A 265147-nucleotide genomic window follows, 5' to 3' on the forward strand; every position below is an offset into this window, starting at 1 on the left:
ATGGTGCGAAAAATACCGCGCAGAAATGTTGTGCTGTATTTTCCGCAGCATGTCAATTCTTTGTGCGGATTCCGCAGCGTTTTACACCTGTTCCTCAATAGGAATCCGCATGTGAAATCCGCACAAAAAACACTGGAAATCCGCGGTAAATCCGCAGGTAAAACGTAGTGCCTTTTTCCTGCGGATTTTTCAAAAATGGTGGGGAAAAATCTCACACGAATCCGCAACGTGGGCACATAGCCTTAGGGTTAGGGTTGGAATTAGAGTTAGGGTTGGAATTAGTGCTAGGGTTGGAAATAGGGTTAAGATTAGGCTGTGGTTAGGGTTATGGTTAGGGTCAGGGGTGTGTTGGGGATAGGGTTGGGTTAGGGTTGGGATTAGGGGTGGGTTGGGGTTGTGGTTAGGGGTGTGTTGGGGTTAGGGTTGTGATTAGGGTTATGGCTAGAGTTGGGGTTAGGGGTGTGTTGGGGTTAGTGTTGGCGTTAGAATTGAGGGGTTTCCACTGTTTAGGCACATCAGGGGTCTCCAAACGCAACATGGCGCCACCATTGATTCCAGTCAATCTTGTATTCAAAAAGTCAAATGGTGCTCCCTCCCTTCCGAGCACCGACGTGCTCCCAAAATAGTGGTTTACCCCCACATATGGGGTAACAGCATGCTCAGGACAAACTGGGCAACAATTATTGGGGTCCAATTTCTCCTGCTACCCTTGTGAAAATAAAAAATTGCTTGCTAAAACATAATTTTTGAGGAAAGAAAAATTATTTTTTATTTTCACGGCTCAAAAATTGTAAACTTCTGTGAAGCACTTGGGGGTTCAAAGTGCTCACCACATATCTAGATAAGTTCCTTGGGGGGTCTAGTTTCCACAATGGGGTCACTTGTGGGGGGTTTCTACTGTTTAGGCACATCAGGGGCTCTGCAAACGCAACGTGACGCCTGCAGACCATTCCATCAAGTCTGCATTTCAAAAATGACTACTTCCCTTCCGAGCCCCGTCGTGTGCCAAAACAAAGGTTTACCCCCACATATGGGGTATCAGTGTACTCAAGACAAACTGGGCAACAACTATTGGGGTCCAATTTCTCCTGTTACCCTTGTGAAAATAAAAAATTGCTTGCTAAAACATCATTTTTGAGGAAAGAAAAATGATTTTTTATTTTCACAGCTTTGCGTTGTAAACTTCTGTGAAGCACTTGGGGGTTCAAAGTGCTCACCACATATCTAGATAAGTTCCGTTGGGGGTCTTGTTTCCAAAATGGGGTCACTTGTGGGGGGTTTCTACAGTTTAGGCACATCAGGGGCTCTGCAAACGCAACGTGACGCCCGCAGACCATTACATCAAAGTCTGCATTTCAAAAGTCACTACTTCCCTTCCGAGCCCCGACGTGTGCCCAAACAGTTGTTTACCCCCACATATGGGGTATCTGTGTACTCAGGACAAACTGCGCAACAACTTTTGGGGTCCAATTTCTACTGTTACTTTTGTGAAAATAAAAAATTGCGGGCTAAAAAATAATTTTTGAGGAAATAAAAATTATTTTTTATTTTCACGGCTCTGCGTTATAAACTTCTGTGAAGCACTTGAGGGTTTAAAGTGGTCACCGCACATCTATATTAGTTCCATGGGAGGTCTAGTTTCCAAAATGGGATCACAAGTGGGGAAGCTCCAATGTTTAGGCACACAGGGGCTCTCCAAACGCGACATGGTGTCCGCTAACGATTGGAGCTAATTTTTCATTCAAAAAGTCAAATGGCGCTCCTTCCCTTCTGAGCCCTGCCGTGTGCCCAAACAGTGGTTTACCCCCACATGTGAGCTATCAGTGTACTCAGGAGAAGTTTCCCAATAAATTTTAGGATCCATTTTATCATGTTGCCCATGTGAAAATGAACAAATTGAGGCTAAAATACATTTTTTGTGAAAAAAAAAAAAAAAAAAAAGTCCTTTTTCTTTTTAAGGATCAATTTGTGAAGCACCTTGGGGTTCAAAGTGCTAACTATGCATCTAGATAAGTTCCTTGTGGGGTCTAGTTTCCAAAATGGGGTCACTTGTGGGGGAGCTCCAATGCTTAGGCACACAGGGGCTCTCCAAACGTGACATGGTGTCCGCTAACGATTGGAGCTAATTTTTCATTCAAAAGTCAAATGGTGCTCCTTCCTTTCCGAGCCTTGCCGTGTGCACAAACAGTGGTTTGTGACCACATATGAGGCATCGGTGTACTCAGGAGAAATTGCCCAACAAATTTTAGGATCCATTTCATCCTGTTGCCCATGTAAAAATGAAACAATTGAGGCTAAAAGAAATTTTTTGTGAAAAAAAAAAAAAAAAGTCCTTTTTCTTTTTAAGGATCAATTTGTGAAGCACCTGGGGGTTTAAAGTGCTCACTATGCATCTAGGTAAGCTCCTTGGGGGGTCTAGTTTCCAAAATGGGGTTACTTGTGGGGAGCTCCAATGTTTAGGCACACAGGGGCTCTCCAAACGCGACATGGTGTCCGCTAAAGATTGGAGCCAATTTTTCATTGAAAAAGTCAAATGGCGCTCCTTCCCTTCCGAGCCCTGTCGTGCGCCCAAACAGTGGTTCCCCCCCACATATGGGGTATCAGCGTACTCAGGACAAATTGTACAATAACTTTTGGGGTCCAGTTTCTTTTTTTACCCTTGGGAAAATAAAAAAATTGTTGCTAAAACATCATTTTTGTGACTAAAAAGTTAAATGTTCATTTTTTCCTTCCATGTTGCTTCTGCTGCTGTGAAGCACCTGAAGGGTTAATAAACTTCTTGAATGTGGTTTTGAGCACCTTGAGGGGTGCAGTTTTTAGAATGGTGTCACTTTTGGGTATTTTCAGCCATATAGACCCCTCAAACTGAGTTCAAATGTGAGGTGGTCCCTAAAAAAAATGGTTTTGTAAATTTCGTTGTAAAAATGAGAAATCGCTGGTCAAATTTTAACCCTTATAACTTCCTAGCAAAAAAAAACTGTTTCCAAAATTGTGCTGATGTAAAGTAGACATGTGGGAAATGTTATTTATTAACTATTTTGTGTCACATAACTCTCTCATTTAACAGAATAAAAATTCAAAATTTGAAAATTGCGAAATTTTCAAAATTTTAGCCAAATTTCCATTTTTTTCACAAATAAATGCAAAAATTATCGACCTAAATTTACCACTAACGTGAAGCCCAATATGTCACGAAAAAACAATCTCAGAACCGCTAGGATCCGTTGAAGCGTTCCTGAGTTATTACCTCATAAAGGGACACTGGTCAGAATTTCAAAAAACGGCCAGGTCATTAAGGTCAAAATAGGCTGGGTCATGAAGGGGTTAAAGAGATGTTAGGTCGTAAGAGGAACTCTAATTAGGAATAATTTCCCAAGGGAAAAAATATTTTACTAGTTAGTTCAAGTTGATGGAGTATCACATGGGAATGTAACACGCTCCAATTGACACTCAATTTGGGCACATTTTTTCCCAGTGTAAAATGGGCACAGCATCAAAGTGGTGTAAAATATATAATAGACTTACCGGTAGTATCCTTTTAAATAAAGAATGTGAAGCACATAAGTCATCCAGTAAAGATAAGTTATTACCTAGCCATAGAGTAGCTGATAACTTGTAGTTTAGTAGGGGTCCACCCACTTGTACCTGTACAGTCAGCAGATCAGGGCAATTTTATCCATGCTGTTCCCATTTAGCATGCAGTCATGCTCGACTGCTGTTCTAACCATTCCCAGTGGGGCTGCCGAGCAATGCGCTCAACTTTTACTATCAGCCCCATAGAGAGAGAATAGAGTGGTGATGGACATGTTCACAGAAAATCCATTTTAACCCTGGGTAAGGAGGATAAAAGTGCCCTGTTCTGCTTATTGGTGTGGATCGCAGCATTCAAACAACCACCAATTGCCTATTCTGTGGATAGGCGATGACTTGCCTTCACTGGAAAACCCCTTTCAGATTCCAAAAGTAACTTGATTCTCTCTTTTCTTCGTGTCCTCCAGTGATGCCTCTTCACAAGCATCCACCTGCCATCTGGAAATCCCTAAAGCTGAAGGAAGGTATTTATGCTCGCCTGCCTGCACATTACCTGAAGGCTCTGAATGACACAGAGAAGCCCACTCCAGTACATTGGAGGCCACATGGGTTAAAGTATAGACTAAACCCCAAGACAGGACAGCGAGAACGTGTTCAGGACGTCCCAGTGCTGCCCTACTTTCCTCCTGAGGCTGATGAAGGACTTTGGGGTGGAGAAGGCTGGATTTCAGGCTTTCAATATTCCAATAATGATAAGGTAAAACATTGCATGGTCACTACACCCATGTTGTCATCCATAACCTGATATATCTATTAAAAGCAATTATACAACCAAGTTTAACTATTAAAGATATAGATGTGTTCTTAGTGGGTGAAAACTATCTCTATCCAGTGTGGAGATCTGCTAAAGCTGTCCATACACAAGGCAGTAAGCTGATGGTTGAATGAATGATCATCTAGTAAACCATTGGAATGTGAATCACCACTGATTTATTTTCAGATATTAAAACTATCATTAAACGATTGTTTGGGATTAAATTGTCCATTTAGATTAACTTTAGAAAGAGGAGATGGTCTCATCCTGACCATTATTACATGGTTCCTAATTCATTTAAATGTCTGCCAGGTAATCCTGCATTTACCTTATAACATTGAGAGGGACATGTAAGATAATCTAATGGCTGGAGTAACTTGTTTTAGGCTAAGTGCACATGTTGCAGAATTGCCGCGGAAATTTCTGCGGCAATTCCGCAACTCCCTGCCGTGGGTATAACGCATGCAGAATTGGCATGCGTATTCCCGCTAAACACTAGCGTTTTGCAAGCGTAATTAACTTTCAGAATGCTAGCGGTTTTCCAAGCGATATGTAGCATCGCTTGGAAAACTGACAGGTTGGTCATACTTGTCAAACATAGTGTTTGACAAGTGACCAACTCTTTACTATTGATGCTGCCTATGCAGTATCCATAGTTAAAAGATAAAATGTTAAAAATAATTTAAAAAAAAAATTAAAAAAAATCGTGATATTCTCACCTTCCGGCGTCCCCCGCAGCCTTGCCCCTCCTCAAGATGCTCCCGTTCCCAGTAATACCTCACGGCAATGACCCCAGATGATGTAGCATCACGTGAGACCGCTACGTCATCACAGGTGATTTTCGGAAGGCATTACTGGGAACGGGAGCATCGCGAGGAGCGGGAAGGCTTCCGGGGCCGCCGGAAGGTGAGAATATCACGATTTATTATTTTTATTTTATTTTATTTTTTTAACAATTATATGGTTCCCAGGGTTTGGAGGAGAGTCTCCTCTCCTCCACCCTGGGTACCAACCGCACATGATCCACTTACTTCCCGCCTGGTGGGCATAGCCACATGCGGGAAGTAAGCGGATCAATGTATTCCTATGTGTGCGGAATCCCCGCAATTCCGCACAAAGAATGAACATGCTGCATTTTTTTCCAGAATTCGATTCTACCGCAGAAAAAAAAAAAGCAGCATGTGCAGGAAAAAATGCAGAATGCATTAAAAATGATGGGTTGCTTATGTAAGCATTTTTTTTAGCGTTTTTTTTCGGCGGAAAACGGCTAAAAATCCTGAACATGTGCACACAGCCTTATGTTGTGGTGAGACAACATCTTTAACCACTTCTCGACGTGATTTGTATGAACATCACGAGTTGGGTGTTCTTGGTTCTGAAGATTAGCCTTCTCAATATACAGTGGGTGCTGGCTCTGTTAAAGCTCACACCCATAACCTAATGCTGATCATGACATGGTCCATAGTGAAAACACTGTCCACATTGTCACACAGAGGAGAGGTCTTCTGTCACTTACCATTCCCCTGGAGTCAGATAGCTTGGTATTCCTTGTTCAGAAGATAATAACTATAATGCTGAGCATTGTAGTGTTTTGTGCCAGCAATCATGTCCCCGTCTGAAATTGCTGGTTTTTCCCAAATCTTCCCCACGTGTACATTATAGCCTTAATTAAATGATGGCATTCACAATTGCAACCTTACCAGCAAAAAAAGAATCCCTCATATAGTCGTAGTGATGGAAAAATAAGTTATTGTTGCTTGAAGACATGCAAATGAAATATTGACCTGGAGAGAAGGGGTTAAACAATGATCAATTACGAGGACAGATATTTAGAAAGATTCCGCAAAGGTTATAAAGTCTAGAGTGAGGAGAGGACACGTGGCACAATAGTAATGTTTCCCTTTCTCTCCTTTTGGTTCCCTATTTTATAGCTTTCTACCAGAGTGAGGAGACTTTGGAGGCCTCAGCTATTTGCCTGGCAGCTGCACAGTGAGATTCTGGACAAAACATTTCCCATTACTGTTACAATGAGGACTCTGGACCTTATCGATGCAGCTTATGGTTTTGATTTTTATATCCTGAAGGTAATTAACAATGCTGAGTAACTGCTTATGATATGCTGTGTTCACACTTCTATCTGAGGAATATATATTTATATATATAGATATAGATATATAGATATATACAGTCTAAGGGGTACTTCCGTCTTTCTGTTGTCAACTTCCGTCACGGAAATCCCGCGTCGCTGATTGGTCTCGCCAGCTGCCTGTCATGGCTGCCGCGACCAATCAGCGACGGCTACAGTCCGATTAGTCCCTCCCTACTCCCCTGCAGTCCGTGCCCGGCGCCCACATACTCCCCTCCAGTCACCGCAAACACGGAGTTAATGCCAGCGGTAACGGACCGCGTTATGCCGCGGGTAATGCACTCCGTTATCGCTGCTATTAACCCTGTGTGTCCCCAACTTTTTACTATTGATGCTGCCTATGCAGTAAAAAGATGTAGTGTTAAAAATATTTTAAAAAAACAAATAAACATGCTATTCTCACCCTCCGAAGTCCGCCCAGGCGCGCTTGGCTGCCGCCATCTTCCGTTCCCAGAGATGCATTGCGAAATTACCCAGAAGACTTAGCGGTCTCGCGAGACCGCTAAGTCGTGGGTAATTTTGCAATGCATCCTGGGAATGGAAGATGACGGCAGCCACGCGCACATTGCCAGAGCTTCGCTGGATCCCGGCGGGTGAGTATATAACCATTTTTTTTTTTTTATTGTAATTATTTTTTTTAATAGGGATATGGTGCCCACACTGCTGTATACTACGTGGGCTGTTATATACTGCGTGGCTGCTATATACTACGTGGCCAGTGTTAGATACTATGTGGGCTGTGTTTTGTACTGCGTGGCCTGTGTTACATACTACGTCGCCTGTGTTATATACTGCGTGGCTGCTATATAATGCGTGGGCTGTGTTATATACTGTTTGGGCTGTGTTATATACTGCATGGCCACTGTTATATATTGCGTGGCCTGTATTAACGCATCGGGTATTCTACAGTATGTATGTATGTATATAGCAGCCACATAGTATATAGCAGAGGCCACATACTGTTTGTCTGCTATATACTACATGGCTCCCACATACTACGTGGCCTGTGCTATACACTATGTGGCTGCTATATACAGCATATACATACATATTCTAGAATACCCGATGTGGTAGAATCGAGCCACCATCTAGTGTGTGTGTGTGTGTGTGTGTATGTATGTGTGTGTACACCACCTTATTCAAAGTAGCAAGCAGGAGACTTTTGTTTTTTTGTCTTATAATATTATATATTATAGCAGTAGTTATTATCTGCACAGTGCAAGTATTAAAATACTGATCGCTGGCTTCTTCCATTCCCAGCACCATTCTGGTCCTCTTATGCACCACGTGACCACTGTTCTGACACAGCATCTTGTGTGGACCAGAAGTCACTTTCTCATTGTAAGTGTGAGGAGCTTGATGTGAATCTTATAGACTTGCAATAAGAAAGGGACTTTAGAGCCACATTAAAAGGTGCTGGGTAATCAGAACTGGGGTACGGAAGAGGACTTGAGTGACACAGGGAACAGAAAAGGGTAAGCATTTTAATACATGGCTAAGGAGATAAATAATAAAGAAAAATCACTTTGCAGAGCTACTTTAACCCCTTCTTTATGGGCAGCACGGTGGCTCACTGGTTACCACTGCAGCGTTGCAACGCTGGGGTCTTGGGTTCAAATCCCACCAAAGACAACATCTGCAAGGAGTTTGTATGTTTTCCCCGTGTTTGTGTGGGTTTCCTCTGGGTTCTCCGATTTCCTCCCAAGTTCCAAGACATACTGATAGGGAATCTAGATTTTGTGACCCAATAGGGTATAGTGATGATGATCTCTAAAGCACTGCGGAATATGATGGGTATATAAGCAATGCATAATAAATAATAACTGGGAACATTTTGCATAACTTTTTGGATCACATTTATCCTGCTCTCTATGCTGATCACTTCAATCGGGGTTTCCATTTAAATCTCCAGATTATGGGATTCAGATGAAACCCAGAGGGATCCATTCACTGTAATGAGGCAGCAGAGTTACTCTAGACTCAGTCTGGGTTCTGTTCAGTGGTTTCCTTCTTTTCAGAGGTGAACAAAACTGTGGCTGACGGCACTTTTATGCATGCCTAAAAAGACGGGACAGACTGCGTCCAGTGTCTCCATCTGCCTCATTATAGGGAATCTTCCATTAGGGATTCTGTTTGAATCACATATTTCAGAGATTTACATGAAATCGGCGATGTAAGCGTGGAGCGCAGGTCCTATCATGTCCATAGTGCCTCCATCTGCCTCATTATAGGGAATCTTCCAACAACGGTTCAGTCTGAATCACGTATTTCAGAGATTTACACGAAAACCCCAATGTAAGCGCAGAGCACGGGATAAATGTGCGCCGAGCCTTACTTCGATCTTTGGGAGGCAGAATGAACATGTCAACAGCAGGTCAGGAATTGCTTTTATTTATTTTTTATGCCGTTCCTCTTGCAGTATAAGTGATTAGACAACTTTATTCTCCAGGTTTAAATTGCTTTTGTATGTTTGGCTGCTGTTGCACTAAAAGACGCTTTTTTTTGCAAACTAGCTTTGGCATCGCCATATTTTGAGAGATATACTTTTTCCAGATTTTTGCTGACTGTCATTTTACACAATAAACTATTTTATAAAAGACAAAAATTTAGAATAAAGCAAAGCAAAAATGTGAGCTACAAATTTTATTTTTCCACTGATGGAGCTGTATGGCTTCTTTGTTTTTCGCGGGACAAGACAATGTTTTTAGAGATGCTGTTTTTATTTGCATTCAACTTTTTTTTTTCTTTTCTTTTTTTTTTTTACAGTATTCACTGAAGGGGTTAACTAGTGCGACAGTTCTGTAGATCAGGTCGTTCCTGGCTAGGCAATACTTCTTGTCTTTTTACATAAATATACCTATTTATTGGTATAATATTTTTTTAATTGTTTCTTTTAATTGTATTATTATTTTAACTTAATCCCTCTATGGGATTTTAATTTGCCATGATGACCATTGGGCCCTTGATGGGAGAGGGAGCCCTTTCCTTCTCCCCACCTCCTAAATGTTGTGATCAGTAAGATACATAACCTGCTGTTTTCTCCTATGTCATGCTCAGGGATTCCAAGTAATAATCTTAAAGTGAACCTGTCACCAGGTTTGGCCAATATAAGATACGGCCACCGCTTTTCAGGGCTGATATACAGCATTCAATAATGCTATAGATAAGCCCCTTATCTGACCTGAAAGATAAGAATAATACATTTTATTATACTCCCCTGCAGGGCGGTCCGGTCCGATGGGTCTCGCAGGTCCAGGTCCGGTGCCTCCCATCTTCTTATGGTCGCCGCCCTCCTGCTTCTTCATGGCTCCCCGGCATCATTTGCCTGCGCAGGCGTACTTATCTTCCCTGTTGAAGGCAGACCAAAGTACTGCAGTGCGCAGGCCCTGGCCCTCTGACCTTTCCCAGCCCCTGCGTGCTGCAGTACTTTGCTCTCAACAGGGCAGAGAAGTGCACCTGTGCAGGAGTTCGATGCCGGGGAGCCATGAAGCAAGCAGGAGGGCGGCGATCATAAGAAGATGAGAGGCGCCGGACCTGCGACACCCATCGGACCGGGACCGTGCTGCAGGTGAGTATAATAAAACTTATTTTTCTTATCTTTCAGGTCGGATCGGGGGCTTATATACAGTATTATAGAATGCTGCAGATAAGCCCTGAAAGGCGGTGGACGCATCTTATAGCTGCCAAACCTGGTGACAGGGTCCCTTTAACCTATGTACAGGATGGAAATTCAAGATTCATTACACATAACTGGAATGGAATTGGAAAGTTGTAACTTGTTTCATTCCCCTAGTGCATTATTACAGCTGTCTATCAGGATTTTAACCATTGACCAAATTAGCAGATTTTAAACCTAGAATTGGGTTAATGACATAAACGTGATATATTCATGGTAAATGTACTACTATTAATATCCACCTCTTATAGACCCCCCAGAGGGATCTACACTCAAAACTGGGAATGGAATTTAAAAGGGCAATGCTGATGCGCCTGGCAAAGAAAGATCCAAGTCTTCACCCTGATGACCCAGTAAAGAGGGATCAGATTTATAACAAGTACAAGGTAGGCGTTCTACTTCTTGAAATGATGAGATATATACAGGATTTTTGTGTCTGCTCTTCAGGGTTTCAGCCTAGAGCCACTTGGCCTGATTTGGTTTTGCTGTAGCATAAAAAAGCTCTGTTGGGTAAGTGAACGGGTATATATTGGAGGAGATTTATAACCAGTGTGGGAAAAGTGACCATTCACCAATAATTGGTGGTTCTGGGGGATACGTGCACTTTTCCGCATGTGTTATAAATCTCCTCTATTGTACATTGTTGATCTCATTCTATAACCTAAAGTAAAATGTAAATATACCATTGGAGTCAACACTGTGTGGAGTCGTTCATTATTACATCTGTTCTTCATTATTACATCTGTTCTCCTACCAGAAATTTGAGATCCCACTGGAGGAAGCTGAGTGGGTTGGTTTAACCTTAGAAGAAGCTGTAGAAAAACAAAGGCTCTTAGAAAAGAAGGTACGTATTCACAAGAAGATGGGTATGTACTATGTATCTGCACAAGGCATGTGTTCCTTGACTTCTGGCCAGTGTTCTCTAGTATTTTGGCAGAGCTTATCCTTTATCACTTTGTAGAATTAGGATTTCCATTCTACACACTGGATACAATTCTAAAAAAGAAAATAAGGCCACGTTCATACGGAAATGTGCAGAAGTGCCTGCAATATAACACTGTATAACTGGTAATGTGGTCCCATACAAACGCTTCTACATTGTGTTAATATTAATTTTTTTTTTTTTTTTTTTTTTTTTAATCTATTAGGACCCAACTCCTATATTTAAAATTGCTGTAGAAGAGCTCATCCACAAACTTACAGCTCAGAAACTAGAAGATTCAGCAAACACACAGATCAAATCCTAAAAATCAATTAATGGGGGTCACTAAACCTGAACTTTACCATGAAGCTATCCTTATTATTATTTTTTTAGACACCTTTTAGAGTGGAAAACCCCTTGGGAAGTCCAGAACAATGTCTGCCACCATGATCACCACTTTGGGACTTGTCTTCAGTGCTGAGCACTTGAATAAACATCTATATTCTGAAGTGTGGTTTCTATCATCCGTTCTGTTGACTACTGTAAGTTTAGAATTCTTCTATGATCGTATTGCTTAATATTATCCCAGCACGAACTACAAGTAATAAAGTAGCCAACTGACCATGGAGCCTGAGGCTGGTTTTTCTTTTTTTTTTTTTTTTCTCCTCCGATGTCATTTTCTCCACATTTAATTATGTTATTGATGTATGTTTAATTTAAATAAATCAATAAAATATCTTTTGACAAATGTGACTTTTTGTTACATATATTTACAATCCATTTTCCTGCTGAAGGGTACAGTATGTACACACGTTGTTTGCTGCAGACATTTCTGGTGCAAACACTGATGTGTTGGCAGGAAAAAAGTAGCATAAAATGCAAGTGTTTTTAAAAAAGCATGCTTTTTTTTTTTTCTTCTTCTCCCTTCATTAACCCCTTAACTGGGGGGGTGCTTTTTTTTGGATTTGCATTTTCGTTTTTCGCTCCTCTCCTTCCCAGAGCCATAACTTTTTTACTTTTCAATTAATATGGCCATGTGAGGGCTTATTTTTTGCGGGACAAGTTGTACTTTTGAACGACACCCTTGGTTTTTACCATGTTGTGTACTAGAAAACTGGAAAAAAAATTCCAAATGTGGTGAAGTTGCAAAAAAAAAAAAAAAAAAAAGTTCAATCCCACACTTGTTTTTTGTTTGGCTTTTTTGCTAGGTTCACTAAATGCTAAAACTCATTACGAGTTCATAGACCCCAAACATATCTAGGTTATTTTTTTATCTAAGTGGTAAAAAAAAATTCCAAACTTTGATTTAAAAAAAAAAAAAAACAATTTCGCAATTCTCCAAGAACCGTAGCATCTCCATTTTTCGTGATCTCAGGTTGGGTGAGAGCTTATTTTTTTGTGTGCCGAGCTGACGTTTTTAATTATATCATTTCAGTGCAGATACGTTCTTTTGATCGTCCTTTAATGCATTTCAATGCAATGTCGCTACGCCGCTTAGCGATCAGGTTAATACTTTTTTTTTTTCCTTTTTTTTTTTTTTTTTAATGGGGCAAAAGGGGGTGATTTGAACTTTTATATTTTATTTTTTCATATTTTTAAAAACCTTTTTTTTACTTTTGCCATGGGAGGCTAGAAGCTGGCATAGCCTGATCGGCTCTGCTACATAGGAGCAATGCTCGGATCGCCCCTATGTAGCGGAATTACAGTATTGCTATGGGCGTCGACCACAGGGTGGCGCTCACAGCAATCTGGCATCCACAACCATAGAGGTCTGCAGGAGACCTCTGGTTGTTATGCCGACGCACCAATGACCCCTGGTCATGTAACGGGGGTCACCGGTGCGAGCATTGATGGCCGGAAGCGCTTGTTAAATGCCGCTGTCAGTTTGACAGCGGCATTTAACTAGTTAATAGGTGCGAGCGGATCACGATTCCGCCCGCACCTATTGCGGGCACGTGTCAGCTGTTAAAAACAGCTGGCATGTCCCAGCTTTGATGCGGTCTCACTGCCGGAGCCCGCATCAAAGTGGGAGTTCTGCCATCGGACGTACTATTCCGTCCGATAGCAGAAAGGGGTTAAATAGGTGAAAAATTCTGAGGAAAAAAAAAATTACATGCTACAGATCTGAAACTACTTAAAATTTGCCTGGAAAAAAAGCACCCTTAGCATGAAACTTCCAAAATCTCATTCACATTGCTTAGCCCTAGAACATTCTTCCGTTTTAGTAACAAAACTGCGAGGAAAAACACCACAAATATTTAACGTATGCACACGTTATGTACTGTATTTACTGCAGACATTTCTACGTCAAAAGGCAGGAAAAATGCTACATAAAAAGTTCGCGTTTGTTTGTTTTTTTGTTGCATTTTTTTCTCATTCATTAGAATGGGTGAAAAATGCTGAAAAAATGTTGCAGAATTTACACTGCTTCAACATGTAATCATACCCAAGGAGTATTCCAGTGTACAGATATGACCACGTATTCCCCCCCCCCCCCCCCCCCCAAATAGGGCTGGAGTGAGGAACCTGTTTTTTTTGTTTTTTTGTTTTTTTTTCTTTTTTCTGCAGGGGCCCATTTGGATATTTATACAATCATTCGCAGGCCTTAAAGAATTATCACTTTGAAATTTATTCTGCTATATTTGGTCAAACAGTTCATTAACTGCCCCCTAATGTGATGTCAGGAGCTGCTTCTCTTTGGTGAGATGTGTGATGTTAGGTGGTAGTGAGGATGTTACTACTCGTAGCTGCTTTTCAAGGTTTGTGTTGCTCTGGAGTCAGTTCTTGGTGATGAATTTTGAAAAGAACTTGCAGCAGTAAGTTCTGAATACAGGAGACGCTGGGGGCATAATATAACAGGAGGCTAGGGGCATAATATACAGCTCTGGCAAAAATTAAGAGACCACTTCAAAATTTTCAGTTTGTCTGATATTTTAGTTTTTTTCTCTTTTATAGGCATATTTTTGAGTAAAATGTAAATTGTTCTTTTATTCTATAAACTACTGACAACATGTCTCCGAAGTTCCAAGCAATACATTTTGTATTCATTTTCTGAAAATGAGAGATGGTCAAAAAGTGCATTGCTTGCAGACCTCAAATAATGTAAAAAAAAAACAAGTTCATAATCCTTTAGAAACAGTACTAATGTTTTAACTAGGGAAGAGTTCAGAAATCAATATTTTGTGGAATAACCATGACTTTTAATCACATCTTTCATGCGTCCTGGCTAGTGTTGAGCATTCCGATACCGCAAGTATCGGGTATCGGCCGATACTTGCGGGTATCGGAATTCCGATACCGAGATCCGATACTTTTGTGGTATCGGGTATCGGTATCGAAACAACATTAATGTGTAAAATAAAGAATTAAAATAAAAAATATTGCTATACTCACCTCTCCGACGCAGCCTGGACCTCACCGAGGGAACCGGCAGCGTTCTTTGCTTAAAATGCGCGCTTTTCCTTCCTTCCGTGACGTCACGGCTTCTGATTGGTCGCGTGCCGCCCATGTGGCCGCGACACGACCAATCACAGCAAGCCGTGACGTAATTTTCAGGTCCTTCTAGGCATTCAGTATTTTAAAATTACGTTCCGGCTTTGTGATTGGTCGCGTCGCGGTCACATATGCGACGCGACCAATCACAAGCCGTGACGTCACGGGAGGCAGGAAACGCGCGCATTTTTAAAATTACGTCGCGGCTTGTGATTGGTTGCGTGCCGCCCATGTGACCGCGACGCGGCCAATCACAGCAAGCCGTGACGTAATTTCAGGTCCTGAATGCAGAAATAGGCATTCAGGACCTGAAAATTACGTCACGGCTTGCTGTGATTGGTCGCGTCGCGGCCACATGGGCGGCACGCGACCAATCACAAGCCGTGACGTCACGGAAGGAAGGAAAAGCGCGCATTTTAAGCAAAGAACGCTGCCGGTTCCCTCGGTGAGGTCCAGGCTGCGTCGGAGAGGTGAGTATAGCAATATTTTTTTATTTTAATTCTTTATTTTACACATTAATATGGTTCCCAGGGCCTGAAGGAGAGTTTCCTCTCCTTCAGACCCTGGGAACCATCAGGGATACCGTCCGATACTTGAGTCCCATTGACTTGTATGGGTATCGGTATCGGATTAGATCCGATACTTTGCCGGTATCGGCCGATACTTTCCGATACCGATACTTTCAAGTATCGGATGGTATCGCTCAACACTAGTCCTGGCATGCTTTCCACCAGTCTTTCACACTGCTTCTGGGTGACCTTATGCCACTCCTGGTACAAAATTGTAAGCAGTTCTTCTTTGTTTGATGGCTTGTGACTATCCATCTTCCTCTTGGTTACATTCCAGAGGATTTCATTGGGGTTCAGGTCAGAAGATTTTGCTGGCCATGACAGGGATTTGATGTGATGGTCCTTCATCCACACCTTGATTGACCTAGCTGTGTGGCATGGCGCATAGTCCTGCTGGAAAAACCAGTCCTCAGACTTGGGGAACATTGCCTGAGCAGAAAGAATCAACTGTTTTTCCAGGATAACCTTGTATGCGCTTTGATTCATACATCCTTCGCAAGGAACATCCTGCCCAATTCCAGCCTTGCTGAAGCATCCCCAGATCATCACCGATCCTCCACCAAATTGCACAGTGGGTGCAAGACACTGTGGCGTCTACGCCACTCCGGGTCTCCATCTAACCATTAGACGATCAGGTGTTGGGCAAAGCTGAAAATTAGACTCATCAGAGATTACCTTAGTCCAGTCCTCTATGGTCCAATCCTTATGGTCTTTGGCAAACTTCAACCTGGCTCTCCTTTGCTTCTCATTAATGAAAGGCTTTTTTCTAGCTTTACATGACTTGAGTCCTGTCTCTAGGAGCCTGATATGAACTGTTCTTGCCATGCACTTCACCCCAGCTGCCATTTGCCATACCTTTTTGTAGGTCACTTGATGTCATCCTGCGGTTGCTGAGTGACATTCGAATATGATGGTCAATCCCGGTCAGTGGAGAGTCTTTTTCGCCCTCTGCCGGTCTGTAGCTTTGTTGTCCCCAATGTCTGCTGCTTGACCTTGTTGTAATGGACTGCCGTCTTAGAAATTTTAAGGGTGGAGGCAACATGACGCTCACTGTGTCCCTCTGCTAGTAAAGCCAGAATTGAGCCCTTGTTTTCCTCACTCAAGACTATTCTTTTTTTAACTCCTTTTCGCATGGTTAAAAGTTTTTTCATTCCTATTACTTTTGGGCTATTTCTAGCACTTGTTTTGCCATCCAGCTTGTCCTATTGTGAGAGGATTGTGAACACCATAGCTGTTTTTTTGTTTTAATACTTTCCTTCGTTAACCCCTTCACCCCGAAGCCTGTTTTCAACTTCCTGACTAGGCCATTTTTTTCAATTCTGACCACTGTTACTTTATAAGGTCATAACTCTGAAACGCTTCAACGGATCCTGGTGATTCTAAGGCCGGCGTCACACTTGGCGTAAGACAATACGCCACGTATTATACGTCCGTACTACGGCCGTAATACGGAGAAATGTTCCCAAAATAGTGATCCGTAGTCAGGGTGTTTCAGCGTATTTTGCGCATGGCATCCTCCGTATGTAATCCGTATGGCATCCGTACTGCGAGATTTTCGCGCAGGCTTTCAAAACCGACATCTAATGGATTTATGTGCTCAAATGTTCGGGAAAACATATATACAGTGTATATATATATATATATATATATATATATATATATATATATATATATATATATATATATATATATGTCATTGTGACATATATATATATATATATATATATATATATATATTCTGTATTTAGATTTCAATCAGCGCGATATCTGTGAACAGCCGGTAATTCAATTGCCGGCTTTTCATTTCTCCTGCACAAACCCGACAGGATATGAGACATGGTTTACATACAGTAAACCATCTCATATCCCCCTTTTTTTTGCATATTCCACACTACTAATGTTAGTAGTGTGTATGTGCAAAATGTGGGCGCTGTAGCTGCTAAAATAAAGGGTTAAATGGCGGAAAAAATTGGCGTGGGCTCCCGCGCAATTTTCTCCGCCAGAGCGGTAAAGCCAGTGACTGAGGGCAGATATTAATAGCCAGGAGAGGGTCCATGGATATTGGCCCCCCCGTGGCTAAAAACATCTGCCCCCAGCCACCCCAGAAAAGGCACATCTGGAAGATGCGCCTATTCTGGCACTTGGCCACTCTCTTCCCACTCCCTGTAGCGGTGGGATATGGGGTAATGAAGGGTTAATGCCACCTTGCTATTGGAAGGTGACATTAAGCCAGATTAATGATGGAGAGGCGTCAATTATGACACCTATCCATTATTAATCCAATTGTAGGAAAGGGTTAAAAAACACACACATTATTGAAAAGTATTTTAATGAAATAAACACAGCGGTTGTTGTAATAATTTATTGTTCTCTCAAATCCATTTGCAGTCCCTCGCTTGGCAACATAATAAACGCAACACCAATAAAGTATCCTATCGTGGTTAGCCAAGCATAAATAAATACCTACAAAAGAAGGCACCACGTACACAATATTCTTTTAAAAATTCTTTATTAATGACAAATAAACCAACAAAGTGGTCATAAAATTGCCTGAACCGGCAAAGGTGAGACACAACAGACACAAAACAAAAGCGGACACATGGACCTAAAAATAACGACACATCGTGTAAGTACACAAAATGTGACACAATTCTATACATATGGGAACTAGGAATATGGGATAGATAGCATGGCTGGGCACATAATTAAATGTATAAATATAACAAAGTAAAGACAATTATAACATATGCACATAGGACCGGTATATGAAAAGTGAAAGTCACAGGGTTTAAGTAAACCACATATATCGGTCCATGAGCAGAGTAAAAAATGCCCTAACTAAACCATACAGCTATAGTAGCTACCTAAAGAACAAGTGTTTTACCCACATGAAAAAACAGGTCCAGGAGTCCACCACACCCGACGCGCGTTTCGCACGGAAATGCTGATGTACTGTCAGGTCCAACGATGTAATCCATCTGAAGGGGTTAACTAATATTACAGGCAGGAGCCCTGCTATAATGCAGCTGTGCTCCGTGCTTGTAATTCCCCTGCGAATGAATGAAATGTAGGTCATTGACCTACATTTCATTCATTCGCGGTGAGGCGCCCTCTGGTGGATGTTCTCATGAACTGCAGCCTGGGAACTTTTTCCCACGCTCCAGGTCATATGAGGACATCCACCAGAGGGCGCATCACCGCGAATGAATGAAATGTAGGTCAATGACCTACATTTCATTCATTCGCAGGGGAATTACAAGCACGGAGCACAGCTGCATTATAGCAGGGCTCCTGCCTGTAATATTAGTTAACCCCTTCAGATGGATTACATCGTTGGACCTGACAGTACATCAGAAGGTATGTATCTTGTGCGTTTATTATGTTGCCAAGCGAGGGACTGCAAATGGATTTGAGAGAACAATAAATTATTACAACAACCGCTGTGTTTATTTCATTAAAATACTTTTCAATAATGTGTGTGTGTTTTTTAACCCTTTCCTACAATTGGATTAATAATGGATAGGTGTCATAATTGACGCCTCTCCATCATTAATCTGGCTTAATGTCACCTTCCAATAGCAAGGTGGCATTAACCCTTCATTACCCCATATCCCACCGCTACAGGGAGTGGGAAGAGAGTGGCCAAGTGCCAGAATAGGCGCATCTTCCAGATGTGCCTTTTCTGGGGTGGCTGGGGGCAGATGTTTTTAGCCACGGGGGGGCCAATATCCATGGACCCTCTCCTGGCTATTAATATCTGCCCTCAGTCACTGGCTTTACCGCTCTGGCGGAGAAAATTGCGCGGGAGCCCACGCCAATTTTTTCCGCCATTTAACCCTTTATTTTAGTAGCTACAGCGCTGAAATTTTGCACATACACACTATTAACATTAGTAGTGTGGAATATGCAAAAAAAAGGGGGATATGAGATGGTTTACTGTATGTAAACCATGTCTCATATCCTGTCGGGTTTGTGCAGGAGAAATGAAAAGCCGGCAATTGAATTACCGACTTTTCACTAACACCGCTGCGTATTTCTCGCAAGTCACACTGCTGGTCCGTGTGGAATCCGTATTTTTCTCGCCCCCATAGACTTTCATTGGCGATTTTTTTTGCGCAGTACGCTGACAAACGCAGCATGCTGCGATTTTGTACGGCCGTAGAAAGCCGTATAATACTGAACCGTAATATACGGCTAATAGGAGCAGCCCCATTGAGAATAATTGTGCCGTATGTTATGCGAGTTTTACGGACGTAGTTTCTGCGCTCTTACGTCCGTAAAACTCGCCAGTGTGACGCCGGCCTTAGACTGACATATTGTACTTTATGATAGTGGTAAAAAAATTTCGATTTAACTTGCGTTTATTTTGTGAAAACAATACGGAAATTTGGTGAAAATTGTGAAAATTTTGCAATTTTTAAACTTTTAGTTTTTATGCCCTTAATTAGAGTGTCATATCATACAAATTAGTTAATAAATAACATTACCCACATGTCTGCTTTACATTAGCACAATTTTGGAAACATAATTTTTTTTGTTAGGAAGTTATAAGGGTTAAAAGTTGACCAGCGATTTCTCATTTTTACAACAAAATTTACAAAACCATTTTTTTAGGGGCCACCTCACACTTGAAGTCACTTTGAGGGGTCTATATGACAGAAAATACCCCAAAATGACACCATTCTAAAAACTGCAAGGTACTCAAAACCACATTCAAAAAGTTTATTAACCCTTCAGGTGATTCACAGGAATTTTTGGAATGTTTAAAAAAAATTGAACATTTAACTTTTTTTAAAAAAACTTTTTTTACTTGAGATCCAATTTGTTTTATTTTACCAAGGGTAACAGGAGAAATTGGATGACAAAAGTCGTTGTACAATTTGTCCTGAGTACGCCGATACCCCATATGTTTGGGTAAACCACTGTTTGGGCACATGGCAGAGCTCGGAAGGGAAGGAGCGCCATTTGACTTTTCAATGCAAATTTTGCTGGAATTGAGATTGGACACCATGTCGCGTTTGGAGATTCTCTGTTGTGCCTAAACAGTGGAAACCTCCCACAAGTGACCCCATTTTGGAAAGAAGACCCCTAAGGAACGTATCTAGATGTGTGGTGAGCACTTTGAACCTCCTATTGTTTCACTAAAGTTTAGAATGTAGAGCCGTGAAAATTAAAAAAATCATTTTTCCACAAAATGATCTTTTAGCCCACAATTTTTTATTTTCCCAAGGGTAACGGGAGAAATTGGACCCCAAAGTTGTTGTCCAATTTGTCCTGAGTACGCTGATACCCCATATGTGGGGGGGAACCACTGTTTGGGCGCACGGCAGAGCTCAGAAGGAAAGGAGCGCCGTTTGAAATGCAGACTTAGATGGATTGGTCTGCAGGCGTCACGTTGCATTTGTAGAGCCCCTGATGTACCTAAACAGTAGAAACCTCCCACAAGTGACCCCATATTGGAAACTAGAGCCCCCCAAGGAACTTATCTAGATCTGTTGTGAGAACTTTGAACCCCCAAGTGTTTCACTACAGTTTATAACTCAGCCGTAAAAATAAAATCTTTTTTGTTTTTTCACAAAAATTATTTTTTAGCCCCCGGTTTTGTATTTTCCCAAGGGTAACAGGAGAAATTAGACCCCAAAAGTTGTTGTCCAATTTGTTCTGAGTACGCTGATACCCCATATGTTGGGGTAAACCCCTGTTTGGGCGCACGGGAGTGCTCGGAAGGGAAGGAGCACTGTTTTACTTTTTCAACACAGAATTGGCATGAATTGATTGGACGCCATGTCGCGTTTGGAGACCCCCTGATGTGCCTAAACAGTGGAAACCCCTGAATTCTAACTGAAACCCTAACCCAAACACACCCCTAATCCCAACCGTAAATGTAATTCAAACCCTAACTTTAGCCCTAACCCTAATGGGAAAAGGAAATAAATACATTTTTTAAAAATTAATTATTTTTCCCTAACTAAGGGGGTGATGAAGGGGGGTTTGATTTACTTATATAGGCTTTTTTTTTTTTTTTTTGGCCGGATTTTTATGATTGTCAGCTGACACACACTAAAAGACGCTTTTTATTGCAAAAAATAGTTTTTGCATCACCACATTTTGAGAGCTATAATTTTTCCATACTTTGGCCCACAGTGTCATGTGAGGTCTTGTTTTTTGCGGGATGAGTTGACGTTTTTATTGGTACCATTTTCGGGCACATGACATTTTTTGATCGCTTTTTATTACGATTTTTTGGGAGGCAGAAAGAACAAAAACCAGCAATTCCTGAATTTCTTTTGGGGGGGGGGGGGGGGGCCTTTATACTGTTCCGCGTGTGGTAAAATTGATAAAGCAGCTTTATTCTTCGAGTCAGTTCGATTACAGCGATACCTCATTTATATCATTTTTTTTAATGTTTTGGCGCTTTTATACGATAAAAACTATTTTATATAAAAAATAATTGTTTTTGCATCGCTTTATTCTGAGAGCTATAACTTTTTTTTATTTTTCTGATGATGCTGTATGGCAGCTTTTTGTTTTTGCGGGACAAGATGACTTTTTCAGCGGTACCATGGTTATTTATATCCGTCTTTTTGATCACATTTTATTGCACTTTTTGTTCGGCAGTATGATGAATAAAGCATTGTTTTGCCTCGTTTATTTTTTTGTGGTGTTCACTGAAGGGGTTAACTAGTGGGATAGTGTTATAGAGCGGGCCGTTACAGACGCGGCGATACCAAATATGTGTGCTTCTATTGTTTGTTTGTTTGTTTTTTTGTTTACACAATTGAAGAAAAAAATTATATATAATTTTTTTATTTTTTATTTGGGGAATTTTTTTTTACACATTCTATTTTTTTTTTTTACACTTTATAACATTATATTTATCAGATCGCTGATCTGACACTTTGCATCGCGTTGTTCCGGTGGGAGAGCGCAGGGAGCCCCCCCCCCATCCCTGCGCGATGCCCATCTGTCGCTGTCACTACTAGCGCCGATCGTGGGCATTGCTGCGGGGTGTCAGCTGTCACAGAACCTCCAGCCAGCTGACACCCACACGTGATCACCGCGGTGCTCACTGTGAGAGCGTGCGATTGTGCCGCCGTACTAGTACTGCGGTTTGCGGGAACTCAGTTCCCGCAGAGCAGTACTAGTACGGCGCATGTCGTGAAGGGGTTAATTAAGATTTGGTTCAGGTGATCACCTAATCAGAAGCACATTAAGTATAGTGAGGTGCACTCTGGTTGGAATTTAACTGACCCTGGAATGGAATGGCTGTCAGACATGTAGAGAAGCTGATTTTTATAAAACTGTGCAGTGGTCTCTTAATTTTTGCCAGAGCTGTACGTCACTGGAGGGGCTGGGGGCATAATATACATCACAGGAGGAGGGTCTGGGGGCATAATGTGCATAACTGGAGAGGCTGGGGGCATAATGTGCATAACTGGAGAGGCTGGGGGCATAATGTGCATAACTGGAGAGGCTGGGGGCATATGTGCATCACTGGAAGGGCTGAGCTTGTCGCTGCTGTTATCGTCTTTGGGACTAGAGCGCAGGGCGTGCTGAATCCAAGGTGCATCAGTATCTTCAGTGCATGCACTGCAGTGTTCTGTACTGAATGCTGCGTATTCATGCTCACAGTCTTGGGAGCAATTAAAGGCACACATGGCCACTGGTCCGAGCACTGCAGTCCCTGGGAGGCTGCCTGGGGGCCACAGAAAAAGAAGCTGCTGGCTGGAGGTTCTCCACACCTGGTAAAGGTGATAACTGACCTGTGTCGCACCCCTACCGATCTCCAAATTAGAGGTTTTGTATCCCTAGAACTCCTCTGGCTACAAGACCTCAGCCAAGAGGAGTTTATGCAGCTCTAGTCATTTTGTGTGTTGGCTGTGAAATTCACTATCTTCATCAGTGCCATGGACTTTGATTGGAGCTGCAGAGCGCATGTTCGATCAGCTGCTTTATTCTGCCCTTCAAAGAAAATGCTTGTTGTGCTGCACTAATATATATAAATATATATATATTTATATTATATTATATTATATTATATTGTAGAGCCAAAACTAAAAGTTTAACCTAGTGTGCAGTATTGGATTTTTGTATGCACTGACATTTGTACGTGCTCTAAGACTAGATGCCCAAAGAGAAATCTCCATAGGCTTTAAAATGGTTAACACTTCTGTTAAGAGTATGAAGAGCAGCTCTGGAGTGTAAACCGCCAAGTGAAGTTTTCCCATTGCATAATGTGTGTGTGTGACAACAGAGTGAATGTGCAAATGCAGATTTATGGGAAAAATCTCTATGTATTATAATTACTGGACTGAAATAACAAGCACTTTTCATCTATTGTGTCCCCTTTGTAAACTCGCGAGCAGGGCCTTCATTCCTACTGTAACTGGCTTACCTTGAATTGAATTTATTGACTGTATATGTCACTGCTTAATTTTAAAGTGCTGCGGAATATGCTCACGCTATATGAATACAAATTATTAAATGAAATTCATAGAACCAATACAAAAATTATTATTTATTATAGCGCCATTTATTCCATGGCGCTTTACATGTGAGGAGGGGTATACATAATAAAAACAAGTACAATAATCTTAAACAATACAAGTCATAACTGGTACAGGAGGAGAGAGGACCCTGCCCGCGAAGGCTCACAATCTACAATGGATGGGTGAGAATACAGTAGGTGAGGGTAGAGCAGGTCATGCAGCGGTTTGAAATGAAAAAAATCCTGACTCCACAAAACAAAAATGTTCTTTATTTCAGTTTACTTGTTAGTTTTACAATGCATATCCTATTGTATGCCACATAACAATTACTAGTATCAAATATGGTAAATGCAGTGGCTTGGGAAAGTATTCACCCCCTTGGCAGTATTCTGTTTTGCTACCTCACAACCTGTGTGTTTTTGAGGATTGGCATCAGTTCATGTAAAGAACATGCCTACAGCTGTGAACATTTTGGTTTTCATTTTATTGTGAAGAACACAACAAAGACAAAATAATGGCAATCTTCAGTGTGCATAATTAATCACCCACCGCAAGTTAGTACTTTGTAGAGCCTTCTTTTGCAGCAATTACATCGCAAATCGCTTTGGATGAGTCTCTATGAGCTTGCCACATCTTGTCACTGGGATTTTTGCTCATTCCTCCAGGCAAAACTGCTCCAGCTCCTTCAGGTTTGATGGTTTCCTCTGATGAACAGCAATCTTTAAGTCTGACCACAGATACTCAATAGGATTGAGGTCTGGCCTTTGACTAGGCTACTCCAAAACATTTACACGTTTCCCCTTAAACCACTCAAACCTCCTTTTCAGCCTCAAATCACTGACAGAGAAACAGGTTTTGCTCAAAAATATTCCTGTTTTTTGCACCATCCATGTTCCCTGTTGCTGAAAAACATCCCCACAGTCTGATGCTGCCACAACATTTCACTTTAGGGATGGTGTTCTTGAGGTTATGAGCTGTGTTTGTTTGCCTCCAGACATAGTGTTTACCTTGGTGGCAAAAAAGTTCATTATTAGTCTCATTTGACCACAGCACTTTCCTCCATACATTTAGGGAGTCTCTCACATGTCTTTTGGCAAACTCAAAATGAGTCTGTCAATTTTTGTGTGTAAGGAAAGACTTTTTTTCAGTCACCCATTGCGGCACCAGGAGAGAGGGAATCCGCCCTTCAAGGACAGGAAACCTTCAAAATAAAAAAGGCGGCTCCTCTCTCCGCATCAGTTGGTGTTTTGTCCTTGATGGGGAATCCTCAAGATAAAATCAGGAAGATAGAAGAGGATGCCTGGGCTGGTGACAACCGGGGTTTGGCAGATCTGAGTCTGCTGCAGCCACCGCCCAGTGCCGGTAGCGCCTCAGAGGCCACAATAGTGTGCCCTGCCTGAGCGAAGCCCTTTTTTTGCCAAGCCACGCCACCCAGGGGCACATCGGTGCCCAGGTGGAGGAAATAAGAAGAGGATGGTTGGGACGAACGGATTTTGGCAGATGTGGTCTGCTGCGGTCGCTGCTGAGGTATCAGTAACGCCACAGAGGCCAGGTTAGCTTGCCCTCCATGTGTGATTAGAGGCCGGACTCCGGAACATTGGATGTCCAGACCTCTCTTCCCCCAGCGGAGCCAGTGTCTTGTCTCTGCCGCTGCCCCCCTGCACAGCAGCCCGAGGATCGGTCGCCTGCCCAGCGCTCAGGAGATAGTTGTGCGGTAGCGTGGCCCTGCTCTCCAGATAAGCCGGGCAGTATGGAATGGAGGGGGACGGGGAGCTTCAGCTGTAATGCTCCTCCAGCGGGCCTTCCTCCAGCGTTGGTCGCGCAAGCCGAGCTTCCGAGGCCACGTGGTGTCAGTAAGCTTGTTCCTGAAGTTGCGCTCTGATGACGTGCAGGGTAGAAAAAGCATTGAAGGGATTGTTACCTTATCTACAGGGTCATCATGTGAGAGTGATGTCCGACAATCGGACTACAGTAGCGTATATAAACCATCAAGGGGGTACTCGTTCCCGTTCTCTAATGGCAGTGGCAGAACAAATATTTCTTCTGACAGAAATATATCTCCTCTCATTAGCGGCCCTGCATATCAGAGGGGCAGAAAACATAAGAGCAGACTTCCTAAGTCGCAGTCAGCTAAAGTAGGGGGAATGGTCCCTGAAGGAGTCGGTTTTCAATCAGATTGTGGCCATGTGGGTCGCCCCCAGATGGACCTCTTTGCATCAAGAGACAACAGAAAAGTCTGAAGGTTTTGTTCCTTGAACCCAACAGACAGACCTCACAGGGTAGATGCCTTCCAGATAAAATGGACACCAGGGCTGCTCTACGCCCTTCCACCAATATGCCTCATTCCATTGGCTTTACAGCAGGGGAATTAATGCGGGGGCCATTTTACAGTGTTGGAGCAAATGCAAGGGCCGTTATACAGTCTGAAGGCTATTGTGGAGGCCATCATACTGTGTAGGGACTAGTGATGAGCGAGTATACTTGTTGCTCGAGTTTTCCCGAGCACACTCTGGTGACCTCCGAGTATTTGTTAGTGTTCGGAGATTTAGTTTTCATCGCGGCAGCAGAATGATTTACAGCTATTAGCCAGCTTGATTACATGTGGGAATTCCCTAGCAACCAGGCAACCCCCACATGTACTCAGCCTGGCTAGTAGCTGTAAATCATTCAGCTGAGGTGATTGAAAACTAAATTTCCGAACACTAACAAATACTCAGACCACCCAAGTAACGAGTATATGCGCTCATCACTAGTAGGGACCTATATACAGTGTGCAAGTTAATGTGGGTGCTGTCATAAACTGTGGGGCCTTTATACAGTGTGGGGGCTACTGTGAGGGCACAAAGGAGGAATTATCAATATGTAAGAGTCACAGTGGTGGCATTCTTATGTGCGGCAGTATGAGGAGGATTGCTTTTCTACCACACAGTAGATGCAGTAATAGGGATATATACAGCATCAGCGGATAGGTATTGGTGTATCAGCGGATTTTGGCGTTTGTGCAGAGTGGAAAAGATTGGAACAGAACTGGAAATGTGAGAAGTCTATTGTGTCTTTGTTGTAAGCTCTGCAGCCGAGTCCTGGCTGGAAGAAGTTGTGATGTTGGTCTAGGTCAGATGGACAATACCGGAAAAGTGAACTACTCCATAAGAAGGAGGATCAGCTGTAAATCACTATCTATAACTGTACTGTAATCACTTATATGTTTTGCAGAACTTGTATCTACCATATGGCGGTAATATCAGGGTTGGTCTTTGTGGAGATTTTTTTTCAGTTATAGTAGGGTCATCTGCTGAGGTTTCCCTATACGCATGATTAAAGTGCGCCACCATAGTTAATCAGGGGTTAGGGGGCCCTCCCTGAACTGAACCCCTAGCTATACCACTGGAAGGGGGTGAATACTTTTGCAACCCACTGTATATGGAATACATCTAGGGAGGTCATATATGGCCTTTATATGTTAGGCTTTGTATGATTTTACTTTGAAAGAACAATGAAACCATCTTCTTCATTATTGCACAAAGTGAGTCTGCAGCAGACCAAGACCACCCAACTCTACTGGACTACAGGGTAGTGCTCCTCCCCCTAAGCAGCACAGTTAAAACACCCATTTTAAATCCATTTCCATTAAATTCACACAAAAATGTTTCTGCAACATTTCATCTTTTGACTGTTTATATTAATGTATGCTTTTATATTAATATATATATATATATATCTCATATGCTTTTATTAACAGGATACATTCTCTAGCCATATGGACAACTAAAAGTGCAAACCGTACAAAAAAATCTACTTTGTGAAACTGCTGAACCCATTCTTTTGTCATGGAGCAGACGGGAAGCCCAAGCCTGTAACAAAAACTTTCAGGGCCGTCCTGTGATATAGTCTTGATTCCTGTGCACATTATAAATAAAATGATAACTTATACACCAAAATCAAGCCTAAAAATGTACATTTTGACTCTCAAAAAAACAATACTTTATATAGCTACATAGACGGAAAAAAAAATAAAAACGAAAACCAGCTAAAGGGGTTTTCTGGGCACACAGATTATTAAAGAACTTGTCCACTACTTGGACAACTCCTCATACCCCTCGCGTGGCTGCCATAAAATAATAAAGCTTCTCCTCCCATCCTGTGCTGGTGCTGTTCCCACGGTGTTGGTAGTCGGTCTCCTGGCCCTCCCGTGCTGTTGTTAGCTGGAGATGTGCACAGGGAGCACGCATTGCAGGCTCCACACAGAATCGGTAATCTTATTGACTTGTAAAATTAGCCTGAGGAGAAGGAGTTGGGATTTCCAGAATATTAGATTACATTAGAATAAATGACTACATAACATGACCTATTGCCCTCCTGCAGTACACTGATCTTGTGTGGTGCCAGTGTCAGCACATGATGTAACATTTTTGTCTACAGGAGAATCTCAGGATAGTGCATACAGAGTGAAGTGTTACAAATTTTAGGAATGAGAAACTGTGCAGCGATTTATCCCTCTTGAGACTCTAAAGAAGTCTCTAGATGGGGGTTTGTAGGTGGAATAGATCAGCTGACAGGATGTATAGGATATAAATAATAAAAAACCACAAACATGGCTGAAGGTGAGCTAAATAATGAAAACAAATGGAGGTTGAGTGACTCTTCAAAGAGGACACTATAGATAACTTCTTCTAGGAAGTGATATTTACTAGTTATAAACATGTTCTATTTTTTTTTAAGAAAACCTTCTTGGAATGAAACTTATTTTCTTCTGTGGACACCCACAGTGTCATCCATTACTGCGTCACTGTTAAGGCAGGAAGTTGAGCACTGTTCATTGTGACTACTTGTCGAGAACCACAGATCTGCCAAACTAGTCACACACTGGCTAATAAGAGAACAGGCGCTCTGTGGTAAGCAGACCTTGTATAGGTGACATTAGTGGTTCTCACCTCGGAAATCCAGCATCTATTACCCATACAGACCAAAATAACAGGAACCATGTACTATGGAAATATTTCAAATCAGAGTTTGACACCTGGATTTACACTGGCAGCTAATTATCATCATGGTAAGGGAATGTTCGCCTTTAAAATAATTTAGTCATCTATCCAAACTGTCTTCCTTTGCTCCTCAGCGATTCTGTCCTTGATAACACGGATGAGATCATCAATGGCGTTCCATGTGTCGGCCTCTATTGTTGTGTAGAGACAAGGAAGGGCCTCCAGCTCCTTCTCTTTCTGGCGACAAGCACGTAGAAACTCCTCTTCATTCTCCTGCTTTGACAACAGCCTTCTGCAGGAGATGAACATAATGTTCACTTATTACAGCTATTATTAGCAATTGTTACATTTTACAGTTAGAATAAAGCTTTGCTTTACTGCGCCATTAATCAATGTTCAAAGTCTTATGATTAAGGCATACTGACTGCATATGTGGGACAAAGGCGCAGCATAAGACATTAGCATTACTTCAATTAAATTCTTTATGAATAACAATACCTGAACTTTTTCATGTTCTTCTCAGGCATTTTGATGAAAAGAATGATGGGGAATATTCTCGCTTTAATTAAGTCCTTTGTACATTGCAATCCAATATCAAGCAAACAGTGCATATTCTAAAAAAGAACACAATGATAATTAATCACATTATTTGTACTGGTAGAAGAAAATGCTTAAAGGGAACTTTTCTTTTACTGCAGGAAACATCCATTTAATACGGTTACTAATAACATTTGTGCTGCTCTGCTGTGTAATTTTCTCTCCTTGGAAAAGTCCTGCTCCCACACTGTATACTGTAAGGGTCTCTGGTCTACAACATGGTCACAAATGGGGTATAAGTGACCGGACCCTTCCATCAATTGCCTCCAGTACCTCTGCAAACAGCATTTGAATTAATGTTGAAATTACTGTTAGAGCTCTTTCACATGTCCATGTCTCCAGTACGTGGTGACATATTTCACATGTCTCGGAGACACTGATACACATAGACCCATTCAATTGAATGGGTCTGTGCACATGTCAGTGTGTTTCTACAGATCATGTGTCCATGGGCAAAACACGCTGACATGTCTGTTGTTTACCGTCAGCACGGGCCGCACACGTGCACACAGAGAACACACATGGATGTCATCCATGTGACACGCACCGGCGCCTGAGATGCAGCGCTACAGTAAGCGCTGTTTCCCGGCACCGGGTGATGAAGATGGCTCTCATCATTCTCACCTGCTCTGCTGGCGTTTAGCGGAGAATGATGAGAGTTGTATTCACAGTGACAGCAGTCGGGGACTATTACTCCCATCAGCCTACACCTGCTGCCGCTAATAACAGTAACAGTAGGAGCGGATGATGAGAGTATTCATTAGTCGGCTCCTGTGCTGTAAATAAATAATAATTAAAAAAAAAAAAAAAAATGCATGGGTTCCCCTATATTTTCTGTAACCAACCAGGCAAAACTCACTGCTGGGGGATGCAACCCCCCTCAGCTGTCAGCTTCAGCAAGGTCAGTTATCAAGAATAGAGGAGTCCCCACGCTGTTTTTTTAATTCTTTAAATAAATAATTTTAAAAAAATGGCGTGGGGTCCCCCCCCCCTTTTTTGACAACCAGCCTTGCTAAAGCTGACAGCTGGGGGCTGGTATTCTCAGGCTGGTAAGGGGCCACTGATATAGACCTCCCCCAGCCTAAAAATAGCAGCCCGCAGCTGCCCAGAAAAGGCACATCTATTCTAGCGCTTTGCCCGGCTCTTCCCACTTGCCCTGTAGCGGTGGCAAGATGAGATCCTCGCAGGAGTTATACAGCCGTCTGTCTGCACCCTAAAGTTGAGAGTCTGCACTTTAAGCCCATATTGATTATATAACTGTATCTTGAATATTTTTGATAAGCAGCTAACATGTGAAAATTGTAGTCACTGTCCAAATATTACTGGACCTAATGGTAAGAGGTATTCAATGGAAGCCGCTCATGGACTGTGGAGCAATTCAGAGTAAAGCCAAGTTCAGATGAGTGTGTGCAAAATAGCCTGTTTTTCATTTGTTTATCAGGCATATGCCTGGTTCTTACATCAACACTTCAATAAATAATATGGAGCGCCCCCACTGCCGCAGGGCCGAGGGGTACCCGGTACCGGGCCTCTCTGTCTCGGTTCTGGTGTTGTCACGGTGGCTAGACCCGGTCCGTGACCCTGCTGACGGGCGTCCAGTGAAAGTGGAGAGTGACGATGTGGTGTGGTGTGGTGCAGGTCGCGATGAATAATGAGGACACCAGTAAAGAGACTGCAACCTGAAGGCTTCAGGATCCTCAATCCGGAATACGGTTAACAGGGCTGTCTGAGACAGGCCGGTCCGATGGCATCTCCGGAGTTCCCTTTGCAGGTGGAAATCTGTGCCTACCTTCTAGCGCTTGTGTGTTGTAGTCCTTCCCTGCTGAGCACCACGGGATAGTCCTCACACCTGTTGTGTCTGTTTCTGAAGTTCCCTCACAACTGATTCTGATGTTCTCCGTCCCCCAGATGATATGGCTAGGACGCACCCGTATGACGGGTAGGCCTGGAGGTCTTCCGGGACCCTAGAGTCGCCCCTCTCCAACTGTTGCCCCCTATGTCTGCTTAGGTGATTTTGGTTGAGACAGCCCGCCTATAACTGACTGTCCTGCCGTAGGTTTGAAGTAAGGCCTGGAGCTCAATACTTCCTCGGCGTTTCCGGCCACCGGCTACGCGCCTCAGTAGGATGTTGCCTCGTCTTACAGCACGACTCCTACTGGTATTATCTCCTTTTTGCTGTGATCTCGTTTCTCACTCTTCACAATAAACCTCGCTTCTTGTCCTTTCTTGGGGTACCGCCGCAATGAAGTGCAGGCGCGGTCCTGTAACGTTCTTTCTGTTCGCTAGGCCTCTGTCAGGATCCCACCCCTGACAGGGACCCCCCTGAATCTTCCCCTGCAACACCCTCTGCCACAGGATGTTGCCTGGTTCCAACCCAGTCAGCTTCTAACTAAATACCTATCTAACCCACAGTTTTACCAGATTGTGAGGAGTGGCCTAATACATAGCACCCTTAGCTCCCCCTGGAGGCCAGACTGTGAAGTGTATTGGTGTCTGTGATACCTGGTCAGGTGAACTCCTTCAGTGCCATCAGACGTACCAATACCCCCCTTAGCGGCGGAGCATCAGTACTGCAACGACCAGGGCGCTGCAAATATAAGGCAAAATACAGGTTCCTATTTTAAGTGTAATATATGGGTGCAGTGGCAGGAAGGGTAGCTAAAAATAAAATAAAGATAACGGATGGGGGCAATTGAAGACTCATTACTCAGTTTGGTGGCCAGAAAATCCTTTAAATACCTAATCAGATGGTTGACTACATTGGCAAATTCATTTAGGAAATTGACATTGGAGGATGGGGTATTTCTTGAAACTCTGTACTAGCATTTCACTACTATACAGAAGGGGTCAATGACTGACCGCTGTCTGTGTATGTTTTTTTTTACTTCATGTCACCTGACTTGGATATCGTGCACATGCTTTCATGCAGAGTTTGGGTGGTGGAAAGGGTGAGGTGAGATGTGGCTCCATGGAACCCATGAATAATATGCATATGATGGCTTATTTGGATATTGCGAGAGCCACACATGGGCGGGCGCGCGCACACACACACACACACACGGTCAGACAAAGGCTTATGTCTCCTATGTATCAGCTCCTAAATCACCACCAATGTGACTTTGAGATCCCTGATTGTCATGTTAGACAATAAGAAAATCTGTTTATAGACTGACACCTGACAAAATGGTCATCACTGACTATAAAAAACAAAACAAAAAAAAAACTTTACTAGAATTTGAGCAACCACATTTTTTTTACAATGCTTAGAATTTTTTTTTGGAGCATACCTTGGAAACAACAGACTCAATATTAGCAGGAGTAATCCACTCATATGAGTTTGGGTTTCTTTCTCTGGAATAGATGATTGTTTCTGTTCTCTGTTTCTTCTGAAATACTTCCTTTGGTCCACTTTCTAAAGCAAAATGCAAGCAAGTGAAATATACTGAAACTGTCACAATACATTTACCTAAGAGGGGTCATGGCTGCCTGTTACAGTGGTAAAAAGGTTTTCTCATACACAGTCATTTGCAGGGTACCTCAGGAGCTGTACTGCAACCGGTTCTACACCACTGTCCTGCACAATCCAACTAAAACCAGTAAAACTTTTATTTTTTTAATTTTGTCATATATTTTTGTCATTGGAGTTTAATATTCGAATGTTTTGCATTTGCAATGTGAAAATAATAAAGATGCAGCCAACCTGCCTCCTGCTTTGTACTGATGAAGACAAGAACCCCAACATATAAAGATGAATGACCTCGGGGAGATCAAAACATCCAACACCGCGGAGACACCATCACGTGTTTCTCAATGCAGTGATCCAGAACACTGCCCCCATCCCTTAAGGGAAATATGCAAATGCATGTAGAAAAGCCGCGGAGACACCATCACGTGTTTCTCAACGCAAGCAATGAATAGCCAGGTCTTTCACCAGGAAGGAACAACCACGGGAAGGGCAGCATCCAATAAAGGAAAACCACCTATGCCAAAACATGGTATCCATCCACTGACCGCTGTTTTGGGTATTTGCCCCTCATCAGGGTGGAGTAGGAAACTGGCTATTAGGGGCAGTGTTCTGGATCACTGCGTTGAGAAACACGTGATGGTGTCTCCGCAGTGTTGGATGTTTTGATCTCCCCGAGGTCATTCATCCTTATGTTTATAGTCCTTTCACTAGGCACTGCTCCTAATAGCCAGTTTCCTACTCCACACTGATGAGGGGTAAATACCCCGAAACAGCTGTCTGTGGATGGATACCATGTTTTGGCATAGGTGGTTTTCCTTTATTGGATGCTGCCCTTCCTGTGGTTGTTCCTTCCCGGTGAAAGACCTGGCTATTCATTGCTTGCGTTGAGAAACACGTGATGGTGTCTCCGCGGCTTTTCTACATGAAGAACCCCAACATGACTGTTCCCACATAGTAATAGTAATTCTGAGAATTTGCCAAAAATGTAGAAAGATGTGCAACGTTTTGTTGACATCTTCTTTCAAATGTCCTTTTATTTTTTTTTTAACATGTTAGCAGTGCTAAAAGTTTTGCAGCAATTTTTAGCAAAATTTATTTTTTACAGACCTATTCAGTTTTGAAAATTCTTTATGATTTTGTCAGAAACCCCCAAAAATGATATTTTAAAAACTGCACCCCTCCAAGTATTCAGTCACATTCAAGAAGTTTGCTACCTCTTTAAGTGTTTCAGTGGAGTGAATAAAAAGTGGAATGAAAAAAATTAAAGATTAGATGCTTTCAACTAAAATGTTGCTTTAGTGTAAAATTTGTCATTTCACAAGCTGTGATGAGAGAAAATGCACCTTGAGGCTATGTTCACAAGACCATATTTTCAGTATGAGTGCCGGCCATGACAAAACTGATAACACTTAGACCAATGTTACTCAAAGGGACCGTTCACATGGACTGAATGACTGCATGAAAAAAATGGCAGCACGCCCTAGTCTCTTCTGTGTTTTGGATGACGCTCGCCTGTTAAAGCTGCTGCCGGAACAATTTTTAGCTGATAAGTGAGCGTGCCACATGTCAAACCACACTAATTTCATAGTCATGAGCTATCCAGTGGATAGGTCATCTATGATTAGATCCGGAGAACCTCTTTAAGTGGGTTCTCGCCTCTGCAGCAATGCCATCCATGTCAACTTTAATTGTGGTTTGGGCATTTAGTATATGGTAGTACTTATTCAGAATGCTTACCCATATATCGATATGGTGCCGGACCCGTGTCTCGTCGCTACCCGGGCGATATGATATATGCGCATATTCCTCACTGCAATGAGCGGTCCCACGTGACCGCTCACACAGGACAGGCTGCCGGCGCTGAGAGGAGAGTGGAGACATCGTGGGAGCTGGATGAGTATTTCTTCTGCAAGGGGCCGGGCGGCCCACTGGGGGTGGGAGTCGGGGGTCACATGCAAACTTTATTTTTCACAAAAAATAACAAAAACTTGATCTTTCATCTCTTCCCTCCTGCGGGGGAGAAGATATGAATGCTGCCTTCAGCACCACACAGGGGGGACAGCGCTTAGTGTAGCGCTGTCTCTCCTGCACGGTCCGTGTGGTCCTCAGGCGGCACACGGATGCTGTTTGTGTGCCACACCAATGTGCCACATGAGCACACGGGCACACGTACACGGTTAACTCCGGTACCGATTTCTCCGGTACCGGAATTATCTGGACGTGTGAAAGAGGCCTAAGTTAAAGGATTGCTTCAACCAATAGTTGTCACCTAGTCTCTACCTCTATGAAGAGGATAATGCATATTTTATTACATCAGGAACATTGCATGGCCTAGAGGACTCCTTAAAGGGAATTTGTCAGCATTTTTTTGCTACGTAATATGAGAGTAAAAACCTATATGAGACCCATAATGCAATATGGGCAATTCCAAAAATATATGAGAATTCAAAAGAAGGGAAGCAGTGAAGCCCAAATGATAAAAATTAAAAAATCTTTATGAAGGAATATATAAAAACATAATAATAAAAAAGGGTAAAAAAAATGTGCAGAGGAGCCTGTGCAGTGACAATCACCATATATCTTAATGACACCTAATGGTTAATCATAATTATGGTAATTAAATATGAACTCAATTTGTAGGACAACTGAATAAACAATAGAAACCATGAAAGTGCTAGTGCAGTTCATACGACGTGCAATTATCCAATACAAAAATATATAAGATAAAGTGCTAGTGCATTTGAAATAGCAAGGCATGAAAATCAGACACTTGCATTTACAAGTTATACCTTGAAAGTACTTACCTGGCTTAGACATATTAAATTCTAATGCACCAGAAGAATTAAGCAGTTTTTGAATAATGGTTTTGGCCAATGCGGTAGGAGCAAAGATAACCGGTCTCCTCTTGTCACTGTGGATTGGATGAACCAAACTGTAAGGTACCAGGTTCAGGCTCTTTTTGATGTCATTATCTTGTTCCAATTCTAATAGAAACCACACAGAACACAGTGAGAAATTAGTATTTTATTTTTTTCAGCCTTGTTTGCTTTATAAATGTTTATAGCCCAGAATTATTTTGTACAACCACTTAAAACCTATCTGATTAATGCCCAGTAAAGATACACATGAAAGAATATCACTCATACTGTAATATTTTTCTTACCATCTGGCTTTTCTAATAAGAGTTTGACACTTTCAATAGAGGTAGAATTAGATGCCACCATGCGCACACGTTCATTGCTGTTCATCCGTTTGTATTTATTCTCATAGCCTTTGACAAACTGAAAACAAATATTTACTCTCTACGTATATAAACATTTCGACAGAATTCTGATGAAATACAGTTTGAAAATTCACGAAATTTTTGCGCTAAAATGTTTTGAGACTTTTGCTGTTTTTACTTCAGTCTTACCCAGAGGGTGCATGTCTGAGCGCGGCTGACAAATTCTCTGGAATATATGCCACAAAATGACTTTAAAGGGAACCTGTCACCAGAATAAACACTATTAACCAGGGTTAATCTGCAGGTTAATTGCGTTATTAACCTGCCTGGCGCCCGCACTTAGCTGAGCTCTGCGGGGAGCAAATGAACTTCATTCCTCCTGCCATCATTTCAGTTTACATCACAGGGGTGGCGCCAGCGTGCGTTCAGTTACCGCTCTGAGAATACAGAGCAGCGGCTGTAATTGCGGCCCTAGCCCTGACTGACAGCTGACCCTAATGCAGAGCAAGGGTCAGTCAGGGCCGGAGGCACGGTTACAGGCGCCGCTGTGTATTCTCAGAGTGCCGACTGAACCAGCAACCGGGCTGCCCCCATGACTGAAACCCGTACATTGCCGAGGAGAATAAAGTAAATTTTCTCCCTGCAGTGTTCGGCTAAGTGCGGGCTGCGGGCAGGTTAGTAATGCTATTAACCTGCAGATTAACACTATATATCTGCAGGTTAATAGCATTTTTTCTCGGTGACAGGTTTCCTTCAAGAACACATCTTACATCAAGACGTCTGTTCTAATTGCCCCTCTTGATGTATTGGGGTCATATATATTATTCCTCATATCCTATAACACGCTCCCTTTCAGGACAATTTTCACACTTTTAGAAAATACACATAAAAATAGAAATATAAAATTAAAAAGTTATCCCCTTACCCATCATTTACTTCCATGAGCATTTTTTTTTTTTTAAAGTAGACTGATGACACATTTTGAAACTGCCGCACAGAAAATTGAACTCATATAAACCTTTCGGAATTTTTCCATCAAAGCATAACATTTTGAAATACATAAAAATTAATATTAGTGGCTAACATTATGACACCAAGTGTTCTGAGGTGCTGGATGTAATTAGATGTACAGCTTCCTCTTTTGAGATCCTTTAGCAAAAAAAAAGAAGGATCTCCCCCAAAATCTTACAGATCAGATAAGTCAAAAAGACCGATAGTAAGAGTAGTGATAACGAGGAGAATGGTTTTTGCACCCCCACCATTTTGTCACTTGTGATAATCATGGGCAAGTTCTTTTTTTTTCCTTATGGCACTTACAACTTCCTCTGTCACACATGCACACAGTTAAAGTAACGGTGTATTGTATATGTTCTTGACTGTTAAAATTGCAAATAAAAAGTAACTTTTTTAAAGATCTTCAGTGTTCTGCAAACCAGCATTATTTTTAGGGTTTTCCTGGACATTTATAGAATTTTACATGGATTCTAACATGTGGAAATCTACCAGTGTGCAATGAATTCACTGCTAGGATTCTGCTGTTTCTACCCACCTTGTAGTCAAGGTTTCCATATAGCCAATCTATATGCTGTTTCCATATAGCCAACCATGAGCCATTCGCTTCCTCGTCTGCTTCTCTAAATGCTTTCAATTAAGAGAAACAGAATAGCACATGGCACAGGATTTGTAACAGCGGAATCCTAATTGTGAGTACAGTAGACACTTAGGATTTCAGATGTTAGGCCGGGGTCACACTACCTTAGAATACGGCCGAGTGCTATGTGAGAAAATATTGCATAGCACTCAGTCCCGTGTTAGGGGTCCTCTGCGGGTTCTCCCACAGCGGATTTGATAAATCTGCAGGGCAAAACCGCTGCGGTTATCCCTGCAGATTTATCGCGGTTTGTTTTGCGGTTTCCGCTGCGGGTTTACTCCTATACTATTGATGCTGCATATGCAGCAATATGCAGCATCAATAGTAATGTTAAAAATAATAAAAAATGGTTTATACTCACCCTCTGACGTCCTGATCTCCTCGGCGCTGCACGCGGCGGTCTGGTTCCAAAGATGCTGTGCGAGAAGGACCTTCGTGACGTCACGGTCATGTGACCGCGACGTTACCGCAGGTCCTGCTCGCACAACAACCCTGAGACCGGACGGCCGCGTGCAGCGCTGAGAGGTGAGTATATCATTATTTTTTATTTTAATTCTTTTTTTTTTTTACACAAATATGGTTCCCAGGGCCTGGAGGAGAGTCTCCTGTCCTCCACCCCGGGTACCATCTGCACATTATCCGCTTACTTCCCGTATCGTGGGCACAGCCCCATGCGGGAAGTTAGCGGATCAATGCATTCCTATGTGTGCAGAATCGCAGCGATTCTGCACAAAGAAGTGACATGCTGCGGAATGTAAACCGCTGCGTTTCTGCGCGGTTTTTCCCGCAGCATGTGCACAGCGGATTGCGGTTTCCATAGGGTTTACATGTAAACGCTATGGAAACTGCTGCGGACCCGCAGCATCAAAATTGCCTCGGATCCGCGGTAAAACCCGCAAAGTGTGAACATGGCCTTAATCTATGTGGCAGCTCACATCAGCATTTATTTTCTCGGCCGTATTCGTCGTGCATGTAAAATCGCAGCAGAATGCGATTGGCACCGAGACTTAGCCGAGACTCGCCAATGCAAGCCTATGGGTGTGAGATAAAAATCACACAGCACTTGGACCATGCGAGTGCTGTCCAATTTTTACGCACCAATGTCCTTTGAAAAGCCAGCAATTCATTTGCTGCATACAGTATGACAGGTTAGAATAGATAGAATAGATATACAGTATACACATACGATAGATAGATATATAGATGTCAGTGACACACACATATATATATGTATATATATATTACATAGAAGAAAAGCCGGCCATTCAGCAGCAGTGAACTGTAAAATCACAGCAGGAGCCAACAGGATAGAAAAGATTAATTACATACAGTATATACACACAGAATAGATAAATGTCAGTGACATATACAGTTAGTACAGTGTGTGTGTAGCTTATTGTACATGTATTTAATTATTAAAAGATTATTTTTCTGAAAAAAATGGCATTTGCTGACTTGTAATTTTCTTAACCAGCAGAGGGCCGATGTTTATAGCCTGGGAAGGGGGTAATACCCGTGGAGCTTCCCAGGCTAATAATATCAGCTCACAACTGAATACTTAGCTTTTACTGGCTATTAAAATGGGGGACCCTAAAAATAATTACGTAAGGTCCCCCTATAATTAATAACCAGCAAAAACTATGCAGACAGCTGCGGGCTGATATTAATAGTCTAGGAAGGGGCCATGGATACTACCCCCAGGCTAAAAACACCAGCTCTCAGCCACACCAGAAAAGGCACATCTCTAAGATGTGCCAATTCTGGCACTTAAGGTACCGTTACACTAAACGACTTACCAACGATCACGACCAGCGATACGACCTGGCCGTGATCGTTGGTAAGTCATTGTGTGGTCGCTGGGGAGCTGTCACACAGACAGCTTTCTAAATAGACAAATAGGCGGGCACCATCCACTAACAATACTAAATGATATGGTTCTAATATAAATCCTGGGGATCACCTAATGCATGTCAGGAAACACGAACCAAAAACCATGAAGAAAAAGTACATGCATATAACAGGGATCACCCAAACCGATAAGAGTGTCAAAAAAGCTTTATGATAGAACAACAAGGAGCACACATAAAAACAATTAAAAATCCTCAAAGGATGATACACATAAATGCAGATCCATAAATAAAGGGTGAAATACCCAAAAGAGGGGGTAATCCTGGGCTGGAAGTGACAAATGTAACAATTTCACAGATTACAGCGACAAAACATGCATAAGTGCCAATAATTACTACTGAATGCCGAATCACAGCATAAAGGCTACAGCAATCTAAACTAAATGTGTGTAAACAATGAAAAGATGCTGTCACTCCTAAGCTTGTGTGTGTGGACACTGAAACATCTTCAATGGCTTAAGTAGAGTGACAGACAATACAGGGAGTCCCCCTCACACATGCCCTGGCTGTGAACACCCAGGGATAAGTTTGGGCGAGGCGATAAACAATACTTAAACCTGGCTCAAATACAGTCAGAGAGTCGCCCCAGTCAGAAATCCAGGCTCTAGGATACCCGGACCCACGCGTTCCGACACTCGTGGTGTCTTTCTCAAGGCAAATGTGACAGCTCTCTCCAGCGACCAACGATCAGGGGAACGACTTCGGCATCGTTGAAACTGTTTTCAACGATGCCGAAGTCCCCCTGCAGCACCCGGGTAACCAGGGTAAACATCGGGTTACTAAGTACAGGGCCGCGCTTAGTAACCCGATATTTACCCTGGTTACCATTGTAAAAGTTAAAAAAACCCCACTACATTCTCACATTCTGATGTCTGTCACGTCCCCCGGCGTCCACAGGGTTAAAACTGCTTTCGGCAGGAGCGCTGGTAATGCACGCGCTGCTGCCGAGAGCTTCCCTGCACTGAATGTGTCAGCGCCGGCCGTAAAGCAGAGCACAGTGGTGATGTCACCGCTGTGCTCTGCTTTACGGCCGGCGCTGACACAGTCAACCCTGTGGACGCCGGGGGACGTGACAGACATCACAATGTGAGTATGTACTGTTTTTTTTTTTTTACTTTTACAATGGTAACCAGGGTAAATATCGGGATACTAAGCGCGGCCCTGCACTTAGTAACCCGATATTTACCCTGGTTACAAGTGAATACATCGCTGGATCGGCGTCACACACGCCGATCCAGCGATGACAGCGGGTGATCAGCGACCAAAAAAAGGTCCTGATCATTCCCATCGACCAACGATCTCCCAGCAGGGGCCTGATCATTGATCGCTGTCACACATAACGAGATCGTTAGCGGGATCGTTGCTTACGTCACCAAAAGCGTGACGTTGCAACGATATCGTTAACGATATCGTTATGTGTGACTCAGCCTTTAGCCTCACTCTTCTCACTTGCCCTGTAGCAGTTTCAAGTGGGGTGATAGTTGGGGGGTTGATGTCACCATTGTATTGTCAGGTGACATCAAGCCCTGAGGTTAGTAATAGAGAGGGGTCAATAAGAAGTCCCCATTACTAACCCCATAGTCATATCGTATCTGACATCAGCACGAGCACGGTGGGAAATTTTCTTATGGCACTCGTGCTGACGTAAGAAAGGTGAAGTGAGTTAATTGGCTGTGAACTCCCAGGACCTGTCTGACGGCACAGCGCCCAGGAGAACTTTCTCACGCTCGAGGTGCCATCAGAAAGGTAATGAGTTCACAGGGAGACACTGAGCACTGCTCAGTGTCTCTGCTGGCTGACAGGCTATATGGTCGCATCATGCAACCATGCAGCCTGCCATCTAGATGTAGCAGAGCTAGACCCGTCATGGGACAAATGGATTCTCATCTTCTCTGCGGAAAGGTGAGGAATATTGTTCTTTGTTTTTTTTATCTCTTTTGCAGAAGACAATGGCGTCGGTGGAATAGGCGAGGTTGTAAGTATAATTTAATTAAGATTTATTAAAGGAATCTGTCATTCTTTCAATTAAAGGACTTTTGTGTGTGTGTGTGTGTGTTTTTATACGATAAGACTATGGTGTTAGTAATGGGGCGTCTTATTGACACCTCTCTATTACTAACCTCAGGGCTTGATGTCACCTGACAATACAAAGGTAACATCAACCCCCCAACTATCACCCCACTTGCTACCACTACAAGGCAAGTGGGAAGAGTGAGGCTAAGGCCGGAGACACACTGGTGCGAGAGACGGCCGAGTCTCGCTGGTTAAAAGCAAGCTGTGGCACCTGCATTCCGGATCTGAGCGTGCAGCTCCATGTATTGCTATGCAGCTGCATGCTCCGCTCCGGAGTGCAGGTGCCACAGCTTGCTTTTAACCAGCGAGACTCGGCCGTCTCTCGCACCAGTGTGTCTCCGGCCTAAGTGCCAGAATTGGCACATCTTAGAGATGCGACTTTTTGGGGGCAGCTGAGAGTTTTTAGCCTGGGAGGAAGCCAGTATCCATGGCCCATTCTTAGGCTATTAATCTTAGCCCACAGCTGTCTGCATAGCCTTTGCTGGTTATTAATTATAGGGGGACCCTACGTTATTTTTTTTAGGGTCCCCCATTTTAATAATCAGTAAAGGCTAAGTATACAGTTGTGAGCTAGGAAGCTCCATGGGTATTATCTCCTTCCCAGGCTATAAACATCACTGCTGGTTAAGAAAATTACGCAGAAGCCCATACCATTTTTTTTTTCAGAAAAATAATCTTTTATTAATTAAATACATGTACAGTAGACTGCACACACTGTACTAATTGTGCATGTTACTGACATCTGTATATCTGTCTATTCTATGTGTATTTACTGTATGTAATCCATCTATTCTATCCTGTCGGCTCCTGCTGTGATTTTACAGTATGTGGCTGCTGAATTGCCGGCTTTTCAGGTGTCACTGACATCTATATATCTATGTGTATATATCTATTCTATTCTAACCTAACACTCTGATTTTACTGTGCAGACGAATTGTCAGCTTTTATTCTATCTATCTGTTTTGAAAAATAGTTCCTTTGAATATGATGTGTAAATGACATAGAAAATATCTCTATGTAAAAGCTCATGTTAAAATCGCTTTGCAATCTGATAGCAATCGCACTGCATTTGGATGTAAATCGGATGCTAGGTGTGAAAAATCGAATTGTACTCGCATGACACTCGCATCACATTCGTGCGGCTCTTGGCAGTGAGAATTGGACCGATTTTTTTTTTTTTTTTATGTTTAGTGTGACTCCAGCCTCAGTCTCCTCCAAATTCTAGAAATGTCCCTGATTACTCTTTTAACTGTTTCTTGCCCCAAATTATTTGAATATAAATTAATTAAAAAGAACCAGATACTTTAACCCTTTTCCGACATCGTGTGTAATAGTATGCCGATGTCGTACTCCCTCCCTTTGATGTGGGCTCCGGCACTGAGCCCACACCTTTTCCAGCACATGTCAGCTGTTTTGAACAGGTGACATGTGCCTCTAAAAGCCATGGGTGGAATCACGATCCCCCCATGGCTGTTAACTAGTTAAATGCCGCTGTTAATCTCTGACAGCGGCATTTAACTTGCGCTTCCGGCAAGTGCGCCAGAAATCTCACCCATCGGTGACTCCGTCACATGATCGCGGGTCACCGATGGGTTGGCATGCCAACCAGAAGCCTCCAGCAGAGACCTCTATGGTTGTCATAGCCAGATTAATATGCGCGCCGCCTGAGGGTTGGCGCTCATAGCAAGTGAGCATTTCTGCTACATTTTCTGCCTGTATGTAGCAGAGCCGATCGTACAAGTGCAGCTTCTAGTCTCCCATGTAGACTATTAAAGCATGCAAAAAGTAAAAAATGTTTTAAAAAATATTTAAAAAATAAAAAAATATAAAAGATCAAATCACCCCCCTTTCGCCCCATTCAAAATAAAACAATTAAAAAAATCTCAAACATACACATATTTGGTATCACCGCATTCAGAATCACCTGATCTATCAATATAAAAAAAGAATTAACCCAATTGTTAAACGGCGTAATGATAAAAAAAAGTAAAAACGCCAGAATTATGTTTTTTATGTCAAAAGATCGTATCTGCACCAAAATGTTACCATTAAAAATATCAGCTCAGCGTGCAAAAAATAATCCCTTACCCAACTCGAGATCACAAAAAATGGAGACGCTACGGGTATCGGAAAATGGCGCAATTTATTTTCTTTTTAACAAATTTAGGAATCATTTTTCACCACTTAAATAAACAGGAACCTAGACATGTTTCGTGTCTATGAACTCGTAATGACCTGGAGAATCATAATTGCAGGTCAGTTTTAGCATTTGGTGAACATGGTAAAAAAACAAAAGAAAAAAAACAAAACAATTGTGGGATTGCACTTTTTTTTTGCAATTTCACAGCACTTGGAATTATTTTCCCGTTTTCCAGTACATGATATGGTAAAACCAATGGTGTCATTAAAAAGTACAATTCGTCCCACAAAAAAACAAGCCCTCACATGGCCATTTTGACAAAAAATAAAAAAGTTATGGCTCTGAGAAGGGGAGCAAAAAATGAAAATCCTAAATCAAAAATACCTCTGGTCGTTAATGGGATAAGATTCTAATTGCTAGTTTTGGTCTATAGACAATGGATTTCTCTATCTGCTCTTCGGGGCAGGAAAAAAATGATAAAAAAGAAAATATAGTAGTTTAGTGCTGGCAGGTCCCCTTTAAATAAAGTATTCCCTACAACATGTAATCTGCAAATTATACATTCATTGCTGTCTAAAATTCCAATACAATTTGTACTCACAATCATGTACATTATTAGAATACAGATAAAATGTCCCAAAGAAACTACCTGAAAAATTTGACCAAAAAGGAAGCTTGCTCTGGAAAGTCGAGGGCTGCTCTTGGAATCGCTCTGTGCATGCTCATCAGGTTGAAGGGCATTCTAGAGTAGTTAGGATACATTTTTTGTTACAAAAAGCAATAACATAGGGATTAACACATATTTTTAGTTCTCATTCATATGTTCAGATTTGCCTGTATCAGTTGCAGACTGCAACTGCATCTGAGAGCACTCCCGCTCACACCGCTGATTGGCAGCTTTCTGTATACACTGTGCATAGCCAGAAAGCTGCCAATCAGTGGTGAGGTCGGGGTTACACAGAGCATATGAGTATGACAAACTACATTCCAGCTGGTTTACCAGTCCTGTAATGATAATCTCTTGCAGTTAAAAATGTATTTTTATGATTTTTATCAAAACTACAGAAAGCAGCCAAGAACATGATACATTGCAGGAATCGGGGTCTCTGTCTCTATTTTATGCTGCTCTCAAATTAGGTGGCAAAAACCTGGTGACAGAATTACTTTAACCAGTTAGAATGGAGCGGCAGTGCGCCTGCTTGACCGTTGATCCATACAATCCCCATGTGGCTGTTGAAGGCTGCGCTCATCTTTTTCTGGCAGCCCTACAGAGAATGAATGGAGTGGAGGTCGGGCATCTGCCCTGCTGCTCAAAATTTGAAAGTACAAGTGGCCCAAAGGATAAACTAATTCCATGTTTAGCTGATGACTTCTGTTAACTGGACAACCTCTTTAAGGTGGCCCAATGGTGACCATATTACAAATGACGTGTCGCAGGACACATCCCTGTTATAGATTTTGCTTCAGAGCACATGAACTTTTTACATGCATATTAATATTACAATATATTGACTTCATTCTACAGGTATGATACCGGCATTGTCTCCAATATTTACTGCTGACTAGTCTACCAGTCTGGCTATGATGGCTAACATGTAATGGAGGTGCAGCACAAAAATGCACTTGTGCTAAACAACAGAAACGATGGCCAACCAACACAGAGATTTTCCATAGAGACTAAGAGGATTCTGTGTGGCACAAATTGGAGCATGCACTAGTCTTGTTTTGCAGACAAGAAACTAATAGTTTCAGTTATGTGGCATGACACATAGCACAGATCTGTACAAGGATGCAGACATATCCGCAATTTGTTGACTTGAGTGGTCTGAGAATTCACACGATTGTATGACCTCGGTGTTGAGTCATGTTCCCATATGTGAAAATACTCAATTTTTTAAGCTGAATTTTTATGCAGGTATCTCCACTGTCGTAAAGAAAAAATTATAAAATTCATTAAGACATCTCTGGAGAGGGGACATATCGCCCTCACATTGAATATATAGGATTAATTATAGCTGGGAAACTGAGAAAGAGCTGACACTTCAACTGCCATTGAAGTAGGACTTCCTGCCGTGAACAGGTAATTACGGCAGGGGATCTGATGAGAGGCAGCCACTAAGTCTAGGATTTGTATACATAGAGGTGGAAAAGTACAATTTCTAATGCAAGAACTTCCTCTGTTAAAGGAATTATCTCAGACTCTCTGGAGCCAGAGGTCAGTGATGATTATTGGGGTTTGCATCGATCTGATATTTGTGGGAGATATATTTTCGATGTTGAAGTGAGGGGACGAACATAACGCATCCACTCACATCACTGTAAGGCAAAACAAATTCTGGAGAATAGGGTCTTATCTGAGATACAATTGATTAGATAGATCAGATTCTACTCACCAATTTGAGCCGAAGGAAAGGCTCATAGATATATCCTGCTGCAGCAGATCCACCGGTCCACGCGTGACCAACAGAGGTAAAAAAAGGGGGTAAAACGTGGATTTAAACTGCGTTGCTGAATGATTCAAGGTCCAAATATGTAGCCATTAGATCGTGGATTTATTCAACGCGTTTCAAAGTACAAGACCTTCGTTTTACCCCCTTTTTTTTACCTCTGTTGGTCACGCGTGGACCGGTGGATCTTGTACTTTGAAACGCGTTGAATAAATCCACAATCTAATGGCTACATATTTGGCCCTTGAATCATTCAGCATCACAGTTTAAATCCACGTTTTACCCCCTTTTTTATCACTGTAAGGCAGGCAGAACACCTCCAACTTAATATCGAAAAGATGGATGATGCTATCCATGCCATGATTCATCTTTATAGAAATGTCAAATCGGGATAGGAAACACGACAATATCTTCCACCTGGGACCTCCAGGGGCGAAGACATCCTGAAAGTTGGGGATCTCATAAACTTCTAAATGACAGCACATCCCATGTCCAGTCCCCAATAACTGGCCTAATAGTGGAAACAGCCAAGGCCTCGCCAGTCAATTGCATAATTGTACTGATGATTGGAGTGGAGTTGCATCCCCTGACACATTGGTGGCAGTGGTGGGATCTGTGGGATCTACCTGGCTGTTCCCTGACAAATAAGTGCGTAATTTCTCCAGCTGTTCCCTGACATGCACCAAAGTTGTTGGCTGCTTTGATTATTACTGTGTTTTCACTTTTTTTGATACATGTTTGGTGCAGATTAACACACTTGGGACGATTCATCACTGCTTTTGTTTGTCTAGTTTTGTATTTTTTTCCACCTGTTTTTCAGTTCTTTATGTCATTGTCTGTTTTTTCAGTTCACCCTTTTGGGTTTGGTTAGGCTTTCCAAATTTTTTTTTGCCTGATTCATTCTTAGTTACTTTTTGAAAAGTCACATTATTTTGTACAAATGTAATCCAGTCACCCCTGAAGTGATTTTTTTGCATGTAATAAATTATGAAAAAATGTTGCAGCATTTTGTAAAAAGTGCAACCTTTTGCACTGTAAAATTAGAAATAAAGATGATTTTTCACACTGCGCAAAGTTCATGAACTGCGTAAACCATTTTTTAAAATTAGAATTAGGTGCAAAAAACAGCAACGAATACTGCAAGATAAAGAAAAAAGACTTCAAATGTTTAAATGGGGCTAATGTTTTTTTTTTTTTTTTTTTTTTTTTTTTTTAATACTTGCAGAAATAGTGCAGAAACACTAGAAGGCTGCACCGAAAAATAAAATTGTGTGTTTTACATGCATTTTCTTCAGGCTCCCAACAGAAGGCTATGGATAAAAAATGCACAGTTCAATAATGTCTTTAAATGCACAATAGGCAGGAGTTTTCATGAAATCTCATCTACTTTACGTGAACTGTTAAATGTATTAACTGATAAACTGTTAAAATCTATTGATTTTCTGCAAAAAATATATACAGCATTTCCAGTACTTTATATGGAAACATGATCTTAAGTCGCTGAGTCAGGAAGAGAGAAACAAAAGTATGTCTTATTAGGCCGGCGTCACACTAGCGAGTTTTACGGACGTATGAGAGGCGCAGAAAATACGGATTGCATACGGTACAATGATTCTCTATGGCCCAGCTCCTATCTGCAGTATTTTGCTGATCCGTATTATACGGTCTTGTACGGCTGTAGAAAATCACAGCATGCTGCGTTTGTCACCGTATTGCGCAAAAAAATTGCCAATGAAAGTCTATGGGGGCGAGAAAAATACGGATTACACACGGACCATGCGTGTGACTTGCGAGAAATACGCACCGGTGTTTTCTAGAAAAACCGGCAATTCAGTGTGGTGTACAGTAAAATCACACTGACAGAATAGAATAGGTAGAATAAATGTCTACACATACACAAAAATTCCCAGGCTTGAGTTCATATGAGGACATCCAGCAGAGGGCGCATCACCGCGACTCAAGGTAACTACAGGACATTCCCCTGCACTCCATTCATTCCCCGTATTTTTACAACCACGAGCACAGCTGCTTTAGCAGAGCTCCTGGGTGTAAAATGATTTAGCCCCTTCAGATGGATTTACATCGTGGAACTTGCCAGAACGACGGAAGGTATGGGATATTGTTGATTTTTTATTTTTCCTTTTTTACAGAATGAGGGTCTTCAAGTGGATTGAGAGTCTAATAAAATATTACAACACCCTGTGTCTTTATTTCATTAAAGTACTTTGTAATAAAGTGTGTGTTTTATTAACCATTTTGTACTATTGGATTAATAATGGATAGGTGTCATTATTGACGCCTCTCCATTATTAATCTGGCTTAATATTACAGTAGCAAGGTGACATTAACCCTTCATTACCCCATATCCCACCGCTACACGGGAGTGGGAAGAGAGTGGCCAAGTGCCAGAATAGGCACATCTTCCAGATGTGCCTTTTCTGGGGTGGCTGGGGGCAGGTGTTTTTAGCCAGGGGGGCCAATAACCATGGACCCTCTCTAGGCTATTAACCCCTTTCTGCCAGCTGACGGAATAGTACGTCAGCTGGCAGATCCCCTGCTTTGAGGTGGGCTCCGGCGGTGAGCCCACGTGAAAGCCGCGACATGTCAGCTGTTTTGTACAGCTGACATGTGCGCGCAATGAGCGCGAGCGGAATCGCGATCCGCCTGCACCCATTAACTAGTTAAATGCCGCCGTCAAGCGCTGACAGCGGCATTTAACTAGCGCTCCCGGCCGCGCGGCCGGAAGTGCTCGCACTGCTGACCCCCGTCACATGATCGGGGGTCAGCGGTGCATTGCCATAACAACCGGAGGTCTCCTTGAGACCTCTATGGTTGTTGATGGCCGATTGCTTTGAGCGCCACCCTGTGGTCGGCGTTCAAAGTACACCTGGATTTCTGCTACATAGAGGTGATCTGTACTTCACCTCTATGTAGCAGAGGCGATCGAGTTGTGCATGCTTCTAGCTTCCTATAGAGGCTATTGAAGCATGCCAAAATTAAAAAAAAAAAGTGTTTAAAAATATAAAAAATATATAAAAGTTCAAATCACCCCCCTTTCGCCCCAATCAAAATAAAACAAAAAAGATTCAAACATACACATATTTGGTATCGCCGCGTTCAGAATCGCCCGAACTATTAATAAAAACAAAGGATTAACCTGACCGTTAAATGGCGTAGCGAGAATAAAAATCAAAATGCCAAAATTACGTTTTTTTGGTCACCGCGACATTGCATTAAAATGCAATAACGGGCGATCAAAAGAACGTATCTACACCAAAATGGTATCATTAAAAACGCCAGCTTGGCACGCAAAAAATAAGCCCTCAGCTGACCCCAGATCACGAAAATTGGAGACGCTACGGGTATCGGAAAATCGCGCAATTTTTTTTAAAATTTTTTTTAGCACACTTTGGAATTTTTTTCCACCACTTAGATAAAAAATAATCTAGACATGTTAGGTGTCTATGAACTTGTAATGACATGGAGAATCATAATGGCAGGTTAGTTTTAGCATTTGGTGAACCTAGCAAAAAAGCCAAACAAAAAAACAGTGTGAGATTGCACTTTTTTTGCAATTTCATCACACTTGGAATTTTTTTCCCATTTTCTATTACACGGCATGGTAAAACCAATGGCATTGTTCAAAAGTACATCTCGTCCTGCAAAAAATAAGCCCTCACATAGCCATATTGACGGAAAAATAAAAAAGTTATGGCTCTGGGAAGGAGGGGAGCGAAAAATGAAAACGAAAAAAGCTCCGGGGGTGAAGGGGTTAATATCTGCCCTCAGTCACTGACTTTACCACTCTGGCGGAGAAAATTGCGCAGGAGCCCACGCCAATTTTTTCCGCGATTTAACCCTTTAATTTAATAGAGCGCCCAAATTTTGCACATGCACACTTCTAACATTAGTAGTGTGGAATATGCAAAAAAAAAGGGATATGAGATATACTATTACTCATTACTAGTGTTGAGCATTCCGATACTGCAAGTATCGGGTATCGGCCGATACTTGCTGTATCGGAATTTCCGATACCGAGATCCGATACTTTTGTGGTATCGGGTATCGGGTATCGCAACAACATTAATGTAATAATGTGTAAAAAAGAGAATTAAAATAAAAAATATCGCTATACTCACCTGTCCGACGCAGCCGGGACCTCAGCGAGGGAACCGGCAGCGTTGTTTGTTTAAATTTCGCGCTTTTACTTGGTTACGTGAAGTCCCGGCTTGTGATTGGTCAGGGCGGCCATGTTGCCGGGACGCGGACCAATCACAGCAAGCCGTGACGAAATTACGTCACGGCTTGCTGTGATTGGTCCGCGTCCCGGCAACATGGCCGCCATTAACCAATCACAAGCCGTGACGTCACGGGAGGCTGGACATGCGCGTATTTTGAAAAGCGCGCGTGTCCAGCCTCCAGTGACGTCCCGGCAACATGGCCGCCATTAACCAATCACAAGCCGGGACGTCACTGGAGGCTGGACACGCGCGCTTTTCAAAATACGCGCATGTCCAGCCTCCCGTGACGTCACGGCTTGTGATTGGTTAATGGCGGCCATGTTGCCGGGACGCGGACCAATCACAGCAAGCCGTGACGTAATTTCGTCACGGCTTGCTGTGATTGGTCCGCGTCCCGGCAACATGGCCGCCCTGACCAATCACAAGCCGGGACCTCACGTAACCAAGTAAAAGCGCGAATTTTAAACAAACAACGCTGCCGGTTCCCTCGCTGAGGTCCAGGCTGCGTCGGAGAGGTGAGTATAGCGATATTTTTTATTTTAATTCTTTCTTTTACACATTAATATGGTTCCCAGGGCCTGAAGGAGAGTTTCCTCTCCTTCAGACCCTGGGAACCATCAGGAATACCGTCCGATACCTGAGTCCCATTGACTTGTATTGGTATCGGGTATCGGTATCGGATTGGATCCGATACTTTGCCGGTATCGGCCGATACTTTCCGATACCGATACTTTCAAGTATCGGACGGTATCGCTCAACACTACTCATTACTATTACTGTATGTAACCATGTCTCATATCATGTCGGGTTTGGGAAGGAGAAATGAAAAGCCGGCAATTGAATTACCGGCTTTTATGCTATCTAGCGCTGAATTAAATATAAATACAGTATGTATATATATATATATATATATATATATATATACAGTATATATATATATGTGTGTGTGCCTCAATGACATATATATATATATATATAGATAGATAGATACTGTATATATGTTTTAACGAACATTTGAGCACATAAATTCATTAGATGTCGGTTTTGCAAGCCTGCTAGAAAATATCGCAGTACGGATGCCATACGGATTACATACGGAGGATGCCATGCGCAAAATACGCTGCCACACCCTGCCTACGGATGACATACGGATCACTATTTTGGGAACTTTTCTGCATATTACGGCCATAAAAAAACGGACCGTATTTTTATACGCTGAGTGTGACGCCGGCCTAATTCTCATGTTCACCTGCTGTAAAATATCTATCGAGTAGCAGACAGTTTTAAGTGAAAGCCTATGGGTAACGTATGCAACTGTATGGCATAAAACTGCATAGCTCTGAGCATCACATTTGACACATATGTAGAAAGATGTTCCCAGGATATAGTCACTGAACATAAAACATACAGAAACAGATGACTTTACCTTTACGACTCGCAATGTGTTGCTCGAACCTTCACTTTCATCCTTACTTCTTTGTATTAATCTTTGAAGCTTAACCAAAAATAATTGCTGAGCCCTAGTAAATGGAAAAAAGTTATTATAATGCAATTAAGGAAATATGATGGAAAAAAAAGCAGGTTTTGCTGAGTTTTTGCTGCGTTATTGCTGTGTTTTTATTGCTGTGTTTTTGTTGTCTCTTGTACAAGTTGATAAAGTTTAGTGGCCCAAAAAAGCAGGATTTACCTTCCTTAGGTTTTTGCTCCAAAAACGCAGCAAAAACTGATACCTGCGTTTTTTGCTGTGTTTTTGCTGCGTTTTTGCACTTACCCATTGTTTTCTATGGGTGAAAAGACGCTGCAAATATGCCGAAAAGACGCCGAGAGAAGTGGCATGCTGCAGTTTGCTAAAACACAGCAGTTTTCCAAATGAGTAAGGAAAATAAAACTGTGTGTGCATGAGATTTCCGTAATCTTGTAGACTTTGCTAGTACTGTAAAACGCAGCTGAAAATTTGCACTAAATACGTCAGCAAAAAAAAAAACGCAGGAAAAAAAGCAACGTGTGAACATAGCCTAAGGGTATGTGCACACGTCAGGATTTTGTCAGGATTTTTCATCAGGTTTTGTAGCCAAAACCAGGAGTGGGTGATAAATGCAGAATTGGAGCATATGTTTCTATTATACTTTTCCTCTAATTGTTCCACTCCTGGTTTTGGCTACAAATCCTGATGAAAAATCCTGACAAAATCCTGACGTGTGCACATAGCCTAACACCGTCCCTGCCTGTTAGGTAAATATCACTCACCTGCTGTAGCTAGGAATAGTCCCAGATTCCAGGTTTCTTTCAGTAAACGGATCCATCTTGGCACAAAGCCACTCGTATCTTCCCTGATGCATGGTGTCAAGAACATGGACAATTTCATCGCATTGTACAGACATTGTGCAGCTGTCCAAATGGTTAGAAATGTTTAGATTTAATCTGATGAAAAAAGAGTCTCCAGAACGAATTTTCCCTTCTTCAAGATCTTTTAGTAGTTTTCTATAACCTGATGAAAAGTAAAAACACAAGAATGCACAGGTACATTATGGTCTATACTGGCGTTCGGTAAGCAAGCTGTATATACTGTATAGCGAGCCCGCTAGGACCGTGGGGCACTCGGGCCTGGTCCGGTGGTCATTAAAGGGGTGGTCACGGTGGCAGCGACCCGGTCCGTGGCCCTGGGCGTATAAATTAAAGGAAAGGTCTTTAAGGCTGGGTTCACACTGCGTTAGTGTGACCCGTTTAACGGACTACATTACACCGCGGCATAACGCGGTGTAACGTAGTCCCTTAACGCCGCCATTGAATGCAAAGGCGGACGCATCGCTAGCGCACGCCCACAATGGGCGTGCGCTAGCGATGTGCCGTCATTGAGTGACGGACCCTGAGACGCGGGCTGCAGCGTTTCCGGGTCCGTCACTGCTAGGGCAGATAGAGCTAGCAGAGCTCTATCTGCGCTAGCGGGATGCAAACGCCGGCACTTGCGCTAGCAGCAGCCCGTTAGCGTATGTGCTGAACGGGCTGCTGCTAACGCAATGTGAACCTAGCCTAAAGGGGTTTTTAGGAATAAGAATGTTCGTGACACCACCTGTGGTATTCGGTCAGGGATGACCGACGCTGCTTAAAGGGGTCCACTGGGGGGATGTTATGGCAGCAGGGATGGTATGGCTTCCCACAGGTGAAGCTGGGTCCCCAGGGCTCCCGGTATAGTAGATAAAGATGGTGTAGTAAGAAACAGAAGACACAAGGTTGCAGTCTCTTTAGGCTACTTTCATACATCAGGTTTTCAGTGTCAGGCTAAATCCGTCGAATGTTGGAAAAACTGGATCCGGCGCAGATTGTGAAAAACTGATGTGATGGATCGGTTTTTTTTATGGATCCAGTTAGCCTATCTAGATTATTGGATAAAAAAAAAATGTGGAGCATGCTTAGTTAAAAAAAACGGATCAGGCCGCCGGATCTGCCTTTTTCCGGATCCGGCACCTTCCGGCTCCCATAGGCTTCCATTCTAGCAAACAGCCAGAAGCGCCGAATCCGGCGCTTCAGGCTTTTTCGCCAGAGACAAAAAACGTTGCTATGGACGTTTTTCAAGAAACCAGAAGCGGCACATTTGCCGGATCTGGCGAAAACTGGACGAAACGCAATGTCATCCGGTGCAATCCGGCACTAATACAAGTCTATGGGAAAAAAACCTGATCCGGCAGCAACATTCGCCTGATCCTTTTTTTTTTAAATTAGCCGGATTTAGCCTGACACTAAAAACCTGATGTGTGAAAGTACCCTTATGTAAGGCAGCCACAGTCCAGGGTACCAGATTACAGGTACTGGTATGGTCTGGCCCGCTTGGAAGCGACTCATGAATCCCCCTAGCCTGATGGTGTTGGAAGCCTTCCCTTCTGCGCTGTGTTGTAGTCCCTTGCTGCCTTAGGCCTCACACAAGGTCCTCACGTTCTCTCTGTCCCCCTTGTTGGTAGGACACTACCGCATGGCAGGTAACTCGTGCCTTTTTACAGGTGTCTCTCAAATGACTCTGGGCTCTATCTGATACTGTGCCTTCGGATGATAATGGTGGACAGGCGACCTGCAATTTCCTGTCCACCGGTTTCTGCCGTGGGGCAGAGTTACCCCCACAACCTTGGTCTTCCGGCTACCGGAATTCTGCGCTTTAGCGTGGAGGAAGCTCAGTCGCAGCTCCCCTCCAGCTCTTCACTTCTCCTGTTCTTCTCTTCCCCTTTCAGTCTCCTACAGACTGCTCTGTTCTTGTTCCTTCCAGGAACTGCAGCATCTCACGTGGCTGCACAGCCCCAGCTTTCCTATCAGACGCTCTCTGTCTGCTTCCACTCTCTTCACTCTCCTCTCACAGACTGAACTCCTTCCCTGTCTCTGACAGACTAACTAACTCCTCCCCCAGACCAGAATATGTATATATATCTATATCTAGGGAAGCTCCCCTGAAACCAGGTTCAGAGCTCCCCCTTCTGGCCTCGAGTCAGAACAGTGTTGTATGTGCTGAATACATGTTAAAGGGATCCTTTATTGCTTCCAAGCATGACATCACTCTCCCCGTGAGGAAAGCAATGCCACTGTAACAACCTGTTTCCTGGGGTGTTACATATACATGTCCCTGGACATAGGGCAATCACGTTTTCTCAGTGTTTAAGTGAACCTGCCCTGAAATTCATGCTGCTCAGACCACAGACAGTATGAATCAGTCCGGCTGCATTATTGCAGCCGTGTATGTTTTAATCTGAAACACTGCGTTGTTTCAGAGAAAATATTATTTGAACATCCACTTTCACTGTTTTATCACTAGAAGGCTGGCGTCACACTAGGCGTAAGACAATACGGTCCGTATTTTACGGCCGTAATATGCAGTAATTTTCCCAAAACACTGTTCCGTATTCAATGCGAGGATGCGATTTTTACGGACAAATGTATCCGTGTCTCATCCGTATGGCTTCCGTACGGCGATTTTTTTGCGCAGGCTTGCAAAATGGACAAATCATGGATCCATCGGCTAAAATATTCCTAAAAACATATATACAGTCTATATATATATATATATATATATATATATATATATATATATATATATATATATATATATATATATATGTCAGTGAGACACACATATATATATATATATATATATATATATATATATATTTATATTTAATTCAGCGCAAGACAGCATAAAAGCCGGTAATTCAATTGCCGGCTTTTGCTCTCTCCTTCACAAACCCGACAGGATATGAGACATGGTTTACATACAGTAAACCATCTCATATCCCTTCTTTTATTACATATTCCTCTTTACTAATGTAACAAGTGTCTGTGTGTAAAATTTTGAAGCTCTAGCTATTAAATTAAAGGGTTAAATCCCGGAAAAAATTGGCGTGGGCTCCCGCACAATTTTGTCCGCCAGAGTGGGAAAGCCAGTGACTGAAGGCAGATATTAATAGCCTAGGGAGGTACCATGGTTATGGGACCCCCCCTGGCTAAAAACATCTGCCCCAGCCACCCCAGAAAAGGCACATCTGGAAGATGCGCCTATTCTAGCACTTTGCCTCTCTCTTCCCACTCCCGTGTAGCGGTGGGATATGGGGTAATGAAGGGTTAATGTCACCTTGCTATTGTAAGGTGACATTAAGCCAGGTTAATAATGGAGAGGCGTCAATTATGACACCTTTCCATTATTAATCCAATAGTATAAAATGGTTAATAAAACACACACACACACATTATTAAAAAGTATTTTAATGAAATAAAGACACAGGGTGTTTTAATATTTTATTATACTCTCAATCCACCTGAAGACCCTTGTCATCTGAAATAAAGTTAAACAAAACAAACAAAAATATTCCATACCTTCTGTCGATCAGTCATGTCCCACGCTGTAAATCCATCTGAAGGGGTTAAATCATTTTACACCCAGGAGCTCTGCTAATGCAGCTGTGCTCCTGTCTGTAAAATTTGGTGAATGAATGGAATGCAGGGGAATGTCCTATAGTTACCACGAGTCGCGGTCATGCGCTCTCTGCAGGATGAACTCATATGAACTGGACCGTGGGAACTTTTCAGAAAAGTTCCCACGGTCCAGTTCATATGAGTTCATCCAGCAGACTTTGTCCCTCTTTCCCATCTTCAAAAGTTGGGAGGTATGTTAAAAGTAGTAGGGGCACAACAAAATAGTTTTGCCTAGGGCGCCGTAATCTCTCGGGCCGGCCCAGTCCGCAACATGTGTACGTAGCCTGGAGGGGTTAAAGCTGGCCATACACAAATGATTAATGCTGGTAGAACATGATGATTTGGGGGGCATACACGGTAATGTGTATGGGGACCTTCTAATTCTCCCCAGATAGATTTTTTTTTTAGAGCAAAAGCAGTATAATTTAAAGATCGGATCCTTTTGTTGACAGCTCAGATACGCTGCCACCAGGGATGTCTGATTATTGTGAATCTTGTATTGCTACTTGTTCAATTAGGAGCTTACAGTAGAAATGTATGAGACATTTAATTACCGTAGTGGTTATTTGTACATGATTTTATAATGTAAAGATAAAGAAGAGACAGAAATTGTGTCGGAATTTTCTTTACCTTCATCGTTAACTTTATAGTGCACAGTAACAGGTCCTTTACATCTCTGTATAGTCCAGTGAGCTTCTTCTTTTGTACATACATCCATGGGAACAGATTGTTTTCTTCCTTTAATACAGCCATCCAGCTGCAAGAATAAAGATAATAATTTGGGATCAGATAACAATTTAATTTCTCTAAAACCTCTCACTTCCTTTTTTTTTTTTAACAACATAGACTTCTCTCAAATCAGCAGGGGAAATGTGCCGAAGATTAGTGTAATCTTCTCTTTATCGCAGCCTATCTGCTTCATATCTCAGTGGAGCGGGGTGCCAGCACTTTGCTGAGCCACTGATATGTCTAACGCTCTAATGGCCATACTGATTTAGACCGACCATGACTATCTTCAGGTGCTAAAAAGGAAGCACCTGCAGGTGTGGCCACCAAAGTCTAGATTATCACCAAATGTTACAAACATTGTACATATTACAAAAATCTTGGAGCAAATATTTTATTCCATAAATTTCTATATATTTCTACTTTTTTTTATACACTCCTCGAGATCCCATGCATGCACAAAGTTATGCTGGGAGCAGCCGCCACTGGATGGAGCTCCAGAGACTTATGTGTAATGCCTAAAGGGAAGCTGTTGAGTCAGATAACGCTATTTAGCTGCAGATATAGGGTTATTCTGCAGGTTTATAGTGATAGGAAGGTGACACTTGGAAGAAAATTAACTTTATTCCTCCAGGGAGCCACCAGCTTTCAGTCATGCAGGCGCACCGATGTGACTCACCCCACACATAACTGAGAGCGGTGTCTGTAAGCATGCTCTGGCACTGACTGACAACTCACGGACCGCGGTCCCATGCTCTGGGCATAGCTGCCTATCAGACAAGTGCCGGGCGTGCTTGAAGCCATTGCTCTCAGTGCTGTGAGCAGTGGCTATAGCCACACCAATTCATTTTCCCCAGGTCCGCACTTTCAGTAAGACAGCCAGGCAACTTTCGAATAAGGCCAGGATCACACATGCGAGAAATACGTCCGAGCATTGCCGCCGTCACTCAGGAGCGGAGAGTGCGGCCGCATAGCAATACATGCAGCCGCACGCTCCGCTCCAGAGAGACGGCGGCAATGCCGGGTATTACCATGCGAGACTCGGCTGTATTTCTCACATGTGTGATCCCGGCCTAATGCTATTAATTTGCAGATTAACCCTATATCTACAGTTTGATATCATTATCCGACCCGACAAGTTCCTATTACAGAGGAACAGGTCCAAGGTGACCAGTTTTTGTACATATTTAGTTCCCGTTGCTCCCATGTTAATTTTTGCATTATTTTTAAATCCACCATACAATTTCTATAGATATGGCTCTTTTTATTTAGTGCTGATTATTAGGACCTTTACCAAGGGGAGAGTGGGGGTGACACACTGGATTCTCTGGGGGCATTTCTTTAGGCTGCATTATTACACTATGAGCCACACCCCCTTGGAAAAGATAGTAAAAATTAGCACTAAGTAAAAAGGACCATATCTCTGTAACCGTATGGTGGAGTTTAAAAAAACTGCTCAAAAGCAATAAAATAAGAGCAGGAACTGGCCACTTTTGAGCTGATGACGGGTCCTTATTAATCACTGAGTGCTACTGTACGTATAACACTACCCCGCACCATCCTTGGGTGGGCACAGCATATTACATCTTACATTTATGTCCATGCAAGGGAAATAGGGTTCTGTATCACAAATACATTAAAAAAAACAAGTCTCTGCCAGCAATGAAGAAATACAAAAAATTAATCGGCATAGACTGCCAAAGATATATAGATATAAAAATGGTGAAGATTCACTTAAAATATGGATGCCACGTTTACTAATAAAATTCAAATAAAACATTTAATATTGAAATGTTTGTGTTCTAAAACATTGTACCTAGGTAACAAGTGATCCACATTGTGCTCTGATCTTGGAGCTCATTTGATAATACCCCCAACACTATGTATAGTCTTCACGTCTTATATTAAAGGGGTTCTCTAGGAATAGAAAATTGCATAACTAAAGGAAATGTCAGTGTGATGCCCCATGGTCCTGGTTGTCACAGTGGCATTGCATTCTCCACGGGGAGAGTGATGTCACACTTGGAAGCGATGAAGGATATCTTTCACCAGGTAATCACATACACACAACACGTTCACACTCCAGGCCAGAAGGGAGAGCTCTAAACCTGGTTTAGGGTGAACTCCCCTATAAATACATTCTGGTCTGGAGGGAAAGAGTCAGTTAGTGAGGATTCTGTCAGAGGACAGAGACAAGGGCAGACAGACATAGAGTGTCAGAAGGTCTGAAGGGGCCATGTAGTCTGAGGTACTACAGCTCCTGGAGAAAAGAGAACTTAGAAAGAACGAACAGCTTGTGGAAAGTGTGCAGGAGAGTGATACCAGCGGAGCAGAGCAGTGAATTAGCTACCTCCCTGGCTGGCGCAGATTCCAGTAGCCAGAAGACCGTGGCCATGCTGAACTCTAAGTGGCATAGCTGAAACCAGCAGGACAGCTGAACTTCAAATTACCTGTCCGCCTTTACACCCAGGAGACACAGTGATACTTATAGAGCCTGGGTCATGATAGAGACCATGTAAAAAGGCCTGCTTCACCTGTCATACGGGTTGTGTCCTAACCTTTATGGGGGACAGAGAGGAACTGTGAGGACCTTATCAGAAGCCATAGGCAGTAAGGGACTACAACACCACCGCGCTTTGAGGAAGGCTTTCATTTCCACCTGGTGAAGGGGACTCTGGATTCGCTTCCAAGCCAGCCGGACTCTGCCTGTCCTGTGATATGGTGCCCTGGACTGCGGTTGCCTGAAGCTTTAGTAAACCAGGTAAAGAGACTGTAAACCTATGTCCTCGTTCTTCACTGCACTTCTCACTATCTTCACCTATACACCGGGAGCCCTGGAGACATACTTCACCTGTGGGAAGTTATACCATCTAGCTGCCATACCATCACCCCAGAGGACCCCTTTAAGCAGCTCTACTGACCAAATACCACAGATGGCGTTACGAACATAAACTTTAATCAATATCCCTTTTTCATGGGCGCACGGGCCATGACACGTCCCTTTATATACTGGACCCTGTACCGAGTACCCCATGGCCCTGGTGGGCGTTCTATTTTGGCATCACGAACAGGATGGACCGACCCATTGGAATGGGCCCTGTGCATCATGGATTATAATGGACTGTGTAAAATTGATTAATGGCTGCCATTGCTGCACCACAGGGCGGATAAAGGAGGAAGATGTGTTGCCATGGGTGGAGTTCAAGAACCGGCGCGAAAGCTGGATCCACCCCCTACAGAGACTGTAATGCCAATAAAACATGTCCGTCACCAGGACGGGTCCACCCCCTGAAGATGGCCGGCGGGAAAGTGGAGCAGAGATTGCCCACGAAATGGAGGAAAGAAGGAGGAAGACACGGGAAAGCATGGCCGCAGCATGGCTGCACGCTACCCAGTAACTGCATTGGTGGACAACAGTGGAGAGCCGCTGGGATCTCCAGAGAGCAGAGAGGGTATCCCCGGTCAGCAGCTGCAAGAAACCACTGACCTGATGATCACCATGGATCCGGAGCTCCTCGGCGCAGAGATAGAGGAGCTGGCCTGACGACCCTGCGGATCCAGATGACAGCGTTGACCGCATGCTAGGAGTTCCTGATCCGGAGGTTGAAGACCGCACCACTTCAGACAGTACCACCACCGCTCACAGCCCCAGCGGAGCCGGGAGGAGCGATGCTCCTGCAGGAGTTGGCACCGATGGAAGATCCAGAGCCTGCACCTGTAACCCCGATGGAGCCAGAAAGTAAGGCACCGCCGGAAAGCGAGATGCTGCAAACAGATGACAACGCCGCAGCACAAGGCCCTGCAGCCCGTGGACCAGGCGCAGGAGAGTGATACTGACCCCAGCGGAGGAGGAGAAGGACACCGGTGAGACACATAAGCAAACTGCCCCAGTAGCTGCAGACACCCTAGTGGGACCCTTAGAACCCCTGCCGACTTTATCACCTAGCCAGATAGTCACGTTACAGTAACATGGGACCACATGATAGACATACGACATGATTTAACTGACCCAATGATACCAGAATTATCACCCGTGAAGGTGTACAGACCAAAAGAAGCCATATGCTGGAAGCACCCAAAAACTGACCTTATGGGATTCCCAGTAGAGGCCCATACAGCAGCTAACTGTGTGGAAATACTAGCAAAAACCAGGTCCCACAAAGCTAAACCTGCAGACAGAGGACCATTAAGATCAGGATATCATGCCCTACAATGTAAAAAGGTGCTCAGGACAAGTCCATATCCGTATAGCCACTGAAAGTGGAGTGCATACCCAGGCTACACCAACTCCTATTGATGGACTGTTTCCTATTGAGTCACCAGTTGTGACATCTGCCAAAAGACTTTCCCAGTCAGGAAGCTGTGCACACCAGTACTTGCCCTGGAAGAATAATTAAACAGACATTCGACTGCGTGAAAGTAATGTATATAGCGTTTATTTGATGTTTTCTTTCCAGTTTGAAAAGGACAATAGGGTAATGGACGACAATTACCTGAAAACTTCCTTGTAAATAGTTGGCACCCTCCGGTGCACCTTGATTCTACCCACTTTGCCGGCATGGGTAGGGCCTTGTTTACCCTGCTTTGCTTTAACAGGCCAGAAGCAGAACTGTATGGCATAGCGGAGACCAGGACTGGTCAATACGCCTTTGTATATAAATGTTTGCACTTTTACCTGTGTGCACATATGTTATTGTTTATGCAACGTTCAAGAGACCGCACCTCCCATAAAGGGATGTCTAAGTTAATTTGTTGAAATGCATTTCCAAAAATTTTTGTATGTCTTTTATTATCATGTAATAATTGTTGTTTCCCTTTCACAGTCCAGGAGTACTGGATTTAATGGGGGGGGGGGGAGTGTGATGCCGCAGGGTCCTGGTCATCACAGTGGCATTGCTTTCTCCATGGGGAGAGTGATGTCTCAAGATCGCATCTCACCACCTGTGCACTTGACCCGCTCCCATCCCGCCTCATCCCAAACCTCACCATAGTCTTCATCCCAACCCTAACCCATCTCTTCAACCTATCACTAACAACTGGTGTTTCCTCTCAAGCTTTAAACATGCCTCCATCACACCTATCCTCAAAAAGCCCTCTCTTGACCCATCCACTGTATCTAGCTATCGCCCTATATCACTTCTCCCTTATGTCTCCAAACTACTGGAACAACACGTTTACCTTCAACTGTCCTCCCATCTCTCTTCTTGCTCCCTCTTTGACCGCTTACAATCTGGCTTCCGGTCACACCACTCCACTGAAACTGCCCTAACTAAGGTCACCAACGACCTCTTAACCGCCAAGAGCAAGCGACACTACTCTGTTCTCCTCCTCGACCTGTCGGCTGCCTTTGACACAGTGGACCATTCCCTATTATTACAGACCCCCTCATCCCTTGGCATCACAGACTTGGCCCTATCCTGGATCTCATCATACCTAACAGACTGGACATTCAGCGTCTCCCACTCACACACCACCTCCTCACCTCGTCCCCTATCTGTCGGAGTCCCACAAGGTTCAGTCCTTGGGCCCCTGCTCTTCTCCATTTACACCTTTGGCCTGGGACAGCTCATAGAATCTCATGGCTTTCAGTATCACCTCTATGCTGATGACACACAGATCTACATCCCTGGACCAGATATAACCTCCCTACTAACCAGAATCCCTCAATGTCTGTCCACTATTTCATCCTTCTTCTCCGCTAGATTTCTGAAACTTAACATGGACAAAACAGAATTCATCATCTTTCCCCCATCTCACGCGACCCCCCCAACGAACCTAACCATTACAGTAAATGGCTGCCCACTCTCCTAAGTCCCACAAGCTCGCTGCCTCGGGGTAATCCTTGACGCTGATCTCTCCTTCAAACCACATATGCAAGCCCTTTCCACTTCCTGCCGACTTCAACTCAAAAATATTTCACGAATCCGTTCATTCCTCAACCAAGAATCTGCAAAAACCCTAGTCCATGCCCTCATCATCTCTCGCCTTGACTACTGCAACCTCCTGCTCTGTGGCCTCCCCTCGAACACTCTCGCACCCCTCCAATCTATTCTAAACTCTGCTGCCCGACTAATCCACCTGTCCCCCCGCTATTCCCCTGCCTCTCCCCTCTGTCAATCCCTCCACTGGCTCCCCATTGCCCAGAGACTCCAGTACAAAACCCTAACCATGACATACAAAGCCATCCACAACCTGTCTCCTCCATACATCTGTGACCTCGTCTCCCGATACTTACCTACAAGCAACCTCCGATCCTCACAAGATCTCTTCTACTCCCCTCTTATCTCCTCTTCCCACAATCGCATACAAGATTTCTCTCGCATATCACCCTTACTCTGGAACCCTCTACCACAACACATCAGACTCTCGCCTACCATCGAAATCTTCAAAAAGAACCTGAAGACCCACCTCTTCCGACAAGCCTACAACCTGCAGTAACCACCGATCAACCAAACCGCTGCATGACCAGCTCTATCCTCACCTGCTGTATTCTCACCCATCCCTTGTAGATTGTGAGCCTTCGCGGGCAGGGTCCTCACTCCTCCTGTACCAGTTATGACTTGTATTGTTTAAGATTATTGTACTTGTTTTTATTATGTATACCCCTCCTCACATGTAAAGCGCCATGGAATAAATGGCGCTATAACAATAAATAATAATAATAATAATAATAATAATAATAATGTCACGCTTGGAAGCGATGAAGAATATACTTCACCAGGTAATCACATACACACAACACGTTCACACTCCAGGCCAGAAGGGGAGCTCTAAACCTGGTTTAGGGTTAACTCCCCTATAAATACATTCTGGTCTGAAGGGAAAGAGTCAGTTAGTGAGGACAGAGACGAGGGCAGACAGACAAAGTGTCAGAAGGTCTGAAGGGGCCATGTAGTCCCAGGTACTACAGCTCCTGGAGAAAAGAGAACTTAGAAAGAACGAACAGCTTGTGGAAAGTGTGCAGGAGAGAAAAGGCACAGGAGTGAATTAGCTACCTCCCTGGCTGGCGCAGATTTCGGTAGCCGGAAGACAGTGGCCATGCTGAACTCCAAGTGGCATGGCTGAAACCAGGTAAAAAAGACTGCAAACCTGTGTTCTCGTTCTTCACGGCACTTCTCACCATCTTCACCTATACACCGGGAGCCCTGGGGACATACTTCACCTGTGGGAAGTTATACCATCTAGCTGCCATACCATCACCCCAGAGGACCCCTTTAAGCAGCGTCGGTCCCTACTGACCGAATACCACAGGTGCGTCATGAACATAACCTTTAATCAATATCCATTTTACATGGCAGCCCAGGGCCACGGACCGGGTCGCCGCCATGACATGTGCCCTTAAGTACTGGACCCGGTACCGAGTACCCCACAGCCCTGGCGGGCGACTCATCAGTATAAACAAATTCCAAAATATATTTAATTAGCAAATCACAATAGTTTTGTCTATAGAATTAAAATGACTGTCACCTTGTTAGGCTACTTTTACACTAGCGTCGTTTGCAATACGTTGCAATGCGTCGTTCAGGAGAAAAAAATGCATCCTGCAAAGTTGTCTGCAGGATGCGTTTTTTCCCCATAGACTAACATGTGACGGGTTTCTTCTCCGGTATCACACAATCAACAGAGCAAGAGAATAGTCAACAATTCCAAGACCTTTATTTAGGCAAAACACGAAAGGTCCATATATACGATCCATCACACAAAGGATTAAATATTCCAGAACACGAATACAGTTCAGTTACCGAATAAAAGTCCAACAATCCAGCACAGAGGATGACAGTCCATATTCCCTTCTTTCTCTCTCTGACGTGCTGTCTTCACATCATGGGTTCCACACAGGATCTGATCTCCCCCAGCTCCTGTCCTCTCCTTATCTCCAGGAGTATTCAGACAGGATGGGGTGGTTTTCAGGCCTCCCACACCTGACAAAGGTGCCTGGTGGATTAAGGCACTACAGGGGGTCATTGTTTCAACAAGCTAGTTCAATATGTCATTAGCATATTAGCAAACAGGTTTATTCACTGACTCTGTGGAGAGATAACAATACAGGAATGTGGGGGCTGATATCAGATGGCAAATAACAGCCATTTATCAATTGGCAAATAACTCATACTACAAGAGAACAATCAGTAAAATATAAATATACACAAAAATGATACCCACATAACATATCACACCATCACAACCTCTCCCCCTCATAATAAGTGAGCACGCCATTAGGTCTACACAGACCTCTGGCCTGCTCACTTTAGTCCACTTTGCTCAACTGTTTATAGTTCCTTGTACAGTGGAAGGGGTTGCAATAATCATGAGCACTTGTCCATAAATTCCCGGGTCCTGGCTTTATGGTCATACCAGGCTTTTTGACTGAACTGGGCCGTTCGCTGATGTTCATTAGCCAAGGTAGATAGCTGGGCGAGACAGTCTCTGAACTCTAGAACTTAGGGAATGATGGGCGTTACGGTATCTGCGATATCTCCCTCCGATTGTTCTTTCAGAGTGAGAGGCCCACAGACCTTCTGCTCCCACAAAATGACTTTGCAACTCCCCAATGTCATTTCCAAGGAGGATATCTGCAGGAAGTCCTCCCATAACTCCAATCCAACACAGTTTTTCTCCAAAACCAAAATCCAAACGTACCAAAGCTCTCTGTATATATTTGCGGACACCCCCCGCCAGGACAATGGGAATTCCCGGGCCCTGGGGAATTGCCTCGGGTCGAACCGCATGGGGGTCAGCGATAGTCAGGAATGCCCCCGTGTCTCTAAATCCCGACACTTTGTATCCATCAATTAAGACATCCTGCAGGTGGCAATGCCGTTGCTGTGTATTTCTGATGGACAAAGGCCGGAGTCCATACACTCCAGGAGGGGTATCTATGGTGCCGTGGTCAGTGGTCCACTCTGGTGGGGGTGGTGGTAGCTCTTCCTCAGGCGGGATGGAGTGCACAAGATGTACTGGACGAGGTGGGGCTCCCGCTCAATCCTTGAAGGACAGCCAGACTGCAAATGTCCAGGTTGCCCACACCCGTAACATCTCCTCTCTGTGATACCCCCAGGTTGTGGTCGGAACTGTTGGGGCCCAGGATTGTGAGCTGTGATTGTCATCGGCCTGCGGCTGGGTGGAGGGGCAGATATAATCGGAGGGGTTCGGGGCGCGGTCAAAGGCCGTGGTTCATTGTCCAGAAGCCTCCTCCATTGCGGTCGGATAGTGAGGGCTTCATCGGCAAGGGCTGCAGCTCTATCCACGGTGCACGGTGTGCGCTCCCGGACCCATTCCCATACCTCTGCGGGGCACTTAGCAAGAAATTGTTCTACAAGGAACGCCTGTATAACATCTTCCACAGTAAAGGCATTTTCTCTTTCTGCTTCCAGCCATCTCCGACATGCCTGGGACATCTTATGTGCATACATCCTAAACGATCCCCCCGTAGTGCATGGGAGGTCTCGGAACTTGGCCCTATATGAGTCTGGGGTGATAGCATGGTAATCCAGGATAGTCTGCTTTACTATGTTATAATCCCGATTCCGCTGTGAGTCGGTTCGGTAAGCCTCTGCAGGCTACCGTTCAGGAGTCCCACTAACAAACGCATCTAGCCAGAGTGGGGCACCTCCATCACAGCACACTGCTGCTCAAAGTCCTTGAAGAACCCCTCCACATCTCCGGAAGCCTCATCAAATGGCTTAAACTCTTTTCGGGTGATCCGTACAGGCTCCCGGATCGTTGGGTTTACATTCCACATTGCGTTACTCCCTCTTTCAAGCTCGATTGCTTCTTGTCTCCGCTGTGCCCAGCGGGCAGCCTCCTCCTTGTACTCCTGAGAGATGCCTGGGCCCAGAACTGCCATCTCTTCTTCGTACCACACTACCCACTGGCTTTTTGGGGTGGGGGTCCTCATCTCCAGTGCTCCTCCTTCAGACATATAGGAGTAGGTGGTCTGGCTAGCACCCACCAGTAGATCGATTAAGGCCTCTTTAGTCAGTCCCTGGTAGTTCAGGCCCAGGTCTCTGGCTCTCTCCTGTAAACTGGATACAGTCCAATTTCTGTACTCACTCTGTGTGTGGTTCTCCATTAGGTTACGCTCTGTTGATCCCGCTGCTTGCCACCAGTTGTCACGGGTTCCTTCTCCGGTATCACACAATCAACAGAGCAAGAGAATAGTGAACAATTCCTAGACCTTTATTTAGGCAAAACACGAAAGGTCCATATATACGATCCATCACACAAAGGATTAAATATTCCAGAACACGAATACAGTTCAGTTACCGAATAAAAGTCCAACAATCCAGCACAGAGAATGACAGTCCATATTCCCTTCTTTCTCTCTCTGACGTGCTGTCTTCACATCATGGGTTCCACACAGGATCTGATCTCCCCCAGCTCCTGTCCTCTCCTTATCTCCAGGAGTATTCAGACAGGATGGGGTGGTTTTCAGGCCTCCCACACCTGACTACAGGGGGTCATTGTTTCAACAAGCTAGTTCAATATGTCATTAGCATATTAGCAAACAGGTTTATTCACTGACCCTGTGGAAAGATAACAATACAGGAATATGGGGGCTGATATCAGATGGCAAATAACAGCTATTCATCAATTGGCAAATAACTCATACTACAAGAGAACAATCAGTAAAATATAAATATACACAAAAATGATACCCACATAACATATCACACCAACACAAACATTACCGACGTATTGCCACACGTCGCAACCGTTGTGCGACGGTTGCGTCGTGTTTTGGCGGACCGCCGCCACAAAAAAAGTTACATGTAACATTTTTTTGTGCGTCGAGTCCGCCACTTTCGACCGCGCATGCGCGGCCGAAACTCCGCCACCTCCTACCCGGACCTTGCAATGGGGCAGCGGAAGCGTCGTAAGACTGCTTCCGCTGCCCACGTCGAGCATTTATTTCACAGCATACGTCGGTACGTCGGCCCGACGCACTGTGACGGGCCCGTACCGACACTAGTGTGAAAGCAGCTTTACACTTGAGAGAAACCTGTCCTAGAAAGTCAGGACAGACGGCTGTGAGCATGTGCAGTAGGAAGCTCCGCTGCCGGGACATGGAGATACTGATATTGCTATTCTGATAGGCACACAGAGGTGTGAGCTGCCTTTTCTTACCTCAACTCCTCTGGTATCTTCACTAGTATTAGTGGAGCGCATATGAGGATGGCGGCCCTTCATGCTGCACACGCTCACAGGTGTCTGTATCAACATTCTAGGACAGGTTTCTCTCAGTGAAACAAGGTGATGGCCATTGTAATGCTAATTAAATGTATTTAGGAATTTATTTATACTGACATGTTCTTTAGTTATTTTCCTCCACAACCCTTTTGAATTCTACAGTAAGTTATTTGCTGAACTCACCATTAAAAGCTGCTGTCCCTCTTTTAGAAGAGCCTTTTCTGAGCCTGATCCTGGCTTTACTGAGCTGATGAAAATACCTCTTTCATTACCACCAATTATTGAGATTTCCATCATGAGATTATCTCCATCTAGTGTTGTGTAGTTCACCTGGTGATTTGTGGACCTGTTTCGTCCTGTTGAAGTTACAGATGGTCGAAAGGGTCTGCAACACCAGAAACATTTCCAGACTTTAGATAAAAGGTAAAGTAGTGGGAACTGAAAAAAAGCCCTGTACATATGTATAGATTCTGACATTACCTTTCCAGAGAAAATTTTCTAAAAATTGAATTAACTTGTTCAAGGTCATAGATGTCCAGACTTTCTGACTGATGTGAAGATGATGATGAATGAATAGATGGAGGTCCACAGGAGAAGAGATCATGAATTTCATCTGAGCAAGTACATAAAAACACAACAATTAACAAGCAAAAACTGGAAAAAAAGTTGTTAACATAAACATGCACACATACATACACAGTCCTCAACATAAATGAATACACCCCCTTTTGAAAATATGATTTTAATCAATATCTCACTGACCATTTTTTAACCCATGACACGAAAGTAAGGTTAGTAACATAACTTGCATTACAAAATCTGGTTTAACCCCTTAATGACCGCCAATACGTCTTTTAACTGACCTGAGGTATTTGAGAATAGCCTCCCCATACAGGTGACAATCCAGCAGCTGTCCGCTGTGCACTATAGCTGACAACTTGCTGCATTAGCCACGATCAGTGTTTGCACCGTCCAAATCTGTTTAACCCCTTAGATCAGGTGTCCCCAACCTGTAGCTCGGGAGCCACATGTGGCTCGCGGTCCCATGAATTGTGGCTCGCGGCTGTCTGTCAGCTTGGTGCATTAGCTCCAGTTTTAGCAAACAGGTATGAAGAGCACATCTCAAAATGGTGAATTTTATGAGCAGCCCTGTACAGAAGAGCAGATTTGGATGCACATATACTGGTCTTGGGGGTTTGAGATTATTAAAGTATGGTACGCTGGAGACAAGATGACAACACCTGTCAGAGGAGGTGTTTGAAGCTGGATGTGACAGTGTCTTTGGAGTTCTTTACAGGAGAATACTGAATTGGGGGTATTGTAGGAACCCCTAGATCTTTGTATACTGCTTTGGGGTGATTGATTTTTGTGGAAAAGCTTTGGTTACCATTATACCTATAATGGGGCTTTGTTTGCACCTATTGTGAGGGGGGAAGGAGCTGAATGTGGTTCTCGACCCTCTCTCAAGGCTGGATGTGGCTCGCGACCCTCTCTCAGAGCTGAATGTGGCTCTCAAGGTCAGAAACGTTGGGGACCTCTGCCTTAGATGCTGCTGCCAATAGTGACTACTTCATTATAAATGGTTAACAGAGTGTGGGGGCTTCCTCTTTATCCCAATCGGTGCCCTCAGATCATGATTTTGTGGTCCTGATGTTTGCCATGGCAATTCACGACCAAATAGTGGCCTTAGGGTATGTTTCCACGTTCAGGAAACGCTGCTTGTTTGACGCTGCGCAGCGCTGCAGCGTCAAACAAGCAGCGTCCAGATGTTCCTGCATAGTGGAGGGGATTTGATGAAATCCTGTCTCCACTATGCGTGGAAACCCGCACGCGGCGGCCCTGCGACTACGGACATGCTGCGCGTCTTTTCAGATCGCAGCATGTCCGTACACCTTGCGGGGACGCAGCGTCCCCGCAAGGCATATCACAGGGCCCTATGGGAGAGAGCGATCATCCCGGATGTGAAGAGTTAACACATCCGGCATGATCGCGTCCCATTAAGGGGGCGGGGCTTAGCGCCGAGCGGCTTCGCCGCTGCGGCGATACCGCCGCCCATCCGTACCGTGGAGACATACCCTTAGAGTCTGACAGCTGTAGTAATCTGTTCAGAAGTTAGCGGCATTTAGGTGGTAAAAATACACTTTTTCATTTCTGTCATACCACTTTGCTTTAATTCCTGTAAAGCATCTGAAGGGTTAATAAACTACCTGACAGCAGTTTTCAATTCGTCAGGGGGTGCCGTTTTTAAAATGATATCATGTTTGGGGGTTTCCCAGTATATGAGACCCCTAAAGTCACTTCAAACATGGATAAGTCCCGAAAATAAAAATACATTGTAAATTTCCTTGAAAAAATGAAAAATTGCTGCTACATTTTTAAACCTTCTAAAATGCTAACAAAATAAAAGAACATTTTACAAATGGTGCTGATGTAAAGGTGACATGGGGGAAATGTTATTTATTAATGGTTTGCTGTGGTATGACTATCTGGATTAAAGGGATAATCATTCAAAGTTTGAAAATTGCAAATTTTTTAACATTTTTCTCAAATTTTTTATATTTTTTATAAATAAACACAAAACATATTGACCTAAATTTACCATTATTATAAACTATAATGTGTCATGAAAAAACAATCTCAAAATCACTGGGATTTGTTGAAGCGTTGCAGAGTTATTACCACATAAAGTGACACTGGTCAGATTTCAAAAATTTGGCTCCGTCACTAAGGGGTTAATGAAGTTAGTTGATACTAAATGAATACACACCACATTAAAAACTACAACATCTATAGTATAAGTTTGATTTTTAAGGACAACACCAAGTCTTCTAGGCATGGAAGTTGGCAACACATTGCAACATCTATCTTTTTCATTCTTCAAGCAAATCTCTTTTAACCCCTTAACCCCCAAGGGTGGTTTGCATGTTAATGACCAGGCCAATTTTTACAATTCTGACCAGAGTCCCTTTATGAGGTTATAACTCTGAACACTTCAATAGATTCTGATGATTCAGACATTGCTTTCTCGTGACATATTGGGCTTCATGATAATGGTAAAAATGTCTTTGATATTACCTGCGTTTATTTGTGAAAAAAACGGAAATTTGGCGAAAATTTTGAAAATTTCACAATTCTCCAACTTTGAATTTTTATGAAAGAAGAAATATAAACCAGCTCACCCGTGATGCATAAACCAATCCTCGGGAGCACGGACCCGCTGTGTTCAGGCGTATAAAGTCCAAAAAGAAAAGAATGTCCAGCTTCACCGAATCCGTAAAAAAGAGTTTTCTTTATTCACATACTATTGAGCATAGAGGATACAGACTTCAGCACAAGCCATATGGGTAAGAATCTCAACGCGTTTCTGGAGACTAAGCTCCCTTAATCATGGTTTCAGGGATTAAGGGAGCTTAGTCTCCAGAAACGCGTTGAGATTCTTACCCATATGGCTTGTGCTGAGGTCTGTATCCTCTATGCTCAATAGTATGTGAATAAAGAAAACTCTTTTTTATGGATTCGGTGAAGCTGGACATTCTTTTCTTTTTGAATTTTTATGCCCTTAAATTACAGAGATATGTCACACAAAATACTTAATAAGTAACATTTTCCACATGTCTACTTTACATCAGCACAATTTTGGAACCAACATTTTTTTGGGGAGTTATAAGGGTTAAAAGTTGACCAGCAATTTCTCATTTTTACAACACCATTTTTTTAGGGACTACATCACATTTGAATTAACTTTGACGGGTCTATATGATAGAAAATACCCAAGTGTGACACCATTTTAAAAACTGCACCCCTCAAGGTGCTCAAAACCACATTCAAGAAGTTTATTAACCCTTCAGGTGTTTCACAGCAATTTTTGGAATGTTTAAAAAAATATGGACATTTAACTTTTTTTCACAAAAAAATTTACTTCAGCTCCAATTTGTTTTATTTTACCAAGGGTAACAGGAGAAATTGGACCCCAAAAGTTGTTGTACAATTTCTCCTGAGTACGCTGATACCCCATATGTGGGGGTAAACCACTGTTTGGGTGCTTGGCAGAGCTCGGAAGGGAAGGAGCACCGTTTGACTTTTCAATACAAAATTGACTGGAATTGAGATGGGACGCCATGTCGCGTTTGGAGAGCCCTGATGTGCCTAAACATTGAAACCCCCCACAAGTGACACCATTTTGGAAAGTAGACACCCTAAGGAACTTATCTAGATGTGTGGTGAGCACTTTGACCCACCAAGTGCTTCACAGAAGTTTATAATGTAGAGCCATAAAAGTAAAAAAAATCACAGTTTTTCACAAAAATGATATTTTTGCCCCCAATTTTCTATTTTTCCAAGGGTAACAGAAGAAATTGGACCCCAAAAGTTGTTGTGAAATTTGTCCCGAGTACGCCGATATCCCATATTTGGAGGTAAACCACTGTTTGGGTGCATGGCAGAGCTCGGAAGGGAAAGAGCGCCGTTTGACTTTTCAATGCAAAATTCACTGAAATTGAGATAGGACGCCATGTCGCGTTTTGAGAGCCCCTGATGTGCCTAAACCATAGAAACCCCCCACAAGTGACCCCATACTGGAAACTAGACCCCTAAGGAACTTATCTAGATGTGTTGTGGGAACTTTGAATCCCCAAGTGTTTCACTATTGTTTATAACGCAGAGCCGTGAAAATAAAAATTCTTTTTTTTCCACAAAAATTATTTTTTAGCCGTCAGTTTTGTATTTTCCCAAGGGTAAGAGGAGAAATTGAACCCCAAATGTTGTTGTCCAATTTGTTTTGAGTACACTGATACCCCATATGCGGGGGGAAACCACTCTAACCACACCCCTAATCCCAACACACCCCTAACCCTAATCCCAACCCTAACCACACCCCTAACCCCAACACATCCCTAATCCCAACACACCCCTAACCCTAATCCCAACTCTAACCATACCCCTAACTCCAACACACCCCTAGTCCTAATCCCAACCATAACCCTAACCATACCCCTAACCCTGACACACCCCTAACCCTAGTCCCAACCCTAATCCCAACCGTAAATGTAATCCAAACCCTAACTTTAGCCCCAACCCAAACCCTAATTCTAGCCTCAACCCTAACTTTAGCCCCAACCCTAACTTTAGCCCCAATCCTAACCCTAACTTTAGACCCAATTCTAACCCTAACTTTAGCCCCAGCCCTGATCTTAACTTTAGCCCCAACTCTAACCCTAACTTTAGCCCCAATCCTAACCCTAACTTTAGCTCCAACCCTAACCCTAACTTTAGCCCCAACTCTAACCCTAACTTTAGCCCCAGCCCTGATCTTAACTTTAGCCCCAACTCTAACCCTAACTTTAGCCCTAACCCTAACGTTAGCCCCAACCCTAACTGTAGCCCTAACCCTAACTTTAGCCCCAACCCTAACCCTAACTTTAGCCCCAATCCTAACCCTAACTTTAGCCCCAACCCTAACTTTAGCCCCCACCCAAACTGTAGCCCTAACCCTAACCCTAATGGGAAAATGGAAGTAAATACATTTTTTTAATTTTTGTATTTTTCCCTAACTAAGGGAGTGATGAAGGGGGGTTTGATTTACTATTTATAGCGGGTTTTTTTTAGTGGACTTTTATGATTGGCAGGTGTCACACACTAAAAGACGCTTTTATTGCAAAAAATATTTTTTGCATCTCCACATTTTGAGAGCTATAATTTTTCCATATTTTGGTCCACAGAGTCATGTGAGGCCTTGTTTTTTGCGGGACGAGTTGACGTTTTTATTAGTACCATTTTCGGGCACGTGACATTTTTTGATCGCTTTTTATTCCGATTTTTGTGAGGCAGAATGACCAAAAACCAGCAATTCATGAATTTCTTTGGGGGGGGGCATTTATACCGTTCAGCGTTTGGTAAAATTGATAAAGCAGTTTTCCCCCCGTGAACGCGGCTGATTGCCTGTGACGTACTATCCCGTCCATGGGAATTAAGTCCCAGGTCACCTTGACAGGATAGTACGTAATATGGGATTAAGGGGTTAAAGCTTGGATGCTGGATGGAGAGTGATGGACAACTTATTTGTACAGAATTCCTTATAGGTGTTCTATTGGGTTCAGATCAGGAAACACATTTGACCACTGTATCACTGTCACCCTATTTTTCTAAAATTCAAAGGTGGCTTTAGATGCATGTCTAGATGCAAGGAGCCTGATCACTTCTTCTTCTGTGACTGGTTCAAAGTCAGAGAGTGGGCTAGATACAGTGGGGTAGGGAGGACAGTGCATGGTATGAGGGGATTGGGAGAAAATTTCCTGTCAGATATGGTCAATTTTTTCTTTGAAATAATTGGCCAGATTGTCAGCGTGGAGATCCGTGATTTGGACCCACACTCTTGGGTTGAGTAGGGAATGAAAAGTGTCAAAGAGACGTTTAGGATTATTGAACAGTGAGGCGAAGAGGGTGTTGAAATTGGTTTGTTTGGAGTGGTGAAGGGCAGAGTTGTATGTTTGAAGCATAAACTTATAATTGATGAGATCTTCAGGCAGATTGGATTTTCTCCACAGACGTTCGGCGCACCTGGAGCACCGCTGTAGAAGATACAGTATGTTTGCAGCGTGTGCCAGGGTTGTCGCCATCTGTGCCATGTTGTTCTATGTACAGGAGGTGCAGCTTCATCCAGGGCACTTTGCAGTGTTTCATTATAATGTTTCAGTGCAGAGTCAGGGCATGAGAGGGAGGAGATAGGGGCCAATGATGACTGCAAATTCTTCATAAGTTTCTGTGTGTTAATGGCCCGTATATTTCTATAATTGTGGAAAGTGGGGGTGTCCTGATAGGGACGAAAGTTCTTTACAGAAAATGAAAGAAGGTTGTGGTCAGAGAGTGGGAAAGAGGAGTTGATAAAATCATGCACTGAGCAAAGCCAGGAGAAGACCAGGTCAAGGGAGTTCCGTCTTCATGCGTAGGAGAGTTCGTAAGCTGTGAAAGGGGCCGAAGGAGGAGGTTAGAGATAAAAGGTGAGTGGCAGATGGGGAAAGGGGAAAAGCAATGGGGATGTTAAAGTCTCCCATGATGAGGGTGGGGATGTCATAGGAGAGAAAATGTGGAAGCCAGATGTCAAAGTGATCCAGGAACTGATAGGAGGGACCCGGAGAATGATACATAATTTCCACTCGCATGTAGAAGGCAGGTATGGACTGGGGCTGAAATTCAGCCCTGGCATTTGAAATCACACAGGCCCATGCTGCTCTGTCCCCAAGCACCATATTACTAATATTACCCTATATTACCCTGGGTGGAGGAACGCAAGATTTACTACAAGACCAATATTTATAATGATACCTGTGACCTGCTGGGGTTTGAGACAGAGTCAGTGACTTTGTGCTCGTCACAACTCTTAACAGTATGGGTGTCTTGAGGACACCGATTCTGTTAACAACATAGCAGACAAGGCAGCCCATGACCAGACAGGTCTTCTGGCATTTGCCAGAATTGCCAGATGGCTAGTCCAGCCCTGGGAGAAGGGGATGTAGAGTCTGACAGCATGTACCTCAAAAGAAGGGAAAATTTACTGGGTACACTAGTACATGGTGCATATGTCAAAACTCACCATCAAGTTCTATGCTGTCATCGTCTTCATCAGCAGGGCTGTAATAGTATTAAAAATATATAAATTAGTTAACCTTTGTAGGTTTATGACTGAGATAGGTTCTCACTGTCTGATGGCATGATTGGTCTTCTGACCTGTACGCAGGTACATCTTCTTTGCTTCTTCTTACAATGGAGTCATTTCCAGGGGGTTCTGGTGTTGTAGACATGATGCTATAATTACGGTTTTTCAATGGGTGCTGCAAGAAATGATACATTTACGACTTAGACTCAGTATTCTATGGTAAAACAGCTAAAGTAGAGAATTTTGTGATTTCTATTTTTAGTAAGACAAGCTATAAATTCCTGGTGGCAGAGCAGTTTCAACTTCTGAATATAAAGGAGTTCTATTAGGTGGTGATTGGGGACTAGTTTTTTCATACGATTATACATGTCCCCAAAACATTTATTTAGTAATAACTCTGACATGAGACAAAGTGAGCTCTAAGTAAGTGGTTTTCTGTTTAGTCCTATAAAGTTAGGCTTAAAATATTGTATTATTGCAACTGTACTTATATTTAAAATGCTCACTGGTTACCAATTTTGCCTAAAAGCAATAGTTTGAACAAATACAAGAAAGTTAGTAATATATAGTATCAAAAAATATACTTAATTTTCAATTTATGATCTCCTGCCATCTGACCACTAAACTCATCATTTAATGTTAAAAATGGCAAAAATCTAAAATGCCAACTCAATCAGAAGTCAGATTACAGCTGCCTATGAAAGTGAGAAGTAACGTGAAAGAGAGGAGCACAGAAATATCCACACCCATTCTGCCACTTTCTTCTGAACATGTGCTGCATAGAGACAGAAGGCCAAGAATCCTTGTCTCTGTGTGCTGTGTATAGAACACATCATAACATCTCGTCTTCACGAACTAGCTCAGAGACAACTGAAAATTTGAAATAGAGTAAGTAGGTAAAACTAGTGAAAAATGCAGGATACAATGTATTTAATGGCCAGAAATACTCCTCTTCCTAATCGATGCACACATAATAACTTATTTTGAAATGTTACCTGAAAATAAAAGTAAGCTTTAAAGGCATTTTTCTGATATTCAGGTTACATTTCAGGACCCTTTTACTTTTTAATTTCGCAATATATATGCACGCTTTGCTTGTGTTTTTCTTAGGTGGAGGAGATAAGGGTCTGACAGTGGGTTATAAAGAGGATCTGTCACCAGGTTAAAAAAAAAAGGGCCAGGTCTTGTTCTCATTTTATTTTCGGTGATCGCCTTAGTATTTCCTATTTTGATTTATGGAAATCCACCATAAAAAGGTCCATATCTTTGGAACTGTATGTTTTGCTATTTTTTCCAGGAGGGCGTGTCTTTCGGGAACTCTGCATTATTACCCTCTGAGCCACACCCTCTTGGTAAAGACTACAAAAATTAGAACTAAATAAAAAGACTCATATCTCTAGAACTGTAGGGCTGATTTAAAATAACTGAATACTCCCAGGAGCAGAGGGAATAAAATAGGAGAAAAACTGGTCAATTTTGACCTAATGACAGGCTCTCTTTAAGGCCTGCTGTTGTCAGTGGAGTAATCAAGGTCACATATTTTAAAGCAAAATTACTAATATTCAAAACACAATAACTAAGGGAGACAGATACTAATACTCTGTTTCCCTTCCTAACAGTGGAGGTTGGCACCTTAGGGGGTATTTGTAAAGGCGCCCCCGCTCATTGTAGGCTATCCCTATCTGGGATAAATAATAAAGCTAGTGTGGAATAGTCAGTGATTTCCACACTTAGCAAGCCCCCACCAACCCAAATGAGCTGGTAGGGAGATAATATGGATAACTCTACATATAATATATTGCTCATTTTGATTGCCTATTGCTTGTTGTTTGTTTTTTTTCGGGCATGCGCAGTTGCGCTGCCCTTTGAACTTACAGCGTAGGTGCCGGGGATGCTACTGAAGGAGGAGGCGGCACCCGGCACGCAGAGGCCATGACTGACGGCTGTGAGGCATCTGGATTCGGGGGGGAAAGACCTGCCTCCCTGGCGATTTCACGGTATGAGCAACAAATTGCAAAAATTATTATTTCAGCAGTGCCATGGACCCGAACTTAAAGAGCCACCTTGTCAGAATGCAGCATTAGTGCTGCACAAGGTGGCTCTTTTAGTTAAACGCCTGGGGGGGTGACAGGTTCCCTTTAAATTCCTGTTATCACTTTCCTGTACTTGGGGGACTGTAACTCCCAGCATGGCTTCACAACTAAAGAACAAAGAATTTAGCAACTGATGAACAAATAATTTGAAAATTGCTTCACCTTGTGGTAAAAACACATAAGACTGCTTTGAAATTTTTGAAAAAAATGTGGTGGCTGGGAATGTGTGAAGTAGAGACATGTAATATTTGAATGCATTTGAAGAAAGGGCATTCAAAATCAATGTTATTGGTGGGCACATGGCACCTCACCCTGTCCCTGATAACCAATTATGACATGGCCTCAGGGCCGGCGTTAGTGACAGGCAGACCAGGCAGCTGCCTAGGGCCCCAGCTCCCCCAGGAGCCCCCAGCCAGTCGCCTGCCACCAGCGCTGACTCCTCCCCGCCAGCGATGACTCTCCCCCTGCCAGCGCCGACGCATTGAACTATACCGGCGTCAGATGCCGGTACAGTTCAAAGCAATGATGGAGGAGAGAGCATCAGCTGACGCTCCCTCTCCCATCATTCCTCTCTGCTTCTGACACTGCAGGTGCGCGATGACGCCACTTCATCACATACCTGCTGTGTGCCGGGCAGACTGCAGCCGCTGAAATCGGAGCCAAGCCGGGAGTAGCGCGGGGCACGAGGAGAGGTGAGGATTGTGGTTTTTTTTAAATATATCAGTGAGTACTGGACTATGGGGCCATTCTCGGGGGGTGTTGTCTGTATTATATTCTGTTGGGGGATACATTATATTCTATGGGGAGGTGTGTTGTATTATATTCTATGGGGGGCTGTGTTATATTCTATGAGGGAGGATTGCATCATACTCTTTGATGGGCTACATTATATTCTATGGGGAGGAGGGCTGTATTATATTCTCTGGGGGGCAACATTATATTCTATGGGGGCTGTATTACATTCTATGAGGGAGGATTGCATAATACTCTTTGATGGGGCTACAATATATTCTATGGGGAGGTGGGTTGTATTATATCTATGGGGGCTACATTATATTCTATGTATTACATTTATTCTATGTATTAAATTTATATTCTATGAGGGATGATTGCATCATGAGGGGGCAACATTGTATACTATGGGGGGCTGCATTATAATCTATGGGGGCTAGATTATATTGTATTGGTGGCTGCATTATACTCTATGAGGGGGCTACTGTTGTGAATTCTGTTCTCGAACTCCCTCCGGTGGTTATGAATGGTACTTCGGTGAGTTCTGTCCATGGACTCCCTCTGGTGGCTGTGAGTGGAGCTGCTGGCTCTGAGGTTCCTTCCTCAGCTGACTTTATTTAGTTCTAGGCTGCTGCTCTATTTAACTCCACCTAGATCGTTACTTGATGCCAGCTGTCAATGTCCTAGTACTGGTTCAGCTTGCTCTTGGATCTTTCAGATGACCTGTCTACTCCAGCAAAAGCTAAGTCCCTGCTAGCTTATTTGTTTACCACTGTTTTTCTGTCCAGCTTGCTATCATGATTCTGCCTGGTTAGCTGGAAGCTCTGGGATGCAGAGTGGCACCTCCACGCCGTGAGTCGGTGTGGGGTCTCTTTTGCACACTCTGCGTGGTTTTTTGGTAGTTTTTTATGCTGACCGCAAAGATACCTTTCCTATTCTCAAGTCTGTTTAGTTAAGTCTGGCCTCCTTTGCTGAAACCTATTTCATTCCTGTGTTTGTGACTTCCATCTTAACTCACAGTCAATACGTGTGGGCGGCTGCCTATTTCTTTGGGGAATTTCTCTGAGGCAAGTTAGGCCTTATTTTCTATCTTTAGGGTTGTTAGCCCTTAGGCTGTGAAGAGGCGTCTAGGCAGAGTCAGGTACGCTCCACGGCTATTTCTAGTTGTTGTGATAGGTTTAGGGGTTGCGGTCAGCAAAGCTCCCACTTCCCAGAGCTTGTCCTGTATTACTAGTTTGCTCATCAGGTCATTCCTAGTGCTCCTAACTACCAGGTCACCATAACAGTACAGCTGGCCCGTAAAGTGTTAGATGTAGATATGAACATTCAAGGTCTGTCCTCTTGTGTGGATCAACTCACTGCAAGGGTACAAGGCATTCAAGATTATGTAGTTCAGAACCCGATGTTAGAACCCAGAATTCCAATTCCTGATTTGTTTTCTGGGGATAGATCTAAGTTCCTGAATTTCAAAAATAATTGTAGACTGTTTTTTGCTTTGAAACCCCGCTCCTCTGGTGACCCCATTCAGCAAGTAAAAATCATTATTTCTTTGCTACGTGGCGACCCTCAAGACTGGGCATTTTCCCTTGTGCCAGGAGATCCTGCATTGCGTAATGTAGATGCGTTTTTTCTGGCGCTTGGGTTGCTTTATGATGAACCAGATTCAGTGGATCAGGCAGACAAAATCTTGCTGGCTTTGTGTCAGGGTCAGGATGAAGCGGAGGTATATTGTCAGAAGTTTAGAAAGTGGTCTGTGCTTACTCAGTGGAATGAGTGTGCCCTGGTGGCAGTTTTCAGAAAGGGTCTTTCTGAAGCCCTTAAGGATGTTATGGTGGGATTCCCCACGCCTGCTGGTCTGAATGAGTCTATGTCCTTGGCCATTCAGATCGATCGACGCTTACGTGAGCGCAAAACTGTGCACCATTTGGCGGTATCTTCTGAGCAGAGGCCTGAGCCTATGCAATGTGACAGGACCTTGACCAGAGCTGAACGGCAAGAATACAGACGTCAGAATGGGCTGTGTTTTTACTGTGGTGACTCCACTCATGCTATCTCTGATTGTCCTAAACGCACTAAGCGGTTCGCTAGGTCTGCCACCATTGGTACGGTACAGCCAAAATTTCTTTTGTCCGTTACTCTGATCTGCTCTTTGTCGTCCTATTCTGTTATGGCATTTGTGGATTCAGGCGCTGCCCTGAATTTGATGGACTTGGAGTTTGCCAGGCGCTGTGGTTTTTTCTTGGAGCCTTTACAGTATCCTATTCCATTGAGAGGAATTGATGCTACGCCTTTGGCCAAGAATAAGCCTCAGTACTGGACTCAATTGACCATGTGCATGGCTCCTGCACATCTGGAGGATATTCGCTTTTTGGTGTTGCATAATCTGCATGATGTGGTCGTTTTGGGTTTGCCATGGCTACAGGTCCATAATCCAGTATTGGATTGGAAATCAATGTCTGTATCCAGTTGGGGTTGTCAAGGGGTACATGGGGATGTCCCATTGTTGTCAATTTCGTCTTCCCATCCTTCTGAAGTCCCTGAGTTCTTGTCAGATTACCGGGATGTATTTGATGAGCCCAAATCCAGTGCCCTACCTCCTCATAGGGATTGCGATTGTGCTATTAATTTGATTCCTGGTAGTAAGTTTCCGAAGGGCCGACTATTCAATTTATCTGTGCCAGAACACGCCGCTATGCGGAGTTATGTAAAGGAGTCCTTGGAGAAAGGGCATATTCGCCCGTCGTCGTCACCGTTGGGAACAGGGTTCTTTTTTGTGGCCAAGAAGGATGGTTTTCTGAGACCTTGTATAGATTACTGCCTTCTCAATAAAATCACCGTCAAATTTCAGTACCCCTTGCCGTTACTGTCTGATTTGTTTGCTCGGATTAAGGGGGCTAGCTGGTTCACCAAGATAGATCTTCGAGGGGCATATAATCTTGTGCGTATTAAACAGGGCGACAAATGGAAAACAGCATTTAATACGCCCGAGGGCCATTTTGAGTACCTGGTGATGCCATTCGGGCTTTCTAATGCTCCATCTGTGTTTCAGTCCTTTATGCATGACATCTCCCGAAAGTACCTGGATAGATTCATGATTGTATATTTGGATGATATTTTGTTTTTTTCGGACGATTGGGAGTCTCGTGTGAAGCAGGTCAGAATGGTGTTCCAGGTCCTTCGTGCTAATTCCTTGTTTGTGAAGGGGTCTAAATGTCTCTTTGGAGTTCAGAAGGTTTCATTTTTGGGCTTCATTTTTTCCCCTTCTACTATCGAGATGGACCCTGTTAAAGTTCAGGCCATTTATGATTGGACTCAGCCTACTTCTGTGAAGAGCCTTCAGAAATTCCTGGGCTTTGCTAATTTTTACCGTCGCTTCATCGCTAATTTTTCTAGTGTTGTTAAACCATTGACTGATTTAACCAAGAAAGGTGCGGATGTGGTCAATTGGTCCTCTGCGGCCGTTGAGGCTTTTCAGGAGTTGAAGCGTCAGTTTTCTTCTGCCCCTGTGTTGTGTCAGCCAAATGTTTCGCTCCCGTTTCAGGTCGAGGTGGATGTGTCATGATTCTCAATGGCGAGAGAACATAGCCCAGCATATATGAGAACTAGCTCTTGGAAGATGGAAACTATACTGACCATGAACTAAACCTGCCGCACAACTAGAAGTGGCCGGGTAGCATGCCTACGTTTTTTTATCCCTAGATGCCCAGCGCCAGCCGGAGAACTACCTAATCCTAGCAGAGGAAAAGATAGTCCTGGCTCACCTCTAGAGAAATTTTCCCAAAAGGCAGACAGAGGCCCCCACATATATTGGCGGTGATTTTAGATGAAATGACAAACGTAGTATGAAAATAGGTTTAGCAAAAATCGAGGTCCGCTTACTAGATAGCAAGAAGACAGAAAGGGCACTTTCATGGTCAGCAGAAAACCCTATCAAAACACCATCCAGAAATTACTTTAAGACTCTAGCATTAACTCATAACACCAGAGTGGCAATTTCCGCTCACAAGAGCTTTCCAGACACAGTAACGAAACAGCAGCTGTGAACAGGAACAAAATGCAAAAACACACAAGGACAAAAGTCCAACTTAGCTGGGAGTTGTCTAGTAGCAGGAACATGCACAGAAAGGCTTCTGATTACATTGTTGACCGGCATGAAACTGACAGAGGAGCAAGGTTATATAGCGACTCCCACATCCTGATAGGAGCAGGTGAACAGAGGGGATGATGCACACAAGTACAATTCCACAAGTGGCCACCGGGGGAGCCCAGAATCCAATTTCACAACAGTACCCCCCCCCTCAAGGAGGGGGCACCGAACCCTCACCAGAACCACCAGGGCGATCAGGATGAGCCCTATGAAAGGCACGGACAAGATCGGAGGCATGAACATCAGAGGCAGTGACCCAAGAATTATCCTCCTGACCGTATCCCTTCCATTTGACCAGATACTGGAGTTTCCGTCTGGAAACACGAGAGTCCAAAATCTTTTCCACAACGTACTCCAACTCACCCTCAACCAACACCGGAGCAGGAGGCTCAACGGAAGGCACAGCCGGTACCTCATACCTGCGCAACAATGACCGATGAAAAACATTATGAATCGAAAAGGATGCAGGGAGGTCCAAACGGAAGGACACAGGGTTAAGAATCTCCAATATCTTGTACGGGCCGATGAACCGAGGCTTAAACTTAGGAGAAGAAACCCTCATAGGGACAAAACGAGAAGACAACCACACCAAGTCCCCAACACAAAGCCGAGGACCAACACGACGACGGCGGTTGGCAAAAAGCTGAGTCTTCTCCTGGGACAACTTCAAATTGTCCACCACCTGCCCCCAAATCTGATGCAACCTCTCCACCACAGCATCCACTCCAGGACAATCCGAAGATTCCACTTGACCGGAGGAAAATCGAGGATGAAACCCCGAATTACAGAAAAACGGGGACACCAAGGTGGCAGAGCTGGCCCGATTATTGAGGGCGAACTCCGCCAAAGGCAAAAAAGCAACCCAATCATCCTGATCCGCAGACACAAAACACCTCAAATATGTCTCCAAGGTCTGATTAGTCCGCTCGGTCTGGCCATTAGTCTGAGGATGGAAAGCAGACGAAAAAGACAAATCTATGCCCATCCTAGCACAGAATGCCCGCCAAAATCTAGACACGAATTGGGTCCCTCTGTCAGAAACGATATTCTCCGGAATACCATGCAAACGAACAACATTTTGAAAAAACAGAGGAACCAACTCGGAAGAAGAAGGCAACTTAGGCAAGGGAACCAGATGGACCATCTTAGAGAAACGGTCACACACCACTCAGATGACAGACATCTTATGAGAAACAGGCAGATCCGAAATAAAATCCATCGAGATGTGCGTCCAAGGCCTCTTCGGGATAGGCAAGGGTAACAACAATCCACTAGCCCGAGAACAACAAGGCTTGGCCCGAGCACAAACGTCACAAGACTGCACAAAGCCTCGCACATCTCGTGACAGGGAAGGCCACCAGAAGGACCTTGCCACCAAATCCCTGGTACCAAAGATTCCAGGATGACCTGCCAACGCAGAAGAATGAACCTCAGAGATGACTCTACTGGTCCAATCATCAGGAACAAACAGTCTACCAGGTGGGCAACGATCAGGTCTATCCGCCTGAAACTCCTGCAAGGCCCGCCGCAGGTCTGGAGAAACGGCAGACAATATCACTCCATCTTTAAGGATACCTGTGGGCTCAGAATTACCAGGGGAGTCAGGCTCAAAACTCCTAGAAAGGGCATCCGCCTTAACATTCTTAGAACCCGGTAGGTAAGACACCACAAAATTAAACCGAGAGAAAAACAACGACCAGCGCGCCTGTCTAGGATTCAGGCGCCTGGCAGACTCAAGGTAAATTAAATTTTTGTGGTCAGTCAATACCACCACCTGATGTCTGGCCCCCTCAAGCCAGTGACGCCACTCCTCAAAAGCCCACTTCATGGCCAAAAGCTCCCGATTCCCAATATCATAATTCCGCTCGGCGGGCGAAAATTTACGGGAAAAAAAAGCACAAGGTCTCATCACGGAGCAGTCGGAACTTCTCTGCGACAACACCGCCCCAGCTCCGATTTCAGAAGCGTCGACCTCAACCTGAAAAGGAAGAGCAACATCAGGCTGACGCAACACTGGGGCGGAAGAAAAGCGGCGCTTGAGCTCCCGAAAGGCCTCCACAGCATCAGGGGACCAATCAGCAACATCAGCACCCTTCTTAGTCAAATCAGTCAATGGTTTTACAACATCAGAAAAACCAGCAATAAATCGACGATAAAAGTTAGCAAAGCCCAAAAATTTCTGAAGACTCTTAAGAGAAGAGGGTTGCGTCCAATCACCAATAGCCTGAACCTTGACAGGATCCATCTCGATGGAAGAGGGGGAAAAAATGTATCCCAAAAAGGAAATCTTTTGAACCCCAAAAACACACTTAGAACCCTTCACACACAAGGAATTAGACCGCAAAACCTGAAAAACCCTCCTGACCTGCTGGACATGAGAGTCCCAGTCATCCGAAAAAATCAGAATATCATCCAGATACACAATCATAAATTTATCCAAATAATCGCGGAAAATGTCATGCATAAAGGACTGGAAGACTGAAGGGGCATTTGAAAGACCAAAAGGCATCACCAAATACTCAAAATGGCCCTCGGGCGTATTAAATGCGGTTTTCCACTCATCCCCCTGCTTGATTCGCACCAAATTATACGCCCCACGGAGATCAATCTTAGAGAACCACTTGGCCCCCTTTATACGAGCAAACAAATCAGTAAGCAGTGGTAACGGATATTGATATTTAACCGTGATTTTATTCAAAAGTCGATAATCAATACACGGCCTCAAAGAGCCGTCTTTCTTAGACACAAAGAAAAAACCGGCTCCTAAGGGAGATGACGAAGGACGAATATGTCCCTTTTCCAAGGACTCCTTTATATATTCTCGCATAGCCGCGTGTTCAGGCACAGACAGATTAAATAAACGACCCTTAGGGTATTTACTACCCGGGATCAAGTCTATGGCACAATCGCACTCCCGGTGCGGAGGTAGTGAACCAACCTTGGGTTCTTCAAAAACGTCACGAAAGTCAGACAAGAATTCAGGAATCTCAGAGGGAATAGATGATGAAATGGAAACCAAAGGTACGTCCCCATGAGTTCCTTTACATCCCCAGCTTAACACAGACATAGCTCTCCAGTCGAGGACTGGGTTATGAGATTGCAGCCATGGCAATCCCAGCACCAAAACATCATGTAGATTATACAGCACCAGAAAGCGAATAACCTCCTGGTGATCCGGATTAACACGCATAGTCACTTGTGTCCAGTATTGTGGTTTATTACTAGCCAATGGGGTGGAGTCAATCCCTTTCAGAGGTATCGGAGCCTCCAATGGCTCCAAATCATACCCACAGCGTTTGGCAAAGGACCAATCCATAAGACTCAAAGCAGCGCCAGAGTCGACATAGGCGTCCGCGGTAATAGATGACAAAGAACAAATCAGGGTCACAGATAGAATAAACTTAGACTGTAAAGTGCTAATTGAAACAGACTTGTCAGGCTTCTTAGTACGCTTAAAGCATGCTGATATAACATGAGTTGAATCACCACAATAGAAGCACAACCCATTTTTTCGTCTAAAATTCTGCCGCTCGCTTCTGGACAGAATTCTATCACATTGCATATTTTCTGGCGTTTTCTCAGTAGACACCGCCAAATGGTGCACAGGTTTGCGCTCCCGCAGACGCCTATCGATCTGAATAGCCATCGTCATGGACTCATTCAGACTCGCAGGCACAGGGAACCCCACCATAACATCCTTAATGGCATCAGAGAGACCTTCTCTGAAAATCGCCGCCAGGGCGCACTCATTCCACTGAGTAAGCACAGACCATTTGCGGAATTTTTGGCAGTATATTTCAGCTTCATCTTGCCCCTGAGACAAGGACATCAAGGCCTTTTCCGCCTGAAGCTCTAAATGAGGTTCCTCATAAAGCAACCCCAAGGCCAGAAAAAACGCATCCACATTGAGCAACGCAGGATCCCCTGGTGCCAATGCAAAAGCCCAGTCTTGAGGGTCGCCCCGGAGCAAGGAAATTACAATCCTGACCTGCTGTGCAGGGTCTCCGGCAGAGCGAGACTTCAGGGACAAAAACAATTTGCAATTATTTTTAAAATTTTGAAAGTGAGATCTATTCCCCGAGAAGAATTCAGGCAAAGGAATTCTAGGCTCAGACATAGGTGCATGAACAACAAAATCTTGCAAATTTTGTACCTTTGTGGCGAGATTATTCAAACCTGTAGCTACACTCTGAAGATCCATTTGAAACAGGTGAACACAGAGCCATTCAAGGATTAGAAGGAGAGAAAGAGAGGAAGGCTGCAGTATAGGCAGACTAGCAAGTGATTCAATTAAGAGCACACTCAGAACTAGAGGGAAAAAAAAAAAAAAAAAAAATTGTAGCAGACTTCTTTTTTCTCTCCTTTCTCAGCCAGTAATTTAACCCTTTTTTTTGGGCCGGTCAAACTGTCATGATTCTCAATAGCGAGAGAACATAGCCCAGCATATATGAGAACTAGCTCTTGGAAGATGGAAACTATACTGACCATGAACTAAACCTGCCGCACAACTAGAAGTGGCCGGGTAGCATGCCTACGTTTTTTTATCCCTAGATGCCCAGCGCCAGCCGGAGAACTACCTAATCCTAGCAGAGGAAAAGACAGTCCTGGCTCACCTCTAGAGAAATTTTCCCAAAAGGCAGACAGAGGCCCCCACATATATTGGCGGTGATTTTAGATGAAATGACAAACGTAGTATGAAAATAGGTTTAGCAAAAATCGAGGTCCGCTTACTAGATAGCAAGAAGACAGAAAGGGCACTTTCATGGTCAGCAGAAAACCCTATCAAAACACCATCCAGAAATTACTTTAAGACTCTAGCATTAACTCATAACACCAGAGTGGCAATTTCCGCTCACAAGAGCTTTCCAGACACAGTAACGAAACAGCAGCTGTGAACAGGAACAAAATGCAAAAACACACAAGGACAAAAGTCCAACTTAGCTGGGAGTTGTCTAGTAGCAGGAACATGCACAGAAAGGCTTCTGATTACATTGTTGACCGGCATGAAACTGACAGAGGAGCAAGGTTATGGAGCGCCCCCACACCGCCGCAGGGCCGAGGGGTACCCGGAGCCGGGCCTCTAGGTCTCAGTCCTGGGGTTGTCACGGTAGCTAGACCCGGTCCGTGGCCCTGTCTGTCAGTGGGGGACGTCCGGTGCAATATGTGATGTTGTAGCGGTGCAGTTGTGGGGTGCAGGTCGCGGTAAATAACGAGGACACCAGGTTGCAGTCTCTTTACCTCTTTACTGAAGCTCTCTGGGTCCTCAGTCCGGAATACGGCTCACCAGGCTGCGCAAGTCCGGCCGGTCCAATGGCACTTCCAGAGCTCTCCTTGCAGGTGGAAATCGGTGCCTTCCTTCTAGCGCTATGTGTTGCAGTCCTTCCCTGCTGTGCTTACGGAAAGTACCCCACAACTGTTGTGTCTGTTTCTCGTGTTCCCTCACAACAACTTAATTCGCAATGATCTTCCTCGTCCCTCCAAATACTATGGTAGGAACGCACCCGTATGACGGGGAGGCTCGGAGATCTTCCGGGACTCTATCTGCGCCCCTCTCCTGTTGGTACCCCCCTTTGCCTTCCTGGGTGATGCGTGAGACAGTCCGCCTCAAGCTAACTGCCCTGCCGTAGGTCTGAGGTATGGCTTGAAACTCTTTACCTCCTCGGCGTTCCGGCCACCGGTAGTGCGCCTCAGTAAGGTGCTGCCTCTTTCAGCACAACCCTCACTGGTATCTCCTTTCGCTTGATTTCGTTTCTCACTCAGCACAATCTATCTCGCTTCTTAGTCCTTCCTTGGGCACCGCCGCTATGCTGAGCAGGCACGGTCCCTTTACGTTCTTTCCATGCCAAGCCTCTGCCAGGATCCCACCCCTGGCAGAGACCCTACAGTCTCTCCCTTCACAACACCCCCTGCCACAGGGTGTTGCTCCGTTCAATCCCGTCCGCGTTCTCTCTCTAACTTCCTGCCTGACCCCCAGTTTACCCACTATGGTGGGGAGTGGCCTAATGAATAGCACCCTTAGCTCCCCCCGGAGGCCCAGCTGTGAAATGTATTGGTGACTGTGATACCTGCTCAGAGAACTCCTTCCGTGCCATCGAACGCAGCATGGCCCCCCTTAGTGGCTGAACCATGCTACTGCAACGACCAGGACTCTGGGGCGCTGCACTCCCCCCTGGTTAAACACAGTACTCCGGGACTGGGAAGAAAAACAACAATACAGGTTAGCAAAAAGACATACAATTTTGTTGAGTGCAAATAACAATAAGTATACTTAAGTAGGCTTCCCTTTATGGGAGGTGAGGACACTTGTAACGTTACAAACATAATTAACCTTATAATTTACAGAGTATAAATAACTTCTGTTACCCAACCGGGTATTCTATTTAGTGCAATTTTTTTGAAATAATAACTTAACATTGCCTTTAAGAAACTCACACTCTTAGTCTATCAAAGGCCTTCCTATAATCACATTATAAGGCATTTCAACTTTTCATTCTCCTTCTTGTGAACCTGCAGGACCGCCTGTCCCTACGGCACCAGGCCTACTGCCTCTCCTTTCTTCTACAGGACCGCCCTGTTCAGCCAGGGCCTACTGCCTTTCGCTACTATACACAGTATAGACATAACATTCCTTTCGGTTGAAGAACTCTGAGCCAGCTCTACTCGGCCCCTTTAAGGACTCACTCTCTAACCCCTACGGGTTCACTCTCTGTCCTTAGCAATAAAGTAACTTTTCAATGGGGACGCAGGGTTTACCTTCTATCCTCACCCTCATTATTACTTCTCTTACTTTCAACTATGCAGACCTCTACTTCTACCCCTACGGGCTCTCTGCATCTTTCCTGTCTTCAAAACATTATTCAAATTTCACATTTTAACAAATTCAACACATATAACTTAGCATGTAAAACAGTTACATTTCTTTTCAAGGCATCATTATGGCATTACTGTTCTGCAACAGTATCTCTCTCAAGTTCAGTTTCTCACATCCCCTTTAAGAGGAGACCAAGTCTTTCTAAGATAGCTTGTCTCCTCAGCCTACCGGCCCATGCAAAGGTTCCGGCATGGTATCTTCGCAAAGTGTCTTTAACTAGAACCGGTAGGAAAGGTATCTTCGCAAAGTGTCTTTGGCTCAAACAAATAGGACAAATATCTTCGCAAAGTGTCTTTGGCTAAAACCAGTAGGGAGCACCTTTAAGAAGGTGCAACTATTTACAAGGGAAGTTCGAATCATGCACAGTCCATGATTTCTGCAGTTTGTATAACTTTTGTGCAACAACTTCAGAAAAGGAAAACAAACAAAGAGGATCCCGGGTCAACAGAGGGATCCATTAACCCTGGGCGGGTTTAGCAGCAACTTAAAGGAATAAAAGACAAACAGTAACTATTTACATTTTCCATCCAATGATAGTACTTTCAAAACTTTCCACGAGGCACCACCCGGCAGGTGGATCCCTGCAGTTCAGGGTTCAGATCCACTCCTACTGCCAGGTACACCCCATGTGTTCGGGTCTGTTGTATGACCAGATCGTGCGCAGCGATGAAGGTCTGGGTTCCCACTGCTCTCTGCGCTGGCTCCTCAGGAGTCTCAACCACCCGAAGAGGCACTCCCTTGGCCACTGCTGTGGTGGCGGTGATCAACCTGCGGGCTCCAGGTTCCGCAGCCAGGCAGGTGGAGGCGACCGGAGTGGCTTCAGATCGATCACACGGTGACACCTTGGCTACAGGGGCTGGCCTCTCCTGCTTGTACACATTCAGAGCAAACCACCCCTTCTCTCCAAAGTGTCGGGTGTAGGTAACGCTGTCCCCCGGGTAGAGGTCCCGATCCGGGTGACCTTCTCTGAGGTGCGACTCCACATCCCGGCGATTGACAAAGACCTCCGCATACAGCCCCGGTTCCTTGATAAAGCCCCAGCCTCCTCGGAGCTTGAAGATGGTGACAATGCCCTGCCTGCGCGGGGCCTGATGGGTGGTGGGGTCCTTGCGGGCCCGATCCTTAACCGCCAAATCTTTTTGATGGTAGGCCTCCCGTTTGGCCTGATGTATTCTCTCTTCCTCTTGCCACCGCTGTTCTAGCTGGGTCTGATATTCTTCCCAGCTTAGGGCCTGTACCATTTCTCCCTTCTGGGTCTCCACCCCGGGGAACCCCATGAGATTGGATCCAGGGTTCACCCAGCGGCACACCGTGCGCTCCGCACTGACCTCACACGGCAAGGGAGTAGGGGTGATAGGGGCTCGCATACGGTGTTCCATGCCCGTGGCTTCCTCCCATGGTAACAGGCGCTGAAGTCTATGGGTCCCCGGGAGAGGCGGTGCTGCTACGGGACCCACTAACACACCCTCGGCTGGTGGGGCAGGACCAGAGGACTCACCCACCGGTACGAATCCACTTTCCGCAACAGGTCCCGCTGGTTCCTCCGATGTCCGGGAACCCGCTGCCGGCACCGCCTGATGCGGGGCCTGGATTCTCACATTCAATTGGAGGAGCCGGGTATATAAATCCTCCATCTCGGCTCTCAGGAATTTGGTGTTATCCACAGAGGACAGGTTGCTGGGCTCGTCCGGGTAGTCAGGGGAGACTTCCACTTCAACCCCGCTGTCGGGTTCGGAGCTGCTGGCCATAGCGTCCTCCACGTGGGTCGCTTCCTGGTCTTTTTCCCGCTCTCTCCTGCGTGAGCAGTTTCGTTTTCTCTGCCTCCGCCCCCCATTAAGGATCAGGAGGCGGATCTCTGCTGCTGACGGACACGTCCTCACTGCACAGAAATATTTAGACTGGGCGGCCATTACTGTTCGCGCTCTCCAGCTCGGCTACGCCCACTCCACGCCCCTCTTCTCTTCCTGCGCTCTCCTCAGCGCTGCAATGGCGGCGGATTTTGGCGGCAAATGGCACAGCACACAGTCTTGCAATAAAGTACAGTCCAAGCACAGTAAATCACAGTCTCTAGGCACACATGACCTGATTCTTCAGGCTTAAGTAGATCCTGTTCGTGACGCCAAGTTGGAGCGCCCCCACACCGCCGCAGGGCCGAGGGGTACCCGGAGCCGGGCCTCTAGGTCTCAGTCCTGGGGTTGTCACGGTAGCTAGACCCGGTCCGTGGCCCTGTCTGTCAGTGGGGGACGTCCGGTGCAATAAGTGATGTTGTAGCGGTGCAGTTGTGGGGTGCAGGTCGCGGTAAATAACGAGGACACCAGGTTGCAGTCTCTTTACCTCTTTACTGAAGCTCTCTGGGTCCTCAGTCCGGAATACGGCTCACCAGGCTGCGCAAGTCCGGCCGGTCCAATGGCACTTCCAGAGCTCTCCTTGCAGGTGGAAATCGGTGCCTTCCTTCTAGCGCTATGTGTTGCAGTCCTTCCCTGCTGTGCTTACGGAAAGTACCCCACAACTGTTGTGTCTGTTTCTCGTGTTCCCTCACAACAACTTAATTCGCAATGATCTTCCTCGTCCCTCCAGATACTATGGTAGGAACGCACCCGTATGACGGGGAGGCTCGGAGATCTTCCGGGACTCTATCTGCGCCCCTCTCCTGTTGGTACCCCCCTTTGCCTTCCTGGGTGATGCGTGAGACAGTCCGCCTCAAGCTAACTGCCCTGCCGTAGGTCTGAGGTATGGCTTGAAACTCTTTACCTCCTCGGCGTTCCGGCCACCGGTAGTGCGCCTCAGTAAGGTGCTGCCTCTTTCAGCACAACCCTCACTGGTATCTCCTTTCGCTTGATTTCGTTTCTCACTCAGCACAATCTATCTCGCTTCTTAGTCCTTCCTTGGGCACCGCCGCTATGCTGAGCAGGCACGGTCCCTTTACGTTCTTTCCATGCCAAGCCTCTGCCAGGATCCCACCCCTGGCAGAGACCCTACAGTCTCTCCCTTCACAACACCCCCTGCCACAGGGTGTTGCTCCGTTCAATCCCGTCCGCGTTCTCTCTCTAACTTCCTGCCTGACCCCCAGTTTACCCACTATGGTGGGGAGTGGCCTAATGAATAGCACCCTTAGCTCCCCCCGGAGGCCCAGCTGTGAAATGTATTGGTGACTGTGATACCTGCTCAGAGAACTCCTTCCGTGCCATCGAACGCAGCATGGCCCCCCTTAGTGGCTGAACCATGCTACTGCAACGACCAGGACTCTGGGGCGCTGCAGTTATATAGCGACTCCCACATCCTGATAGGAGCAGGTGAACAGAGGGGATGATGCACACAAGTACAATTCCACAAGTGGCCACCGGGGGAGCCCAGAATCCAATTTCACAACATGGATGCTTCTGAGATTGGAGCAGGGGCTGTTCTGTCTCAAAGAAGTTCTGATGGCTCGGTGATGAAACCATGTGCTTTCTTTTCTAGAAAGTTTTCGCCTGCTGAGCGCAATTATGATGTGGGCAATCGAGAGTTGTTGGCCATGAAGTGGGCGTTCGAGGAGTGGCGACATTGGCTTGAAGGAGCCAAGCATCGCGTGGTGGTCTTGACGGATCACAAGAATCTGACTTATCTCGAGTCTGCCAAGTGGTTGAATCCTAGACAGGCTCGATGGTCGCTGTTTTTCTCCCGCTTCGATTTTGTGGTTTCGTACCTTCCGGGCTCTAAGAATGTGAAGGCTGATGCCCTTTCAAGGAGTTTTGTGCCTGATTCTCCGGGAGTTCCTGAGTCGGCTGGTATCCTCAAAGAGGGGGTAATTTTGTCTGCCATCTCCCCTGATTTGCGGCGGGTGCTGCAGGAGTTTCAGGCTGATAGACCTGACCGTTGCCCAGCGGAGAAACTGTTTGTACCTGATAGATGGACTAGTGGAGTTATCTCTGAGGTTCATTGTTCTGTGTTGGCTGGTCATCCTGGAATCTTTGGTACCAGGGATTTGGTGGCTAGATCCTTTTGGTGGCCTTCCTTGTCACGGGATGTGCGTTCTTTTGTGCAGTCCTGTGGGACTTGTGCTCGGGCTAAGCCCTGCTGTTCTCGTGCCAGTGGGTTGCTTTTGCCCTTGCCGGTCCCGAAAAGGCCCTGGACGCATATTTCCATGGATTTTATTTCAGATCTCCCTGTCTCTCAAAGGATGTCGGTTATCTGGGTGGTTTGTGATCGCTTCTCTAAGATGGTCCATTTGGTACCTTTGCCTAAATTGCCTTCCTCCTCTGATTTGGTTCCATTATTTTTCCAGCACATGGTTCGTTTACATGGCATTCCGGAGAACATCGTGTCGGACAGAGGTTCCCAGTTTGTTTCGAGGTTTTGGCGGTCCTTTTGTGCTAAGATGGGCATTGATTTGTCTTTTTCTTCAGCTTTCCATCCTCAGACAAATGGCCAAACCGAACGAACCAATCAGACTTTGGAGACATATCTGAGATGCTTTGTTTCTGCTGATCAGGATGATTGGGTGTCCTTCTTGCCTTTGGCTGAGTTCGCCCTTAATAATCGGGCCAGCTCGGCCACTTTGGTTTCGCCTTTTTTCTGTAATTCTGGTTTCCACCCTCGTTTTTCTTCAGGACAGGTTGAGCCTTCGGACTGTCCTGGTGTGGATTCTGTGGTGGACAGGTTGCAGCAGATTTGGACTCATGTGGTGGACAATTTGACATTGTCCCAGGAGAAGGCTCAGCGTTTCGCTAACCGCCGTCGCTGTGTTGGTCCCCGACTTCGTGTTGGGGATTTGGTTTGGTTATCGTCTCGTTATGTTCCTATGAAGGTTTCGTCTCCTAAGTTTAAGCTTCGTTTCATTGGTCCTTATAAGATTTTGGAAATTCTTAATCCTGTGTCATTTCGTTTGGACCTTCCAGCTTCTTTCACCATCCATAATGTGTTCCATAGGTCGTTGTTGCGGAGATATGTGGCTCCTATGGTTCCCTCCGTCGACCCTCCTGCCCCGGTGTTGGTTGAGGGGGAGTTGGAGTATGTGGTGGAGAAGATTTTGGATTCTCGTATTTCGAGACGGAAACTTCAGTACCTAGTCAAGTGGAAAGGTTATGGTCAGGAGGATAATTCCTGGGTGGTTGCCTCTGATGTTCATGCTGCCGATCTTGTTCATGCCTTTCATTTGGCTCGTCCTGATCGGCCTGGGGGCTCTGGTGAGGGTTCGATGACCCCTCCTCAAGGGGGGGGGGTACTGTTGTGAATTCTGTTCTCGAACTCCCTCCGGTGGTTATGAATGGTACTTCGGTGAGTTCTGTCCATGGACTCCCTCTGGTGGCTGTGAGTGGAGCTGCTGGCTCTAAGGTTCCTTCCTCAGCTGACTTCGTTTAGTTCTAGGCTGCTGCTCTATTTAACTCCACCTAGATCGTTACTTGATGCCAGCTGTCAATGTCCTAGTACTGGTTCAGTTTGCTCTTGGATCTTTCAGATGACCTGTCTACTCCAGCAAAAGCTAAGTCCCTGCTAGCTTATTTGTTTACCACTGTTTTTCTGTCCAGCTTGCTATCATGATTCTGCCTGGTTAGCTGGAAGCTCTGGGATGCAGAGTGGCACCTCCACGCCGTGAGTCGGTGTGGGGTCTCTTTTGCACACTCTGCGTGGTTTTTTGGTAGTTTTTTATGCTGACCGCAAAGATACCTTTCCTATTCTCAAGTCTGTTTAGTTAAGTCTGGCCTCCTTTGCTGAAACCTATTTCATTCCTGTGTTTGTGACTTCCATCTTAACTCACAGTCAATACGTGTGGGCGGCTGCCTATTTCTTTGGGGAATTTCTCTGAGGCAAGTTAGGCCTTATTTTCTATCTTTAGGGGTAGTTAGCTCTTAGGCTGTGAAGAGGCGTCTAGGCAGAGTCAGGTACGCTCCACGGCTATTTCTAGTTGTGATAGGTTTAGGGGTTGCGGTCAGCAAAGCTCCCACTTCCCAGAGCTTGTCCTGTATTACTAGTTTGCTCATCAGGTCATTCCTAGTGCTCCTAACCACCAGGTCACCATAACAGGCTACCATATATTCTATGGAGGGCTGCATTATACTATATGAGGGGGCTGCATTATATTCTATGGGGTTTACATTATATTGTATGGCGGGGCAGCATTATACTCAGGCGGCTACATTATATCATGTGGGGTGGCTACATTATACTCTCTGGGGTGGCAGCATTATACTATATGTGGGCTGCATTATACTGTATCGAGGACTATGGGGAATACATTATACTATATGAAGAACTATGGGGTGCATTATACTATGGAAAGTTAATTGTACTACATGGATGACTATGGCGGTGCATTATACTACAGTATATGGAGGACTATGAGAAGTGTATTATACTATATGGAGGACTGAGCAGTGTATTTTAATATATGGAGGACTATGAGGAGTGTATTATACTATATGAAGGACTGAGGAGTGTATTATACTATGTTGTGAATTTGGATTCTGGGCTCCCCCGGTGGCTACTGGTGGAATTGAACTTGTGACATCATCTTCCCTGTTCACCTGTTCTGATTAGATCTGGGTGTCGCTATATAACCTGGTTTCTCTGTTAGATGCTTGCCGGTCAACAATGTTATCAGAAGCCTCTCTGTGCTTGTTCCTGCTCCCAGACATCTACTAGATAAGTTGGACATTCGTCCATGTTTTGTTTTTGTATTTTGGTTCCAGTTCACAGCTGCAGTTTCGTTACTGTGTCTGGAAAGCTCTTGTTGATCAGGAATTGCCACTCTGGTATTATGAGTTAATGCCAGAGTCCTAAAGTAATTTCTGGATGTGTTTTGTTAGGGTTTTCTACTGACCATGAAAGTATGCTTTCTGTCTTCTGCTATCTAGAAAGCGGACCTCAAATTTGCTAAAACTATTTTCCTGCTGCGTTTGTTGTTTCATCTCATATCACCGCCAATATATGTGGGGGGCTTCTGTCTCCTTTTTGGGCATTTCTCTAGAGGTGAGTCAGGTCTTATATTTCCCTCTGCTAGCATTATTTAGTTCTCCGGCCGGCGCTGGGCATATAGGGATAAAAAGTAGGACATGCTACCTGGCTACTTCTAGATGATGCGGTAGGTTTAGTTCATGGTCAGTATAGTTACATCTTCCAAGAGCTTGTTCCTATTGAGGCTTATGCTAGTTCTCTGGCCATGGAGATCATGACAGTTTGACCGGCCCACTAAAGGGTTAAAATCCTTGGCTGAGAAAGGAGAGAAATAAGAAGTCTGCTGAAAATTTTTTTTTTTTTTTTTTTTCTCTAGTAGTTAGTGTGCTCTTAATTGGATCACTTGCCAGTCTGTCTATGCTGCAGTCTTTCTTTTTTTTCTCTCTCCTTCTAATCTTTGAATGGCTCTATGTTCACCTGTCTATAATGGGTTGTGTTTCTATTGTGGGGATTCTACTCATGTTATATCAGCATGCTTTAAGCGTACTAAAAAGCTTGATAAATCCGTTTCCATTGGCACTTTACAGTCTAAGTTTATTTTGTCTGTGACCCTGATTTGCTCTTTGTCATCTATTACTACGGACGCCTATATCGACTCTGGCGCCGCTCTGAGTCTTATGGATTGGTCCTTTGCCAATCGTTGTGGGTATGATTTAGAGCCTTTGGAGACTCTTATTCCTCTGAAGGGGATTGACTCCACCCCATTGGCTAATAATAAACCACAATACTGGACACAAGTGACTATGTGTATTAATCCGGATCACCAGGAGATTATTCGTTTTCTGGTGCTGTATAATCTACATGATGATTTGGTGCTGGGATTGCCATGGCTGCAGTCTCACAACCCAGTCCTTGACTGGAGAGCTATGTCTGTGTTGAGCTGGGGATGTAAGGGGACTCATGGGGACGTACCTTTGGTGTCCATTTCATCATCTATTCCCTCTGAAATCCCTGAGTTCCTGTCTGATTATCGTGACGTCTTTGAAGAACCCAAGCTGGGTTCACTACCTCCGCACCGTGAGTGCGATTGTGCTATAGATTTAATTCCGGGTAGTAAATACCCAAAGGGTCGTTTATTTAATCTGTCTGTGCCTGAACATACTGCTATGCGAGAATATATAAAGGAGTCCTTGGAAAAGGGACATATTCGTCCATCGTCATCTCCCTTAGGAGCCGGTTTTTTCTTTGTGTCAAAAAAAGACGGCTCTTTGAGACCATGTATTGATTATCGGCTTTTGAATAAAATCACGGTTAAATATCAATACCCATTGCCGTTGCTGACTGATTTGTTTGCTCGCATAAAGGGGGCCAAGTGGTTCTCTAAGATTGATCTCCGTGGGGCGTATAATTTGGTGCGGATCAGGCAGGGGGATGAGTGGAAAACCGCATTTAATACGCCCGAGGGCCACTTTGAGTATTTGGTGATGCCTTTTGGTCTTTCTAATGCCCCTTCAGTCTTCCAGTCCTTTATGCATGATATTTTCCGCGATTTTTTGGATAAATTTATGATAGTGTATCTGGATGATATTCTGATTTTTTCGGATGATTGGGACTCTCATGTCCGGCAAGTTAAGAGGGTTTTTCAGGTTTTGCGGTCTAATTCTCTGTGTGTCAAGGGTTCTAAGTGCGTTTTTGGGGTTCAGAGAATTTCCTTTTTGGGATATATTTTTTCTCCCTCTTCCATTGAGATGGATCCTGTCAAGGTTCAAGCTATTTGTGATTGGACGCAGCCCTCTTCTCTTAAAAGTCTTCAGAAATTTTTGGGCTTTGCCAACTTTTATCGTCGATTTATTTCTGGTTTTTCGGATGTCGTTAAGCCATTGACCGATTTGACTAGACAGGGTGCTGATGTTGCTAATTGGTCCCCTGATGCTGTGGAGGCCTTTCAGGAGCTTAAGCGCCGTTTTTCTTCTGCCCCTGTGTTGCGTCAGCCTGATGTGACTCTTCCTTTTCAGGTTGAGGTCGACGCTTCTGAGATCGGGGCTGGGGCAGTGTTGTCGCAGAAAAGTTCTGACTGCGCCGTGATGAGGCCTTGTGCCTTCTTTTCCCGTAAATTTTCGCCCGCTGAGCGGAATTATGATGTTGGGAATCGGGAGCTTTTGGCCATGAAGTGGGCGTTTGAGGAGTGGCGCCATTGGCTCGAGGGGGCCAGACATCAGGTGGTGGTATTGACTGACCACAAAAATTTGATCTATCTTGAGACCGCCAGGCGCCTGAATCCTAGACAGGCGCGCTGGTCATTATTTTTCTCTCGGTTTAATTTTGTGGTATCGTACCTACCGGGTTCTAAGAATGTTAAGGCGGATGCCCTTTCTAGGAGTTTTGAGCCTGATTCACCCGGCAACTCTGACCCCACAGGTATTCTTAAGGAGGGAGTTATCTTGTCAGCCGTTTCTCCAGACCTGCGGCGGGCCTTGCAGGAGTTTCAGGCGGATAGACCGGATCGTTGTCCGCCTGATAGGTTGTTTGTTCCTGATGATTGGACCAGTAGAGTCATCTCTGAGGTACATTCTTCTGCATTGGCAGGTCATCCTGGAATTTTTGGTACCAGGGATTTGGTGGCAAGATCCTTCTGGTGGCCTTCCCTGTCACGAGATGTGCGAGGCTTTGTGCAGTCTTGTGACGTTTGTGCTCGGGCCAAGCCTTGTTGTTCTCGGGCTAGTGGATTATTGTTGCCCTTGCCTATTCCTAAGAGGCCTTGGACACACATCTCGATGGATTTTATTTCAGATCTGCCTGTTTCTCAGAAGATGTCTGTCATCTGGGTGGTGTGTGACCGTTTTTCTAAGATGGTCCATTTGGTTCCCCTGCCCAAATTGCCTTCTTCTTCCGAGTTGGTGCCCCTGTTTTTTCAAAATGTTGTTCGTTTGCATGGTATTCCTGAGAATATCGTTTCTGACAGAGGAACCCAATTTGTGTCTAGATTTTGGCGGGCATTCTGTGCTAGGATGGGCATAGATTTGTCTTTTTCGTCTGCTTTTCACCCTCAGACTAATGGCCAGACCGAGCGGACTAATCAGACCCTGGAGACATATCTGAGGTGTTTTGTGTCTGCTGACCAGGATGATTGGGTTGCTTTTTTGCCATTGGCGGAGTTCGCCCTCAATAATCGGGCCAGCTCTGCCACTTTGGTGTCCCCGTTTTTCTGTAATTCGGGGTTCCACCCTCGATTTTCCTCCGGTCAGATGGAATCCTCGGATTGTCCTGGAGTGGATGCGGTGGTGGAGAGATTGCATCATATCTGGGGGCAGGTGATGGACAATTTAAAGTTGTCCCAGGAGAAGACTCAGCTTTTTGCCAACCGTCACCGTCGTGTTGGTCCTCGGCTTTGTGTTGGAGATTTGGTGTGGTTGTCTTCTCGTTTTGTCCCTATGAGGGTCTCATCTCCTAAGTTTAAGCCTCGGTTCATCGGTCCGTATAAAATATTGGAGATTCTTAACCCTGTTTCCTTCCGTTTGGACCTCCCTGCATCCTTTTCTATTCATAACGTTTTTCATCGGTCGTTATTGCGCAGGTATGAGGCACCGGTTGTGCCTTCCGTTGAGCCTCCTGCTCCGGTGTTGGTTGAGGGTGAGTTGGAGTACGTTGTGGAAAAAATCCTAGACTCCCGTGTTTCCAGACGGAGACTCCAGTATCTGGTCAAGTGGAAGGGATACGGCCAGGAGGATAATTCTTGGGTCACTGCATCTGATGTTCATGCCTCTGATCTGGTTCGTGCCTTTCATAGGGCCCATCCTGATCGCCCTGGTGGTTCTGGTGAGGGTTCGGTGCCCCCTCCTTGAGGGGGGGGTACTGTTGTGAATTTGGATTCTGGGCTCCCCCGGTGGCTACTGGTGGAATTGAACTTGTGACATCATCTTCCCTGTTCACCTGTTCTGATTAGATCTGGGTGTCGCTATATAACCTGGTTTCTCTGTTAGATGCTTGCCGGTCAACAATGTTATCAGAAGCCTCTCTGTGCTTGTTCCTGCTCCCAGACATCTACTAGATAAGTTGGACATTCGTCCATGTTTTGTTTTTGTATTTTGGTTCCAGTTCACAGCTGCAGTTTCGTTACTGTGTCTGGAAAGCTCTTGTTGATCAGGAATTGCCACTCTGGTATTATGAGTTAATGCCAGAGTCCTAAAGTAATTTCTGGATGTGTTTTGTTAGGGTTTTCTACTGACCATGAAAGTATGCTTTCTGTCTTCTGCTATCTAGAAAGCGGACCTCAAATTTGCTAAAACTATTTTCCTGCTGCGTTTGTTGTTTCATCTCATATCACCGCCAATATATGTGGGGGGCTTCTGTCTCCTTTTTGGGCATTTCTCTAGAGGTGAGTCAGGTCTTATATTTCCCTCTGCTAGCATTATTTAGTTCTCCGGCCGGCGCTGGGCATATAGGGATAAAAAGTAGGACATGCTACCTGGCTACTTCTAGATGATGCGGTAGGTTTAGTTCATGGTCAGTATAGTTACATCTTCCAAGAGCTTGTTCCTATTGAGGCTTATGCTAGTTCTCTGGCCATGGAGATCATGACAATACTATATGGAGGACTGAGCAGTGTATTTTAATATATGGAGGACTATGAGGAGTGTATTATACTATATGGAGGACTGAGCAGTGTATTTTAATATATGGAGGACTATGAGGAGTGTATTATACTATATGGAGAACTGAGTAGTGTATTATACTATATGGAGGACTAAGTGTATTTTAATATATGGAGGACTGAGGAGTGTATTATACTATATGGAGGGGAAGGTCTGTATTATATTCTGCTGGGGGATACATTATATTCTATGGAGAGGTGGGCTGTATTATATTCTATGGAGGGCTACATTATATTCTATGTATTAAATTTACTCTATGTATTAAATGTATTATATTCTATAAGGGATGATTGTATTATACTATATGGAGGACTGAGCAGTGTATTTTAATATATGGAGGACTATGAGGAGTATATTTTAATATATGGAGGACTATGAGGAGTGTATTATACTATATGGAGGACTGAAGAGTGTATTATACTATATGGAGGACTGAGCACTGTATTTTATTATATGGAGGTCTATGACGGGTGTATTATACTATATGGAGGACTATGAGGAGTGTATTATACTATATGGAGGATCGAGGAGTGTATTATACTTTATGGAGGACTATGGGGAGTGTATAGTACTATATGGAGCACTATTAGGTGAGTATTATACTATATGGAGGACTGAGCTGTGTATTTTAATATATGGAGGACTATGAGGAGTGTATTATACTATATGGAGGACTATAAGGAGTGTATTATACTATATGGAGGACTGAGGAGTGTGTTATACTATATGGAGGACTCAGGAGTGTGTTAAACTATATGGGGGACTGAGGAGTGTATTATGCTATATGGAGGACTATGGGGAGTGTATTTTAATATATGGAGGACTATGAGGAGTGTATTATACTATATTTAGGACTATGAGTAGTGTATAATACTATATGGAGGCCTGAGACGTGTATTTTAATCTATGGAGGACTATAGGGAATGTATTATACTATATGGAGGACTATGGAGAGTGTATTATACTCTATGGAGTACTATGGGGAGTGTATTATACTATATGGAGGACTATGGGGCACATTATATTATATGGAGGACTATGGAGTGTGCATTTTACAATATGGAGGACTGTGGTGCACATTATGCTATGTGGAGGACTATGGGGTGTATTACACTGAACAAGCAACATGAAGCATATTCATCAAGTGATAGGATTGTTTATGCGGGAACAAAAATCATTGTTCACAGCAGCACATCACCGGTGTAAACTGTAGATGGGCTGCTGATAACATGATACTGTATGGGGACAGATTGATCCAATAGTGATTGATCTGTTCCCATCATTCTTTCTCAGTTGGTGTAAGGAGGTTGGGAAACAAGCACTGAACGACTTCAATACTGTCGATCACACTCTTTTAGCGGCCTGACCTCAGGGTATGTAAATACAACAGAAATAGTTCTCTGTGATGTCCAATATGTTAGCATTTGGGGCCCCATTTTAAACTTTTCCCTAGGGCCCCACTTTGTCTAAAACTGGCCCTGCATGGCCTGCAATGCTAATGGAGTCTAAAGGATTGTGACACAATAGTCCACCACCATGCCATGATTGGGAACCCTGGCCACTTCATGGCATTCTAAACTGAGGACAATTGGGGATGAAATCTCTGCTTTAGTACTGATGTATACAACTCACATTGTGCTTCTGGTATACAATGACTGCAAAAAAAAAAAAATAGAAAAAAAAGAGCTGTCTGTATCTGAACATTTTAACCTCTTAGTGACCAAGTCATTTTTTTTCAAATCCGTCTTGTGTCACTTTATGTAGTAATAACTCTGGAGGGTGTCAATAAATCAATAGTGATATATTGTCAGGTTTTTGTGACACATTGTACTTTATGTCAGTGGTAAATTTAGGTCAATATTTATTGTGTTTATTTATGAAAATATCATAAATTTTATAAAAATGTAAAAAAATAGCGATTTTCAAACTTTGAATATTTATACCCTTAAACCATACAAAACTTGTACAAAAAAGTTAATAAAAAAACATTACCCCATTTTTTCTTGGGGTACTGATAGAGTTAAAAAGGAAGCCCTTTCTATTTATCTATTTATTTTGATGCCACTGTTGCCATTGACGGCAGGAGCTAGGGGGTTAAATGGTCATGATCAATGCCAGACCCAACCATGGCCAGTGCAGCAGGCGGTGTCAGCTGTAATATACAGCTGACATCTGCTTCATTTTACCATCAGTGGATGCTTTGATGCTATTCTCCTATTTCTCAGGTTACTTAGAGGGACATAAATAGAACTGTGGTCACATGTGTTAAAAAGTGGTAAAAATATGGAATCCTAAATGTTTAATTGATAAGTACAACTTACAAGTTAGTTTTCTTTGTTCATGAAAACCAAAATGGTTTTCATAAGAAACAAACAAAGATATAGAATAAAACTGCATCAGGTGGTAATACCTTGGGAGCAGAACTATTGATGGGGGCGTTGTTGAATGAACCAGATCGATGGAATGCCGTATCTCTCTGACCATTCTTGTAGTCTGGTCGATTATCTGGATCCTCACCTGCTGCATAATATGAGGAAAAACTCAGTCAAGTTGGCATAAAACTTTGCTAGTTACAAATCACAGAAGAGTCAATCAGAATAAAATAAACCGATCAGGGAATAACAGCGGAGGGCAGCTACCGCATATGGATGATCATCAGGCTGATCAAGGAGGACCTGTTACCAGGTCAAAAGTGGAAAGTTTAAGCTTTTATTTTATTCCTGCTGCTCCCCTGAGCAATCATCACCGAACCAGATATATGGGCCTTCTTATTTAGGGCTAATTTTATGATCTTTAAAAGGGGGTATGGTGCACTGAATTCTCTGGGGGCGTGTCTTTAGACAGGGGGAGGGACTCTTTGTAGCCAATAGATGATGGTCCTGAAAGGGAGACACCATTAATTAAATATAAATTGCAATGTGCATTTACGTCTTCAAGCAGAACATCTACAAGATCAGGACATATATCTAACCTTGAAATTCATTCTGTTTATTGGAAATTGGAGACTTTGCTCTTAAGATCTGTGAAACAAAGTGAAACATACATTACACAAAGAGAAAAAAACACTAGAAGAATGTAGTCCCGTGGAAGCGATCTGTGATGCAAGAAACAGACCTAAGATGTCTCAAAAGCGTGAATTTATAATCTGCTCAACCAATAAGAAAGGTTTATATAGATGCAATTATTGAGACAGACATTTACAGAATCAATATCCATTTAGAAAGTGGTACCCGGTATGTAAACCTCAGTCCTAGCACCTTAAAGTAGAGTTGTCACCAAATTTCACAATTCGTGTTTCACTCATTACAAAATAGTTCTCTTAGTCCTGATGAGGAAGTGGTATTTACTGTGAATATCCATGTCAGAACTGATGTATGATCCTTTTTCAAAGTTTACTTCATCTTCCGCCCATCTAGCCTGATTAACAGCTCCTCAGTGCTTCTCCTGCTGCTGAGATCTCACACTGCTCAGTACAAGATACAGCTGTCAGGCTGGATTGGCGGTGATTACATACACTTGGTCTCAAGAATAATTTAATTCCTTAAATGTTCGTGGAATGAAATGCCAGTCTCACATTGATTTTCAAAGTTAATACATCAGTCTCATCAGGTCAAATGGATCGCTTTAATATTGTATGCTGTTTTGTATGTGAAATTTGGTGACAGGTCTGCTTCAACAAGTCCACAATAAATCATCACCTATTTATGGAAGGTCCATCAATGGTCATTATAATCTATGAACTTTGTATCCTTTGATAACTGATAACAGCATCTTATTCTATAAAGTATATAAAGTCTTATAAATCTTATTCGACGGTCCTGGCATTACTTTGTGCATATAGCATTATATATTTAGAACCTCTTCCTTGTGATCCAGATATTAGACTAGGACAACCTACCAGCTACCTAGTGAACATTTACTAAATCTAGTGCAGATGTAAATATTATGCATAGTGTAAAGCAGGGTTGGGGAACCTCCGGCCCGAGTGATGATTACCTCACTAATTCTGACCCTGGGTAGTTTCCCGAGGACTTTAGTGTTTGGGCTGTTGGCCGCCTTTTTAATTCTTCCTTAGGCTGCAAGCACATACACACACAGTGGTCACTACTGAACGCTGCAGTGCATGCAATGCTGGATTTCATTCAGATACTGGCCATTGCCAGCGTTAGGACAATTTTTGTGAGCATATTGTGGTAGAGCGGCTCACTCGGCTTGACACAGAGGTATAACTGGAAAACTCTCTCTTTAAGAAAAGGCTTGGTTTATTGTAGCAGCATAAACTGAGCTGGGAAAGTAAAGATAGCCCTCTGGGCAAAACAGCAAAACAAAGAAACAAAAAAACACCGTCCTTTCCTAGCGGGATCAGCCCGCTCACAGGCAGCAATGTCCATGGTTCAAATTCAGACCAAAACCTCCTGGAGTCCTATCTCTCCAGGAACCACTGAACACTGAAGGCTTTGGCAGTCAGCCATTTAAGCCCAGACCTTGTGATCCCTTCATCATGTGACTGATCACATGATCCTGACATCACACAGGTCCTGTAAGGACATTGCAGGTAGAGATACGTGGACCTCCTCCCACCCGCTCTATGGAGGTCCACTAAAATCAGCCCATCATATAACTTGATATAAACGATCCCAACACACAATGTACTGGAGGAAACTATTCTGGTTTTACATCACTGACTGTTGTGAATTTGGATTCGGGGCTCCCCCGGTGGCTACTGGTGGAATTGAACTGGTGTCTTCATCTTCTCTGTTCACCTGTTCCCATCAAGATGTGGGAGTCGCTATATAACCTTGCTTCTCTGTTAGTTGCTTGCCGGTCAACAATGTTATCAGAAGCCTCTCTGTGCTTGTTCCTGCTCCTAGACAACTACTAGATAAGTTGGACTCTTGTCCATGTTTGTTTTTGCATTTTGTTCCAGTTCACAGCTGTAGTTTCGTTACTGTGTCTGGAAAGCTCTTGTGAACAGGAATTGCCACTCTGGTGTTATGAGTTAATGCCAGAGTCTTAAAGTAATTTCTGGATGGTGTTTTGATAGGGTTTTCAGCTGACCATGAAAGTGTCCTTTCTGTCTTCTGCTATGTAGTAAGTGGACCTCAAATTTGCTAAATCTATTTTCATACTACGTTTGTATTTCATCTTTATTCACCGCCAATACATGTGGGGGGCCTCTGTCTCCTTTCGGGGTATTTCTCTAGAGGTGAGCTAGGACTAATACTTTCCTCTGCTAGCTTTATTTAGTCCTCCGGCTGGTGCTGGGCATCTAGAATCAACGTAGGCATGCTACCCGGCCACTGCTAGTTGTGCGTTAGGTTTAGTTCATGGTCAGCTCAGTTCCCATCTTCCAAGAGCTAGTTCCTATATATGCTGATGCTATGTTCTCTTGCCATTGAGATCATGACAGTTTGACCGGCCCACTAAAGGGTTAAAATCCTTGGCTGAGAAAGGAGAGAAATAAGAAGTCTGCTGAGATTTTTTTTTTTTTTTTTTTTTTTCTCTCCTTCTAATCTTTGAATGGCTCTGTGTCCACCTGTTAGTAATGGATCTTCAGAGTGTAACTGCAGGTTTGAATAATCTCGCCACGAAGGTACAAAATTTGCAAGACTTTGTTTGTCATGCACCTGTATCTGAGCCGAGAATTCCTTTGCCGGAATTTTTCTCGGGGAATAGATCTGGGTTTCAGAATTTTCGAAATAATTGCAAATTATTTTTGTCCCTGAAATTTCGCTCTGCCGGAGACCCTGCACAGCAGGTCAGGATTGTGATTTCCTTGCTCCGGGGCGACCCTCAAGACTGGGCTTTTTCATTGACTCCAGGGGATCCTGCGTTGCTCAATGTGGATGCGTTTTTTCTGGCCTTGGGGTTGCTTTATGACGAACCTCATTTGGAGCTTCAGGCAGAAAAAACTTTGATGTCCCTATCTCAGGGGCAAGATGAAGCGGAAATTTACTGCCAAAGATTCCGTAAATGGTCTGTGCTTACTCAGTGGAATGAGTGCGCCCTGGCGGCGACTTTCAGAGAGGGTCTCTCTGATGCCATTAAGGATGTTATGGTGGGGTTCCCTGTGCCTGCGGGTCTGAATGAGTCCATGACAATGGCTATTCAGATCGATAGGCGTTTGCGGGAGCGCAAACCAGTGCACCATCTGGCGGTGTCCACTGAGAAGTCGCCAGAGAGTATGCAGTGTGATAGAATTCTGTCCCGAAGCGAGCGGCAGAATTTTAGACGGAAAAATGGGTTGTGTTTCTATTGTGGTGATTCTACTCATGTTATATCAGCATGCTCTAAGCGCACTAAAAAGCTTGATAAATCTGTTTCCATTTGCACCTTACCGTCTAAGTTTATTCTATCTGTGACCCTGATTTGCTCTTTGTCATCTATTACCACGGACGCCTATGTCGACTCTGGCGCCGCTTTGAGTCTTATGGATTGGTCCTTTGCCAAACGCTGTGGGTATGATTTAGAGCCTTTGGAGACTCCTATTCCTCTGAAGGGGATTGACTCCACCCCATTGGCTAATAATAAACCACAATACTGGACACAAGTAACTATGCGTATTAATCCGGATCACCAGGAGATTATTCGCTTTCTGGTGCTGTATAATCTACATGATGATTTGGTGCTAGGATTGCCTTGGCTGCAATCTCACAACCCAGTCCTCGACTGGAGAGCTATGTCTGTGTTGAGCTGGGGATGTAAGGGGGCTCATGGGGATGTACCTGTGGTTTCCATTTCATCATCTATTCCCTCTGAAATTCCTGAGTTCCTGTCTGACTATCGTGACGTCTTTGAAGAATCCAAGCTTGGTTCGTTACCTCCGCACCGAGAGTGCGATTGTGCCATAGATTTAATCCCGGGTAGTAAATACCCAAAGGGTCGTTTATTTAATCTGTCTGTGCCTGAACATGCTGCTATGCGAGAATATGTAAAGGAGTCCTTGGAAAAGGGACATATTCGTCCATCGTCATCTCCCTTAGGAGCCGGTTTTTTCTTTGTGTCAAAAAAAGACGGCTCTTTGAGACCATGTATCGATTATCGGCTTTTGAATAAAATCACTGTTAAATATCAATACCCATTGCCGTTGCTGACTGATTTGTTTGCTCGCATAAAGGGGGCCAAGTGGTTCTCTAAGATTGATCTTCGTGGGGCGTATAATTTGGTGCGAATCAGGCAAGGGGATGAGTGGAAAACCGCATTTAATACGCCCGAGGGCCACTTTGAGTATTTAGTGATGCCTTTTGGTCTTTCAAATGCTCCGTCAGTTTTCCAGTCCTTTATGCATGATATTTTTCGCGATTATTTGGATAAATTTATGATTGTGTATCTGGATGATATTCTGATTTTTTCGGATGACTGGGACTCTCATGTCCAGCAAGTCAGGAGGGTTTTTCAGGTTTTGCGGTCTAATTCTTTGTGTGTGAAGGGTTCTAAGTGTGTTTTTGGGGTACAGAGGATTTCCTTTTTGGGATATATTTTTTCTCCCTCTTCCATTGAAATGGATCCTGTCAAGGTTCAAGCTATTTGTGATTGGACGCAGCCCTCTTCTCTTAAGAGTCTTCAGAAATTTTTGGGCTTTGCTAACTTTTATCGTCGATTTATTGCTGGTTTTTCGGATATTGCTAAGCCATTGACCGATTTGACTAAGAAGGGTGCTGATGTTGCTGATTGGTCCCCTGATGCTGTGGAGGCCTTTCGGGAGCTTAAGCGCCGTTTTTCCTCTGCCCCTGTGTTGCGTCAGCCTGATGTTGCTCTACCTTTTCAGGTTGAGGTCGACGCTTCTGAGATCGGAGCTGGGGCAGTGTTGTCGCAGAAAAGTTCTGACTGCTCCGTGATGAGGCCTTGTGCCTTCTTTTCCCGTAAATTTTCGCCCGCTGAGCGGAATTATGATGTTGGGAATCGGGAGCTTTTGGCCATGAAGTGGGCTTTTGAGGAGTGGCGCCATTGGTTTGAGGGGGCCAGACATCAGGTGGTGGTATTGACTGACCACAAAAATTTGATTTATCTTGAGACCGCCAGGCGCCTGAATCCTAGACAGGCGCGCTGGTCATTATTTTTCTCTCGGTTTAATTTTGTGGTGTCATACCTACCGGGTTCTAAGAATGTTAAGGCGGATGCCCTTTCTAGGAGTTTTGAGCCTGACTCGCCTGGTAACTCTGAGCCCACAGGTATCCTTAAGGATGGAGTGGTATTGTCAGCCGTTTCTCCAGACCTGCGGCGGGCCTTGCAGGAGTTTCAGGCGGATAGACCGGATCGTTGCCCACCTGATAAACTGTTTGTTCCTGATGATTGGACCAGTAGAGTCATCTCTGAGGTTCATTCTTCTGCGTTGGCAGGTCATCCTGGCATTTTTGGTACCAGGGATTTGGTGGCAAGGTCCTTCTGGTGGCCTTCCCTGTCACGAGATGTGCGAGGCTTTGTGCAGTCTTGTGACGTTTGTGCTCGGGCCAAGCCTTGTTGTTCTCGGGCTAGTGGATTATTGTTGCCCTTGCCTATTCCTAAGAGGCCTTGGACTCACATCTCGATGGATTTTATTTCAGATCTGCCTGTTTCTCAGAAGATGTCTGTCATCTGGGTGGTGTGTGACCGTTTCTCTAAGATGGTCCATTTGGTTCCTCTGCCCAAGTTGCCTTCTTCTTCCGAGTTGGTTCCTCTGTTTTTTCAAAATGTTGTTCGTTTGCATGGTATTCCTGAGAATATCATTTCTGACAGAGGGACCCAATTCGTCTCTAGATTTTGGCGGGCATTCTGTGCTAGGATGGGCATAGATTTATCTTTTTCGTCCGCGTTCCATCCTCAGACGAATGGCCAGACCGAGCGGACTAATCAGACCCTGGAGACATATCTGAGGTGTTTTGTGTCTGCTGACCAGGATGATTGGGTTGCTTTTTTGCCATTGGCGGAGTTCGCTCTCAATAATCGGGCCAGCTCTGCCACTTTGGTGTCCCCGTTTTTCTGTAATTCGGGGTTTCATCCTCGATTTTCCTCTGGTCAGGTGGAATCTTCGGATTGTCCTGGAGTGGATGCTGTGGTGGAGAGATTGCATCAGATCTGGGGGCAGGTGGTGGACAATTTGAGGTTGTCCCAGGAGAAGACTCAGCTTTTTGCCAATCGCCACCGTCGTGTTGGTCCTCGGCTTAGTGTTGGGGATTTGGTGTGGTTGTCTTCTCGTTTTGTCCCTATGAGGGTCTCTTCTCCTAAGTTTAAGCCTCGGTTCATCGGCCCGTATAAGATATTGGAGATTCTTAACCCTGTTTCCTTCCGTTTGGACCTCCCTGCATCCTTTTCTATTCATAACGTTTTTCATCGGTCATTATTGCGCAGGTATGAGGTACCGGTTGTGCCTTCCGTTGAGCCTCCTGCTCCGGTGTTGGTTGAGGGTGAGTTGGAGTACGTTGTGGAGAAAATCTTGGACTCCCGTGTTTCCAGACGGAGACTCCAGTATCTGGTCAAGTGGAAGGGATACGGCCAGGAGGATAATTCTTGGGTGAATGCATCTGATGTTCATGCCTCTGATCTGGTTCGTGCCTTTCATAGGGCCCATCCTGATCGCCCTGGTGGTTCTGGTGAGGGTTCGGTGCCCCCTCCTTGAGGGGGGGGTACTGTTGTGAATTTGGATTCGGGGCTCCCCCGGTGGCTACTGGTGGAATTGAACTGGTGTCTTCATCTTCTCTGTTCACCTGTTCCCATCAAGATGTGGGAGTCGCTATATAACCTTGCTTCTCTGTTAGTTGCTTGCCGGTCAACAATGTTATCAGAAGCCTCTCTGTGCTTGTTCCTGCTCCTAGACAACTACTAGATAAGTTGGACTCTTGTCCATGTTTGTTTTTGCATTTTGTTCCAGTTCACAGCTGTAGTTTCGTTACTGTGTCTGGAAAGCTCTTGTGAACAGGAATTGCCACTCTGGTGTTATGAGTTAATGCCAGAGTCTTAAAGTAATTTCTGGATGGTGTTTTGATAGGGTTTTCAGCTGACCATGAAAGTGTCCTTTCTGTCTTCTGCTATGTAGTAAGTGGACCTCAAATTTGCTAAATCTATTTTCATACTACGTTTGTATTTCATCTTTATTCACCGCCAATACATGTGGGGGGCCTCTGTCTCCTTTCGGGGTATTTCTCTAGAGGTGAGCTAGGACTAATACTTTCCTCTGCTAGCTTTATTTAGTCCTCCGGCTGGTGCTGGGCATCTAGAATCAACGTAGGCATGCTACCCGGCCACTGCTAGTTGTGCGTTAGGTTTAGTTCATGGTCAGCTCAGTTCCCATCTTCCAAGAGCTAGTTCCTATATATGCTGATGCTATGTTCTCTTGCCATTGAGATCATGACACTGACGCCATCATGCACACTGACATGTATCTCCCCTCCATCACTTCCCCATTGACACTGTTACATATTACCCACCTCTGCCCAAAGCTGGGGGTTTTGGCACCTTCACTCGATAAACAGGGGAGTCTGGTCATGGCATCTGCGTTTCCATGTAACCTCCCTGGCCTGTGCTTTACATGAAAAGTGAAGTCCTGGAGCACCAGAAACCACCAAGTCACCCAGGCATTCTTCCCCTTCTTTTCCCTCATCCATCTCAGGGGTGCATGATCAGATAATAGCCTGAACCTTCTGCCCGCATTCTCCACCACCTGCGGTAAAGCGGCTCACCCGGCTAGACACAGAGGTATAACTGGAACACTGTCTCTTTATGAAAAGGCTTAGTTTATTGTAGCAGCATAAACCAAGCTAGGAAAGTAAAGACAGCCCTCTAGACAAAACATGAAAACAAAAAAACAGTCAATTTCCTAGGAAGATCAGTCCACACAGGCAGCAATGTCCACGGTTCAGATTGAGCACAAAACTTCATGGAGTCTTATCTCTCCAGGAACCACTGAACACTGAAGGCTTTGGCAGTCAGCCATTTAAGCCCAGACCTTGTGATCTCTCCATCATGTGACTGATCACATGATCCTGACATCACACAGGTCCAGTAAGGACACTGCAGTTAGAGATATGTGGACCTCCTCCCACCTGCTCTATGGAGGTCCACTAAAACCAGCCCATCATATAACTTTATGTAAACTGTCCCAACACGCAGTGTGCTGGAGGAAACTTCTGGTTTTACATCACTGACGCCATCATGCACAGTGACATGTATCTACCCTCTATCACTTCACCAGTGACCCTGTCACAATAGTTAGCATGCTTTGTCCTCTGGTCCCGCTCCTACGATGAAGGCAACAGTTGCACTGTCTACTAGGTGATGTATCTACAGCAGTCCAACTGTATTCTATGTGATGTCTATACACCAGTCCAGTGTATCCTATGTGTTACATATACACCAGTCTCAGTATATTTTATGTAATGTGTATACACCAGTCCCAGTGTATCTTATGTAATGTGTATACACCAGTTCCAGTCTATGTTACATAATGTGTACACCCTAGCCCCAGTGTATTTTGCACAAAGTGTATACATCAGTCCCAGAGTAATCTATGTAATGTATATTCAGTAGTCTGAGTGTCTCCTATGTGATGTATCTGCAGCAGTCCCGGTGTATCCTATGTGATGTATACAGCAGTTTGGGTGTCTTCTATGTTATGTGTATTAGGCAGTCTCATTGTAACCTACATGATATATGCACACCATTCTCAGTGTCTCCTATGTGATGTATGTATAACAGTCTCAGCATCTTCTATGTTATGTATATACACCAGTCCCAGAGTATTCTATGTAATGTACATACAGCAATCTCAGTGTCTCCTATGTGATGTATCTTCAGAATTCCTAGTGTATACTATGTGAGATATACATACCAGTCCCAGTGTAGCCTATGAGATGTATACAGCATTCTTGGTGTCTCCTATTTGATGTATATTCAACAGCATCATTGTCTCTTATGTGATGTATACAGATGTCCCAGTGTATCCAATGAGTTGTATACAGCAGTCTCAATGTCTCCTATGCAGGGTCGCGTTCAGGTCAGAGGGCGCGATGATGTCACCAGTGCACGCCTTCTGCCTGAGCAGTCGCAGCACAGAGAGCAGGAAGACGCCGACGGTGAGGAGTTCAGAGCAGAGCAGCGTCAAGCAACAAGAGGTGAGTATTTCATTGTTTTTTGTTTTTTTTTAATATTAGGAGCAATATATGGGGACCATCAGAAGGGGCCCATATATGGAGCATTATATGGGGCTAATTCTATATGGAGCATCTTATGGGGCCAATGATATAGGGAGCATCTTATGGGGCCAATTCTATAGGGAGCATCTTATGGGGCCAATAATATAGGGAGCAGTATATGGGGCCAATTACAAATGGAGCAGTATATGGGGCCAGTAATATATGAAGTATCTTATGGGACTAATTATATATGGAGCATTTTATATGGCCAATTATATATGGAGCTATTTGGGGCCCATTATACATGGAGCATCTTATGGGGCCAATTATTTTTGGAGCATTATATGGGACCCATTCTGTAAGGAGTATTATGTGGGCCCATTCTGTATGGAGCATCATATGGGGCCCATTCTGTATGGAGCAATATATGGGAATCAGTATACTGTATGTGGCTCACTATACTGTATGGAGCATTACATGGGGTCAATTCCGTATGGAGCAATATATGCGGCTCATTCTATATGGAGCACTCTGTGGTGCCCATTATACTGTATGGAGCATTATATGAGGCTCATTATTCTGTTTGGAGCAATGTATGGGGCTCATTATTCTGTATAGAGGACTATGTGGTGCCAATTATACTGTACGGAGCACTATATGGGGCCATTATACAGTATGGGGTAATATATGGGGCTCATTATTCTGTATAGAGGACTATACTGTCCGGTTTCTGAGCTAATATAGAATGTACAATAGATATCACTCATGTAATGTAAGAAGTAAGTGAAATCTTTGGCATTGTACTATACCTTTATTTTTCTGCCGTATCTGTGCATTATGAATTGTGGTATGTGTTAAAGGGGCCCACTGGGACTCTTTCGCCCAGGGCCCATGAAAACCTGGAGCCGGCCCTGCTCCTATGTGACGTGTAGACAGCAGTCTCAGCGTCTCCTATGTGATGTTGTTCACAGCAGTCTCAGTGCACTCTATGTGATGTATACACAGCAGTCTCAGTATTTTCTATGTGATGTATATGCAGCAATCTTTGTGATGAATATGGAAATAACAATAAAGAATATGAGGTGCCGTGAAAAGAAATGCTGATTCTTCTGCTCATGTCTCATTTTATTTTGGTACAGTGCAGCTTTCTAACTGCTTGTATTTCGACATGGTTATATTAAGTCTGAATGGCACATACCTGTGGAATTCCCTTTATGTTCATCCTTCTCTTTTTCTTTGATTCGGCATTGAAGAAATATTTATCATCTGGAGATCCCATGGAATCTGATGAGTCTTCTGCATCCTGACCATTTGTCTTTGAACTTGGGGGCATGACAATGTGTAGATTCCTGGGCAAACTCTAATGGAGAAATCAGAGTGTTATATTAAAATGAATATATACCATGATATTTGTACCGAGTTAGCCAGTAGATAGAAGAATATTTAAAATTGAGAGTCCTCAGTGGTTGATACCTTTTAATAGCTAACTGAAAAGATGGTAACAAATTGCAAGCTTTCGAGACTACCCAGGTCTCTTCATCAGGCATAGACATGCTCCATCTCATTAGAGCAATTTCTCCACTCTAGCACATCAGCTTGCCACAAAACAGTTATGACTTTTGTTCTCATACTAGAATTTGTACAGCAATACCTGTAGTTTCAGTAGTGATATCATCCTAACAGGTTCCAATTTTAAAAAAAAAGGAGAAATTCAAGGTCAAATGGAAGAATGCTGTGTGTCCTAAGTAAAAAATCAAAGTTCAAAACTAAAATATTTAGTCATATAACTAAACTAGTTTTTGTAGTAAAATCATCCTTACTGTTTCCCTTTAACAAAACAAAAAAAATACTTTTTTATATTTTGCTGCTTCTTCTGGAAAAGACATTCACCTGGTCCAAAGCAACTCCTTCCTTTAGTACCCGTCTTAGTTTACATTCCAGATTCACAATTCTTGCCTCTTTTCTGACCATCTCAATCCTAAGTTCATCATTCTTCTCTTCCAGTTCTCGGATCTGCTTTCGGTACTTGTCTTTGTCTATCAGGCATTGAGAGCACTGTGTCTGGGCTTCATCACGGGCACGATATGCCTATTATAAAGAGAAAAAAATAAATGTAGGAATGGAATAGTTTATTATTATCAAATGCAATACATTGCAGCTGTGACAAGTATCTGAAGCCGGATGCAATGTCTATGAAGCAATAACACTAAGTGAAAATACTTTAGGATTTTGCAGAAGGAAATCCCAAACTAATAAAAGACTTTACTGTGAAGAAAGACTTTTAACTAACTATGGAGAACAGTTTTCTTTCCTGTTCGTGGTGTAACATTGAAAAAGAAAAACTGGCACATGAACCACAGAATACAGTGGGTACGGAAAGTATTCAGACCCCTTTAAGTTTTTCACTCTGCACCCCATCTTGACTTAAAAAAAACCAGAAATGTTTGCATATTTTGCAAAAATTTTTAAATTTTTTGCATATTTATTAAAAAAGAAAAACTGAAATATCACATGTTCATAAGTATTGAGACTCTTTGCTGAAGACACTCATATTTAAGTCACATGCTGTCTATTTCCCTATGATCCTCTTTAAGATGGTTCTACTGCTTCATTGGAGTCCAGCTGTGTTTAATTAAACTGATAGGACTTGATTTGGAAAGGCATACACCTGTCTATATAAGACCTCAGCTCAGAGACAGAATTGTGGCAATGCACAGATCTGGCCAAGGTTGCAAAAGAATTTCTGCAGTACTCTAGGTTCCTAAGAGCACAGTGGCCTGTTGTGAACTATACTTCTTGGCTCCCTCTTGTGGTCACTAGTGGTTGGCACTTGGATTGTCTTTCCCCAGGTTGGTACTCACCTGGTTCGTTAGGCCTGGGGTGTTGCTATTTAAACTTCCTGGATTCTCAGTCCAGTGCTTGGCATCGTTGTAATCAGTTCATTTCTGTTTGCTCCTGTCTTCAGGTCCTGGTTCCTTGCAAGATAAGCTAAGTCCTGCTTTCTTATTTTTGTTTATTTGCATTGTTCTTATTTTTGTCCAGCTTGTACAATATGTGATTCCTGATTTAGCTGGAAGCTCTAGGGGGCTGATATTCTCCCCCCTCACCGTTAGTCGGTTCGGGGGTTCTTGGATATTCAGCGTGGATATTTTGCAGGGTTTTTTGCTGACCGTATAAGTCATCTTACTATCTTCTGCTATTAGTCAGTGGGCCTCTCTTTGCTAAAATCTAGTTCATTCTTACGTTTGTCTTTTCTTCTTACCTCACCGTTATTATTTGTTGGGGGCTTGTACTATAACTTTGGGGTCTTTCTTCTTGAGGCAAGAGAGGTCTTATTTTCCCTGACAGGGTTAGTTAGTTCTCCGGCTGGCGCGAGACGTCTAGGATCAACGTAGGTACGTTCCCCGGCTACTGTTAGTTGGTTGTGCTAGGATCAGATATACGGTCAGCCTAGTTACCACTTCCCTATGAGCTGGTATTTACGTTTGCAGACTTTGCTGAAATCTCTGAGATCCTCTGCCATTGGGATCATAACAGTATGCCAGGCCAAGTGAATAGTTAATGCATTGCAGAAGCGGGATTAAAAGAAAAGAAGTTCTGAGTTGTTTTTTTTTTTTTTTTTTCATTCTTCCTTCCCCTTTTTCTCTGAGTGGCTTGAAGCTTTGCTGCAGACATGAATGCTCAGACCTTGATTACTAGTGTGGATCAGCTTGCTGCACGAGTGCAGGGCATTCAGGATTTTGTTGTTAGCAGTCCTATGTCAGAGCCTAAGATACCTATTCCTGAGCTGTTCTCTGGAGATCGATTTAAATTCAGGAATTTTAGGAATAATTGTAAATTGTTTCTATCTTTGAAACCTCGTTCGTCTGGAGATTCAGCTCAGCAAGTTAAAATTGTTATCTCCTTCTTGCGTGGCGACCCTCAGGATTGGGCTTTCTCGTTGGCGCCAGGAGATCCGGCATTAGCAAATATTGATGCGTTTTTTCTGGCGCTCGGATTGCTTTATGAGGAGCCTAATCTTGAAATTCAGGCAGAAAAAGCTTTACTGGCTATCTCTCAGGGCCAAGATGAAGCTGAAGTGTATTGCCAAAAATTTCGGAAATGGTCCGTGCTTACTCAATGGAATGAGTGTGCTCTGGCCGCAAATTTCAGAAATGGCCTTTCTGAAGCTATTAAGAATGTGATAGTGGGTTTCTCCATTCCTACAAGTCTGAATGATTCTATGGCGCTGGCTATTCAGATTGATCGGCGTTTGCGGGAGCGCAAATCCGCTAATCCTCTGGCGGTGTTGTCTGAACAGACACCTGTTTCAATGCAATGTGATAGAATCCTGACTAGAACTGAACGACAAAATCATAGACGTCAGAATGGGCTGTGTTTTTACTGTGGTGATTCTACACATGTTATATCAGCATGCTCTAAACGCCTAACAAAGGTTGTCAGTCCTGTCACCATTGGTAATTTGCAGCCTAAATTTATTTTGTCTGTGACCTTAATTTGCTCATTGTCTTCCTACCCTGTTATGGCGTTTGTGGATTCAGGTGCTGCCCTGAGTCTTATGGACTTGTCGTTTGCGAAGCGCTGTGGTTTTGTCCTGGAGCCTTTAAAAATTCCTATTCCTCTTAGAGGAATTGATGATACGCCACTGGCGGAAAATAAACCGCAGTATTGGACACAAGTGACCATGCGCATGACTCCTGAACATCGGGAGGTGATTCGTTTTCTTGTTCTGCATAAAATGAATGATTTGGTCGTTTTAGGTCTGCCATGGTTACAGACCCATAATCCAGTTTTGGATTGGAAGGCTATGTCTGTGTCGAGTTGGGGTTGTCAGGGAATTCATTGCGATTCTCCGCCGGTGTCTATTGCTTCCTCTACTCCTTCAGAAGTTCCTGAGTATTTGTGTGACTATCAGGATGTATTCAGTGAGTCCAGGTCCAGTGCTCTTCCTCCTCATAGGGACTGTGACTGCGCTATAGATTTGATTCCTGGTAGTAAATTTCCTAAGGGACGATTATTTAATTTGTCTGTACCCGAGCATGCCGCGATGCGTTCTTATGTCAAGGAGTCTTTGGAGAAAGGGCATATTCGTCCATCCTCTTCCCCTCTTGGTGCGGGATTCTTTTTTGTGGCCAAGAAAGACGGGTCTTTGAGACCTTGTATAGACTATCGGCTTCTGAATAAAATCACTGTTAAATTTCAGTATCCTTTGCCACTATTGTCGGACTTGTTTGCTCGGATTAAGGGTGCCAAGTGGTTCACCAAGATAGATCTTCGTGGTGCGTACAACCTTGTGCGCATTAGGCAGGGAGATGAATGGAAAACTGCATTTAATACGCCCGAAGGTCATTTCGAGTACTTGGTGATGCCCTTTGGACTCTCTAATGCTCCTTCAGTGTTTCAGTCCTTTATGCATGATATCTTCCGGAAGTATCTAGATAAATTTATGATTGTTTATCTGGATGATATTCTGTTTTTTTCTGATGATTGGGATTCTCATGTAAAGCAGGTCAGGATGGTGTTTCAGGTTTTGCGTGATAATGCTTTGTTTGTGAAGGGCTCAAAGTGTCTCTTTGGAGTGCAGAAGGTTTCCTTTTTGGGTTTTATTTTCTCCCCTTCTGCTGTGGAGATGGACCCAGTTAAGGTCCGAGCTATTCATGATTGGACTCAACCCACGTCTGTTAAGAGTCTTCAGAAGTTCTTGGGGTTTGCTAATTTCTACCATCGTTTTATCGCTAACTTTTCTAGTGTTGTTAAACCTTTGACGGATATGACCAAGAAAGGTTCTGATGTGGCTAATTGGGCTCCTGCAGCCATGGAGGCCTTCCAGGAGCTGAAGCGCCGGTTTACTTCGGCGCCTGTTTTGTGCCAGCCTGATGTCTCACTTCCCTTTCAGGTTGAAGTGGATGCTTCTGAGATCGGTGCTGGGGCTGTTTTGTCGCAGAGAGGCTCTGGTTGCTCTGTGATGAGACCATGTGCTTTTTTCTCTAGGAAGTTTTCGCCTGCTGAGCGGAACTATGATGTTGGTAATCGGGAGTTGTTGGCCATGAAGTGGGCATTTGAGGAGTGGCGTCATTGGCTTGAGGGTGCTAAGCATCGTGTGGTGGTCTTGACTGATCACAAAGATCTGATGTATCTCGAGTCTGCTAAGCGCCTGAATCCTAGACAGGCTCGTTGGTCATTGTTTTTCTCTCGTTTTGACTTTGTGGTCTCGTACCTGCCTGGGTCGAAGAATGTGAAGGCTGATGCTCTTTCTAGGAGCTTTGTGCCTGACTCTCCTGGAGTCTCGGGGCCAGCTGGTATTCTTAAAGAGGGAGTAATCGTGTCGGCCATATCTCCTGATTTGCGACGTGTGTTGCAGAGATTTCAGGCTGGTAGACCTGACTCTTGTCCACCCGACAGACTGTTTGTTCCTGATAGATGGACCAGCAGAGTTGTTTCCGAGGTTCATTCCTCGGTGTTGGCAGGGCATCCGGGGATTTTTGGTACCCGAGATTTGGTGGCCAGGTCCTTTTGGTGACCTTCCTTGTCACGGGATGTGCGGTCATTTGTGCAGTCCTGTGGGACTTGTGCTCGGGCTAAGCCTTGTTGTTCTCGTGCTAGTGGGTTGTTTTTGCCCTTGCCCGTCCCGAAGAGGCCTTGGGCACACATTTCCATGGATTTCATTTCTGATCTTCCGGTGTCTCAAGAAATGTCTGTCATCTGGGTGGTGTGTGATCGTTTTTCCAAGATGGTCCATTTGGTGCCCTTGCCTAAGTTGCCTTCCTCTTCCGATCTGGTTCCTTTGTTTTTTCAGAATGTGGTTCGTTTACACGGCATTCCTGAGAATATTGTGTCCGACAGGGGATCCCAGTTTGCGTCCAGATTCTGGCGATCTTTTTGTGCTAAAATGGGTATTGATTTGTCGTTTTCATCTGCCTTTCATCCTCAGACTAATGGCCAAACGGAGCGAACTAATCAGACACTGGAGGCTTATTTGAGATGTTTTGTTTCTGCGGACCAGGATGATTGGGTGACCTTCTTGCCATTGGCTGAGTTTGCCCTTAATAATCGGGCTAGTTCCGCTACTTTGGTTTCGCCATTTTTCTGCAACTCTGGTTTTCATCCTCGTTTTTCCTCGGGTCATGTTGAGCCTTCTGACTGTCCTGGGGTGGATTCCGTGGTGGATAGGTTGCAGCGGATTTGGAATCATGTGGTGGACAACTTGAGGTTGTCACAGGAGAAGGCTCAGCGTTTTGCCAACCGCCGCCGCGGTGTGGGTCCCCGACTTCGTGTGGGGGAGTTGGTTTGGTTGTCTTCTCGGTATGTCCCTCTGAAGGTTTCCTCTCCTAAGTTTAAGCCTCGCTTTATTGGTCCTTATAAAATTTTGGAAGTTCTTAATCCAGTATCATTTCGTTTGGATCTTCCGGTGTCGTTTGCCATTCACAACGTGTTCCATAGGTCTTTGTTGCGGCGGTACGTTGTGCCTGTGGTTCCTGCTGTTGAGCCTCCTGCTCCGGTGTTGGTTGAGGGCGAGTTGGAGTACGTGGTGGAGAAGATCTTGGATTCTCGTCTCTCTAGACGGAGGCTTCAGTATCTGGTCAAATGGAAGGGCTATGGTCAGGGGGATAATTCCTGGGTGGTCGCTTCTGATGTTCATGCGGCCGATTTGGTTCGTGCCTTCCACGCTGCTCATCCTGATCGCCCTGGTGGTCTTTGTGAGGGTTTGGTGACCCCTCCTTAAAGGGGGGGTACTGTTGTGAACTATACTTCTTGGCTCCCTCTTGTGGTCACTAGTGGTTGGCACTTGGATTGTCTTTCCCCAGGTTGGTACTCACCTGGTTCGTTAGGCCTGGGGTGTTGCTATTTAAACTTCCTGGATTCTCAGTCCAGTGCCTGGCATCGTTGTAATCAGTTCATTTCTGTTTGCTCCTGTCTTCAGGTCCTGGTTCCTTGCAAGATAAGCTAAGTCCTGCTTTCTTATTTTTGTTTATTTGCATTGTTCTTATTTTTGTCCAGCTTGTACAATATGTGATTCCTGATTTAGCTGGAAGCTCTAGGGGGCTGATATTCTCCCCCCTCACCGTTAGTCGGTTCGGGGGTTCTTGGATATTCAGCGTGGATATTTTGCAGGGTTTTTTGCTGACCGTATAAGTCATCTTACTATCTTCTGCTATTAGTCAGTGGGCCTCTCTTTGCTAAAATCTAGTTCATTCTTATGTTTGTCTTTTCTTCTTACCTCACCGTTATTATTTGTTGGGGGCTTGTACTATAACTTTGGGGTCTTTCTTCTTGAGGCAAGAGAGGTCTTATTTTCCCTGACAGGGTTAGTTAGTTCTCCGGCTGGCGCGAGACGTCTAGGATCAACGTAGGTACGTTCCCCGGCTACTGTTAGTTGGTTGTGCTAGGATCAGATATACGGTCAGCCTAGTTACCACTTCCCTATGGGCTGGTATTTACGTTTGCAGACTTTGCTGAAATCTCTGAGATCCTCTGCCATTGGGATCATAACAGTGGCCTCCATAATCCTTAAATAGAAGACGTTTTCGACCACCAGAAGTCTTCCTAGACCTGGCCGTCCAGCCAAACTGAGCAATCGTGGAGGAAGAGCCTTGGTGAGTGAGGTAAAGAAGAACCCCAAGATCACTGTGGCTGAGCTCCAGAGTTGCAGTAGGGAGATGGGAGAAAGTTCCACAAAGTCAACTATCACTGCAGCCCTCCACCAGTCGGACCTTTATGGCAGAGTGGCCCGACAATAGCCTCTCCTCAGTGCAAGACAAAGGAAAGCCTGCGTAGAGTTTGCTAAAACAAACACACGAAGGACTCCCAGACTATGAGCAATAAGATTCTCTGGTCTGTTGAGACGAAGATAGACCTTTTTGGTCATAATTCTAAGCGGTATGTGTGGAGAAAACCAGGCATGGTTCATAACCTGTCTAATACAATACCAACAGTGAAACATGTTAGTGGCAGCATCATGCTTTGGGGGTGATTTTCAGCTGCACAGACAGGACGACTGTTGTGAATTTACCTTTTGGCTCCCTCTAGTGGCTACTAGTGATTTTACTCTGGGTATGTCTATCATCCCTTGTATGCTCACCTGGGTCGTTAGGTCAGGGGTGTTGCTATATAAGCTCCCTGGACCTTCAGTTCAATGCCTGGCAACGTTGATATCAGAGCTAATCTGTAGTGCTCTTGTCTACTGATCCTGGTTCCTGCGTGATTAAGCTAAGTCCGCTTTCTTGCTTTTTGCTATTTGTTTTTGTTTGCATTTTTGTCCAGCTTGTTCATTATCTGTATCCTTTCCTTGCTGGAAGCTCTAGGGAGGCTGGAGTTCTCCCCCCGGGCCGTTAGACGGTTCGGGGGTTCTTGAATCTCCAGTGTGGAATTTTGTTAGGGTTTTTGTTGACCATATAAGTTATCTTACTATATTCTGCTATTAGTAAGCGGGCCTCTCTTTGCTAAACCTAGTTCATCTCTGTGTTTGTCATTTCCTCTTACCTCACCGTTATTATTTGTGGGGGGCTTGTATCCTACTTTTGGGGTCTATTCTCTGGAGGCAAGAGAGGTCTTTGTTTTCCTCTTCTAGGGGTAGTTAGTCCTCCGGCTGGCGCGAGACATCTAGCGACCAACGTAGGCATGTTCCCCGGCTACTTCTAGTGTTGGCGTTAGGAGTAGATATATGGTCAACCCAGTTACCACTGCCCTATGAGCTGGATTTTTGTACTTCGCAGACTTGCTGATATCTCTGAGACCCTCGCCATTGGGGTCATAACAGTTTGCCAGGCCTGTATTAAATGTTAAATGCATTGCAGAAGCGGGATTATAAGAAAGAAAGTTCTGAGTTTTTTTTTTCTCTCTCTCGTTTTTTTTTACTTTTCCCCTTTAACTCTGAGTGGCTTGTGTTTGCTGCAGACATGAATGTCCAGACCTTGATTACAAGTGTGGACCAGCTTGCTGCTCGTGTGCAGGGCATACAAGATTATGTTATCAGAAATCCTATGTCAGAACCTAAGATACCGATTCCTGAACCATTTTCCGGAGACCGATTTAAATTTAGAAATTTCAGGAATAATTGTAAATTGTTTTTGTCCCTGAGACCCTGTTCATCTGGAGACTCCGCTCAGCAAGTAAAAATTGTTATTTCTTTTTTACGGGGCGACCCTCAGGATTGGGCCTTCTCGCTGGCGCCAGGAGATCCGGCATTGGCTGACATTGATGCGTTTTTTCTGGCGCTCGGTTTGCTTTATGAGGAACCCAATCTTGAGATTCAGGCAGAAAAAGCCTTGCTGGCGATGTCTCAGGGCCAGGACGAGGCCGAGGTGTATTGCCAAAAATTTCGGAAATGGTCCGTGCTGACCCAGTGGAACGAGTGTGCATTGGCTGCAAATTTTAGAAATGGCCTTTCTGAGGCCATTAAGAATGTGGTGGTGGGTTTTCCCATTCCCACAGGTCTGAATGATTCTATGGCCCTGGCTATTCAAATCGACCGGCGGTTGCGGGAGCGCAAAACCGCAAATCCTCTCATGGTGTTGTCTGAACAGGCACCTGATTTAATGCAATGTGATAGAATCCTGACTAGAAATGAGCGGAAAATTCATAGACGCCAGAATGGCTTGTGTTACTACTGTGGTGATTCTACACATGTTATCTCAGCATGCTTTAAACGTCTTACTAAGGTTGTTAGTCCGGTCGCCATTGGTAATTTGCAACCTAAATTTATTCTATCTGTAACTTTGATTTGCTCACTGTCATCGTATCCTGTCATGGCGTTTGTGGACTCAGGTGCTGCCCTGAGCCTTATGGATCTGTCATTTGCCAAGCGCTGCGGATTTGTGCTTGAGCCATTGGAAAATCCTATCCCTCTTAGGGGTATTGACTCTACGCCATTGGCAAAAAATAAACCGCAGTTTTGGACACAGGTTACCATGTGCATGACTCCCGAACATCGGGAGGTAATACGTTTTCTTGTTCTACATAAAATGCATGATTTGGTTGTTTTGGGTTTGCCATGGTTACAGACCCATAATCCAGTCTTGGACTGGAAGGCTATGTCAGTGTCAAGCTGGGGCTGCCATGGAATTCACGGAGATTCCCTGCCCTTGTCTATTGCATCTTCTACGCCTTCGGAAGTTCCGGCGTATTTGTCTGATTATCAGGATGTCTTCAGCGAGTCTAAGTCCAGTGCACTGCCTCCTCATAGGGAATGTGACTGTGCAATAGATTTGATTCCTGGCAGTAAGTTTCCTAAGGGGAGACTGTTTAATCTGTCGGTACCTGAACATACCGCGATGCGTTCATATATCAAGGAGTCTCTTGAGAAGGGGCATATCCGTCCTTCTTCTTCCCCTCTTGGTGCGGGATTCTTTTTTGTGGCCAAAAAGGACGGATCTTTGAGGCCTTGTATTGACTATCGGCTTTTAAATAAGATCACTGTCAAATTTCAGTATCCTTTGCCGCTGTTGTCAGATTTGTTTGCCCGGATTAAAGGTGCCAAGTGGTTCACCAAGATAGACCTTCGTGGTGCGTACAACCTTGTGCGCATTAGGCAGGGCGATGAATGGAAAACCGCATTCAATACGCCCGAAGGTCATTTTGAGTACTTGGTGATGCCATTTCGGCTCTCTAATGCACCTTCAGTTTTTCAGTCCTTCATGCATGACATTTTCCGGAAGTATCTGGATAAATTTTTGATTGTTTATCTGGATGATATTCTGTTTTTTTCTGATGATTGGGACTCGCATGTGGAGCAGGTCAGGATGGTTTTTGAGATTCTGCGTGAAAATTCTTTGTTTGTAAAAGGCTCAAAGTGTCTCTTTGGTGTACAGAAGGTTCCCTTTTTGGGGTTCATTTTTTCCCCTTCTGCTGTGGAGATGGATCCAGTCAAGGTCCGAGCTATTCATGATTGGACTCAACCCTCGTCAGTTAAGAGTCTTCAGAAGTTCTTGGGTTTTGCTAACTTCTACCGTCGTTTTATCGCAAATTTCTCTAGCGTTGTTAAACCGCTGACGGATATGACCAAGAAAGGCTCTGATGTAGCTAACTGGGCTCCTGCTGCCGTGGAGGCTTTCCAGGAGTTGAAACGCCGGTTTACTTCGGCGCCTGTTTTGTGCCAGCCTGACGTCTCACTTCCCTTTCAGGTTGAGGTGGATGCTTCGGAGATTGGGGCAGGGGCCGTTTTGTCGCAGAGAGGCCCTGGTTGCTCTACTATGAGACCTTGTGCCTTTTTCTCTAGGAAGTTTTCGCCGGCAGAGCGAAATTATGATGTGGGCAATCGGGAGTTGTTGGCCATGAAGTGGGCATTTGAGGAGTGGCGTCATTGGCTCGAGGGTGCTAAGCATCGTGTGGTGGTCTTGACTGATCACAAAAATTTGATGTATCTCGAGTCTGCTAAACGCCTGAATCCTAGACAGGCCCGCTGGTCATTGTTTTTCTCCCGTTTTGACTTTGTGGTCTCGTATTTACCAGGTTCTAAGAATGTGAAGGCCGATGCTCTGTCTAGGAGCTTTGTGCCTGATGCTCCTGGAGTCGCTGAACCTGAGGGTATTCTTAAGGAAGGAGTTATCTTGTCAGCTATTTCTCCAGATCTGCGACGTGTGTTGCAGAGATTTCAGGCTGGTAGGCCTGACTCTTGTCCACCTGACAGATTGTTTGTGCCTGCTAAATGGACCAGCAGAGTCATTTCCGAGGTTCATTCCTCAGTGTTGGCAGGGCACCCGGGAATTTTTGGCACCAGAGATCTGGTGGCCAGGTCCTTTTGGTGGCCTTCCTTGTCAAGGGATGTGCGGTCATTTGTTCAGTCCTGTGGTACTTGTGCTCGAGCTAAGCCTTGCTGTTCTCGTGCCAGCGGGTTGCTCTTGCCCTTGCCTGTCCCGAAGAGACCTTGGACACACATCTCTATGGATTTAATTTCGGATCTTCCGGTGTCTAAGGGCATGTCTGTCATCTGGGTGATATGTGATCGTTTCTCCAAGATGGTCCATCTGGTTCCTTTGCCTAAGCTGCCTTCCTCTTCTGATCTGGTTCCTGTGTTCTTCCAGAACGTGGTTCGTTTGCACGGCATTCCTGAGAATATTGTGTCGGACAGAGGATCCCAGTTTGTTTCCAGGTTCTGGCGATCCTGTTGTGGTAGGATGGGCATTGATTTGTCGTTTTCCTCCGCTTTTCATCCACAGACTAACGGACAAACGGAACGAACTAATCAGACTCTGGAGGCGTATTTGAGGTGTTTTGTCTCTTCTGATCAGGATGATTGGGTGACCTTCTTGCCGTTGGCTGAATTTGCCCTTAATAATCGGGCTGGTTCTGCCACCTTGGTTTCGCCATTTTTCTGCAACTCCGGTTTCCATCCTCGTTTTTCCTCGGGACATGTGGAGCCTTCTGACTGTCCTGGAGTGGATTCTGTGGTGGATAGGTTGCAGCGAATCTGGAATCATGTGGTGGACAACTTGAAGTTGTCACAGGAGAAGGCTCAGCGTTTTGCCAACCGCCGCCGCGGTGTGGGTCCCCGACTTCGTGTTGGGGATTTGGTATGGCTGTCTTCTCGATTTGTTCCTATGAAGGTCTCCTCTCCCAAATTTAAGCCTCGATTCATTGGTCCTTACAGGATATTGGAGATCCTTAATCCTGTGTCCTTTCGCCTGGATCTTCCGGTGTCGTTTGCCATTCACAACGTATTTCATAGGTCCTTGTTGCGGCGGTACGTTGTGCCTGTGGTTCCTTCTGCTGAGCCTCCTGCTCCGGTGTTGGTTGAGGGCGAGTTGGAGTACGTGGTGGAGAAGATCTTAGATTCTCGTCTCTCCAGGCGGAGGCTTCAGTACCTGGTCAAGTGGAAGGGCTATGGTCAGGAGGATAATTCCTGGGTGGTCGCCTCTGATGTGCATGCGGCCGATTTAGTTCGTGCCTTTCACGCCGCTCATCCTGATCGCCCTGGTGGTCTTGGTGAGGGTTCGGTGACCCCTCACTAAGGGGGGGGTACTGTTGTGAATTTACCTTTTGGCTCCCTCTAGTGGCTACTAGTGATTTTACTCTGGGTATGTCTATCATCCCTTGTATGCTCACCTGGGTCGTTAGGTCAGGGGTGTTGCTATATAAGCTCCCTGGACCTTCAGTTCAATGCCTGGCAACGTTGATATCAGAGCTAATCTGTAGTGCTCTTGTCTACTGATCCTGGTTCCTGCATGATTAAGCTAAGTCCGCTTTCTTGCTTTTTGCTATTTGTTTTTGTTTGCATTTTTGTCCAGCTTGTTCATTATCTGTATCCTTTCCTTGCTGGAAGCTCTAGGGAGGCTGGAGTTCTCCCCCCGGGCCGTTAGACGGTTCGGGGGTTCTTGAATCTCCAGTGTGGAATTTTGTTAGGGTTTTTGTTGACCATATAAGTTATCTTACTACATTCTGCTATTAGTAAGCGGGCCTCTCTTTGCTAAACCTAGTTCATCTCTGTGTTTGTCATTTCCTCTTACCTCACCGTTATTATTTGTGGGGGGCTTGTATCCTACTTTTGGGGTCTATTCTCTGGAGGCAAGAGAGGTCTTTGTTTTCCTCTTCTAGGGGTAGTTAGTCCTCCGGCTGGCGCGAGACATCTAGCGACCAACGTAGGCATGTTCCCCGGCTACTTCTAGTGTTGGCGTTAGGAGTAGATATATGGTCAACCCAGTTACCACTGCCCTATGAGCTGGATTTTTGTACTTCGCAGACTTGCTGATATCTCTGAGACCCTCGCCATTGGGGTCATAACAGACGACTAGTTGCCATTGAAGGAAACATGAATGCGGCCAAGTACAGAGATATCCTGGATGAAAACCTCTTCCAGATTGCTATGGACCTCAGACTTGGCTGAAGGTTCACCTTCCAACAAGACAATGACCCTAAGCACACAGCTAAAATAACAAAGGAGTGGCTTCAGAACAACTCTGTGACCATTCTGGGCTGGCCCTGCCAGAGCCCTGACCTAAACCCAATTGACCATCTCTGGAGAGACCTGAAAATGGCTGTCCACCAACGTTCACCATCCAACCTGACGGAACAGGAGAGGATCTGCAAGAAAGAATGGCAGAGGATCCCCAAATCCAGGTGTGAAAAACTTGCTGCATCATTCCCAAGAAGACACATGGCTGTACTAGCTCAAAAGGGTGCTTCTACTCAATACTGAGCAAAGGGTCTGAATACTTATGACCATATGATATTTCAGTTTTTCTTTTTTAATAAATTTGCAAAAATTTCTACATTTCTGTTTTTTTTCAGTCAAGATGGGGTGCATCAATGTGGTACATTAATGAGAAAAAAATGAACATAAATTTTGGCAAATCAGACAAGGTGATTTTCTGGATTTGTTTTCTCATTTTGACTCTCATAGTTGTGGTCTACCTATGATGTCAACTACAGGCCTCTCTCATATTTTTAGGTGGGAGAACTTGCAGAATTGGTGGCTGACTAAATACTTTTTTCCCCACTGTATATATATCCTGTGACAAGGTCAGGTAGGTGAGGGTTAGGTCCTAGCAATCTTCTGGAAGCTGCAGAGTACTGTTTGATACTAACGTGATGTACAATAACAAATTGTATTGTGGTACCGTGTTAGGGTACTGTCACACTCTGCAACTTTCCAACGATCACGACCAGCGATACGACCTGGCCGTGATCGTTGGAAAGTCGTTGTGTGGTCGCTGGGGAGCTGTCACACAGACCGCTCTCCAGCGACCAACGATGCCGAGGGCCCCGGGTAATCAGGGTAAACATCGGGTTACTAAGCGCAGGGCCGCGCTTAGTAACCCGATGTTTACCGTGGTTACCAGCGTAAAAGTAAAAAAAAAAAAAAACGTACATACTCACATTCTGGTGTCCTTCAGGTCCCTTGCAGTCTGCTTCCCGCTCTGACTGAGTGCCGCCGTAAAGTGAAAGCAGATCACAGCGGTGACGTCACCGCTGTGATCTGCTCTTACTTTCCGGCCGGGAGTCAGTCAGAGCGGGAAGCAGACAGCAAGGGACCTGAAGGACACCGGAATGTGAGTATGTACGGTTTTGTTTTTTTTACTTTTACGCTGGTAACCACGGTAAACATCGGGTTACTAAGCGCGCCCCTGCGCTTAGTAACCCGATGTTTACCCTGGTTACAAGCGAACGCATCGCTGGATCGCTGTCACACACAACAATCCAGCGATGACAGCGGGAGATCCAGCGACGAAATAAAGTTCCAAACGATCTGCTACGACGTACGATTCTCAGCAGGGTCCCTGATCGCTGCTGTGTGTCAGACACAGCGATATCGTATGGATATCGCTGGAACGTCACAGATCGTACCGTCGTAGCGATCAAAGTGCCACTGTGTGACAGTACCCTTAGCCAGAAAAATCGATGTGAATACTTTTCTGCCCAGACGATTGCCGCATGGGTGAGAGGTCGTGGTCTGCGTCTGAGAGGTGAGGTGAAGAGACCTCTTGCTGCTAGTCTCTCTGATAGGACTTGAGATACAGCTGGCCATTTATCAGAATTGGTGAGCTGCATGTGCCTGAATATGGAGTGTTTATTTTGTTCCTTTGTTCTGGAGAAAGGTTGTTTGTCTTCCGTTCTGCTTGAAGTTTATGCACTTCAACACACCTCCCTGATTGACCAAAGAACTACGTGCCTGTGTGAACGCTACCACCTGCCTAAAAGCGAGTGAATCCGTACAATCCATATAATGACACAGTGGTGCACACACTATTTTTTCTTTTATGTATGATACATGTATACACACAGAGTTGAAGAGGAGGGACTAGTCAGGAGCACATCAATTTCAATGTTGAGGAGCGTATATAATATCTTGAATTTATGATCCAATATTATAGACTTGACCAATAGGCTTGTAAGCGAGCATGGTGCACTACATGTAACCATGGGCCCAGCAACCTATTAAAGAACTATATGTATGCAATTATATTATTAGGCACTCATCCACCTTCATTAATGTTACGTGTCTGAATACCTATTCATTGTACCTGTGCCACCTTCCTCATACAACGTTGTAGATTTTGTAAGCTTTTGGAAATGTATGAAACTACCCATGTACTAGGAAGTGTATGTGCACACGATAAGTAAACGCTGTGAGTTTGATGCAGCGTACTTGTGCAGCGTCCAATCCGCAGCATCCAGATGTTACAGCATAGTGGATGGGATTTCAAGAAATCCCATGTCCACTATGGATCCAGAGATGCCCGCAGAACACCCGTGGAGACGGAGATGCGGCGCGGCTTTCCAGACTGCAGCATGTCAATTTATCTTACGGAGACGCGAGTCTCCACAAGATAAATTTCTCCCATCCAATGTATTGGACTCGCTGACTCTGCACGGTTCAGTGAACACATGCGGAATCATCTGCATTCAATAGACGGCAGCACTTTGGACGCAGCGGACATGTGCTGCGTCCAAAGTGTTGCCAATTCCTGAACGTGTGCCCCTACCCTAACTGTGGCTTTTCCTTGATTTTTAAGTGTATTTGATCCTATTCTCTTACATATGATGAGCCAGTCATATGATAAGTGGCTCTGAGAAATGTGTTAATGAACTTGACATGACATTGGTGGTCCCCTCGGGCAATTACACTTCATGGTTGGTGATTACGTAGAATGACTACAGGAAATGTCTGGTGATCACCTAATATCGGTGGGAAACTGGAATGTACCCAATGGATATCCAGAAATGGGATAATTGCCCTATGGTGTTCATCAGACAAAACAAGCTCTCTAGAAGGGCTGGCACAGTACAAAATGGTTGTGTCTAATCTTAACCCCTTCATGACCTTGCCGTTTTTTGCAATTCTGACCAGTGTCCCTTTATGAGGTAATAACTCAGGAACGCTTCAACGGATCCTAGCGATTCTGAGATTGTTTTTTCGTGACATATTGGGCTTCATGTTAGTGGTAAATTTAGGTCGATAATTTCTGAGTTTATTTGTGAAAAAAACGGAAATTTGGCAAAAATTTTGAAAATTTCGCAATTTTCACATTTTGAATTTTTATTCTGTTAAACCAGAGAGTTATGTGACACAAAATAGTTAATAAATAACATTTCCCACATTATAAACTACAAAAGGACATAATACCAGAATTGTAAACAATTACTGTAAATAAGTTTATTAAATATAACAAAGATTTAAAAATGGAGAAACTGTCAAGAATAGTGCATAATGCAAATTGCTGAATACATACAACAGGGTACAGATCAATTAACCTGGAAAGTCAACCTCAAAGAGACAAGGTAAATACTAGTGATGTCCAACAAGGTCCTAGGACCAAATAAAGTGCAAAAGTAATGTCTCTCAGCATAAGTACCAGTAGAAAGTTGATCCGTGGTTCCCCCAGACTCCAGCTCCAACGCACGTTTCGCCTCCCGTGGCTTTTTCAAGGAGTCACTTTATTTGGTCCTAGGACCTTGTTGGACATCACTAGTATTTACCTTGTCTCTTTGAGGTTGACTTTCCAGGTTAATTGATCTGTACCCTGTTGTATGTATTCAGCAATTTGCATTATGCACTATTCTTGTCAGTTTCTCCATTTTTAAATCTTTGTTATATTTAATAAACTTATTTACAGTAATTGTTTACAATTCTGGTATTATGTCCTTTTGTAGTTTATAATTTGGTATCTAGGACATTTAAGTGGTATCTTCACTTAGTTGTGTTTCAACATTTCCCACATGTCTACTTTACATCAGCACAATTTTGGAAACAAATTTTTTTTTTGCTAGGAAGTTATAAGGGTTAAAATTTGACCAGTGATTTCTCATTTTTACAACAAAATTTACAAAACCATTTATTTTAGGGATCACCTCACATTTGAAGTCAGTTTGAGGGTTCTATATGGCTGAAAATACCCAAAAGTGACACCATTCTAAAAACTGCACCCCTCAAGGTGCTCAAAACCACATTCAAGAAGTTTATTAACCCTTCAGGTGTTTCACAGCAGCAGAAGCAACATGGAAGTAAAAAATGAACATTTAACTTTTTAGTCACAAAAATGATATTTTAGCAAAAAATTTTTTATTTTCCCAAGGGTAAAAGGAGAAACTGGACCACGGACGTTGTTGTCCAATTTGTCCTGAGTACGCTGATACCTCATATGTGGGGGTAAACCACTGTTTGGGCGCACGGCAGGGCTCGGAAGGGAAGGAGCGCCATTTGACTTTTTCAATGAAAAATTGGCTCCAATCTTTAGCGGACACCATGTCGCGTTTGGAGAGCCCCCGTGTGCCTAAACATTGGAGCTCCCCCACAAGTGACCCCATTTTGGAAACTAGACCCCCCAAGGAACTTATCTAGAAGCATAGTGAGCACTTTAAACCCCCAGGTGCTTCACAAATTGATCCGTAAAAATGAAAAAGTACTTTTTTTTCACGAAAAAATTATTTTAGCCTCAATTTTTTCATTTTCACATGGGCAACAGGATAAAATGGATCCTAAATTTTGTTGGGCAATTTCTCCTGAGTACACCAATACCTCACATGTGGGGGTAAACCACTGTTTGGGCACATGGTAAGGCTCGGAAGGGAAGGAGCGCCATTTGACTTTTTGAATGAAAAATTATCTCCATCGTTAGCGGACACCATGTCGCGTTTGGAAAGCCCCTGTGTGCCTAAACATTGGAGCTCCTCCACAAGTGACCCCATTTTGGAAAGTAGACCCCCCAAGGAACTCATCTAGAGGCATAGTGAGCACTTTAAACCCCCAGCTGCTTCACAAATTGATCCGCAAAAATGAAAAAGTACTTTTTTTTCACACAAAATTTCTTTTAGCCTCAATTCTTTCATTTTCACATGGGCAACAGGATAAAATGGATCCTAAAATTTGTTGGGCAATTTCTCCTGAGTATGCCGATACCTCATATGTGGGGGTAAACCACTGTTTGGGTGCACGGCAAGGCTCGGAAGGGGAGGCGTGCCATTTGACTTTTTGAATGGAAAATTAGCTCCAATCGTTAGCGGACACCATGTCGCGTTTGGAGAGCCCCTGTGTGCCTAAACATTGGAGCTCCCCTACAAGTGACCCCATTTTGGAAACTAGACCCCCCAAGAAACTTATCTAGATGCATAGTAAACACTTATAACCCCCAGGTGCTTCACAGAAGTTTATAACGCAGAGCCGTGAAAATAAAAAAATAATTTTTCTTTCCTCAAAAATGATTTTTAGCCCAGAATTTTTTATTTTCCCAAGGGTAATAGGAGAAATTGGACCCCAAATGTTGTTGTCCAGTTTGTCCTGAGTACGATGATACCCCATATGTGGGGGTAAACCACTGTTTGGGCGCACGGCAGGGCTCGGAAGGGAAGGCACGCCATTTGGCTTTTTGAATGGAAAATTAGCTCCAATCATTAGCGGACACCATGTCGCGTTTGGAGAGCCCCTGTGTGCCTAAACATTGGAGCTCCCGCACAAGTGGCCCCATTTTGGAAACTAGACCTCCCAAGGAACTAATCTAGATGTGTGGTGAGCACTTTGAACCCCCAAGTGCTTCACAGAAGTTTATAACGCAGAGCCATGAAAATAAAAAATAATTTTTCTTTTCTCAAAAATGATTTTTTAGCCCACAATTTTTTATTTTCCCAAGGGTAATAGGAGAAATTGGACCCCAAAAGTTGTTTTCCAGTTTCTCCTGAGTACGCTGATACCCCATATGTGGGGGTAAACCACTGTTTTGGCACACGTCGGGGTTCGGAAGGGAAGTAGTGACGTTTTGAAATGCAGACTTTGATGGAATGCTCTGCGGGCATCAGGTTGCGTTTGCAGAGCCCCTGATGTGCCTAAACAGTAGGAACTCCCCACAAGTGACTCCATTTTGGAAACTAGACCCCCAAGGGAACTTATCTAGATGTGTGGTGAGCACTTTGAACCCCCAAGTGCTTCACAGAAGTTTATAACGCAGAGCCGTGAAAATAATAAATGTGTTTCCTTTCCTCAAAAATATTTTTTTAGCCCAGAATTTTTTATTTTTGCAAGAGTAACAGGAGAAATTGGACCCCAAAAGTTGTTGTCCAGTTTCTCCTGAGTACGCTGATACCCCATATGTGGGGGTAAACCACTGTTTGGGTACATGCCGGGGCTCGGAAGGGAAGTAGTGACGTTTTGGAATGCAGACTTTGATGGAATGGTCTGCGGGCATCATGTTACGTTTGCAGAGCCCCTGATATGCCTAAACAGTAGAAACCTCCCACAAGTGACCCCATTTTGGAAACTAGACCCCCCAAGGAACTTATCTAGATGTGTGGTGAGCACGTTCAACCCCCAAGTGCTTCACAGAAGTTTACAACGCAGAGCCGTGAAAATAAAAAATCATTTTTCTTTCCTCAAAAAATATGTTTTAGCAAGCAATTTTTTATTTTCACAAGGGTAACAGGAGAATTTGGACCCCAATATTTGTTGCCCAGTTTGTTGTGAGTACGCTGATACCCCATATGTGGGGGTAAACCACTGTTTGGGCACACGTCAGGGCTCGGAAGGGAAGTAGTGACATTTGAAATGCAGACTTTGATGGAATGGTCTGCGGGCGTCACATTGCATTTGCAGAGCCCCTGATGTGCCTAAACAGTAGAAACACCCCACAAGTGACCCCATTTTGGAAACTAGACCCCCGAAGGAACTTATCTAGATGTGTGGTGAGCACTTTCAACCCCCAAGTGCTTCACAGAAGTTTATAACGCAGAGCCGTGAAAATAAAAAATAATTGTTCTTTCCTCAAAAATTATGTTTTAGCAAGTAATTTTTTATTTTTGCAAGGGTAACAGGAGAAATTGGACCCCAACAGTTGTTGCCCAGTTTGTCCTGAGTACGCTGGTACCCCAAATGTGGGGGTAAACCACTGTTTGGGCGCACGTCGGGGCTTGGAAGGGCGGGAGCACCATTTGACTTTTTGAACGCAAGATTGGCTGGAATCAATGGTGGCGCCATGTTGCGTTTGGAGACCCCTGATGTGCCTAAAACAGTGGAAACCCCTCAATTCTAACTTCAACACTTACCCCAACACACCCCTAATCCTAATCCCAACTGTAGCCATAACCCTAATCACAACCCTAACCCCAACACACCCCTAACCACAACCCTAACCGCAACACAACCGTAACCCTAATTCCAACCCTAATCCTAACCCTAATCCCAACCGTAACCCTAATCCCAACCCTAACCACAACTGTAACCCCAACACACCCCTAACCCTATCCGTAACCCTAACCACAAGCCTATTCTTAACCCTATTTCCAACCCTAGCCCTAATTCCAACCCTAACCCTAAGGGTATGTGCCCACGTTGCGGATTCGTGTGAGATTTTTCCGCACGATTTTTGAAAAATCTGCAGGTAAAAGGCACTGCGTTTTGCCTGCGGATTTACAGCAGATTTCCAGTGTTTTTTTGTGCGGATTTCACCTGCGGATTCCTATTGAGGAACAGGTGTAAACCGCTGCGGAATCCGCACAAAGAATTGACATGCTGCGGAAAATACAATGCAGCGTTTCTGCACGGAATTTTCCGCACCATGGGCACAGCAGATTTGGTTTTCCTTAGGTGTACATGGTACTGTAAACCTGATGGAAAACTGCTTCGAATTCGCAGCGGCCAATCCGCAGCGGATCCGCGGCCAATCCGCTGCCAATCCGCTGCGGATCTGCGGCCAATCCGCTGCCAATCCGCTGCAGATCCGCGGCCAATCCGCTGCGGATCCGCTGCGGATCCGCTGCGGATCCGCGGCCCATCTGCTGCAGATCCGCGGCCAATCTGCTGCGGATCCGCTGCCGATCCGCTGCGGATCCGCGGCCGATCCGCTGCGGATCCGCGGCCAATCCGCTGCCAATCCGCTGCAGATCCGCGGCCAATCCGCTGCGGATCCACTGCGGATCCGCGGCCGATCCGCTGCGGATCCGCGGCCGATCCGCTGCGGATCCGCGGCCGATCCGCTGCGGATCCGCGGCCGATCCGCTGCGGATCCGCGGCCGATCCGCGGCCGATCCGCTGCGGATCCGCGGCCGATCCGCGGCCGATCCGCTGCGGATCCGCGGCCGATCCGCTCTGTGTGCACATGCCATAACCCTACCCCTAACCCTACCCGTAACCCTAACCCTACCCCTAACCCTACCCCTAGTTCTAACCCTAACCCTAGTGGTAAAAGAAAAAAAAATATTTTCTTTATTTTATTATTGTCCCTACCTATGGGGGTGATAAAGGGGGGGGTTTATTTATTATTTTTTTATTTTGATCGCTGTGGTAGAACCTACCACAGCGATCAAAATGTACCTGTAACGAATCTGCCAGCCTGCAGATTCGGCGGGCGTACTGAGCATGCGCCCGCCATTTTCCAAGATGGCGGCGCCCAGCGAGGAGACGGCCGGACACCGGGAGGATCGGTAAGTATGAGGGGGTGGTGGGGGGGTGGATCGGAGCACAGGGGGGGGATCGGAGGACGGGGGGAGCGGACAGGAGCACGGGGGAGCGGACAGGAGCACGGGGGAGCGAACAGGGGGACGGAGGGGGGTACCTGACAGAACGGACGACTGGGGAGGAGATCGGGGGCGGTGGGGGGGGCCAGTACATGATTTCCAGCCATGGCAGATGCTATTGCAGCATCGGCCATGGCTGGATTGCAATATTTCACCATTTTCATAGGTGAAATATTGCAAATTGCTCTGATTGGCTGTTGCACTTTCAACAGCCAATCAGAGCGATCGTAGCCACGTGGGGGCAAAGCCACCCCCCCTAGGCTGAAGTACAACTCCCCCTCTCCCTGCAGATCGGGTAAAATAGGAATTAACCCTTTCACCCGATCTGCAGGGATGCGATCATTCCATGACGCCGCATAGGCGTCATGGGTCGGGAAGGGGTTAATGTAACCCTCACAGTAGTTTGGTTTTGGTTACTGACAGAAACTGATTCATCACATGACAGCCACCAATTTCAGGAGATAAATTATATTGACTAGAATGATGCTCATTGGTTTTCCATCACGGTGTCCAAAAATCTATTTGTTCAGCACATATAACGGAATCTGCAGTACAGCCTCAGATGCAAGTGTGAACATAACCGTAGTTACTTATTTACCTGATCCCGTTCCTTCTCTACTTCCTCTAACTGTACCATAACAGTGTTCATGCGGTGTTTATACATCTCACAGTCCTTTGCCAGAGTAGAACATTTTAACTCCAAGTCTTCTTTCTCCTCCAAATACTACAAAAGAATTGGCTAGGATTAATTTATATGTAGCAATGATTGAGCTATAGATATATGAAAAGTATATTTACTACATATCCAAATGAATGCTGCCTCGAAAAATGTAGATCTTTAATGTAATAGAAAAATCTCTTTGTGTTTTTATTAACAGGCAGTAAACAAAATAGGAATATTTAGCTTCTTTGCAAGTTGAATTTAGAAATGTATAAAGTTTTCACTGAGCGTTTGCAAGGCTTAGTTAAATTATTATTATTATTTATTATTATAGCGCCATTTATTCCATGACGCTTTACATGTGAGGAAGGGTATACATAATAAAAACAAGTACAATAATCTTGAACAATACAAGTCACAACTGGTACAGGAGGAGAGAGGACCCTGCCCACAAGGGCTCACAGTCTACAAGGGATGGGTGAGGATAGAGTAGGTGAGGATAGAGCTGGTCGTGCAGTGGTTCGGTCGATCGGTGTTTACTGCAGGTTGTAGGCTTGTCGGAAGATGTGGGTCTTCAGGTTCTTTTTGAAGGTTTCGATGGTAGGGGAGAGTCTGATATGTTGTGGTAGAGAGTTCCAGAGTAGGGGTGATACGCGAGAGAAATCTTTTATGCAATTGTGGGAAGAGGAGATAAGAGGGGAGTAGAGAAGGAGATCTTGTGAGGATCGGAGGTTGCGTGCAGGAAAGTACCAGGAGACAAGGTCACAGAGGAGGAGACAGGTTGTGGATGGCTTTGTATGTCATGGTTAGGGTTTTGTACTGGATTCGCTGGGTAATGGGGAGCCAGTGAAGGGATTTACAGAGGGGAGAGGCCGGGGAATAACAGGGGGACAGGTGGATTAGTTGGGCAGCAGAGTTTAGAATAGATTGGAGGGGTGCGAGAGTGTTAGAGAGGAGGCCACAGAGCAGGAGGTTACAGTAGTCGAGGCGGGAGATGATGAGGGCATGGACAAGGGTTTTTGCAGATTCTTGGTTTAGGAATGTATGGATCCGTGAAATATTTTTGAGTTGAAGGCGGCAGGAAGTGGAAAGGGCTTGGATATGTGGTTAAATCAGTCAGTTTGCTTTTTTTATGTCAAGAGTAGTGAAATCTGTACTCTTATTACCATTAAATAAACTAGGAATTTAGTATATAAAGATTTATTAGGAGCTGTCATGACACTGATGTGGATAGAGCTAAAAGGGGTTTTCTCAAGTTCATAAATTGTTATAATAAGTTAGGCAGCATGAAATTACCTGTATGATGGAGTGAACTACCATTATGATGGGCTCCTTGCTAGAAATGGGTTGCATCTTACAAAAACAAGAAAACGCATACTTGGTAGATGCCTTGCTACACTCATCAGGAGAGGGAAATATTCAGCAAGGAAAAAAATATGCAGCTAATGAATTATTTTAAGAACCCTGCTATTAGAAGTGAAAATAAATTACAAAGACAACAAATTCTGAATGAAAATAGAGGATCAAGAGAAACGAACTACAACTTAAAATCTGTCTATAAGAATGCACAGAGCATGGGAAATAAACAAGGAGAATTGGAGTTGCTAACACAGGAAAATAAATACGATGTCATAGGCATCACTGAAACTTGGTGGGATGATACACATGATTGGAATACAAACATTGAAGGTCACAACTTATCTATTAGAAACAGGCTTAACAAGAGGGGAGAAGGTGTTGCATTGTATGTTAGAAAATCATATATCTCCACAGAGATCCAAGCTTTAGAGAAGGGTAGCTCTGTAGAAACAGTTTGGGAAAGAATACAAGGAGAGAAGAACAGAAAGGACACTATTGTAGGTGTTTACTGTAGGCCACCTGGACATACAGAAGATATTGATGAACTATTTTTACATCAGATGTCTTTGTTATAAAAAAAAGTAGAACATAGTGATCATTGGGAGATTTTAACTATCCAGATATTTGTTGTGAATCTCTGTAAGGCAAAAGTAATGGTCCAGAAAATTCTTATCTTCCCTGGCTGACAGTTTTATCTTTCAAAAGGTAGAAGAGAGAACAAGAGGATCATCTTGGACCTAATTCTGATCAACAGGGTTAAAGAATCTGGGAAAGTTTTGCTTGCAAAAAAGAAGGCTAATGGGACACTCAATAATTATCTACAAATATCTGAAAGGATTTCACAGTATAGAGGGATAATCCTTATTCTCCTTTGCACATGGAAACATGAGAAGTAATGGAATTAAATTGAAAGGAAGAAGATACAGAATACAGTAGTGTTCAAAATAATAGCAGTGTGTTCAAATACATGAGTTAACCACAAAATCTTTATACTATTTTTCATTTCCATGCATTGGGAACATTGCACACTGTTTTCTAAATCAAAACATGAAGATAAATGTATATAATTTTTATATACTTTACAGAAAATAACAAAAAATGACCATTGGGCTGTTCTAAAAAATAGCAGTGTCTGCACTTGTCTTTATAAACTCACAATATGTACTTTTCTTGTGGATTTAGCATTCCTGTGAGTCACTAACCTAATATTTAATATTATACCCATATACCCACAGTTTTTTAGAACAGCTTCTATGTTGCATAGAGTCAACCAACTTCTGGCCGCTGTCAGCCCAGGATGCTCAGACTACATCCCACACTTTTTGGCATTTGCTGGCTTTGCCTCAGAAACAGCATTTTTAATGTCACCCCACAAGTGTTCAGTCGGACTAAGGTCCGGGGATTGGGCTGGCCACTCCATAACCTCAATTTTGTTGGACTGGAACCAAGAGTTTGCTTGTTTACTGGTCTGTTTAGGTTTGTTGTCTTGTTGAAACGCCTATTTCAAGGGCATGTCCTCCTCACCATAAGGCAACATGACCTCTTCAAGTATTTTAATATATGCAAACTGGCCCATGATCCCTGGTATGCAGTAAATAGGTCCAGCCATAGTAAGAGAACCATGCCCGTATCATGATGCTTGCACATCCAGACTTCACTGTCTTCAGAGTGTACTGTGGCTTGTATTAAGAGTTTGGAGGTCATCTGAGCCCTTAGGTCCAAAAAGAACAATTTTACTTTTATCAGTCCACAAAATGCTTCTCCATTTCTCTTTAGGCCAGTTGATGTGATCTTTGGCAAATTTTATCCACTTCAGTACGTCTTTTTTTTTTTTTTTTAACAGTGGGACTTTGCGGGGACTTCTTGCTAAGAGATTAGCTTCACACAGGCGTCTTCTAAGGGTACCGTCTCACAGTGGCACTTTGGTCGCTACGACGGTACGATCCGTGACGTTCCAGCGATATACATACGATCTCGCTGTGTCTGACACGCTACTGCGATCAGGGACCCCGCTGAGAATCGTACGTCGTAGCAGATCGTTTGAAACTTTCTTTCGTCGCTGGATCACCCGCTGTCATCGCTGGATCGGTGTGTGTGACACCGATCCAGCGATGTGTTCGCTTGTAACCAGGGTAAACATCGGGTTACTAAGCGCAGGGCCGCGCTTAGTAACCCGATGTTTACCCTGGTTACCATTGTAAATGTAAAAAAAAAAAAACACTACATACTCACCTTCTGATGTCTGTCACGTCCCCCGCCGGCGGCTTCCCGCACTGACTGTGAGCGCCGGCCGTAAAGTAAAAGCAGAGCACAGCGGTGACGTCACCGCTGTGCTGTGCTTTACAGCCGGCACTGACACAGTCAGTGCGGGAAGCTGATGGCGAGGGACGTGACCGACTCCGGAATGTGAGTATGTAGTGTTTGGTTTTTTTTACATTTACAATGGTAACCAGGGTAAACATTGGGTTACTAAGCGCGGCCCTGGGCTTAGTAACCCGATGTTTACCCTGGTTACCCGGGGACTTCGGCATCGTTGGTCGCTGGAGAGCTGTCTGTGTGACAGCTCTCCAGCGACCACACAACAACTTACCAACGATCACGGCCAGGTCGTATCGCTGGTCGTGATCGTTGGTAAATCGTTTAGTGTAACGGTACCCTAGCTGTCACAGTCCTCACAAGTAACTCGAGACTGTCTGTGATCATCCTGGAGCTGATCATTGGCTGAGCCTTGCCATTCTGGCTATTCTTCCATCCATTTGAATGGTAGTCTTCCGTTTTCTTCCACATCTCCCTGGTTTGGTTTTTCCATTTTTAAATAATAATAATATAATTTTATTTATATAGCGCCAACATATTCCGCAGCGCTTTACAATAATAGAGGGGATTTGTACAGACAATAGACATTACAGCATAACAGTTCAAAACAGATACCAGGAGGAATGAGGGCCCTGCTCGCAAGCTTACAAACTATGAGGAAAAGGGGAGACACGAAAGGTGGATGGTAACAATTGCTTTCGTTGTTCGGACCAGCCATTGTGTAAGGATTGAGTATTCATGTAAAGCTGCATGAACCAGTTAACAGCTTAAACATGTAACAGTGCAGACACAGAGGCTAATTAACTGCATGAAGTGTATGAGAACACGATGCGAGGAACCTGACTATGGTTTAAAGGGAACCTGTCACCACGTTTTTGGAAGATGGGATAAAAATAGCGTTAAATAGGGGCAGAGGTGGGCGTTACATTAGTGTGTGTGTTATGCGTTTATTACCCACCTAAGTTGCCGAAATAACTTTGCAAAGTCTCCGTTTTCGCCTGTCAATCAGGCTGGTCAGGTCACATGGGCGTGGTGTCTTCACCCAGATTTGGCGTAGTTTTCCGTTGGTGGCGTAGTGGTGTGCGCATGCCCAAAGTCCGGAATCCTCTTCCAGGGGATTTAAAATAGCGCGGTGTTCGTTATTGCATTGGTGATCGGTGGGCGCGGCCATCTTCCTTTGGCCGCGCGTGCGCAGAAGCGGCGCTCTGCTGGCCGCGGCTTCAGGAAAATGGCCGCGGGATGCCGCGCGTGCGCAGATGGATATCGCGGCGGCCATTTTCCTGAAGCCGCGGCCAGCAGAGCGCCGCTTCTGCGCACGCGCGGCCAAAGGAAGATGGCCGCGCCCACCGATCACCAATGCAATAACGAACACCGCGCTATTTTAAATCCCCTGGAAGAGGATTCCGGACTTTGGGCATGCGCACACCACTACGCCACCAACGGAAAACTACGCCAAATCTGGGGGAAGACAACGCCCATGCGACCTGACCAGCCTGATTGACAGGCGAAAACGGAGACTTTGCAAAGTTATTTCGGCAACTTAGGTGGGTAATAAACGCATAACACACACACTAATGTAACGCCCACCTCTGCCCCTATTTAACGCTATTTTTATCCCATCTTCCAAAAACGTGGTGACAGGTTCCCTTTAAGTTTTTTTGAATGGGCCACACAGGGATTGTTAGGTTAATGCATTGAGGCGGTAGGCCAGTCTGAACAAATGCATTTTTAGGGCACGCTTAAAACTGTGGGGATAAATATCGTATTAACCTGGGTAGCGCATTCCAAAGAATTGGAGCAGCATGTGAACATTTTTGAAGACGAGAGTGGGAGGTTCTGATTATTGAGGATGTTAACCTCAGGTCAAAGCATTGGAATCATTTTAGCTGAACAGCCAATCATTGTCTGCACTTCTTTATAAGTTTTACCCTCTCCAATCAACTTTTTAATCAAAGAACGCTGTTCCCTTGAACAATGTCTTGAACGACCCATATTTCTCAGGCTTTCAAGGAGAAATGCATGTACAACATGTCCTAAATTCACCCTTAATAAGGGCCACCGGATTCACACCTGTTTCTTCACAGAATGAATGACCTCACTAATTGAACTCCACACTGGCATTATTTTGAACATCCCCCCTTTCAATTAATTCTAATACACAGACTCAAAAACATTATACAAAAAAAACTTTTGTCCTTTTTGTAATTTATTAAACTTATAGAGGCTACATCTATCAATTCAAAATATTTAAAACAATTACCCAGGTACCAAATTCCCCTTTGATAATAATAGCAGTGCTACTGTATCATAATGAAACTCAATTTTTATTGATTTCAAAAACAGTGGGTATGCAGGCCATGTGGATGTATGCGGATGCCTCCGCATAGGTCATTTTCATGCTGCGCCGACTGCAACAAATTGCAACATGTTGCGTTCAGCGCAGGTCGGCACAGCATGAAAACGAAGCATGCGGAGGCATCCGCATACATCTGCATGGCCTGCATACCCAATGTTAAAGATAGGGTATGCAGGGCGCATGCAGCCATAAGCCGAGCTGAATGAAGAGGCGCAACAGTGGGCGGGGCTTCACTGAATCTACTGAACCAACTGGTAAATTGTTTGACATGTGGTAATATAATTTATACCAAATACAGTGATTACTCTGGTTAGTCATATTGGACTGCTATTATTTTGAACACTGCTGTAGATATTAGAGAAAACGTTTTGCCAGTGTGGGTGATCAATGAGTGGAACAGGCTGCCACGAGAGGTGGTGAGTTCTCCTTCCATGGAAGTCTTCAAACAGAGGCTGGACAGACATCTGTCTGAGGTGCTTTAGTGAATCCTGCACTGAGCATGGGATGCACACCATGACCCTGGAGATTCCTTACTACTTTAACATTTTATGATTCTATGAAAATAAGCAAATTTGCAATTGACTTGCTTTTTCTATTAGCTGTCGTTCTCCTGTGATGAGATATTTCATCTTTTATAGTGTACTGCTCATTTCCATGGAGTTCAGCTTCTAATACCTGGCTAAGAGTGTTCAGCAGGTACATTCCAGGACGGGTTAACTCCTAACATCCCAGTCACCTCTTTCCAGTCCATTGAGTTCTATACAGCAGTTAATTGATTGTTCATATCCCTCCCTCTCTCTACTCTCGCTCTCATCTTTTGAAGAGATGCACATATAAATCACCAGCTCTGTAGCTTTAACTGCAAGTCTCCTATGCACTCTGCTCTGTCTGTACAGAGTTGTGTGCTTGTTCAAATGCCCTGTTATCTCTATGTGTAAATCCAGAGAGGTAAAAATAGGCACAGCATCAGCAAAAGAGTATGTGGCTGCGGGACTTCCTAGGCAAAGACCAATCCTCCAAATAAACAAAAAAAAGGAAAGCAGCACTCCAAAATAAATGCAATATATGATGTTTAATCACCCATTAGGCAATGTTTTGGCTCATTTGAGGACCTTTCTCAAGTTGAGAAGCTTGAGAAAGGTCCTCAAATGGACTAAAACATTGCCATTATGGGTGAATGAACATCACCTATTGTATTTATTTTGGAGTGCTGCTTTCCTTGTTTAGTTTATGGGTAAATCCAGTGATAACAATGTAGACTCATAACAAACCACTGATGGCTGAATGTGTTACAGAGGATCATGTGCTGGGCTTTATAGTTCTAATAGTACTTCAGTTCTATTTACCAGACCTGTCACTCATGAAAGAGCCCATCCTTCCTGAAACCAGGAAGAAAACTAAGTCGACTGCATTGATCTGAACTGCTGAAGAGATAACTTGAGAATGCCCCTTTAATTGAACAACCTCTTCCGTAATAGTATTAGACTTTGAATGCAGTATTTTTCATAAAATTTTAATGCCAAAAGCAGGAATGGATCCTACGTGTTCAAATTTGCATTGAGGACAAAGCAGAAAGAGAGGAATTAGTGAAACACTATGAACATTTTACCTTGTCCCTTAAATCTTCAGCTTGGCGTATTTCTTCCTGAAGATTAAATATTCTGTTTACCAGTTCATGGCGATCTTCAAGTGCCTCTTTACGATCATGTTCAAGAATATCAACAATCGCTTTGTCTGAATCAGGTAAACTACGACCTCCATCCTATGCATTGTTAAAATGGAAAGAAACAAATTACTGTTACATGACATGTACAGAAATCCTCAGGCTCCAGAGAAATACTGGGAGATTTCGTTCCACCAAGTTTAAGGTTTCACATTTGCGTATCTGTGCGCAGCGTTTGATCTGCATGCGTCTTGCGTACCTATCTTTAAGATGGTGTACGCAGGGACATGCATTTGCATCAGTTCGCATGCGGATGCGTACGCATGTGGCATTTTGCGGTGTGTGGCGGGGTCCGGCGAATGCAACATGTTGCATTATTGAGGCATCAATTTTGCGCAGTCATCCGCATGCGGATGATTGTGGATGGAGTGGGTCAAAACAATGCATTACTGTCTATGGAAACGCATTGGTATGCGTTCGATGCGCTTGTGTACTTCAGACTGCGCATGTCCAGGATCTGTTTTGAGACACGCCCATTGAGACACGCCCTCCTGGAAATATCGAACGCATGCGCATAATCAACGCAAATGCAGGCAGAAACGCATACAAACGCATGCACACGCTAATGTGAACCTAGCCTTATTCCTATATTTATTTTCAGACCACATACAACCAGTTTAAAACTTTTAATTAGTGGTGATGTCCCTTCCCATAATACATGCTGGAAGTAGGTGTGTCCAGGATGCTGCTGTCTTCACTAGCTCTTATTCATCAGCACATCTTCATTCCTGGTCTGATTTCCCCTTTTTATGGACCAAAATATCTTCTCTCCTCCTGTACAGACAGTCTGCATGACATTACGCTGAGGAGGAGTGGAACAAACTCTCTGATGCTGCACATGTGATTTTTTTTCTCCTACACACATTCCCACAACAAGCAGGAAGTTGGGAGGTAAAGTACCAGTGCACTCCTAAAGGGGGAAATTGAGATTAACCCTTGAAATAAAAGGCAGTCTGTTGGTCACAAGGTGGCAAATCCCAATTTTTTATTTACTATCCTTATTATTATTACTTCCTTTTATATAAAAAATACAATAAAATTGAAGGAAAAAAATTAGAAGTCCAAGGTGTCACACACCAGAAATGCATTGATGTTTTAAGGACTTATCTATCATGATATTTTAATCTTGCTTGCATGGCTTTTTTGTACTCATCCATAAATAAACATTAGCATGTTTGTGAAGCTGGACCTCTCCCTCTTTTCCTTGACTGTGTCTAGGCATAGACGCATCCGTTGCTCCGGACTGCTTGAGATCATATGCGGGTAAGCTGGACAGTTTCTTTCACAATAAAATTGACTTTGATGTTTTGCAATTACTAATTGCTTTCTGTGCAAGGACATTGTAATAAGGATAACTAAAAAATGACAATACACAGCAGATTTCTGCATATTGGGCTGAGTAGCAGCAGACCCACGCTGATCCCTCTCCATCACCAAAGTGGTCACAATAGCCAAAGAGGCATCAGAATAAGGCCATTGGGCAAAGCAAGAATGTGACCTGGCCTGACAAATAACATTTTCTTTACATTATGTGGACACCCAGGTGAGCGAGTGTTACCTGAAGGGATGACATCAGAATGCACTAGTACCTGGCAGAAACCATATTTGCTGAGGAACCTTGGGTCCTCGCATTCAAATGGATGTTACTTTGATATGTACCACCTAACTAGATTAGCCCAAATACCTCCTTTCATTGTGACAGTATCCCCTAATGGCAGTAACATCTTTCATCAGGAAAATGCATCCTGCAGCGCTGCAAAGGTTGTTTAGAAAGGATTATGTAAAGTGATAAGGTATTGATTTGGCTTCCAAATTTCTCAGGTCTTAGTCAGAGTGAGCATTTGTAGGATGTGCTGATGTGCTGCAGAAATAAATCCAATCCATGAAGGCCCAAATTACAGAAATTGGAACTAAATGATCCACTGCTAATGTGCTGGTGACATAGTGTATTCCACAGAACACCTTCAGAGGTCTTGTGGAGTCATTAGATTCTTAGGTCAGATCTTCTTGATTACAGTAAAGGGGCCTTCACTGATCACTGTATAAAGATGCTAAGTAACCTGCATGTTTTAATTAGGTGAAAACAACCATCTTACTACCTGAAGCAATGACTGAAATTCTTGTATTGTTGTCTTCAGCATTTCATTTTCACGCTCAAGTTCCATCATTTGTTCTCTCTTCGGTCGATTCTCAATGTCATTTTTCAGTTTTAGTGATTGGTTTCTTTCCAGTTTGCATTCTTCTTCTACTTTATTTAGATGATGCTTTAATCTGTCAATCTGCATAGAAATTGAAAATGAGTTGTAAGAATAAACATAGAAGTTGTATGATTAGGAACTGAATAGACAACATATTTAACATGGGGAACCCTTTGACTGGTAAGGATAGAACACAAACATCAATTAGTGTAAAAGAGTAGAGAAACCTGTGGTGCCTAAACTGTATGAACATAGCAAAGACCAACTAATATACGATTATGATGCACTGGATAATTATACACCTGACTTGCAGCACAAGATCAATCTCACTACATGTCATACTTGATGGGATGCGAGAATGTGCAAGGTTTTTGCATTCCATAACTTGTGGATTATTTCTTTTATTCAACCACAACGATCTATGGTACAATATTTTATTCCAAAAACGCTGCACTATCATGTCCCTCTTAAACCATTAAACTTTTTATTAATGGTTCTAACAAGGGGCATTAGGAAAATAGGCACCAGGCTACACCTCCATGTACACAGGGTAGCCATGTGCCTAACTACCTTAAAACAAATCGATCCCCCATCATACCTGGACCTCTGTCAGAGAATGAAAGGGGTTTTCTGGGCACACAGATTATTAAAGCACTGTAAAGGTTATCGGAAATTAATAAAATTCATAATTTATTTGCTCTTAAAATTCTGCTGTCTTCCTAAGCTGTTACGTGGTGATGTGACATCCAGCTCCTTACTACTGGCTTCAGTCCATTCAAAACACAGATCACAGAGATTTCCTGTCTGTCCTTTGAACAGTTTAGCCATCGGCTCTGCAATGAGCTCTAAATGGTGATGTCACGTGGAGTATGGCCTGTGATTCTTACAAGTGAGAAGCTTACAGTGACTGGAGATGTGCACAAGAGGTAGAACAGGGAAAGCTCATTGCAGGCTCCACAGAGTACAAGTCATCTTATCAGCTTGTGACTTTGAGAAAGACAGCAGGGGTCTTATGTAGTGTAACAGACCTATACAGAACTCTCAAAATATATCACTAGTCAGCAGGGAGAGACAATAGATAGAAAACATAACTTTTAATGGTATATTATAAAAACCTAGATTGAACCAACTCGCACAATGACCACCAATAATTATCACAATATAAAGTGCAAGTGCTCAGTAAACCCGTGTACATATAAAAGGTTTGGTCTCACCAATGTTACATGATGAACCACTGTCAGGCAGGCTGGACTGTAGAAGCAAAATACACAAGGGACCTATCACGGAGGGAGTTGTAAGTGACACTCACCGATGCAATCTCCCGGGAAGACAGGGCCCGGAGAGAGCCACAGGATCCCAGGAACGTGGGGCAAGCGAGACTGGAGAGAGATTGCCTCAGGCCTGATAGGACCTGAAGCACCTGACTGCTGGGGGGCGTGGCCTAAGCTCCAGGGAACTAGGAGCGGAAGGAAAACTACTAGAAAGGTAATTAAAGGACAGATCTACTAAGGGGCACAGACAGGGACATAAACCAGATCAGGCCGGGGTCAGAGCACCGGATAGCATGATGGTACCAAGGGACTAGACAGAACGGATAGTAGGGGCCAAGCAGAGGTCAATACCAAACGGATAGAGAAAGTACAGAGACGGAATCCAACAAACAGTATCCAGAGAAGAGACCGAGTCAAAAACCAAGGAATCCGACAAACCAGCACACGGCACAAAACACACTCAGGGGTCAACACACTCAGGCAAGGACGAAAGTATCTCTGACAAAGGAAACTCCTAGATGGAGGCTATAAAAAGTCCACCCAGGATCAGAGTGAAGCTACAGAAATTAACCCTAGAAGAACCGACCCAGACAAACCATGACAGGACCTTATCTGTCATACCCTGTTGTGCCGCATGCATTGCTTCCACCCTGACAAGGGCAGTACCCAAGTGTAATGCGTTTCTTCCTCTGTCAGCAGAGTTCATCAGCAGAGTAAATGAACTGTAGGGGTAAAAGGGGTTTAAAGACAGTGGTCAGGTAAAAAACTTTAAGGGATCTGGCATGACCAGTTAGACCCTTATTTGGAATTACCTGTCACTGCAGGAATTGCCTTTTTTTGGTCTTTAATTCCCAATATTTCTGCTTGAGCACTTATAAAGAACTGTCTGAGTTCAGAGAAATGGTATGGTGTGAAATAAAAATTACTGCAGTTCACCACAGTATGTGTCCCTGTTTCCTCTTTTTCAAAGTTATGAGCTATTGAAGTGTATCAATTAAATTAAAACTGTGTAGATTTATCAAGGAAATATAACTCATGAGCTGAAAAGAGAACTATCTGTTTCACTAGTGCTACGACATTTTGCTGAGGCATAATGAATAAATAAGAGTGACATCTTTCCAAAAAATAGCCTTCCATAGACACCCAGATTGTCTGAATCCAGGAGCAGTCACCTGTTCACAGTGATTTTGCTGTCTTCTTGTTAGCTGCCCTGTGTGTGTTAGGGGGTCTCCCAGTCTTATATGTGAGCAAGGAGCACCAACTTCATCAATACTACCGTGGCTGCAGAGCAGATGGGGAAACAAATGGATATTGTGTTGTTTAGTTTTTAGATTGTACTAGTCCTAGCTCAAAGTATGCTTGAGTAAAAATGTAACAAATTAGTTTAGGTATTTACATTATTTTTTAATTTGTCTATAAATTTGTCTGTCCATGTGCTACAAGCAGTTATAGATTTGTGCAATAATTTACACCAGTTTGTGGTGTAAAATATATTACAGTTTCCAACTTGTCCCAGTAAGCAAAGTGGCATAAAATGTCAAAAATGTTTGCTAAAAACAGTCGTGTTCCAACATTTCCAATTTTTTAACGCAACCAGACCAGGATGAAAACAATTAGTTTGGTAGTAATCTACTATATAATTGTCTAAGGGTCACTTCCATCTTTCTGTCTGTCCTTCTGTCTGTCTGTCTTTCTTTCTGTCATGGATATTCATTGGTCGCGGCCTCTGTCTGTCATGGAATCCAAGTCGCTGATTGGTCTCGCCAGCTGCCTGTCATGGCTGCCGCGACCAATCAGCGACGGCCACAGTCCAATTAGTCCCTCCCTACTCCCCTGCAGTCAGTGCCCGGCGCCCGCTCCATACTCCCCGCAGTCATGGCTCACACAGGGTTAATACCAGTGGTAACGGACCGCGTTATGCCGCTGGTAACTCACTCCGTTACCGCCGCTATTAACCCTGTGTGACCAAGTTTTTACTATTGATGCTGCCTATGCAGCGTCAATAGTAAAAAGATCTAATGTTAAAAATAATAAAAAAAATAAAAAATCATTATATACTCACCTTCCGCCGCCTTTCCCGCTCCTCGCGACGCTCCGGTTGACCGCTCCATGCAAGCGGCAGGTTCCGGTGCTAAGGATGGTGTGCGACAAGGGCCTGCCATGACGTCACGGTCATGTGACCGCAACGTCATCACAGGTCCTGCGCGAGAAGGACCTGCCATGACGTCACGGTCATGTGACCGCGACGTCATCACACCCTGGGACCGGAAGCTGCCGCCTGCACTCGTGAAGGTGAGTATATGTTTATTTTTTATTTTTTAACCTGTGACATACGTGGCTGGGCAATATACTACGTAGCTGGGCAATATACTACGTGACTGGCCAATATACTACGTGGCTGGGCAATATACTACGTGGCTCTGTGCTGTATACTACGTCACTGGGCAATATACTACGTAGCTGGGCAATATACTACGTGACTGGCCAATATACTACGTGGCTGGGCAATATACTACATGGCTCTGTACAATATACTGCGTGGCTCTGTGCTGTATACTACGTCACTGGGCAATATACTATGTAACTGGGCAATATACTACGTGGCTGGGCAATATACTATGTCAATGGGCAATATACTACGTAACTGGGCAATATACTACGTGGCTCTGTGCTGAATACTACGTCGCTGTGCAATATACTACGTGGCTCTGTGCTGTATACTATGTCGCTGTGCAATATACTACGTGGCTCTGTGCTGTATACTACGTCACTGGGCAATACAATATGTGGCTGGGCAATATACTAAGTCACTGGGCAATATACTACGTAACTGGGCAATATACTACGTGGCTGGGCAATATACTATGTGGCTGGGCAATATACTACGTGGCTGGGCAATATACTACGTGGGCTGGGCAATATACTACGTGGGCTGGGCAATATACTACGTGGCCTGTGCAATATACTACGTGGACATGCATATTCTAGAATACCCTGATACGTTAGAATCGGGCCACCATCTAGTATAACAAATAATTATGAGATTTAAAAAAAAAAAAGACTTTTTCACAATAAAGATACAAGCAACAATGAACGAGGGGTTTACCATTTGCTACACTGAGCTGAGTAACAGGGATAAGATGAAAATAAAAAAGCTGTGTATGCTTCCTCATTTACAAATATGTCTGGTTCCATTTACGGTAATATCACGGAAGGTTTGTCTATTTTCAGACCATAAAGCATAAAGTAAGATTAAAAATGAAAGTATAAATTATTTAAGGAAGCGACACACAAAACGTATGTGTTATATTATTCAATACACATTCAAAGAAAATGACACAGCCTTCCCAGTGAGACAACGACCATAGTTCTCGGAAATAGGATTTCATGCAGTTCTCTTTGAGGAAGGTGGTGAGTTAAGACAGGACTTTTTAAAGTCATTTTCCTTGTAGCGTTGCATCACATTTCTCAAAGTATTGCACAGTGTTTGATAAGCTACATTTATTTCAATATACTACATGTCTGTCTAGAAATATTTCACTTTTATGCCACTTCCTTACTGGAAATTTTAAAAAGTCACCATTCATAAATCTGGCTAAAATCTCATTTGCTTAGATAACCGTTACTGCTTTTAAAAAGTGGCAGGAGCAATGTGAAATTGCAAATAGTTGAAAATTTTTGAGCAAAAATTGCATGCACTAAATTTTCAACTTTCTGATGCAATAGCCTTGGTACATGTCACATGCCCGCCTTGTTAAGGTTGACCTGAGTTAAAAGTTAGCCTTTTCCAGAAACAATGTCAATCTTGTTCATGGATTGTGACTGGTGACTGAATACCAGAGACACTCTATGGAAAGGTGGCGCTGTTTCTAGAAAGTAAGCTCTTTCTTTCTAACACTTATATATAGTTTCTACTTACCTCAAGTTGTAAATCACGACTTCTCATGACAGCCATGTTCTTCTCTTCACTAAGTTGGGCGTATCTCATTGCTAAATTATAATTATCATCCTTTACTTTGATTAACTCATCATTGCAGTTGTTTCGCTCCTCCTTCATTTTGTTGTAACGTTCCTGAAAAGTCATCAGTTCTAGGTTCACCAGCTTTAATTGTTTTCTCTCATCTTCCAGAAGTCTTGAATTAGCCACAAGTTCACATTTCTGCACCTCTTTTGTCTTTAACTGTTGCTGCAATTTTATGACTTCATTCATAAGGAACTGTGTGAGAGCTTCATGTCCTTCTTCCACTAAAAGAAGAACAGCCAGAATATTGACATGAATAGTGCTTTTACTATGGAGCTTCATATTTCACTAACATTGGGCATATCTTAATTCATGTAAAAATCTATCATCTTTGCACTGTATGTTCATTACCATTTTCACTATCGTCAGTAACAGTGGCTTATAATCTATCAGGGAGAGTTGGGAGGCACATATATATATTAGATGGTTGGTCAGTCCTGCCGATATTGGCAGGTTCAAGAAGTTTCATATCAAGCAAGAAACTATAGAAAGTGCAAAATTGTGCTCTCACACATTGCTTATTCTGTGGATTGCCATTAAAGAAATCGGGGCCTTGTGCAAGAAAAAAGGAAGAAAGAAATGTTTATCAAATGGAAAGAGGGAGGCATATCTAAAGAAGAATATAATGCGGTCTGCAGAACCTGCAGGGCACGAATCAGATTATCTAAAAGCTGACAATGAATTAAGGCTTGCAAGAAACATCAAAAGTAGTGATGAGCGAGTATACTCGTTGCTCAGGTTTTCTCGAGCACGCTCAGGTGATCTCCGAGTATTTGTTAGTGTTCGGAGATTAAGTTTTCATCACCGCAGCTGAATTATTTACAGCTATTAGCCAGGCTGAGTACATGTGGGGGTTGCCTGGTTGCTAGGGAATCCCCACATGTAATCAAGCTGGCTAATAGCTGTAAATCATTCAGCTGCGACGATGAAAACTTAATCTCCGAACACTAACAAATACTCGGAGATCACCCGAGCGTGCTCGGGAAAACCCGAGCAACGAGTACACTCGCTCATCACTAGTCAAAAGCAGTTAAATAGGATTTTGGGGATATGTCAAAAGTAAAAGAAAAGTCAAAGATGCTATAGGATTTTTACAGGATGAAAATGATGAAATGGTAAGAAAGGGTGTTGAGAAGGCCGAACTTTTAAATTTCTATTTTGCATCTGTTTTCTCACAGAAAGGAAATGTAACATCAACTGATCTTCACTGTCCTATTGAAGGAGTAGAAGATTCCAGGATATCTATAAACAGAAAGATAGTGAGGAAACACTTAGCTAACATAAATGAATTCAAGTCTCCAGGTCCAGATGAATTACACCCCAGAGTACTGAAGGAGATAGCAGAAGAACTTTTTGAACCACTCTCTATAATCTTTGAAAATTCTTGGAGAACAGGAGAAGTCCCAGAAGACTGGAGAATGGCAAATTTTCAAAAAGAGGAAGAAGGTGAACCCAGGGAACTATAGGCCGGTGAGTCTGACTTCCATACCAGGAAAGATCTTTGAACAAATTATTAAACAACATGTATGTAAGTACCTGGATATTTTGAAGTGTTTAACCAGAGTCAGCATGGGTTTGTAACTAATAAGTCATGTCAGACTAACTTAATTTCCTTCTATGACAGAATCACTGACTGGGTGGATCAGGGAAATGCTGTAGATATAGTATATCTTGACTTCAGCAAAGTATTTGACAAAGTATCTCACACCATCCTTATTGAAAAAATGACTAAGTATGGAAGGGACAAGGCAACTGTTAGGTGGCTTCACAACTGGCTTAGTGATCGGACCCAAAGAGTGGTCATAAATGGCTGCACATCCAGTTGGAAGAATGTCTCAAGTGAGGTACCACAGGGTTCTGTCCTAGGCCCTGTTTTGTTCAACATCTTTATCAATGATTTAGATGAAGAAATTGAGGGTATGCTAATTAAATTTGCTGATGACACAAAGCTAGGAGGGATAGCTAATACTAGAGAAGAGAGAGAGGATTCAAAAATATATAAATAAACTGGAGCAGTTGGCAGAAACTAACAGAATGGTTTTAAACAAGGAAAATGCAAAGTACTACATCTGGGCAATAAAAATTAAAAAAGCATATACAGAATGGGAGGAATAGGGCTAAGCAACAGCACATGTGAAAAAGAATTGGGTATACTAATAGATCATAAACTGAACATGAGTCAACAGTGTGATGCAGCAACAAAAAAGGCAAATACAATTCTGGAATGTATTAACAGAAGCATAAAGTCTAGATCACATGAAGTAATTATTGCCCTCTACTCCTCTTTGGTCAGACCTCATATGGAATACTGTGTCCAGTTTTGGGCACCACATTTTAAAAAAGACATCAACAAACTGGAGCAAGTTCAGAGAAGAGCGACCAGAATGGTGACCGGTCTGCAAACCATGTCCTACGAGGAACAGTTACAGGATTTGGGAATGTTTAGCTTGCAAAAAAGAAGACTGAGAGGAGACTTAATAGCTGTCTACAAATATCTCAAGGGCTGTCACATTGTAGAAGGATCATCTTTATTCTCATTTGCACAAGGAAAGACTAGAAGCAAAGTGATGAAACTGAATGGGAGGAGACACAGATTAGATATTAGAAAAAACTTTTTGACATTTAGGGTGATCAATGAGCGGAACATGCTGCCACAAGAGGTAATGGTTCTCCTTCAATGGAAGTTTTCAAACAGAGGCTGGACAGACATCTGTCTGGGATGATTTAGTGAATCCTGCATTGAGCAGGGGGTTGGACCAGATGACCCAGGAGGGCCCTTCCAACTCTACCATTCTATGATTCTAAAATTAAAACACTTATCTACAGACACATAACACAGCTATATAGTGTCAAGATTACATTGTCGTTTATATTTAACGTAATACCATCACATAATGTTCATATAATATGCAATGTAAAAAAAAATATTCCCTTAAATGGCCAGAAAATACTGCTATATATTTGCCACATAATTTAGTTCCCAAACAATATCACAATATACCTAATTAACTATATGTGTAATAATAAAATTAGCAAATACCTCTAATTAGAAATGTAGCATAGTTTTTCTGATTCACTTTGTCTCTTTCCCCATGTGCAGGCATTGCAGGCATTGCAGGACCTTAGGTATCCATGGTTACATCCGCTGATAAAGTGACAGTTAACTAGTTGCTAGTTGTCATAACCATGGATACCCAAGGCCTTGCAAGCCTGCATATGAGGAATGAGGCATAGCAAATAAAAAAACTATACTACATTTCTAATTGGAGGTATTTGCTAATATTATTATTACACCTGCCACATATTGTGATAGGATATTGGAGATGGGAATACCCCTTTAAGGCAGATTAACCCCTGCACTGGTAGAAGAAACCTGCACTGTTTAATGTGAAGGTGAAGTGCTTCTAGTCAGTGGAGGAGAAAGAGAAATCAGGCGGCGCGGTCTTCGGGCTCCTTTCTGTCCTGGCAACCCCGTGACACTATGCCTGGAGGTGCCAAGCAAATGTATTTAAAGGGAACTTGTCACCCCCCGAAGGCGTTTGTAACTAAAAGAGCCACCTTGTGCAGCACTGATGCTGTATTCTGGCTCTTTTAGTTCTTGTTGTTGGCACTGCTGCAATAATCGTTTATGAAATTTATCCCTCATACCTGGAAATTGTCCTGGGGGCAGGTTTTTCCCCCCTAATACAGACGCACCACAGCCATCACTCATGGCCTCTGCGTGCCGGGCGCCGCCTCCTCAGCATTATTCAATTGTCCCAGCGCCTGTGCTGTCATCTTAGGCCTTGGGCATGCACAGTTAGCGCTGCCCGTCCACTGACATCAGTTGATGTCTAGCTTATTGCGCCTGTGTGGAAATGCGTCCCGAGATCCTGCCCTGCAGTCTCTTCTGATTTATTCACACTGCGGTATTCTTGGGCATGCGCAGTACTTATCTGCGGCTCTCCCTCATCTACCTCCGCCTTCCTCCTATTTTGCAGCATCAGAGGAATCGTCATTTTATTTTTGGGTCCCCATGTAAGCAGCCAGAGAAGTATACAGTTGTGAGCTGATATTAATATCCTGGGAAGCTCCATGGGTATTACCTCAGTCTCAGGCTATAAACATCTGCCCCAAGCTGCTGGCTTTCCCTCTGCTGGTTAAGAAATTTACATGGGAGCCCACATAATTTTTTTCAGAAAAATTATCTTTTAATAATTAAATACATGTACAGTAAGGCCTCTTTCACACTTCTGCCGTTTAGGGGCCGTCGAAATGCGTCGTTCTGTGGAAAAAACGCATCCTGCAAAGTTGCCCGCAGGTTGCGTTTTTTGCACATAGACTTGTATTACTGACGCATCGGGACATATGGACACACATTCCATACGTCGTGCACTGGATGTGTCGGTATTTGGCAGGCCGTCGAATTGAAAAAACGTTCAAGTGAACATTTTTTGTACATTGTGTCCTGCATTTCGTACCGCGCATGCGCGTCCGGAACTCCACCCTCTCCTCCCTGGGACTTTACAGTGGGCAGCGGACGCATTGAAACACTGCGTCCGCTGCCCACATTGTGCAGAATTTGCACAGAGTCCGTCGGTACGTCGCACCGATGCTTAGAGACGGCCCCGTACCGACGGAAGTGTGAAAGAAGCCTAAGTTGCGCACACACTGTACTAATTATATGTGTCACTGACATTTATATATCTATGTATTCTATATGTATTTACTGTATGTAATCCATCTCTTCTATGCTGTCGGGGCCTGCTGTGATGTCACTGTACACTGCTGCTGAATTGCAGGCTCTTCGTCTATTTATCTATGTAATATATAAACATATATATCTGTGTGTCACTGACATCTATATATCTATGTATTCTATGTGTACATATCTATTCTATCTATTCTAACCTGTTACTATGTGATTTTACTGTACGCGGCAGATGAATTACCAGCTTTTCAAAAGGTATAGAGGTATGGTTATACAGGAAGTAGTTTTTTTTTCTCTAGGATCACTCAACTTTATTAGCATACACAAAAAGACACAAGTTAGCCCCCAAAACGCATGAAAAAAACGCTTCAAAACCGCACCAAAAATGCACCAAATCATGCGTTTTTGCAGCAACTTCTTTCCTGCCAAGAAATCAGGTTTTGCTACAGAAAAGAAGCAGCAAAAACACCCAGTGTGAACACACCCTTAGATTGTTGGCTGATTCAGCTGAATCCAGCAGGTCCAATCAAAAATTATCCAATATGTGACACCATTTTAATTTTAGGATTAAAGCCTTCTAGATTCCTGTTACAAATATCTCTCACTTACCAACTATTGTGGAGAATCGTCTTGTGGGCTCTTTTCCAGTAACTAACTTATAGAGTTCAGGGTAGTAAAATTCAAGACTTTCCAAGAATACAATATACCCTCGTTGTCCTTTTGTATGAAGAATATCCAGGAGCCGCCCTTCAAATAGAAATATGACATGAAATTCCTCATGTTATGTCAGTTACCAGTTTGCCTCAAAGACATTAAACCATTTTTATACATATAACACTCGTTTTTCCCTGCCTAATATAATCAACAGTTGGGCTAACATATTATTTGTGACATTTATAAAGAAATAAAATGTGACAAATAAAATCTGTTGTTTTTTTTAATGAGGACAAAGTGAAGATTGCCACATAAATACTGCAAGAGTATGTGCAGACATTCAGTTTAGGCAGCACTTTGGACGCAGCACTTTGGACGCAGCACATGTCCGCTGTCTCCAAAGCGCTGCTGGCTTTTGTATGCAGGTGAATCCACATGTGTTCAATGAACCGTGCGAAATCACTGCATCCAATACATTGTACGTACGGGTGACATTTATCTTGCGGAGACTCGGGTCTCCGCAAGATAAATTGACATGCTGCAGTCTGGAAGGACGTGCCGCATGTCCGTTCCCACGGATACACCAAGGGCACCGATGCACGCATAGTGGGCATGGGATTTCTTGAAATCCCATCCACTATGCAGTAACATCTGGACCCTGCTGCGTGGATGCTGCGGATGTACGCAGCATTTACTGACCATGGGATTGTACCCTCACAAATGAGCCTCAATAAAGGAGATCCTCCGGATGTATTAAATAGAATAATTGTTGTAAGATGTATGGTATGGTATGGAATAGTATGGTATGGTATAGTGGACTACAGTCTGAGCGCTGGGTATAAGCCATGGAACTGTTGCCATGGCTTTATGTATATCGTCGATTTTGTTTATTTGCATTATGGTACATTCTGATATTCATTACCGCTATCTCGCAAAATCTAGAAAAATTAAGTTTCAAAGAATATGAGTAAAATAGACCTCATTATTCCTAATAGCTAAGGATTCCAGAGGACAGGGTCTATTGTGCAGGTTATCAAACATAACTGGTTGTATATTATGAATTTCAAGAGTTTTTATCACCCTTTACAAAATGGAGTGGCACTGCGGATGTCAGACCACCGCTCAATAAATTTTATAAAGAGCTGCCAGATAAAACGAAATGTAATCCTCAGCAGCCCTATAAGGAAATAAATGTAGTGGCGGTCTAGCATGCGCATAAATGACCCATTTTAACGAGTCTAAAAGTCCATTCTACCGATCAGTGCTGGTCCCATCAGACAATCCCTTTTGGGAAAAGGGAGGATTGCAGTTCCTACACAGGTTCTTCAGTTGTTTGAAAAAATGATGGTTTTATATGATTTAAATTCCATTCCATTATATAATACATGATGACCATGTTGTTTGAAAAGACCACCCTCACAGAAGAACACTTTTAATCCGGCAGAGGTCTGTATATAACAAATATTTGAACATGCCTTACCTGACCGGGTGGTCCTTGATAACAATAGCATAGAGTTGAGAACTTCTTCCTCATCCTGTTCATCAATTACCTTACATTGCCGTAAATAAGGTGTTAACTTTGCAGGATTTATGTAGCGGCTGAGCATATTCCTATTGGTTTCAATATTCTCCCACAGTTCATTTTCCTCATTTTTTAATACATCATTTTCGTTATCCATTTTGTAATATTCTAAAGAATAAGAAAATAAATAATATTGAAATAATTCCAGTCTTTAATTTCTGTAATGACCGAGTATTTTTGAAAGTGCACAATACATTCCTTCTTCATTATGAACCACTTAGTATGCTAATTTAGCATGCTATAATGCAAAAATGTAATACTGTTGTAGTGCAGTGACCCCTGTGGCAGCTAGGGGGCGCTGTGTGTGCTCCTTGGGATGTGCATGGAGGCGTATTTGTTGTTATAATGGTGGTGAAACAGTGATTGGCAGAATTGTGAGTGGCCGATATGTGTTATGACCCCAGTGGACAGGGTCTCAGAGGAACGTGTAAGTCTGCGAGATTCAAAAATCCAGCTCATAGGGCTGTGGTAACTGGGTTGACCAAATAGCTACTCCTAACGCCAACACTAGAAGTAGCCGGGGATCATGCCTACGGTGATCGCTAGATGACTCGCGCCAGCCGGAGAATCTAACTACCCCTAGGAGAAGAAAACAAAGACCTCTCTTGCCTCCAGAGAAAGGGACCCCAAAGCAAGATACAAGCCCCCCACAAATAATAACGGTGAGGTAAGAGGAAATGACAATCACAGAAATGAACCAGGTTCAGCAAAGAGAGGCCAGCTTACTAATAGCAGAATATAGCAAGATAACTTATCTGGTCAACAAAAACCCTATTAAAAATCCACGCTGGAGATTCAAGAACCCCCGAACCGTCTAACGGTCCGGGGGGAGAACACCAGCCCCCTAGAGCTTCCAGCAAAGGTCAGGATACAGATTGGAACAAGCTGGACAAAAATACCAAACAAAACAAAAGCAAAAAGCAATGAAGCAGACTTAGCTTGAAATACAGGAACCAGGATCATAGGACAAGAGCACAACAGATTAGCTCTGATTTCAACGATGCCAGGCATTGAACTGAAGGTCCAGGGAGCTTATATAGCAACGCCCCTGAACTAACGGCCCAGGTGAGGATATAGGAAAAGACAGAAGCTCCAGAGTCAAATCACTAATGACCACTAGAGGGAGCAAAAAGCAAAATCACAACAGATATGTGTCGCAGAGGGAGTCTGCGTGGTAAGTCTGATGCAATGTTGTTGTTCTGGGACCTGTAGTCCCTCAAGGTGTAGTTGTAAGGGAGACTTACTAGGCTAGTTACGTGAGATGGGCGGGACAAACTAGCCACACATCCACACTCCCACCCAGGGGAGTGTTTAAGGGTATATAATGTGACCAGGGTGTGGGTCACATGTTCCTGTGTGGTTCCAGTGTTTGGACCTGAGTGGTGAAGGTCCTGGAAGTATGTGTTGGATTTCCTGGGAGTAGGAATCCTGAAGAGCACATGCTAATGTTGCTGTGAGTTTCCTGGTTGAAGCCTGTGTTGGAAGACCTGGGAGGAGGCTTCCTGAAGAGCACATGGTGGGGCTTCAGTCCTGGTGGCCTGGGGTGTTGGACCGTGGTCCTAAATAGCACCTAGACAGGTCATATGCCTGAGGTGTTGGACGAGGTCCTGAATAGCACCTGGACAGGTCACATGCCTGGGGTGTTGGACGAAGTCCTGAATAGCACCTGGACAGGTCATATGCCTGGAGTGTTGGACGAGGTCCCGAATAGCACCTGGACAGGTCATATGCCTGGGGTGTTGGACGAGGTCCTGAATAGCACCTGGACAGGTCACATGTGCGGTTCATGTGTTGGATTTCCTGAGAGTAGGAATCCTGAGGAGCAGATGCCAGTGTGTTGGACAGTCCCATGTGGGATGGACATCCTGAATAGCACACTGGGCAACCTGTGTTGAAAGACCTGGGAGTAGGCTTCCTGAAGAGCACAACCTGTGTTGGATTTCCTGGGAGTAGGAGTCCTGAAGAGCACATGCCAGTGTGTTGGACGGTCCCATGTGGGATGGACATCCTGAATAGCACACAGTAAGACTAGGATTCTGGATGGTCTGTGTTGGGGAAGCTATCGTCCTTCGATGGCTCTGGACTGACTGTTGTGTGCTGGTCAGGCAAGTTGGTGAACCCTGTAAAGGCAGTTTCCCCAGGAGAGAGGACTGACCAGGAGTCAGCAGGTGGAGCGGGAGCTCCCTTAAGGTACCATTGACTGTTGGTGCTTGTGAGAGTCTATGAACTGTGTGGTCCCCCACGGCAACTGAACAAAGTGAGGTTCAGCGTGTTTAGAGACCACAACCCAGTGTCATATGCGCTGTATGTGACTTGGGACATTGGTGAACTGTTCGGCGTACGGACACCCATGGTAACTGGACGAAGTGAGAGGTCCAGCATGTTTAGTGTCTGCGAGACAAAGCCGTATATGAAATGTTTAAGATAAAGCTGCAAGTTAATATCACCAGCTGGTGCCTGTTGTGTTTCATGAAATGTATAATATGAACTATGCAAACCCGGTTTATGACACTTTAATAAACCATATTGACTGTTTTGTGTGAAAAATCGGGCCTGACTACGTTAATCCCGTGCCAAGCGAGTTTCCCCCAATACACTCAGTGAGAGCAATCTTACACTGTATATAATAGAATTGTATCATGTATCACTGTACCTTTCCTCCTTATGCCCCCCTATTGTCAATCTTGGATTTTTGTAGTGTAAGATTAAGTGCCTGTGAGGCAGTGACCGGTGTCACATCTGGGGTCACTATGTGTTCCCCCAGGATGTGGACGGAGCCCTATTAGACCCCCTGTGAGTCATAGGGCAAAATAAAAGTAAGTTGGACATGGTAAAGCTATTTGGCCTGGGATTGTTCAGGAAAAACCAGTTTGGGCTTTTATTTTGGAAACAGACTACAAGTAGGAAATGGGGCCAGTCTGTTTCCTCCAGGTCGGGTCTTACAGGTGGCCTAAGGCTACAGATTGCAGTTTGAGAGTGCATTGCAGTCACAGGCGTAGCTGTGATTGCAATGCAGAATACATATACATATAGTTATTGGACATTCTAGTGTCCAAGGCAGATTTAGGGAAAACCTGCTCTGGCTTTTGGTGTTTTGAAACGGACTGCACGACTACCATCCTGCAATCCCGGTCCAGGTTTACCATGTGGTGAAGACCACAGATTCTAGTTAAAAATCCCTGCAGTGAAGGGTTTGGGGGTGTCAGTATCAGAGTGGAGTTTGCAGCAAGCAAAGCAGATGGCTCTGCAAAAGCTCAGATCTGTGTGAGAGTAACACAGAGTCCAGAGCGAACTCCTGGCACCTGCAGCATACACAGCGGTGCAGTTGACCATGGCAACCAGTTAGAGGTGGACCGGCATATTTAGGGACTGTAATCTGGAGGATATAGTTCTCGGCTGCAAGCCGGAGGATATTGTTTACTATGTAGAGCTGTGAGTTGGACATTAATGCTGGGAAGTAAACGCATTAAAGAGACTTTTTGTTTATACTGTGCTGGGTCACTGCCTCATCACTGTCTAAGTGTGCTACTGCTGCACTACATGCCCTTCATATTGTAGTTCACGGATAAACCAATTAATCTGCCTTACCAACAAAGGTTGATAACTACCTACTCCTGCTAAAAGGTAAGAGCCTGAGGTACCACTGAAGCTCATGTTTTAATGTGTAATTTCATTTTAAGCTCGATAAGCTTGTAACTACATGTTGACCACCAATAAATGCTGAACGCCTGAGTTGGTGCACTTTATTCTGAAGTGTCACTCTAAGCTGTCTGACACAGCTGGACTTCCCATAGCTAAGACAGATACGGTTTAATACTGTCTCTACCTTCTCTATCACTGTATACAGAATAGGGAACGCTGATGGCGCTTCTTCCTTTGAACCCAGTGATCATGTGATTGCTGAGTCTGTGGAGGGTGCAGGAGCTGCTGGTTCAAAGGAGACCTAGTCATCTCTCCCTATGCTGCGAGGAGGCTAAATTTCCATTGTAGCTAGTACTAATATACCACTCCCAGTTAGAGGCGAAATCAGGTAAAGAAAAATAATTTTCTAATTGCCCCTAAAAGGTCTTTTATGACCTTGAGAGGGCACCAAATGTGAAATAAATGAAAAATAAAGAAATAAAATGCAGGAAGAAATAAATTAAAAAAAAAAGTTGAGGTCAAGATGTTACTATCTCTGCCCCCATCTAAAAAAAATCAGATACCTAAAAATGATTGCAACAGAAATGGGAACAAAATTTTAAATGTATTTTAATGGTTCTTTGTGGCTATAAAAAAGTAAAAAAATGTGAAAAACAGACATTTTCCCACCAATATCGCCTGATATAGGCAAAAAAATAAAAAAAGAGTATAAAAATAGCATAAAAATTAGGCCGAAGGCATCACAAAAACGTTTGGTGCAAAAACTGTTTGAATAACTGAACAAGAAAAAACAAATCAGCTCTCTAAATTGTATAGCCATAGACAAAGGAAAATTAAGTGCCTGGCCAAGAATGGTGGTATAAATCCTTTTCTTAAATTGGTTAAAGATTAACTTTTATCATTTTTTTTATGTTGACCTGCACACACAATATCATAGTGGCTGCCCAGTGGGATCATTATTTTTTACCTTTTCATTTTACCTCACCGTTGCAAAGATATTAGCAATCAAAGTATTTGGCACCTCGCGAGTAAACTTTTGTTAACTAAAGTTGACTCATTAGATGCTAAATAATTTGATTGCTAATATCTGCACAATGGAGAGGCAAAACTAAAAGCAAAGAAAAAGGTTTTATTCTGTATGCAGCCACATTTACATTGTATGTCCAATTCAACATTAAAAATTAGATTTAAGTCTCATTTACTGCTTTTTTAGGTTGCAATAAAATAAAACCAAGTAGTGCATTATTATTATTTACATTTAGAGCACCATAAATTCCAAGGTGAAGAGGTTACATAGAAAATATAAATAGAAATTACAATGAACAAACTACTAGTGATAGAAAGTAATAGAGAGGAGAGGACCCTGCCCTTGCGGACTTACATTATGACTTAGAGTGATCATTCAAAAAGGTAGTGAAGACAAAGTTACAAATAAAAAATAAAATGGAACCACAAAGCATACATAAAACATATCCACAAATTATATTTTGAAGCAAAGCAAAAGAAAAAATAAATTGCACGTAACAAGACAGTGACGCTAGTCACTACTCAAGGACAGCTAACAAATAAAGTAGCATTCTGTAACACTATAGCATGTAAACATGAAATATATGAAATTGGAATTGCATTACTGCTCTAGAAAATAGGGAAAAAATTAAGATCCTTAGCGCATAAATTGGCCAATCCATGTATGCAGACAAGCCGTTAAAGGGAACCTGTCACCACGTTTTTGGAAGATGGGATAAAAATAGCGTTAAATAGGGGCAGAGGTGGGCGTTACATTAGTGTGTGTGTTATGCGTTTATTACCCACCTAAGTTGCCGAAATAACTTTGCAAAGTCTCCGTTTTCGCCTGTCAATCAGGCTGGTCAGGTCGCATGGGCGTTGTCTTCCCCCAGATTTAGCGTAGTTTTCCGTTGGTGGCGTAGTGGTGTGCGCATGCCCAAAGTCCGGAATCCTCTTCCAGGGGATTTAAAATAGCGCGGTGATCGTTATTGCATTGGTGATCGGTGGGCGCGGCCATCTTCCTTTGGCCGCGCGTGCGCAGAAGCGGCGCTCTGCTGGCCGCGGCTTCAGGAAAATGGCCGCCGCGATCTCCATCTGCGCACGCGCGGCATCCCGCGGCCATTTTCCTGAAGCCGCGGCCAGCAGAGCGCCGCTTCTGCGCACGCGCGGCCAAAGGAAGATGGCCGCGCCCACCGATCACCAATGCAATAACGAACACCGCGCTATTTTAAATCCCCTGGAAGAGGATTCCGGACTTTGGGCATGCGCACACCACTACGCCACCAACGGAAAACTACGCCAAATCTGGGTGAAGACACCACGCCCATGTGACCTGACCAGCCTGATTGACAGGCGAAAACGGAGACTTTGCAAAGTTATTTCGGCAACTTAGGTGGGTAATAAACGCATAACACACACACTAATGTAACGCCCACCTCTGCCCCTATTTAACGCTATTTTTATCCCATCTTCCAAAAACGTGGTGACAGGTTCCCTTTAAGTGGGCAAGTCTAGGAATCCGTGGTCGAAAGCCAGGGGGTATGTCATAAGCAGAGGGGTGAGACAAAGGCGTAGCTATGTCACAGTTGGGGTGAGAAGTCCAAGAAGGTAGTATAAAGTAAAATAGAGAGTAAAGATTTTGGAAATTGAAAAATTAACTCCTTATTTACCTAGTAATAATTAGTTATGGTAAAGTTATATGTTGGATTTGTTGCATAATATTTCAATTGCCTAAATAATTAAAGGGAACCTGTCACTGATTTCATGCTGCCCAAACTACTAACAGCATGAATTAGAGCCAGGCTGATTATTGCAGAAAGGTATATTTTTCTTTGAAATGGATTGGAATGTACACATTTCAGATTCAGGATGAAGGCAGCAAAACCACAAAAGAACACGTATGGAGGAAAAAAAACTAGAATATGTGATCAATTTTAGATTTCACAAAGTAGCCCCCTTTCCTTTAATAATAGCTTTACACCATTGTGGCATTCTCTCAAAAAACTTTGTCAGGTAGTCACCTCGAATGGCTTTCCAACAGTCGTGAAGGAGTTCCCAGAGGAGTTGATGAATTGATGGCTGCTTTGGATTCATTCCGCAGTCAAAGAATCATAGAATGTTAGAAATGGAAGGGACAACCAGGGTCATCGTGTACAAATTTGAGCTTAATGCAGGATTCACTACACCATCTCAGATAGATGTCTGTCCAGCCCCTGTTTGAAGACTATCTTTGAAGGAGAACTCATCACCTCTTGTGGCAGCCTATTCCACTCAAGGATCACCCTCACTGGTAAAAAAAAATTCTAATATCTAATCTGTATATTCTCTCTTTCAGTTTCATTCCATTGCTTCTCATGTTTCCATGTGCAAATGAGAATAATGATGATCCGTCTACACTGTGACATCCCTTCAGATATTTGTAGACAGCTATTAAGTCTCCTCTTAGCCTTCTTTTATGCAAGCTAAACATTCCCAGATCCTTTAATTGTTCCTTGTAGGACATAGTTTGCAGTCCACTCACCATCTTGGTAGCTCTACTCTGAAATTGCTCCAGCTTTTCGATGACTTTATAAAAATGTGGTGCCCAGAATTGTACACAGTTTTCCAGATGAAGTCTGGCCAAGGAGGACTAGAGGGGGATAATTACCTCACGTGCTCTAGACGCTATGCTTCTCATAATACAGCCCAGAACTGTGCTTGCCTTTTTTACTGCTGTATCACACTGTTGACTAATGAGCAGTTTGTGATCTATTAGTATACCCAATTCTTTTTCAGACATGTTGTTGCTTAGTTCAAATCTTCTCATTCTGTAGATGTAATTTTCATTTTTCTTGCCCCAATGTAGGATCTTGCATTTCTCCCTGTTAAATACATTAGTCACTACACATTGTTGAATCTCATCTAAATCCTTTTGAATCCTTTCTTAGTCTGCTCTAGTGTTAGTTATTCCTCCTAGCTTTGCAATGTCTGCAAATTTAATTAGTTTAGCTTTAATTTCTTTTTCTAGATTATTTATAGAAATATTGAACAACACTGGATCCAGGACCGAGCCTTGTGGTACCCCAGTTGAAAGACTCTTCCAACTGGATGTGCAACCATTTATTACCCCTCTTTGAGTACGATCACTGAGCCAGTCTAACTTGTAACAATAATTTGTATTTCCTCTCCCTTCTCCCAACAGGGACATCGAAATACTCACTGCCCTGGCTGTGTGGTAGCGTCCTTGTTACCTGCCATGGTTCCCCTGAGCTTGCGTATGCCATGCAGGCCTCCTGGTGGCTCAAATTATTAAAGGGGCAGCGTTCTCACTTTGGACATGCCCCCATACAATAGCTGGGAGGCATCAAGTAGAGTGGCTTGTGAAAGTATTCACACCCTTGCCATTTTTCATGTTTTGGTACCTGACAACCTGGAATGTCACTGTTATTTTTTGAGGGCTTGCATCAGTTTATGTAAAGAACATGCGTACAACTGTGAACATTTGTTTTTCTTTTTTTTAAGCAAACAACAAATAGGATAAAATAACTGAAAACTTTAAAGTTCATAACTATTCAGCCCCTCTGGATCAACATGTTAGGGCATGTTAGGTTAGGCTATGGGTTGAACTAGATGGACTTAAAGTCTTCCTTCAACCTTAATAACTATGTAACTATGTAACTATGTAAAGTCAGTACTTTGTAGATCCTCATTTTGCATCAATTATAACTGCAAGTTGCGTTGGATAAGTCTCTATGAGCTTTCCACATCTTGCCACTTGGATTTTTGCCAATTTTTCAAAACTGCTCCAGATCCTTCAAGTTAAATGGTTTCCTGTGCTGAACAGCAATCTTCAAGTCTGGCCACAGATATTCAATTATATTAAGGTCTGGCCTTTAACTAGGCCACTCCAAAACATTTACATGTTTCTTCTTAAATCACTTGAGTGTTTCTATAGCAGTATGCTTTGGGTCAATGTCTTGTTGGAAGGTGAACCTATCTGTCTCAGTTTCAAATCACTGGCATACTGAAACAGGTTTTGCTTAAGAATATCCATGTATTTCACACCATCCATCTTCCTCTCAGCTCGGACCATTTTCCATACCCTGGCTGCTGATAAACATCCCCACAGCATGATACTGCCAACACCATGTTTCACTGTGGGGATGGTGTTCTTGGGGTGATGAGCTGTTTTGGTTTGGCACCAGAAATAGCGTTTATCTTGGTGGCCAAAAAGTTCAATTTTGGTTTCATCTGATCACAGCACCTTCATCCATACATTTGGAGAGTCTCCCATATGTCTTCTCAAACTCAAAAGCCTTACAATTTTTTGTAAGTAAAAACCTTTTTCTGCCCACTCTTCCATAAAGGCCAGCTCTATGGAGTGTATGGCTTATTGTGATGGTATAGACAGATGCTCCAGTCTCTGCTTGGGAAATCTGCAGCTCCTTCAGGGTTACCTTTGGTCTCTGTGCTGCCTCTCTGATTAACGCCCTCCTTGCCTGGGCTGAGAGTTTTGGTGGACGGCCCTCTCTTGGCAGGTTTGTTGTGGTAGCATGTTCTTTCCAATTGATGATAATTGATTTAATCGTGCTCCGGTAAATCGTAAGAGATTGGGATTTTTTTTGTAACCCAGCCCTGACTTGTACTCCTTAACAACTTTGTCCCTGACTTGTTTGGAGATCTCTTTGGTCTTCATGGTGTTGTTTGGTTAGTGGTGCCTCTTGCGTAATGGTGTTGTAGCTTCTGTGGCCTTTTTGAAAAGGTGTGTATATACTGACAGACCATGTGACACTTAGAATGCACACAGGTGGACTTCCTTTCACTAAGCATGTGACTTTTGAAGGTTATTGCTTACACCAGAAATTTTTAGGGGCTTCATCGCAAAAGCGGTGAATACATATGCACACGCCAATTTTTAGTTATTTGATCCCATAAATTTAATGTATGCCTATATATTTCTCACTTCACCACATCACACACAAATAGAATTAAAAAAATTAAAAACATGTTTTAATGTAGCAAAATAGGTAAAATGCCAAAGGGGTGAATACTTTTGCAAGCCACTGTGTATAACTCACGCTTCCCAGTAGGGAGGTGCCTGAGCAATGTTCTTCATTCAGTAGTCTTGTGCAACTAGTGAGTTGCCAGGTCCCCTTCCCCTGTATTGTATGTGTCTGAATCTTTTCTGATACCTCATGTTGCATAGTCCCGAACCGTTAAGCTGCTTTGGCGGTACCCCAGCCTTGAAGTCGCACCTGCGGTGCCTAAACCCTGAAGCTGCACTTTCAGTATCTGAATCCTGACACCGATCCGATGGTATGTGAATCTTGACACCGCACCTGCGGTACCTGAATCCTGATACTACTTTGGCGGTACGTGAACCCTGACACTGCACCTGCAGTACATGAACCCTGAAGTTGCCCCTGCAGTGCCTGAATCCTGACACCACTCTGGCAGTACGTGAATCCTGACACTGTATCTGACCAACCGCTGCACGATCAGCTCTATCCTCACCTACTGTATTCTCACCCATCCCTTGTAGATTGTGAGCCTTCGCGGGCAGGGTCCTCACTCCTCCTGTACCAGTTATGACTTGTATTGTTTAAGATTATTGTACTTGTTTTTATTATGTATACCCCTCCTCACTTGTAAAGCGCCATGGAATAAATGGCGCTATAACAATAAATAATAATAATAATAATATCTGTGGTATCTGAGCTTGAAGCTGCACCTGCGGTACCTGAACCCTGAAGCCACACCTGAAGTATCTGAGCCTCAAACCACTCCTGTGATACTTAAGCCTGATACCGCTCCTGCTGTACCTGAGCCTTACACCACTCCTGTGGTACCTGAGCCTGACACCGCACCTGCGGTACCTGAAGCCTGAAGCTGCACCCACAGTACCTGAACCCTGAAGCCACATTGGCAGTATCTGAGCCTGACACCACTCCTGCAGTATTTAAGCCTGATACCGCTAATGCAGTACCTGAGCTTTACACCACTCCTGTGGTACCTGAGCCTGACACCGTACCTGCGGAACCTGAACCCTGACACTGCTCTGGCAGTATACAAAGTTGTAACCATTCCAACGATATGTGAACCAGCACCAGTGTCTGTACTGGTTAGTGTTCCATAGTCCGTACTGTCAGAGCCTGTTCCAGTATTCGAATCCTGTCCTGCTAGTGACTCCGAATCTGTCTCCATCCTGCCGGAGACCCAGAACCCGTTGCTGTCTGAACAGTGCCCAAATCCTGTCCTGCCAGTGACTCCGAATCTGTGTCCGTCCTGTCCGGTGATCCATAACCCGTGTTGTCTGAACAGTGTGCGAATCATGTCCTGCCAATGACTCAGAGCCTGTGTCCGTGTCAGCGATCCTGACCCCTGGGGTCAGCAACTGCAGAATCGGGGACTGCTTAAGAGTAGTACCTGGCAGCTACCTGCAGCTTAAGTCTAACTCCATAATCATAAGCTCTAGTGAACACTAGGTAGCCGCTTAGCGACGCCCCTCCTAGGTAAGCCCAGATCGTGGCACAGTGGGTCCACGATTCACGTGTGGGACAGTTTGGTCAGGGCATGGAGCCCTCTAACCCCTTTTTCCTCTGAGCTATACCAAGAGTTTACCTGTCAGCAAGATCAGCACGAAAAATGTTGTCCTATCTGTGAACTGTGCATACCCGGTTGGATGCTGTGACGACGACTGCTTCATTCGCCCCAGCCCAAGTTGTAGCAACCTCGTAAGAGGGTTCTCAGCCTGCAACTTTTCTCCTGGAGCTGAATCCATTCTGCGTGCTTTGTCACATTATGACGGGGATTCTAAGCAGTGCCATGGGTTTCTAAACTAGTGCATGGAGTAACGTGTCTCCTTGCGAAGACTGTCATGTCAAGCCTGACATGCCAAGGTGAGGAGACTTTTAAGCCTTGCAAATTGTCTCTTCAGAGAGTAAAAGGACTACAATTCTAGAGCCACCTATTTGAAGTAGCAATCCTAAATGTAAATATTGACCCTCTAATGAGCCTTGCCACATCTGTGCCACATGTCTGAAGAACAAACTTGCATATTTCCCAGAGGAGCATTGCAAGGCTTAAAGGGCTCCTCACCTTGGCATATGAAGTTTGACATGTCAGATGCAGCTCACCCAGCCAAACCAGATTTCACACTTTGCATAGGCAAGGGACAATATCCCAAAACACAGTGTTTGTAAATTGAAATTTTGGTTTTGGCTTTTATCCTAAGTCATGTGGCAAGCATCATTAGAGGGTCAATATTGACTTTTAGGATTGCTACTTCCAGTAGGTGGAACTAGAGTTCTAGTCTTCTTCATTTCTGAAGAGACAATTTACATAAAATGGTGCATGCAGCATTACGAATTATTGGCCCATCAGTTTCTCTCTGTGGTATTCCTAATTTCCTACCTAGCAGGAGGGGCCCTTGCGTGCTTCAATTCCGTATGGAAGAGAAGGGACCTCATGACCTCACATCTTCAGGCCTCCCTGGTGGCCTTCCGTAAGGTTTTCGATGAGCCAGGTTGTGAGTCTTCTGCTGCATCTTCCTTTCTCAAGTTCTAGGAACAGACCAGAGAGGTGATGTGTGAGAGGAAACAGCCTCGTTTGGCTCATTCCTTCCAGGAACTAGTATTTAATTTCTAGTTGTCCTTACAAACCTGAGAAAACAAAGCCTAGGATCTGTTGGAGAGGCTGCCCTAGGCGAGAGTAATACTTCTGCGCCATTGACGGTTCCTGTATCATGTGGAGGGCTCCGGTTCATCGAGACCGCTTACCTCGACTCTTTGACTCCGATTTCTTGCAGCAAGCCGTGGTGGATTGATGTCAGATTTCCATCCGTCGCCTCCACAACCCTTTGATGGTGCCACCAGTAGAGGGTAAGGTCCTATCCGGTTATTCAAGTTGTTACTGAGCAGGTGAAACTTCTGGTAGGAATGCTGCATATAAATATGAAGATTGCTTTTTATGTGCGGCTTGGTGTGTTGTGCTTACTACCCCTGGGTGTTCATACTCATGAGCCTGTCCTAGACTGGAGATCTGGTAAGGTGCTTCATTGCAGACAGTCTTGTCATGAGAAATGTCCCTGTATGCCTAGTCTGGCCGACGGTGATGCACGTTGGTCATGTGCTGATATCTTCAATGGGAAAGCAGCAAAGATGTTTCTTCCTCACAGACCGTACTATGGTTCCATTGACATTCCACCAGGATTCTCACCTCCTCAAAAATGTATCACCTCATTACCCTAATTGAAGATAGACCAGGAGAAAATATCTTCAATTCTTTCCCTAGAACAAGTCTTCTCTCCTACTCCTTTGGTACTGAGGCCCGAAGGTAAAAGCTCTTTTCTGGTGATCTGGGGAGAATTAGGCCCGAACAGGAATCAGGGTCCATTGGACTGTAAATGGGGTCCTCTCCCCCTCAAAGATGTATCAACCTGGACACTGAATTGAAGATGGACACAGAGAAGGTATCTTTAATTCTTGTAATTGAACAGGCTCTATCTTCCACTCCTGTGCCCTTGAGGCCCATAGGTCTAATGGTCTGGAGAGGATATGGCCCTGAAGAGAGATTGTGGGAGTCCAAGGTGAATATTGACGCCTCACTTCTTCTACCAAGTTTTTTTGCGAGCTTGAAGAAAAGGGGGTGTAAGTAGGGGGGTACTGTCTCTCTCGCACACCAACTCCGCACCTCGCCCCCTGTCTGTCGGTGTTCCCCAAGGCTCAGTTCTAGGACCTCTACTCTTCTCCATCTACACCTTTGGCCTGGGACAGCTCATAGAATCCCACAGTTTGCAGTATCACCTCTACGCCGATGACACGCAGATCTACCTATCTGGACCTGACCTCACCTCCTTACTGACCAAAATCCCACAATGTCTGTTTGCTATTTCAGCTTTCTTTTCTGCTGACTTTCTAAAACTGAATATGGACAAAACAGAATTCAACATCTTTCCCCCTTCTCACTCTACCCCTCCACCAAACCTATCCATCAATGTCAATGGCTGCTCACTTTCCTCAGTCTTGCATGCTCGGTGCCTCACCGTGAGTCTCGACTCTGCCCTCTCCTTCAAGCCACATATCCAAGCCTTGCCTCCTCCTGCTGTCTCAAACTCAAAAATATTTCCCGGATCCGTGCATTCCTTGACCACAAACACTAGTGCATGCCCTTATCATCTCCCGCCTCGACTACTGCAACCTCCTACTCTCTGGCCTCCCCTCTAGCACTCTGGTACCATTCCAATCCATCCTACACCCTGCTGCCTGACTAATCCACCTGTCTCCCCACTATTCCCCAGCCTCTCCCCTATGCCATGCCCTTCAATTGCTTCCTATTGTCCAGAGGCTCCAGTTCAAAACCCTAACTATGACGTACAAAGCCATCCACAACCTGTCTCCTCCATACATCTTTAACATGGTCTCCCGGTACTTACCTACATGCAACCTTCGATCCTCTCAAGATCTCCTCTTCTACTCCCCTCTCATCTCTTCTTCCTACAACCGCATAAAAGACTTCTCCCGTGCTTCCCGCATACTCTGGAACTCTCTACCCCAAAACATCAGACTCTTGCCTACCACGGAAACCTTCAAAAAGAACCTGATGACCCACCTCTTCCGACAAACCTACAGCCTGCAGTGATCCTTAGTCTGCTGTACCGCCACACGACCAGCTCTACCCTCTCCTAGTGTTCCTCACCCATCCCCTGTAGACTGTGAGCCCTCGCAGGCAGGGTCCTCTCTCCTTCTGTACTTGTGTGTGCCTTGTTTTTGCTCATGTTTATTGTACTTGTCTATATTTGCCCCTTTTCACATGTAAAGCGCCATGGAAAAATGGCGCTATAAAAATGTCTAATAATAATAGTAATAATAATGCTGGCACCCCTGCCTGTTCCCTCTCCTTCCTCCTTGCAGAGATGCAGTGGGTCCATGATCCACGTGTATGACACAACTCATCCAACACTATGTCAATTGAGTTGAGGTCCGGTGACTGTGGAGACCATGTCATCTGACACAGCACTCCATTTGTCTTTTTCTTGGTCAAATAGCCCAGAGGCGTTTTTTACGTTACTGTCCTGATGCAACACAAATGAAGTGCAAACCATATGGGATGGTGTGTTATTGCGGAATGCTGTACTAACCATTGTAGCAAAAGTGAGGTAGGACAGGGTTAAATCCCAATTCTGCAGGGCTTGATTAGCGACACCTGCAAAGCTTTTAATTATCCGCTTGCAATGCGATTTTAACATGAGCTTTTACATAGAACAATTCTATATGTCATTTCCATATAGTTTTCAAAGGAAATATTCTTCAAAACACGTATAGATAGATAGATAGATAGATAGATAGATAGATAGATAGATAGATAGATAGATAGATGAAAAACCGACCTGACTGACATCACCATGAGTGTGATAATGTTCTCACCCTTGCGATGCCTTCAGAAAGGTCCTGGGAGTTCACAGTCAATGAACTCACTTCACCTAACTGACTTAAGCGCAAGCGCCGTGGGAAATTTGTAACGGTGCTCAAAAGTCAGTCAAGTCATAGTAGTTCACCGTGAGACACTGAGCAGCAGTAGCAGATGCTGCTCATTGTCTGGACAGCATGGAGGCAGCACGGTGGCTCAGTGGATAGCACTGCAGTCTTGCAGCGCTGGGGTCCTGGGTTCAAATCCCACCAAGGACAACATCTGCAAGGAGTTTGTATGTTCTCCCCGTATTTGCATGGGTTTCCTCCGGGTATTCCGGTTTCCTCCCACATTCCAAAGACATACTAGTAAGGAATTTAGATTGTGAGCCCCATCGGGGACAGCGATGATAATGTGTGCAAACTGTAAAGCGCTGCGGAATATGTTAGTGCTATATAAAAATAAAGATTATTATTATTAAGATTATTATTGTCTCTGCTGCATGGCAGGCTGTATAGTCGCTTCATGCAACCTGCCATCTAGATGTAGCAGAGTGAGACCCGTTGTGGGAAAAATGGATTATTATCTTCTCAGCTGCAGGTTACGAATATTGTTGTTTATTATTTTAATTCTCCTACGGGGACAATGGCTTCACTGGAATGGGGGATGCCATAACTATGGTTTAATTAAGATTGATTAAAAGGAGTCTGTATCATTATTTCAATGAAAGGACTTTATTCTTGCTGTGTGTGTTTTTATACAATATAACTATGGGGTTAGTAATGGGGCATCCTATAAACATCTCTCCATTACTAACCTCTAAGCTTGATGTCACCTGACAATACAAAGAGGACATCAACCCCCCCCAACTATCATCTCACTTGCCACCACACTAGGGCAAGTTGAAAGAGCAAGGCTAAGGCTACTTTCACACTAGTGTTGTTTGCAATACGTCACAATGCGTGGTTCAGGAGAAAAAATGCATCCTGCAAAGCTGTCTGCAGGATGCGTTTTTTCCCCATAGACTTACATTACCGACGCATTGCGACGTATTGCCACATTGCATCGTGTTTTGGCGGACCGCCGGCACAAAAAAAGTTACATGTAACATTTTTTTGTGCGTCAAGTCTGCCATCTTTGACCGTGCATGCGTGGCTGAAACTCCACCCCCTCCTCCCCGGACCTTGCAATGGGGCAGCGGAAGCGTCGTAAGACTGCTTCCGCTGCCCACGTCGGGCATTTATTTCACAGCATGCGTCGGTACGTTGGCCCGACGCACTGTGACGGGCCCGTACCGATGCTAGTGTGAAAGCAGCCTTAGTTTCAGAATTGGCACATCTTATAGATGCGCCTTATCTGGGGCGGCTGAGAGCAGATGTTTTTAGCTGCGGGGGGGGGCAATATCTATGGTCCCTCCCTAGGCTATTAATATCAGCCTCCAGCTGTCTGCCTTGCCTTGCTGTTAATTAATTATAGGGGGACCCTACATCATTTTTTTTAGGTCCCCCATTTTAATAGCTAGAAAAGGCTAAGTATGCAGCTGTGAGCTGATATTATTAACCTGTCCCCAGCCGTCGGCTTTCTCTCTGCTGGTTAAGAAAATTATACAGGAGCCCACACCATTGTATTCAGAAAAAAATGTAATAATCAGATACATGTACAGTAAGGTGCACACACTGCACTAACTGTATAAGTCACTGACATATTTATATCTATCTATTCTACAGCTCTGGCAAAAATTAAGAGACCACCACATCAAAACCCTGTCATGGCCAGCCCAATCTCCAGACCTGAACCCCATTGAAAACCTCTGGAATGTAATCAAAAGGATGATGGATAGTCACAAGCCATCAAGCAAAGAAGAACTGCTAAAGTTTTGCACCGGAAGCAGTGTGAAAGACTGGTGGAAAGCATGCCAAGACGCATGAAAGCTGTGATTAAAAATCATGGTTATTCCACAAAATATTGATTTCTGATCTCTTCCTGAGTTAAAACATTAGTATTGTTGTTTCTAAATGATTATGAACTTGTTTTCTTTGCCTTATTTGAGGTCTGAAAGCCCTGTTTTGTTTTTTTTGGTAAAATTTTGACCATTTCTCCTTTTAAAAAAAAAATTACAAATATTATTACTTGGAAATTCGGAGACATGTTGTCAGAAGTTTATAGAATAAAAGAACAATTTACATTTTACTCAAAAATATACCTATAAAGAGAAAAATCAGACAAACTGAAAATTTTGCAGTGGTCTCTTAATTTTTGCCAGAGCCCTATGTGTATATACTGTATGTAATCTATTTATTCTACCCTGTCGGGTCCCGCTGTGTTTTTACTGTACGTTGCAGAAAAATTACCATTTTTTCAAAGGACATCGCTGTGTAAAAATTGGAATGCTGTGTGATTTTTTTTCTCGTACTCATTGACTTCTATTGCCAAATGCAATCTGATTTCCTCGATGGACCTGTTCTACTCAATGTTATCAATATAATGATTAATATTAGTAGTGTTTTCATTATTACTGCTTCTTGCGTGTCTATAAGCCTGCCTTGGGTTTGCAAGGGACTTTGAAGAAATTAGAGAAGTGGTTACATGTCTTAAAGGTTTATTCCTACAACTGCATTATTTTTCGCAAAGCACAATAAATACGTGTTTATTGTTAAGGTACAGACTAACCAATATGAAGGAGTTTTTGTTTTTTTCAATCTTTCTACCTTTTTTTACCTTTCCTCCTTTTTTTACCCCTCTGCATCTAGTTTCACATACAAATACTGTTAAAATGCCAAGTTTTTACTATTTTAAAAAATCATACCAAGAAGAATAATCTCAGAACTGTTTCTATCATTAATGTCACCCATATTCTCTGCAAATAAATTGAGAAGCAAACTGAAATCATTTATAGGGAGAATTAAAAATAACAAAACTAAAAAAATTTGTTTGCATAACCATGAACACCATCTTATTATTGGGGATGTGGTTGTGCTCAGAATTATCCAATCACATTTAAAGGGAACCTATCACCCCGTTTTTTAAAGATTAGATAAAAATAGTGTGAAATAGGGGCAGAGCTGGGCTTTACATTACTGCCTTTTTGGTGCCTTTACACCCCCGTTAGGCTGCCGAAATACCTTTGTGAAGTGGCCGTTTTGTCCTGTCACTCAAGTTGGTCAGGTCGGATGGGCGTGGTCACAGCGCTGTTTCTCCCCCAGATCAGGCTCATCATTACGTTGGTGGCGCAGTGGTGTGCGCATGTCCAAGGTCCCGAATCCTGCACAGGGGTGTGAAAATAGCAGCGATCTCCGTTATTCCATTGGTGGTCGGTGGGCGCGGCCATCTTGCTTTGGCCGCGCGTGCGCAGAAGCGGCGCTCTGCTGGCCGCGGCTTCAGGAAAATGGCCGCGGGCATCCGCACGTGCGCAGATGGCTATCGCGGCGGCCATTTTCGTGAAGCCGAGATGCAGAGTTCGCATCTCTGCTTCACGAAAATGGCCGCCGCGATAGCCATCTGCGCACGCGCGGATGCCCGCGGCCATTTTCCTGAAGCCGCGGCCAGCAGAGCGCCGCTTCTGCGCACGCGCGGCCAAAGCAAGATGGCCACGCCCACCGACCACCAATGGAATAACGGACATCGCTGCTATTTTCACACCCCTGTGCAGGATTCGGGACCTTGGACATGCGCACACCACTACGCCACCAACGTAATGATGAGCCTGATCTGGGGGAGAAACAGCGCTGTGACCACGCCCATCCGACCTGACCAACTTGAGTGACAGGACAAAACGGCCACTTCACAAAGGTATTTCGGCAGCCTAACGGGGGTGTAAAGGCACCAAAAAGGCAGTAATGTAAAGCCCAGCTCTGCCCCTATTTCACACTATTTTTATCTAATCTTTAAAAAACGGGGTGATAGGTTCCCTTTAAACTGGTAAATAGTACCGTATTTTCAGACTATAAGAAGCACTTTTTTCCCCCAAAACCGAGAGTTCGTCTTATAGTCGGAGTGTACTTACAGTTATCATGGTGGTAGCAGAAGTCGGGTGATTCTTCCGGTGGTCTGACGCTGCAGGGCGATGATCTCATTCCCATCCCAGCCTGGTGCGGCTGGTGTGGCAGGTTCGGCGGTGCTCGGTGGTGCGGGGGCTCCGGCGACATTTTGTGAAAGCACCCGTGCTTCTATTGCCTTGATGCTGTGGCCTCCGCGAAAATGGCCACTGAAGGCGGCGCATGCACAGATTAAGATCTCGGCTCCGAAATCTCGTCTCCCGAGATCTCAATCTGCGCCTGGGGAATCAATCTGGCTTCTGGGAAAATGGCCACCGGAGGCGGTGCATGCGCAGATTCAGAACTTGGTTCCGAGATCTCGTCTCCCGAAATCTTGGGACGAGGTCTTGTTGCCGAGATCTCAATCTGCGCATGCACCGCCTCCGGCAGCCATTTTTCCAGGGGCCACAGCATTGAGGAAATAGAAGTGCAGGGGCTTCAGACTTTCACAAAATGTCGCCGTAGCCCCTGCACACCGCCGAACCTGCAGCACTGGAATGGGATTTCCCAGAGTCCACCACATTGCAGCAAAGGATGTGCGGGGGCTCTAGGCTTTAACAAAATGCTGCTGTAGCCCCCCGCACCGCTGAACACCACCAAATCAGTGCATAAGTCTGGGTTATATCGCCGGACCACCAAACACTCCCTGTGACTCCGTTCCACAAGCGCTGCCGATCACTCCCTGGGTTAGCTGAATTCAGGACTGTAAGATGGACCCCCATTTGACGCATTCATTTTTTTCCCCATTTTCCTTCTGAAAATTTGTGGTGCGTCTTATTGTCCGGTGCCTCTTATAGTCCGAAAAATACGGTAATTAGTGCACAGTTGTCATCATTTACAGCAATTCTTTTTCTATTCTGAAGCCCATATAAAGTTCAGCTATTTTAATAGGATTTTTCTAACATTTTACAAAGTTGCATTTTACAGCAAAAGCAATAAAAAGCTTATAGCACAACAAAGCGATCTCATTGCTGAATGCTATCAGTGGAGGATACAAAGATTTTTCCAAGGCATTAGATGTAATAACATGGAACACTGTGAAGAAAGCCATCAAGAAGTGGCTTAAATTTGATACAGTAGAAACATTTTTTATAACTGGACGCCCCTTAAAAATTGATGAAAACACAAGAAGAAAGTTAGTCCAGGAGACTGCCAAGAGGCCTGCAGCAGCATTAAAGGAGTTGCAGGAATTTCTGGCAAGTACTGGTTGTGTACTGCATGTGACAACAATCTCCTGTATTCTTAATATTTCTGGCCTGTGGTAGTAAAGTGGCAAGACAAGGAAAAACATTGAAGCCTGGTTACGGTTTGCTATAACTATATCAATGTTTCCACAAGCACGTGGGATGACATTCTTGGTCTCAGGACCAAGGTTGAACTTTCTGGTTATAATTCCAAAAGGTATGTTTGGTGTAAAGCCAACACTGCTCATCACTAAAAGAACACCATATCCAAAGTGAAGCATGGTGGATGCAGCAACATGCATCGGGCTATTTTTTTTTATACTTGGAACTGGACCTTTAGTCAAGGTGGAGGAATTTATGAACAGTTCCAAATATCAATCAATTTTGCAGCAAACTGAACAAGAATTTCACCTTTCAACACAACTGTAATGCTCGTGCCCAGACTGAATGGCATGAGCGAGTAATGTGGCCCCACTGTGCCACAAACCACATTTACCCTAGAGGGATGTGAATAAGTAGCTATCTATGCATTTGCTGGAGCCTCTAGTGGCAAGGTCAGGCTTGTGCAACAGGTAGCTGCCAGGTACCACTCCAGGGCGGCGTCTGGCAGTAGCAACTGACCCCCTAGGGATGAGTAGCTGAGGCAGCATGAGGGAATGTCCAACAGTCACAGGCAAATGGAGTAGGAGAACAGGAACCACGAATACAGACTGGACTGGCTGATGGAGAGATGGGCATAAGCAAGTGCAACTGGACCAGGTGACGTAGAGGTGAACACTGACAGGAGCAACAGGACTGGCTGACGATGAGATGAGAACTGGCGGGTGCACGGGACTGGCTGATACACTGGCAGGCAGCCCCTGTTCAGTCTGGAGGGAAAGGAACAGTTTCGGGAAGAAATAAAAAAGGGGAGAAGCCAGCGCTGCTTATGGTCAGAACGCAATACATAAAGTGTACATGCACATATTGATTTCTAATGGTATTTCAAAATGAGACATTTAGCCAACAATTGATTAATTCTTTGAGCCACCCCGCCACACCAAGGCATTCTCATAATGGGGCAGTCCTACTCTACGTTTTTTATATTCGCTGTGCCATTACGGCCTCCTAAATGTATTAAAAACAAGACCACATTAAATGCAAATTGTATCTGAAGCATTTCTGAGTCACTCCATGGCGCCAGAAAGAGCAAGCGCAGATAAAGGTTGACCAGGTCTGGACATAGACATTTCAGGTCCAACCTCCACACTGCCTAACCAGCACCACAGATGAAGCATGAGACAGGCCCACACACAGGTGCATAATCAAACAGATCCTAGGGCAGGGAAGGGCAGGGCTGCGGTATGTGTGTACAGCAGCCTAGATCAATCACAATGAACACAGAAAGAATGGCGTGCATAACCCTGCGCGCACGGCAACAGTGGTGGTCAGCCACAAACCAATGTCAAAATAAAAAAGGGGAGAAGCCAGTGCTTATGGTCACATTGATTGATATAGATATTTCTCCAGAACAAACTGTGCTAGTAAGCGCTTTCATTATCACACTTGTATTGCTTTTCCTGACATGTGCATTCAGCGCTATAGGACGCTACTATATGCGTGACTCATCGTATGCTATGGGGTAGGTCATGGAGTTGATTCATTAGAATGCCACACATCTGTGCTTTTGTCATTTAGCGCTTTGATGCGCACAGTATGTACCTTTGTATGTTTACACATCTGCACAGCACTTTATGTGATTCATGCTGACCCTTATAATGCTTTGCACTTTTTGTATTTCACATATTGAAAGGCAATGTCCCCCTTTTTTACTAATGTTAAATATTTCTAATTATGCATATCCTTTAAATATTCAGTCCTGTGCACTTTGTTGACTGCTTGAAAAAGGTTCGCTACACTGAACCGAAACGACGCCATCATGGGCTAAATAAAGCCGCTCCTTATTCACAGACAGTGGTGTGCTGCTTCCTCTTTTGGACTACTACATGCAAGGTTTGGTATATGTCTGTGGAAGCTCTATTGCACCCAGACTCTTTCCATGCTGAATGTGCTGCTCTATTTTTCTATTTCTTGTATTGACATTACCAATAGAAACGTGCACTTTTTCGTTATTTTTCTTGCTTTTTTCTTTTTCTCCTTTTTTTTTCAGTTTTTTCTTTACCACGACAACATTAAGTGCTGATATGGATTTGTCTAAAATATTTTGTTACACACCTGAAGATGAGGAGAGAATCTTGGGAGGTATAGAGGGTGATGCTAATTTTTTAAGCACACCCTCAGTATTGGACTTGAAACGAAAATTTGGCAATGAGAGTAAACGTTTGATTACCTCACAACTGCATTTAATGTCTTTAAAAGAATACTATAAACACAAAAGAATTACCAGAGGCTTGTGATCTAACATACGCCCCAATCTTTTTTCCTCTAATAATGTCTTCTGTGAACACTTTTTTGCATTGCCAAATAAATTTGCCATGGATATTTTGCTGCTTAACATGGAATTTTTACAAAAGGAAATCCAAGACCTTTCAATGTCATTGCTGAAGTTGAAATTGATCTTGGAAAACAACTGTATGATGATGCATGGAAACAGTTTAAAGATATGGTTGACATACGTTTAAAGAAAACTAGGGAGGAATTGGAAGATATAAAGAGGAGGAAATGGAATTAGGGATGCCGAGGATTACCGCTTTGGAAAAATCTATAATTGGCAAAAGGAAGGCTCAAGAGTAACAAGAGGCACATATAATAACAAATTTCAATCTGAAAAAGGTGCAATTTCCATTACTGAAAACTCTGAGAAATTTTGTTCAAACCGTTTATTTTTTGATAATAATGTTTTTTTTTAGAGGATCCACTGGACAACCAAGCAAGAGGACCAGAAGAGGAGGCAGGAAGCACCAGCGTAGAAAAAAGAGAGAAAAAGCAGAAAACACATGTGCTTCCACAGCGACCAACCAACTTGAGGAAAAAAGACTTAATCCTGTGGTAAATTTGTCTCAAAAACCTTTATCCACTAATCAAATGGGCATTTTAAGTAAAGGTCTCTCTTTTTGCCCAGATAAGCATGTAGACTGGTTCCAACTTGAAATTGTACTGTTTAAATTTTTCAGAGCAATTAAATTGAAATACTGGCATGCACAGAGTCCAAAGGAATTGACTCCCCCTAGTACTGTATTTAATTCTAGGGACCTAATGCACTGTAACAAAAGTGACTTCATACCCGTCATAAATGTTCCTGTAATTGATGCTTTCATTGCTGCTGTTAATAGGGACATTGATTGCTTGAAGTGAACATGTAGCAAAGATTTTTTTCAGAAACCGAATATGACACGAGAGGAGAATTTGGCCCTGTCTGAATTGTTACAGGACGAGATCACCATCAAGTCGGCTGACAAGGGTGGTGTCGTCGTCATGAATACTTGTAAATATGAAGCTGAGATTATACGTTAATTGTCTAACACTAATGTTTATGGGAAACTTGTGGGTGATCCAAAATTTGAAATTGGTAGAAAAATTAAGGTGGTATTAGATCAAGCGAAACAATCAAACATAATTGATGAAAAATTATATCAATATTTAATTGTAGATAAACCAATTACACCTGTAATATACAGTATGTACTACTAAAAATACATAAATCCTTGGATAATCCCCCCCGGCAGATCGACTGTGTTGGGCTGCGACCCAATTTTTAATCACATTGGCATTTTTCTTGATAAAATATTGGGTCCACTCTCCAGACAAACTTCCTCTTTTATAGAGGATACAACGGATTTCTAGTGTAAGTTAAACGACGTCATAGTCGAATGTGACATCATATTGGCATCTTTTGATGTCATCTCTTTATACACTTCAATCAGTCATGATCTGGGATTGGTGGCTATACGAAGGAAATTTGTGAGCACTGACTACACCCCTGAAGCCATATATTTTATTCTTAATCTTTTGGAAATTGTACTAAGGAATAATTACTTTCTATTTCGGGATGAATTTTATAATCAAGAGAGGGGTACAGAAATGGGTGCTAATATGGCATCTGCATATGCAAATCTAGTAATGATGGCTATGGAGGAGGACCTCGTCTATGTGTCCCACCATTTCAGGCATGTTGTCAGGTGGTGGAGATACATAGACGATGTCTTCCTCTTATGGAAGGGTACGCTCGATGAACTTGAGAGCTTTACATTTTTTCCAAATAATCTAAACCAGGAGATTCGGTTTACTTTAGTCCACTCAAGGAAAGAAATCCAATTCTTGGATGTTCTTATAAAATATGATAAAATTTTCCCAACATAAATTTTTGTGAAACCTACAGATAAGAATAATTTACTGAGATATGAAAGCTCACATCCAAGGGGACTAATTGAGGCTTTACCATACAGCCAATACCTGAGAGTAAAGAGAATAGTTAGTGATAAGACTAATTTTGAATCATCTTTAAACCAAATGACAACAAAATTTAAACAAAGAAGTTACCCAGGTAGAGTCCTTGAAAAATGTGTTAATAGGGTGAGGACCATAAACAGGGACCAACTTTTGACTAAAAACACAAAGCAAGACAAACCGTTTAGGATTCCACTAGTAACCACCTTCTGTGAAGAGAGCAACGGGGTGGTGGGAATAGTGAGGAAACATTGGTCTATGTTAGGCAAATGCCTCCCTGGAATAGAAGAATTTCAGTCTCCTACCCTGGTATCTTTTAGATGCTCCGGTAATATCAAGGATAGACTTGTCCATGTGGACATCGGATCTAAAAAAAACTTTAATTCAACCATCCCTCATGGGAAAACGTAGGACGGGCTGTTATCCCTGTTTGGGTTGCATTAATTGTCACAATATGTTAAAAGGTGACAGTTTTAGGCACCAAAAATCACCAATGAGCTATTTTCAATCCAAAATTACCTTACATGTTCAAGTGATTACGTAATTTATCTTTTGGAATGCCCATGTAAGCTATGGTGTGTGGGAGAAACCTCTTGGGACTTCAAAACGTGGGTGAACCATCATAGATATACGATAAGGAAAAAGAAACTTGATATGCCTGTCCCAAAACATTGTATTGAGAAGGGCCATACGGAAAGGGACTTAAAATTTCGAATTATTGAGCATATTCCCCCCCTCAGAAGAGGGGGTGATCGTATTAAAATGTTGAAAACAAGGGAATTATTTTGGATACGAAAATTAAATACGCTGAAACCATATGGATTAAATGTGGACTTTAAAATACAAGTGGTCCTTTGAGGACATGTGCTGGATTTTTGGCATTCCCTTTCCTTCACAAGAGATTTCCCGATATTTCCTAAAATGCTTTTTTCTTTCTTTTTTGCAGATCATCTAATCAAGACCCATGGCTTGCCCCATCAGCAAAAGAAAGCGCAAGACTATTGTTCAGTAATTTTTTGAAAATATTCTATCTTTTGTTCTGGAGAAATACTGTATCTTTGTCAATCTAAAATGAGGTTGTCCCCTATATATGGCTCTGAGGCACTAGATGGCATTAGGGAGCACTGTGCCCAATAGAGATTTGGGGATGAGATACGGGTCTCTAACGGGGTTCTTTGTCTCCCCCATTCTCATGTGGCAGGTCACCAACCCCAGCTAATGGCAGGTGTCCTTGCCCTTTTGAGATATACCCTTAGTCTTTATGTCATCCATTACAATGGGGAATCCTCTATCATTGCTCCTATTGATGAAGTGGGACAATGAACGAATACAACACATTGTGAACATTGTTTATCTTACATCTCCAGTTGTATGTCTCTTACAATAGCGCATTTTTTACATGTCTGTGATTTTTCTAGCGCTATTTTTTACAACAGTCAGTGCACGTGCGCAAATAAAAGTTATGCGGACATGCAAATTTCCTTTATTTTTATCTTTGTTTGCCTTTAACCAATATGGCATCGGAACTTGCTTAGTTCCTACTGCGCATGCGCTAGCAAGCACTTTCATTATCACACTTGAATTGCTTTTCCTGACATGTGCATTCAGCGCTATAGGACGCTACTATATGCGTGACTCATCGTATGCTATGGGGTAGGTCATGGAGTTGATTCATTAGAATGCCACACATCTGTGCTTTTATTGTCAATTAGCGCTTTGATGCGCACTGTATGTGCCTTTGTATGTTTACACATCTGCACAGCACTTTATGTGATTCATGCTGACCTGTATAATGCTTTGTACTTTTTGTATTTCACATATTGAAGGGCAATGTCCCCTTTTTGTACTAATGTTGTTAAATATTTCAATTATGCATATCCTTTAAATAGTCCGGTGCACTTTGTTGACTGCTTTAAAAAGGTTCGTTACACTGAACCGAAACGTCGCCATCGTGGGCTAAATAAAGCAACTCGTTATTCACAGACAGTGGTGTGCTGCTTCCTTTTTTGGACTACTATCTAATGACCTATCTATATCTTTATATAAGATTGCTTTATTAGTTAGAAAATCTATCTATAAATTACATAGAGATTACAGTATGTAAAGATGATGTTAAAAACGCTTTGAATATGGATTGCATACGGATGCTAATTGATAAAAATCGCAAAGTACTTGCATGAAATTCACATGATACTCGTCCTACTTTTCTGGATCAACATCGGACCGATTTTTTATGCACTAGTGTAACTCCAGCTTTAATTCTATAAAAACACAACCTGAGGAACGATTTTCAGGTTTTGTTTTTATAGCATTAAGGCTGGGGTTACACTAATGTGCAAAAAATTGGTCGACCAAAAAGCAAGCCCAAATATGGCTATGTAAACGAAAAATAAAAATGTTATGGCTCCTGGAAGAAGGCAAGGAAAAAAATTAAAGCACAAAAGAGAAAAAAAATCTACTGGTCCTTAACGGGTAAAACTAGCTTTGAATGCTGGTAGCAATCATGGCAAGTATGTACACTAATTGTAAATCGTGTTACTCTAGGTGACAGATTCCCGTTAATGGTATTTATGTATATCTGTGTCTTATGTACTTGACTGAGATTATTTTTTCCTTTGTAGGTTTCATGTGAATATAGCAGTAATGGAATTAGAAAACATTTGCACTAGGTGGTTGAGAACCAGACAGCTATCAGCGCATGCCTACTTCTCTTTTTTTTTCCAACCACAGAACACCCCACTGGCTTGCATTATCATAGTATTCATGCCTTTCTTTTGCCACATCAATGTGGGAAAATGTGGCATAAGAGAAAACATTTTTAAACACAATTGTTTTCACATGGTAAAAAGTAGCTTCAGGGACATTTCTGAGAAGTTCTTCTGAAAAGCTGGCCATAAACTAGAGATAGTTATTAGCTGAACAAATATTCACACAACAGTTATCCCCTTGGACCAGGTTCACATGTACATATAAAAGAAGTTCAGTTTCATCCAGAAAACTCGGAAGATTTTTTTCCCACTTGTCATCCATGTGAAACAGAGGCCAGGGGGCTAGTCATGGCTGAGGGTGGCAGTACTGGCATACCCTGGCCATCCGTCTCATAAAACATATTGTCCCTTCTGTGCTGCACTTGGTGGTCCACTTACTTGTACATTAGGGTCCTTCTCGGTCTGCTGGGGCTTCGTTCCTTTAAGCACCACATAATGACAGGCAGACTCGGCATTCAGCTCCAACAAAACAACTTTACTCATTTCTTTACACAGCTCGTCCAGTTTAGTTACAGAGATAGCACAAGATTCTTCACCCAGTATAACCTTTCCTTTTCCTGTGCTGTCCCTCACTCCTCCAGGAATATTGCAGGGTCGTACAGTCGCCCTCGGTACCACAACTTTCTGACTGGCCAGCCTAAGTCGCTTCAGGAGTTCTCCATCCGTTTTGCACCGAATATTTAGGATAGTTCCCATGAAATTAGCTGCTACCATCTTGATGCTGCCCTGTCCTGGCTACCAGCCTTCTCTGCCTAACTCCAGGAAGTTCCCCCAGCTTACACCCAGTCGGCGGCTCCTAATTAACTAAAGCAAAAAAAGAAGAGAAGCCAGCACTGCTGAAGGTCAAAACGCAATATCTAAAGTGCACATGCACATAATAAATTCTGACTGTATTTCAAATATGAGATATTTAGCAAATAATTGATCAATTCTTTGAACTACCCCGCCACTTCACGGCAATCTCATAATGGGGCAGTCCTAACTCTACGTTTTTTATTTACATTGTGCCATTACGGCCTCCTAAATGTATAGAGAGTGAGAAAAAAAAAAAAGGACAGACCACATTACATAACATTACATGACAAACTGTACCTGGAGCATTGACAGAATCACTCCCTTAGTGCCAGGAAGGCGAGCGCGGATAGAGGCCGATCAGGTCCTGTGCTGACATATCAGATCTGGTCTCCACACTGCCAAACCAACACCAAAGTTTGGATATTGCGTTTTGACCTTCAGCAGTGCTGGCTTCTCTTCTTTTTGCTTTCCTAATTAACTAACTCCTGTTGGTCTATCTTATCCTATTATGTCCCCCTCTAGTGAGCTAATCTAAATACTACACTTTCCCTACATTTATACAATACGAGGAATATATGCACATTACATTAGACATTAAAGCAGCATTGTAAGACATATGAGGTAATATGTATATATACAGGACATTACACAATATAACATTACCACAAGAAATGTACCAATCCTTCATGGACGTATGCAAGGAATGTGGGGCATGAACCAGTCTCTGTACCCCCTTACACACCTCCCTCCTTTAAATATGGTCGTCCCAGACCATGCAGTGCCGGTAGAATGCCATTGATATAAAAAACACGTTTAGTTCTTATAAAGCTTATCTACAACTGGAGAAAGTCTGTTGGTTCCACAAAAGAGTCTGTTTATTATTCAAAGGCCTAGAACAGGTGCCTGGTTACAGTCCTCCAGCTAGCACCAAAAGTCCAAATGGTTCCTGTCCCTTTTAGTTTTGGAACCCGAGCATGTACACAGTTCCAACTACAGTCCATATTAAATTGTTTCTAATAGGTTCTCAGTCTCTTGTGGGTCCTCCCCCGTCTCCTTTGCATGGAGTATGGTCCTCTAAATACATGTGTGCTGCATTTTCCTAGAAATAATATGCAGGTTAGACACATAAACTTTTAAACATATAGTCCTGTGCAGCAGTCACACGCAGTCCGTTTTACAGTATAAGGGCCCGTAACCCCGCAGGGTAAAAGTCCTGCAATCCAGCAGGGGAAGCACAATGTGCACAAAAAAAACTTTGGGAAGGGAAGAAAACCAATGTTCAACGTTCAACTGTGGCCCGTACCGGCCACACGGCACCCAACTCTAGTGCTACAGGCCCCCTTTGCCCACAGGGATGCGGAACAGTCCCGCTTTTTTTCACTCTAGTGCAATGAGCACCACTCCTCCTTTAACTGACATCCTTTTTTCAGCAACTCAGGTACCATGTCATTCTATTCCACATTGGGCTTCGCGCCCATGCTTCAGTAGCTGGTGACAGCTTTGCAGCTGCAGGTGTTGTGTTGACAGGGGAGGGGCAGGACTTGGTAATTTAGCGACCAGAGTTCAGAGAGCCGATTGGGTCTTCCCTGGGCCCACATGTATCTTCAGGTCGTCATCTGGGAGCAGACTCACGGCCACAGCAAAATACCCCTGAGGACCATCCTCTTTGAAGAAGGAGACCCAATCTCCTTCCCTCAGGGACCTTCCAAATCTAACCGAACTGGCATTGACGTATACGTTAGCATCAGTGTCTACATCACGGATGAAGCCATACCCATGAGAGGAGTCTGTGTAGACCAGCTGCCCGCTGGTACGCCATCCAGCCACAGTGCCCCCTCCCGGTTGGCGGAGCTAGGCCCAGATCTTCTCCTGCTGCTTTTTCTTTTCAATCACCCCAACGATCCAATGCAGCTTGCCCGGGGCACGGGAAGGGACCCTCTGCCTGGTGATAACGTGACGGGCCAAGGGACGGGGTGCCACCGGGCATGGACCTGGGTTTTGCGGCCTGGGATCAAAGCTCACTCACCACCATCTGCTCCAGCATCCTGTCTGCGATCGCTCCACGACCACCGAATCCTTTTGCCACGGCGGCTGCGCCTTCCGGCTCAGACTCCTCCACTTTCCGGCTCTGGATCCTCCGGGGCAGGTTCTACTTCTGGTTCACTGGCGTCTTCCAGCTTGCGACGATGCTCCAGCTCTGGCAGCCACCAGCTCCGCTCCTCCGCAGGTACAGGGAACCCGGTGGGCCAATATTTGTCGGCCATTCCATTCAGTCTTCCAGGCTGGGTCTTCTCCTCCATCTGTCGCCACCTCCTCTCAATGCGGCCTATGCCGCCACAGCAACATGTGCAGCAGTGGTCCATCGCTGCCGGTGCGCAGCTTCACACAGGGTTTTCTTCTGGGCCCCACCCATTCCAGGATGGAGCCGCTTCTGGCTGCTCCATCCATTCAGCATCAGACTCCGCCCTTTCTTCAGGAATCTGCTGCAAGGGGCGAGGCTTTTTTTTCTTCCATCGTGCCCACCATGGGCGGGCACTGCTCACCAGGGGATGCATCTCAGGCCTGATCCACTGTCTCTGCCAGATGGAATTTTGCGCCATTTTCAGGTCAGGACGCCCACGAGGGGTGGGGTTGAAGCTGCGCCATTTTCCGTCATCTTTGTCACATTCAGAGTATCTGTCACACTGAGGGCATCTGTCATAATCAGGGCATCTCCACATTGCAAGGTTACTGGATCCTGCCGTACTACATCAAGTGAAACGGAGGCCAGGGGGGTAGTAGTGGCTAAGGGTGGTAGTACTGGCACACTTTGGCCCTCCGTCTCATAAACATAAAGTGCAGTACTCAGCAGTGACCAATAAAGGTGTGGTCCTGAGGTCAAAGAAAATATAATCCAAATCCCTATCTATTTCATGCCGTAATCTAAACTAATTTGTAATATGCTTGCATTAACAATTCCCTGTTGTTGTCTAACTACACTAATAGCTATTGTACTTTTTTCCACGACTTACTGTGTGACTGATGATGCTTTTTTGGAGAACCCAGTGCATGGTGGGATACTCGAACAAAGCATCAATCATCAAAGCATGGGCAGAGGCTGCATCATCAGTGACAATCGTGTTGGGGTTAGTCTCTGTTCTGTCCTTGCACACTGTCACTGTGCGATGTGCACATTAACAGCGTGTGCTCTGTGTTACCGGCTCAGGTCAGTAGTAACAATACAGTAGTAACAATACACTGTCAGAGAACAGTGTCAGGGTACTTGGCGTGCAGAGACCAGTACCGCCCACGCAAGTGACTGTGGGGGAGGCGCTGGTCTTTGAATGCTGGCCAACCTAACACTGAACTCTGACAATGCTCTCTCCTCCGTGTTGCCGGCTCAAACCTACTGATCTGAACTGGCAACACAGAGCACGCGCTGTCACTGTGCACATCGCACAGTGACAACACACAGGGACAGAGGATTGACTAGCCCTGCCCTTGAAATGAGAATCACTTATGACACTTCGTATCAAGGAGGGAGAAGAGGCTGAGACTGTAACTGCAGCCCCCCTCTGTGATGACAGTTTATTTGAGTATCCCAGCATGCACTGGGACAATGAAAAAAGTATCATCACACAAGAAGTAGTGGAAAAAGTACAACAGCTGTTAGTGTAGTTAGTGAACAGTATGAAATTTTTAATGCAAGCATATTAGAAATTATTTTAGATTATGGCATCAAATAGATAGAGATTTAGATTAAAATTTCTTTGACCTCCAGACCACCCCTTTAACCCCCAAGGGTGGTTTGCACGTTAATGACCGGGCCAATTTTTACAATTCTGACCACTGTCCCTTTATGAGGTTATAACTCTGGAATGCTTCAACGGAGTCTGACACTGTTTTCTCGTGACATATTGTACTTCATGATAGTGGTAACATTTCTTTGATATTACCTGCATTTATTTGTGAAAAAAATGGAAATTTGGCAAAAATTTTGAAAATGTCGCAATTTTCCAACTTTGAATTTTTATGCCCTTAAATCACAGAGATATGTCACACAAAATACTTAATAAGTAACATTCCCCACGTCTACTTTACATCAGCACAATTTTGGAACCAACATTTTTTTTGTTAGGGAGTTATAAGGGTTAAAAGTTGACCAGCAATTTCTCATTGTTACAACACCATTTTTTTTTTAAGGACCACATCACATTTTAAGTCATTTTGAGGGGTCTATATGATAGAAAATAACCAAGTGTGAAGCCATTCTAAAAACTGTACCCCTCAAAGTGCTCAAAACCACATTCAAGAAGTTTATCATTCAGGTGTTTCACAGGAATTTTTGGAATGTTTAAAAAAAACAAACTTAACTTTTTTCACAAAAAAATTACTTCAGCTCCAATTTGTTTTATTTTACCAAGGGTAACAGTAGAAAATTGACCCCAAAAGTTGTTGCACACTTTGTTTTGAGTACCCGGTTTCCCAATATGTGGGGGTAAACCACTGTTTAGGCGCATGGCAGAGCTCGGAAGGGAAGGAGCGCCGTTTGACTTTTCAATGCAAAATTGACTGGAATTGAGATGGGACGCCATGTTGCGTTTGGAGAGCCCCTGATGTGCCTAAACATTGAAACCCCCCACAAGTGACACCATTTTGGAAAGTAGACCCCCTAAGGAACTTATCTAGATGTGTGGTGAGCACTTTGACCCACCAAGTGCTTCACAGAAGTTTATAATGCAGAGCCGTAAAAATAAAAAATCATATTTTTTTCACAAAAATGATATTTTCGCCCCCAATTTTTTATTTTCCCAAGGGTAAGAGAAGAAATTGAACCCCAAAAGTTGTTGTGCAATTTGTCCTGACGCTGATACCTCATATGTGGGGGTAAACCACTGTTTGGGCACATGGCAGAGCTCGGAAGGGAAGGAGCGCCGTTTGACTTTTCAATGCAAAATTGACTGGAGTTGAGATGGGACGCCATGTTGGGTTTGGAGAGCCCCTGAAGTGTCTAAACATTGAAACCTCCCACAAGTGACACCATTTTGGAAAGTAGACCCCCTAAGGAATTTATCTAGATGTGTTTTGGGAGCTTTGAACCCCCAAGTGTTTCACTACAGTTTATAACGCAGAGCCGTGAAAATAAAAAAACAAAAATTCACAAAAATTATTTTTTAGCCCCCAGTTTTTGTATTTTCTCAAGGGTAACAGGAGAAATTGGACCCCAAAAGTTGTTGTCCAATTTGTCCTGAGTACGCTGATACCCCATATGTGGGGGGAACCACCGTTTGGACGCATGGCAGAGCTTGGAAGGGAAGGAGCGCCGTTTGGAATGCAGACTTAGATGGAATGGTCTGAAGGCGTCACATTGCGTTTGCAGAGCCCCTAATGTACCTAAACAGTAGAAACCCCCCACAAGTGACCCCATATTGGAAATCAGACCCCCCAAGGAACTTACCTAGATGTGTTGTGAGAACTTTGAACCCCCAAGTGTTTCACTACAGTTTATAGCGCAAAGCCGTGAAAATAAAAAATAATTTTTTTTCCACAAACATGGTTTTTTAGCCCCCAAATTTTTATTTTCCCAAGGTTAACAAGAGAAATTGGACCCCAAAAGTTGGTGTCCAATTTGTCCTGAGTACAGTGATACCCCACATGTGGGGGGAACCACCGTTTTGGCGCATGGCAGAGCTTGCAAGGGAAGGAGCACTGTTTTACTTTTTCAGCGCAGAATTGGCTGAAATTGAGATCGGATGCCATGTCGCGTTTGGAGAGCCCTTGATGTGCTTAAACAGTGTAAGCCCCCAATTCTAACTGAAACCCTACCCAAACACACCTCTAACCCTAATCCTAACTCTACCCATAACCCTAACCACACCCCTAACCCAAACATGCCCCTAACCCTAACCACACCCCTAACCCTGACACATCCCTAACCCCAACAGACCCCTAACCCTAATCCCAACCCTAACCACACCCCTAACTCCAACACACCCCTAACCCTAATCCCAACCATAACTCTAACCACACCCCTAACCTTGACACACCCCTAACCCTAATCCCAACCGTAAATGTAATACAAACCCTAACCCTAACTTTAGCCCCAACCCTAACTTTAGCCCCAACCCTAACTTTAGCCCCAACCCTAACTGTAGCCCTAACCCCAACCCTAACCTCAGTCCCAACCCTAACCCTAGCCCTAACCCTAGCCCCAAGCCTAACCCTAGCCCCAACCCTAGCCCTAACCCCAACCCTAGCCCCAACCCTAACCCCAACCCTAACCCTAGCCCCAACCATAACCCTAGCTCCAACCCTAACCCAAGCCCCAACCCTAACCCTAACATTAGCCCCAACTCTAACTGTAGCCCTAGCCCCAACCCTAACCCTAGCCCCAACCCTAACCCCAACCCTAACCCTAGCCCCAACCCCTTCCCTAACCCTAGCCCCAACCCTAACCCTAATGGGAAAGTGGAAATAAATACATTTTTTTATTTTATTATTTTTCCCTAACTAAGGGGGTCATATAGGGGGGTTTGATTTACTTTTATAGTGGATTTTTTAGTGGATTTTTGTGATTGGCAGATGTCACACACTAAAAGACGCTTTTTATTGCAAAAAAAATTGTTTTTGCATCTCCAAATTTTGAGAGGTATAATTTTTCCATATTTTGGTCCACAGAGTCATGTGAGGTCTTGTTTTTTGCGGGACGAGTTGATGTTTTTATTGGTACCATTTTCGGGCATGTGACATTTTTTGATCACTTTTTATTCTGATTTTTGTGAGGCAGAATGACCAAAAACCAGCTATTCATTAATTTCTTTTTGGGGGGGCGTTTATACCGTTCCACGTTTGGTAAAATTGATAAAGCTATTTTATTCTTCGGGATAGTACAATTACAGTGATACCTCATTTATATTTTTTTATGTTTTGGCGCTTTTATACGATAAAAACTATTTTATAGAAAAAATAATTATTTTTGCATCGCTTTATTCTGAGGACTATAACTTTTTTATTTTTTCGTTAATGACGCTGTATGGCGGCTCGTTTTTTGTGGGACAAGATGACATTTTCAGCGGTACCATGGTTATTCATATCCGTATTTTTGATTGCGTAATATTCCACTTTTTGTTTGGCGGTATGATAATAAAGCTTCGTTTTTTGCCTCGTTTTTTTTTTTTTACGGTGATCACTGAAGGGGTTAAGTAGAGGGACAGTTTTATAGGTCGGGTCGTTAGACGCGGCGATACTAAATATGTGTACTTTTATTGTTTTTTGGGCTTTTTTTAGATTAAAAAATGTATTTATGGTAACAATATTTTTTTTTTCTTTAGTTAGGATTTTTTCTTTTTTTACATATGTGAATATTTTTTTTTTTTACTTTATAACATTGCCCTGGGGGGGATCATGTTATAGGGTCAGATCGCTGATCTGACACTTTGCAGAGCGCTGTGTCAGATCAGCAATCTGACAGGCAGTGCAGGGACGCTTGCAAGCGCTTGCTCTGAGCAGGCGCTTGCAAGCCACCTCCCTGCAGGACCCGGAAGCAGCCCCGTGGCCATATTGGATCCGGGGCCTGCAGGGAGGAGGAGGTAGGAGACCCTCGGAGCAAGGCGATCACATGGCGTTGCTCCGAGGGTCTCAGGGAAGCACGCAAGGAGCCCCCTCCCTGCGCGATGCTTCCCTATGCCGCCGGAACACTGCGATCATGTTTGATCGCAGTGTGCCGGGAGTTAATGTGCCAGGAGCGGTCCATGACTGCTCCTGGCACATAGTGCCAGATGTCAGCTGCGATAGTCAGCTGACACCCAGCCACGATCGGTCGCGCTCCCATCGTGAGTGCAGCCGATCGCATATGACGTACTATCCCGACACTGGGAATTAAGTCCCAGGTCACCTCGATGGGATAGTACGTCATATGGGATTAAGGGGTTAAGTAATGTATTGGGCTGCTACATACAGTAGCATGTAAAATATTTGGGCACCCTTGGCCAAAATTACTGTTATTGTGAACAGATATTTACAGCTCTGGCAAAAATTAAGAGACCACCACATCAAAACCCTGTCATGGGCAGCCCAATCTCAAGACCTGAACCCCATTGAAAACCTCTGGAATGTAATCAAGAGAATGATGGATAGTCACAAGCCATCAAACAAAGAAGAACTGCTTAAATTTTTGCGCCAGAAGCAGTGTGAAAGACTGGTGGAAAAAATGCCAAGACGAATGAAAGCTGTGATTAAACATCATGGTTATTCCACAAAATATTGATTTCTGAACTCTTCCTGAGTTAAAACATTAGTATTTTTGCTTCGAAATTATTATGAACTTGTCTTCTTTGTATTCTTTGAGGTCTGAAAGCACTGTTTTGTTTTGTTTTTTTAAATTATGACCATTTCTGCTTTTCAGAAAAAAAATACAAAATGTATTGCTTGGAAATTCGGAGACATGTTGTCAGAAGTTTATAGAATAAAATAACAATTTACATTTTACTCAAAAATATACCTATAAAGAGAAAAATCAGACAAACTGATCTATTAATTTGTGCCAGAGCTGTATATCTATATATATAATTGTCTAAGGGTACTTCCGTCTGTCCTTCTGTCTGTCACCGTTATTCGTTCGCTGATTGGTCTCGGCAGCTGCCTGTCATGGCTGCTGCGACCAATCAGCGACGCGCACAGTCCAGAAAAAAATGGCCGCTTACTCCCCGCACTCACTGCCGGCGTCCGCATACACCGCTCACACAGGGTTAATGCTGGCGGTAACGGACCGCGTTATGCCGCGGGTAACGCACTCCGTTACCGCTGCTATTAACCCTGTGTGTCCCCAACTTTGTACTATTGACGCTGCCTATGCGGCATCAATAGTACAAAATGTAATGTTAAAAATAATAAATAAATAAAAAAAACCTGCTATACTTACCCTCCGCCGCCTTTCTCGCTCCTCGCCACGCTCCCCGGACCGCTCCATTACAAGCGTCAGCTTGCGGTGAGGTCCCGTCCCAGGGCTGGTGTGCGGCAAGGACCTGCCGTGACGTCACGGTCATGTGACCGCGACGTCTTCATAGGTCCTGCTCCTGCGGCGCCCCCACTGCCGCAGGGCCGAGGGGTACCCGGTACGGGCCTCTGAGTCTCTGCTCTGGGGTTGTCACGGTGGTTAGGCCCGATCCATGACCCTGCCGAGGGGCGCACAGTGAATGATGTGACGGGTGTAGATGGTGGTGGTGAGGCTGTAGTGGTGCAGTGCAGCAAATAACGAGGACACCAGCTTGCAGTCTCTTTACCTCTTTACTGAAGATCTCTGGGTCCTCAGTCCAGAACACGGTTCACCAGGCTACGCAAGTCCGGCCGGTCCAATGGCACCTCCAGAGTTCTCTTCACAGGTGGAAATCTGTGCCTTCCTTCTAGTGCTATGTGTTGCGGTCCTTCCCTGCTGTGCTTACGGAAAGTCCCCACAACTGTTGTGTCTGTTTCTTAAGTTCCCTCACAACTCGATTAGATGATGTTCTGCTAATCCTCCGTCCCTCCCTGTTGTTCTGGTTGGGACGGCACCCGTTTGACGGGTAGGCTCGGAGCTCTTCCGGGACCCTAGAGTCGCCCCTCTCCACAAGTTGCCCCCCAAGACTGCATAGGTGATTTAAGTTAGACAGCCCGCCTTAAACTGACTGTCCTGCCGCTGTTTGGAGTATTGCTTGAAGCTGAATGTTATGATACTCCCTCGGCGTTCCGGCCACCGGTAGTGCGCCTCAGTAGGATGTTGCTTCGGTCTTACAGCACGACTCCTACTGGTATTTCTCCTTTTGCGTGATCTCGTTTCTCACTCAGCACAATCTATCTCGCTTCTAGTCCTTCCTTGAGCACCGCCGCTACCCGGAGCAGGCACGGTCCCGTTACGTTCGTTCAAGTTGCCAAGCCTCTGTCAGGATCCCACCCCTGACAGAGACCCTACTGTATCTTCCCCTACAACACCCTCTGCCACAAGGTGTTGCCTGGTTCCAACCCAGTCAGCTTTCTGATCTAACTTCCTGCCTGACCCCCAGTTTACCCACTATGGTGGGGAGTGGCCTAGTGAATAGAACCCTTAGCTCCCCCCGGAGGCCCGACTGTGAAATGTATTGGTGTCTGTGATACCTGATCAGATGAACTCCTTCAGTGCCATCAGACGCACCATAGCTCCCCATAGTGGCGGAGCCACAGTACTGCAACGACCAGGACTCTGGGGCGCTGCACTCCCACCAGCCCTGGCACTTGCAATGGAACTCGGCTTCAGGAAAATGGCTGCCGCGATCTCGATCTGCGCACGCGCAGCATCCAGCGGCCATTTTCCTGAAGCCGACCACTACCATCTGCACAGGATCCCAGGAAGAGAAGAGGCAGGACGCAGAGGAGCAGCGACAAGAATGGTGAGTATGATACACTACAAGGGGCCCTCGGATCGTTAGGTGAGTATGTTTATTTTTTATTTTTTGGCCCTATACGTGCCTCGGTAATATACTACGTCACTGGGCAATATCCTACGTGGCTCTGCTGTATACTACGTGGCTGGGCAATATACTACGTGGCTGGGCAATATACTACGTGGCTGGGCAATATACTACAAGGCTGGGCAATATACTACGTAGCTGTGCAATATACTATGTGGCTCTGTGCAATATACTACGTAGCTGCGCAATATCCTACGTCGCTGTGCTGTATACTATGTAGCTGGGCAATATACTACGTCGCTGGGCAATATACTACGTGACTGGGCAATATACTACGTAAATGGGCAACATACTACATGGACATGCATACTCTAGAATACCCGATGCGTTAGAATCGGGCCACCATCTAGTATATATATATATATATATATATATATATATATATATATATATATATATATATATATATACTATATATATATATATTACATATATATAGTAAAAAAGGAACAGCACACTGGTATAACTTATCTCTGGGTGCAGAGCCTCCAGGCAACCCGTCCACTGGTCGTCCACGTTCAATATAGATCAAAAAAAGAGGCAGCACTCCATTTTCAAAAAAGTGCAGGATTTATTCAAATCCACATGTCAGTGCGACGTTTCAGCTCTATTGAGCTTTTCTCAAGCAGTGGATACAGGTTCCTTGGTACATATATATATAGTGTTCTAACATCCTTAATTACAGCCATTTGTGCTCAATTATATGCAAATATATTAGATAAAGTGCATCTGTGCATTTGTGCATTTATATATGTAAATACTGACAGCCATGTCATTCTTACCGCTGCAGGAGACAGTTACTAATGGAGGACGCCATTGCTTCTGTCGGCGTTCATAAATCTCTACTGCGCATGTCTGCTACTTCACAAAGCTTAGTTGAACTGCAGGTCAGGTGAACAAACTCGGCGCATGCGCAGTAGCGCTAAATACCGCCATTTTTTTGTAGACATAATCTCTAGAGCTCCAAGTGTACTAAAACAACGAAAAAAAGCATATAGGTGTGCTTCCAAGTCTATTAAGAGTATGTTAGTGGGCATAGCTATGTTCAATGGCACCACTTGTTATAATAACACATACTCATTATCACTATTACTCAGCATAGATACCATATTTATTTTATGTTTACCAACACTATCTATGTCCCATATGGACTATGATACCTACTAATATATATAGATACCCAATGGACATTGTGCACACCACCCTGATATTGCGAGTATAGCCTTACACAGGCCACACCTCGCAAATCAGATAGCCCTCAGCATGGGCAAGTCGGACCATCGCGGTCAGGCTGCCCATAGCCCGAGTTGCTATAAAGTGCTGGAACACCTATATGCTTTTTTTCGTTGTTTTAGTACACTTGGAGCTCTAGAGATTATGTCTACAAAAAAATGGAGGTATTTAGCGCTACTGCGCATGCGCCGAGTTTGTTCACCTGACCTGCAGTTCAACTAAGCTTTGTGAAGTAGCAGACATGCGCAGTAGAGATTTATGAACGCCGACAGAAGCAATGGCGTCCTCCATTAGTAACTGTCTCCTGCAGCGGTAAGAATGACATGGCTGTCAGTATTTACATATATAAATGCACAAATGCACAGATGCACTTTATCTAATATATTTGCATATAATTGAGCACAAATGGCTGTAATTAAGGATGTTAGAACACTAATTATATGTACCAAGGAACCTGTATCCACTGTTTGAGAAAAGCTCAATGGAGCTGAAATGTCGCACTGACATGTGGATTTGAATAAATCCTGCACTTTTTTGAAAATGGAGTGCTGCCTCTTTTTTTGATCTATATATATATATATATATATATATATATATATATATATATATATATATATATATATATATATAATTCTTTTCTTTTTTTTTGCCTAAAATGCAAAGGAAATATGTCATCTATACACAATAACAGTAATTTTGACCAGGGGTGCCCAAACTTTTACAAGCCACTGTACATCTCTCAGTACAACCATTGCCGGATCGAGTTATAGCTGATGATTGGGGTGCAGACTGTCAGGCCTCTACTAATCTTATATTGATGACTTATACAGTGGATAGTTCAGTCCTGCAAAACTCTTTCAAATGAAAAATGTATGGCTGCTTGTGCTCTCTACAGCCTCACAATGACTTCATACCATATCACCTGTACCTTAACTAATATGAAATAGATTAGTACAAACCTCAACAACTTTTTATGTCACTATCAATCCTTTTTTATACTTTTAGTCATTTTTCTATCTTGAGGAGCACACTGCTCCTCTACTTCCCAGATTCCTGATTGCTGGGATAATGGTGCCAGTCTAAAGAACCAATACTATAGAGGAAAGAATCCTGCACCGCTGCAACATCTGAGCCCAAATATCCACTGTGTGTGATTGCCACATCAAATACATCGCCCTTTCAGATTCACGGGTGCCAAACCTTGTAAGCAATTGCATAAATCCATATACTGAAGAGAAAAAAGGGTGGCACTCACCGTTTCTAAAATCCAATCTTTATTGTGGCGATTTAAAACATCTTCAGCGGGGGGGTGTAGAACAGGAAGAAAAAAAATCGGACTGATTTTTTTTCTTCCCGTTCTACACCCTCCCTGCTGAAGATGTTTTAAATCGTCACAATAAAGATTGGATCTTAGAGACAGTGAGTGCCACCCTTTTTTCTCTTCAGTACATGGATTGATGCCAGCCTTAAGACTGACAGTATGGATGAACCGCATGGTCGCGCTGCTAATCCCAATTTAGCGTTTTCCCATGCTACTAACAGAGACAGCCATGCCTGCAGCATCGGAAAGGTGCAGAGACACTGAAGCTGCTGGATCCAGAGATCAGGACTATTCCAGATCAGCACTTTCAAACTCCAAATAATTTTCAAGCATGCATTCCTTGCCTAAGAAACTGGCCACCTATGATAGACTGCAGAGCTAGCCAGTAACTTGGATAAAAAGCAGTAAACTATAGAATGGAAAATTCCTGTTTTTACAAGCGCTCTGAAGTTTTACAATTTAACAAGATACTAAAAACCCTTTAAGGCGGTTGTATACTTTGGACAATTCCCTTTTGTTGAAAGGGTTCCCTTCATTTAGCTGATCAAAAAATTCTCCATTGCTTTAGACCCCTAAAGATCAACTGTAATCTGTGGGGTAAACTGGGCAGCAATTGGTTAGTTACCCTGCATCCTAAGGATAGGCCATCAGTGTTCGGATATGTGCACACGTTGCAGATTCACTGCAGATCCGCGTTTTTTACCGTGCAGAAACGCTGCAGATCCGCAAGTGATTTACAGTACAATGTAAATCAATGGCAAAAAAAAATGCTGTGCTAATGGTGCAGACAAATCTGAACGGAAAACGCAGCAGATTCAAAAAAGGACCATGTCAATTCTTTGTGCAGAACTGCTGCGTTTCTGCACCCACTCCATAATAGAAATCCGCAGGGGTAAAAAAGGAAGAAATCTGCACAAAATCCGCAGCAAATCTGCACAAAAAACATGCAGATTCTGACCTGCGTTTTCGGCCAAGAAATGCAGAATCTGCACAGAAAATTCCACAGTCAAATACACAACGTGTGCACATAGCCTAAAATTCCTAGAACGACAAGTCAGAGACATCAACAAACACTACATGATAAGTTTCAAAATGTGGGATTGTGAACTGTGTTGTAATGGTGTCATGTAACCCAAAAAAGTTTCATTGTTTTAGCAACTTTTCAGGAATTGCAGGAACTAGTTCTTTGCGCCAGGAGATTCACTTTCTCTAAGTCCTTGAAGATCGAAACTGTAAAAATGAAAAATACAGGACTTGCCTTTACTCGACAGTTGGTATAGGAAGTGCATATTCAGAATCTTTTCAGCATGCTTTTCATTACAGGGGTTTTCTGGTTTCAGAGAAGTTGTGTCCTCAGGTGCAATTTGTTGTAAAGAAAATCTGTTCTTTACATACCCTTCCCGGGTCCAATGCGGAGTGTCAGACTCTGCCCCGATCTCTGTTATTGGTTATAGTGCTGACAACTTGGTGTTAGACTGCAGACACACAACACAACTATGAGAGCAACAGAGACTCAGCGCTGGACCTGGGGGGGGCAAGTAATGCGCATTTTGTTTGAAGAACAAACTGCCTCTGGGAACACAATTTCTCTGATATGGGAAAAAAACATTTAGGCATTTGTTAGAGAAACCAAATGTTAGGAGTCGAGTTCCTGCCGCTGCACAGGGGGAATCTTGAGCCATGTCTGCTGCGGTCTCCCATTCTGCATCAGCTGCAGTGGAGCCTGCTCAGCGGAGACGTCGGTCCCAGTGTCTCACTGAGTCTGGTACTGTGCAAAGGGTTACTACTGCCTCTCCAGGCTCTGCTATTGTACCCTGCACTGGTCTGCGGCGAGCAGGCTTTTCTGGGACTAAGTCTTGCTTTGCACACACTGAGCATGCCCAGGGTAAGATCTCTCAATGGAGATCAAGGGTCACATGCTCAGGTACTGCAGCAACTTCCATTGGTCCTCCAGGAAGGTCCTGTACCTGATCAAGTTCTGTGGAAGTCTTCCATTGGTCCTTCTGGGAAGGTCCTGAAGTTGCTGCAGCTATAAAAGGTTCTCATGACCGCACGGCCATGTGCTAGTATCAAATATGTACGAGCCCAGCGCCAGTGTGGTCAGGGACCTGGCTGAAATAAGCCCCAAGAATGCTGGCACCTCTGGCGAGAAGTTCTGTGTGTATGCAGTCAGGGACCCGGCTGAAATAAGCCCCTAGAATGCTGGTACCTCCGGTAAGGAGTTTCTTATGAGTGAATTCAGGGCTGGTTAATAGCCATTAGAATTCCGGCTCCACCGGAGAGGAGCAGCGTGTTTGGTTTGGACTGCATGACCACTGTTGGCTCAACTCTGTAGCTGTGTCTCCTGTGAGCTCAACAGGGCACAGCGTTCTCTTTACTACGAAGTAACAGAGTTTGTTTATTCTAATTTACTTCACCGCCTTGCTTAGCAGCAGGTTCTTTCCTGCACGGTGGATCCCGGGTTGCGAACGCACCTACCTCACCTAATAAATATATTCGGTGCGTTCCGCCAACCCTAACACCTAATCAGTGACATAGAGATACATTTACTGGGGTAGAGGTCTCACCACCGCTGGGCTAAATGTAGTTGGCAAATAAATCACCATTTAGCCCATGTCTATCATGAGGTTTGCTGTATCTTTAGTAACAGATAATGAAATACCAGTAAGCAGTTGTCTTTGCAGCTTTGTTCACTTACATGTTATCATGTAAAACAAAGCTCATTCTGTATACTTTATCTACTTCCTCTTCTAAACTTCATGTCACCATCTTTGTCTTGAGCCGGGCATACATATAAGATTGCAACTGACAGATCATAAAAGTGATCTGCCCATAAACATGCCAGACTAAATTGGCAGACCACGAACATTATTTTTCTATTTAAAGTGTACTATTCTTAGAGAACGATTGTCTGGGATCTGCAGACATACACTTCTGTTTTCACCATGACAGATCACTGATCTCGCAGACAATAGTAGTCAGCAGGTGGCCACTGCAATAATTGTAAAACATGAGCAGCCGAGATGTTTAACGTCGCATCATATCACGATACCTGCATTATTAATGATATTTTACTAGATCTGATCCACACAGTGCAAAATTAAAAGGCTGCGCGGAATCCATGTTGAAATAAAACATTTTTTACATCTGACCGCCTGAGATATATAATACATGATAGGAAAGGTACAACGCAGGACTCTTATAAATAAAAAAAATGAACCAGTATCACACTCACACCCAGAAAAATTGTTTTAAATTTATGGAAATATATTAAAATCTACTGAGTTGTTTGCAGTTTAAAAAAAAAATCAATGGATCATTGATAAGTTTCCAATTTCCATTTCTCGCTATTTGAATATTATACGTCTATTTATTTTGCATATCAGTCAACTTTCTCTTCCCGGCAAATGAAAAATTGATTACCATACACTGCTTCTAAGTCTGATAGTTGGCCAAATTTGCTGCTTCTTCCTCTTTTAGTCAAGTGACTGCTATGAATAGCTTTCTGCTGTATGCTCTTCAGTTCTTAAAGGGAAGTGATACTCTATTGCTTTTTTTTTTTTTTTACTGTAGTGTGTCACAAAAGAAATCATTGTAAAAGAAAACAATGGAAACACAGATACAGTGGATATAATCATGGATGATACACGCGCAAACAAATACCAGACATAGTGGACCAATGGGTGAAGAAGGGAGATGCCTCAAGACTGTGTCTATAATCTACCCAGTATTAAATTTAGTGCAAAAATTATAAAATCCTCTAGTGAGTATATCCCCTTTAGGCGGCGGACCCACGGCCAGAAATAATAGCGTTTTGGATGCAGCATCTAAAACCCTGCATTCTACATACAACAGACAGAAAAAAAGAGGTGAGAACCGAAATTGTGGTCATTGATGTGAATAAAAATATTATTTATTGAACAAATATACAGTGGTGATGCAACAAACTGCTGGAAAGAAGGTGCATATCAATAAATCCATCTTGTATAAAATGCATATAAAAACCATATATAATGCTAATGTTTATGCAAACAAAATCGAAATATAAACAAATCACAAGGGAATACCATGTGATATAAAGGATTTATCATATATGCAAATATGAGACAAATTGTGTTAAATCACAAAACTCCTGAAAGACATTGAACTGCAAAAAAGAGTGTTGCGAAATTGCACAATAGTTATTTGTGATGTGATATATGTCTGTATGTCAGAGGTATCAGAATTACACATATATATACTTGGTAAAAATCAATTTTAGTAAAGTGCATGTGCAACTAAGTTTATACAATGCTGATTAAATAAGTATTTCGGAAACATTCTATATTTAACAGCTGAAATGTATTTCTATTATAAAGAGCATGTGCAAAATAATACCTCTGTCATATATGTACAAATGCAGTGTTACGCCGCTACCTAATACTTACCTGTCCGGCCGGCGCGCTCCCGATGCTCCATCCAGCTCTGTGTGTTCCTGCTTCTCCGGCGCTTGTCCATTCTGTGGTCCGCGCATGCGCAGACGCGCTCCTTTCGTCGCCTGGGCTTCTGGGAGGTCGTGACCCCGCAGCTCCGCCTCCAATATGGCGGCGCCCGTCGGGTACTTCTTCCCAGCGCCTGCCCTGCTCAGAAGCCTTTGCGGCTATTGCGTTTGCTGGCTGCCGCCAGCATCTTCTTAGGTTCCTAGGCTCTGATCCCTGAATCTCTGCTGTGACTCTGACTGTCTTGTTTGCTGTCCCTGCTAGTCCTGTGTACCTTGCCAGTCCTGTGTTCCTACGGTCTCCTGCCAGTCCTGTGTTCCTGCTGTCTCCTGTCAGTCCTGTGTTCCTGCCGTCTCCTGCCAGTCCAGTATTCCTGCCGTCTCCTGCCAGTCCTGTGTTCCTGCCGTCTCCTGCCAGTCCTGTGTTCCTGCTGTCTCCTGTCAGTCCTGTGTTCCTGCCGTCTCCTGCCAGTCCAGTATTCCTGCCGTCTCCTGCCAGTCCTGTGTTCCTGCCGTCTCCTGCCAGTCCTGTGTTCCTGCCGTCTCCTGCCAGTCCAGTGTTCCTGCCGTCTCCTGCCAGTCCTGAGTACCTGCTGTTTCCTGTCAGTTTTGTCCTTGTCCTTGCTGCCTCTATCTGCCAGTGCCACCGCCATTCTAGTCACTTCACTAGCTCCGTCTTCCCTCCGTTTTTCGTTCTCTCTGTATTCTAACTTCAGTCGTCCCTTTGGCTCCGACAGTTGTGGCTTCACCCTCCTTGGGCCTGTCCCTAACTCTCCCTGTACAGGGGGAGGCATCATCTGGTTCATTCGTCCTCAGGGGCTCTGAAGCCGTGACCCAGAGGGTCCACTTCCTTAGTCCTGATATGCAGCATGTTAAATGATTATTTTCTGAGACCAAACATAGCTCATAGGCATATATCAAATGAATTGCAGGAATATCTTGATGGCTAAGTGATGCAGTTTGCAGCAACATGCGCCACCCCAACGCATGTTTCAGTGTACTGTACCTGCTAAGGGAGCACAACAAACATGCTCATCCATGAGACCTATATTCCTATCCCACTTTTCAAGGGGGCGTGGAACACCACTGTTGAAGCCAGAACAGTGTGAACAAGTTGTGGGTTGGATGGCAGATAATGCTTGTAGCCTGTTTCCCAGCACAACCCGTCTTCCACACGGTCCAGTCTCACTACCCAAGAGTCTAGACCACATAATCCTGATCCTCCTTCCTCCCAGGAGACAAGTAACCTCATACTTGGACATTTTGAGGAGTTCTTTACCTTTCCATTTATGGCTTCTTCTGACCTCTCATGTGCAAGTTTCAACAGGGACATGAGCAGATTGTGTGCGGTGATGCCCAAATATTTGAGCAGCCACAGTTAGGAGAAGCCGATGGTGGTGAACAGCAATTACTGTATCAATTGGTGAATGATAATGAGACATATTTCTCAACAAGTTATATTAAGACAAAAAGGCAGGAGGTGGACGTGGTGGATGAGGAAGTCACTGGCCTAACCTGGCAAGGTGGCATGCAGAGCAAGCACAGCAGCACAGAGAGGCAGGGATAGGCAGCACCGCAATCAGCAGGAAGAAGGAGTGGGGCTGACAAAGGGAGAAGGGAGTCTACTGTTCCTCAGAGCATCCACATGCAGCCAGATCCCAGGCCAAGGGTTAGGTGTTCCCCAGTCTGGCTCATTTTTACAGACAGTACGGAAAACAATAGAACGGTCATTTGCACCCTGTGACGCACCAAGGTCAGCAGGGGCCAAACCACTACCAGCCTAACCACCACCAGCTTGCTCATGCACATGTCATCCAAGCACATGACTAGGTGAGTGGAACACCTGGGTCCGCAATCAGCGTCTGCAGGTGCCACCACTGTCTTTTCACTTGTGCTACGTGCTTGCCAATCTCCCCTGTCCAGGATGCAACCACCATCAGCGACCACGTCCACTTCCTTGTCCAAGTGCAGAGTTCAGCTGTCCCTACCACCGGCTTTTGAATGCAAGAAGAAATACGCAGCCACCCACTCACAGGCTCAAAAACTAAACAGCCACATTTCCAGAATGTTTGCCATGAAAATGTGGACGTTTAGGCTTTTTGAAACTGAAGCTTTCTGCAACCTCATGGCAGCGTCCATCCCTCAGTGCTCGGTTCCCAGCCACAACTATTTCTCCCGTAAGCCGTCCCCGCCTTACACCAGTACGTGTCCCGTAACATAACCCATCGACTGACCAACGCAGTTACTGGGAAGGTCCACTTAACCACCGACATGTGGACAAGTACTTTTGGCCAGGGACGCTATGTTTTCCTGACAGCACACAGGGTAAGTCGCACCCTGAGACAGCACACGTGCTACCGACGCCTAATATTGTGGGCCTAAGTTCCATCAGGGTTTACCCCTCCTACTATGCATGTTCCTGCACCCCTTCCTTTGCCTCATCCTCCACCTCAGAATTATGGTCCATATTAGTCACTAGCTGCAAGCACTGCCTCTTTATAGAGGCTCTGCTTAAACTCATACCTTTAGATGACAAACAGCACACCATGGGAGAGTTGTTGAAAGGACTAATAGATCAGACAGATCTGTGATCTCGTTGCTGAACCTACAACCAGGCATGGTCATGTGTTATAATGGGTACAACCTGGTGGCGGCTCTGAAGCTTGGCAAGCTGGCACTTGTACCATTCCTGACTCACATGCTCAAGTTAGTGGTTCAGCGCTTTCTGAAAACGTACACCAATTTGTCTGAGCTACTTGTGAAGGTAAGCTGTTGTGAGTTTGGTTTTTGGGCTCCCCCGGTGGTCACTGGTGGTACTGGACTTGTGTGCTTCACTTTCTCTGTTCACCTGTTTCCATCTGGATATGGGTGTATCCTATTTAGCCTTGCTGCTCAGTTATTCTAGTGCCGGCCATCAATGTAACCAGAGCCTTTCTGTTGCATGTTCCTGCTTCTAGACTACTATCAGCTAAGTTGGACTCTTAGTCCTAAGTTTGTTTTGCATTTTTGTTCCAGTTCACAGTTATGTTATTTTTCTGTAGCTGGAAGCTCTTGTGGGCCGAAATTGCCACTCCGGTGTCATGAGTTGACACATGAGTCTTAAAGTAATTTCGGGATGGTATTTTAATAGGGTTTTCAGCTGACCGTGAAGTTCCCTATTGTATCTTCTTGCTATCTAGTAAGCGGACCTCGCTTTGCTGAACCTACCTTCATACTGCGTATGTCTTTTCCTCTGAACTCACCGTCAATATATGTGGGGGGCTTCTGTCTCCTTTTTGGGGGAATTTCCCTAGAGGTAAGCCAGGTCTGTCTTTTCCTCTATTAGGGTTAGTTAGTCCTCCGGCTGGCGCTAGGCGTCTAGGGATAAAACGTAGGTACGCCACCCGGCCACTGTTAGTTGTGTGGTAGGTTTAGCTCACGGTCAGCTCGAGATTCCATCACCCAAGAGCTGTTCTGTTATTTATGTTCTCTGACGTTCCCTTGCCATTGGGAACCATGACAGTATGGCCGGCCCAGTGTTAAAACCGTTGGCAGAAGAAAGGAGAGAAAAAGAAGTCTGCAGATTTTTTTTTTTTTTTTCCTCTGAGCTTGCTCTATAGTTGACTTAGTTGCATTTCTGCTCTAATTGCAGCCTTTGTCTCTCTCTCTCCTTCTAATCCTTGAATGGCTCTGATCTCACCTGATTAAAATGGATCCTCAGAGTTTGGCTACAGGTTTGAATAATCTTGCTACGAAGGTTCAAAATTTACAGGATTTTGTTATTCATGCCCCTATATCTGAACCTAGAATTCCTATACCAGAATTTTTCTAAGGGGATAGATCTCGTTTCCTGAATTTCAAAAATAATTGTAAATTATTTCTTTCCCTGAGATCTCGCTCCGCTGGAGATCCCGCACAGCAGGTTAGGATAGTAATTTCCTTGCTGCGGGGTGACCCTCAAGACTGGGCATTTGCATTGGCACCCGGGGATCCTGCGTTGCTCAATGTGGATGCGTTTTTTCTGGCTTTGGGGTTGCTTTATGAGGAACCTAACTTAGAGATTCAGGCTGAAAAAGCCTTGATGGCCCTATCTCAAGGGCAAGATGAAGCTGAAATATACTGCCAAAAATTTCGTAAATGGTCTGTGCTTACTCAGTGGAATGAGTGCGCCCTGGCGGCGAATTTCAGAGAGGGTCTCTCTGATGCCATTAAAGATGTTATGGTGGGGTTCCCTGCACCTACAGGTCTGAATGAGTCCATGACAATGGCTATTCAGATTGATCGGCGTTTGCGGGAGCGCAAACCTGTGCACCATTTGGCGGTGTCTTCTGAGAAGGCTCCAGAAAATATGCAATGTGATAGAATTCTGTCCAGAAGCGAACGGCAGAATTTTAGGCGAAAAAATGGGTTGTGCTTCTATTGTGGTGATTCAACTCATGTTATATCAGCATGCTCTAAACGTACAAAAAAGGTTGATAAGTCTATTTCAATTGGCACTTTACAGTCTAAGTTTATTCTGTCTGTGACCTTGATTTGTTCATTATCGTCAATTACCGCGGATGCCTATGTCGACTCTGGCGCCGCTTTGAGTCTAATGGATTGGTCCTTTGCCAGGCGCTGTGGGTTTGATCTAGAGCCTCTGGAAGTTCCTATACCTCTGAAGGGTATTGACTCTACACCATTGGCTAGTAATAAACCACAATACTGGACACAAGTGACTATGCGTATGAATCCAGACCATCAGGAGATGATTCGCTTCCTTGTGTTGTACAATCTACATGACGTTTTGGTGCTCGGATTACCATGGTTACAATCTCATAACCCAGTCCTTGACTGGAAAGCAATGTCTGTGTTAAGCTGGGGATGTCAGGGGGCTCATGGGGACGTACCTTTGGTTTCCATTTCGTCATCTATTCCCTCTGAGATTCCGGAATTTTTATCTGATTATCGTGATGTTTTTGAGGAGCCTAAGTTTGGTTCACTACCTCCTCACAGAGATTGCGATTGTACCATAGATCTGATTCCGGGCAGTAAATTTCCAAAGGGTCGTTTATTTAATCTATCTGTACCTGAACATGCTGCTATGTGAGAATATATTAAGGAGTCCCTGGAAAAGGGACATATTCGTCCTTCATCTCCCTTAGGAGCCGGTTTTTTCTTTGTATCTAAAAAAGATGGCTCTTTGAGGCCGTGTATTGATTATCGACTCTTGAATAAAATTACAGTCAAATATCAGTATCCTCTGCCACTGCTGACTGATTTGTTTGCTCGAATAAAAGGGGCTAAGTGGTTCTCTAAGATTGATCTCCGTGGGGCGTATAATTTGGTGCGAATTAAGCAGGGGGATGAGTGGAAAACCGCATTTAATACGCCCGAGGGCCATTTTGAGTATTTAGTAATGCCTTTTGGTCTTTCAAATGCCCCTTCAGTCTTTCAGTCCTTTATGCATGACATTTTCCGTGAATATTTGGATAAATTTATGATCGTGTATCTGGATGATATTTTGATTTTTTCGGATGACTGGGATTCTCATGTCCAACAGGTCAGGAGGGTTTTTCAGGTTTTGCGGGCTAATTCCTTGTGTGTGAAGGGTTCTAAGTGTATTTTTGGGGTTCAAAAGATTTCTTTTTTGGGGTACATTTTTTCCCCCTCTTCCATTGAGATGGATCCTGTCAAGGTTCGGGCTATTTGTGATTGGACGCAACCTTCTTCTCTTAAGAGCCTTCAGAAATTTTTGGGCTTTGCTAATTTTTATCGTCGATTTATAACTGGTTTTTCTGATGTTGCTAAACCTTTGACTGATTTGACCAAAAAGGGTGCTGATGTTGCTGATTGGTCCCCTGCTGCTGTGGAGGCCTTTCGGGAGCTTAAGCGCCGCTTTTCTTCCGCCCCTGTGTTGCGTCAGCCTGATGTTACTCTTCCTTTTCAGGTTGAGGTCGATGCTTCCGAGATCGGAGCTGGGGCGGTCTTGTCGCAGAAAAGTTCCGACTGCTCCGTGATGAGACCTTGTGCGTTCTTTTCTCGAAAATTTTCGCCCGCCGAGCGAAATTATGATATTGGTAATCGGGAGCTTTTGGCTATGAAGTGGGCTTTTGAGGAGTGGCGTCATTGGCTTGAGGGGGCTAGACATCAGGTGGTGGTATTGACCGATCACAAGAATTTGATTTATCTTGAGTCTGCCAGGCGCCTGAATCCTAGACAGGCGCGCTGGTCGTTGTTTTTCTCTCGTTTTAATTTTGTGGTCTCATACTTACCAGGTTCTAAAAATGTGAAGGCGGATGCCCTTTCTAGGAGTTTTGAGCCTGATTCCCCTGGTGATTCTGAACCTACAGGTATCCTTAAGGATGGGGTGATATTATCTGCTGTTTCCCCAGACCTGCGACGGGCTTTGCAGGAGTTTCAGGCGGATAGACCTGATCGTTGCCCGCCTGGTAGACTGTTTGTTCCTGATGATTGGACCAGTAGAGTCATCTCGGAGGTTCATTCTTCTGTGTTGGCAGGTCATCCCGGGATCTTTGGTACCAGGGATTTGGTGGCTAGGTCCTTCTGGTGGCCTTCCCTGTCTCGAGATGTATGAGTTTTTGTGCAGTCTTGTGATGTTTGTGCTCGGGCCAAACCTTGTTGTTCTCGGGCTAGCGGATTGTTGTTATCTTTGCCTATTCCGAAGAGGCCTTGGACTCACATCTCTATGGATTTTATTTCTGATCTCCCTGTTTCTCAGAAAATGTCTGTCATCTGGGTGGTGTGTGACCGTTTTTCAAAGATGGTTCATTTGGTGCCCTTGCCTAAGTTGCCTTCCTCATCCGAGTTGGTTCCTCTGTTTTTTCAAAATGTGGTTCGCTTGCATGGTATTCCGGAGAATATCGTTTCTGACAGGGGGACCCAGTTCGTGTCTAGATTTTGGCGGGCGTTCTGTGCTAGGATGGGCATTGATTTGTCTTTTTCGTCTGCGTTCCATCCTCAGACTAATGGCCAGACTGAGCGAACTAATCAGACCTTGGAGACTTATTTGAGGTGTTTTGTGTCTGCGGATCAGGATGACTGGGTTGCCTTTTTGCCGTTGGCGGAGTTTGCCCTCAATAATCGGGCTAGTTCTGCCACTTTGGTTTCTCCTTTCTTTTGCAATTCGGGGTTTCATCCTCGTTTTTCTTCCGGTCAGGTGGAGTCTTCGGATTGTCCTGGAGTGGATACTGTGGTGGATAGGTTGCATCGGATTTGGGGACAGGTGGTGGACAATTTGGAGTTGTTCCAGGAGAAGACTCGGCATTTTGCTAACCGCCGTCGTCGTGTTGGTCCTCGTCTTCGTGTTGGGGACTTGGTGTGGTTGTCTTCTCGTTTTGTCCCTATGAGGGTTTCTTCTCCTAAGTTTAAGCCTCGGTTCATCGGCCCGTATAAGATTTTGGAGATTCTTAACCCCGTGTCCTTTCGATTGGACCTCCCAGCATCTTTTTCTATCCATAATGTCTTCCATCGGTCATTATTGCGCAGGTATGAGGTACCGGTTGTGCCTTCCGTTGAGCCTCCCGCTCCGGTGTTGGTTGAGGGTGAATTGGAGTACGTTGTGGAGAAGATCTTGGACTCCCGTGTTTCCAGACGGAAACTTCAGTATCTGGTCAAGTGGAAGGGCTACGGTCAAGAGGATAATTCTTGGGTGACAGCCTCTGATGTTCATGCCTCTGATTTGGTCCGTGCCTTTCATAGGGCTCGTCCTGATCGCCCTGGTGGTTCTTGTGAGGGTTCGGTGCCCCCTCCTTGAGGGGGGGGTACTGTTGTGAGTTTGGTTTTTGGGCTCCCCCGGTGGTCACTGGTGGTACTGGACTTGTGTGCTTCACTTTCTCTGTTCACCTGTTTCCATCTGGATATGGGTGTATCCTATTTAGCCTTGCTGCTCAGTTATTCTAGTGCCGGCCATCAATGTAACCAGAGCCTTTCTGTTGCATGTTCCTGCTTCTAGACTACTATCAGCTAAGTTGGACTCTTAGTCCTAAGTTTGTTTTGCATTTTTGTTCCAGTTCACAGTTATGTTATTTTTCTGTAGCTGGAAGCTCTTGTGGGCCGAAATTGCCACTCCGGTGTCATGAGTTGACACATGAGTCTTAAAGTAATTTCGGGATGGTATTTTAATAGGGTTTTCAGCTGACCGTGAAGTTCCCTATTGTATCTTCTTGCTATCTAGTAAGCGGACCTCGCTTTGCTGAACCTACCTTCATACTGCGTATGTCTTTTCCTCTGAACTCACCGTCAATATATGTGGGGGGCTTCTGTCTCCTTTTTGGGGGAATTTCCCTAGAGGTAAGCCAGGTCTGTCTTTTCCTCTATTAGGGTTAGTTAGTCCTCCGGCTGGCGCTAGGCGTCTAGGGATAAAACGTAGGTACGCCACCCGGCCACTGTTAGTTGTGTGGTAGGTTTAGCTCACGGTCAGCTCGAGATTCCATCACCCAAGAGCTGTTCTGTTATTTATGTTCTCTGACGTTCCCTTGCCATTGGGAACCATGACAGTAAGCTGCATGTGTGCCCATTTCCGCAAGTTACCTACAGCTGCCACCAGTCTAGTATTGCTGTAGCAGCGCTTGCAACTACCATCTCACTGACTGGTTTGCAACCTGCCCACACGCTGGAACTCCACATTGCACATGTTGGCAAGGCTTTGTGAGCAACTGAGGGCAGTAATTGAATACAAGCTACATCATGCCTGTTGGTATTCTGCTCAGCCTCCACACATAACAACCGACGAGTGGGCTTGGATGTCTGACATCTGTACAGTTCTCCAAAATGTTGAGGAATCAACCAAGATGGTGAGCTGTGATGACAGCATAATCAGCGTGATCATCCTGCTTTGTGTGTCTACTCAAACGCTTGCTGCTCATAATGGAAGAGGAAGCTTTGCATGCAGACCAGGTGGTGACAGAGGAAGAAAGACAGGGTGATACTACTTAGCCCTGCCTCATCTCATCTTCTCAACGTGGATTATGTGATAATGAGGAGGAGAAGGCTGAGAACAGGGGAAGGTTATCTGCATTGGGTTACCTGCGCTACACAGGGTACTACCCAGGGCTGGCATTAGGGGCAGGCAGACCAGGCAGCTGCCTAGGGCCCCTGCTCCCCCAGGGGCCCCCAGCTAATGGCACATCATGCAGCTGCTATGGGGCCCCTGTGAGGCAGGGGGGCCCCACCTGCCACCAGCGCCGACTCCCCCGCCGCATTGAACTATACCGGCATCTGCCAGTACAGTTCAAAGCAATGATGGAGGAGAGAGCATCAGCCGACGCTCCCTCTCCCATCATTCACCACTCTGCCTCTGACACTGAGTGCGCGGTGACGTTCGCGCACTCACTGTGTGCCAGGCATTGCAGCCGCTGAGACAGGAGCAGGGAGCAGTGCGGGCATGAGGAGAGGTGAGGAGTGTGTTTTTTTTCACTATAACAGTGAGTACTGGACTGTGGGGCCATTCTCGGGGAGATGCGGGCTGTGGGCTGTGCTATATACTATGTGGGCTGTGTTATATACTGTGCAGGCTGTGCTATATACTATGCGGGCTGTGCTATATACTATGTAGGCTGTGCTATATACTATGTGGGCTATGTTATACACTATGCAGATTGTGCTATATACTGTGCGGGCTGTGCTATATACTGTGCGGACTGTGCTGTATAATGTGCGGGCTGTGCTATACACTATGCGGGCTGTGCTATATACTATGCGGGCTGTGCTATATACTGTGCGGGCTGTGCTATTTACTGTGCAGGCTGTGCTATATAATATGCGGGCTGTGCTATATACTATGCAGGCTGTGCTATATACTATGCAGACTGTGCTATATACTATGCAGACTGTGCTATATACTATGAGGGCTGCGCTATATACTATGCGGGCTGTGCTATATACTATGAGGCTGTGTTATATACTATGCAGGCTGTGCTATATACTATTGGGGGTATATTATATTCTATGGGGGAGGCTGTGTTATATACTATGTGGCTGTGTTATATACTATGGGGGGTACATTATACATTATATTCTATGGGGGAGGCTGTGTTATATACTATGGGGGAACATGATATTCTATGGGGGGCCAAATTATATACTATGGGGAGGTGGGCTGCATTATATTCTATGGGGGCTACATTATATTTGTATGGGGGGTTGTATTAGATTTTATGAGGGAGGATTGCATCATACTCTTTGATGGGGCTACATTATATTCTATGGGGGGCTGTATTCTATTTATATTCTATGAGGGGTGATTGCATCATACTCTATGAGGGGGCAACATTGTATTCTATTGGAGGGGCCGCATTATATTCTATGGGGGGCTAGATTATATTGTATTGGGGCTGCATTATACTCTGAGGGGGCTACCATATATTCTATGGAGGACTGCTGTTATGATCCGGTGACCCTGGAGCCACATGTGACCATCTCTGGAGTAGGTGGTACCTGTACTGACCGCAATCCTAATACTGACACCGCAACTAGAAGTAGCTGTGGGATGTACCTAACATGGCCTAGACACCTCGACACAGCCGGAGGACTAAATACCCCTAAAGATGGAAATGGGAAATCCTATCTTGCCTCAGAGCAGAGCCCCAAAGGATAGGCAGCCCCCACAAATATTGACTGTGAGTCCTGACCTGTTTCACATGAGACTCCCAATCATCGGAAAAAATCAAAATGTCATCCAAATATACAATCATGAATTTATCAAGATAATTCCGGAAGATATCATGCATGAAGGACTGAAAAACAGATGGAGCATTAGAGAGCCTGAAAGGCATCACAAGGTATTCAAAATGGCCCTCGGGCTTAATACGAACAAGATTATATGCCCCTCTAAGGTCAATCTTAGTAAACCAACTAGCCCCCTTAATCCTAGCAAACAAATCGGAAAGCAAAGGCAAAGGGTATTGAAATTTGACCGTAATCTTATTCAAGAGGCGATAATCAATACAGGGTCTCAAGGAGCCATCCTTCTTGGCAACAAAAAAAAATCCCGCTCCCAATGGTGAAGAAGATGGCCGAATATGCCCTTTCTCCAAAGACTCCTTAATATAACTCCGCATGGTGGTATGTTCAGGCACAGACAGGTTGAAAAGTCGGCCCTTAGGAAACTTACAACCCGGAATCAAGTCAATAGCACAATCACAGTCCCTATGCGGTGGAAGGGAACTGGACTTGGGCTCATCGAACACATCCTGAAAATCAGACAAGAACTCTGGAACTTAAGAAGAGGGGGAAGAGGAGATTGACATCAAAGGAACGTCACCATGAACTCCCTGACAACCCCAACTAGTCACAGACATAGATTTCCAATCCAACACCGGATTATGTACCTGCAACCATGGAAAACCCAGCACAATAGCATCATGCAAATTATGCAACACCAGAAAGCGACAATCCTCCCGATGGGCTGGCGCCATGCACATGGTCACCTGTGTCCAAAACTGGGGTTTATTTTTAGCCAAAGGTGTAGCATCAATGCCCCTTAAAGGAATAGGGTTCTCCAAAGACTGCAAGGGGAAACCACAACGTCTAGCAAATTCAAAGTCCATTAAGTTCAAAGCGGCGACAGAATCTACAAACGCCATGACAGAAAATGACGACAATGAGCAGATCAATGTCACAGATAACAGAAATTTAGGTTGTACGGTACCAATGGTAACTGAACTAGCGATCATCTTAGTACGCTTAGGGCAGACTGAAATGACATGAGAAGCATCACCACAGTAAAAACACAACCCATTCTGACGTCTGAATCCCCGTTGTTCCGCTCCAGACAGAATGCTATCGCACTGCATAGGCTCAGGTGTCTGCTCTGAGGACAACGCCACAGTGCGCACAGCTCTGCGCTCACGCAGGCGCCGATCAATCTGAATGGCCAGAGACATAGAATCGCTCAGACCAATAGGCGTGGGAAACCCCACCCTAACATCTTTAACAGATTCAGAAAGACCCTTTCTGAAAATTGCCGCCAAAGCATCCTCATTCCACTTAGTCAGCACAGACCATTTTCTAAATTTCTGACAATACAATTCTGCCGCTTCTTGACCCTGAAACAGGGTCAACAAGGTCTTCTCAGCATGATCCACAGAATTTGGTTCATCATACAATAACCCTAGAGCCTGAAAGAAGGCTTCTACATTAAGCAAGGCAGGATTCCCAGATTCCAGGGAAAATGCCCAATCCTGAGGATCGCCACGCAGCAGGGAGATGACAATTTTAACCTGCTGAATGGGATCACCAGAAGAACGAGGTTTCAGAGCAAAAAAACAGTTTACAGTTATTTTTAAAACTCAAAAATTTAGACCTGTCCCCAAAAAACAAATCAGGAGTAGGAATCCTAGGCTCTAAAACCGGAGTCTGAACAATATAATCAGAAATACCCTGTACCCTAGCAGCCAGTTGGTCTACACGAGAAGCTAATCCCTGAACATCCATGCTAACACACAGCTCTTCAGTCACCCAGAGGAAAAGAGGGAAGGAAAGACAAAACAGACTACAGAAAAAAAAATGGCTCAGCACCTTTCTTCCCTTCTTCTGAGATGCATTTAACTCATTGTAGGCCAGTTGTACTGTTATGATCCGGTGACCCTGGAGCCGCATGTGACTATCTCTGGAGTAGGTGGTACCTGTACTGACCGCAATCCTAATACTGACACCGCAACTAGAAGTAGCCTTGGGATGTACCTAACATGGCCTAGACACCTCGACACAGCCGGAGGACTAAATACCCCTAAAGATGGAAATGGGAAATCCTATCTTGCCTCAGAGCAGAGCCCCAAAGGATAGGCAGCCCCCACAAATATTGACTGTGAGTTTAAGAGGAAATATGTACACAGGCAGAAAAGACAGAGTTTAGCAAAAGAGGCACTTCTAGCTAAAATAGAAAAGGATAGGACAGAGTACTAAGCGGTCAGTATTAAAACTCTAGAAAAATCCACAGCAGAATATACTATCTACTACATCTAACTAAAGACATAGGATGTATATCTGCATCTCCAAAGAATCCAGCATGACAGAAAAATCCAAACAAAGTCTAAGCTGGACAAAAACATAATAGATTGCACTGCACATAAAAGCACACTGCATGCATGCTACAGAGAACAAAAACCAGACACTTATCTTAGCTGAAATGACAACAGGGCAAGTGGAGCCAGACAGAGATGCAATCCCTCCAAGATACAATGGACAACTGGCAGGGATTGATGGATCCTACACACCTAAATACCTAATAGAGCAGCAATAAGCAGAAACACCTGCCCTAGCTTACAATCCAGAGACCACTCCACTACCACTAACAACCACCGGAGGGAGCCCAAGAGCAGAATTCACAACAGACTGCATTATACTATATGAGGAGGCTGCATTATGTTCTATGGGGGGTTACATTATACTCTGTGGGGAGGTTGCATTATACCATTATACTCTGTGGAATGGCTGCATTATACTATATGTGGTCTGCATTATACTGTATCGAGGACTATGGGGAATACATTATACTATAAGAAGAACTATGGGGTGCATTATACTATGGGAAGTGAATTGTACTACGTGGATGAATATGGTGGTGCATTATACTGTATAGAGCACTATGAGGACTGTATTATACTATGTGGTGGACTGAGCAGTGTATTTTAATATATGGAGGACTATGAGGAGTGTATTATACTATATGGAGGACTATGAGGAGTGTATTATACTATATGGAGGACAATGGGAAGTTTATAATACTATATGGAGGAATGAGTGTATTATACTATATGGAGCAGAGATGTCAAACTGCATTCCTCGAGGGCCGCCAACAGGTCATGTTTTCAGGATTTCCTTGTATTGCACAGGTGATAATTTAATCACCTGCACAGAATGATTCCAGCACCTTGTGGAATGCTAAGGAAATCCTGAAAACATGACCTGTTGGCGGCCCTCGAGGAATGCAGTTTGACACCTCTGATATGGAGGACTATGGGGCATATTATATTATATGGAGGACTATATGGTGTGCATTTTACAATATGGAGGACTGTGGTGTACATTATACTATGTGGAGGACTATATGGTGTATTATACTAAACAAGCAAAATGCTGCATATTCATCGAGTGATTGGATTGTTTAGGCTAGGTTCACATTGCGTTAATGCAGTCAGTTCAACACATGCGTTAAACGGGCGTGCGCTAGTGATGCGTCTGACATAGGGCTTAATGGCTGCGTTAACGGACTGTGTTACACTGTGTTATGCTGCAGTGTAACACAGTCTGTCTAACGGACTGTGGGGATGCAATGTGAACCTGGCCTTATGCCGGAACAAAAATCATTGTTCTCAGCAGCACATCGCCGGTGTAAACTGTAGATGTGCTGCTGATAACATGATACTATATGGTGATCTGTTAGCGATCAATTAGTGATTGTTCTGTCCCCATCATTCTTTCTCAGACAGTGGAAAGAGGCTGGGAAACAAGCGTTGAACGATTTTAATATTGTCGATCACACTCGTTTAGTGGCCTGAACTCAGAGAATGTAAATAGAACCGAAATGTCTCTGTGTGATGGTGCGATATGTGAGCATTTGGGGCCCCATTTTAAACTTTGCCTAGGGCCTCACTTTGCCTAAAACCGGCCCTGGTACTACCAACACCAGCTTCGTATCTGTTTAGCATGGTTGGCCTGAAGAGGAGGAGAAGATGGTGAGGACAGGAAAGTCTTTACTGTTGGGAGTCCAGCACTAATGGCAGACTTTATGTCCCACTGCCTTTCACATGACCCTCACGTTATACACATTTTTGGCACCACCGATTACTGGTTGTTTACCCACACTACAAGGAGAATTTTCCATCTCACCTTGATGTGGCGGAGAGGGCTACTAAAATGGTGCAATACCAGAAGGCCTTAGTTGAAGAATTGGTCAAAGAAATCCCACCTGACAACGCTGGAGGCAGAGGTCAGAGTTCTTTGGACAACCACAGAGTAGAGAGAAGGGAGACACACAACAGAGGCAGGAGAGCACTATCTAAAGTCTGGGACACTTTCCTTAGACCCTCCCAGCGCTCAGGGCCTGATTTGAGGGGTACTCTGACAAGGAGGCAAAAGTTAATGAAGATGGAGAAGGAATACCTAGCCGACTGTATCAGCGTCCTCCTTGATTCCTCTGTGCCGTACAACTATTGGATGCCCAAGCTGGACAAATGGCATGAACTATGCTGGCCTGCTCTGCCGCTAGCGTTTTATCAGAGTAGGTTTTTAGTGCCACTGAGGGCATAATAACTGACAGGCGCATCTGCCTGTCAACTGAAAAGGCTGATAGACTGACTCTAATTAAAATGAACAAGCCCTGGATTAGCCAAGACTTCCTAACCCCACTGGATGACAGCAGCAGAACATGTTATATAATAAAACGTTCCTTTTTATGTTGCATTCCCATGCACCCCTTCCCACCCAAACAAGGGTAAACAGCTCATGTTTTGTAATTTTTTGTCCTCCTCCTCATCCACCATATCTACATTGTCATGATTTGACCCTCACTCCTAAGTTTTAAAGGGTGTGTATGATGACCTACTATATAATTTTTAAAGTCCTACCTGTAAAATCATCTTACATGTTACCCAGGGGTAACTGTTTTTTTAGCCCTTTCACATAGGAGTCCCACTCCTTCCAAATGGTAAAAAAACAAATTCTGAGGCACTCTTCTATGTCTCTTCCAGAGTGTATCACAGTGCCTCATTCTAATTTTTTGCTTTCTTTGCACATAGTGCATATGTTTTTTGAGTTTACGAGTCCCACTCCTTACAAATACTAAAAAACCATTTTCTGAGGTTTTTCTACCAGGGTGTATCTCTGTGTCTCATTCTAATTTGCTATCATCTGCAATTCATTTAAGGCTATCTGGTGGAGTAGGGATGGGGTATTACAGGCATCTACTCAAGGTTGATTGCGTTACAGACCTTTGTGCTGCCACATACAAGCAGAACTCCTTTCAAAGACAATGTAAATATATTCTATTCTTTAATAATATTGCTCTTATCTGCAATTTGTTTAGGGTTAGCTGGTGGAGTAGGGATGGCATATTACATGCATCTACTCAGGGTTGATTGCGTTACACATGAAAACAAATTTCTGTAATCTGCAACCATGACAGTGGGAGTAGTGTACGTAAAAATAAAATTTTAGACTCTTATGCATCCGTGTCTGAAAGTAATATGTGAAAAAAAAACAATTTTTGTAATCTGCAACCATGTCTGTGGGAATGCTTTGCCTAAAAACCGCTTAAAAAATTGAGGATAGCATCAAATACGGGATGTAAACGTGGCGGTCAAGTTCTTGCTTTTTGCCATCTTGCTGTGTTTCTTTTCTCATACTGGTGTCATCTGCTGGAAATGAGTGTTCATTATGGTCACGTACATACATTCCACAGTCAATAACTTGATAGCTTTTTTCATACATTCATTGACACATTCATGTTTTTTACGGTGATCTTGTAGTCAGGGAGAGTGGCTCACTGTGCGGGCAGGTCCCAAAGCTGCAGTTGTACAGAAAACACCTCTTGCACAGGGAGCGTGAGGTGAATGGCCTCCAGAGGACATCAAGGCCACCCTGCTGTGATGCTAATCACTTCTCAAGGCCAAGCCATGAGTCAGAATCCTCAAGGAATCCAAGGTCAGAAGCCAGGAGGATGCGTCATAAATAGAAGGAAGAGACAAAAGCGTTGTCTGGTACCATTCCAAGGTCAGAATACCAGGAGGATAACGGATCAGAGCAGAAGGGCTTAAACAGATGGATGGTCAGAATGAAGTCCAAGGTCAGGCAACAAAAGATCAAGCATAGAGAACTTAAGGCATGGAAGCACAAACCTCACTAGCTGAATATACAGTGGGTACGGAAAGTATTCAAACTCCTTTAAATTTTTCCCTCTTTGTTTCATTGCAGCCTTTTAAATTCAAAAAAGTTCATTTTTTTCTCATTAATGTACACTCTGCATCCCATCTTGACTGAAAAAAAAAACAGAAATGCAGAAATTTGTGCATATTTATTAAAAAAGAAAAACTGAAATATCACATGGTCATAAGTATTCAGACCCTTTACTCAGACACTCATATTTAAGTCAGATGCTATCCATTTCCTTGTGATCCTCCCTGAGATGGTTCTACTCCTTCATTGGAGTCCAGCTGTGTTTAATTAAACTGACAGGACTTGATTTGGAAAGGCACACACCTGTCTATATAAGACCTCACAGCTCACAGTGTATGTCAGACCAAATGAGAATCATGAGGTCAAAGGAACTGGCCAGGGAGCTCAGAGACAGAATTCTGGCAAGACACAGATCTGGCCAAGTTTACAAAATAATTTCTGAAGAACTCAAGGTTCATAAAAGCACAGTGGCCTCCATAATCCTTAAATGGAAGAAGTTTGGGACCACCAGAAGTCTTCCTAGACCTGGCCGTCCAGCCAAACTGAGTAAACGTGGGAGAAGAGCCTTGGTGAGAGAGGTAAAGAGGAACCCCAAGATCACTGTGGCTGAGCTCCAGAGATGCAGTAGGGAGATAGGACAAAGTTTCAAAAAGTCAACTATCACTGCAACCCTCCACCAGTCGGGCCTTTATGGCAGAATAGCCCTATGGAAGCCTCTTCTCAGTGCAAGACATATGAAATCCTGTGGCCAGCCATAGAGATATCCTGGATGAAAACCTCTTCCAGAGTGCTCTGGACCTCAGACTTGGCCGAAGGTTCACCTTCCAACAAGATAATGACCCTTTAGCACACAGCTAAAATAACAAAGGAGTGGCCTCAGAACAACTCTGTGACCAGGGCCGAACTGGCCATTTGGCAATTCTGGCAAATGCCAGAAGGGCCTGTCTGGTTGTGGGCTGCCTTGCTTGTTGTGAATTTGGTTTTTGGGCTCCCCCGGTGGTCGCTGGTGGTACTGGACTTGTGTGCTTCACTTTCTCTGTTCACCTGTTTTCATCAGGATGTGGGAGTATCCTATTTAGCCTTGCTGCTCAGTTATTCTAGTGCCGGCCATCAATGTAACCAGAGCCTTTCTGTTGCATGTTCCTGCTTCTAGACTACTATCAGCTAAGTTGGACTCTTAGTCCTAAGTTTGTTTGCATTTTTGTTCCAGTTCACAGTTATGTTATGTTTCTGTAGCTGGAAGCTCTTGTGGGCCGAAATTACCACTCCGGTGTCATGAGTTGACACATGAGTCTTAAAGTAATTTCTGGATGGTATTTTAATAGGGTTTTCAGCTGACCGTGAAGTTCCCTTTTGTATCTTCTTACTATCTAGTAAGCGGACCTCGCTTTGCTGAACCTACCTTCATACTGCGTATGTCTTTTCCTCTGAACTCACCGTCAATATATGTGGGGGGCTTCTGTCTCCTTTTTGGGGGAATTTCCCTAGAGGTAAGCCAGGTCTGTTTTTTCCTCTATTAGGGTTAGTTAGTTCTCCGGCTGGCGCTGGGCGTCTAGGGATAAAACGTAGGCACGTCACCCGGCCACTGTTAGTTGTGTGGTAGGTTTACCTCACGGTCAGCTCGAGATTCCATCACCCAAGAGCTAGTCTGTTATTTAAGTTCTCTGACGTTCCCTTGCCATTGGGAACCATGACAGTATGGCCGGCCAAGGGTTAAAACCGTTGGCAGAGGAAAGGAGAGAAAAGGAAGTCTGCAGATTTTTTTTTTTTTTTTTCTTCTGAGCGTGCTCTATTGTTGACTCAGTTGCATTTCTGCTCTAATTGCAGCCTTTGCCTCTCTCTCTCCTTCTAATCCCTGAATGGCTCTGATCTCACCTGATTAAAATGGATCCTCAGAGTTTGGCTACAGGTTTGAATAATCTTGCTACGAAGGTTCAAGATTTACAGGATTTTGTTATTCATGCCCCTATATCTGAACCTAGAATTCCTATACCAGAATTTTTCTCCGGGGATAGATCTCGTTTCCTGAATTTCAAATATAATTGTAAATTATTTCTTTCCCTGAGATCTCGCTCCGCTGGAGATCCCGCACAGCAGGTTGGGATAGTGATTTCCTTGCTGCGGGGTGACCCTCAAGACTGGGCATTTGCATTGGCACCCGGGGATCCTGCGTTGCTCAATGTGGATGCGTTTTTTCTGGCTTTGGGGTTGCTTTATGAGGAACCTAATTTAGAGATTCAGGCTGAAAAGACCTTGATGGCCCTATCTCAAGGGCAAGATGAAGTTGAAATATACTGCCAAAAATTTCGTAAATGGCCTGTGCTTACTCAGTGGAATGAGTGCGCCCTGGCGGCGAATTTCAGAGAGGGTCTCTCTGATGCCATTAAAGATGTTATGGTGGGGTTCCCTGCACCTACAGGTCTGAATGAGTCCATGACAATGGCTATTCAGATTGATCGGCGTTTGCGGGAGCGCAAACCTGTGCACCATTTGGCGGTGTCTTCTGAGAAGGCTCCAGAAAATATGCAATGTGATAGAATTCTGTCCAGAAGCGAACGGCAGAATTTTAGGCGAAAAAATGGGTTGTGCTTCTATTGTGGTGATTCAACTCATGTTATATCAGCATGCTCTAAACGTACAAAAAAGGTTGATAAGTCTATTTCAATTGGCACTTTACAGTCTAAGTTTATTTTGTCTGTGACCTTGATTTGTTCATTATCGTCAATTACCGCGGATGCCTATGTCGACTCTGGCGCCGCTTTGAGTCTCATGGATTGGTCCTTTGCCAGGCGCTGTGGGTTTGATCTAGAGCCTCTGGAAGTTCCTATACCTCTGAAGGGTATTGACTCTACACCATTGGCTAGTAATAAACCACAATACTGGACACAAGTGACTATGCGTATGAATCCAGACCATCAGGAGACGATTCGCTTCCTTGTGTTGTACAATCTACGTGATGTTTTGGTGCTCGGATTGCCATGGTTACAATCTCATAACCCAGTTCTTGACTGGAAAGCAATGTCTGTGTTAAGCTGGGGATGTCAGGGGGCTCATGGGGACGTACCTTTGGTTTCCATTTCGTCATCTATTCCCTCTGAGATTCCAGAATTTTTATCTGATTATCGTGATGTTTTTGAGGAGCCTAAGCTTGGTTCACTACCTCCTCACAGAGATTGCGATTGTACCATAGATCTGATTCCGGGCAGTAAATTTCCAAAGGGTCGTTTATTTAATCTGTCTGTACCTGAACATGCTGCTATGCGAGAATATATTAAGGAGTCCCTGGAAAAGGGACATATTCGTCCTTCATCTCCCTTAGGAGCCGGTTTTTTCTTTGTATCTAAAAAAGATGGCTCTTTGAGGCCGTGTATTGATTATCGACTCTTGAATAAAATTACAGTCAAATATCAGTATCCTCTGCCACTGCTGACTGATTTGTTTGCTCGAATAAAAGGGGCTAAGTGGTTCTCTAAGATTGATCTCCGTGGGGCGTATAATTTGGTGCGAATTAAGCAGGGGGATGAGTGGAAAACCGCATTTAATACGCCCGAGGGCCATTTTGAGTATTTAGTAATGCCTTTTGGTCTTTCAAATGCCCCTTCAGTCTTTCAGTCCTTTATGCATGACATTTTCCGTGAATATTTGGATAAATTTATGATCGTGTATCTGGATGATATTTTGATTTTTTCGGATGACTGGGATTCTCATGTCCAACAGGTCAGGAGGGTTTTTCAGGTTTTGCGGGCTAATTCCTTGTGTGTGAAGGGTTCTAAGTGTATTTTTGGGGTTCAAAAGATTTCTTTTTTGGGGTACATTTTTTCCCCCTCTTCCATTGAGATGGATCCTGTCAAGGTTCGGGCTATTTGTGATTGGACGCAACCTTCTTCTCTTAAGAGCCTTCAGAAATTTTTGGGCTTTGCTAATTTTTATCGTCGATTTATAACTGGTTTTTCTGATGTTGCTAAACCTTTGACTGATTTGACCAAAAAGGGTGCTGATGTTGCTGATTGGTCCCCTGCTGCTGTGGAGGCCTTTCGGGAGCTTAAGCGCCGCTTTTCTTCCGCCCCTGTGTTGCGTCAGCCTGATGTTACTCTTCCTTTTCAGGTTGAGGTCGATGCTTCCGAGATCGGAGCTGGGGCGGTCTTGTCGCAGAAAAGTTCCGACTGCTCCGTGATGAGACCTTGTGCGTTCTTTTCTCGAAAATTTTCGCCCGCCGAGCGAAATTATGATATTGGTAATCGGGAGCTTTTGGCTATGAAGTGGGCTTTTGAGGAGTGGCATCATTGGCTTGAGGGGGCTAGACATCAGGTGGTGGTATTGACCGATCACAAGAATTTGATTTATCTTGAGTCTGCCAGGCGCCTGAATCCTAGACAGGCGCGCTGGTCGTTGTTTTTCTCTCGGTTTAATTTTGTGGTCTCATACTTACCAGGTTCTAAAAATGTGAAGGCGGATGCCCTTTCTAGGAGTTTTGAGCCTGATTTCCCTGGTGATTCGGAACCTACAGGTATCCTTAAGGATGGGGTGATATTATCTGCTGTTTCCCCAGACCTGCGACGGGCTTTGCAGGAGTTTCAGGCGGATAGACCTGATCGTTGCCCGCCTGGTAGACTGTTTGTTCCTGATGATTGGACCAGTAGAGTCATCTCGGAGGTTCATTCTTCTGCGTTGGCAGGTCATCCCGGAATCTTTGGTACCAGGGATTTGGTGGCTAGGTCCTTCTGGTGGCCTTCTCTGTCTCGAGATGTACGAGTTTTTGTGCAGTCTTGTGATGTTTGTGCTCGGGCCAAACCTTGTTGTTCTCGGGCTAGCGGATTGTTGTTATCTTTGCCTATTCCAAAGAGGCCTTGGACTCACATCTCTATGGATTTTATTTCTGATCTCCCTGTTTCTCAGAAAATGTCTGTCATCTGGGTGGTGTGTGACCGTTTTTCAAAGATGGTTCATTTGGTGCCCTTGCCTAAGTTGCCGTCCTCTTCCGAGTTGGTTCCTCTGTTTTTTCAAAATGTGGTTCGCTTGCATGGTATTCCGGAGAATATCGTTTCTGACAGGGGGACCCAGTTCGTGTCTAGATTTTGGCGGGCGTTCTGTGCTAGGATGGGCATTGATTTGTCTTTTTCGTCTGCGTTCCATCCTCAGACTAATGGCCAGACTGAGCGAACTAATCAGACCTTGGAGACTTATTTGAGGTGTTTTGTGTCTGCGGATCAGGATGACTGGGTTGCCTTTTTGCCGTTGGCGGAGTTTGCCCTCAATAATCGGGCTAGTTCTGCCACTTTGGTTTCTCCTTTTTTTTGCAATTCGGGGTTTCATCCTCGCTTTTCTTCTGGTCAGGTGGAGTCTTCGGATTGTCCTGGAGTGGATACTGTGGTGGATAGGTTGCATCGGATTTGGGGACAGGTGGTGGACAATTTGGAGTTGTCCCAGGAGAAGACTCGGCATTTTGCTAACCGCCGTCGTCGTGTTGGTCCTCGTCTTCGTGTTGGGGACTTGGTGTGGTTGTCTTCTCGTTTTGTCCCTATGAGGGTTTCTTCTCCTAAGTTTAAGCCTCGGTTCATCGGCCCGTATAAGATTTTGGAGATTCTTAACCCTGTGTCCTTTCGATTGGACCTCCCGGCATCTTTTTCTATCCATAATGTTTTCCATCGGTCATTATTGCGCAGGTATGAGGTACCGGTTGTGCCTTCCGTTGAGCCTCCCGCTCCGGTGTTGGTTGAGGGTGAATTGGAGTATGTTGTGGAGAAGATCTTGGACTCCCGTGTTTCCAGACGGAAACTTCAGTATCTGGTCAAGTGGAAGGGCTACGGTCAGGAGGATAATTCTTGGGTGACAGCCTCTGATGTTCATGCCTCTGATTTGGTCCGTGCCTTTCATAGGGCTCATCCTGATCGCCCTGGTGGTTCTTGTGAGGGTTCGGTGCCCCCTCCTTGAGGGGGGGGTACTGTTGTGAATTTGGTTTTTGGGCTCCCCCGGTGGTCGCTGGTGGTACCGGACTTGTGTGCTTCACTTTCTCTGTTCACCTGTTTTCATCAGGATGTGGGAGTATCCTATTTAGCCTTGCTGCTCAGTTATTCTAGTGCCGGCCATCAATGTAACCAGAGCCTTTCTGTTGCATGTTCCTGCTTCTAGACTACTATCAGCTAAGTTGGACTCTTAGTCCTAAGTTTGTTTGCATTTTTGTTCCAGTTCACAGTTATGTTATGTTTCTGTAGCTGGAAGCTCTTGTGGGCCGAAATTACCACTCCGGTGTCATGAGTTGACACATGAGTCTTAAAGTAATTTCTGGATGGTATTTTAATAGGGTTTTCAGCTGACCGTGAAGTTCCCTTTTGTATCTTCTTACTATCTAGTAAGCGGACCTCGCTTTGCTGAACCTACCTTCATACTGCGTATGTCTTTTCCTCTGAACTCACCGTCAATATATGTGGGGGGCTTCTGTCTCCTTTTTGGGGGAATTTCCCTAGAGGTAAGCCAGGTCTGTTTTTTCCTCTATTAGGGTTAGTTAGTTCTCCGGCTGGCGCTGGGCGTCTAGGGATAAAACGTAGGCACGTCACCCGGCCACTGTTAGTTGTGTGGTAGGTTTAGCTCACGGTCAGCTCGAGATTCCATCACCCAAGAGCTAGTCTGTTATTTAAGTTCTCTGACGTTCCCTTGCCATTGGGAACCATGACACTTGCTGCTGCATTGTTAACAAAATCTGTGTTATCAGGACACCCATACTGTTAAGAGTTGTGACGGAGCACAAAGTCGCTGACTCCTTTACTTACCCAGCAGGCCACGGGTATCATGAGACATATTGGTCTTGTAGTAAATCTTATTTTCCCTCTATCCAGGGTAATATTAGTAATATATCCCATCTGGTGCTTGGTGACGAGGACAGCATGGGCCTGTGTGATTTCAAATGCCAGGGCTGAATTTCAGCCCCAGTCTGTACCTGTCTGTGACCATTCTTGACTGGCCCAGCCAGAGCCCTGATCTAAACCCAATTGAGCATCTCTGGAGAGACCTGAAAATGGCTGTCCACCAACGTTCACGAGCCAACCTGACGGAACTGGAGAGGATCTGCAAGGAAGAATGGCAGAGAATCCCCAAATCCAGGTGTGAAAAACTTGTTGCGTCATTCCCAAGAAGGCTATGCCCGATGAAGATACCTGAGTAGTTTCAAAAGCTTGCAATTTGTTACCATCTTTTCAGTTCACCATTAAAAGGTATCAATCACTGAGGAATCTCAGTTCTAAATATTTTTCTATCTACTGGCTAACACGTTACAAAGATATACCATAGATCTTTCCTGTGAGAGAAAAAAAAGGAACTTTTTTTAATTTACCAAATGGCTCCAATGAAACAAAGAGTGAAAAATTTAAAAGGGTCTGAATACTTTCCGTACCTACTGTACGTCTGGCAGAGGTCTGGGAGAAACAGCTCAGTTAAGTAGCATGGCTATCACTGTTAGGGCTGGCAGAACGCACCAAATAATTATAAGGATGGTATAAGGTGCGTTTGCAGCCCGGGGTCCACCGTGCAGAGATGACACCTGCTGCTTGGTAATGGCGGACAGTATATGGCGGTATAATGTGAACACACATGGGTTAGCTTCACCCAGTATGTAAGGAAGCGAACCCTGTTGCATCACAGGGCCGCAATACCACACAGAGAGCGCAAGCAAGGAGTCACAGAACTCTGCCCCAAGACTCAGGGTCAGAGTCCCTCGAGACCTCTTGCGCTCGACACCGCTACAGTGGTGTTAGGAGTAAACTAAAAATAGATTTAGCGCACTGGGTGCACGCAGCGCCACTCTGGCGAACACCACTAACCGCCCTAACTAGGGACAGGTAAGCGCACTGGTTGCGCACGGTGCCGCACTGGCTAACGCTGCTGATTGATGCTATAGATTGTGCCTGGTGCTGGATGGCACTAACTGGCGCTAGACAGCTCCAACATTCGCGAGCATTCATCAACACTAGGGATGGGAATGATTCGGAGCTTTCACCAGAACAGGCATACATCCACTCACACACAATAATTGATTTATACTAGCGCATGGCCGAGGGGCCATGCGAACCTTTTATATCTGTAGCCTTCCAGGACCCTCCTATGCTCCAATAGGAGCTGCTACAGGTCCTGAGCATGTGACCCCCGACCACCAATGAGAGGTCGTCCCGTGGGCATACTCAGTAGAAGAAAAGCTGGAGTCCCTGGAACGTCTGCTCAACGCTGATCAATGCTGGTTACAAAGGCTGAGCCTGGAATGGCAGCTGTAACCAAACGCACAGTATCTGCTTGAGCCAGACGCTGGGACCGACGTCTTTGCTGAGCAGGCTCCACTGTGGCTGAAGGAGAATGGGAGACCAAAGCGAGACTGTTGAAAAACGTGGCTTTTAGCAGGTTAACCAACAGGCACAAAGAACTCTCATGGATAGCTATTCAGGGCGGTCTGCCCCTGAGAACCTTCATGCATGCCCATGGACTTTGTAATACTAAGTACTGCCCGAGCTACCCTTTAGCCGAGGAAACACCCTTGCATCTTTTCTTGCAGTGTCCATTCACACAAGCCCTGCTGGATATCCTGGAAAATAATCTCAGAGTCTCTATCACCAGGAGCAACCTAAAGCACACTTCGATGTAGAAGTGTGATGCGCGGGCGCGCATGCACCATATACACCAATTAGATTGGCTCCTTCCAACCACGTGATCGGAAGGTCCTGATACATATAGAAGGACATTTGATATACCTGGTCACGCCCCCTGAGGAAGCAACAACCGCGAAACGCGGGTTGGGGAGTCTGGGCTGGTGTACTGCAGTGATCACAACTACGGTTATTCACCTTTTGTTATACTTTTCTTATTATCATTTCACTGCCTATCCTGTGGTGGCACTATATTATGTAATCCCTACATATACACATTTTTTTATGGGATGGGCTTTGTGTTTAATGAGTAAGGTGTGTAATGTATACAAAATCCCTTGGTCTGGCAGTGCTCCCAGCCCTGTATACCTGGGTTTCTGTTACTGATCACTTGTATTCTGCCCACTATTTATGTCTCTTTTTAATGTGATTTTTCTCAATAAATATATACCTTTTATCCTCAAGTAGCATGGGTTCTTAGTTTTCCATTTTTTTCTTCCAACAACATAATTTGTTGGCCATTGTGTCTCGTCATCTTCTACCTTTTGAGACACTAATAGCTGTTCCCCACTGTCATCTTCTGACCGTAGTTGCTCAAATATTTGGGCACCACTACACATGATCTCCTAATGTCCCTGTTGAAACGTGCAGGGCGAGAGGTGAGAATCAATAAATGGAAATGTAAAGAGCTCCTCAAAGTGTGGGATCACTGGTCTTCCTGGGACTCACAATGGTGGAAGGAAGGACGATGAGGGTGAGGATTATGTGATCCAGACTCTTGGCTAGTAAGACTAGACAATGAGGAAGACAGGGTGGTGCTGGGAAACAGACTGGAAGCCTTATCTGCCATCCAAACGACCACCTATTTGCACTGTTCTAGCTTCAAGAGTGGTGTCCCACGCTCCTATGCAAAGTGAGACAGGAAGCGAGGTCTCGTGGATGACCTTTTTGTTGAGCTCTCACCTGCAAACTGTATGGTGTTATTTATAAAATAAAATATGTAGCCCTGAAAATAAATTTAACTTGAGGGCCACCTGCTGGCCCTCCAAAATTTATAATTGAAGCCTACCTGGTGGCCCTTCAGAACATAAGTGAGGGCCACCTGATGGCCCTCCAAAATGTATTATGGAGGGCTGTTGTTGGCCCTCTTAACAATTTTTGACATGCCTTGCATTTACTTCATAGGCTTCCCTATTTAGTAGTCCCACTGCTTACAAATGCGAACAAATTTCAGAAATCTCATGCACACTATACGTTATTCCTTTTTTCCTTGCTGAAATGAAAAACTGCTGCATTTTTAAAAGAAGGAGCATGTCAATTCTTTCAGCATTTTTTCAGCATTTTTTTCATCATTGAAAGCAATGAGAGTGCAAACACGCTGTGTGTGAACATAGTCTAAGTTTTAGTTCTCTCTTCTTTTACTTGCCCTTATATACAGTACATGTCAGTATACTAGAAAGAATGTTTCCTAACTGTTTTTCCTGTAAAATCCAGTTTAGCTTCAGTTTGGTATGTTGGTATGTTTCATTGTAAGTCCGTAAAAGTGAAGTAATACTCTGACAACATTGTTCCCAGCAGTGACGTGGGAGTCAGAGATACATCCAGGCATCTCACACCTGCTGCTCCAATTCCTTTTCAGTGCTGTTTAAATCCATTTAAGAGATTCCCCCCCCCCCCCAGCCCAACTTCCTGGGAGGGTCTGTTGGAAAAATTCTCGAGTTTCCCATTGACTTCCATTATGCTTATTACTCGAATCGTGCACCCAAGCAGTACGACCTGCTTGTTACGAGCATTCAAGCATTTTAGTGCTTGCCCATTACTAATGTGAACATTTAACTGCATTTAACTACATGTGGTTCCTTTGGATTTAAATATTTATCTACTTTAGCAGAAAATGTCTCTAGATGTAACCATCCTACTAAATAATCCATGCAGAAGATATGTGTTATCTAAAAACCCTTACAAGTGTTTTCCTATTTTTGCTCAGCTCCTAAGTGTATACTTGTATAAGATTTTTCCTTTCAGCAAATATTGCTGTATAAGTCTGGAGAAACACAAACAGTTTTTGAGGCAATTTGAGGTATATACAGCTCTGGCAAAAATTAAGAGACCACCACATCAAAACCCTGTCATGGGCAGCCCAATCTCCAGACCTGAACCCCATTGAAAACCTCTGGAATGTAATCAAGAGGATGATGGACAGTCACAAGCCATCAAAGAAGAACTGCGTAAATTTTTAGCGCCAGAAGCAGTGTGACAGACTGGTGGAAAGCATGCCAAGACGAATGAAAGCTGTGATTAAAAATCATGGTTATTCCACAAAATATTGATTTCTGAACTTTCCTGAGTTAGTATTGTTATTTCTAAATGATTATGAACTTGTTTTCTTTGCATTATTTAAGGTCTGAAAGCACTGTTTTTTCTTTTTTCTTTTTTTTTTTCTTTTGACTATTTCTCCTTTTCAGAAAAAAAATACAAAATTTATTGCTTGGAAATTCGGAGACATGTTGTCAGAAGTTTATAAAATAAATGAACAATTTACATTTTACTCAAAAATATACCTATAAAAAATAAAAATCAGACAAACTGAACATTTTGCAGTGGTCTCTTAATTTTTGCCAGCGCTGTATTTAGATTTGAGCCAAGGACAGAAGTGAATTCTCCCAGGTTAAGTCAACCAGAAGATTTAAATAAAATTCTTGAAAATGGTTTTACATATATCATTATAGTAGATGTAGAATTTTTTCAAGACTCTAATCAAAGTTAATTGCGTGTTATTACCAGCTTCACCACAAACCTAAAACCATGTTCAGAGGGTAGTTTGATACAGTCTTTGAAGCGATTTTTTTGTATCTAGTCCTAGATTTAACATATACAGTACATAGACTAATATTAAATCTTGGCACCTTTAAAATCTAACATTGCCCTTTAAAATCTAACATTGACATTTCCAACACTGAAGTAAATGAGTGCCAAAATGTCCATTTTGTAATTTCTTCACTTGTACAAAGTGTTTGGCAAGCCATATGGACACAGTTTCTCCAAGGCTTCAAAGCACTTCTGCTTTTCACACTCCAGAAGTCCACTGACAAATAGACAAAAATGCATCTTTCCTTTGTCCCCTTAACCCATTGAGGTGCCGTGTGCAGTTTTTTAACCACTTCGCGGTTTCTAAACCCTGAAGGATTTAAAAGACATGACATAAGATGAAACGTGTGCACAGCAATGTTGTTTTGACATTGTCCTGCCCTATGTTCATTTTCTGGGGCATTTTTGCAGTACTTATTTTGGCAGATTCCAGGCGGAATCCTTAAAACTTTTTTTTATATTTTTGAGGGTTAAAAAAGTTTGGAACTTTGTAAAAATAAAATGTGTTATTTGTCATAATTTTCTGCTTTGTTTTTCAGTCAAAGAACCTGTGTGAGTATTTTTTTTGTGTCAAGCTGATATCTTTTATTGATACCATTTCGGGGTACATATGACATTTCAATCACTTTTTAGTGCCTTTTTGGAGGTGATATAAAAGCAAACTCTTTGCATGGACTAGTGGTGGATTCCGTGTCCCACACAGGCACGGCACTTATGTCCTGATATTTAATGTATATCGCTTCATTTGGGGCTATACTGCCCACATACAGGCAGCGCTCACACACAAGTGTGATCTGATTCCACGATCAGCAATTTTGTGGGTCCACTCGCTCCATCACATTTATCAACTGTGACTGATGAAGGTCCAGATGTAGGACCGAAACATTTCTGTTATTTTGTGGACACCATTAAATCACCTGTCTTACGTTAAGTTGAGTGCTGAGTTTTTGCTATATACTACGGTGTGGGAACCTACTTTGGAACCTCTTTACGGCTGTGCACACGTCTACTTTTTCATAAAAGCAAACTGGCGCTGAAAATTGTATTTTTTCTATTTCGGTGTTCACTGTGTGGATGTGAGAACATCATACTGTGTGCGGCCATCATACATGGTGAATATGGTATGGTATGGTGAATATGAGGGCATCATAATGTATGGATTCCATCGTTCCGTGTTGGGTCTCACTTGGGGGAATCATGTTGTGGGGCATCATGTTGTGTGGAGGGACTGTGGGAGCATCATTGTTTGGAGGGCTATGGGTACATCATACTGTGCTAGTAACACTGTGGTGGTACTATATTGTGTGTGGGCTGGACTGTGGGAGCATCATAGTGTGTTGGGGGCATCATACTGTGTGTTAGGGGCCATCAAAGCCATTATAATCTGTTGGTGGCACTGTGGGGACATCATATTGTACAGGGAGCTAGAAAAACACAATGAAGCAACATCAGCTCACCGGGTTGAGAAATGCTTGGAATGAGAGTGCGGTGCATGAAGGCTTCAGGCTAGTTTCCTGAGCAAGTGAACCGTGAAAAAAAAGTGGAAAATACAGCAACTGCAAAATACATTAAAAAAATCACATTTATTTGTAGATTAAAACATGAAAAAGTTAAATTTAAAAAACATTTTAACATAACGGTTGACACTTTTCGAGCTACATTAGCTCTTAATCATTTTTTAAATTTTACTTTTTCATTTTTTCACTATATGTACATTTTTTTGATGGTGGCTTTTGTTTCCCCCAAAACTAAGCATTTAATGGGTACATTTTGATTTGGTCATTTTGTAGCATTATTCTCTTCTAAGCCTCCATTAGTAGCATTTTTTCTCTTCAAAAAACATGTTATATTTGTGTGGACAGTGTTTCCAATATTACAAATCATGTAATTCTTAGAGAAATCTACATCACTTGCAATGTTAGAAACACAGCTAAATAAACACAATCAAAAATGAAGGTACTAAAACATGGTATTTAGAAAAAAGCAAGAAAACCCCAAAAATAAACAATGTAAAAACACTGGGACCCTAAATCATCATTGCTGTTTCTCCAATTTTCTGAAGTAATGTGCTCCTTTTTATATGTCTTATTCGCGGTACGATTTGCAACACTTATTAAGTCTTTTTTATTTTTCCACCACATCTTTGCTTATCCAAATGTTTTTGACAGATTCATGAAATGCGACATTTCCTACATGTCACATTATTTGACACATCTCACTCCAGTCCCTGCCTAAGGTTTCTCACAGAGTTACTAATTTGGCACTTTTTTAGACAAATGTGTGACTTTTTCAAAGGTTTGTCACAATATGCAGCAAAAAAAACTCAAAACAGTTAAGGACAAAAACAAAAATCATTTTGGATTTTGTGCCAAATTCATGAACTACATTGAAGAACTAGATGCAAAAAAATCAGTCTGCGAATGCCACAAGGCAAAAAAAAAGAAAAGAAAAGCGACTTCAAGAAATTGCAAATTATGAATCAGGGCCTTGGGATGATAGACCTTCATTCATGCCATTTATTCACACGTGTAACATCTGTAGTCTTAAGTTTTGGCAAACACAACATAAACAATCGATGGAAGCTCAGTCTTACTGCAAGTGAATCAACGTGACTTGACAGCTGAGTAGCACAGTTACAAAATCCCTTGAGAGTGGTTAGACATTGCTTCATGTCCACAAAACGTTCAGTCAACGAGTCCGCACATATACATATAGACGTGTTGCATACAAAACATACACATCATAACTAATGCACTAAGGTTCACCGGTACTAGAAGGAGAATGTGGTATTCTGCATCTAGAACTTACAAATGTAGCCAGAAAGCCAAAGTCTGTTATATCAATATGGATTTACTACTATATAACTAGTGGAGCATCATGTAGCACGTCTGATGTTTGCTGTCTTTACAGAGAAAGTAAAATTAACCTTACCCTTGGCAGCTTCTTAATTGATAGGAAATGTTGTATCCAGCAGATGTCCGGCCAGGTGACAGTAGATAGACATTGAAGAGCTGCTGCTTGTGTTTGGTTTTCACCTGTGCATGGAGAGATGATGTGTAATTCTCAACCAGCAATCACGACTCAGAGGATTATTAACACAGATCTTGGAAACTAAAAGGAGGAGCAATAAAAGGGAAATGAGAAAAGCTTACCGGAAACCATAGAGCCGTAACCTACAGGAAACCAAACACACACACACACAAAACTTGTCAATGTGACATACTGTACTTGTTCCTGCTCCACCAGTGCTATCTTTATAACCAGTAAATCCAAACTTTATTCCACAGGATGTCAATTTCTAAAGTATCTCATCTCCCCACAGGTTGTAGATAATTGTGATAAGTCGCTTTTTGACTCTGTGCCCAATCCCTTCCTATCGCAATGCTCATTCAGGATATCTCCCACGTCTAAACAGACAATACACCTTACAATGTAAGTACTGAGCACAATGGACTATGACAACAAAATGTGGACAACCTGCTCGCTATCCGATGACACATTAGGTTCTTCTACTTCACATCTGAAAATGCTTTCTCTTGCACATTCCCTTCTCGTGATGTTTAGTTTTATTATTTCTTTTTCTTGTTTCTCTTAATTTCTTCTGCTATAGTTGCTCCAGCAATACCTGTAAAGAGGACTGTGTTGAGGAAAGAGCTAAAAATATCTAACACTGAAGATCCGTATCTTGTGTTGTTGGAACTCTACACTACTGTTTTTTATTTTTTAGTTGCACAACATACACACGCATTGTGCAGCTCCGTGACATTCTGTATGGCATACATCACCACTATTGTGTCCGTCCCATAATATTTCAACTTGTTATGGGGCTTTACCTCACATAAAACAATTACCACTTGTCCATTTTATATTGGCATCCATGTAGGTCTTCATTGTTGGTAATACCCAACAGAAAAGTGCTGAAAAAAATTCAGAATTAAAAAAAAAAAAAAAGGGTTTCTCTTTTGCGTCACCATTTTCTGAGACTGGTAACATTTTTATTTTTTATTTTTTGTTGATAAAGTTGAGTGAGGGCTTGTTTTTTTGTGTGGAAAGCTGACATTTTTATTGATATCAATTTGAGGTACACACAATATTTTGATTGCTTGTTGTTGCTTCTCTTTTTAAGGGTGGTGTCACTACTCCACCCTGCTGTGAGTGACAGCTCAGCTGCCCTATAGCATTAGGGTTGTGTTGAACTGTCAGTATTGTGAGTGACAGCTTATTCACGCAATCTGAGGCAGGGCGTGCTGGGCTGTCAGATTCTGTGGGTCAAAATTTGAAAAAATTGTAGCTCTCAAAATATGGTGCTGCAAAAACTAGTTTTTACAATAAAAAGTGTTCATTAGTGTATGACAGCAGCCAAACATAAAAAAACTCTATAAATCAGGAATCGCTGTAATCATACCGACCCGAAATATAAAGTCGTCTAATCACTTTTACCGCACGAGGAACGGCGTAAAAAATAAATAAAACTAATTCTTCACATGTTTTTTTGTTCATTATGCCTCCCAAAGATCACAGTAAGGCTCAGCGCACATTTATCCTGCGCTCCGTGCATAGCGCTTGCACCAGGGTTTCCATATAAATCTCTGAAATATGTGATTCAGACAGATCCTGCGGCGGAAGATTCCCTATAATGAGGCAGATGGAGGCACTGTGGATGCCATAGGACCTGTGATCCGGTCGTGTCCGTCGTTTTAGGATTGCATAAAAGTGCTGTCGGCCACAGTTTCGTGCACTTCTTAAAAGAAGAACAGAGGCCAGACGGAGACCAGAGTAACTCTGCTGCCTCATTATAGTGAATGGATCCCTCGGGGGTTTCATCTGAATCACGTCACTAGGAGATTTAGATGGAAACCTCAATGTAAATGCTTACCATAGAGCGCTGGATAAATGTGATCCCAAATATTAGGTAAAATGTTCTCAATAAAAGCTTCAACTCAATCCACAAAAAAAGCAAGTCCCTATTCAGGTCTGTCATCTGTTAATGGAAATATAAGAGGCTTCCACGTTACTGGAAGCACAAAGGCTCTGGAAAAGCTAAATGGCTCCTTTCTCCCCAAAAGAAATGTGGCAAATTCTGTGCTCTCAAATCTAAATGAGCCCCACTGTGCCTAAACCACATATAGCGTCCACATGTTTGGCATTTCTGAAGCGATGACTTATGGGTTCGTGTCTCCAGAAGCATGAGCTGGGCATAACGTACTAGTGATTGCAACGTACTGGTCACTACAACATACTGGTCACTACAAAGGTAGTTTTCAATTTTCACTCGGCAACATTCATTGCTGCTTGTTTCTGGAAAACATCCATGGAGTCAAAATCATCACTACACCTGTAGATACATTCCCAAAAGGGTATCATTTCCAAAATGGGGTCACTTGAGGGGGGATTCCGCTCTTCTAGCAATTAGGGGCTCTAAATAGGGAGTCCACAAACTATTCTAGGAAAATCTGTGCTCCAGGAGTCAAATAGCGCTCCGTCCCTCCTGAGTCTCTCCATATGGCTAAGTAGCACTGTACAGCCACATATGGGGTATTGCTACGTTCAGTAGAAATTGTGGGACAAATTTCGGTGTCTTTTTTACTCACTTTTTGTGTGAAAATGTGAAATTTGTGGCTAAAATAAAATTTTGATGGTAAAAATGTAGTTATTTTTTGTAAAAATGTAGCTATATTTTCTTTACTGAAAAAATGGACCTCAGTTTGTTGTAAAAAAAAATTCTTGTTAGCCCTTAGAAAAATTAAAGGGAATCTGTCACCCCAAAAATCGTATATGGGCTGCGGCCACCATCATCAGGGGCTTATCTACAGCATTCTGTAATGCTGTAGATAAGCCCCCGATGTAACCTGAAATGTAAGAAAAACACGTTATATTATACTCACCCGGGGGCGGTCCCGGTTCGGGTCCGATGGGCATTGCGGTCCGGGTCCGGTGCCTCCTATGACGTCCTCATCCTGTCTTCCAGCCGTGGCTCCGGCGCAGGTGTACTTTATCAATTATCTTTTTGTGGAGCATCCAGTAACACCGGTGCTATGTTCTTTCGGAGATTCATAAATCGCTTAAAAATCCACCAGAATTACCGATCGTCTGAGGAATAGACTCAGTTTTCAACAAAATAGGAATATTTTTGGATTAAATAATTAACACTTTAACAAAGGAATCTAAAACTTTTATAAAAGATTCCACACATTTTTTTATTGAAACTGAATTAAATAGAATTAGCTAATGAAGTCATTTTGGCGTCTTTCGATGTTACTTCACTTCATACTTCGATTGAACATGAACGGGGTCTAGCAGCTGTGAAAAGAAAATGATTACTTTTGAATCTATCAAGAGAGGGTGAAAAATTTGTTATTTCACTTTTGGATGTCATCCTTAAAATGAATTATTTCCTGTTTGGAGACGAGTTTTATATGCAAAAACGGGGTACAGCAATGAGCGCAAATATGGCACCCGTATACGCAAATATCATTGTGACTACATAGGAGGGAGACTTCGTTTATGTGTTGACATAGTGGATCTACATAGACGACCTCTTCCTCCTCTAGATCTGTACACAGAGTGAACTAATTGACTTCCATACATTTCTGAATCAAATTGATTCAACTATAAAATTTACTTTGGTCCACTCAAAGACACGTACTCAATTTTTAAATGTCTGGGTGGAGCAAAAAAATAGTACGTTAAGCACTGCACTCCATATAAAACCTAGACAGATTGCCACAATTGTTAAAAAGCACTGGGGAATGTCATCTAAATGTTTACCTAGTATAAATGAATTTGAAAATTCCCCATTATTCTCCTATCAAAAAAACAAAAGTATAAGACATTATCTCTTGAAGAATAATAATACAACAAAGTCCTAACTGGAAAAGGGGCACTTTAAATCCATAATAACAACCAACCCATTCATGTGTGAAAATGGGAAAGAAACGGAAGAGATCCACCAATGAGGTTAAAAATACATGAATTTTATTGCAATTAAATATAAAACAAAAATTAAAAAGCACCTGATGTAATAAGAGTACCGTAGGGCAGAGGTGTCAAACTGCATTCCTCGAGGGCCGCCAACAGGTCATGTTTTCAGGATTTCCTTAGCATTCCACAAGGTGCTGGAATCATTCTGTGCAGGTGATTAAATTATCACCTGTGCAATACAAGGAAATCCTGAAAACATGACCTGTTGGCGGCCCTCGAGGAATGCAGTTTGACACCTCTGCCGTAGGGGACATCGACATACGACATATATAGAGGAAAAGTCAACAAATTCCAAATTGGAAATCTATGATTATCAATTGTGAGAGTAGACTATGGGAGGCTATAATTTATCGAAAAGCAAATGCAAATCGTTAACACCAGACAGTAGTAGCCACAGAACCGGACCCAGGCATCCCCTCACTTGATCAGCAAGGTTTTATTAGTGGCTATTGCTGCATTTACCTGTAGATATATGTACCTTGGATACATCCTCTGTAAGAGAATATGTTTTTTCTCAGACTGCCATTTTACCATCATTGTGCCACTGTCTAGGGTGTGAGGTTAGTCTTTGGGGTAGGAAGATAACGATTTGCATTTGCTCTTTGATAAATTATAAACTCCCAGAGTCTACTCTCACAATTGATAATCATTGATTTACAATTTGGAATTTGTAGGCCTTTTCTGTATATGCCCGATGTCCCCTACGGTACTCTTATTACATCAGGTGCTTTTTAATTTTTATTTTATATTTAATTGCAATAAAATTCATGTATTTTAACCTCATTGATGGATCTCTTCCATTTCTTTCCCATTTTCACAAGTAAATGGGTTGGTTGTTATTATTATCTCTTGAAGTCGCATATTGGCCCTCTGCAGCAATAGTGCACAAAGCACTATCACGGGTGTACAAAAGAAGGGCTGTTTCCCTTGCCTCTCCTGTGTCAATTGTCCATTAATGTTGACGGACTCGACGTTTGTGCATCCAAGTACTGGTGTGGTCCATGATATCAAACACTATCTAACGTGAGTATTTGATCTACTTACTCCAATGCCCGTGTTCCTTATGGTATATCGGTGAAACTACGTGGGACTTTAAAACCAGGATTAACGACCATCGATATACCATAAGGAAAAAATGGTTGGATCTCCCAGTCCCTAAGCACTTTACAGAAATGGGACATACAGAGAAACAGCTGAGATTTAGAATTATAGAGACTATCCCCCCACAAAGAGGAAGGGGGGGGTTGGATTTGTCTCCTAATGAAAGGGTAACTAAAATAGATGTTTAAATTAAATATGCTCAAACCCAGTGTCTCTCTGTGGAGTTTAAAATTAATTTGATTATTATAGCCGTTTGCCATCTTTACACTAGGTCTCTTTGTAAATTTTCAGCATTATAATTAGGAAATATTTGTAATATCTATGTGATATTTTAACGTTTTTTGTGATTGTAATAACTCTATTTTATCTTTCGCAGATCAACACTGCACAGCACGAATACATGAGAAGAGATAGACTTATCCATGTGAACTTTATTTCTTTGTATATTTTTAATTAAATGTGTTTTTCACAATAATCATTTTTTTATCAAAATCCTGTTTCCAACCACCATATTGAACCCCACGAATATGGATATAATTGAGCCCATGTGTCTATATAAAGGGGTTTTATTTATAAAATTAAAATGATGTTACACTGCTCTCAATCTCCACCCAGTGGTGCAAGTAGAACACTTGTCCAGAACAGAGCCATGGTTCACATCTTGCAACTCTGTCTATGTAATCATCCCCCCCCACTAGGGGTGATGTTTTGCTGGGCCCTGGTTGTGGACATTGGAGTTGCATGTGAATACATATAATGCCCTCATATACCCCACATTAGAGTACACAGCTTTTAAATTAGTGAGAAGAATTATCCCATGTCTAATGCTAGCTCATATTTTGGCTATTTAGCTTTAAATTTGGTTAAGGATCGCTGAAAAAAGCATGTGGGAACAATTTCCCAGAAGAAAGATGGCGATCACGCACATAGTGTGCCTACTGCAAATGCACAAAGTCCTTTGGGAGCTCTGGAGGCAGGGATTGGCTGGATGATCATGTGGTACTAAAGGGAGTTTGGCCTTGTTTAACCTATTAAATAAATAATGTAAAAAAATGACACTGGTCTCCCCTATTTTTGATAACCAGCAAAGGTAAAGGAGACATCTCCGGGCTAATATTATCAGGCTGGGAAGATCCCTGGTTATTGTGCCCTTCCCAGACTAAAAATACCAATCTGCAGCTGCCCGAGAAGTATAACATCACATTAGATGCGGCAATTCTGGTGCGACACGGCTCTCCGCAATTGCCCTGGTGCATTGGCAATCCAGGTAATGATAGTTGGGGTTGATATCAGCTGTGAATTGTCCAAAAATACAGCTGACATCAAGCCCTGGTGTGGAGCAGAGTAACCTCGCACAGACAAGCCATGAGATGGGATAGTCAAGGAGTCTGAGGTCAGAAGCCAGGAGGGTACATCATAAACAGAAGGAAGAGACAAAGGTGTAGTCAGAGAACGTTCCGAGGTCATAATACCAGGAGATAGCGGATCAGAGCAGAAAGGCTTAGACATACTGGGTCATAATATAGGTCATAATGAGGTTCAAGGTCAGGCAACAAAAGAACAACAAATGGAATGCAACTCACTGAAAGACAAACCACACAATAGATTAATATATGTCTGGTAGAGGTCTTGGAGTAAAAGCCCAGTTAAATAGCCTAGAAATCACCTGGCATAATGAACACTTGGAGGCAGCCAGGTCCTCCCAGTCTCGGATTGGATGGCCGAGCTGTCAATCATAACATCAACAGCTCACCACGCTCCTGTACCAGACTGGACTTAACTGTCAATCAAAGTACCAATAGCTTCAGAGGGGAGCCATTGGATCCCAAGCTTCCCAAAAATTTTTAGATGGAAGACCCTGCTAACCTCGGCCTTCACATCTTGAGCTGGGACCCAGGATTTCTCCACTGGTTTGTATCACTTCCAGTGGATGAGGTATTGGAGGGAATTTTGGACCCTACAAGAATCCACAACCCTCCGAACTTCATACTCCTAGCCACCCTTGACCGAAAACGGAGGAGGCAGGGACGAAGGGGACAATGCTGAAGGGACAAACTCCTTTAATAAGGATTTACACATGTGGTCAAAATTGTTGGTAACCGTCGTTTAATGACAGAAAAACCCACAATGGTCACAGAAATAACTTGAATCTGACAAAAGTAATAATAAATAAAAGCTCTATTAAAATGAACAAATGAAAGTCAGACATTGCTTTTCAACCATGTTTCCACGGAATAAAAAAACCAAAAACTCTTGAAATAGGCCTGGACAGAAATGATGGTATCCTTAACTTAATATTTTGTTGCACAACCTTTTGAGGCAATCACTGCAATCAAAAGATTCCTGTAACTGTCAATGAGATTTCTGCGCCTCTCGACAGATATTTTGGCTCATTGCTCAAGAGCAAACTGCTCCAATTGTCTCGTGTTTGACGGTTGCCTTTCATGACGGCATGTTTCAGCTCTTTCTAAAGATGATCAATAGGATTTAGGTCAGGGCTCATAGAAATCCACTTCAGAGTAGTTCAATGTTTTCCTCTTAGCCATTCTTGGGTGTTTTTAGCTGCGTGGTTTGGGTTATTATCCTGTTGCAAGACCCATGACCTGCGACTGAGACAAAGCTTTCTGACACTGGGCAGCACATTTCTCTCTAGAATCCCTTGATAGTCTTGAGATTTCTTTGTACCCTGCACAGATTCTAAACACCTTGTGCCAGATGCAGCAAAGCAGCCCCAGAACATCCTCCACCATATTTCACAGTAGGGACAGTGTTCTTTTCTTGATATGCTTATGCGGTTCCCCAGGGTCCTGGTCATCGCAGTTGTATTGCTTTCCTCTCGGGGAGAGTGATGCTACGTTTGGAGGCAAGGAAGGATAACTGCATCCAGGTATCACAAACATGCAACACACATTCACACTCCAGGCCACCAGGGGGAGCTTCTGCTCCTATTTATTAGGATACTCCCCATATATGTATATATATATATATAACTGGTAGTCTGTAGGGAAAGTCAGTAAGTTCCAGACAGAAGTTGGTTGCTGGCTGAGCTCAGCTCAGTTAGTTCCAGACAGTAGCCTGAGGAGGACAGAGGGTCCACGGAGCTGTGCATGCCCTCAGAGCTGCAGCTCCCAGAAAGAGACATTTAAAGGCAGAATTGTATTGCAGCGAACGTGAAGGAAGTCGAAGCAAAGGAGAGGATACCAGAAGGGTAACAGCCCCGCTCAGCCTCCTTCTGAGGCACAAAATCCCGGTAGCCGGAACACTGAGGGAGTAAGGACCTCTATGCCTTATTTCAGAGATCGGCAGGACAGCTAATTGCAGGCTACCTGTCCGCACCTACACCCAGGAGGCATGGTGACACCTACAGACCTGGGTTATCTAACAGACCCTGTAAACAGGCTCAAGTCACCAGTCATACGGGTTTTGTCCTATCCTATATGGCGGACAGAGAGAGCGAAACATTGCATCTGTGAGACCCTTATGTGAAGCCATAGGCAGTAAGAGACTACACCACTGCAGCGCAAGGGAAGGCTACTGATTTCCACCTGGACAAGGGGACTCTGGACTTGCCTCCAAACCGGCTGGACTCTGCCTACCCTGTGGTATGGTGCTCTGGACTGTGGATGCTGAAGTCTTCAGTAAAGGTAAAGAGACTGCAACCTTGTGTCCTCGTTCTTCACTGCAGCTCTCACCATTCTACCATCAACATACTGGGAAGCCCTGGGGATATACTTCAACTGTGGGAAGGTATACCATCTAGCTGCCATAACATCACCCCAGCGGACCCCTTAAAGCAGTGTCGGTCACCCTGACCGAATACCACAGGTGGCGTCACAAACATAAACTTTTTCCCTTTAAAGACCTTTCCCTTTTACATGGGCGCCCAGGGCCACGGACCGGGTCACAGCCACTGTGACATCCCCCTGTGAAACAGCAGGACCTGGTACCGAGTACCCCTTGCCTGCAGGGCAACTCACTTTATTTTTCCATCTGTGAATATAGAGCTGATGTGCCTTGCCAAAAAGTTCCATTTTTGCTTCATCTGTCCATAGGACATTCTCCCAGAAGCTTTGTGGCTTGACAACATGTAGTTTGGCAAATTCCAGTCTGGCTTTTAAATTATTTTTTTTCAACAATGGTGTCCTCCTTGGTCGTCTCCCATGAAGTCCACTTTGGTTCATACAACGACAGATGGTGCAATCTGACACTGATGTTCCTTGAGCTTGAAGTTCACCTTTAATCTGTTTAGAAGTTTTTCTGGGCTCTTTTGTTACCATTCGTATTATCCGTCTCTTTGATTTGTCATCAATTTTCCTCCTGCGGCCATGTCCAGGGAGGTTGGCTACAGTCCCATGGATCTTAAATTTCGGAATAATATGTGCAACTGTAGTTACAGGAACATGAAGCTGCTTGGAGATGGTCTTATAGCTTTTACTTTTAACATGTTTTTCTATAATTTTCTTTCTAATCTCCTGAGACAGCTCTTTCCTTCGCTTCCTCTGGTCCATGTTGAGTGTGATACACATCATGTCACCAAACAGCACAGTGCGTATCTGTAGCCCTATATACAGGCTCACTCACTGATTCCAAGATTGTAGACACCTGTGATGCTAGTTAGAGGACACACCATGATTTCACATGTCCCTTTTGTCACATTATTTTCAGGGATACCATTATTTCTGTCCAGGCCTATTTCATGAGTTTGATTTATTTATTTTTTTTAATTCTGTGGAAGCATGGTTGAAAAGCAATGTCTGACTTTCATTTGTTAATTTTCATAGATCTTTTATTTATTATTACTTTTGTCAGATTCAAGTTATTTCTGTGACCATTGTGGGTTTTTCTGTCATTAAACGAGGGGTACCAACAATTTTGACCAGTGTATGTTAGGGATGCGAAGGGACGGAGGAAGCTTTATTCTGAATGCCACTAGATTGACTACCTCTAGGATCTCATATGGACCAATACACTTTGGACCCATCTTCACCAATGGCACTTTAAGTTTAATGTTCCTAGATGACAACCAAACCTTATCCCCAATCTTAAAAACAGGACCCACCGAACATCTTCTATTGGCCTTCTGTCTTTGGCAAATCTGCAGTCCTAATATTCTTTTAAACCTTCCTCAAGACATCCCCAATCCTCCACCCCAGGACATTCAAAATTAATCCTAGAAAATTCACCAAAATGGGGATGAAAACCATAATTACAGAAAGTGAGGTTCCAGTTGGCTGATTTTTTCGACTATTAAAAGCAAACTCAGGGAGAGGTGAAAACAAAGAACAGTCTGTTGAGCCTCCACAAAGCACCTTAAAATTTGTTCCAAAGATTGATTTGTCCTCTCAGTGGCACCGTTGGTTTCAAGGTGGTAAGCAGATGAAAATGACAAGTCAATCCAGAGTTTACTACAAAAAGCTTTCCAGAATTTAGAGACAAATTGTACTCCCCTATCAGACACAATGTTCAGAGGTATCCCATGTAACCTTACAATGTGAGAAATAAATAACCTGGAGAGTGTCTCTGCATTAAGTAATCCCGACAATGAACAAAATTAGCTTGTTTTCTGAATTAGTCAACTAATTAGATACAAGATAGCAGTTTTCCCACCAGACAGAGATAAATCTGTGATGAAATCCATGGACAAATGAGTCCATGGTCTTTCTGGAAATGGCAATGGTGCCAATTCCCCTGCCGGCCGGCTATGGCTGACTTTAGCGTGTGCGCAGACTTCACAGACAGATACAAAATCTTTAATATCATTATGTATGGACAGCCTGCGATAAAATAGCCCCTACTCTGACCTCTGCAGCATCCACCTCCACAATGAACGGTTCTTGGAGACCAGGTTGTATCAGAATGGGAGCAAGCACGAAACACTCTTTTAATTTTTCAAAAGCATTGATAGCACCCGGTGACCAAACCTTGAGGTTCTCTCCTTAAGAGGTTTAGCAATATGAGAAAACCCTTGATACATTTCCTAAAATAGTTGGCAAACCCCAGAAAACGCTGCAAAGCCTTAAGATCACGAGATTGAACCCAATCAATTATTTTCTGCACCTTCCCAGGGTCCATTTTAAACCCTCCTGCTGACAAGATAAACCCCAAGAATTAAATTTCCTGAGCATAAAAAACACATTTCTCTAATTTAGCAAACAAAGAGTTCTCTCTCAACCTGTATAACACAACACGGACAAGTTCCTCATGAGAATCCAAATCAGGAGAGAAAATTAGAAAATAATCCAAGTAAATTACAACATATCTTCAAATGCAATCAGAGAAAATATCATTCATAACATTTTGAAACACAGCATTGGATAACCCAAATGGCATGACAAGGTTTTGAAATAGACCCTAAAACGTTAAAAACAAAGTTTTCCATTCATAACCGTTCCGGAAGCGTATCAAATTGTAAGTCATACAAGATCAAGTTTAGAAAACACCATGGCCCACAGAAGCTGATTATGTAGTTTGAGATGAGTGGAAGTGGGTATTTTTAACCGTGATTTTGTTTAGCTCTCGGAAATCGAGGCAAGGACGGAGACCCCATCTTTCTTTTTTACAAAGAAAAATACGGCAGCTACAGGGGAGGTGAAAGAACAGATATGACCCCTCTGTAAACTTTTGTTAACATATTCTTTTATGGCGGTCCGTTCAGGCACAGACATATTGTAAAGGCGAGCTTCAGGCAATTTGGCGTTATTAATAAGATCTATAGCACAATCATAAGGATGATGGGGAGGTAGCATCTCCTCCTCTTTTTCAGAAAACACATCTCCAAAGTCCTTCATGTACCCCTGGAGACCCTTTAGACTAGTAGGACATATTTGTACAGTTTCTAGACATTTCTTGCAACAATTGAACAATCTCCTTCTGACACCAATCAATAACAGGATTGTGAATCTGCATCCATGGAAGCCCCAGTACCAACCCAGCAAGTAAATTATCCAAAACAAAAAACAGGAGATGGATTCAGATTGGAGTGCTCCCACTTGGAGCATGAAATCCTCTTGGCAAAATTCCAGGTTAACGCTGTTTTGTCAAGGGCGAAGATTTGAATGGGTCTTGCTAAACTGTTCCTAACCCTAACTTCAGAACCAGACCCGATTCAATAAAGTTACCAGCAGACCCACAGTCAATGAATGCCAATGTTGACAACACCTGGTTCTTTAAGGATAACACCGTATTTATTAGTACCTTATCAAAGGAATAAAAAGGTACCTGGGAGTTTGGGTGACTTCCACAACTGTCACTCAGACTCAGACGTTCTCCTGACGGTGTGCTAGCCTGAGAACGAGTTGGGCAATTCTTGAGAAAATGCCCAGAGAGACCACAGTACAGACAGAGTCCAAGATCTCGTTGTATCTTTTCTCAACAACATGAAAACTGGCAACTCTAACCTCCACTGACTCCACCTCCGGGAAATGGACCTGGATTCTGCAGTCCATTCGTATGGCCATGGTCATGGCCTTCACCAGAGAACCAGGGGCGTCATGAAGGACTAGAACGTCCTTAAGAGTTTTGGAAAAACCTATGTGGAACTGGCACCTGAGAGCTGCATCATACCACAGAACTTCAATGGTCCACTGCCAGAATTCAGTACAGTAGTCCTCAGCTGTGCTACCCTTCCTGTACCAGGTTCATGATATTAGCCTCAGCGACCTGAATCCTGTCTGGTTTGTCGTATATGAGACCTAAACTATCAAAAAAGGCATCAACAGAAAACCGTTCTGGTACTTGTGGGGACAAGGAAAATGCCCAGGTCTGAGGACCCAATCAAAGTAGGGACATGATTATTCCCACCCGTTGTAACTCATCTCTTAATGACCAGGAGCGCAGGGTAAAAAATAACCTACAGCTCTCCCTGAATACTCTAAATTCTCTCCTGAAAATTAATCAGGAAGGGCCATTACAGATTTGGGAGAGATTAACTGTACATCAGCGGGTACAGACATCACAGCCACTGCTGGTAGTGGAGGGCTATAGGAGGTATTTATCAAATTAATTATCTGACTCTGCAACTGACATTGTGATGACTCCAGACTCTGGCATTCCCTAGCCAGATTCTGAGTCATCCGCATCAAATTTGCCATCTGATCACAGAGTCTGTGAACAGGCTCCATACTGGCAATTAAGAAAAAATATATTGGCCAGACGTAATGTATCGCTGAGTCATCTAGCACGGACAAGCTGTGAGATGGGATAGTCAAGGAGTCCGAGGTCAGAAGCCAGGAGGGTATATCATAAACAGAAGGAAGAGTTAAAGGCGTTCTCATGACTCTGTTGTCGAGTGTCCAGGGTCAAGGGGCTCCTTTGCTGTTCCTAATGCTATGGATGCCCTAACTCGCCCTGTTCCCGGATTACTTCTTAAGGTGAAGATCCTGAGGCCATGCACTTTGCCTTAGTTCCTGAATCTGCCCTCAGTCTGTACCCTTCCCCCACCCAGGGAAGAGGGAAGTAGTAGTGTACAGTAATACACCAACCAGACTAACAAAGTAATATGAGAGTCAAAACAAAAGAAAGTCAAAACCGCACCCTTTTATATATAGATTGAAGGTCTCAGCGGACACAAGGGCGCATGTCCAACACCAGGAAGCCCATCCTGGACAGTATCAAGACCACAAAAAAAAAAAAGACAGCGCCACAATGGATGGTGAAAAAATAGGAGCTTACATTTATTCTGCCTCCTGTAGCGATGTTTCGGTCAACGATAAAGGTCTGCTGACCGAAACGTCGCTACAGGAGGCAGAATAAATGTAAGCTCCTATTTTTTCACCATCCATTGTGGCACTGTCTTTTTGGTTTTTGTGGTCTTAGCAAAGTAATATGAACAGGGATAATGAAAAATACCAATCATTCAAATATACTGAGTGACATAGACAACAGAGGAAAGCACTGGGGAGTGGAGGATGGAGTAAATCCAAAGTAGAAGAAGAAAAGGAATTATCACACACTCAAAACCTAGCAACAGTTGAGGATAAATCCACCAAACACGTTATCCAATAACCACCAACAATCACCAGCCATGCAGCAAAAGATACCTTTGACAATGAGTGCTAGCCAGGGCCCATATTGTATAGTAGATGGAAGTGGCTAACAGTACACAGCTGAAAGCCTTAATGCAGGAAAGCTAGTGCAGCGCCCCAGGGTCCTGGTCATAGCAGTAATATCGTTCTCCTCTAGGGGGGAGTGATGTTATGTTTGGAGGCAGATGCTGGCTGAGCTTCACTCAGGCAGCTGCTAGCTGAGCTCCGCTCAGTTAGTTGGTCCCTGGGAGGGGTGGGATCCTGTCAGAGGCCTAGACGGAAGGACAAGGAGCTGCGCCTGCCCCACGTGCGGCAGCCCCTAAGAAAGGACAAGAACAGAGAACTGTACTGTAGAGGGTGAGAAACAAAGTCATAGCAAAAGGAGTGGAAACCAGAAGGAGTTCTGCCTTGCACAGGCTGCCTCCTTCTGAGGCGCAGGATCCGGTAGCCGTAACACCGAGGGAGCAACAGTCCCTTATGCCTTGCTCCAGAGACCGACATCAGCAGGGCGCGGGAGCACCGCTAAGCAAGACATCCACCCCAGGTTCAGCGCAAAGGGCAGCAAACCATGGCTGGCCACACACCGCTTTATCATCCAATAGCACCACCTATACCTTTAAGCGAGGAATTCTCTATGTGTACTTATCATTGCTTTAACAATAGTGTTGAGCGATACCTTCCGATATGCAAAGGTATCGGTTTGGATCGGCCGATACCCAAAAAGTATCGGATATCGCCGATACCGATACCCGATACCAATGCATATCAATGGAACACAAAATATCGGAATGGTTCCCAGGGTCTGAAGGAGAGGAAACTCTCCTTCAGGCCCTGGGATCCATATTCATGTATAAAATAAAGAATAAAAATAAAAAATATTGATATACTCACCCCTCTGACGGCCCCGGCTCTCACCGGTCCAAGAGTCTGCCTCCGTTCCCTAAGAATGCAGAGTGAAGGACCTTCGATGACGTCGCGGCTTGTGATTGGTCGCGTGACCGCTCATGTGACCGCTCACGCGACCAATCACAAGCCGCGACGTCATCGCAGGCCCTACACTCACTCATTCTTAGAAACGGAGGCTGCCGGTTACATCGCTAAGGTCCAGGGTCCGCCGGAGGGGTGAGTATATCAATATTTTTTATTTTTATTATTTTTTACTTTTTACATGAATATGGATCCCAGGGCCTGAAAGAGTCTCCTCTCCTCCAGACCCTGGGAACCATACGCACCGCACACTACCGATTCCGATTTCTGATATCGCAAAAATATCGGAACTCGGTATCGGAATTCCGATACAGCAAATATCGGCCGATACCCGATACTTGCAGTATCGGAATGCTCAACACTATTTACCAAGCGATATTATGATTAAGGCTCGGGAGAGCCAAAACGTCAATTGTTACTACAAGTGGTTGCTTATCCTTGAATTGTGTATTGCTCCCATGTGTCACTAATGTGTAGTTGTGTTTAATAAATTTGCACTATTTTGCATAAGCATCAATTATATCCAAAGGAAAGAAGGTACGGCCGCACTCACCAGTATCAATTCCAGGTAACTTTTTATTTGTGCAATAAACTTCACGGCACGGGGGTGTGTGACATTACAAGAAGAGGTGCAGGCAGAACGACGGCCGTTTCGCACCCGTCCGGCGCTTCAACGGGTTCAATGTGAACCCGTTGAAGCGCCGGACGGGTGCGAAACGGCCGTCGTTCTGCCTGCACCTCTTCTTGTAATGTCACACACCCCCGTGCCGTGAAGTTTATTGCACAAATAAAAAGTTACCTGGAATTGAGACTGGTGAGTGCGGCCGTACCTTCTTTCCTTTGGATACAGTTGTTGGTGGATCTTCATTTACGGCTATAGCACCCGATGTCAGCGGACCAGCTGGAGCGCAGGAAGCCAGGAGGCTCGGAAATCACCGGACCAGTAGTGCAGGTAGCTGCTTTCTTTTATTATTTATAAGCATCAATTAGAGTGTGCGGTGTCTTCTAAATATTACTTGCATTGGGACTTTTACAGTCCATGACACCTGCACCTCACCTCTTAATTGACTGAGTGCACAGCATTGTACCTTATTTGCTCCAGAGACCGGCAGGACAGCTAATTTCACGTTACTGATCCACCCTATACCCAGGAGTCGCGGTGGCACCCACGAGAGGCCGGGGTATGCTAGAGTCCCTGTAAAAGCCTCAGGCCACCGGTCATATGGGTTGTCCTATCCACCAGGGGGACAGAGAAAGAGACATAACATCTAGAACATCTACAACAGTTGTGAGGACCTTATGAGAGGCTCAGCAATAAGGTACTACAACAGCCAGGCGCTAGAGGAAGGCTACTGATTTCCACCTGGATAAGGGGACTCTGGATTTGCCTCCAAACCGGCCGGACTCTGCCTGCACTGTGATCTGGTGCTCTGGACTGTGGATGCTGAAGCCTTCAGTAAAAAGGTAAAGAGACTGCAACCTTGTGTCCTCGTTCTTCACTGCACCTCTCACCATCCACCATCTACACACTGGGAAGCCCTGGGGATACACTTCACCTGTGGGAAGGTATACCATCTAGCTGCCATAACATCAGCCCAGCGGACCCCTTAAAGCAGCGTCGGTCACCTTGACCGAATACCACAGGTGGCGTCACGAACATTTCCCCTTTAAAGACCTTTCCCCTTTTACACGGACCTCCCAAGGGCCACGGACTGGGTCAGCCACCGTGACATCCCCCTTGAGAATCGAAGGGCCCGGTACCAAGTTCCCCTAGCCCTTGGGGGCGCTCCAATCGTTTGGCGTCACTAAGGCTACATTCACATTAGCGTTGCGTCGAGCGCAGGTTCGGCGACGCATAGTGGCGTATGCGTCATGCGCCCCTATATTTAACATGGGGGCGCATGTACATGCGTTGTCTTGCGTTTTGTGATGCATGCGTTATTTTTGGCGCAAGCGTCAGGGCGCACAGGACGCTGCATGTTGCATTTTTTTTGCGTCCAAAATCAAGCCAAAAATGGACGCATGCGTCACAAAACAATGCGTTTTTGCATGCGTTTTGCAAATGTGAACGTAGCCTAACAGGATCTACTTAAGCCTGAAAAATTGGGTCATGTGCGCCTAGAGACTGTGCCAGAATTGTGCTTGAACTGTGATTTGCTAAAGGACTGTGCATTGTAAAAGACAGCCAAAATTCCCGCCAAAACTGCCGCCATTACAGTGCCACGAGGAGCGCAGGAGAAAAAGAAGGGTGTGCCGTCATGGGCGTGAATGAACTGAGAAGCGCGAAAAATAATGGTCGCCCAGTCTAAATATCTCTATACCTGGAGGATGTGTGCGTCAGCAGTCGAGATCCGCCTCCTGATCCTCGATGGCAGGCGGAGACCAAGAAAAAGAAACTGCCCTCAGAGAAGAGAGCAGGAAAAGGACGAGGAAGGAGAAAAGATGGCGACCCATGGGCACCTGAGAGGAAGCGATCCGACCCAGCGTGGACTTCAGTCGCCAGAGGAATACCTGGGCCTGCCACCGCTGGAGAGTGTGGACTTTGCAGAGCTGTCAATGGAGGAGTCGCAGTCTGTGCCGCCGCTGATCCTAGCGCCCTCCTCGGCGGAGTGGAACGGCATCAGTGGAGTCACCTCACGCGCAGGTACCGGAGACGGCCACATCCCAGGGATCTGCTTGCCCCCCGTGACTGCTCCTTCCCACGCTATGGCCGCTGGAACCTCGACAGCCCCTCTTCCAGGCTCTGGGCTGAAGGGGCACGATATTAGAGTTCTCCCCTGGGGGGAATATCAACGGTACTTAATATCACAGTGGAGGGAGGAAGCGGAACAGGAGGCCCAAGGTGACATGCAGGACAGCCTTTCACTGAAATGGGGTGTCGTGGTATTCTTCCATCTCCAAAAAGGGAAGGGCTTCATCCAGGAGATTGGATTACCAGTGAGGGTCCATGTCACCAGGGATGAGGTGGAGCCCTGTCTTAGAGCGGAACACCCGGACCTATATCCAGGGGATGCTGTGACCTACACTCGGCACCGGAAGGGAAACGGATGGTGGGCTCGGGATGTCAGGGGATGTGCAGCCCTCATGGCGTCACCTGGGGCTCAGGAAAATGAACCCACCACTGAGGCAGCAGCCGCTACCTCTGCCGCAGCCAATGCCCATGATCAAGCTACGCAGACCTCCATTGCTGCGCATGACTTAACCATCCATGATAGACAAACCAATGGTGTTTACCTGGTGCCAGGTGTGACCTTGGATTCAACCCTTCCCAGGCAAGGAAGGATTCAGTGACAAGTAAAGCCCTGGAAGCCGTCCGATTAGACGCTGAAAACTGATTGTATATAGTTCTCAAACTTTCTTTTGCTATTTTTCCGAGTTTAAACCCGTCCAGGGTTATTTCTTAAAAGGGTCCTCAGCTCCAGGAGGATCTCAGGAGTTTGCATCAGTTTGCACAAGGTTATCATTGCCTTAAGAACTGTAGAATCATGAACTGCGCATGATCAAAGACTGTCATTGTAAATAGTTTACACCTTCTTAAAGGTGCTTTCTACTGGTTTTACAACAGAGGCTTTTACAGAGACTGCCTCCAGCAGAAACTGCTACTAATCTTGTTGTGAGAATTGCTTTGTTTTTCAGACCTAAAGAAAAATCCGTTGGTGTGGCAGAATTCCGGGTCAGGATACACATCTTGTAGCCCGCCCAAGACCAACGTTGGGGGTTCGTAACGGGTCCCTTGCCCCGTTCCTGCTGTTATAATGTTATCATTGACTTGTGTATTGATACTTTGCACTACCTCAGAAAAGACTTGTTTGCCCTTAAAGGGAATGTTTAATTGTTGCACTTTGCCAGGAAGTTAATATATTATAGAGTTAATATAGTAGATAGTAAGTTAATGTAATAAAGAGAATTGCTAAAAGAGGAGCTTGTCGTGAAAAATCAGCTAAGGCGGAGTTGGTACGATGGGAGAACAGCTGAGCAGGCGTGGGAGTCTGTAGCTCCTAGTAGAAAAAGACGAAACTAAGAATTAATTTGAATTTAGATTAGAATTGTGTTTTAAATATTATAGAGTTGCAAGTAGATAGCCTAATATAATGTACTCTGAATAAATTGAAGAAAATGCAGTGAGCCCATGGGGGTTGATAGACTGTTAAAGTAAACCCGAGGGGGTTGGTTAAAAATTTTGCACTTTGGAGTGCTACATTTATATACCCCTAGAGGGTACTTGCACTAAATAAATAGTATACCTGTACGGGTAATAGTGCTTCCTAGCTAGTTAGTATACGGTTCATTAATTGGTTCCATTACACAAATTTAAATATGTTTTTGTTTGCAATGTTCAAGCGTCCTCACCTCCCATAAAGGGAAGCTTAGTATATATTAACTTGTTTTATAGCGTTTAAAAATTGCATGTCTTTTTGCTAATGTATGGTTGTTTTCTTTTCCCAGTCCCGGAGTACTGGACTTAACAGGGGGGGGGGGTATTGTGCAGCGCCCCAGGGTCCTGGTCGTTGCAGTAATATCGTTCTCCTCTAGGGGAGAGTGATGTTACGTTTGGAGGCAGATGCTGGCTGAGCTTCACTCAGGCAGCTGCTAGCTGAGCTCCGCTCAGTTAGTTGGTCCCTGACAGGTGTGGGATCCTGTCAGAGGCCTAGAAGGAAGGACACGGAGCTGCACCTGCCCCACGTGCGGCAGCCCCTAAGAAAGGACGCGAACATAGAACTGTATTGTAGAGGGTGAGAAACAAAGTCATAGCAAAAGGAGTGGAAACCAGAAGGAGTTCTGCCCTGCACAGGCTGCCTCCTTCTGAGGCGCAGGATCCGGTAGCCGGAACACCGAGGGAGCAACAGTCCTTTATGCCTTGCTCCAGAGACCGGCAGGACAGCTAATTTCACATTACAGATCCGTCCCATACCCAGGAGTCGCGGTGGCACCCACGAGAGGCCAGGGCATGCTAGAGTCCCTGTAAAAAGCCTCAGGCCACTGGTCATATGGGTTGTCCTATCCACCAGGGGGACAGAGAAAGAGACATAACATCTAGAACATCTACAACAGTTGTGAGGACATTATGAGAGGCTCAGCAATAAGGTACTACAACACCCAGGCACTAGAGGAAGGCTACTGATTTCCACCTGAATAAGGGGACTCTGGATTTGCCTCCAAACCGGCCGGACTCTGCCTGCCCTGTGATCTGGTGCTCTGGACTGTGGATGCTAAAGCCTTCAGTAAAAGGTAAAGAGACTGCAACCTTGTGTCCTCGTTCTTCACTGCGCCTCTCACCATCCACCATCTACACACTGGGAAGCCCTGGTAATACACTTCACCTGTGGGAAGGTATACCATCTAGCTGTCATAACATCACACCAGCGGACCCCTCAAAGCAGCGTCGGTCACCCTGACCGAATACCACAGGTGGCGTCACGAACATTTCCTCTTTAAAGACCTTTCCATTTTACAAAGACCTCCTGAGGGCCACGGACCGGGTCAGCCACCGTGACATCCCCCTTGAGAACCGAAGGGCCCGGTACCAAGTTCCCCTAGCCCTTGGGGGCGCTCCACTTCCAAGAACTCTCAACAAAGCAGATTAACCACTACAATGATAAAAGAAATTTACACCGTTTAATATGAAGATGAAGTTATAATCAGTGCAGGAGTAGGAGAAATCAGACGCTGCGGTCTTCTGGCTCCTCTCTGTCGCGGTAAACCCACGACAGGCATAGTCAGGTAATGTTCTGAGGTTAGGATATCAGATCGCGGATCAGAGCAGAAGCTGTGAAACAGACGTATTGTCAGAACAAGGTCCAAGGTGTGGCAATGAAACATTAACACACAGAATGCAAGGCACAGAGAAACAAACCACACAATAGCTGAATGTACATCTGGGAGTAACAGCCCAGTTAAGTAGCCTGACAATCGCCTAGGATAATGAACAACTGGAGTCAGCCAGCGCCTCCCAGTCTCACATTGGATGGCCGAGCTGTCAATCAACACACCAACAGGTCAGTACCAGACTGGATGACTAAGCTGTCAAAGTACTGACAGCTTCAGGACTCCCCTGTACCAGATTGGATGGGTGACGTATCAGTAACTGCTTCCCAGACACAGTTAGATTGAACCATGACACCTGGTATTAGTGATAAAAAGCTGTCTATCTGACACTCACATTACTAACCCAGTTAGTAAACAGAAAAAAAAATATTTTATTTTATACAACACTCGCCGACTCTTTCCCTGGTTTATCAATTTATTTAAAAAAAAATCCAATGCCAGTCTGACGTAGTCCAGAGAATCTGACATAGTCCACAAATGGAAACCTGAAAGACATAAAAGGAGGAAATAAAAACAATAGACTGTCCCTTGTTCATCAATTTATTAGAAAGCAAACTTTTCAGGCAGGTCTGACGTTCCTCGATTCCGATAATCAAAGGCTATAGAGCCTCGTTCTGAGGCTCCATAGGTTTTAAGTAGCAGCCACTCCCGATTCCTGAGACCTGGCAATTATGATGAGAAGTGACATCAGTAACGTTAATGACGTCACAGCTCATCACAGTCGCGTGGTGTTGTGGTGCACAGCGAGAGCCGGCATTGGCTGCCTTTGATCGTCCCTTAATTTTTTACTTATTTTCAACAGCAGTAATGCAATTCCATTTTCATATATTCAGTGTTTGCATATATTTCATATATTCAGTGTGGCTCTCTTAGCTTGCACCTGTTCACATTTGTCTTTCAGGTTGGAAGTGACGATCAGTCTTTTGATATCTGTATATAATTTAGGCTACATTCACACTTCCTTGTGAGATATCCCAGGGCTGCCCAAATTTCGGATGGCAGAGGGACTCATTGAGTTAAATAGATATATTAACCCCTTTACCCCCCTCCAAGGTGGTTTGCACGGTTATGACCAGGCCAATTTTTACAATTCTGACCACTATCAATTTATGTGGTAATAACTCTAGAACGCTTCAACTGTTCCCACTGATTCTGAGTGATTTTTCATGACATATGGTACGTCATGATAGTGGTAAAGTTTATTCAATATAACTTGCGTTTATTTGTGAAAAAAAACGGAAATCTGGCGAAAATTTGGAAAATTTTGAAATTTTCGAACTATGAATTCTTATCCCAATAAATCAGAGAGTTGTGTCACACAAAATAGTAAATAAATAACATTTCCCACATGTCTACTTTACATTTTCACAATTTTTTATACTAATTTGTTTTCTTAGGAAGTTATAAGGGTAAAAGTTGATCATCGATTTCTGATTTTTCCAACAAAATTTACAAAACCATTTTTTTTTAGGGACCACCTCACATTGCTCTCCGATTAAAAGAAAAATTGGGCTAATATAGGGGAAGGGAAAAGGGAAATATAAATAAAAAATAACTTTTAGTTAATTGTTTTCATATACCATAATTGAATTTATAAAAGAAGTAACATACATCTAAATTAAAGATGTATATTGGGACACAGTTGATGGTGTTGTTACAGTATATTACTGTAACTCTGATTCCCGATAGAATATTGACCCCAGAAATAATTATATTATGTTCGATGGCATCTCATCCATTGTCCCTATAATAAACGGTTGGATTTCATATTTCCACCATAAAATTAGTAGGAGCAATTCCATAACTGGTTAAGGTGCACTAATATTTAGGCTCTGTCCGACAAGTGTTTTATCTTTGATATGTGTATATATGAAGGCATATTAAGATGTTAGAACTGTGTATATTGTAACAGACATGCTTTCAAATTATTTTCAGGTCACAGTAATACGTCACAGTAATACAACACCATGAACCCAATATACAGTACATCTTTAATTTAGATGTACTAGGGGTGTTCATTAAAGATTTCCCCGACCCACTTCTATTTATCACAGGATGATGAAACTGCACGTGTAATAATTAGTGATGGGCGAGCACTAAAATGCTCGGGTGCTCATTGCTTGGGTCGAGCAAATTGGAATGCTCGGGTGCTCGATCTGAGCAACGAGCCCAATGTAAGTCTATGGGAAACTCGAGCATTTTCAGGCGGCCTCTCCAGGTGGTCTGCAGAGGGACTAGAAATTGTGGAAATTGATGTGAACAGTGCTCAAATGACATGGGAACAGCACGGGGAAGACCCCTGAAAGCATTTCTGACTCCCAGGTCACTGCTGTGAACAATGTTGTCAGAGTCTTATGTCACTTTTACAGACTCACAATAAAACATACACAAACAAAACCAAAATGGATTTTTCTGGGAAATATGTTAAGGAACATCCTTTCCAGGGTAATGACTTGTACACTGTGTACAGAATTATTAGGCGAGTTGTATTTTGATCACATGATACTTTTTATACATGTTGTCCTACTCCAAGATGTTCAGGCTTGAGAGCCAACTACCAATTAAGTAAATCAGGTGATGTGAATCTCTGAAATGAGGAGGGGTGTTGTCTAATGACATCAAAACCCTATATAAGGTGTGCTTAATTATTAGGCAACTTCCTTTCCTTTGGCAAAATGGGTCAGAAGAGAGATTTGACAGGCTCTGAAAAGTCCAAAATTGTGAGATGTCTTGCAGAGGGATGCAGCAGTCTTGAAATTGCCAAACTTTTGAAGTGTGATCACCGAACAATCAAGCGTTTCATGGCAAATAGCCAACAGAGTCGCAAGAAGCGTGTTGGGCAAAAAAGGCGCAGAATAACTGCCCATGAATTGAGGAAAATCAAGCGTGAAGCTGCCAAGATGCCATTTGCCACCAGTTTTGCCATATTTCAGAGCTGCAATGTTACTGGAGTAACAAAAAACACAAGGTGTGCGATACTCAGGGACATGGCCAAGGTAAGGAAGGTTGAAAAACGATCACCTTTGAACAAGAAACATAAGATAAAATCTCAAGACTGGGCCAAGAAACATCTTAAGACTGACTTTTCAAAGGTTTTATGGACTGATGAAATGAGAGTGACTCTTGTTGGGCCAGATGGATGGGCCAGAGGCTGGTTCAGTAAAGGGCAGAATGCTCCACTCCGACTCAGACGCCAGCAAGGTGGAGGTGGGGTACTGGTATGGGCTGGTATCATCAAAGATGAACTTGTGGGACCTTTTCGGGTTGAGGATGGAGTGAAGCTCAACTCCCAGACCTACTGCCAGTTTCTGGAAGGCAGCTTCTTCAAGCAGTGGTACAGGAGGAAGTCGGTTTCGTTCAAGAAAAACATGATTTTCATGCAGGACAATGCTCCATCACATGCCTACAACTACTCCACAGCGTGGCTGGCCAGTAAAGGTCTCAAAGAAGAAAAAATAGTGACATGGCCCCCTTGTTCACCTGATCTGAACCCCATAGAGAACCTGTGGTCCCTCATAAAATGTGAGATCTACAGGGAGGGAAAACAGTACACCCCACGGAACAGTGTATGGGAGGCTGTGGTGGCTGCTGCACGCAATGTTGATCGTAAACAGATCAAGCAACTGGCAGAATCTATGGATGGAAGGCTGTTGAGTGTCATCATAAAGAAAGGTGGCTATATTGGTCACTAATTTTTTGGGGTTTTGTTTTTGCATGTCAGAAATGTTTATTTCTAAATTTTGTGCAGTTATATTGGTTTACCTGGCGAAAATAAACAAGTGAGATGGGAATATATTTGGTTTTTATTAAGTTGCCTAATAATTCTGCACAGTAATAGTTACCTGCACAAACAGATATCCTCCTAAGATAGCCAAATCTAAAAAACCCACTCCAACTTCCAAAAATATTAAGCTTTGATATTAATGAGTCTTTTGGGTTGATTGAGAACATAGTTTTTGATCAATAATAAAAATAATCCTCTAAAATACAACTTGCCTAATAATTCTGCACACAGTGTATATAAGGCAAAATAAATAACCAAACAAAAAATGCTCCTCCACACCTTGGGCTATGTTCACACATAGCGTTTTAAATGCATTTTTGAACTTTAACATTGCTTTCAACCAAGACAAATATGCATTCACCGGGAAATGTCATTTTAACATTTTACAACCTTATCTCCTGAAAACAATGTTCCCATTATTAGGATGTGGGTCTCCCACAGTGTTTTCCTATGCAGTGAATGCAAGGGCTGCCAAAAATTTGGAGGAGGGCGTCTTGAAAACATTTTCACATTATTAGGAAGTGGGTCTCCCATAGAGTTTGCCTATGCAGTGAGCTGCACGGCTGCCCAAAATTTGGACGTACCCCAATACCCCTTTGAAGAGACGTACAGGAGGGCCTCCTGAAAACAATGTTCTCATTATTAGGAAGTGTGTCTCCCATATTGTTTGCCTATGCAGTGAAGCAATGGCTGCCAAAAATTTGGAGGAACTCCAACGCCCCTTGGAACAGATGTAGAGGTCAGAGGGCCTCCTGAAAACAATGTTCCCATTATTAGGATGTGGGTCTCCCAGTGTTTTCCTATGCGGTGAATGCAAGGGCTGCCAAAAATTTGGAGGCACCCCAATGTCCCTTTGAAGAAATGTAGAGGAGGGCCTCATGAAAAAATGTTCCCATTAATAGGAGGTGGGTCTCCCACAGTGTTTGCCTATGCAGTGAGTGACAGGGCTGCCCAAAATTTGGAGGCACTCCAATGCCCCTTGGAAGAGATGTGGAGGAGGGCCTCATAAATAAATGTTCCCATTATAAAGGAGCAGGTCTCCTATACTTGCAATGCCCATGCACTAAGTGTATGGGCTGACAAACATTTACCCCTGGGGGTATACATGAACATACTGTATAACATTTTTTTTTTACGGGCATCATAAATACCCTTTAAAAAAATTATGTGGGTGTTGCATCATGGACCATGGTCACACTGGTGATATGGTGGTGGAGGATGAGGAGAAGGAGGAGGACAACAGCAAATAGCCAAAATCAGGAAGCGCATACCCATGTGTGGCTATGGGAATAGACCTCCCAAAAAAAGACATTGGATTTGAGTTTATGTTACGCTGCTATCATTCGGTGGTGTTGAGAAGTCTGGCCCAATCCAGGCCTTGTTCATTTTTATAGAAGTCAGCCTGTCAGCATTTTCAGTTGACAGGCGGATGCGTTTAGCAGTTATAATTCCACCAGCGGCACTAAAAACCTGCTCTGACAAAACACTAGCGGCAGGGCAGGCCAGGACCTCCAAGGTGTAGAGAGTCAGCTCATGCCATGTGTCCAGCTTGGATACCCAACAATTATAAGGCACATAGGAATCAAGGAGGATGCTGGTACGGTCATCAAGGTACTCTCTCAGTATCTTCCCAAACTTTGCACTCCATGAGAGAGCACCCCGCGCCTCAGGGCCTGTGCGATGGGAGGGTCTGAGAAAATTCTCCCATAACTTTGCCAGTGCTCTCCTGCCTGTACTCCTTGGTTGTCCAAGGAACTGTGACCTCTGCAGCCAGCATTTTCAGATGGGAATTTTTAAAATAATTCCGCAGCAAGGGCCTTCTGGTACTGCTCTATTTTAGTAGACCTGTCCGCCTCGGGAATAAGAGATAGAAAGTTCTCCTTGTAGCGTGGGTCTAGAAGTGTCACCAAGCAGTAATGACTGTCACCCAAAATTTTGAGAACGCGAGGGTCACAGGAAAGGCAGCGTAACAAACTCAGCCATGCGTGACAGACTGCTAACAGGCAAGACTTCTGGGTCCTCGCCAAGAGGATGACTGATCATGCTCTCCTCCTCCTCCCTGTCCTCAGGCCATCCACGCTGAACAGAGGGTATGACAGTTGAGCAGGTAGTACTATCTATAGCACATGAAACTAGCTCCTGTTCTTCCTCCTCTTCCTCTTTCTCATTGTCACTCAATCCACATTGGGATGAGAGGAGGCTGGGCTGTGTGTAATCACCCTGTATGGTTCCTTGCTCCATCTTATCGTGCTCCACCTGCAATGCATCCTTTTTGATTGTGATCAGAGAGCATTTCAGAACACAGAGAAGCAGGATGGTGACACTAATTATGGCGTCATCGCCGCTCACCATCTTGGTGGAGTCCTCAAAGTTTTGGAGGATGGTACATATGTCTGATATCCATGTCCACTCCTGAGTTCTTATTTGTGGAGTCTGAATTGAATACTGATGGCCTTGTTGATGCTAGTAGTCAGCAACTGCCCTCTTCTGCTCACAAATCCTTTCCAACATCTGCAGTGTAGAGTTCCAATGCGTGGAGACATAACACACACCAGACGGTGAGCCAGAAGCTGCAAACGCTGCTGAAGCACGGCAGAAGCGGCAGAAGCTGTAGCTGACTTTCTCAAATGGGCACACAGGCGTCATACTTTGATAAGCAGATCTGGCAGCTCTGGGTTAGTTTTGAGAAACCACTGAACAATGAGGTTAAGCACATGGGCCAGGCATGGTAAGTCTGTGAGCTCGCCTCGCCTCGAGCCGCCACCGGGTTCCTGCCATTGTCACACATGACCATGCCTGGCTGTAGATTCAGCGATGCCAGCCACAGATCTGCCTGTTCTTTCAGAGCTGTCCACAACTCTTCAGCATTGCGCAGTTTGTCACCTAAGCATATTAGCTTCCGCACAGCCTGTTGACGCTTGGCTGAGGCAGTGCTGCAGTGCTTCCAGCTTGTGACTGATGTGGTCATTTCGGAGGAGGCTGAAGAGGAGGAGGAAGTGCAGGAGCTGTAGAATTTGGGGGCAACCCTGATTGACCAAGGCCCCGCAATACTCGGCATCGGGAGGATGTGTTCCATCCCAAGGTCCAACTGAGTCCTGGCTTCCACTATGTTAACCCATTGTGCCATCAGTGAAATGTACCATCCCTGCCCACAAGCACTTGTCACGTGTCCGTGGTTAGGTGGACTCTCCCAGTAACTGCATTGCTGAGGGCAGGGCTAATGTTGTAGGGAAAACATGTGCTTGTGTAATTCGGGGAAAGCGCACCAGGAGAAATAGTGGTGGCTGGGGACCAGGGACCGAGGGACGGCCGACGCCATCAAGCTTCCATCTCCACAAGCCTAAAAGGCAACATTTTGCAAAATGTGTTGGCTGCGTGTTTACACTTTAATTCTAAGGACTGGGGTATAGACAACTGAACACTGTGCTGGGACAGGGACATGGACGTGTGTTGTGAATTCTGTTCTTGGGCTCCCTCCGGTGGTTATAAGTGGTAGCGCTGCTGTCTGTCCTTCACAGCAGTTATCAGGTGTGTCCACTCTGGACTGGGCTATTTAGTCTGGCCTCACCCTTTAGTCAGTGCCAGTTGTCCATTGTTTCTGGAGGATTCACATCCCTTCATGGTTTCTCCTGCTTCCTGGTCTTTTCACCAAGATAAGTTCTGCTTGTTTTGCAGCCCACATTTTGTGGGCCTCATTGTTCAGTGCATTTCATGTTTTTTCTTGTCCAGCTTAATCTGTGTAAGGATTTATGCAGTCAAGCTG

General features: G+C 43.9%; 2 protein-coding genes and 1 long non-coding RNA gene across 9 annotated transcripts in view; 2 read left to right on the top strand and 1 right to left on the bottom strand.

Moving 5' to 3' along the window:
• MRPL28 (mitochondrial ribosomal protein L28) overlaps positions 1 to 11837 on the top strand; it is a 23709-nt gene extending 11872 nt beyond the window's left edge. For 2 of the 4 annotated variants that reach the window (XM_077275331.1, XM_077275333.1), the window contains exons 2-6: positions 3999 to 4288; positions 6277 to 6429; positions 10419 to 10553; positions 10925 to 11011; positions 11316 to 11837. In XM_077275331.1, coding sequence (XP_077131446.1) covers positions 4001 to 4288; positions 6277 to 6429; positions 10419 to 10553; positions 10925 to 11011; positions 11316 to 11414 — 762 coding nt within the window. In that variant the 5' untranslated portion in view covers positions 3999 to 4000 and the 3' untranslated portion in view covers positions 11415 to 11837. The remainder of the gene's footprint in view (positions 1 to 3998; positions 4289 to 6276; positions 6430 to 10418; positions 10554 to 10924; positions 11012 to 11315) is intronic. The other 2 variants (XM_077275334.1, XM_077275332.1) reach the window with 1 other exon arrangement.
• A 14483-nt stretch (positions 11838 to 26320) lies between these two features.
• Positions 26321 to 239639, bottom strand: CARD11 (caspase recruitment domain family member 11). Of its 4 annotated transcripts, XM_077275336.1 has the most exons (26): positions 239568 to 239639; positions 237160 to 237307; positions 236614 to 236717; positions 159520 to 159729; positions 157995 to 158132; positions 152594 to 152919; positions 147305 to 147484; positions 145092 to 145244; positions 137389 to 137514; positions 115248 to 115445; positions 114556 to 114717; positions 104222 to 104270; positions 103661 to 103770; positions 75954 to 76057; positions 75820 to 75857; positions 68712 to 68844; positions 68415 to 68616; positions 56946 to 57072; positions 52614 to 52854; positions 51793 to 51886; positions 44328 to 44420; positions 35848 to 35965; positions 35489 to 35668; positions 32506 to 32630; positions 29120 to 29235; positions 26321 to 28913 (listed from the first exon to the last, which is right to left on the bottom strand). In XM_077275336.1, exons 4-26 carry the CDS (start codon positions 159716 to 159718, stop codon positions 28718 to 28720), a joined length of 3408 nt encoding a protein of 1135 aa, XP_077131451.1. In that variant the 5' UTR covers positions 159719 to 159729; positions 236614 to 236717; positions 237160 to 237307; positions 239568 to 239639; the 3' UTR covers positions 26321 to 28717. The 4 variants fall into 4 exon arrangements, with proteins under 4 accessions (XP_077131451.1, XP_077131452.1, XP_077131450.1 ...); XM_077275337.1 differs by lacking the exons at positions 237160 to 237307; positions 239568 to 239639 and having other exon boundaries at positions 103661 to 103767; positions 236614 to 236762; XM_077275335.1 differs by lacking the exons at positions 237160 to 237307; positions 239568 to 239639 and having other exon boundaries at positions 236614 to 236762.
• On the top strand, positions 182759 to 185372 carry LOC143784994 (uncharacterized). The gene is made up of 3 exons (XR_013217938.1): positions 182759 to 182860; positions 183191 to 183296; positions 185205 to 185372. It is a non-coding gene; the product is annotated as an uncharacterized LOC143784994 (long non-coding RNA).
• Positions 239640 to 265147: the final 25508 nt, after the last annotated feature.

Source organism: Ranitomeya variabilis, chromosome 7 (assembly GCF_051348905.1).
Source record: "Ranitomeya variabilis isolate aRanVar5 chromosome 7, aRanVar5.hap1, whole genome shotgun sequence".
NCBI classification, from domain to species: Eukaryota; Metazoa; Chordata; class Amphibia; order Anura; family Dendrobatidae; genus Ranitomeya; species Ranitomeya variabilis.

Bases quoted from the DNA above. Each gene is read 5' to 3' on its own strand.
- CARD11 (XM_077275336.1), bottom strand. From the start codon at position 159,718: ATGGATAACGAAAATGATGTATTAAAAAATGAGGAAAATGAACTGTGG. The intron at 115,446-137,388 runs GTAAATAAGTAA...TCTTTATAATAG, and splicing joins TAGAGAAGGAACGGGATCAG to GCATATCGTGCCCGTGATGA. The intron at 68,845-75,819 runs GTGAGTTTTGAC...GTACTTGCTCAG, and splicing joins TGACAGCATAGAACTTGATG to ATGAAATTCATGATCTCTTC.